The sequence below is a fragment of the Salvelinus fontinalis genome, chromosome 26 (genome assembly GCF_029448725.1).
Source record: "Salvelinus fontinalis isolate EN_2023a chromosome 26, ASM2944872v1, whole genome shotgun sequence".
NCBI lineage: Eukaryota > Metazoa > Chordata > Actinopteri > Salmoniformes > Salmonidae > Salvelinus > Salvelinus fontinalis.
Genome location: NC_074690.1, coordinates 35,827,231 through 36,115,588, shown reverse-complemented (window position 1 = coordinate 36,115,588; position 288,358 = coordinate 35,827,231). Strand labels below are relative to the sequence as shown.

The window sequence follows — 288,358 nt, the reverse complement described above, 5'->3', positions numbered from 1 at the left end:
CAGTGAGGAGTTATGGCACGAGGCCTCCAACGAAGGACGTCAGTCCGGAGCCTCCAGCGTCTCCCTCTAGTCCGGAGCCTCCAGCGTCTCCCTCTAGTCCGGAGCCTCCAGCGTCTCGCTCTATTCCGGAGCCTCCAGCGACGCCCTCTAGTCCGGAGCCTCCAGCGACGGACTTCAGTCAGGAGCAGCCAGAGTCTCCCTCCTGTCCGGAGCAGCCAGAGTCTCCCTCCTGTCCCGGGCCCGCTGCGAGGGTCCCCGGTCCGGGATCGGCGGTAAGGGTCCCCGCTCCAGAGGCGCTACCTAAGTGGGCCAAGACTAAGGTGAAGCGGGGTCCACGTCCCGCACCAGAGCCGCCACTGCAGTGAAATGCCCACCCAGACCCTCCCCTATTGGTTCAGGTTTTGCGGCCGGTACCCGCACCTTTGGGGGGGGGGGGGGGGTACTGTCACGCCCTGACCGTAGATTGCTTTGTATGTTTCTATTTTTTAGTTTGGTCAGGGTGTGATGTGGGTGGGTATTCTATGTCTGGGTATTCTATGTTGTAGGTCTAGGTTTTCTATTTCTGTGTGTTGGACCTGATGTGGTTTCCAATCAGAGGCAGCTGTCTATCGTTGTCTCTGATTGGGAGCCATATTTAGGTAGCCTGTTTTCCCACGTTTGTGGGTGGTTGTTTCCTGTTTAGTGTTTTGTTTCACCTTTCAGGACTGTTCGTTTGTCGTTTTTGTTGTTTGTCAAGTGTTTTGGTATTTTATTTAAAAAATATGACCACTTACCACGCTGCACCTTGGTCCTCCTCTCCTTCTCCAGACGACAATCGTTACAATAGCAGTAAAACACTGGAATGGTAGATTTGCAGTGGAAGAATGTGCATAGTAGAAATAGAAATAATGGGGTGCAAAGGAGCAAAATAAATAAACACAGTAGGGGAAGAGAGAGTTGTTTGGGCTAAATTATAGATAGGCTATGTACAGGTGCAGTAATCTGTGAGCTGCTCTGACAGCTGGTGCTTAAAGCTAGTGAGGGAGATAAGTGTTTCCAGCTTCAGAGATTTTTGCAGTTCGTTCCAGTCATTGGCAATGATATCTATAGTGCCACCAACTGGTCTGGGGCTGCCTTCTAAGATTACGGTGACTTTATATTCACACAGCTTCTAAGGACATACACATAAGGTTTACACAGCGGTGTAAATTACTTAAGTAGAAATACTTTAAAGTACTACTTAAGTCGTTTTTTGGGGTGTCTGTACTTTACTATTAATATTTGAAAAACTTTTACTTTAGTACATTCCTAAAGAAAATAATGTATTGTTTACTCCATTCATTTTCCCTGACACCCAAAAGTACTCATTACATTTCGAATGCTTAGCAGGACAGGAAAATAGTCTAATTCTCGCACTTCTCAAGAGAACATCCCTGTACCTGCCTACTGCCTCTAATCTGATGGACTGACTAAGTACAAATGCTTTGTTTGTAAATGATGTCTGAGTTTTGGTGTGCCCCTGGCTATCCTTAAAAAAAGAAAATGGTGCTGTCTAGTTTGCTTAATATAAGGAATGTGGAGTGATTTATACTTTAACTCTAACTTTTGATAATTAAGTATATATTAGCAATTACATTTACTTTTGACACTGAAGTATATTTAAAACCAAATACTTTTACACTTTTACTCAAGTAGTATTTTACTGGGTGACTTTTACTTGAGTCATTTTCTATTAAGGCATCTTTACTTTTACTCAGGTATGACAGTTGGATACTTTTTCCACCACTAGGTTTACATACCAAGTTTCATGGCCCCATGTCCATCGGTTCAGTTCTTATAGCCCTGGTGTGATATGGTGCCATCTAGTGGTGTAGCGTGGCTGACTTTGAATGCAGCAACTTATCATTGTCAAATTCATTACAGACTAATTAATTGGATTCAATCTGAGTTATGGTTCGTGAGAAGAACATTTTAAAAGTATTCTTAGCATAAGCATATGCGCTAACGTGCATCTATAAGTACGGTTCGGCCATTTTTGAATGCAGGAACATTTGTTTCTCACCACCATTAAAAGACTGATGTACTGGGTATTTTAATTTTAATAATGTAAACGTTTTTGCTCAATCTGATTGGGTGGGCCTGGCTACCCACCCATTCCTACACCCCTGCAGAGATGTACCAAATGCCTACATACCGAATTGGTGTTATTTGGACTGGTTCATGAGAAGACATTTTCAAAGGTTTTCAAAAATGTCCAAGATGGAGGAAAGTCTATCCTAACGGACCTTATGGCTTCTTGAGGCAAATTTGTTCAGCTTAAGGAAAGATACCTACAAACAAAGTTTCAAGTCTCTAGTTTAAAGGGGGGAGCAGATATGAGGGTTTAAGTGAGACCGTTTATAACAGTGCTACATACAGTGGGGCAAAAAAGTATTTAGTCAGCCACCAATTGTGCAAGTTCTCCCACTTAAAAATATGAGAGAGGCCTGTACGTGGCTGGGTCTTTCAGCATGACAATGATCCCAAACACACCGCCCGGGCAACGAAGGAGTGGCTTCGTAAGAAGCATTTCAAGGTCCTGGAGTGGCCTAGCCAGTCTCCAGATCCCAACCCCATAGAAAATCTTTGGAGGGAGTTGAAAGTCCGTGTTGCCCAGCAACAGCCCCAAAAGATCACTGCTCTAGAGGAGATCTGCATGGAGGAATGGGCCAAAATACCAGCAACAGTGTGTGAAAACCTTGTGAAGACTTACAGAAAACGTTTGACCTCTGTCATTGCCAACAAAGGGTATATAACAAAGTATTGAGATAAACTTTGTTATTGACCAAATACTTATTTTCCACCATAATTTGCAAATAAATTCATTAAAAATCCTACAATGTGATTTTCTGGATTTTTTTTCCTCATTTTGTCTGTCATAGTTGAAGTGTACCTATGATGAAAATGACAGGCCTCTCTCATCTTTTTAAGTGGGAGAACTTGCACAATTGGTGGCTGACTAAATACTTTTTTGCCCCACTGTATAGGCCAATTGGTGCCATTCTTCTTGACCAAGTTACTCGTGGCCTCTAGTTTCACCTATGTGAAGCTAGCCACAATAGTGGAACTTGCTGTTTGTCTTCAAATTAAAAGTCACATATCAAAAGTTATGCAAATGGTTACAAATAGTAGAGTAATGCTAGTCAAAGTCCCACAATATGAGCCATGTTGCTAATATGTGTGTAATCTTCACTGTTGTGTTCTGTGGGTGTCACTGAGAAGACTGATACCCAATTTCATTTATCCACAATTCATAGGTAAGGCTGTACAGTGCAATGTGAATGTCCAATATACATAGTAAGTTGATTGGTAAGCTTAATGTGGCTCATTTCACAGTGGTTTCAGAGTCCCGCAATATGAGCTATGATGCTAATATTTGTGTAATCTCTTCACAGTTGTGTTCTGTGGGTGTCATTGAGTAGACTGATACCCAATTTCATTGATTCACAATCCATAAGTAAAGCTGTACAGACTAATATTGTCACACCCTGATCTGTTTCCTGCCTTTGTGATTGTCTCCACCCATCTCCAGGTGTCACCTGTTTTCCCCATTAGCCCCTGGGTATTTATTCCTTTGTTCTCCGTTTGTCTGTTGCCAGTTCGCCTTGTCTTGTCAACCAGCATGTTGTCTGTGCTCCTGTTTTTTCCTTATCTCCGTTTTTCTAGTCCTCCCGGTTTTGACCCTTGCTTGCCCTGACTCTGAGCCCGCCTGCCTGACCATTCTGACTGCCCTGACCTCGAGCCTGCCTGCCACTCTGTACCTCCTGAACTCTGACCTGGTTTATGATATTTTGCCTGTCCACGACCTGCCTCTTGTTGCCCCTTGGAATATAATACATATCAGAGACGAACCATCTGCCTCCCGTGTCTGCATCTGGGTCTCGCCCTGTATCATATAAATATCCATGTCAATATGCACAATAGGCTGACTGGGGAAGTGATTTCCCACAGTCAAAGTCCCGCAATAAGAACTACTACGCTAATATTTGTGTAAACTCTTCACAGTTGTGTTCTGTGGGTGTCAATGAGTATACTGATACTCCATTTCACTGATCCACAATTCATAGGTAAGACCGTACAGTGAATGCAATTCTGAAGTCTAATACATCCACAGTGCGATTTCAACTGATTTTCACAAATTAACTAATAATTGTGTTTCATTGAATTTATATAACAACATTCCAACCGTGTTTAGCAAGATCTAATGCAAATATGGCATGATTCCACTATTTGTTACCATTTGCATCGCTTTCAATTAGGGGCTTTTATTTTGAAGGCGAACCGCACGTTCCAGGTGGACGCTATGTGGGCACGCCTGGTGTCCAAAATGAATGATTTATGTCGCACAGCGAGAGTTGAGTGGGGACGAATGGATTCGGTTCAGTCAGTCTTGATAATGAGCCTTCCCCAGCCTCCTTAAAAAAAAAAAAAAGATTAACAAACAAATATCAACAAACAAAAGAGGAATAGTCACAAAGAACAAGCATACATACAAACTATTTACATTGCCAGGAATCCCCAGCTAGTTAGTTCCTGGTTGTGGCTAGAAACATCTAGCCTGGCTGATGATGAGCAACCCAATATACCAGCCTGGTCTCACTAGACGTAACGTAGTAAAGATAGGGCCAGGACACTCATTAGTAGATATGTTACATGTGGTATGGTTACATAAGACAGATTGTTACTTAAGGCAAAAACTAAAAGATGGTGGTTGGTAGGGGTGACGTATTACTTGAATGTCTAGCAACCCAATGTTGCCTGTTCAAATCTCATCACAGACAATTTTAGCTTATTAGAAACTTTTCAACTACTTGCTCCTATTTAGCTACTTTGCAACTACTTCCCCTTACCTTTGCTAACCCTTCCCCTTACCTTTTCACATGTCAGTTCCAAATATCTCTAACGGTCACCCCAGCGTGAGTTGTTTTATTCACGTGATGTCAGAATGCACTCACTGTTCCAAAATGTGATTGTTACACAACAGGACAGTTAACACGTGCTGCATGCTAATTATCTATAGGCTATGTTCCAACTTGTAAATGTCAAATTATTATTATTTTCTAACCGTTTTTATTGAGGTGTGTTCTGTCTCCTCATTGATTAACATTGAAGTAGGCCATTTCAGTGTTGAGGACAATTTATGTTTGAGGCTTTACTGAGCTGGACAAACTTTACTCTTCCAGGAGAGCTCAAGCACTAATTCCAGTGTTTCCGCAGATACAGTATGCAGACATTTGCGCAGTCTTGCACGAACTGGCACATTTTCTGGCTGGCACTTGCATTGCCTTCATTGTTTTCCTTACAAATAATAACTTTGGACATGTGTGTGTTCCTATCAAAGTAAGTGCCTTTTTTCTGTATATCGTGTTGTTTCTATTGTAGCATATGTATGTATGTATGTATGTATGTATGTATGTATGTATGTATGTATGTATGTATGTATGTATGTTTGTATGTATGTATGTATGGAGCATAATGTATTTACAGTTTTATTAACATGTTTTAAGTAATGCATTCTGATTATTGCATAGACTGTAATGGACACCTATGATGTGTGTAAAATATTTTTTTGAAGGTTGTACTGATTACAATGAGCTAATGCTAAGCTATTTGCCAGCCATGTGTGGCGCCATCTTTGTTGACATTATACAATGCATTCTGGGTGTCACGTAAACATCTGTCAGACCAAAGATGTTAGAATGAAGAGGTTAACCTTTTCACATGTACCAACAAACGGGTGTGATCATTCTACAGTGGTCCCTGCAGCGTACACTCAAACCGGTGTGATTAGAATGCTTATTGCAATGTAACAGTATAGCTTCTGTCCCTCTCCTCACCTCTACCTGGGCTCAAACCAGGGACCCTCTGCACACATAGACAACAGTCACCCTCGAAGCATCGTTACCCATTGCTCCACAAAAGCCGTGACCCTTGCAGAGCAAGGGAAACAACTACTTCAAGGTCTCAGAGCAAGTGACGTCACCGATTGAAACGCTATTAGCGCGCACCCCGTTAACTAGCTAGCTGTTTCACACATTTCACACTAGGACAAATGTAGCCTACATTTTCCGGTTTGGATGAGAATTGTGTTATGCTGTTGCTACTTCTGTGAATGTCTGAACATTGCATCCAAAAATAAACTGGTCACATTCAGGACATAAGGACTGTGTTTGTGCAAAATGCTTGTGAAAAATTTGTGTGGCCAGCTCAAATGCTGTCAATCAAAACTGGACGTTCTAAATAAGCATTCTAATCACACCTGTTTGAGTATACGCTGCAGGGACCACTGTAGAATGATCACACCCTTTTGTTTGTACATGTGAAAAAGTTAACCCTTTTAGCTAACCCTAACAGCAACCCTTCAACCTAACCTTAACCCTAACTCATAGCTTAGCTAACGTTAGCCACCTAGTTAGAATTCATAACATATCATACGTTTGGCAAATCTGTAACATATTGTACATTTTGAAAATTCGTAACATATAATACAAATTGTCATTTGTAACATATCATACGAAATGAGTGATGGACATCCACAAATTAATATATACCATACGAAAAGTAACATTTCATACTCAAGCCTGTCTCGAATTTATTACGAAATGTACTGAGACCAGGTTGCAACACAACACGTTGCATTGATTATTAACACCGGTTTGTCGTTATGTTAGCTAATTGGCCTGTCACGGTGACTTCCAGATGGTGTCCAATACTATTCTCTCTCCCCTCGACTTTTAACTAAGCCATGCTGTTGTTGTTGATAGCTAGCCAGCATAAACTAGCTAGCTGGGAAGGGCTCATCAGGACTACTGACTGAACCCATTCGTCTCCAATCGACTCTCAGCTGCGCGACAACGTCATCAATTTGGGCAGGCGAGTCTGCCCAAATTGTGGCTAGCTTCACATAGGTTCTAGTTTCTAGTTTCTGTTCGCCAAATTAGAAAAACAGGTCCCACTCTATGCTTCAGTTATTTGACCATGTCAAGCAAAAAAATAAGAAATCAGAGAATAACAATAGATTATTTGAACACTGGAATATGCTCTTCATCCCCGAATGGAAAAAACAGTGGTGATGCGATAGTAGCCGACTAGTATAGCACAACTGAATGAAAAACACTCATCATTCACTTGCCCATACATGACTTGCGTTAACTCATCCATGGAATCAGGAAGTAATAATTGGCAGCGGTTCACTAATGAAAAACGTATATTTACCGAGGCTCTGGAAGCTTCTGTTTTGTATCGGCAAATAACTAGACTATAGGCTATTAGACAAGAGTTACGCACTGGAAAATACAATATCCGTGTACCGGAGCCTATCTTTTGGTTAAAATATTTTTAGTGTGACATTTTATTCTCGTAAAGTACCCGGAAGACTTGCATTTGACACCTTAGGTAGGATGGATGTAACTCACCTGACAGAAGATGAAATGGCCGATATAAAAAAGGAAGTAAGTGGCCTATTTGTCTGACTGTCAATTCAACTGTTAGTGAGTTGGTTTTACAATAATTATTTACCATAAAGTTATTAACTTAAAATGTTGAAATGCGCATAATAAAGAAGTGAAAGTAACCAACTTATGCCGCACCCTCTATAGGCTACCCCCATTTTCATAGAAGCCTATGTGTGTATAGTGTAAATAAAATTATTCTTTCGCGTATTATACCTAACCTGTTAGAGCCGATTTGGACATATTTGTATAAAAGACAGAACATACAGAGCTCCATGTACATTTGTGTAAATATATTAAATATTAATGTATATGATGAAATATTAGGTACGTACCTTTTATGATTTATATTTACCTGATTGAGATGTATTCATTTGTTGTTAGTGTAACTTAGTTCCCCCCCCCCCCCCCCGCCCCCTCTCGCCTATTCATTGTACTGTGGTAAGTGTGTTAGGATAAATGCTGGAAGTTGGGCCTTGGGGGGGAGGAGTCCTTGCTAGTTTTTTGACCATACAGACATACAAACAGGTCATGTTATGTATTTTCCATGTCAAGTAATCTCTGATTTAAGTTGATTAGATAATCTTTTTTTTTTGTTAGATATTAGAAGAATAAACCTTTTTGTTGCACCATATCCCTGGATCTCATTGAATGTTTTGGCCGCTTGGAGACTTAGTGTGGACTGTATGCGTACGAAACAACCCCTCTTCAGGCTAGGGCTATGGTAAAGAGAAAAGGAAGCCACTACATAACCCATTAATATTAATGATTAACAAAGGCATGTCCGTACTTTAATCATTATTATCCCACGCATGTTTACCTGTCCTTCGGTGCATTTACAGTATAGCCGTCAGTAGTCAGTCCTCTGGTCACACACACTTGATAAAACATATGTCAATTAATACTGGCCCTATATAAGATACAGATAGTCGAGAACCCATCCTTCAACACCCCCACAGTTTCCATCTTGCTGTTCTCTGTCTAGGTCCTGACGAGGCTGCGGCCGTACCTTTGTGAAAAGATCCGGGCTGACCGTCATTTTGACTACCTGCGCTCGCGGAAGATCCTGACGCGAGACGACACAGAGGAGATCAGCTGCAGGATCACGCAGACCAAGAAAACAGGCTTGCTCCTGGACTACCTGGCTGAAAACCCTCGGGGACTGGACGCCCTGGTCGAGTCCATCCAACAAGGACGTACGCTCAACTTCCTGATTACCAAGATCACTGATGAAGTGCAGAAGGTGAAGAACGAGAAGATGGAGTCTCTCAGAGGTACGTTGTGTGTGTGTGTGTGTTCAAGTGGTTTTTTATTAATTTTTTGACAACATGTAATAGAGGAGGTTCGGTGAACCACACTTGAGTGACGGGTAACCTTGCCTGAGACCTGACTGTGTGTTAGCTCCCCGAGCTAATAGGCTTTAGCTCAGTAGTCTTTCACTGTCTTAGTACCATTATCATGACCATCTCCCATTGGCCCTCTACAGCAGGGGCATCCAGTTCCACCTCGGGCTTCCTGCCAACTCAGGACACATCCGGGGTCAATAAAGACCTCTCCAGGACACTGTCATATGAGTCCAACCTGGCATCCACATTGTTTTACAACGGAAAGGGGGGCCCATCCACCTCTGACGCCCTAAGTTTCCTCAACCGGCCCGCTGCCTCCAGCCATGGGAAGGAGGTGTTGTCATCCATGCGAGGGGGTAGCATGGCTGTGTCTTCATCCCAGGTCTCTTCCACACTGCCCAGGCCTGGAGACCCAGGGGCTCCCCCCCTGCCGCAGGAAGTGCTGCTACTGCCAGAGGCCTCATCTAACATGGACGCTGGACCACACAGGAGCACGGCGATCAGCGGAGGGGACGTCAACTTCCAGCCCCTGAGGTCACGCTCCACACTCACTTCCATGTCATACAGGGACCTCTCACCTCAGCCCCCACCAAAATCTTACTGAGACCCCCCACCCTGGACTACTTCCCAGCATTACTCATAACAAACATTCACTCTTCAAATGTGTTGTTTGTACCAGTGTATGTGTTTTATCAATGGTTTTAGTTAAGTGATACTTTACAAGTTACTATTTGTTTAAAGTATGTTCCATGCCTTACATTATACACTGGGTCATCCGAAAGCTGGACAAACCTATTTTGGGTTCAATATGAAACAAGTAACTGCTTACTAATGATGCCTCAATCATAAGCTGTACCCTCATGAATTTTACTCTGCTTATATCAAGTCCTCTTTTGTAAAATGCCCCTTCCTTACACATAGAGAGAGTTGGGTTGAGACATAGTGCTTTCAGAAAGTATTCATACCCCTTGACTTATTGTGGTACAGCCTGAATTCAAAATGTATTAAATACAATAAAAATCTCGCCTATCTACACACAATACCCCACAATGACAATTTTTGCAAATTTATTGAAAATGAAATATAGAAATATCTCATTTACATAAGTATTCACACCCCTGAGTCAATACGTTATAGAAGCACCTTTGGCAGTGATTACAGCTGTGAGTCTTTCTGGGTAAGTCTCTAAGAGCTTTCCCACACTTGGATTGTGCAACATTTGGCCGTTATTGTTTTCATAATTCTTCAAGCTCTGTCTATTTGTTGTTGATCATTGCTAGACATACCATTTTCAAGTCTTGCCCTAGATTTCCAAGTAGATTTAAGTCTAAACTGTAACTCTGCCAGTCAAGAACTTTCACTGTCTTCTTGGTAACCAGGTTTAACTATAGGATTTGCCTGTGCTTAGCTCCATTCTGTTTATTGTCCTTAACGATTACAAGCATACCCATAACATGCAGCCACCACTCTGCTTGAAAATTTGGAGCGTGGCACTCAGTAATGTGTTGTAATGGATTTGACCCAAACATAACTTTGTATTCAGGACAAAAAGTGAATTGCTTTGCCACATTTTTCTGTGCCTTGTTGCAAACAGGATGCATGTTTTGGAATTTATGTATTCTGTCAATTATGTTAATATTGTGGAGTAACTACAATGTTGTTCCATCCCCAGTTTTCTATCACAGTCATTAAACTCTGTCACCATTTGCCTCATGGTGAAATCCCTGAGCAGTTTCTTTCCTCTCCGGCAACTGAGTTACGAAGGATGCCTGTATCTTTGTAGTGACTGGGTGTATTGATACACCATACAAAGTGTAATTATGCTCAAAGTGATATTCAATGTCTGCTTTTTTTTACCCATCTATCAATAGGTGTCCTTTGCGAGGCATTGGAAAACCTCCCTGGTCTATGTGGTTTACATTTTTTACATTTTAGTAGATGCTCTTAGCCATAGCGACTTACAGTATTTTGTGCTTACATTGTTTTTTTGGGGGGTTTTTTCATACTGGTCATTGGTGGGATTCGAACCCCACAACCTCAACTGAGGGACCTTACAGAGAATTATATGTGTTTGGTACAGAGATGAGGTAGTCATTCAAAAATCATGTTAAGCACTATTATTTCACATAGAGTTCATGCAACTTATTATGTGACTTGTTAAGCAATTTTTACTCCTGAATTTATTTAGGTGTGCCATAATAAAGGGGTTGAATACTTATTGACTCAAGACATTTCATCTTTTCATTTTTAATACATTTTTAAACATTTCAAAAACACTGACATTATGGGGTATTTTGTGTATTCCAATGACAGAAGAAATCTCAATCTAATCCATTTTAAATGCAGACTGTATCAAAACAAAATGTGTAAAAAGTCAGGGGGTGTGAATACTTTCTGAAGGCACTAGGTTCACTTTATTCTGGACTTGGACTAAGGTCGCAGTAGGTCGTCATTCTCCAACACTGATCCTTTCCTATGAATTCTGGGTGAGTTCATGATTAACTGGCATCCATATCTATTAAACAATTATATATCTATGCTAGCATCAACATGCCACACCATGCCAGCTACAGTAGGGATTTGTCCTTGTAAGGATCCCAGATCATCAGAAGACGACTTCTCTGTATTTACACAAAACACTGGAATAAATTGTTCATCGTATGCATTTAGGCACACAAACTGTAGTTACAAAATGTGATAGGCCTACACTGAAATGGTTTGTTTTTACTCTTGACTAGAGTATTGTTATATTATTAAAGATTACTTTTCTTATTGTGATAGGGCATTAATGAGAAATGGTACAATGTTGTTATTATCAAAAAGAAGAATGATTATGTCATTTTAATAATTTTGATAATTGATGTGTCTACTTTTTATGTTGGAGATCTTGATCATTTAGATCTATAAATAAATCAAAGGAATATTGAGACACGAGACATTCCTAATTTCCGGTAAAATGTGTTCATGTTTGTTAAAGATCTGATGGCTCATAGAAATACATTCTATCCTTAGGCCTTCTGTATTTGGGAACTCGTTTTTTTGGAGGGGGAGGGGGGGGGGGGGGTGGACACATAGCAGCGGGATGCTGAGGGTGCTGCAGCACCCCCTGAGAAATGTGAATAAAATTCAATAAAAATGCAATAAAAAATATTCATAATCAACATCGTTGCCACTGTCTAATAACGGATGTAAAAAAAAGAATGATAGCAAAAATGTGTTATGTAAAAATTATTTCATACTCCACATTTAGGGGGGCCACAAGGGGGTCCAAAATTGTTGTCACAGGGGCACTTGCATTGTCCCCCAAACGCAACTGGTTGGGCCTTTACTAATCCTGTGTTAGCAGACCAATATAGTCATCTGTAGCAAGGGCAAAACATTTTTTAGTTAGAACATTCTCCTTTTCCACAAAAGTAGTGCAATGGGCCTTTACTAGTCCTTTATTAGCGGACCTATAGCCGTCTTTGGCACGGGGATCTTTTTTATTCCCCTCCAAACATCTTCCCGCTACTATGGAAAAAGAGGAAAACCGCAGAATGACGCGAGAGAATGACAGTCACAGTGATCGACTGTCTCCGTGTCTGTTCTATCCGATGTTGACAGAAAAAATAAACGTGCTTGTTCACGCACCAAACAATCTGCTCAGTAGAGCGCGGCAGGTGCATCTCTGGATCACAGGTAAATTATAAACCGTCGCCGTTCCATTTATGTTCCAACTTTTAGTAGGAATAACCTAGCAAAGTGTTATGATGATGACAAAGACAAAGATGAATACATTTAAATATTTAGATCAAATAGCGAGGTTGTATCTTGCTTTATATTTGGTGATTTGGGACAGTAAATGTTTTGTTTTTTTGCCACTTGTGTTAGACAGACTGTATCAATTGTAGTTGAACAGCAACTTTATGTGGTCCACATTACATTTTCCTACGTTTTACCAATATAAAGGTATTTTTAAAGTTGTTTATGTGTTTGCTCTGCTGTAGGCCTACATCTTCATGTTAATGAGTAATGGAAAATAAGAAGTGTTCGTAGATGTCACAGGCCAGTGTAATTTATCATGTTTTCGTGTAATTTATCATGTTTTAGTGTAATTTATGGAGCCCATGGGAGCATAAAAAGTGACAGCGACAGAAGTCATTGAATGCAGTCAAACCTGTTTAGATGAAGATCAAAATGAAAGGAATGGCTGAACTCTTTCTATTTCATCACATTATTCTGCACTTTCAGAAACATGTGTGTTTGACTCTGCCTGACTCTCTATATTAGTTTCAGTAGCCTAGTACTAGTTCATAATTCCAAGATGGTGAAATCATGTGTTTGACCAAACACCAGCTGAAATGACAATCAGAATGCTGATTCATTTTAACCACTGCCACTTCTTCCCTTGACCTTGGCTGTCATGTAAATCTGTGTGTGACTAATCGAGTGGTATCTACAGTATAGAAGGATCTCCTTGCCCAGATGGATGATGTGGAGCCACTTGTGCCCCAGGGGCCAGCAGAGGAGAGGAGCCCAAATGGCCACTGCACCCGATGCCCCATCTCCAGCCAGAGCCCCGGTGATTCCAAAGTGGTGGAAGACTTCAGGAGGAGGCTCAAGTACTTCTTTATGAACCCCTGTGAAAAATATAGAGCCAGGGGCCGGAAACCATGGAAACTAATGTTACAGATTCTGAAAATTGCCATCATCACGTTCCAGGTAGGCTACTGTAGAATACAGTGTAGGAGGAGACTTGGGCTACTACTGTCGGTCATGTAAAATATAGGTACAATATACCCGCCTAGAGAGAAGTGAAATACCCAAAGATTTAACCATTTCCCCATTAAACCATGACTGTGAGCCAAAGTGGCATTACACAATTATGGAAGTCCCTAGAAAGACCATGTCTAAAATCCAAAATATTTTATTCACTTAATAAAATGTAATACAATGAAAAATCTCAAATGCTTTGTTAGATGCATAATTGATGTATGTATCTATTACACGTTTGTTTTCCTCAGTTAATGTCTTTTGGATTGAGTAACGAGATGATGGTGACCTTTAAAGAGGAAAACCTGATTGTGTTTAAACACCTCTTCCTGAAAGAATATAAGGACCAACGTGTGGACAGATACGCAGTGTACACCAAAACAGATGTGTACGACCACATCTATTACATCATCGATAGGGTAATGTAGACTTCAAATTGCCTAAAAACAGCGAAGTCTTTCTCACTGCTTGTTCGCTACCAGTGTAAATGATATGTCTTATGTAGATTACAGCACAGTATTTAAAGGATACAGTAGCTGATTCACCGGTGTGTCATCTAAAATTGTTACACAGTCATATGAGACTTATCAAACAGTGGAGCACGGTGTTGTTTATAGTGAAACTATAGCTACCCTAAACATGTTGACAACAAAACAATATAGTGAATTTCCTCATTTGCTCCACCTGTGACAAATCTGGCCAAGAACATGGTTGTATATCATGTCTCACTATATTTTCCTTGTTTCAGTTTATAAACCTGCAGAACCTGACGGTAGGGAACCATGCGTATGAGAAGATAGAGGGCGAGTACACCCCTCTGACCCTCTGTCAGGAGTTCTTCAGGAAAGGCAGCATTTCCCCTGGCAACGACACCTTTGATATAGACCCACATGTAGACAAAGGTACAAGAGCACACCATTTCATTATGTATTTATTTTTTGTGATAGCCTCAAGTGTTCTATAAGAGAGGATAATAACATGGTTTAGATATCTTAAAAAATATATATGATAAGGGAGAATAATGTTTAGTTTTAATATATGCACACACATTGACTGGGAATAAACAGTATGTAAGTTATTTTGTTAGGTTAATCCATTCCATCTGTTAGATATCTGCTTACATGCTCAACTAAACACTGACCGTGGACTGTTTCTCCTATTTACAGATCTCTGGCTTCTCACCGCTGTCAGTGCCCAGATTCTTTATTGTTGTTGTAGTAGATTTACACTGAGTGTACAAAACATTAGGAACACCTTCCTAATTTTGAGTTGCACACCCTTATGCCCTCAGAACAGCCTCAATTTGTTGGGACATTGACTCTAGAAGGTGTTGAAAGTTTTCCACAGGGTTGCTGGCCCATGTTTACTCCAATGTTTCCCACAGCTGTTGTCAAGTTGGCTGGATGTCCTTTGGGTGGTGGACCATTCTTGACACACACGGAAAACTGTTGAGCATGAAAAACCCAGCAGCATTGCAGTTCTTGACACCCTCAAACTGGTGCGCCTGGCATCTACTACCATTCAAAGGCACTTAAATATTTTGTCTTGCCCATTCACCCTCTGAATGGCACACATACACAATACATATCTCAATTGTCTCAAGGCTTAAACATATTTTTTAACCTGTCTCTTCCCCTTCATCTACAACGATTGAAGTGGATTTGACAGGTGACATCAATAAGCGATCATAGCTTTCACCTGGATTCACCTGGTCAGTCTATGTCATGGAAAGAGCAGGTGTTCCTAATGTTATGTACACTCAGTGTATAGTATTTATCTCATTGTCAGTTCATTCGTGTGACTACAGAAACAGGAAGTTTGGGAATTGTTTGTAACCATTACAAGAGTTTCCACTGAATCTTAAGTGTAGAGACCTAAATGTGTCATGTCATTAAAGTGGATTAAAGTATATTATGAATACCTTTCTGTTTTTTCCTTACAGAATGTATTTCCGTATATCCTCTGGAGCCATTGGGGCATAAAACTTTGTCAAGAGACATTAACTTTTCTCTGGATTTTAAAAGGTGATTGACCAGACCAACAGTCAAACTGCAGTTGTCCCCCTACATTAGGTTTCTTTTGTTGTAGTCTGTAATCATAAATGTTTCTTTATCTCTCACTCAGGCTGTTGTCAGTAAACATCTACCTCACGTTGAAAGCCATCAACCTGCAGACAGTGCGCCACCACGAGCTCCCAGACTGTTATGCCTTTAGTATAATTGTAGGTGGTGGGTTGTATGACTCAGAAAACAACTTCTTCAAGCTCTTTTAGGCTTTTACGTGGGATGCAGCTGTCCTCTGTGTCAATGGAGAAGACAAATGGAAACCATTAGCGAGTCAACAAAGTTTACGCATTAATTTGTGTCATGGAATAACTAGTCAATTCTCAGTTTTCTAGTAATGGTCCATTTAAAATGTTACTTAAACCAGTCGAAATCCAGCTGCTGAAACCTGGATTCAGTCATCCTTGCTAGAACTCACTAGCAAATGATGTCTCTGTCTGACTTTATTTTTGGCAGATAATGTTTGACAATCGTGCGCACAGTGGGAGGATAAAGATTAACTTAGAAAATAATGTTGGAATCAATGAATGTAAAGACTGGAATGTTGCAAGCACTTGTAAGTATATCATAAGATCATCCCAGTATGTAAAAAAAAAAAAAATGCTTTGCTTCACAAACTGTTTTAGTTCAGTCAGCATACGATTTGTCTGAGTATAAGCTACATTCTTTGTGACCTCAGTAGTTAAGATTTAGAGTGTTTAGTGAGCTGAGTCAGACTGTCACGTCTTCTTATTTGTAACATACTGTAGTTCTAACATGGGCTGTGCCTCTCAATGCCAGAAGGAGGCACAATTTAAAACATTTAGGAAATGTTCAGAATGTTAATGTTCATCATCCTATCTGCATGGGGAAAAAGTGTCACTATCTAATTTACCGAATTTGAATTTGCAGCTGGGAAGAACAACCACCTCTTGCTGTTCGATTCCCTCGTCATCCTCGCCTGCTTTATCTCACTCATCTTGTGCACACGCTCAGTCTGCAAAGGATCTCAGCTCCAGTTTGTAAGTTAACAAGACCATTCTATAGGGGTAATAGGTTAAATATTAGGATTGTACATACCATGAATACGGTCAGGCATTCATACAATATACAAGTAGAAGCATACCCAGCTCATGATCGCCTACTCACTATAACAATAGCGTTAATATTGATGTGTTTTTGCTTATGGTGTGTGTTTCTCTCATTCAGCATTACACTGCGTTCTTCCACACCTACTTTGGTAAAACTGTGTCCTGGTCTGAGCGCATGGAGTTTGTGAACGGCTGGTATATTCTGATCATCGTCAGCGATACACTGACCATCGCTGGATCCGCCCTCAAAATAGGAATACAGACTAAGGTGTAGTGACTACACCTGAGCACATACCTTTTGTTCATGTGTCTGTATGTCCAATATTACATTCAAATTTCTGTATTTTTCAGGACCTTACAAACTATGATGTCTGCAGTATTTTGCTTGGGACATCCACAATGCTTGTCTGGGTTGGAGTTATCCGCTACCTGGGTTTCTTTAAGAAATATAACGTAAGGACTAACATAAGAAATGAACTCAATTTAACAGCAATGTTCCATCAGCACCACAGCAATGATTTGTTCTTTGAATAGGAACATTACAGTACACATAGTTCATAAAGGACTGCACATATTCAAATAGTGAAACATAGATGAGTAAGGTTCCTTGTTCCTCCTAGATCCTGATTCTGGCCCTAAGGGCAGCGTTTCCAAATGTGATCCGCTTCTCCTGCTGCGCTGGCTTGATCTACCTGGGCTACTGTTTCTGTGGCTGGATCGTTCTGGGGCCGTATCATGAGAAAGTAAGTAGGTACACTAAAAACCAAAAAGGTATACGGTACCTGTATATGTAGGCCCAAGATATTTTAGAATCCACATATATAAGGTCAGTCCAGTATATGAAGGGCTACAAATTTAACCAATGTGTTACAATGGTTTATTACGTATAACTAATACAAGTTTATAATCCTTTATAACACAACATACCTTAATGCAAAGTGTTACCAATTGATTTTCTACCAGTTCCGGACCTTGGACAAGGTGACGGAGTGCCTGTTCTCTCTGATCAACGGTGATGACTTGTACTCCACTTTCCAGAAGATGAGAGAGAAGAGATACATGGTGTGGCTGTTCAGCAGGCTCTACCTCTACTCCTTCCTCTCTCTCTTCATTTACATGGTGCTCAGTCTGTTCATTGCCCTCATCACAGACACATACGAGACCATCAAGGTCAGCTTTTGAATTAACATGGCATGACATAATCAAAAGTAACCATCCCTGTTTATCTTCTGTATGCCTGTTCAATGAGAAAATATCTACTTCAATGATCTGGTATGATGTTGCTTCTCCTTCCTGGTATATGTAACGTTACAGCACACAATACAGTGGTTATGTAACATGGTAATAGTATAGTACTGTATGTAAATGTTCAGAAAGTTAACTGCCATACTGTTTATTTTCAGCAACACCAGAAGGACAGAGTCCTGGTGTCCCAGCTGAAGGCCTTTGTGGCTGAGTGTAGAGACCAGCCTGACTCTGGGAAGTACAAGATAGACAAGGAACCCACCTGCTGCTGCTACTGCTTTGGATAGACCCTATAAAGTAGCCGTGTGTGTGTGTGTGTGTGTGTGTGCGTGTGCGTGTGCGTGTGCGTGTGCGTGTGCGTGTGTGTGTGTGTGTGTGTGTGTGTGTGTGTGTGTGTGTGTGTGTGTGTGTGTGTGTGTGTGTGTGTGTGTGTGTGTGTGTGTGTGACATATGTTAGTAGGCATTAAAGCTCTATTCATGTGTTGGGAAATGTATTTAAAAAATTGTTTAAAGTTTGTATATGTTGATCAATAAGGAATATATCATTTTTTTTATATTTGATTGTATTATGTAATTATGTATGAACAATTAAATTGCACAATGGGTGGTATTTTAATGTAACGTGACATTGTTTGTGTCACGCTTGTCGAAATGATTGGACCAAGGTGCAGCGTGGTGAGCGTACATATTTCTTTATTTTATATGTCGCCAACAAAACAAGAAACAACAAAAACGAACGTGAAGCTTACTAGGGCTATACAGGCCACTAACAAAGACAACTACCCACAAAATACAAAAGGAAAAAAGGCTGCCTAAGTATGATTCCCAATCAGAGACAACGATAGACAGCTGTCCCTGATTGAGAACCATACCCGGCCAAAGCATAGAAACACAGAACATAGAGTTTCCCACCCGAGTCACACCCTGACCAACAAAACATAGAGAATAAAAAGATCTCTACGGACAGGGCGTGACAGTTTGTGCTTGCATTTACTAGGTAACATAGTAGAGGAAATGTATGCATTCACTCATATCACTCATGGGTAGGCTAATTCAGTGGGCTAATGGCGAGTTTCCAATTAGGGTTTATCCTGGTGTTTTGCCTAAAAGACAGATTTTTCGGTTTCCGTATACATGGGCCGGCACCCGGGTCTCACTGGGCCATGGCTCCGAGGGATATGCCCAGACTTGGGTCCAAGCCCAGGCCCTGTGTACTTTTCATAACAATGGCTAACTGTGAACTTCAACACCTTCTCACAAAGCAACTGTCTTGAATGATGCAGAGGTTGTTGATTCTGCTCCCCCCAAGTCTTTAGTGTCACACTCCTGATGGAAACACAATTACACTAGAGCAGGTGTTCTCAAACTTTTGGGCATGGTGGGCCAAAATATAATCTGAGTGGTGGGTCAAGGCTCAAACAAATAGACATTATGTATTTAGAGATCGTGACCATGGGACTATGAAGGTCTGTCTACGCAAAGCATAGTTCTGAGATAATAATTATCAACATTTTCACATCCCAGATCTCAGAACTGTTTTGTAGTGAATTATTTTTTCATAACCCATTAAGGTCCTCACCTTAAAGATACCTAAAGTGCAGAATATCAAAATCCTGAGACATTTGTAAATCAGTTTCTTTAGGGGGGTGCAATCTCAGATACAGTATAACCTTGTGGCTCTGAAATGTCAATCTGGGTTCAGCAATAAGGTTCTATCTAACACTTCTGAATTTGTTTTTAAGAAAACTGTAACTATTTGAATACACTCATTATAGAATAATACTATTTTACCAAGATTGAGTCATAACACATCATCAGTATTATGATCATCAGACAAATTACAATAATCACTGAACAATGATATAACATAACATAATAACAACATAATTTACTTTAAGATGTCTGACAGTGTTGCTTTTTGCTTGCGTGTGTCACGTTCTGACCGTAGTTTCTTTTTTATGTCTTTGTGTTAGGTTGGTCAGGGCGTGAGTTGGGGTGGGTAGTCTATGTTCTTTTTTCTATGTTAATATATTTCTGTGTTTGGCCTGGTATGGTTCTCAATCAGAGGCAGCTGTCGATCATTGTCTCTGATTGAGAATCATACTTAGGTAGCCTGTTTTCCCCATTTTGGTTGTGGGTGTTTATTTTCTGTTTAGTGTCTGTTCACCTTGCAGAACTGTTTCGTTTTCTCATCGTTGTTATTTTGTGTAGTGTTCAGTTTTAAATTAAAATATGACGAACACTTACCACGCTGCATTTTGGTCCTCTTCTCCTTCACCAGACGAGAATCGTTACAGCGTGCTATTATTGCTGGCTAGACTATACTACATCTTACAGCGCCAAGTTCAAATGGGTTTATGCACTTAGAACGTTCAGGTTTCGTTCACTTCTCTTTTTTTCCACTTAACATTTGTTTTTTGAATATGTTTCAAATGACTTGATTATGGGAAAGGTGTAACAATTTGTCTTTGCAGCAGTAAGTCAATAAAATTGCATCAGAATGGTATTGGAAGGTTCAGGAAAACATCAGAGCTCATCAGGCAGAAGCGCCTTTAGCCTTTTGGTGTCCCCAAGCGAGATTTGGTTTGGTGTCCCTACCCCCTCCCTCTCTTGGCAGTGGATATTTTTGTTGTTGTTGTAGTATTAAAGTAAATTTTCTGCAATCCTACACATTTTGCCATGGGGTATAGAGAAATGTTATGGTTTTAAAAAACATTTCTTGCAATTCTAATCACTTTGCCATGAGGTGAAGATTTATTTTGCGGTTTTAAAACATTTCTTGACATTTTACACATTTTGCCATGGCGTGGTGAGACATTTCTTCAGTTTTAAAGCTAATTTCCTGCAATTCATATATGTTCATAACAAAGTCAATGGTGGAGGTCAGGGCCCCTGGTCACGTGCCCTGTATGCCCAGTCGGTAATCTGACTAGATTACTTTACCTAGTCATCTAAATAATGTTAGCTGACATGGGCTCATTGAGTGACTATCAAATACTGAATTTAAAAATTGCACCTTGTGCATTCTCATTTTCTAAATCTCAACAGTAACTTCATACCCAGACTTAATTCCTAAAGAGGACAATAGAATTTTTTTTTTTAGTTCCAACATTATCATAAAACACTGGCGAAACCACTTGTGTGGGTGTAAAGTGGGTGTAAATCTCAATAAAGCACTACAATGCACCTGACAGCCTTCTATATTTGCATAAATCGTCCTTTTAAAGTGTGCGCATGATCCAATACAGTGGACTAATACTGGTTGCTTGACAACGCATTCGCCAATGACGGTGGTGTTTGTTTTGAAGCCAGAAAGACGTCCACTTAAAAAAAATCTAATTTTGTGAATGTGGGGTCAACTGTACCACAGTGAGTAGAATTATCCAAGTGGCTTGGCATTCACTGTCAAGAACTAGACAGAGAAAATCATTGTACACTAGCATTGTCGGATTCGCATAGAGTTGGCTGTGCTGGCACTAAGGCAGGCTAATCAAGTCAAGTGAGTATCCACTATCCAGCCATGTTCTTGCTTGCTTCGTTAGCTAGCTAACTTTATACACACGTTACGTTAGCTATCATACAAGTTTCATCAAAGCAGAGTTAGCTGGCTAACGTTACTACATAAGCTAGCAGCTTTTTATCTGGCTAGGTAACGTTACTGTAGGCAAACCAATTCAACAAGATAACATATTAATAGTAGCTGAAAGGGTGACAAGTTAACGTTAGACAGCTATATTTAACTTGGCTTGTAACTACATGATTGACTACGTTTTCAAATGAGCCTCCTGTTTGTTTATTTGACTCCTTGCAACAACTCAATAAGATGATAAGAAGCGAACAGTAGTAATGTTTTAGCTACTGCTTTTCAACTGTAACACCAGTGTTACACGTGTACATACCCCTATGTTATACTAGGGAAATTGTGTTTCCATAGCTAGGGCTGACAGTGAGGACTTCAAGAGCAGAATCAATAATCTATGCGTAATCAAAACAGTTGCTTTGTGAGAAGGTGTTAAAGTTCAGTTAGCCAGTGGTATGTAAATGCCATCTGAAAAGTACCGGTGGCCTGGCTTTGGCCCCAAGTGACAGCAGGTCCGCCGGACCCATAGATGGAAACAGAAAAGTCTGAACCTTTTTGGGTAAAACGGGTTAAATACTGTTTGAAAATGTGCCAAAGTGTTGACAGTATATTCACCCAATAGTAATGTCAACACTAGCTAAAATGTTAGCTAGCTAGTTGGTTGCTCTTCTTGGATTTAGATGGAAGCGCAGTGGATAGGGTAACAGTGTGACATAGGGCAAAGTTATATCACAGACAAAAGGGGAAAACAGTATCTTTGATTAAACGGGAGTGAGTATCAGTGTACATAAAATGCAGCCTATGTCAGTGGATAAGGGGCACCTGAGAAGGTGTTTTCTGACATAGCTACTGCCTCTGTGGCTCGACTAAGTTTCTACTCTGGTGTTGCCCAAGGCAATTGAGACACAGGTCTATTATACTAAAGTCTAAAATGATGTATGTTTAAACAGAGTTCGTTGATAACTGTACTGTTCCCTATTTAAAGGGGAGTGGTGAGAGTGTAGAATGTGGTTGAGCTTGTTTCACCAGGAAAATCTTAAGGATCATATTATAAATCAAATTTTATTTGTCACATACACATGGTTAGCAGATGTTAATGTGAGTGTAGCGAAATGCTTGTGCTTCTTGTTCCGACAGTGCAGTAATATCTCAAAGGAGTGAATGAAAATATGTACATAAAAATAAACGTCCTCTCACTGTCAACTGTTTATTTTCAGCAAATTTAACATGTGTAAATATTTGTATGAACATAAGATTCAACAACTGAGATATAAACTGAACAAGTTCCACAGACATGTGACTAACAGAAATTGAATAATGTGTCCCTGAACAAAGGGGGGGTCAAAATCAAAAGTAACAGTCAGTATCTGGTGTGGCCAGCAGCTGCATTTTAAGTACTGCAGTGCATCTCCTCCTCATGGACAGCACCAGAATTGCCAGTTCTTGCTGTGAGATGTTACTCCACTCTTCCACCAAGGCACCTGCAAGTTCACAGACATATCTGGGGTGGAATGGCCCTAGCCCTCACCCTCCGATCCAACAGGTCCCAGACATGCTCAATGGGATTGAGATCCGGGCTCTTTGCTGGCCATGGCAGAACACTGACATTCCTGTCTTGCAGGAAATCACTCACAGAGCAAGCAGTATGGCTGGTGGCATTGTCATGCTGGAGGGTCATGTCAGGATGAGCCTGCAGGAAGGGTACCACATGAGGAAGGAGGATGTCTTCCCTGTAACGCACAGCGTTGAGATTGCCTGCAATGCAACAAGCTCAGTCTGATGATGCTGTGACACACCGCCCCAGACCGCTCCTGCTCCAGAGTACAGGCCTCGGTGTAACGCTCATTCCTTCGACGATAAACGTGAATCCGACCATCACCCCTAGTGAGACAAAACCGCGACTCGTCAGTGAAGAGCACTTTTTGTCAGTCCTGTCTGGTCCAGCAACAGTGGGTTTGTGCCCATAGGCGACGTTGTTGCCGGTGATGTCTGGTGAGGACCTGCCTTACAACAAGCCTACCAGCCCTCAGTCCAGTCTCTCTCAGCCTATTGCGGACAGTCTGAGCACTGATGGAGGGATTGTATGTTCCTGGTGTAATTGCCTACCGTCTGTAAGCTGTTAGTGTCTTAACGACCATTCCACAGGTGCATGTTCATTGAATGTTTATGATTCATTGAACAAGCATGGGAAACAGTGTTTAAACCCTTTACAATGAAGATCTGTGAAGATTTTTACGAATTATCTTTGATAGACAGGATCCTGAAAGGGACATTTCTTTTTTTGCTGAGTGTATATATGGCTGAGTGGCATAGACAAGGTTTAATAGATGGTATAAAATACAGTATATACATATGATTGAGTAATGTAAGATATGTAAACATTAAATTGGCATTGTTTAAAGTGACTAGAGATCCATTTGTTAAAGTTGCCAGTGATTGGGTCTCCATGTTGGCAGCAGCCTCTCTGAGTTAGTGATTGCTGTTTAGCAGTCTGATGGCCTTTAGATAGAAGTTGTTCTTCAGTCTCTCAGTCCCAGCTTTGATGCACCTGTACTGACCTTGCCTTTTGGACGGTAGCGGTGTGAACAGGTAGTAGCTCGGGTGGTTGTTGTCTTTGATCTTCTTTGCCTTCCTGTGACATCGGGTGTCATGGCCCCCCGGTGATGTCATGCCAGGTGTCATGCCCCCCCGGTGATGCGTTGAAGGAGCTATTGTGCTGCCTTCACCACACTTTCTGTGTGGGTGGACCATAAAGTTTGTTGTTGTGTACGCAGAGGAACTTAAAACTTTCCACTTTCTCAACTGCTGTACCTTCGATGTGGATAGAGGGGTGCTCCATCTGCTGTTTCCTGAAGTTCACTATCTCCTTTGTTTTGTTGACATTGAGTGAGAGGTTGTTTTCCTGATACCACACTCCGAGTGCCCTCACCTCCCTGTAGGCTGTCTCATTGTTGGTAATCAAGCCCACTACTGTTGTCGTCTGCAAACTTGATTGAGTTGGAGGCGTGCATGGCCACACAGTCGTGGGTGAACAGGGAGTAAAGGAGGGGGCTGAGCACACACCCTTGTGGGGCCCCAGTGTTGAGGGTCAGCGAGGTGGAGATGTTGTTTCCTACCTTCACCACCTGGGGTGGCCCGTCAAAGTCCAGGACCCAATTGGGCAGGGTTGAGGCCCAGGGCCTCAAGCTTGATGATGGGCTTAGAAGGGTACTATGGTGTTGAACGCTGCGCTGTAGTCAATGAACAGCATTCTTACATAGGTATTCCTCTTGTCCAGATGGGATATGGCAGTGTGATGGCGATTGCATCGTCTGTGGACCTGTTAGGGTGTTATGTGATGTGGGTCTAGTGTGGCTGGTAAGGTGGAGGTGATATGATCCTTGACTGGTCTCTCAAACCACTTCATGGTGACAGAAGTGAGTGCTATGAGGCGGTAGTCATTTAGTTCAGTTCAGGGACACTTATTTTGTCCCTTTACCGGCATTTCGCTTGCTTGCCTTGCGGAGGGAATAACTACACTGTTTATGTTCAGCCATATTCCCAGACCTCTTTCCATGTTTAAATGCGGTGATTTGCGCTTTCAGTTTTGCGCGAATGCCGCCATCCATCCACGGTTTCTGGTTAGGGTAGGTTTTAATCGTCACAGTGGGTACAACATCTCCAATGCACTTCCTTTATGAAATCACTCAGAGTCAGCGTATAGGTCGACGTTGTTATATAGAGTCAAAGAGAACAATGAAGTACTGAATAGGCCCTCTTGAATAATGAGTGTGCAGTTGCCTCTTGTTGAAGCCATTTTTCTCAAACTAAGCATTTTGAATTCAGTGCCACTGGCATTGTTAATTAAACCTTGCACACACCACAGTCCGTGGCCTTTCTGTGTGGGTGTCTAAAAGCCTTCCCCTGGCATACAGTCATTAGCCTAGTTAAAGTTAACATGCAAAACCCTCTTTACTCAAGCTCAAAGTATCACTCTACTACAGTCCAGTGTAACAGCCAAGGCCTGAAAGCCCTACCCACCCCCAACCCGTCCCATGCTGGCACAACACACAGATTACGTTTAATCCCGCATGGCGTGGGTGAAGAATCGACCCAGATTATGCTGCCTTGGAGTCTTATGTCATTGGCTTGCTGCTTGACGCTCTATTTCAGGATTCTGTTCCAGTGAGTGCAGCCTCCGGTCGGTCAGGTCTGTCATCTCGCGGATGACCTCCAAAAGCGGATGATGCTTTGTTGACATGGGAGACTGGTGGACGAAAGCAACCATAGAGCCGTCAATAGGTAATTTAATTCAAATGGGGACCCGGGGACAAAATAGACAATTGTTTGTTTTTATATGGATTTTTGTTGGATGGTGTGGGATTTAGCCCTATTTTTGGGCACAATTGTTTTTTTTAAGCCTCATAGTCAGCTGCCTGTGAACTTGTGATTCATCAATTGGTTGTTCTCTCTGTTTCCCTGCTGTGTTTAGAAAACCATGAGATCTCCAGCATATCAAGAATGACGATATCCCCCTCGAGGCATCATAACAACCTTCCTACAATGCACTCCTCCACCATGACACTGTCCAAGAGCTCCTACAATGTGTTAAGTGCCTTCTGCACTGAGGAGAATGTTCCCCAGTGTACCTCATACATCAATCAGGTACTGAAATTACTATTATTTAGTTTACATTTGAAATAGTCCATACCGACTTTGTGTAGGTGCTTATTTTACCACTTGATTCTTTTAGGTTTGTATATCTGATGTTGCTCAATGATTATTCATTGATCTAGTTTAATTTTCACTGTATGCTGCTAACCCATTTTTCTGCCCTCTTTTGGGGCTTGTACAGGAGATGGACTCTCTGGGTTTCTCCTCTGCCTGTATTGAGGCCAGCTCACCAGAGGGAAGCTGGGGGCTGAACATGGTGCCAGCCCTGAACATGATATATGAGCTGCTCCAGATGCACCGCCGCAGCCAGCGCAGCCTGCAGGAGCAGGAGACAGAGCAGCTGAAGAGCTCCAGTGCCCTGGAACACCTGCAGATTACCAACTCCAGACTCAAGGTCAGTCAGGCAGTCTTTCCTATCGATCGTTTTCCAGGCAGGGTGCAAATTGTCAGTAAATACTAGCTTGGGGAGCTAAGTTAAGGTTTGATGGTGTCCTGAAAGGTCTTACTGCTTAGAATACAACATATTATTGTTATGATCTTGTCGTCAAGGTGAGCACATTGAGTATGCAAAATTGTGTTGATATAACATGTACAGCAAGTATGTAATTGCCCAGCCTCCCGAGTGGCGCAGTAGTCTAAGGCACTGCATCGTAGCGCTAGCTGTGTCCAGGCTCTGTCGCAGCTGGCTGCGACCGGGAGACCCATGGGGCGGCGCACAATTGGCTCAGCGTCGTCCGAGTTAGGGGAGGTTTGGCCGGCAGGGATGATCTTGTCCCATCTCGAACTAGCGACTCCTGTGGCGGGCCGGACGCAATATGGGCTGACACGGTCGCCAGGTGTACGGTGTTTCCTCCGATACATTGGTGCGGCTGACTTCCGGGTTAAGCGAGCAGTGTGTCAAGAAGCAGTTCGGCTTGGCTGGGTTGTTTCGAAGGACACGCTGCTCTCGACCTTCGCCTCTCCTGAGTCCGTACTGGAGCTGCAGCGATGGGACAAGACTGTAACTACCAATTGGATATCATCAAATTGGGGAGAAAAGGGGGGATAAAATAAAAAAAATGAAATGTATGTAATTGCCTAAAGGATCAGCTGGAGCTCTACAAAAGAGAGAAGTCAGGACTGCTTGAGACAGAGAGGCAGCTGCAACTCAAAAACAAGACTCTGCAGAACAGCCTGAAAACAGAAAAAGATGAGGTGAAGACTTTGTCATAATTGTTAATCATTGAGTGATGTGCTTATGTAGCTGCAAGCATCAATTGGAAATGTAGTTTTGAGTGTGTGAGCCTTAACCAGCATCTTGCTCGGTAGTGCACACCATAGCAAAACATTTTGTAAGCGAAAACAAAACTGTGTTCTTATTGGATAAGTTCAGGTAGTACATCCCCGTTTCAAAACGTTTTCTCCCTACTGAACACACCCTAGGTGCAGAAGCTCCAGAGCATCATCGCCAGCAGAGCCTCTCAGTACAGCCATGATGCCAAGAGGAAGGAGAGGGAGAGCACCAAGCTCAAAGAACGCCTCAACCAGCTACTGGTGGACAAGAGGGATAAGAAACTAGGTATGGGTATCTCAAGACAATTGTTTCCTCCTTATTCCAAAGGTTGTTGGAAATGTGAATATGTTTGCAAACTAGTGTCTTTTTTGAAAAAAAAATTTACAACAAAAGTCTGAGAACACTGAAAATGATGTAGGCCTATATAGCAAGTCCCTCATTACCATTTTCCTCCCTTTATCTCAACTAGCGATTGATGTATTGAGCTACTTGGGACGGGCTGATGGGAAGAGAAGCCAATGGAAGACTGGAAAGGTGGAGGCCAGGTAGCAATACTCATCTAACTGAACCATGTCTGTTTTGGCTGCTTTCATCAACTCTTGATGCAACAGATCCTACATAGCTTTGGAGATTCCACTTTGATGAGTACGTATTTATTTGCCATGATTGTAGACATGAGGGGGAGATGTACAAGTCCCTGCTGAGTGACTACGAGGGTCGTCAGAGGGCTCTGATGCTGGAGAATGTTGAGCTAAATAAGGTGCTGCAGCAGATGAAGCGGGAGATGGTGTCCATTCTTAGTCCTAGGAAATCCTGCTCCAGAGGAGACCGTGCGGAAGACAGCCTGGAACGGGTGAATTGATGGATTGTCCTATCTGAGACGCCGTAGCAATAGTCTACTTAGTTATTTTTACGTGGTAATAAGTGGATTAGATCAATTATTTTTGATCTAATTACAAATCGCATCTGTCTATGCAGAGCCACTCACAAAATCTCAGTATTTTACATAGTATGGAAGTGACATTTCGCTATAAACATTGTGGAGAGTAGAGGAGTGATCGTGCCTATTGTTACGCTTTCAGGCCAGCTCGGACAGAGAGGAGGTTGGTGACTGTAGTAAGGAGACCCTGGATCAGTCATGTGATCATGCTAGGGACCAGTCCTGTGAGCATGCCCGGGAGCAGCTGACCAATAGCATCCGACAGCAGTGGAGGAGATTAAAGAGCCACATGGAGAAACTGGACAGCCAGGGTATAAACGCATCACATCATGTATATATTATCATGGAAGTAGACAATCTGTAACTCACCTAGTAGTCATCACTGGCTTTCTCTGGTCATTAACGGGTGTTACATGAAGGCAAATGAAAGAATCCACTTATGGCTCACTGCCATAAAATCACTACCAGTACTACTGCATTTTTGGCTCAAGTGGCACAGCGGTTTAACTTCTCTGCGCTACGGATCCCTTTTACGGGATCATTTTCCTAAACAACCGCTGAATTGCAGGGCACAAAATATTACTAAAATTATTTATAATCATGCAATCACAAGTGAAATATACCAAAACACAGCTTAGCTTGTTGTTAATCCACCTATCGTGTCAGATTTTGAAAATATGCTTTGCAGCGAAGGCAATCCAAGCTTTTGTGAGTGTATCAATCAATGCTACAACAGCACTGGTCACAAATTAGCATGGTCAGAAAAGCAATAAAATTAATCGCTTACCTTTGATAATCTTCGGATGTTTGCACTCACGAGACTCCCAGTTACACAACAAATGTTATTTTTGTTCGATAAATATTACTTTTATAACAAAAAAACGCCATTTGGGTTGCGCGTTATGTTCAGAAAACCAAAGCCTCGTTCCGTTAGACTAAAATTCCAAAAAGTATCCGTAATGGGCGTAGAAACATGTTTAGAAACAAATGTTTTTTATAATCAATCCTCAGGTTGTTTTTAACAAACATAATCGATAATATTTCAACCGGACCGTAACCTATTCAATAAAAGAGAGAAAGAAAATGGAGAGCTACCCCACTCGTGCGCAGGAACTAATCAGAGGACACCTGACTAGTTTTGAAAAATCGCGCTCATTTTTCAAAAATAAAAGCCTGAAACTGTCTAAAGCCTGGTCACAGCCTGAGGAAGCCATTGGAAAGGAATCTGGTTGATTACCCTTTTAAATGGAAGAAAGACGGGCCAGGAAACACAGATTTAAAAGAAAATAATACAAATTTAAAAAATAATCACTTCCGGGTTAGATTTTCTCAGGTTTTCGCCTGCAGAATCAGTTTTGTTATACTCAATACATTCTATATGTCACAGGGATCTTTCTTCTCCACCATTGATCATAATGTATCATCCATCCACTACCCAGCCTCCCTGGTACAGCAGAGCCAGCAGTGTGCTGGTAAAGAGCTGGTCCCCAGACAGATCCACGAGGAGGAGATGGAGAGGATGAGACTGGAGGTCCAGCAGTGTAAAGACTTCATCCAGACCCAGCAACAACTCCTACAGGTTAGTTAGACCCACAACGCAACACAATACTCTCTTTTTCAAACCGATCTATAAGCTACTGCCTTCAAGTACATATCTACCTCAAATACATGTACCTCTGCACATTGATCTGGTACTCCCTGTATATAGCTCCATTCTTGTGTATTTAATTTTTTCCGTCTTGTGTTACTATTTTATTTGTATTATGGTGAAGTCTACACCAGTTGTTTGGCGCATGTGACAAATAAAATTTAGATTTGATCTACTGTACATCTCTTGTTATTGCCTTGAATTTGACCCTTCCAGGAATTTCTCAGTCAAGTATTATAACCTTTTCCGTGTGTGTGTGTGTGTAGCAGCAGCTCAATTCTCCCTGCTATGATGATGAGACTGCTGCTCTGCTGAATGACTGCTACACTCTGGAGGAGAAGGAGCGTCTCAAAGAGGAGTGGAGGCTCTTTGACGAGCAGAGGAGGAACTTTGAGAGGGAGAGACATAACTTTACGGACGCTGCCATTCGCCTCGGTCATGAGGTATCCGTTTTTGTTTTTGGCAAGTTCTCGAGTTGGAAATGTTATGTTTTGTCAAGTTGTCACTTACAGTATGTGAACCCTTTGGAATTACCTGGATTTCTGCATAAATTAGTCATAACTTTTGATCTTCGTCTTACTAAACTAATAACACACAAATGACTTTATTTTTCTTGTTTATATTGAATACATCATTTAAACATTCTCAGTGTAGGTTGGAAAACTTATGTGAACCCCTAGGCTAATGACTTTTCCAAAAGCTAATTGGAGTCAGGAATCCGCTAACCTGGAGTCCAATCAATCAAATTTATTTTATATAGCCCTACGTACTTCAGCTAATATCTCGAAGTGCTGTACAGAAACCCAGCCTAAAACCCCAAACGGCAAGCAATGCAGGTGTAGAAGCACGGTGGCTAGGAAAAACTCCCTAGAAAGGCCAAAACCTAGGAAGAAACCTAGAGAGGAACCAGGCTATGAGGGGTGGCCAGTCCTCTTCTGGCTGTGCCGGGTGGAGATTATAACAGAACATGGCCAAGATGTTCATAAATGACCAGCATGGTCAAATAATAATAATCACAGAAGTTATCGAGAGTGTAGCAAGTCAGCACCTCAGGAGTAAATGTCAGTTGGCTTTTCATAGCCGATCATTAAGAGTATCTCTACCGCTCCTGTGGTCAAGAGAGTTGAGAATAGCAGGTCTGGGACAGGTAGCACGTCCGGTGGACAGGTCAGGGTTCCATAGCCGCAGGCAGAACAGTTGAAACTGGAACAGCAGCAAGGCCAGGTGGACTGGGGACAGCAAGGAGTCATCATGCCCGGTAGTCCTGACACATAGTCCTAGGGCTCAGGACCTCCGAGAGAAAGAAGGAGAGAATTAGAGAGAGCATACTTAAATTCACACAGGACACCGGATAAGACAGGAAAAGTACTCCAGATATAACAAACTGACCCTAGCCCCCCGACACATAAACTACTGCAGCATAAATACTGGAGGCTGAGACAGGAGGGGTCAGGAGACACTGTGGCCCCATCCGATGATACCCCCGGGTAGGGCCAAACAGGAAGGATATAACCCCACCCACTTTGCCAAAGCACAGCCCCCGCACCACTAGAGGGATACCTTCAACCACCAACTTACCATCCTGAGACAAGGCCAAGTATAGCCCACAAAGATCTCCGCCACGGCACAAACCAAGGGGGGGCTCCAACCCAGACAGGAAGATCACGTCAGTGACTCAACCCACTCAAGTGACGCACCCCTCCTAGGGACGGCGGCATGAAAGAGCACCAGTAAGCCAGTGACTCAGCCCCTGTAATAGGGTTAGAGGCAGAGAATCCCAGTGGAGAGAGGGGAACCGGCCAGGCAGAGACAGCAAGGGCGGTTCGTTGCTCCAGAGCCTTTCCGTTCACCTTCACACTCCTGGGCGGACTACACTCAATCATATGACCTACTGAAGAGATAAGTCTTCAGTAAAGACTTAAAGGTTGAGACCGAGTCTGCGTCTCTCACATGGGTAGGCAGACCATTCCATAAAAATAGAGATCTATAGGAGAAAGCCCTGCCTCCAGCTGTTTGCTTAGAAATTCTAGGGACAATTAGGAGGCCTGCGTCTTGTGACCATAGCGTACGTGTAGGTATGTACGGCAGGACCAACTCGGAAAGATAGGTAGGAGCAAGCCCATGTAACGCTTTCTAGGTTAGCAGTAAAACCTTGAAATCAGCCCTTGCCTTAACAGGAAGCCAGTGTATGGAAGCTAGCACTGGAGTAATATGATCAAATTTTGGGGTTCTAGTCAGGATTCTAGCAGCCGTATTTAGCACTAACGGAGGTGTATTTAGTGCTTTATCCGGGTAGCCAGAAAGTAGAGCATTGCAGTAGTCTAACCTAGAAGTAACAAAAGCATGGATACATTTTTCTGCATCATTTTTGGACAGAAAATGTCTGATTTTTGCAATGTTATGTAGATGGTAATAAGCTGTCCTTGAAACAGTCTTGATATGTTCGTCAAAAGAGAGATCAGGGTCCAGAGGAACGCCGAGGTCCTTCACAGTTTTATTTGAGACGACTTTACAACCATCAAGATTAATTGTCAGATTCAACAGAAGATCTCTTTGTTTCTTGGGACCTAGAACAAGCTTTCTGTTTTGCCCGAGTTTAAAAGTAGAACGTTTTCAGCCATCCACTTCCTTATGTCTGAAACAGGCTTATAGCGAGGGCAATTTTGGTGCTTCACCATGTTGCATTGAAATGTACAGCTGTGTGTCATCCGCATAGCAGTGAAAGTTAACATTATGTTTTCGAATGACATCCCCAAGAGGTAAAATATATAGTGAAAACAATAGTGGTCCTAAAACGGAACCTTGAGGAACACCGAAATGTACAGTTGATTTGTCAGAGGACAAACCATTCAGAGACAAACTGATATCTTTCCGACAGATAAGATCTAAACCAGGCCAGAACTTGTCCGTGTAGACCAATTTGGGTTTCCAATCTCTCTAAAGGAATGTGGTGATCGATGGTATCAAAGGCAGCACTAAGGTCTAGTAGCACGAGGACAGATGCAGAGCCTCGGTCTGACGCCATTAAAAGGTCATTTACCACCTTCACAAGTGCAGTCTCAGTGCTATGATGGGGTCTAAAACCAGACTGAAGCATTTCGTATACATTGTTTGTCTTCAGGAAGGCAGTGAGTTGCTGAGCAACAGCTTTTTCAAAAAAAATTGAGAGGAATGGAAGATTTTATATAGGCCGATTAGTTAAAAAAAAAAAAAAAATCTGGGTCAAGGTTTGGCTTTTTCAAGAGAGGCTTTATTACTGCCACTTTTAGTGAGTTTGGTACACATCCGGTGGATAGAGAGCCGTTTATTATGTTCAACATAGGAGGGCCAAGCACATGGGGCAGCTCTTTCAGTAGTTTAGTTGGGATAGGATCCAGTATGCAGCTTGAAGGTTTAGAGGCCATGATTATTTTCATCATTGTGTCAAGAGATATAGTACTAAAACACTTAAGTGTCTCTCTTGATCCTAGGTCCTGGCAGAGTTGTGCAGACTCAGGACAGCTGAGCTTTGGAGGAATATGCAGATTTAAAGAGGAGTCCGTAATTTGTAATTTTCTAATGATCATGATCTTTTCCTCAAAGAAGTTCATGAATTTATTACTGCTGAAGGGAAAGCCATCCTCACTTGGGGAATGCTGCTTTTTAGTTAGCTTTGCGACAGTATCAAAAAGAAATTTTGGATTGTTCTTATTTTCCTCAATTAAGTTGGAAAAATAGGATTATCAAGCAGCAGTGAGGGCTCTTCGATACTGCACAGTACTGTCTTTCCAAGCTAGTACGAAGACTTCCATTTTGGTGTGGCGCCATTTCCGTTCTAATTTTCTGGAAGCTTGCTTCAGAGCTCGATTATTTTCTGTATACCAGGGAGCTAGTTTCTTATGACAAATGTTTTTAGGGGTGCAACTGCATCTAGGGTATTGCGCAAGGTTAAATTGAGTTCCTCAGTTAGGTGGTTAACTGATTTTTGTCCTCTGACGTCCTTGGGTAGGCAGAAGGAGTCTGGAAGGGCATCAAGGAATCTTTGTGTTGTCTGAGAATTTATAGCATGACTTTTGATGCTCCTTGGTTGGGGTCTGAGCAGATTATTTGTTGCGACTGCAAACGTAATAAAATGGTGGTCCGATAGTCCAGGATTATGAGGAAAAACATTAAAACAAAACTAGGTCCAGAGTATGACTATGGCAGTGAGTAGGTCCAGAAACATGTTGGACAAAACCCACTGAGTCGATGATGGCTCCAAAAGCCTTTTGGAGTGGGTCTGTGGACTTTTCCATGTGAATATTAAAATCACCCAAAATTTTAATATTATCTGTTGTGACTACAAGGTCCGATAGGAATTCAGGGAACTCAGTGAGGAACGCTGTGTATGGCCCAGGAGGCCTGTAAACAGTAGCTATAAAAAGTGATTGAGTAGGCTGCATAGATTTCATGACTAGAAGCTCAAAAGACAAAAACGTCTATTTTTTTGTTAAATTGAAATTTGCTATCGTAAATGTTAGCAACACCTCCGCCTTTGCGGGATGCACGGGAGATATGGTCACTAGTGTAACCAGGAGGTGAGGCCTCATTTAACACAGTAAATTCATCAGGCTTAAGCCATGTTTCAGTCAGGCCAATCACATCAAGATTATGATCAGTGATTAGTTCATTGACTATAACTGCCTTTGAAGTGAGGGATCTAACATTAAGTAGCCCTATTTTGATTTGTGAGATATCACAATCTCTTTCAATAATGGCAGGAATGGAGGAGGTCTTTATCCTAGTGAGATTGCTAAGGCGAAAACCGCCATGTTTAGTTTTGCCCAACCTAGGTCGAGGCACAGACAGTCTCAATGGGGATAGCTGAGCTGACTACACTGACTATGCTAGTGGCAGACTCCACTAAGCTAGCAGGCTGGCTAACAGCCTGCTGCCTGGCCTGCACCCTATTTCATTGTGGAGCTAGAGGAGTTAGAGCCCTGTCTATGTTGGTAGATAAGATGAGAGCACCCCTCCAGCTAGGATGGAGTCCGTCACTCCTCAGGTCAGGCTTAGTCCTGTTTGTGGGTGAGTCCCAGAAAGAGGGCCAATTATCTACAAATTCTATCTTTTGGGAGGGGCAGAAAACAGTTTTCAACCAGCGATTGAGTTGTGAGACTCTGCTGTAGAGCTCATCACTCCCCCTAACTGGGAGGGGGCCAGAGACAATTACTCGATGCCGACATCTTTGAGATTGGAGATGTCGGTTAGAGCTGCCCTGCCCTATTAAAAACACTGTTTGCTATTCACAAGAAGCATTGCCTGATGTGAACCATGCCTCGAACAAAAGAGATCTCAAATTACCTAAGATTAAGAATTGTTGACTTGCATAACGCTGGAAAGGGTTACATAAGTATCTCTAAAAGCCTTGATGTTCATCAGTCCACGGTAAGACAAATTGTCTATAAATGGAGAAAGTTCAGGACTGTTGCTACTCCCTAGGAGTGGCCGTCCTGCAAAGATGACTGCAAGAGCACAGTGCAGAATGCTCAATGAGGTTAAGAAGACTCCTAGAGTGTCAGCTAAAGTTTTACAGAAATCTCTGGAACATGCTAACATCTCTGACGAGTCTACGATACGTAAAACACTAAACAAGAATAGTGTTAATGGGAGGACCACAAGGAAGAATTCACTGCTCTCCCCAAAAAAACATTGCTGCACATCTGAAGTTTGCAAAAGAGCACCTGGATGTTCCACAGTGCTTCTGGCAAAATATTCTGTGGACAGATTAAACTAATGTTGAGTTGTTTGAAAGGAACACACAACACTATGTGTGGAGAAAAAAAGGCACAGCACACCGACATCAAAACCTCATCCCAACTGTAAAGTATGGTGGAGGGAGCATCATGGTTTGGGGCTGCTTTGCTGCCTCAGGGCCTGGACAGCTTGCTATCATCGACAGAAAAATTAATTCCCAAGTTTATCAAGACATTTTGCAGGAGAATGTAAGGCTCTGTCCGCCAATTGAAGCTCAACAGAAGTTGGGTGACGCAACAGGACAATGACCTTAAACGCAGAAGTAAATCAACAACAGATTGGCTTCAACAGAAGAAAATAAGCCTTCTGGAGTGGCCCAGTCACAGTCCTGACCTCAACCCTGGTTCGCACCAGACATCCTAAAATTATTGCTGAACTGAAACAGTTTTGTAAAGATGACTGGTCCAAAATTCCTCCTGACAGTTGTGCAGGTCTGATCCGCAACTACAGAAAATGTTTGGTTGAGTTTATTGCTGCCAAAGGAGGGGCAATCAGTTATTAAATCCAAGGGTTCACATACTTTTCCCACACTACACTGTGAATCTTTACACGGTGTGTTCAAAGACATGAAAATATATAATTGTTTGTGTTATTAGTTTAAGCAGACTGTCTATTGTTGTGACTTGATGATCAAATTTTATGACCAATTTATGCAGATATCCAGGTAATTCCAAAGGGTTCACATACTTTTTCTTGCCACTGTAACTGTGTATTACCCCTTTTTTCCCCTTTTGTGTGTTCACAGAAAAAGGCTTTTGAGGAAGACCGCGCCTTGTGGCTCAAGAATCAATTCTTGAACATGACTTCGTTCGTGGACCACAAAAGACATTCCATGTCAGAAACTCCTCGTGCCTTGTCAGTCAGTAAGTTGTGATTGCCACAGCAATGATTTGTATTGCTAATCCAGATCGAGATTACTGGAAAATGTATACTGCAGATTCTGTTGGGCTATATGTGTCAAATATTGTCTTGTAAGATGGGCAGCATACTGTATAATGCGGCATCACCACACAAAAAAACACCAATGATCTTCTGTGAATCATATTGTGTTTTTGAGTGTTTGGTCACAAGTCCCTGTTCCCCTCTAGGTAGTGAACCAGAGATGAGGATCCCCTCCAGCCCTGCCATGCTGACCAAATCCCGGACGTACACTGCGTTCTCAGCTCCTAAAGCTGCCTCTGATGCAGGCATGCCCTCCACAGCTGATCTCTACCGTACATTATGCCTCATACCAGACAGGAGGTACAGTTTACTAGTTACTTTGCTCTATGCCAGCTCACTGTAGTCGTCATCAGTCAGGGTGATATTTGGTAGTCATTATGGTTTTGTGAGATTAATCGCTTTTTAAAAAATATATATTAAATTCCTACATTCGATAGTAGTATCAAATTGGTATCATTGATTATCACTAACTTAAGTTCTCTCAAACAAACTGTGGTTAACTCTTGTTTGATTTCTATCTATCTAAGCTCCTCTTCTGTAGGCAGTTCATAACAAGGGCGCTGGCAGGAGTCCAACACCATCCACAGTAGAGAAGACACTCCGGTCAGGTCAAAGCACAGACATGGAGATGGAGACTGCTGCAGTATCTTCTCTTTAGGGTCAGAGGAAAACCGCCTCAACTGAAGATACACATTGTGTTACTGTGGACTCAACAGACAACTCGGATGACATACCATGGCAGTGTTCATTAGGCACCAAACAGAAGAAAATAGACTGAAACGGGGAAAGAATACCTGGATTTGTCCAATAAGATGCACTTGTTTTTTTAAATTTCTGTTGCAAAACATTTTCTGTTGCATGCCCTAATGAACATGACCCATGTTTCAACGCCACCACTGCCTCATGATGCCACGGAGACCTATTTTTGTGCAACTCATGTTGCTTGATCATGGACTAATACTGAACAGTAGCACATTGTTGTTCACCAAAATTTGATTCATTCAGAGAGCACTTTATTGGACATGCCAATGTTTTTTCTTTCTCTTCTATATACATTTTTATTAAGCAAAGCATATCCAAGTCTCTAAGCTTTGCCAAGTGGCAGCCAAACTTTAATTTGGGTAAATTGGCTTCTGTATCACTAGAAATGTTTTCCAATTTGGGAAAAGCTATCAATAGGCTACCGACTAACCATTAGAATGTTTACACATTGTTTTCACTCCAGTTATATTATGAATAGTTTAATAAACTTTATTCTAAATGTTTAAAATGAAGCGCTAACGTATATGCTGCTCTGAAATTGCAATAAACGTATTTATTTTTAATCTATCAATTCAACTTTTTGTGCTTGGCGCCCCATAGCGGTTTATACCAGGAGGTGTGGGCGCAGACTGTGCAACGCTGCGACTGCGCAAGTCACAATCGGATGTGTGATCATCAGTGCTTTGTCTACCCGTCCGTCGAGCTAACAGCCCACCGCTTAATTTCTAGAAAATAGTAAAGATGTCTGGCTCATCAAACCTCGTTGCGATGAAGAAAATTGTCCAGCAGCTGCGTTTTGAAGCGAGCATAAACAGAGTGAAGGTAAGAATCTTTCACACGTAAATTTATTTGGTAAACATGCCCAGGAAACTAGTCAGAGCTAGCTAACATCAGTAACGTTAGCTAGCTAGCGCTAAGGGCGTGGAATCTAGGCACACAAATGGAGCTCTAGCCATGAAAATACAATCTTCTGCTAAAATCTTTACTTGAACTGTTAGTTATTGGGTCTAGAGGCTAATAGCTGAGATTGAGTGTGGCCTAACGCACCAGGATAATTATTCCCAACAGTCATTGAACAGCAGGAAAAGCCTAACGTTAATTCAAGGATCTGTGTTCACACCATACTATTGACAACACCCATTTTTAAGGAGGATATTTACAGACTTGCAGGAGTCTAGCTAGTTAGGAGTGCAACAGGTAGAGCTTCCCTTTCACAGCTATATTCCTTTCTTTTCAGGTGTCCCAAGCAGCTGCAGACCTTCAACAGTTCTGCATGCAAAATGCCCTCCAGGATCCCTTGCTCACTGGGGTGTCCTCCAGTACAAACCCCTTCAGACCACAGAAGGTGTGCTCCTTCTTGTGAGGACTACACATAGGACAGACCGCAGCATTTTTTGGTGAGTCTTTTTTGGTATTTTTGGTGAGTCTTTTTTGGTGAATGTAGTCCTTTGGAGAATTTCAATTGCATACTCCTCGTGTCCTCACCTTCTCAAAACCCATTGAAGATGGTTGGAGGTAGCCTGACGACTTACACAATTATTCTGCTGCTCTGTCATTTGCTACATACTTTAATCTGAGACTGCCATCATTTAAGTAATTTGTGGTGACAAAGGGAATTGTGCAAAAGTCATCAGCGATTTGAATTGTCTCTATCCAATCAGTTTCGAAGACTATTATGAATTTTCAAACCACTACTTTACCCACGTGTGTTCTGGCCCAACCCCAACCCATTGGTTTCTGGACCAATTGGACAGCCCCAAAATGTGTTTGGATTTGGTGAAGGGTCAGGAAGCTACTCGGATCCAGACACATTGCGAAGAAGAAACTAACATCCGTGGGCGTAGCGTTTGGCTGGAGCAAGGAGTCTGGGTAGCGAGGGTAGGGACCTCCTTGCTTTCTCATCCAATGGGTTTTGAGAAGGATGCGAGGAGTATGCAATTGAGATTCTTGCCTTGATTGGCCTGTAAGCCGCACTAAATCAGTAAAGTGAAACAGATTCTCTACTCCATGCTAGTCTCTGATTGCGTTACAGATAAATACCTATTTCTTTAATATGGAAGAGTTATCACATTGTACCTCTGTGTTTTCCTGTCTCGCAGGCCTTCGTTTTGATGCTACAGGGAAAAAGTTGACCTCAACACTGCTCCTCATTGCCAACGGCAATCCACTGCCACAGAATCTTATGAAGTGTAGAACATGTCAGGAAGACTTGCCATCTATTTTCAGCCAACCACCTTAGAGGATACGATGAGACGGGTTTATTTTTCATGGCACGTGTGGTTTTCAAGTAAATGATTGTGCCTTTTCTATTTTATTCATTGTTCTTGACTTTTTGTATTTAGAAATTAACATTCTTCTTTCTCTACATGACTGTGTTTTGCTAATTGTTTCTTGGGTAAGACTGACAGTGGTACATCTCAAATCTTTACTTAAGATGCAAGTAGTTTCGAACAGCAAAATGTGAACAGGGCAACTTTACAATACAAAAGGCAGCAGCATGTCACAGGTATGCGTGATAAAAGCATCCACATCAAACACGAAAGTAAAATGCCATATATTTAAGAATAAGGAAATCAAAGAACACATTCATCAACCTATATCCCCCGTGCTTAAATTTACAATTGACGTGCATAATGCTCATAGATACAGCTTTGATTAAGTGAAATAAATATGGCTGTAATGGAGGATCAGTAAGTATGGTTCAAACACGTACATGTCCTCCAACTAATTACCATCCAGTCTTAGCCGGCATCAAACTGTTCCATAGTTTGGTATATACTGATCATATCAATGGGACATGGGTAGAAGATAGATTATCACAGTCAGACATCTAGTGCACCTTTTGCATCCATCTGAAAAGGATCGGCCACTATTAAATAACCCGTTCAGTTGAATCTGCTTCAGTAGCTTGATTTGCTTTGAGACTAACTCTTAGAAAAAAATAAACCTGTACTTTTTAAGACCTGTAAAATGATCTTATGATGTCCAAGACTTCAATGAATTAAAGTCCTTGTTTGGTTTCATAAACTGATACCACTCAGTTAACTACCAACAAACGTAACGGCTCAAATCATTTGGCAGTTTAAGTAAAATAATATTTTCAGAAGGATGCAAGATGCAACCATGCAAGAGTTTTCTAAGCCCCGTCGTTCTCCACTGTCCTCTTGGGTCTATAAATCTCTTCGGACTAGTCTGTCCGTCCTGCCTCGTGATTATCTTGTTACACGTTGAGGAGCATGCAGTGATGCATTAGCATTACTCTTCAGGTGCTGAGTTTGAAGTGGTTTCACGTGGTACTCGTAGATCTTCAGTGCTGGCCCCAGTTTGATAGACAGACCAGTCAGGACATCATTCCGCGTCATCAGGAGCAGAGACTTGCCATCGATTTCCTACAAGAATAACAAATGGAAGGGATTGGGAAGCTCTTACCCACATGAGAGGGAAGAAAGAGCAACTTGCAAGGTTAGTACATTGACTATCATTACCTGGTCTTGGAAAGCAGTAGCCTGCTCGTCAAATCCTGCAGCTTTGAAATAGTTGACGACATCAGTGAATGCCCAGTCTGCAGGGTCCGGCAGCTGGCCATTCTCCACCACACTAGAAAAAGACAGAACAGGAAAATGGGTATAGGGACAAGGCGGGAGGACAGCACAATCGTATCCGTTATCTACAGCCACACAAGAACGACTCTAGACTTACAGTTTAGCTTCCACTGATCCATTTGTTTTGTTCTCCATTACAGCTAGAGGAAAAAGAAAACGGTGATATGGATAAGCAACAATACAATTGAATCCAAAAGATTAGGTTTATGAAGACACATGAGGTCTGTCATAAAGTGAACACATTCACTACTTACTTGAACCGTGTGTTCGTTGTAATAGGACGTGTCAAGAGGTTATCTGGATATGGTCAGTTTTTTTATGAAACCTTAAACTACAGAGCATCTGATATATTGAGTGTTGAATAGAGAAGCCAGAGTCGTTTTTTGAACAATTTCTTTGAAATGCTGACACGCATAAGTAAAGTACTCAGTTGCTAAGCAACATAGATGTGGGGCGCTTGATACTGTGGAAATACTATGGTACAAATGCATAGATCAGAAATCGCATTCAATAATGCCAAAAAAGCAAACTGTCTTCAATGGATGATGGGCAATTTGGTTCACATATCATGGGGGGATATAATCATCACATTAGTGAGTATACTGGAATACAATGTGGTCTGTGGATTCTGACCTGATCCAAAGCCATGGAATGCGTTGCACTCAGATTTGAGTCCAAATTTCAGAGACGGTAGCAATTTAAAGCTCCCTGATCTGCATGATTAAAACTTCCCTATTCAGTGTAGCTACTCTACCTACGAGACTACCAGTCTTGGATGTTCAGTAGTTTATCTTTGGAAAGCTAATTTCCACCAGAAGCATCATTCATATGGTTTAAACTTTAGACACTGCATTTCATTAAGTACTATACACATCCGTGGACAGAAATATAGCTGATGGTGATGACATTGTGGACTGTTTAAGTGCAATATTACAATGTGTAACAAAAGTCAGATGCTGTATGAAATATGTAGTAATAGATGAATGGGTATACATTACAAACTTTGAATAATTAGTCATTTGGGATAGTTTATTCAATATTACAATAGCTTACTACTGAAATTATATCATTGTATCAGATCATTGCCAACGTTCTGGTTCAGTCTATTTGACACTTACCTTTTTATTGCTAATTCGCGATCTAGTTGGTTTCCTTTTATAGTTCTTTGGGCGTAAATAAATCCGGTTTATTCACGATCGTGTGCTTGGCGCTGTGTATTTGATCTATAAACCACTTGAATTGCTCATTAAATTTTGCTGATATGTTCAAAGGACCTGCGAGTCGGCATGCGACACCAAGACAAGAGGCTCGTGAACAGGCGCACACACCATTCTCAAACCTGACTGGCCAGTTCGCAGCGAATGGGACAGGGTTCCGGTTTAGAAGCACGGTTTCTACTGATCCCACAGTTTTGCTTCTGTACTGCAGTTTAACTGATGCTCGGCCCAGAAAGACAATTTCCATACATGGCCACATAGAGAAGTCAGATTAGAAAACTCCAAATTTAGTCATCACCTTTGGGTCTGAATACTTATGTAAATGTGATATTTCGTTGTTTTATTTTTTAAATACATGTTTTAAATTTCTAAAAACCTGTCTTTACTTTGTCATTATGGGGTATTATGTAGATTGAGATAAAAAATAAACTATCAATTTTAGAATAAGGCTGCAACAGTAACAATGTGGAAAAAGTCAAGAGGTCTGAATACGTTCCCGAATGCAATGTAGATGGCCTAAGAATAGCATGGAAAACTACCAGAAAGCAATTGGAAATCCAAAATTAAACCCTTCCTAGACAACTTAATGGCCCCCACATTTCATCACAATAAGGAGGGGGAAATGTGGGTGTACAAAACATAAACAACATTTTGACAAATTGGCATCCTTATCCAATTTTTAAAAAGACACCTAAAAACAATCTCAAAAAGCCATGATAAAATGGTTTGATTCTGATTTGCAAATCTATAAGAAAAAACGTAGGACTATCCAGCCAAAAACAGAGAACCAGAATCTGCGCCTTCAGTATTGGGCAACCCTGAAAGAATAGACTCCAAAACAAAGAACAACACATCAGACATCAACCAATGAAATTGAGGAATCCATTAATTCAAACAACTTTTGGACAAGTTAGAACTGCCTAAACAAACCACACGGAGGAAAAATGTGCAATCCATAATGGTGACTAATTGAAAACTCACTTTGAAGAATTATATACATATTAAAATAGATCCGGAACAAAAAAATCTATGAAAAATGGCTAATTCTTGAATCAGCCATTTAAGACAACCAGAACCTGTTAGTTCTGTTTGGGTTATTGGGAATCTATAGTAAAACATTTTTTTTTTTAAAGAAATACAGCTTGTGGTCATGACGGAATTTTTCACAAATTTATAAAATTCACAGACCACAAATTTAGCACTGCCACACTCAAACGATTTAAAGTTCTGAATGTAGGGGCCTCCCGGGTGGCACAGCGGTCTAAGGCGCCACTACAGACCCGGGCTTGATCCCGGGCTGTGTCGAAGCCGGCTGCGACCAGGAGACTCATGAGACGGCGTATAATTGGCCCAGCGTATTCCAGGTTAGGGGAGGATTTGGCTGGCCGGGATGTCCTTGTCCCATCGCACTCTAGCGACTCCCTGTTGCGGGCTGGGCGCCTGCAAGCTGACTGTGGTTGCCAGCTGGACGGTGTTTCCTCCGACTCATTGGTGCGGTTAGCTTCCGGTTTAAGCGAGCAGTGTGTCAAGAAGAAGTGGGCTTGGCAGGGTCGTGTTTCAGAGGATGCAATATCTCTCGACCTCCGCCTCTCCAGAGTCTCTACGGGAGTTGCAGCGATGGGATAAGACTGTAACTACCAATTGGATATCAAGAAAGTGGTGAGAGAAAGGGGGTAAAAAAAATACATATAGTTGTGAGTGTAGGCTATTTCCTTGACATCTACAGCCAAGGACTAATAACAATATATATTTTTAAATTGAGACAAATTTGAACCAAACAATTACTGTGGCATTTGTGTGAACAGCAACCTGGGGAAAATACACTTTCTCAGTGAACACAATGTCCTGAGCAGAAGTCAAATTGGATTCCTACCAAATTATCAAACATCAGGTCACATTTATACCCTACACACCCTAATTGATACATGTGAATCAAAATGAAACATTTCTCCTGTTTTGTGGATTTACAAAAAGCCTTTGATTCAATTTGTCATCAAGGCATTTTTTTGCATATTAATTGAAAGTTGTATGGGTGGAAACATAAATGTCATCAAAACAATGTATAGAAATAATGCAGTCAAATTGGAAGTAAACACACATTTATTTTCCCAAGGGCACACTGTGAAACAGGAACAACTTGAGCTCAAGTCAATTTAATGTACAGTACCAGTCAAAAGTTTGGACACACCTACTCATTCAAGGGTTTTTCTTTATTTTGACTATTTTCTACATTGTAGAATAATAGTGAAGACATCAAAATTATGAAATAACACATATGGAATCATGTAGTAACGACAAGTATTAAACAAATCAAATATATTGTTGATTCTTCAAAGTAGCCACATCGTCTTGATGACATCTTTGCTCACTCGTGGCATTCTCTCAACCAGCTTAACCTGGAATGCTTTTCCAACCATCTTGAAGGAGTTCCCACATATGCTGAGCACTTGTTGGCTGCTTTTCATTCACTCTGCGCTCCAACTCATCCCAAACCATCTCAATTGGGTTGAGGTTGGGTTATTGTGGAGGCCAGGTTAGCTGATGCAGCACTCCATCACTCTCCTTCTTGGTCAAATAGGCCTTACACAGACTGGAGGTGTGTTTTGGGTCATTGTCCTGTTGAAAAACAAATGATAATCACACTAAGTGCAAACCAGATGGGATGGCGTATTGCTGCAGAATGCTGTGGTAGCCATGCTGGTTAAGTGTGCCTTGAATTCTAAATAAATCACTGACAGTGTCACCAGCAAAGCACCCCCACACCATCACACCTCCATGCTTCACGGTGGGAACCACACATCCGGAGATCATCCGTTCACCTATTCTGCGTCTCACAAAGAGATGTGTCTCTTACTTGAACTCTGTGAAGCATTTATTTGGGCTGCAATTTCTGAGGCTGGTAACTCTCTAATGAACTTATCCTCTGCAGCAGAGGTAACTCTGGTGCTTCCTTTCCTGTGGCGGTCCTCATGAGAGCCAGTTTCATCATAGCACTCAATGGTTTTTGCAACTGCACTTAATTTCATAGTTCTTGAAATTTTCCGGATTGACTGACCTTCATGTCTTAAAGTAATGATGGACTGTTGTTTCTCTTTGCTTATTTGAGCTGTGAAAAAACAAAATTCTGTCTTTTAGCAGCCACACTTGTGGCCTCCTGCCGCAACCTGAGTGACATCCAGTTAGAAGTATAGTGTGATTATTCATATCTGCCTATTCTTTATTCATTTTTGTTGTTGTAATTGCTGTTAGTATGATTATCATTATTATTGCTTTATTACAAATAGTTTAGTATATTCCTGTCTTTGACCATTGTCGCTATATGTTTACTTTGACACTGTAAGTGTTTACTTTCCATGTCAATAAAGTATACTGGATTGAATTATTTGAGATGGCCAATTCGGCGGAAAATCTGTCTCCCTCCAGTAGGTGGCTTTTTTTCTTTGTTTCGCCCACCAAACAAGGAGTTTCATATGGAGGTCGAGAGTGTCAAATTTGGTCAACAAAAAAACGTATGGCTTATTTGCTACATGAGGTTTATTTTATCGAATAGAAGTTTCGTAATGCTTAAATTGTTACGAGTGTACTGATATAAGTAGGACGTGACATCCAGGCAACTTTGAGAAAAACACTTTATATCGGAATTGTCTCGAGGTAGCTATGCATATTCATGGAATGAGGCTAGTAGCATAGCATTTCTCTCCATTGAATACAGGATATTGACGTCAACAATCCTCATTGAATATTTAAAGGAATACAATAATGAGATGTATCCACTAATCCAAAGAAATGATAGGCGGGAGCTAGACAGCCAGCCGGCTCGCTTTGTGGACAACGGCTCCCATTGTTAGGGCGGAGAGACATGCATCTTGTCAATATGTCCATAATCATTGGTATAAACCAGATGAAACTTGGATATAGATGGTCAATGAATCGAGACCGGTGTCTGTCATCATTTGGGGTTCACACTCACCTGTCTCGATCAATAAGAAACTACTTGAAATAGACAAGATGGCGGCGTACACATGGCGCAAAATGTTTTATTTCTTTTAATAACTGAGCATTTTCTAAATTCAAACAGAACCTCTGCAACTAGACACGGACATGTTATGAGACTCCTGTTTCCACGAATCGAGGACGAAGATGGCATGGTGGCGGCAGGTAGCCTAGTGACCAAAAGGTTGCTGGATCGAATCCCTGAGCTGACAAGGTAAAAATCTGTCGTTCTGCCCCTAAGCAAGGCACCGGGCGCCGAAGACGTGGATGTTGATTATGGCAGTCCCCCGCACTTCTCTGATTCAGAAGGGTTGGGTTAAATGCGGAAGACACATTTCAGTTGAATGCATTCAGTTGTACAACTATCGTCAAGCTAAGGTTGGTCAAAAATTCTCTAATTACCTATCCTATAATTCCCAGTAACGGATACCAAACATGTTTGGTTAAATCACATTATCTGGTGTAACAATCCTTAGCTACAGTTCTCTGCACTACCACACCTGAGACACACTTAGACACCCTGAACTGACAAGGTAAAAACTGTTCATACTGTATTTGGTTTTCTATGTTACTTTTACCGTGTAACATTCTTGTTGAATACCCAGTTCTCTTTTTGAGTTGGCATTAAATAGTGCACACTCCCTTGTATTATAGAATTTGACAAATAAACATTATTTGGAAATCTGAATGTCTAACATCTGTTTGATGCTACATAGCCCTGTACAGCTTATTGAAATATGTTCTGTGAATCCATAGAGGCAGCCAAGTTTTGAAGATTGATAGAAAATATCCATATTTATTTTATGGTGGTTCTACATGGTCTTATGTTGAGCCACACTGTCTTTTATCCGGCTTCGGCACTGGCAATGGTGTTTGGCATGGTGGAATGGGGAAGCTGAGACTCATGTGCTTGTGGCAAATGGTCTTGCCCTGTCTGCAGTGTAAGGCCATCTGGATAGGACACTGCCCGAAGTGGTGTAGGGCTCGTATTGTGTGAGGATGGTCAGTTGCTGTGGAAATGTGAGAGTCAACTTGGTTCACTTTCGTTAGCTAGCTAGCTAGCTATTCGCCGGCCACACATTCACATTGCTACTTCTCTTGGTAGAATAGCCAGCTTGTTAACGTTACCAAGTTTAGTTCGAGCATATCGTCACAGAGTTTCTAAACAATATTTGATATTGTTCTGTTTATAGTGAAAAGGTTACCACTAGCTTGCTGCTAGCTCTAGCTGACCTGCAAACAGTAAAATAAATTGCTAATATTTTGCTTGTTTGCTTAGCTAGCTAGCTATGTATAGTAGCTAGTAACCGATTAAACTCAACTCCACGATTTACGTTGGAGTTGAGCAGCAGAAAAAAAGAAAAAACATTTTGTGACGTCGGAGCTACAGTCCTCCCATACTAGTCGCTCAGCGCCAGTGGTGGAAAAAGTGCCCAACTGTCATACTTGAGTAAAAGTAAAGATACCTTAATAGAAAATGACTCAAGTAAAAGTCACCCAGTAAAATTCTACTAAAGTAAAAGTCTAAAACTATTTGGTTTCGAATACACTTAAGTATCAAAAGTAAAACTATAAATAATTGCAAAAAGAAACAACAGTCCATCATTACTTTAAGACATGAAGGTCAGTCAATCTGGACAATTTCAAGAACTTTGAAAGTTTCTTCAAATGCAGTCCCAAAAACCATCAAGCGCTATGATGAAACTGGCTCTCATGAGGACTGCCACAGGCAAGGAACACCCAGAGTTACCTCTGCTGCAGAGGATACGTTCATTAGAGTTACCAGCCTCAGAAATTGCAGCCCAAATAACTTCTTCACGGAGTTTAGATTTTATAAACAATGGCAACACCGCCAAGTTGCACTGAGCCTTGCTGTTGGAAAACCACACTAGTGTCTGACTTTCGGCAGTTGCAGATGCACCTCCCCAGACTTCACTCCTTGACATTCATCTGCAGTCGGTTGCATCAGCCTTACAGCTCAAATGATCCCAATATCTCGGAAGCTTTAATTGGTGCATATGACCAGAGATATGGATATAAGGACGTTGTGCTTATGTCTTTGCCCTAACAAGGAGATCTGTCGTCCACAGAGAGGAACGGCTGAGTGTCACTCCCGCTTATTCCTCTCTTTGGATTAGTGTATACATCTCATTATTTGAGTCATTTTTAAATGCTCAAAGAGTGGTGTTGACATCAACCGCCTGTATTCAATGGAGTGAGATGCTATGCCAGCCTCATGTGTCACGATTGTCTATGGTTGAGAGAAAGGACCAAGGCGCACCGTGTGCAAAATACATTCTCTTTTATTTAGAGAAAGGAAAAACACGAAACGAACACTGAATACAAACTAAACAAAACAACAAATGACCGTGAAGCTAAATGACGCAAGTGCAATGACAAGCAACAAACGTTCAACATAGACAATTACCCACAAAACCCCAATGCCTATGACTGCCTTAAATATGGCTCTCAATCAGAGACAATGAACCACAGCTGCCTCTAATTGAGAACCAATCTAGGCAGCCATAGACATAACTAGACAACTACACTAGACACTGCCCCATACACCTACAACACCCCTAGACACTACAAAAACACATACATTCCCCATGTCACACCCTGACCTAACTAAAAAACATAAAGAAAACAAGAATACTAAGGCCAGGGCGTGACATCATGAATATGTATTGAACATCTCGAAATTCAACAGGTACAACTCCAATATCAAGTGTTTTTTTCTCAAAGTTGACAGGATGTCAGGTGCATCACACTTATCAGTACACTCGTAACAACCTAAGTATTACGAAACTTCTATTAAATCAAATAAGCCTCACATATCAAAATAGTAATTCATGTTAACCTTGACTGAACTCGACACTCCCATACAAAAACAAAGGATCTGCTTAACGTGGACAGATTTTGGGCAGAGTTGGGGTGCTCCCTTCGCCTCCCTCTCTCTGACATGACCCTGTAGTTATTGTTACACACACACCGTGTGACCATAACGTGTGTGCAGACACTTGAGTACAATTTGAAGTGGAGTACATAAAGGCCCCAGTAGAAATGTGAAGACTTTAGGTAAGTGATTTTATTTACCTGATCAGAGTTATGTAGAGGTGGTAGGACCTTGATTGGGAGGAATGTAAGATGGTACATACAGTGCCTTCAGAAAGTATTTACACCCTTTTACATTTTTCACATTTTTGTTGTTGAAAAGGTGGGATTCAACTGGATTTAATTGCCATTGTTTGTCAACGATCTACACAAAAATACTCTGTAATGTCAAAGTGGAAGAAAAATTATAACATTTGTTAAAAAAAACATAATGAAAAAGAATATATCTTGATTTGATAGGTATTCAACCCCCTGAGTCAATACATGTTAGAATCACCTCTGGCAGCGGTTACAGCTGTGAGTCTTTATGGGTAAGTCTCTAAGAGCTTTCCACACCTGGATTGTGCAACATTTGCCCAGCATTTTTTTTCAACAACCATTTTCAGGTCTTTTCATTGATTTCAAGCAGATTGAAGTTAAAACTGTAACTCGGGCACTCAGGGACCTTCTCTGTCTTCTTGGTAAGAAACTCCAGTGTAGATTTGGCCTTGTGTTTTAGGTTATTGTCCTGCTGAAATGTAAATTCATCTCAGCATCTCAGCATCTCCCAGTCTGGAGGAAAGGATTTTATCTGTGCTTAGCTCCATTCCGTTTATTTTTTATCCTGAAAAACTCCCCAGTCCTTAACGATTACAAGCATACCCATGACATAATGCAGCCACACCATGCTTGAAAATATGGAGAGTGGTACTCAGTAATTTGTTGTATTGGATTTTCCCCAAGCATAATACTTTCTCTTCAGGACAAAAAGGTAATTGCTTTTTCACTTCCTTCTTTTCATTGTCATTTAGGTTAGTATTGTGGAATAACTACAATGTTGATCCATCCTCAGTTTTCTCCTATCACAGCCATTAAACTCTGTAACTATTTTAAAGTTACCATTGGTCTCATGGTGAAATCGCTGAGCGGTTTCGGCAACTGGGTTAGGAAGAACACCTGTATCTTTGTAGTGACTGGGTGTATAGAACACCATCCAAAGTGTAATTCATTACTTTACCATGCTCAAAGTACTCAATGGCTGCTTTTTTTTGTACCTTCTTTGCGAGGCATTGGAAAATGCTTTGTGGTTGAATCTGTGTTTGAAATTCACTGCACAACTGAGTAGTCATTCAAAAATCATGTTAAACATTATTATTGCACACAGTGAGTCCATGCAAATTATTATGTGACATGTTAAGCACATTTTTACTCCTGAACTTATTCAAGCTTGCCATAACAAAGGGGTTGAATACTTATTGACTCAAGACATTTCAGATTAAAAATGTTTAATTAATTTGTAAACATTTCAAAAACATCATTCTACTTTGATATTATGGTGTATTGTGTGTAGGCTAGTGTAAAAAAACAACATTTCAATTGAATCCATTTTAAATTCAGGCTGTAACAACAATATGTGGAAAAAGTCAAGGGTTATGAATACTTTCTGAAGGCACTGTCGATAAAGATTTTGTTGTGTCAGAGCAAGTTGGACTTTATCACTATAGCGGGCAGGGTGATGAGCAATAGGACAAAGCAAACCATTAACAGATTGTATGCAGATGGTAGCAGGTAATAACAACCCCATCATAACATTAGTTAATGATCATATGTTATCCATAGTTATATAACACCCGTTGAGGACAGAGATCAAGCCATTGAGGGAAAGACCGACTGCAATGCAGGAAAATGTTTTTACATTATTTTATAAATCACCATTTATAACAGCGTGGAGCCAATTAATCTCATACGGTCCTTGTAACAAATACTCTGAGTGAATGTACAAACATTAGGAAAACCTTTTGCTCTCAGAACAGACTCAATTTGTCGGGGCATAGACTCTACAAGGTGTCAAGTGTTCCACAGAGATGCTGGCCCATCTTGGTCACATACACATGGTTAGCAGATGTTATTGCGATTGTAGCGAAATGCTTGTGCTTCTAGTTCTGACAGTTCAGCAATATCTAACCTGCAATCTAACAATTCCACAACAACTACCTAATACACACAAATCTAAGTAAAGGAATGGAATAAGAATATATACATAGAAATATATGGATGAGCAATGACAGAGGCAAGATGCAATAGATGGTATAAAATACAATATATACATATGAGATGAGTAATGCAAGATATGTAAACATTATTAAAGTGGCATTATTAAAGTGACTAGTGATCCATTTATTAAAGTAGCCAATGATTTCAAGTCTGTATGTAGGCAGCAGCCTCTCTGTGTTAGTGATGGCTGTTTAACAGTGATGGCCTTGAGATAGAAGCTGTTTTTTCCAGTTGTGTCAAGTTGGCTGGATGTCCTTTGGGTGGTGGACCATTCTTGATACACACAGGAAACTGTTGAGCGTGAAAAACCCAGCAAAGTTGCAATTCTTGACACACTCAAACCGGTTTGCCTTGCACTTACAGTACTACTATATCCTGTTCAAAAGCACTTAAATATTTTTTCTTGCCAGTGTAAATAAGCATTTGAACTTCGTAGCTTTAGCCGGTGGTAAACTTGTGGAATAGACACCAGCTGGAATGCTGTTTTAACCAATCAGCATCCAGGATTAAACCCACCTGTTGTATAAATGAGTTAATAGACCAATAAGAAAGAGTTCCAAACCTCTCTACCAACAGCTTTTTTTCAGTTTTTCCCTCCCCAATCAAACCACTCCTAGACAGTCCTAGCCAGTGGTGTAAATGACTTAAGTAAAAATACTTCAAAGTACTACTTCAGTAATTTTTGGGGGTATCTGTACTTTACTTTACTATTTATGTTTTTGACTACTTTTACTTCACTACATTCCTAAGGAAAATAATGTACTTTCTATTCCATACATTTTCCCTGACACCCAAAAGTACTTGGCACATTTTGAATGCTTAACAGGACTGGAAAATTATCCAATTCACACACTTATCAAGAGAACATCCCTGGTCCTCCATACTTCCTCTGATCTGGCAGACTCACTAAACACACATGCATCATTTGTAAATTATGTCTGAGTGTTGGAGTGTTACCCTGGCTATCCATACATTTTTAAAACAAGAAAATGGTGCCACCTGCTTTGCTTAATCAAAATAATTTTTACTTTTGATACTTAAGTATATTTGAGCAATTACATGTACTTTCGATACTTAAGTATATTTGGGACCAAATACCTTTAGACTTTTACTCAAGTAATATTTAACTGGGTGACTTTTAATTTTACTTGAGCAACATTCTATTAAGGTATCTATACTTTTACTCAAGTATGACAATTGGGTAATTTTTCCACCACTGGTCCTAGCAAAAATGTAGCTTGAGAAATTGCTCTTTGCTAAGAAGCAATTTTTGTTTCATTTTGACCATTTTAATTGAAAACAGTCACAGTAGGGTACTTAATTGTTACCCAGAAATAATTTGATATTGAGATAAAAATGGCTGCATTGAACATTTAATTTAGGAATGGATATATCCTTTGAATGTAGTATTTGTTATGTTAAAGATCTATCATATAAGCTTTAAATATGCAGTGGTGGAAAAGGTACCCAATTGTCATACTTGAGTAAAAGTATAGATACCTTAATAAAAAAGTTACTCAAGTGAAAGTGAAAGTCACCTAGTAAAATAATACTTGAGGAAAAGTCTAAAAGTATATACTTAAGTATCAAAAGTACATTTAGTTGCTAAAATATACTTATGTATCAAAAGTAAAAGTATAAATCATTTCAAATTCCTTATATTCAGTAAAGCAGATGGCACCATGTTCTTGTTTTTAAAATGTATGGATAGCCAGGGGCACACTCCAACACTCAGAAAGTATTTACAAAAGATGCCTTTGTGTTTAGTGAAGTAGGGATGACAACTTGTTCTCTTGATAAGTGTGTGAATTTCATAGTTTTACTGGTCTACGAAGCATTCAAAATATAAGGAGTACTTTGGGTTGTCAGAGAAAATGTATGGAGTAAAAGTACAATATTTTCTTTACGAATATAGTGAAGTAAAAGTTGTCAAAAATATAAATAGTAAAGTAAAGTACAGATACCCCCAAAAACGACTATAGTAGTCCATTAAAGTATTTTTACTTAAAAGTACTTTACACCACTGTAAATATGGTATAAAGGGGAGTGATGAAGCGACATCAACCTCAGTCATTCACACTAAAAACTGAACTAGCCTAGAGTGGAGCGCCCTTAAAACGTATCTAGTCGAGCGCCGTGCACATTTCGTGCAAATACTGTATGCTGCTCCAACAGTGAGAGAACTGGGCTCGTGTCCAAATAGGAGGAGTTGCGCTAAATTTCTACAGAATAACCAGGTCCGTAGTCTCCTCCCAATAGGTTAGAGCGCGCCGCCGGGTGTGTGTTGACCATCGAAAGAGAAGGAGTTGCACGGATAGGGTGAAAGTTTGAAGCTGCCCCAGATCTCCTCGTATAGGCGTGTCGCTTGTTTCTGTCCTTTCGGAAACCGGAGATCTTATCCTGACGGACAATTTATCGGTGCGTAATGGGGAAATGAGGGGATGGAGGTTGGATATAACTCACATGGGGAGGAATGTTAGAATATATGTACTGTGCAGCAGACATACATTTTAGGTTGAAAAGAGTGCCCCAGTCTGTGAATAACAGGGTTGTGGAAATTGTAAGGTACAAAGGTCTGGCCGGCTTAAAAAAAATATTTAAAAGTTTGCCAGTTGGACAACACACAGTTGTCTGTCTGTGTGCATTCATTGGGCGTGAGGGTGGTCGCAGCGCTTCACAACTAACGTAACGAGATATAATATTGTGACATGTCTGCTTCGCGCATAGGGCAAATGTTGTCATCCAAAAGTTTGCGCGTTATAACCAGAGGAAATTACCGTTTTTTCGGCAATGGGGCACAATACCCCGCCGGGCACCTCACCTCTGGTGTCCGCTCAGTGATGATCCCCTCTCCGCTGTCACCTTTCTCTTCCCAGAGTAGAGCACTTTCAGGAGTCAGTGAACCTCCGCGTGGACTTGTCCAAGAGAAAATGACCGAGAATGCAGTGTTCTCCCAGAACAAGGTTTTGACCATCGACACCATGAACCCCAAGGTGAAGAATGTGGAGTATGCCGTGCGCGGACCCATTGTGCACCGCGCGGTGCAGATCGAGAAGGAGCTGAGAGAGGTATGCTTAATAATAAAATGTAACTTTCTTAAATCATTATTTTCTCTTTTTTCCCCATTTGTTTTTAAATTGTGCAAATCATTTGTTTCTCTCAATCTGAAATATACAGCAGTTTGCAAAGTGCGAATGCAATCTCTCACTGACATTCCCATGCGCTGTCTGTCTCACCTAGACTAATTGCAACAGTCTGACTTTTAAACAAGTTTCCGGTGGCCTCAATGGCTCCGTTTTTCTGGATCTGCAACTGCAGCAGTGACATGCAGCCTAGGCCTATAGGCTTGTGTGATATAGGGTGACCAGACGATTTTGGTGGCTTGTCCCCAGCTAAAGATTTCCCAGAAATGTTCCCGATTAACTCCGAAGTAAATTGGGGCTGACAATTCAGTAATCAAATGCTATATCCAATCAGATATGCATGTAAAAAAGTCTATCCCTGTATCAAACATGTTTGCTGTCTGCTACCAAACTTGGGTGATTATAAAATAAATAGATAGGCTAAGATTAAGAACTGTGGCGGGTTAGGCTAATCTATTTCTGTGTTAAAATTGATAGAAGTATTTGAACCCACCCTAAAATGTCATAAATAGCTGGTTCCCAATGATTTGAGAAGCATTTGTCATGCCCTTTGCTTGCTCTGCCCGTTGCCCTCTAGCCTAAATGCTCACCAAAATATATACTTTTTGAGTGCATTGCTCACACACCCAGTGTGTCACCCACCAGCAGATTGACCCCTCTTCGGAAATCAAATTACTGTTAAAGCACCACAGCGCTGATTGCTTATGACACCTGTCTAGTGATTTGTTCAACAATGATGAGGCAAGACCTTATTTGTTATGTTGTTGAAGATTACGCTCTCCCCAATCTCTCTTTCTTTCACTCTCACTCACTCACTCGCTCATTCATTATCTCCCTCGCCCTCTCCCTCTGAGTCGCTCTCCCTTGTCACTGTTTGTTCTCGGTTATACAGTATCAGTTTTCATTGGAGCTGAGGAAGATCAAGATCAAAGTCCACAAGTCAAACAGCAAACTGAGTGATTCACTTTAGTTCAGTCTGTTGTCTGTTTTTACAACAGCTCTATTTAAACTTCTGAGCTCACAATGACGTACAGTATAAAATCTATCAGAGGTCAAATCCTCACTTTCCCCCAGACCAATGCCACAGTCTCCTTTAACTCTCTTAAAAGCAATAACTCATCACTCCTAGAGTCGCCAGCCCCCCTCCAGTCCTACAACATTTGTTATGTGAAATTGTTGTTACTCGCTGGTCATCATGTTACAGCTGCTAGTAAGTGGAGTGGTGTTTCTAGATTTAACAGCCCACTCAAAAGAGAAGAGGTATGTTGTTGACATTTTGATGTAGCCTACTGACATTTTATTTTTACAATCATACTGTACAATTTTCAACAATGTACACATGCACACAAAGCAATATTTGATGTTTTTCTCAAGATCAATCTACATCTATTGATATTGTCTACACTGTTACAAACTTTGGTCAGACTTAGTCCTCTTAGGTCAATGTTATTTTCCAGTTGGTTTTTATGTACTTGCCCTCAGTGTAACCCTTACCTGCACCATCCCCGTCCCCTCTCACTTCATTTCAAGGGTTGTCATGGAAACCCAGAGAGCATAGTTTACTGAGTTCAGTCAGGTGTGTAAAGCGGACCCTCCGAGTGGCTCTTTCCAGGAACACGAGCAACGTGTATCTCTGTGTGTGAGAAAGAGGTGAAAGGGTCGCTTTTTGGCTGCGGCGGGGTGTGGAGGGACTATCATAGTAATGACTATGGTGACCTTTACCAGATGGTCCTGGGGCTTTACCCAAATACAATTTGGATTCATGGATTTTCTCTCTACTATTTGTTCCGAGTCATCTTCAAACACCCCAGCCAACCAAGAGCCAACCTGGGTTAGGGAATGTTGGTTATTACCGGTAATGTCGCCTTAGAGGATGGCTGCCGTTTTACGGGCTTTTAATTAACTGTGCTATTTTGTTAGTTTTTTCACATTGTTTGTAACTTATTTTGTACATAATGTTGCTGCTACTGTCTCTTATGACCGAAAATAACTTCTGGACATCAGAACAGTGACTACTCACCTCGAACTGGACAAAGACTTTTTCTTTAATGAGTCCGACGCAAAAGATATACTGCTTTCCCGAGACCAGAACCAAATCCCTGTCATTCGCATGAAGAAAAGACGGAAATACAGGGGGCGGAGGTAAGGGTGCCTTGTGAGAATTTGTCGGCAAGTAGGTAAACCGCCTCGACCATCCGTTCTATTGGCCAACGTGCAATCACTGGAAAATAAACTGGATGATCGGCGATCGAGACTATCCTACCAAAGGGATATTAAAAACTGTAATATCTTATGTTTCACCGAGTCGATGCTGAACGACGACAAAAATAATATAGAGCTGGCTGGGTTTTCCGTGCATTGGCAGGACAGAGCCGCTACGTCTGGTAAGATGAGGGGTGGGGGCATTTATTTTTCAATAACAGCTGGTGCGCAATGTCTAATATTAAAGAAGTCTCAAGGTATTGTTCGCCTGAGGTAGAGTTCCTCATGATAAGCTTTAGACCACACTATTTACCAAGAGAGTTTTCATCTATATTATTCGTAGCTGTCTACTCACCACCACAAACCGATGCTGGTACTAAGACCGCACTCAACAAGCTGTATAAAACCATAAGCAAACAAGAAAATGCTCATCTAGAAGCGGCACTCCTAGTGGCCGGGGACTTTAATGCAGGCATGTTACATGTGCAACCAGAGGGAAAAAACTATAGACCACATTTACTCCACACACAGAGACGCATACAAAGCTCTCCCTCGCCCTCCATTTGGCAAATCTGACCATAATTCTATCCTCCTGATTCCTGCTAACAAGCAAAAACTACAGCAGGAAGTACCAGTGACTCGCTCAATACGGAAGTGGTCAGATGACGCGGATGCTATGCTACAGGACTGTTTCGCTAGCACAGACTGGAATATGTTCCGTGATTCATCCAATGTCATTGAGGAGTATACCATCTCAGTCACCGGCTTCATTAATAAGTGCATCGACAATGTTGTCCCCACAGTGACCATACATACATATCCCAACCAGAAGCCATGGATTGCAGGCAACATCTGCACCGAGCTAAAGGCTAGAGCTGCCACTTTCAAGGAGCGGGATCCGGACGCTTATAAGAAATCCTGCTATGCCCTCAGACAAACCATCAAACAGGCAAAGTGTTGTCGGATGTGGCAGGGCTTGCAAACTAATATGGACTACATAGGGAAACCCAGCCATGAGCTACCCAGTGACGCGAGTCTACCAGACGAGCTAAATGTCTTTTATGCTCGCTTCGAGGCAAGCAACACTGAAGCATGCATGAGAGTACCAGCTGTTCCGGATGACTGTGTGATCACACTCTCCGTAGCCGATGTGAGAAAGACCTTAACAGGTCAACATTCACAAGGCCACAGGGCCCAGACGGATTACTAAGACATGTACTCAGAGCATGTGCGGACCAACTGGCAAGTGTCTTCACTGACATTTTCAACCTCTCCCTGACTGAGTCTGTAATACCTACATGCTTTAAGCAGACCACAATAGTGCCTGTACCCAAGAAAGTGATGGTAACCACCCTAAATGACTATCGCCCCATAGCACTCATATTGTTAGCCACGAAGTGCTTTGAAAGGCTGGTCCTTGCTCACATCAACACCATCATCTCGGAAACCCTAGACCCACTCTAATTCGAATACCGCCCCAACAGACCCACAGATGACACAATCTCAATTGCACTCCACACTCCCACCTGGACAAAAGGAACACCTATGTGAGAATGCTGTTCATCGACCTCAGCTCAATGTTCAACACCATAGTGCCCACAAAGCTCATCACTAAGCTAATGAACTTGGGACTAAACACCTCCCTCTGCAACTGGATCCTAGACTTCCTGAAGAGCCGCCCCCAGGTGGTAAGGGTAGGCAACAACACATCTGCCATGCTGATCCTCAACACTGGGGCCCCTCAGGGGTGCGTGCTTAGTCCCCTCCTGTACTCCCTGTTCACCCACGACTGTGTGGCCAAGCATGACTCCAACTGCATCATTAAGTTTGCTGACGACACAACAGTGGTAGGCCTGATCACCGACAACGATGAGACAGCCTATAGGGAGGAGGTCAGAGAACTGGCAGTGTGGTGCCAGGACAACAACCTCTCCCTCAATGTGAGCAAGACAAAGGAGCTGATCATGGACTACAGGAAAAGGCGGGTCGAACAGGCCCCCATTAACATAATGTAGTGGAGCGGGTCAAGAGTTTCAAGTTCCTTGGTGTCCACATCACCAGCAAACTATCATGGTCCAAACACACCAAGACAGTCGTGAAGAGGGCACGACAACACCTTTTCCCCCTTGGAGGCTGAAAAGATTTGGCATGGGTCCCCAGATCCTCAAAAAGTTCTACAGCTGCACCATCGAGATCATCCTGATCGGTTGTATCACCGCCTGGTTTGGCAACTGCTCGGCATCCGACCGTAAGGCGCTACAGAGGGTAGTGTGTAAGGCCCAGTTCATCACTTGGGCCAAACTTCCTGCCATCCAGGACCTATATACCTGGCAGGGTGTCAGAGGAAGGCCCACATTTTCTTTATTATCTATGGATAGTCACTTTACCCCTAACTATATATACAAATTTCCTCGACTAACCTGTACCCCCGAACATTGACTCGGTCCCGGTGCCCCCTGTATATAGCCTCGTTATTGTTATTTTATTGTGTTACTTTTTATTTTATTTTTTACTCCATTTTATTTAGTAAATATTTTTTAAACTTTATTTCTTGAACTGCATTGTTGGTTAGGGCTTGTAGTAAGCATTTCACGGTAAGGTCTACTACACCTGTTGTATTCGGCGAATGTGACAAATAAAATAGGATTTCATTTGATTGATTTTGTCTTTCAGAAGTCTACAGGGGTTTAATAAGACGTTAGTACGTCCTTATATCATATTGAGCACATGTAAATCCAGGCTGTATCACATCCGGCCGTGATTGGGAGTCCCATAGGGCGGCACACAATTGTCCCAACGTCGTCCGTGTTTGGCCGGGGTAGGCCATCATTGTAAATAAGAATTTGTTCTTAACTGACTTGCCTAGTTAAATAAAGGTATATATATATATATATATATATATATATATTTGAAAACAAGTCTGTTTTGTTATTTAGGGGAACCTCCAAATATAAGTCTAAAACATCAAACTTGTTCATCTGTGCTGTATCAGGTGAACTAGCTGTAGGCTATTCCAAGTCTAACCTGATTTTCATACTGAGCTCTGATGGGTGTTAGATTTCTTTGTGAAAACAGGGCACAAAGCCTACATTCACTTGCTTGCTTTAAAAAAGGAACACCCACTTTCACACACAATCTTTTTCTCCACTCCTTCTCTATCCCCTTTTCAACCCCTCTCTATTTTCTCCGACTAACACACATGCCTATTTTGAGGGCTCAGATGAACTGTAATGTTTCAGGTGCAGATCAAGTTCAGGAACATTTCCTGAAACCTGATACGACTTAAATTGTCGTCATTAGTTAATTCCCCTCTTAGCCTAGCAGGAAGAGAAAAAACACTAAGTAGAATGTGAGAAAACAACTTCAACCCAGTAACAGCTCTAGGACCAGGCTAGAGGCCCACGGAGATACCTTGTACCACCTCAGTGGTCTCCATGGAGACTGCAGGAGGATTGCTGAGTAACACGGCACACTGACTTTCTTTAATGAATGAAAGACATCACATTTCATGTCCTGCCTCTACTACTTCGCTAATTTTGAAGAGTAAACTAGTAGCCATTCTGATGTAACTTTCTTTTGCCAGACTTTGAATTTGTTTTGCCAGACCAATTATAATGCTACTTACCAGAGACAGAAAAAGACGCAAATAAACTTACACACGCAGAAAGAGCAAAAGAAAAACGAGAGAACTGGGTAAGGAGGTAGAGAGAGAGTGGGAAAAATCAACTGTAGGCTAGTCTCAATCATCTTATGAAGAACATGCCATAGGCAGTACTCTGACAAGAGCCACATGGCCTAATCAGTGAAGGTTTTTCAACAAGGGGCCTGCTATGTGGTCTTTATGTGACAATGTAAAAAGACTCCCTGAGATAAATACATGATTAGAAGCATTTAGAAGACTTAAAAATACATTTAAAGTTCCCAGAAAAAGAGGGGGACTGATTTTTGTACACATTTTTTTATATAAAACGTACTCTCGTCACTTGGGAAATGTTGATTTTTTGGTTGTTGCAACATATCTCGTTGCAGTAAAATGTAAAACCCCTCTCTACTCTCAGTATGAATGGAATGGGAGGAGGTCCTTTGTATTCAGTGGGTGTCACTCCCTTGCTGTTTGTGATTGGTCTGAACTGAGAGACACCTCTGTCGTGTGACCAATGGGAGTGTAGGAGGTTTATTTTCTGTTGTGAACTTTGAGGTCATTGCTGGTCCAGCTGGCCCAATTAGATTGGATAAATGTCTCTGGTGGGTAGAACAACAGCAGGGCTGCTTTGCTTCCCACTGGGTTTGAATGAGTTCCACTTGTGGCCACTGATCGCTGTCCATGTTGTCAAATACCAAGCATCTGGACACTCACTGAGGAGTCTGTGTTCTTGGCCAGTTTAGTTCCGTTGTCCATCCAGGAGATACTTTCAACCTCTTGACTGTTCTCAGATATTGAAAGAAGTAGTGGCATTTTTCTTTGCTTATAAGGACATTTCTTGACAACCTCCCCAAATGAATTATTTTTGCCTCTTCTCCATGACCAGTTCTGTTATGCAGTCTGTTTTTTTACACCGCATTTGACACCTACTTTACACTTATCGTCTGTTTCTACAGCTGGAAACCAGCTGATATAACACTTGACAAGCCTTCCAGGCAGCAGCCAGCATGGGACTGTGTGTTTCCTTTTGCTTTCCAGACAGCATTTTCTCTCCTTTAAATATGTTAATATACAGTAGTTGGGCTGAACAAATTCTTGTTTTGACTTCCTCCACTCTACTCCCAAACACACAGACGCACATGATGTGTTTGTGTTTGTAGGTAAGTGTGTACAGTTGGAAACCCTAACATTGGAAAAGCTCAAATTGAATTCTGTCACTCATGTGTTTTATCTTTTTCTTATGGTTTTATTTAATGTAATCTTTATTTAACCAGGCAAGTCAATTAAGGACAAGGACGGCCTGGCAAAAGGTCTCCGGTGATGTCCTACATTTTAGGACCTAGACGCAAGGGATGAGGAAAGCACATATTAAACCAATGCAGGCTGCCAAGTCATTTCTCCTGGCAAAGACTATACCTGATTTTGTATTTGTGCTTGAGAGTTTAAGTAAAAACACATGGCAAAGGAAATTATGAAGAGCTGTTTGGCTTTAAGGGTTGTCTATTTAAAGGTCTAAGGGCTAGGGTCTGGGTTTTTACTAAACTAACATCTGGAATTGTTTTACGATGGTCATACCAAGGATCATTTAGCTATTTTATTTTGAATTTTAGGAAAAATATATATAAAAAAAATATTTGATGAAATATTGAATTTGGCCTATTAGCTTATAGAAACGCATTGAATAACAGATTCATACATGGAAAAACAGTGTAAAAAATAAAGGAAGTATGTTTTGAAGTGTCTGTCAAATATCTGAGAGATATACCGTAAGAAAGCTCAGAAAAAAAAGAAAAGTTCAATGTGGAATTATCTGTATACCTTTGATGTGGAACTGCCCCATTCACTTCCATTCATTTTTCGGCCCGGTACCGGGTTACCTTTAGACGTGACCTCATATTCTAGCAGGAAGTGACCTCATACTCATGTCTTACTTAGGCGGACACGCTCAGATAAGTAGTTATAAATTGTTAATTATGAGGTTATAAAGAATAAAGTAACGTATTGGACTGCCTTTATCCCCTGCACACACCTGTGACCCAAGAACGCATGGGACACACTCTTTTCACGCCAGTTCGATACAAAGAGCACTTTTGCTATCCCTAACCATTTTCCTAACCTTAACCTCAGTCTCCTAACCTGCTGCGCAAGTTGCCCTAACCTTCTATGAAAAAGTCACTTCGGTATCGAAGTGGCGTGAAGAGTGTTTCCCAAGAACACATTGTATTCATCCATCTCTTTCTTCCTTGCCCTAATTGTTTCATCCTCTCTCTGCTTCTCTCATTGTTTTCTGTCTTGTTTCTCTGTCCTGCAGGGAGTGAAGAAGCCCTTCACTGAGGTCATCAAGGCCAATATCGGTGACGCCCATGCCATGGGCCAGCAGCCAATCACCTTCTTCCGCCAGGTCTGCTTTTATTCCCTATGTTCCAATCCATTTATCTAAAACAACTCTATTTTTGATTACAGGGTGTCTTTCATTCTCCTTTATCATTTGAAACCATTCTGTCTATGGCAAAATCACATAATGACATTTTCATGCAGATTCATGCAGATTTGTGTACATTATCCTGCATCAACTCCTGTCTGTTCCTCACCTAGCTCTCGCTGTCCTCTCTTCCTCTTCAAGGTCTTGGCACTCTGCTCCTATCCGGAACTCTTGAAAGACAATATGTTTCCAGAGGATGCCAAAAGCAGAGCGCGCCGCATTCTGCAGGCTTGTGGAGGGAGTAGTTTGGGTATGTTGTTCAGATACTTGATTGATTGTGTATTGGAAGGATGTAAGTTAAGATAAAATACACAAAGGGGATATTTTAGCCAATAAGCCTGTGTCAGCCTGTTAGTGTCTGCATAAGCAATGAATGACCTTTCGCAGTCTAGGGTGGCCAACCCCGATCCTGGAGAGTCGCAGTGTATTGAGTCTTTCTCTCTCTCCCTCTCGCTCTCTAAGGTGCGTACAGTGCCAGTCAGGGTATAGACTGTGTGCGGCAGGACGTAGCTCGCTACATCGAGCTTCGGGACGGGGGCGTGCCCTGTGACCCAGACAACGTCTACCTCACCACCGGCGCCAGTGACGGCATCGTGGTAAAAACTCAAAAATCAAACAATTCGATTTTTCAAGTAAACTTCTCACTGCAGATAAAGGGGAGGGCAGGAGGAGAGCGTTGAGGACTCTAGACTTGAGATGCACCCATCAGTCCTCCTTCGCTCCCCTCTCTCTCCCAGACTATGCTGAAGCTGTTGGTGTGTAGTGAGGGTGCGTCGAAGACAGGGGTGATGATCTCCATCCCTCAGTACCCTCTGTACTCGGCTGCTCTGGCTGAGCTGGGCGCTGTGCAGGTCAACTACTACCTGAACGAGGAGAAGTGCTGGAGCATGGACCTCAGTGAGCTGGAGCGCTCCCTAGCGGAGGCCAGGAAGCACTGCAACCCCAAAGTCCTCTGCATCATCAACCCTGGAAACCCCACTGGTAAGTAGCTAAAGCTTAACACATACGGAATTCATGATGCGTCATGTAGAGGTTGACATAGGGATTTCACAGTCCTCCCAGTCATGTCACTAGACGGCGCCAGAGGACATAGATCCCACTTAGACATAAACCAAAATGTCAATTTCTGCCAATATGAATCTGAACCTTTCCCTCTCCTCCTCTGTAATAGGTCAGGTCCAGAGTAGACAGTGCATTGAGGATGTGATCCGATTCGCTGCTAAGGAGCATCTCTTCCTGATGGCTGATGAGGTAAACTAATCAGGCAAGGTCACGAACTGGGGCCTCATTTATAAAGGTTGAGTGCCTATTAAATATGCCCCAAAACATGCGTGTGCCAGTTTTCACAGAAGAATTGTCATTTCTAAAATCTGAACTTGATGTAAGAATATGCTAATCATCACGCAAACTTCAGACCACGTATACACACAGTTTCTCATGGTTCAAGTATTGCATTGCAACAAGTCAAAAGTAGCCTAGTAGCTTTTTGCAAATAGGGAATATATGATGACTTATTCATAACAAAAAAAATATGTTGCTAAATATAATAACAAGATGCAATCATTTGCTGTTAGTGAGAAGTGTGAAAATATATACATTTTATCTTTGCGTTCTAAAATAATTAGACATTTCTTTCCAATTATTTATTATATTTCCATGATCATTGCAGAATACATTCTTCACCTTTTCTGACTGTGATGGTTTAATACCAAACAAAATAGCCTTTAGGCCTATGTTAGGAGAATTAAGTTCTCATGTTCTTTAACCAATTAAATTAAATTACTTTGTCTGCTATATCAGGATTTATAAGATACTGATAGAAATAAAAACAGACAGAAGCCCAGTCTACAAAAGTAAAATGTTTATTCACGGGAACGCTCTGCCTATCATTTCCTGTACATTGGTCTATATACCTCACATTTCGTCATAAATGTCCCTCCTCCTCTCAGAAACAATGACAATATAGTTCACAAGTCTTCCTGTCATACATTGTCTGCCACCTGTTATACAATCTACTACAAGCCCAAATCAAAACTATGAAATTACACATATTAATTCATGTGGTATTGCTGCAGAATGCCGTGGTAGCCATGCTTGTTAAGTGTGCCTTGAATTCTAAATAAATCACTGACAGTGTCACCAGAAAAGCACACCCACACCATCACACCTCCTCCATAATTCACGGTGGGAACTACACATGCAGAGATCATCCGTTCACCTACTATGCATTTCACAAAGACACCAAAAATCTTTAATTTGGACTCATCAGACCAAAGAATAGATTTCCACTGGTCTAATGTCCATTGCTTGTGTTTCTTGGTCCAAGCAAGTCTCTTCTTCTTATTGGTGTCCTTTAGTAGTGGTTTCTTTGCAGCAATTAGACCATGAAGGCCTGATTCACACAGTCTCCTCTGAACAGTTGATGTTGAGATGTCTGTTACTTGAACTCTGTGAAGCATTTATTTTGGCTGCAATTTCTGAGGCTGGTAACTCTAATAAACGAATCATCTGCAGCAGAGGTAACCTCCTCATAAACACAATTTCAACTGTGCTTACCTTTACGTAACCTACTAACATCCCCTTCCCTCCTCTCCTGTCCCTCAGGTGTACCAGGATAATGTGTACGCGGAGGGTTGCCAGTTCCACTCCTTTAAGAAGGTGCTGTTTGAGTTGGGACCACAGTACTCGAACACTGTAGAACTGGTATCTTTCCACTCCACCTCCAAGTGCTACATGGGAGAGTAAGACATTTTCTCCCTCTCTCGCTCCTTCATGCTCATACCCTGAACCGTTCACAACGAATATACCAACAGGCCAAGAGTATGACTCTGCATTATTTTCTGTAGAAACCTCAAGATCAATATTCAGTAACCTGACTTGACATATCAACCATTATATGATTTAATTTAAACCACTATATATTGTATTACCAATAGATATATTAATGGTACGGTGATGGTACGGTGGCCTTATGAGCCACTGTACTGTAACTGGTCTCCCCCTTTCGCTCACCCAGGTGTGGTTTCCGTGGGGGTTACATGGAGGTGATCAACATGGACCCAGAAGTGAAAGACCAGCTCACTAAGCTGGTGTCGGTCAGACTGTGTCCCCCTGTCCCTGGTCAGGCTCTAATGGACCTGGTGGTCAACTCCCCACAGCCAGGAGAACCTTCCTATACCACCTTCATGAAGGTAATCATTTGGTTATATGGTTATTTAGCAGACATTTATTTTATCAAAAATGACTTACCCGACTGTTAACATTGATAGGGACACATATTTAATATACAGTTGGGTCCGAAAGGATTGACACCCTTGATAAAGATGAGAAAAAATGACTGTGTGAATAAATAAAACAAATACTGAGCAAAATTGTGTGCTCCAAAAAATTGGGGAAATTATATTATTTTATACTAATACATTTGCTCAGAGACATAGATTTTGTTTAACAAGTAAAACTTTTTTCTCAAAAAGGTAGGGGTAAAAATGATTGACACCTCTGTTTTCAAAATGGTTGCCTCTGCCTTGATATCCTTCGTCTACGTTTATGGACTGCCCTCTTCAATTCAAACCACATAACATCAAAGATCGACCACCATAGTTTACAGTAGGTATGGGGTTATTTTCTGCTCATGCATTCTCATTTAGATGCCAAACCCACCACTGGTGTGCGTGGCCTAAGAGCTCTATTTTCACATCTTCTAACAAATGTAAACACATGGAGTTGGTTAAACGGCATTGGCACTTGGGTTGAAACGGGTGCTTTGGGCAAATGACATGAAAATAGAGCTATTTTGCCACGCACACCAGTGGTGGGTTTGGTGTCGAAATGAGAATGCATAAGTGCAAAAGAACCCCATACCTACTGTAAAATATGGTGGTCGATCTTGAATATTTTGGGGCTATTTAGCTTCCAATGGCATCATGAACTTTACCCAGTACCAGGACATGTTATCCTAAAACCTGTTCTTCTCTGCCAGGAGGCTGAAACTTGGCCACAAGTGGATCTTACAGCAAGACAATATCCCCAAGCACACATTAAAATCCACAAATACATTGTTAATTGGACACAAAGTTTCCATTTTGCAAAAGCCATCTCAGTCTCCAGACTTGGAACCCATTGAAAACCTGTGGTTTGAATTGAAGAGGGCAGTCTATAATCGCAGACGAAGGATATCAAGGATCTGGAAGGATTCTGTATGGGGGAATGAGCTAAGAACATTTTAGAAAAAGGCTCAGTGCTGTTATCCTCGCAAGGTGATGTATTGGTAATGTATGAGAGTTCATTTTTGAGGGGAAAAAAAACATTACTTTATGCTTTCTCTAGGCAATTGTATTTTTTTTGCGTACAATATACAGTACCAGTCAAAAATTTGCACACACCTAGTCATTCAAGGATTTTGCTTTATTTTTTAAATATTCTTTTTCTACATTGTAGAATAATAGACATCAATACTATGAAATAACACATATCGAATCATGTAGTAACCCAAAAAGTGTTTAATCTCAAATATAAAATATTGGGTCATTGTTCTGTTGAAAAACAAATGATAGTCCCACTTAGCGCAAACCAGATGGGATGGCGTATTGCTGCAGAATGTTGTGGTAGCCATGCTGGTTAAGTGTGCCTTGAATTGGAAATAAATCACAGACAGTGTCACCAGCAAAGCATCCCCACACCATCACACCTCCTCCTCCATGCTTCATGGTGAGAACCACATATGCGGAGATCATCCATTCACCTACTCTGCATCTCACAAAGACACGACGGTTGGAACCAAAAATCTCTCATTTGGACTCATCTGACCAAAGGACAGATTTCCACCGGTCTAATGTCCTTTGCTCGTGTTTCCCAAGAAAGTCTCTTCTTCTTACTGCTGTCCTTTAGTAGTGGTTTCTTTGCAGCAATTCGACCATGAAAACCTGATTCACGCAGTCTCCTCTGAACAGTTGATGTTGAGATGTGTCTGTTACTTGAAATCTGTGAAGCATTTATTTGGGCTGCAATTTCTGAGGCTGGTAACTCTAATAAACAAATCCTCTGCAGCAGAGGTAACTCTGGGTCTTCCTTGCCTGTGGCGGTCCGCATGAGAGCCAGTTTCATCATAGCGCTTGATGGTTTTTGCGACTGCATTTGAAGAAACTTTCAAAGTTCTTGTAATGTTCCGGATTGACTGACCTTCATTGGGCTCCCGAGTGGTGCAGCGGTCTAAGGCACTGCATCTCAGTGCAAGAGGCGTCACTACTGTACCTGGTTTGAATCCAGGCTGTATCACATCCGGCCGTGATTGGGAGTCCCATAGGGCGGCGCACAATTGGCCCAGTGTCGTCCATGTTTGGGTGGAGTAGGCTGTCATTGTAAATAAGAATTTGTTCTTAACTGACTTGCCTAGTTAAAGAAAGGTAAAGAAATAAAAAAAAGGTCCTAAAGTAATGATGGACTTGCGTTTCTCTGTGCTTATTTGAGCTGTTCTTGCAATAATATGGACTTGGTCTTTTACCAAGTAGGGCTATCTTCTGTATACCACCCCTACCTTGTCACAAAACAATTGATTGGCTCAAATGCATTAAGAAGGAAAGAAATTCCACAAATCAACTTTTAACAAGGCACACCTGTTAATTGAAATACATTCCAGGGTGACTACATCATGAAGCTGGTTTAAGAGAACGTCAAGAGTGTGCAAAGCTGTCATCAAAGCGAAGGGTGGCTACTTTGAAGAATCTCAAATACAAAATATATTTTGATTTGTTTAACACTTTTTTGGTTACTACATGATTCCATGTGTTATTTCATAGTGTTGATGTGTTCACTATAATTCTACAATGTAGAAAATAGTACAAATAAAGAAAAACCCTTGAATGAGTAGGTGTGTTCAAACCTTTGACTAGTACTGTAGATCAGTATTTGACAGTATAAAATAAATAATTCATTTTTGTTCATCTTTGTGAAGGGTGTCAATAATTTCGGATCTCACTGTATGTGGCCCATTCGCAAAATCAAACACACACACACACACACACACACACACACGGTCTTCCCTGTGTCCAGGAGCGAACAGCTACCCTCAGGCTGCTGGCAGAGAAGGCCAAGTTGACAGAGGAAATTCTGAACACTGTACCTGGGATCACCTGTAACCCTGTCCAGGGAGCCATGTACTCATTCCCCAACATCAGCCTGCCTCAGAAAGCCATCAAGGAGGCGAAGGTTAGTCAGCCCTAATTACTTCTGCTCTGCTGTTAGGAACTGAAACAAGTCAAATTTAGGAAATTAATTTCCATTTTATTTGAATAATAATGATAAATTGCATTTGTAGAGCACTTTTCGTTTACAGACGTAAAAACCACAACGCTCTTTACATTGTGAGCAACCATTAAAAGAAAAAGTTTAATAAAAAGGGCTAAAAACATTAAGCAAGACATTTTAAACAAAATCTTTTAGTAAAAATCTGGTTGTTAAATACGTACTCTATGGACGTGTGAACCTACTGCAATACCGTAATTCACATATGCTTCTGAATCTGCTTTAATACTGTCATTTGTGCTTCTCTCTCCAGGCTCTGGGCCAGGCACCAGACATGTTCTACTGTATGAAGATGTTGGAGGAGACTGGCATCTGTCTGGTGCCGGGAAGTGGCTTTGGACAGAAAGACGGGACCTACCACTTCAGGTATGGCCAACCCAGTTTACTCAAACATGATGTCACAACCTCTCTCAGCGTAAAATTGGCATAGTACGTTATGGTGAAACTGGATCTTTTTGATGTACATCCCAAAGTCCATCATTTCCAATGCACTGCCATCTGTTCAAAGTCCAACCTGTAGTAGATTACCAAGGTGTGGAGTATACTATTTATTTTACAGCTCTTTAATGATGTTCTTTCATTTTCTCCCTACTTGTTCCAGGATGACCATTCTGCCGCCCATAGACAAGCTGAAGATCTTACTGGCTAAAGTGAAGGAGTTCCACCAGAAATTCACTCAGCAGTACTCTTAATCATCCTCCTTAACTCCCTAACTTTCACCCAATCAGAAGAGAATAGGACACAGTCTACCAGCCAACCTATCAGAAATCATCTGTCAATAAGTGCCTACTCTACTAGTGCCTCTGTCTTCGGTCACCTTGACAATGCACTTTAACTCCTAGGCCTACAAGATTCCAAGAAATGGTGGACTCACAGACTGTACATGTAAAAATGTAGTGGTTGTGAACACCAAGGAGATTTAGTTTTTACAAATCAGGATTGGAGCTGTAGTTTTTTTAATGTTGGGACACATCAACTTTATCTGACATATAAAACTTGATTGAATTGATGTTCATTATCATCTCAGTTGTGTGTCCATGCACACACTTGTGTGGGAGAGAGGGTGTGTGTCATGATCACACAAGTCAAGGCCAGTATGACAGTACAGTACATTTTAGTCATTTAGCACACACTCTTAACCAGAGCTACTTACAGTAGTGAGAGCATACATTTTCATACTGGTCCCCCATGGGAATCGAACCCACAACCCTGGCGTTGCAAGCACCATGCTCTACCAACTGAGCTACACTGGACTAGTAGTAGTGTATGAAATGAAGAAAGGGAAAGAGCTACTAGATTATTTCCAGACTCTGTAGAAATGTCAGTATTGTAGTATGGTAGTAATTGTAGTAAGGTACTGTATAAGATAGTATTATGTAAGAGAAGCTTTCACATAATGATTTTAATTGAAATATGATTTTATTATATTTGCTAAATAAATATAAAATTTTTGCCTCTTTTCTTTGTGTGGAACTTTCCGCCATAGTGCTAGAATTCCACAAGAGGGCACACTTGTCACACGCCATACATCTACTACAAAGAATGTCCTTGACTTTCAATTGCGTAGCATACCTTACATTCTTTAGACCAAATTCATGGAAAAACCGTGACAAAGAGGAGACAGCAGGGAGAAGAATCAGAGACCAGTTTTTGGATAGCAGGAGAATGAAAATAAAATAAATGCTGTCAAGGATTTGTAGAATTATGAAGACAACAACAGCTCATGGCAGTTATCATGGGGAGGGAGTCAGGAGCCTACTGTGCGCACACACACACTGGGAGAGGTTGTCCAACGGGGATGAGTTCTCCTTGAGCGCTGGCCTGCTTTCACAGGTTTTATTGAGAGTTCAGTTCCTGTTAATATTATCTCTAATGATGTCACGTGAATGTATTTATTATATAACCACCACTTCCATCTTATAGCTATTATCTACAATGATCAAGATATTGTTGGACATATACTTTATTTATTAAAGGAGGGGGAGAGCTTTAAGTCTGTAAAGCGACTTTCTCTCTCGTGTCCTCTACCGTGGCTGCCAACATTCATTATCCCTGACAAAGCAGAGCCCCTTTCCTAATTAACCACCTCTTCGTCTTTCTGTAGCCCTTACAATCCCCCCTCACTGCTAGATACGTCCAGTCAGCCACACGTCCCTGTCCTCACTAATTGCATTGGGTGAACTTGTTTTACACAGTCGCCATCAACTCGTTTGATCTGACCTTGGTCAGAGTAGTACGACAAAGGCAACCTGTATATTTGCAATTTCCATTTAATCGACCAGAAAATACAGAAAAATAATACAACAAATATTGTGGGTAAACTCAAATATACTAATTGATTTTAAAAAAACATTTTTTTTTAAGAATGTTTTTAAAAATGTATAATCTTCGTAAATTACGTATATCATAAATAGGACTCGTTGAGTAATGTGACACATGCAGCTAACAAAAACACATGGAAATGTCTGCTCACCCAAAATTACAACCAACTACTTGCAAAATTACAGCAAAAATGGAAGAGGAAGTGTAAGGAGGAAAAAGTAAGGAACTTGTCTGTCATGATTTCATGTTTTACTTCATCATTTTGATATCTTCACTATTATTCTACAATGTAGAAAGAGTAAAAATCAAGAAAAACCCTTGAATTAGTAGGTGTCTCCAAACGTTTGACTGGTACTGTATGTATATATACTTGCAAAAAAAATAGATGGGGGATTGGAAGTGATGCAGACAATTACATTGATGGAAGCTACAATCTATCTTGCAATATTAAAGTTGATCTATCCCCTAAACAAAATATTTGTGGGGGTCAAAGTCACCATAAAACGGGGTCAGCAGAGGGACAGTCAACATCAGGCTGCACCACTTTGCCGGCTCTTGAACATAAGCCTAACTTGCAATTCTCATATTTATGATGACTTGCCTTGGCTCTGTCTCTGTTTCCCTGCCTCTACTACTACAGTTCTCTTCCATGCATCTTCAAGGTCGCATGTGATGGATGATAGTGTAGTTTGCTAAGCACGGCTACTTTCAGAGCTGGTACCCAACCCAAATGGAGCCACCACTCATGTTGAAATCAGAGGGTGTGGTGGAGCGATTGCTGAACTGAGCTGAGCCTGATTTAATGATCAGTAGTTGGGTTTGAATGTAATTGCAGACTTGAAGAGTGAAGGAGAGGGGAAGGCAACTTACTTCTGTGTGGTTTTCCTATAATTGTAGTGAATGTCTGATTTGCCACTTGTCTAGCTCCCTGTAGCAAACTATTATAGGCGTCTATTATCCCCTCTTTTGCTTTCTACACCACTCCGTTTCCGTCACACACTTCTCTGTCTTCTCTCTTTCCCCATCCCTCTCTCTATTCTTTCCCACCGACCTCTGTTTCAATCCCCAAACCCCTCCTCTTTTCTCATCTCTCCCTCGCCACCATTTTCACCTACACTCTCACACTCATCCATAAACCTCTGCCATCACATTTCAACATGCCAGAGTCTGTATTTTACGTAACACATGTAGGCCTATGCCTAATGAAAGGAGTAAGAAATATTAAGAGTGAGTGAGAGCTAATGGAGTAGGAAATTGCTAGGATGTGATCTGGTTTCTCTGTGGCTCCAACAGCACCTCAGAACCTCTTGCAGCCAGGGTAATTAGTTATTCCCAGGCTGGCCTGATCGATCGGTGTCTCTGTGTTCCCCTGGCATGTTGACAATCTTTCATCTAATTTGCCACTAAGCTCCTCGCCACCGCTCAATTGCATTGGCAGAGAGTGTGACATATCGCCCCCCCTAATGTCATCAGCAAGTGGAACATTGATTGGTGTTCCTCTAAGAATCCATCCTCCCTTTTTCATTTGGGGGATTTGTTTTTGTCTAGTTTCTACCTGTAACATTCCTTTGCAGTTTTGGCATGGCAGGTTCATTTTACTGTCTCAGGATGCCTAGCACTAAGTCCACGTAGCACCAAATGTTTGATGTCAAAAACGCATTAACAACTAAGAGCACCCAAAAAATACATTCGCGAAATATGAACTCAGATCACAGTCCTTTTGTCTTTGAGAGGTTTCTATTTCAGAACCCAGACCATTTTTTATTGGAATTGATTGAAGGTTCTAGAGGTGATGTAACCACTGATCAGCTAAAAGACACACTTTGAGGTGTTGGTGCTGTGGTCACAGGGGGAGTACATACAATTTGACACATATCCATGTAAAGATTCTGCAGAAGAGCTGATTGTGTGAAAAGCACCATGGTGGTTAGGCCTACATCCTTTGAACAATGTGGACATCCAAAAAACAGAACAGATTATTAATTGATAAAATACTTATTTACTCTGACTCCTTTTAATTAATTAAATCATTGCGCATCTCACTATTAATATCCTCACTATGATGAGGTTTTGATGTAAGGTGCCTTTTCTAATTTTCGCGCCAAATCATGTCCAAATAATCCTAAAGCATCAGAAAAAATGACTGTTTAACTCAATTAAGTTAATTGTAGATGATTTGGACATGATTTGGAAAATACTAATTTAGGTACCATTGATTTGCATTGGAGCGGGGCAGTTTCCCCCAAACACACTCACCTTAAATTTGACTGCATTATTCAAAACTGATTATATATCTTTAGGCTCCTCTAATGGTATATACACTGCTCAAAAAATAAAGGGAACACTTAAACAACACAATGTAACTCCAAGTCAATCACACTTCTGTGAAATCAAACTGTCCAGTTAGGAAGCAACACTGATTGACAATAAATTTCACATGCTGTTGTGCAAATGGAATAGACAAAAGGTGGAAATTATAGGCAATTAGCAAGACACCCCCAAAAAAGGAGTGATTCTGCAGGTGGTGACCACAGACCACTTCTCAGTTCCTATGCTTCCTGGCTGATGTTTTGGTCACTTTTGAATGCTGGCGGTGCTCTCACTCTAGTGGTAGCACGAGACGAAGTCTACAACCCACACAAGTGGCTCAGGTAGTGCAGTTCATCCAGGATGGCACATCAATGCGAGCTGTGGCAAAAAGGTTTGCTGTGTCTGTCAGCGTAGTGTCCAGAGCATGGAGGCGCTACCAGGAGACAGGCCAGTACATCAGGAGACGTGGAGGAGGCCGTAGGAGGGCAACAACCCAGCAGCAGGACCGCTACCTCCGCCTTTGTGCAAGGAGGTGCACTGCCAGCGCCCTGCAAAATGACCTCCAGCAGGCCACAAATGTGCATGTGTCAGCATATGGTCTCACAAGGGGTCTGAGGATCTCATCTCGGTACCTATTGGCAGTCAGGCTACCTCTGGCGAGCACATGGAGGGCTGTGCGGCCCCACAAAGAAATGCCACCCCACACCATGACTGACCCATCGCCAAACCGGTCATGCTGGAGGATGTTGCAGGCAGCAGAACGTTCTCCACGGCGTCTCCAGACTCTGTCACGTCTGTCACATGTGCTCATGTGCTCAGTGTGAACCTGCTTTCATCTGTGAAGAGCACAGGGGGCCAGTGGCGAATTTGCCAATCTTGGTGTTCTCTGGCAAATGCCAAACGTTCTGCACGGGGTTGGGCTGTAAGCACAACCCCCACCTGTGGACGTCGGGGCCTCATACCACCCTCATGGAGTCTGTTTCTGACCGTTTGAGCAGACACATGCACATTTGTGGCCTGCTGGAGGTCATTTTGCAGGGCGCTGGCAGTGCACCTCCTTGCACAAAGGCGGAGGTAGCGGTCCTGCTGCTGGGTTGTTGCCCTCCTACAGCTCGCATTGATGTGCCATCCTGGATGAACTGCACTACCTGAGCCACTTGTGTGGGTTGTAGACTCCGTCTCATGCTACCACTAGAGTGAGAGCACCGCCAGCATTCAAAAGTGACCAAAACATCAGCCAGGAAGCATAGGAACTGAGAAGTGGTCTGTGGTCACCACCTGCAGAATCACTCCTTTTTTGGGGGAGTCTTGCTAATTGCCTATAATATCCACCTTTTGTCTATTCCATTTGCACAACAGCATGTGAAATTTATTGTCAATCAGTGTTGCTTCCTAAGTGGACAGTTTGATTTCACAGAAGTGTGATTGACTTGGAGTTACATTGTGTTGTTTAAGTGTTCCCTTTATTTTTTTGAGCAGTGTATATATGAAACGTTTATAGATTTATAACGTTTATAACTTACTTAGATTATATTACTAACTTTTTCAAAACGACTTAATATTAGATCAACTCTTACTTTTGTTAGTGACTTAAAAAATGTAGATGAGACAGATAAAATGTTTAGGACATTGGTTTAACGTCTCATCCCAAGACTGAATTTAATATCTGAACAACTTCAATTAATTAACTTATCTCTCTGCTGTCTTTTGGGTGATTGCGTTATCATTCAGAGGTAGTTTATCCAGTTATTTTATCTTTCACTAACCAGGTTTCCAACCTTTTTAAGCAAGTAAAGTAGGCCTATGTCACGCCTACTCCTGCTCCCTCCCCCAGAGCTCGAAGTTGCCATCTACTAACCACCTGCTTGCTCCCCATCGTTAAGCACACCTGGACTTCATCACCACCCTGATTACACTCCCTCCATATAGCCCTCTGTAGCCTCAGTCATTAGGCAGTATTGGTTTTGGTTACGTTCAGTACATGCTTCCTATTTTGTGTTATCTTCATGTTTATTATTATTATTATTATTATTAAACTCCTGTCGGATATTTTTTTTTATGACAGGCCTGATGGAAACAGAACACTTCTCGGTAAACTTTCCAAACGACAACAAAACAAAATATGGTAGACAAGGTGGAATCTTTTTATGTGAGTAAAATTAATTATGCGAGAAATGTCGGTGGACACGCTTTTATGCGCAAATATTGATATAATAACCATCAAATCGAAGTAAACTTGGAGTCACGCGATGACATTGTGTGGTCCTCCCTGTACGACTCGTCAGGAAAGCGTGCAGTTTATTAGGCTACAGATGAAATAAGTGATGAGGAACTTCACAGGGTGGTGAAAGTGCAAGGTGATGAGTTTGAAGCGTCTTTCCAATACCTATCCGGGGTCTTATCCTGGTGACATGATCATTGATGCTTTGCTGCCTATTGACAAATAAAAATAATATCGCTATTTTGTCCATAATATCATAATGTAGGGTCGGCTATATACCTGCACTGTTGGCCCATCTGTGAGCTCTAGGCTAGAGTGCACGTGCCAATATCAGAGTGGGCACACTTGCTATATAATGCAACATTTTTCGTGAGAAAACCATCAGTAGAGTAGAAAATGTAATGGAAACCCATTTAACTTGTTTAAAAAAAAAATTAACTGCAAAAGGTATTTTTATGTTCGCAACGTCCTCACGCACATCCTTTTATCCTCAACAAGTCAATTTGAAGGAAACACAAAGCGGGATTTTATAATATTCGCATGAAAATCAGTCACTAATTGGATGGAAACCTAGCTAATGTGCATTTGATCCCCACCTATTTAGCAAAAAAAAATATATATATGTATTTATTTAGCCTGTTTTGCATGTTATTTTGGCATTAATACGTGTTGCATGTCAGTTTGCAAACAATGTAAAAAAATATATAATAATTGCGTTAATAAAGCCGTAAACAAACACGGTCTCTTTTTTGCTTTCTTGAGTAAGGCAGCTACAAAATGCAGGTGTTTCAGCCTAGCTCAGTGCTTTCACGAAGTTCTATCAACACATTGACTGTAGTACTCGCACTGGGAAAACACTTGACCACTGCTATTCTCTCTTCCGGGATGCATACAAGGCCTTCCCCCGCCCTCCCTTCGGCAAATCAGATCACGACTCCATTTTGCTCCTCCCTTCATATAGACAGAAACTAAAACAGGAAGTAGCCGTGCTAAGGTCCATTCAGCACAAGTCTGACCATTCGGAATACATGCTTCAAGACTGTTTTGATCACACTGACTGGGATATGTTCCAGGTTGCCTCGGATAATAACATTGATGTATACACGGACACGGTGACTGAGTTTATAAGGAAGTGTATAGGGGATGTTGTTCCCACTGTGACTATTAAAACCTACCCAAACCAGAAACCGTGGATAGATGGCAGCATTTGTGCTAAACTGAAAGCACAAAGCACCGCATTTAACCATGGCAATGTGACTGGGAATATGGTTGAATACAAACAGTGTAGTTATTCCCTCCGTAAGGCAATCAAAAAGACAAAACGTCAGTACAGAGACAAAGTGGAGTCGCAATTCAACGGCTCAGACACAAGACGTATCTGGCGGGGTCCACAGACAATCACAGATTACAAAGGGAACACCAGCCACGTCACGGACACCGATGTCTTGCTCCCAGACAAGCTAAACACCTTCTTTGCACGCTTTGAGGATAACACAGTGCCATCCACACAGTATGCTTCCAAGAACTGTGGGCTCTCCTTCTCTGTGGCTGACGTGAGTAAGACATTTAAGCGTGCTAACCCTCGCAAAGCTGCCGGCCCAGACGGCATCCCTAGCCGAGTCCTCAGAGCACGTACAGACCAGCCTGCTGGAGTGGTTACGGACATATTCAATCTCTCCCTATTCCAGTTTGCTGTCCCCACTTCCTTCAAGATGTCCACCATTGTTCCTGTACCCAAGAAATCAAAGGTAACTGAACTAAATGACTATCGACCCATAGCACTTACTTCTGTCATCATGAAGTGCTTTGAGAGGCTAGTTAAGTAGGTCAGAAGTTTACATACACTAAGTTGACTGTGCCTTTAAACAGCTTGGAAAATTCCAGAAAATGATATCATGGCTTTGGAAGCTTCTGATGGGCTGATTGACATAATTTGAGTCAATTGGAGGTGTACCTGTGGATATATTTCAAGGCCTACCTTCAAACTCAGTGCCTCTTTGCTTGACATCATGGGAAAATCAACAGAAATCAGCCAAGACCTCAGAAAAAAAATTGTAGACCTCCACAAGTCTGGTTCATCCTTGGGAGCAATTTCCAAATACCTGAAGGTACCACGTTCATCTGTACAAACAATAATACGCAAGAAGAAACACCACGGGACCAAGCAGCCTTCATACCACTCAGGAAGGAGACGCATTCTGTCTCCTAGAGATGAACGTACTTTGGTGCAAAAAGTGCAAATCAATCCCAGAACAACAGCAAAGGACCTTGTGAAGATGCTGGAGGAAACAGGTACAAAAGTATCTATATCCACAATAAAACGTGTCCTATATCGACATAACCTGAAAGGCCGCTCAGCAAGGAAGAAGCCACTTGTAAAGGCAGTCAATGTTGTTCTCCCCCTTAGACGAGAAGGAGCATGGATAGGACCAAGATGCGGATTGAGGGAAATAAGCCATCTTTTAATGAACACAGCAAAACAAGACACTACAAAACTACAAAACAACAAACGTGACTAACCTTCAACTGTCCTGTGTGGACACAGGAACAAACACCCACAAAACACCAGTGAAACCCTGGCTGCCTTTGTATGACTCTCAATTAGAGACAAACAATACACACCTGTCTCTAATTGAGAATCATACCAGGCCGAACACAAAACCCCACATAGAAATACAAACATAGACAAACCCACCCAACTCACGCCCTGACCAACTAAAATGAATACAAAACAAAGGAAAACCGGTCAGGAACGTGACACCACTGCTCCAAAACTGCCACAAAAAAAGCCAGACTACGGTTTGCAACTGTACATGGGGACAAAGATCGTACATTTTGGAGAAATGTCCTCTGGTCTGATGAAACAAAAATAGAACTGTTTGGCCATAATGACCATTGTTATGTTTGGAGGAAAAAGGGGGAGGCTTGCAAGCCGAAGAACACTATCCCAACCATGAAGCACGGGGTTGGCAGCATCATGTTGTGGGGGTGCTTTGCTGCACGAGGGACTGGTGCACTTCACAAAATAGATGACATCATGAGGTAGGAAAATGATGTGGATGTATTGAAACAACATCTCAAGACAGCAGTCAGTAAGTTAAAGCTTGGTCCAAAATGGGTCTTCCAAATGGACAATGACCCCAAGCATACTTCCAAAGTTGTGGCAAAATGGCTTAAGGACAACAAAGTCAAGGTATTGGAGTGGCCATCACAAAGCCCTGACCTCAATCCTATAGAACATTTGTGGGCAGAACTGAAAAAGCATGTGCGAGCAAGGAGGTCTACAAACCTGACTCAGTTACACCAGCTCTGTCAGGAGGAAGGGGCCAAAGTTCCCCCAACTTATAGAGGGAAGCTTGTGGAAGGCTACCCAAAACGTTTGACCCAAGTTAAACAATTTAAAGGCAATGCTACCAAATACTAATTGAGTGTATGTAAACTTCTGACCCACTGGGAATGTGATGAAAGAAATAAAAGCTGAAATAAATCATTCTCTCTACTATTATTCTGACATTTCACATTCTTAAAATAAAGTGGTGATCCTAACTTACCTAAAACAGGGAATTTTTACACTGATTAAACGTCAGGAATTGTTAAAAACTGAGTTGAAATGTATTTGGCTAAGGTGTATGTAAACGTCCGACTTCAACTGTATATAAGAATACTGTTCATTGACTATAGCTGAGCCTTAAACACCATAGTACGATCCAAGCTCATCATCAAGCTCGGGGACCTGAGTCTGAACCCTGCCCTGTGCAACTGGGTCCTGGACTTCCTGACAGGCTGCCCACAGGTGGTGAAGGTAGGAAACAACACTTCCACTTCACTGATTCTCAACACAGGGGCCCCACAAGGGTGCATACTCAGCCACCTCCTGTAGTCCCTGTTCACCCATGACTGCGTGGCCCCACACGCTTCCAACTCAATCATCAATTTTTCAGATGACACAACCATAGTAGGTCTGATTACCAACAATGACGAGACAGTCTACAGGGAGGAAGTGAGGGCCCTGGCGGAGTGGTGCCAGGAAAATAATCTTTCCCTCAACATCAACAAAACGAAGGAGCTGATCGTGGACTCAGGAGAAAGCAGAGGGAGATCTCCCCTATCAACACCGATGTGACCGCAGTGGAGATGGTGGAAAGCTTCAAGTTCCTCGGCGTACACATCACTAATGATCTGAAATGGTCCACCCACACAGACAGTGTGGTGAAGAAGGCTCAACAGCGCCTCTTCAACCTCAGGAGGCTGAAGAAATTTGTCTTGGCCCCTAAGACCCTCACAAACTTTTACAGATGCACAATTGAGAGCATCCTGTCGGGATGTATCACCGCCTGGGTGCTGCCATAGAGTTACATTAGAAGTGCCCATCCAAGAAGGCTCAAGGTCATTGGCTAAAGATAAAATGTCAAATCACGTTATATCTACTGTAGCTTTGACTGGACTGATCATGTCAACATCATACTTTCAACATTTTTGCTAGCAAGAAAGCAGTCATAATCATGAATCAAGTCGACAATCTACTGCCAAATCCTTTTCAATCCTTGTCATTATGAAGAGAAATGATCTAAAACATATCGGTGCTCATCGGCCATGTTACACAATAAGTTGGAAATCGCTAATTGAACAATGAGTGATTTGGAAGGAATCAATGGCTAACTGCAAGCATTGCGAAGCAATCACTAGTCTGCTATTCCATGGAGTGGATGTGTGGTCCAAAGTCTGGGTTTAAGGTTCTCTCTTCCAAGCTTAAAAGGATAAACATTAATTGGGCCATAAAAGGTTGAATATTGGCCATGCTGTCAATCCAGAATGACTTCTGCTGCGTTCAAAACAACTAGAAACTCGTAACTGGGAAATCTTAGACTTCAGTGAGTTCAAGACAACTGGGAAAATACGTTTTGAACGGTCATCCAACTCGGAATTCAAAGTCGGAAACTCGCGCCTCTTTCTAGAGCTCTGACCTGAAGATCACTGACGTCATAATTCGAGTTCTGAGTTCCCAGTTGTCTTGAAAGCACCATAAATCCAGAGAATGCCAGACTTTGATGACAAAGTTTCATGACAAAATTTGCCCACAAGAAGGATTGCCATGCCACCTTCCTATTCAAGTGAGCACAGCACAATGGTCCAAAAATGTATTGTATGCTGTTCCATAAATTATGTAATATTCCAGGGAGATATGTATACTGTAGCTAAGAAAGTAATACTAAGTGTATGTTGTGTAGTAAGTTGTTGTGCCCATGTGTCTCATCCTAAATATGTGTTCCCTTTCACACTCATAACTTAGCCTACTGTTCTGACTTGATGGTGCACATGTAGCCTATAATGTAATCATCGAATATTCTAATAGCTTTCATTGTCTTCTTATTTGCCCCCTTTATTTATCCTACAGTTCTTTTTTTTTCTTTTTTTTTTGCATTTTCCAATTAACAACATTCAAGACAAACGTGAAAAGATATTAGACAACAATAGGACAAAGTGACAATAACAGATGAGCGTAACAAAGAAAGAAAAAATAAAACAAATTATAATTATATATACAAACAAACAATAAAAAAAAATTATAATGAGACATTGGACCATATGGTCACCTGCCGTAGGCTACATATTATACGTTACGTGTGAAACATTATATAAGGATAATATAGAGATTCATTCAATGTGATGTGGGGGGAGATTCTCCATATAGTCAATAAAAGGTTGCCAAATTCTGTAAAATGTATTTAACTCATTCCTCAAGCGGTAAGTAATTTACTCCAGTGGGATACAACTATTAACTTCTAATAGCCACATTGCAACTGGCAGGGGGGAATCCAATTTCCATTTCAAGGCGATACATTTCTTGGCAATCGCTAGCAATATTTCTGTTAGCTTTATAGTATGGCTTTGCCTAAGATTGGTGTTAGTAAAGTTGCCCAGTAGACAGACCTCCGGGTCTAAAGGGAATGCAAACCCATGAATTGAGGATATGGTATCGCATACCCCCTGCCAGAAACCATGTAGTTTTGAACACTGCCAAGTGGAATGGAGGAATGTTCCTTCATCTGAGCCACATCTAAAACATAGGGAGGGGATATCAGGGTTGAACTTGTGCAGTCTAGATGGGGTGATATAGAGCTGATGGAGGAAATTAAACTGGATCAGTCTGTATCTGGAGTTCAATGTGGATGTAACACCATCCCTGTATAGGTCACTCCATAGACCCTCATCAAGATCAATACCCAGATCTTTTCCCCATCTAAGTCGGGGTTTATCTAGCCCAGGCAGTGTTAGTCCTGACATAAGAGCATCGTAAACACGGGAAATGGTCTTGAACAGTGGTTGGTCTGCGTGGCAGAGTTGTTTAATCGGTGACATCTTAGGTAGGTTCCATTGTCCCTTGAGAGACACCCTAATAAAGTTTCGTAGTTGTAGGTAGCTAAAGAAGTCCCTGTTAGGCAAGTGGTATTTCTGTTTCAGCTGATCAAAAGACATAAGAACTCCCTCCTCGTAACAATGTTCCAGAAGAGTGATCCCCTTATCAGACCATGGTCTAAAGTTACTATTCTGGAAAAACATAGGAATCAATCTATTGTTCCATAAAGGGGTTTTAGGGGAAAGGAATCCCCCTCGTCCGAACAGCTCATGCAGTTTGCACCATGCCAGGACAGAACGTATGATTAAAGGGTTGTCTGTGATGGTTTTTATAGATTTTCTGTCCCATTTGTAAAACAATTCTGCCCCAGTGTCATCATTTACCTCAAGCTTTTCAATGTTCAACCATGAGGGAGAGGGACCCTTGTCAAACCTCTGAGCCAGAAACCTAGACTGTGCTGCCCAGTAGTACATTCTAAAGTTGGGGAGGTTTAAGCCCCCTTGACTGTAATCCAGGGTCAGTTTATCCAGGCCAACCCTAGGGGTTTTGCCGTGCCAGATAAACCGTCTGGTCATCTTGTCGAGAGAGGAAAAGAATGCTGCGGGAACTGGGATAGGGAGAGATTGAAACAGATATAGAAATCTGGGCAGGACATTCATTTTAATTACATTGATTCTACCCAGTAGAGTGAGAGGTAAGTCCATCCATTCACAAAGGTCACCCTCCACCTTTTGCAACAAACTGGCCAGATTGAGTTTATAGAGGTTGTTCAGGTTACCATCCATTATGCCCAAATATGTGAAGCCCATAGGCGACCATCTAAAAGGAAACTTGTGCTTGATGGTATGATGGTCAAAGACAGACAACAGTAAGATTTCGCTTTTATCTAAATTGACCTTATATCCAGAGAAAGAACTATAACACTGTAGTAGGATCTGTAAGTGAGAGAGGGAGTGTTCTGGGTTTGTTAGAAATAAGATAAGGTCGTCCGCAAAGAGTGATAATTTATGGGTATGGGGGCCCACCTCAAAGCCATGTATGTCAGGGCACGTTCTAATAGCCTCAGCCAACGGTTCGATGGCGAGGGCAAAGAGGTGGGGGCTAATTGGGCAACCTTGTCTGTTCCCCCTATAGAGAGGGAAAGAGGAGGAAGTAATCCCGTTGGTAGCAATCCTAGCTTTAGGAGATTTGTAGAGTGATTTTATCAAATTTACAAACCCGGTACCTAAACCAAACTTTTCCAAGACGCGAAAGAAGTATGGCCATTCAACCCTATCAAAGGCCTTTTCAGCGTCGAGGGAGACTGCGACACTAGGTATTTTGTTTTTGTTAGCAAGGTGAATTATATCAAAGAACCTTCTGAGATTATTGGAGGACAATCTATTAATTATGAAGCCAGTCTGATCTGGGTTGACCAACAGGGGAAGACATGACTCCAGTCTCTTAGATAGCATCTTGGTGACCAGTTTACAATCTGTGTTAAGGAGAGAGATTGGTCTATATGAGGCGCACTTTAGTGGATTTTTCCCTTTCTTGTGGATTACAGTAATCACTGCTTGAGAGAAAGACTCTGGAAAGCAGTTGTCTTCCCTGGCTTTTTTAAGTACCTCCATAAGGTAGGGGACCAACAGCTCCCTAAATTCTTTATAGAACTCTGGAGGGAAGCCATCCTCCCCAGGAGATTTATTAGAAGGTAAGGATTTAATGGCCTCCAACAATTCAGGAACTGAGAAGTGTTCACTCAGGCGCTCGCTGTCTTCCCCTGACAGGCATGGGAGGTTGAGAGAGGAGAGAAAGGAGTCGATCTCTGATAGATCATCTCTTGATTGGGAAGTGTAGAGGTATTCATAGCATTTCTTAAAAGTATTATTAATTTCAGTAGGGTCGAAAGATATCTCCTTAGTAAGAGTTTCTATAGCATTAATTGTCCTCTTACTTTCCTCTGCTTTCAGTTGCCATGCCAATACTTTGTGAGCTTTCTCTCCAAGCTCGTAATAACGCTGTTTTGATTTAGTGATGGCCCTCTCAGCTTGATATGTGTTCAGAATATTATATTTTAGTTTTTTATTTACCAAAAGCCTGTATAGATCTTTAGTCAGGCCTCTTTGGTAGGTTTTCTCTAGCTCTGAGATTTCAGATTCAAGGGCACTCAGTTCCGCACCGTGTCTTCTCTTCAGCCCTTTAGTATAGGAAATGATCTGTCCCCTCAGATAGGCCTTCAATGTGTCCCAAAGAATGAAACTGTCAGGAGCGGAGGGTTTTATCCTACAGTTCTGACTTGGTGTATAGGGAGAATACTGTAAGAACGGCACATGTTCTGAATTCTGTCGCTGTACATTTCAAAAGTGCTGTACTACTGACAACGTCCGTCCTAGCTCACTCATTGTCTTAATCAAAATTACAGATTGCCTCTTATTCGCTCGTCGTCCCCTTATGTCATAGTTAGTACATCTCAATTGTCAGTAGAAACCACATTTATTTAAGCTAGTCAGCCATATCAGCTGTTTTTTTAAAAGGCAGTAAATGAGGCTGAATGAACTGTTTCACTGCCAAACAAGGCTCTCCTGACAGCCAGGTGGTAAGGATTCACTCCATGGTGCTGAAAAGAAAGCTCTGCTGTTGGGACAGCTTTATGTAGGCCCTAACAGTTTCTGGGCACCATTTGTCACCTTTATAGTGCAATTAATGTATGTTTAGTGTTGTGTTGTGGATCTGCTGGCATGCATCCCCAAAAAATGTGGGAGTTTGCCCCACCAAGATTTACATCCTAAAATCGCCACTGCTAATGTGTATGGGGAAACATGCCCTACACCCAACTCCCACCTAATGCTCTCCCTCTGTTGCTTTATTGATTTTCTCCAGTGATTAATTGGACACAGGGGGAGCTGAGGTGTGACCAAGTACCAAGAAAACTTACTGCCCATGTCCTCTGTGGCCATCCAGAAACGCCATTCTACAAACAGCATGCCTCTGTTAGTGGATGTTCAAATATGAAATTACAAATTTCTCTCTCTCTCTCTCTCTCTCTCTCTCTCTCTCTCTCTCTTTGATGGAAGAGATTACATAATATATGAATTGGAGTACTTTTCCCTCAACATGCATCTAATATCAGAACTATCACCATCTCTCCCTGCTCCCCACTTCTCTCCAAACACTCATGCACAGGGAATCGCTGTGGCCATTTTGAAGATATTGTAGCACGGTTCATCGGGCTCTAGTGACTCCATGTGGCGGGCCGGGTGCCTGCAGGCCGACTCGGTTGTAAGTTGAACAGTGTTTCCTCCGACACATTGATGCAGCTGGCTTGCGGGTTAAGCTGGCGGGTGTTAAGAAGCACGGTTTGGCGGGTCATGTTTTGGAGGACGCATGACTCGACCTTCAGTCTCCCGAGCATGTTGGGGTGTTGCTGCGATGAGACAAGATTACAACTGGATATCACAAAATTGTGGAGAAAAATAAATATACAAATAAAATAAAAATTATTAGGCTACTAGGGAATTCTAGACTGAACTAATTGTGAGTTTTAGTTGAATACAAAAGAAAGGCTCCAATGTAATGTTACTGAGCCATACCAGCACGCAGAGGAAAAACAGAATGGATATTGTGCCATGTAAAATTTGAATTCATTAATACCTTTTCAAGACAAGAACAGGACAACATTAGAAAAGCCTGTTGTGCATAGATTATGCACACGAATATATTCATTTTTTGTCTACTTTTCCAATCATTAATTAACCTCTTGACGCTAGGGGTCATATTTTTTATTTTATTTTTAAAGAACGTTCCCAAGGTAAACGGACTATTTCTCAGGTCCAGATCGTAGAATATGCATATAATTTACAGATTAGGATAGAAAACACTCCAAAGTTTCTAAAACGGTCAAAATATTGTCTGTGAGTATAACAAAACTGATTCTGCAGGCGAAAACCTGAGAAAATATAACCCGGAAGTGATTTTTTTATTTTTTATTCTGTGTTTCCTGGCCAGTCTTTCTTCCATTTAAAGGGGTATCAACCAGATTCCTTTCCCAATGGCTTCCTGAGGCTGTGGCCAGGCTTTAGACATAGTTTCAGGCTTTTATTTTGAAAAATGAATGAGATTTTTCAAAAGTAGTCAGGTGTCCTCTGAATTGTGCCTGTGCGCCAGAGGGGGCTCTCCATTTTGCTTTTCTCTCTTATTGAATAGGTTACGGTCCGATTGAAATATTATCGATTATGTTTGTTAAAAACAATATGAGGGATGATTATAAAAACATTTGACATGTTTCTACGACCATTACGAATACTAAATTTAATAAATTTTTGACGAACGGAACGAGGCTGTAGTTTTCTCAACATAACGCCCAAATGGCGCGTTTTTGTTATAAAAGTAATATTTATCGAACAAAAATTACATCTGTTGTGTAACTGGAAGTCTCGTGAATGCAAACATCCGAAGATTATCAAAGGTAAGCGATTAATTTTATTGCTTTTCTGACTTTTGTGACCAAGCTAACCAAGCTAATATAAGGTTAACTGTTCTAGCATTGATTGATACACTCACAAAAGCTTAGATTGCTTTCGTTGCAAAGCATATTTTCAAAATCTGACACGATAGGTGGATTAACAACAAGCTAAGCTGTGTTTTGGTATATTTCACTTGTGATTGCATGATTATAAATATTTTTAGTAATATATTTGTATCTGATACGTTTGGGAATTTTCTTCTGCCTTTCAGCACCGGAACAAGGCTGTAGTTTTCTCAACATAACGCGCATCCCAAATGGTGTTTTCTTGTTATAAAAGTAATATTTATCGAACAAAAATAACATTTGTTGTGTAACTGGGAGTCTCGTGAATGCAAACATCTGAAGATTATCAAAGGTAAGCGATTAATTTTATTGCTTTTCTGACTTTCGTGACCATGCTAATTTGGGGCTAGCTGTTGTAGCATTGATTGATACACTCACAGAAGCTTGGATTTCTTTCTCTGTAAAGCATATTTTCAAAATCTGACACGATAGGTGGATTAACAACAAGCTATGCTGTGTTTTGGTATATTTCACTTGTGATTGCATGATTATAAATATTTTTAGTAATATTTTTGAATTTGGCGCCCTGCAATTCAGCGGTTGTTTAGGGAAATGATCCCGTAATCGGGATCTGTGCGCAGAGAAGTTTTAAAGTGCACTGGCAGCACCAAGCGATCCCTGTCATCCACCAAAATTTAGTCCAGAAGCAGACTGGAAGACCGCCCACTCGGGAGAAGGTTGGCCGCCAGGAAGCAGATGATCGTAACAGGTGTTTGTGGAGTAGTCATGGTGTTAGCGTTGCTTATCCTGATTCCGGTGCTTGTCAATTCCACCGGGACATCTGCACGCTGTGAGATAATCGGATCCTGTCAGATAGTGTGTGATCCTCACAGGACCAAGTCCACAGCCACTGACAATATCAATACTATCACAGATGGCCGCTTGGTCCAGTCTCTATCAACCTTTATCCAAGGTCCGAAAGGACGGGGAGAAACTGAGAGAATTGGCCCTAGGAGTCCTCTTGGCAAGCCCGGACCACCTGGACCTGTCGGCCTGCCTGGGGAGAGAGGAGAGCCCGGACCTCCAGGACTACCCAGAACGCTCAGAGCTAACGGAGCCACAGGTGCCTTAAGCGCAGCCACATACAACACCGTTCCAAAGACGTTCTGCGCCGGGCTGAACAAACAGCAAAAGCTCTGAAATTTGGTGACGTGGTCACCAACCTTGGTGACCACTTTGACCCCACGACTTTGACCCCACGACGGTCTGCATCCTACTGCAGTGCTGATCTATTCCTACTGCTTTATCAGACTACTGCATTCGTGTAAAAGAGCTATCATTATCATCATACACAGTCCAATTCAACCTTTTCCTGGAAAATGAATTAAGTGCTACTTCACTAACATTAATTAGGCCTACAGCCAGTATTTGAAATGGAAATGATTCATTAGATGGAAGAAAAACATGCCACTAGAGAAAATAAATCAAAACCAATTTTAATGACTTTGGTACAGTATTCATGTAAAAAATCAACAGGTCAGTTCTAATTTTAGCAGAGCATTAAAAATGGTAAGAAAATATTCCTGGGTCACATTTCCTCTAGAATGGCAGGCTACCATGATGTTCGATTTGGTGAAGTATCAGGAAAAAAAAGAGACACTCCTACTCCCTGACTTTTTAAATCCTATCACACACTGTCTTAAAGTGACATAATGGTTATGTATTGTCTGCTGTGATGTTGTTGCTCATGTGGTGAAGTCCCTCTGTGATGCCACCTGTTCTCAGAAGGGAAGACCATGTCCTTCAGGATGACCTACCAGCCAACCAGCTCCCTCCCATAGGAACCCATTGGGTGACATCACAACCTACCAGCCAACCAGATCCCCTCCTATAGCCACCCAGTCACAGTGTGACATCACGAAAACTCATCTAACAAGCATACTAATAAAGAAAACTTTTGGTACCCCAATATCTTTTAGCAATAAAAAAATAAAATCTAAACGGGAACAATGTTACTAATTTTCACAAAGAATCTTTGTTAAATGTCATTACTACAAACAAAGCTCCTATGGCTTTCACTAAAACTAGTCAGAACGGAAAGCACCATATTTATGAGTAGAGCACCAGGTGCAGACGATGTGCAGTCCATGTCCTTGAGTTTGTTTGGGGCAGAAACTGTCGCTTTGTCTTGTTAAATGACATTTGGTTTCTGTGTATATTGGCACCACATTTAGATTTAGTCTAAGACTTATTTTCTAACTGGATGGTTTAATTTATTTGCTTACAGTATTAATTAATCACAAACATTAATTGAAGCTTTGATTCAGTCATGGCTAGTATTGTGTGACAAATAAAAATATTTGATTTAACGCTACTCCTCACTCAGCTATCAGAATGTTGTTAGTGTTCAATCCAAGGTTTTTTCCTTGTTTACCTCTCAATAGCACACTTTAATTCAGTAAGTAAGTAGCAAGAATAAAGTGTCAACTTCTGAGGTCAATTGCATCTGGAAATTTGCAAGTAATAAAACATTTCTAAACACTTTTTTTTTTTTTTACTCTGAGTTCAGTAGCTGTTGCAAAGGATAAAGGCCTATGGAGCAGCCTTTCTATCTTCTGGGTGATCTGATTCTGATCCTTCATTTGAATGTGAGCCAGCGTTTGGGGTTGTCTATGAGGATCTTGTCCACCTGGGTCTGGTTGATCCCTCTCCCCAGCATCTTGGGCACGATGTTCTTCAGTATGTGTGAGTAGCCGTGCCCTCCGTACTTGGTGAGACGGTTCTTGGTGTGGATGTCGTGGGCAATGACAAGGTTGTCCTCATATCCTTCCTGGACCAGGAATGCCAAGCTAGAGAGGGTGGGAGACACAGGCACACGCGCGCGCACACACACACACACACACACACACACACACACACACACACACACACACGTCTAATGGCACTGGAGTTGATGGCTGCCGTTTTACAGGCTCCTAACCAACTGTGCTATTTTGTTAGTTTTTTCGCATTGTTTGTAACTTATTTTGTACATAATGTTGCTGCTACCGTCTCTTATGACCGAAAATAACTTCTGGACATCAGAACAGCGATTACTCACCTCGAACTGGACAAAGATGTTTTTCTTTAATGAGTCTGACATGAAAGATATACTGCTTTCTCGGGAACGGGCCCAAATCACTGTCATTTGCGTAAAGAAAAGACGGAGAAAAAGGGTCCGAATGTCGGGCTGCCTTCGGAGAATTCGTAGGTGAGTGAGTCAACCTCCACTACCATCCGTTCTATTGGCCAATGTGCAATCATTGGAAAACAAAATGGATGAAATACGATCAAGACTATCCTACAAACGGGACATTAAAAACTGTAATATCCTATGTTTAATCGAGTCGTGGCTGAACGGCGACACGGATAATATAGAGCTGGCGGGATTTTCCCTGCATCGGCAGGACAGAGAAGCTACGTCTGGTAAGACGAGGGGCAGGGGTGTGTGTCTTTTTGTCAATAACATCTGGTGGGTGATGTCTAATATTAAAGAAGTCTCGAGGTATTACTCGCCTGCGGTAGAGTACCTCATGATAAGCTGTAGACCACACTATCTACCAACAGAGTTCTCATTTATATTATTCGTAGCTGTCTATTCACCACCACAAACCGATGCTGGCACTAAGACAGCACTCAACCAGCTGTATAAGGCCATAAGCAAACAAGAAAATGCTCATCCAGAAGCGGCGCTCCTAGAGACCGGGGACTTTAAAGCAGGCAAACTTAAATCCGTTTTACCTCATTTCCACCAGCATGTGCAACCTGAGGAAAAAAATCCAAAAAATCAACTCTGGACCACCTTTACTCCACACAGAGACGCATACAAAGCTCTCCTTCGCCCTCCATCTGGTAAAGTGACCATAATTCTATCCTCCTAATTCCTGCTTACAAGGAAAAACTAAAGCAGGACGTACCAGTGACTCGCTCAATACGGAAGTGGTCAGATGACGCGGATGCTACACTACAGGACTGTTCTGGTAGCACAGACTGGAAAATGTTCCGGGATTAATCCAATGGCATTGAGGAGTATACCATCAATAAGTGCATCGACAACGTTGTCCCGACAGTGACCGTACGTACATATCTCAACCAGAAGCCATGGATTACAGGTAACATCCGCATCAAGCTAAAGGCTAGAGCTGCCGCTTTCAAGGAGTGGGACACTAATCCGGACGCTTACAAGAAATCCCGCTATGCCCTCAAACGAACCATCAAACAGGCAAAGCCTCAATACAGGATTAAGATTGAATCCTACTACACCGGCTCTGACGCTCGTAGGACGTGGCAGGACTTGTAAACTATTACATACTACAAAGGGAAACCCAGCCGCGAGCTGCCCAGTAGCACTCACGTCGGTAGCCATGAAGTGCTTTGAAATGGCTCACATTAACAGCATCATCCCAGATACCCTAGACCCACTCCAATTCGCATACCGCGACAACAAATCCACAGATGACGCAACCTAAAATCGCACTCCACACTGTCCTTGGACAGCACTCCACACCACCTGGACAAAAGGAACACCTATGTGAGAAAGCTGTTAATTGACTACAGCTCAGCGTTCAACACCATAGTGTCCACAAAGCTCATCACTAAGCTAAGAACCCTGGGACTAAACACCTCCCTCTGCAACTGGATCCTGGACTTCCTGACTGGCCACCCCCAGGTAGTAAGAGTAGGCAACAACACATCTGCCACGCTCATCCTCAACACTGGGGCACCTCAGGGGTGAGTGCATAGTCCCATCCTGTACTCCCTGTTCACCCATGACTGCGTGGCGAAACACGACTCCAAAGTGTTTGCTGATGACACAACAGTGGTAGGCCTGATTACCGACATCAATGAGACGGCCTATAGGGAGGTTAGAAGACTGGCAGTCTGGTGCCAGGACAACAACCTCTCCCTCAATGTGTTCAAGACAAAGGAGATGATCGTGGACTACAGGAAAAGACGGTACGAACAGGCCCCCATTAACATCAACAGGGAGAGTTAAGTTCCTTGGTGTCCACATCATCAACAAACTATCATGGTCCAAACACAACAAGACAGTTGTGAAGAGGGCACAACAACACCTTTTCCCCCTCAGGAGACTGAAAAGATTTGGCATGGGTCCCCAGATCCTCAAAAATTTCTACAGCTGCACCATCGAGAGCATCCTGACTGGTTGCATCACCGCCTGGTATGGCAACTGCTCGGCATCTGACCGTAAGGAGCTACAGAGGGTAGTGCGAATGGCCCAGTACATCACTGGGGACAAGCTTCCTGCCATCCAGGACCTATTTACTAGGCGGTGTCAGAGGAAAGTAAAAAAAATTGTCAAAGACTCCAGTCACCCAAGTCATAGACTGTTCTCTCTGCTACCGCACGGCAAGCAGTAGGAGCGCCAAGTCTAGGTCCAGCTTCTACCCCCCAAGCCATAAGAATAATGAACAATTAATCAAATAGCATCCCTGACTATTCAAATTGCCCCCCCCCCCCAATTTGTTTTTACACTGCTGCTACTCGCTGTTTACTATCTATGCATAGTCACTTGACCCCTACCTACATGTACAAATTACCTCGACTAACCTGTACCCCCGGAAAATTGACTCGGTACCGGTACCCTGTGTATATAGCCGCGTTATTGTTATTTTATTGTGTTACTTTTTATAATTTTTTTAACTTTAGGTTATTTGGTATAAATTTTATTAACTCCTTCTTGAACTGCATTGTTGGTTAAGGGCTCGTAACTAAGCATTTCACGGTAAGGTCTACACCTGTTGTATTCGGCACATGTGACAAATAAAGTTTGATTTGATGCACACACACACACCTGTCATGACGTTGGCCTAGGGGTAGGTTTATGACAGTCATAAATACCTCTTTCCCTCCTTTTCCCTCTCCCTACTATAACTGATGTGACATAAGAAAACCCCTTGGTTAACATAGAGATTCTGGGAACATCAGAAGTGGGGGGAAATGAACTATATTCTGGTAATCCGACCAACTGAACATATGCGGTGGTACTTAAGGTATATTATGTCAGTTCGGTTGCCCTCTGACACATTCTCATCAATGATAGAATGACATAAACTCTACTGTGGAAAGTCTAAACGTCAGCGGTATCGGATTCACATGGAATTGTTGTTTAATTCAAATGTTTGAATATTAAATTATTTGTGAAGAGATTAAATGTAATTTTAGCTTCCAAATGAGAGATTTGGATTTTCATAAATTTGGGCTTCTGCTCAACTAGGGACCCGCCCCTGTGAAGAGACATGGGTTATAAACTTTTCACACACACCCCTCTCCCTCCACTATAAAAGCTATTGACAAAAATATAACTTCCTGTTCCGGGTACATTTAGGATGACGATCCGATGTCAGAATGGTTCAGATAATAACTACAGAACTAAGCCAACATCAGCATGGACTTTGGTTGTAAATGGTATGAACTTTGAACTCGTATTCACTACAGAAGTGATACCTCCTAGCCGTTGAGTTAGCAACAGCTGCTACAAACGCAGGTTAGGAAGGACAGTCTGAGTATCCCGTCTACTACACACGACGTTACTCCAACGTATCCAGTGACCACCAGAGACATTCTTCAAAGGACAGAGGACTCGGTTTGGCAAGACGGCCTTCCATCTACCACCAACCTACTGAAGCGCAGCTCAGAGTAAATATTTATTGCATTTTCCTTTTCAAATGGGCGGTAATTTAGAATGCATAAGATACTGTATTTACAATAGCACAGCTTAGCCTATGTTCCAGTCTCCCCGCTCTTTCACTAAAACCCAGCCCCCCCATTTCCTTTGTGTAACAAGCTGTCATGTCTATTCCGCCCGCTAGGGACGTTTTCTTTATGACGGCACTTTGTAATCAAGTTATGATTTAATTGTGTATGTGTGTTTCTGTGTGATTAGTTAGGTATTTAGTAAATAAATAATTAAACCCTATTTTTGTATTGCTGATTCAACTTGTTAGCCAGGATTCTTGCAGATAACCAAGGATTTACCACTTTCAGATGAGACTGAATAAAATGACGATTAATGTGACTGCTATGGATGTAAAATATTACTAAATCTTTAAGAGTTTATTCGGAAGATAACAGCTCTATAAATATTATTTTGTGGTGTCCCTCTCTAGTTAATTAATATTTACATGATTAGTTCAATCAGGTAATATTAATTACGGAGAAATTATTTTATAGAATAGCATGTCATAGCAATTAATCTGGCATAGTCAAAGACACGACACACCAAAAGAGATCCATGGGCATTATTTAACTTTTTACGTTTGGTAAAGTATCGTGAAGTAGATACAGACAACCAAATTGACCTAGTTTAGCTGCAGTTGTCTAGTAGGTAGTTTGGTAGCAAAGAGCACTCACGCCTTGACTCTCTGGCTGTCACTGGGCATGTCCACCTCCAGGTTATAGGCATAGTTCAGCATCTCTGTTCCAAACAGATCGTATTCCAGGTAACTCCCCATCTTTGCAAACTCCAGCAGCTCTCCATTGTCAAATATGGTCCTGTGTTAGGAAAAAAAACATGAATAATTCAGTCACTCATCACTGAAGCTATCTTTGAGGCATCAGCAGATTAAAATTCTCCACAATATGCCTTAACACATTCCTGAACAATTACAGTGTATTCGGAAGGTATTCAGACCCCTTCACCTTTTCCACATTTTGTTAGGCTTATTCTAACACAGATTTATTTTTAAATCTAATCTACACACAATACCCCAAAATGACAAAGCGAAAACAGGTTTAGAAATGTTTACAAATGTATAATAAATTAGAAACAGAAATATCTTAAAAGTATTCAAACACTTTGCTACGAGACTTGAAATTTAACTTAGTTGCATCTTGTTTCCATTGATCATCCTTGAGATGTTTCTACAACTTCATTAGAGTCCACCTGTGATAAATTCAATTGATTGGACATGATTTGGAAAGACACGCGTCTATACAAGATCCCACAGTTGACAGTGCATGTCAGAGCAAAACCAAGCCGTGAGATCCAAGAAATTGTCCGTAGAGCTTCGAGACAGGATTGTGTCGAGGCACAGATCTGGGGAAGGGTACCAAAACATTTCTGTAGCATTGAAGCTGCCCAAGAATACAGTGGCCTCCATCATTCTTAAATGGAAGAAGTTTGGAACCACCAAGACTCTTCCTAGAGCTGGCCTCCCAGCCCAGAAAAGGGCCTTGCTCAGGGAGGTGACCAAGAACCCGATGGTCACTGTGACAGAGTTCCCGAGTTCCTCTGTGGAGATGGGAGAACCTTCCAAAAGGACACTCCACCAATCAGGCCTTTATGGTAGAGTGGCCAGACGGAAGTCACTCCCTAAGCACACAGCCAAGACAACGCAGGAGTGGCTTCGGGACAAGAGCTTGAGAGGATCTGCAGAGAAGAATGGGAGAAACTCTCCAAATACAGGTGTGCCAAGCTTTTAGCGTCATAACAAAGAAGGTTCGAGGCTGTAATCGCTGCCAAAGGTGCTTCAACAAAGAACTGAGTAAAGAATCTCAATACTTATGAAAATGTGATAAACTTTTTTTTGTTGCTTTGTAACGTAACAAAATGTGGAAAAAGTCAATGGGTCTGAATACTTTCCGAATGCACTGTAGAAGCTTGCTTCATAAGTATAATTGTTTATACTATATTATAAACCCATATAGGCCTCAGACTTTTTCCTGACCATGTGACTGACCAGGGGGAAAAAAGTCCTGCCACCCCTCTAGTCCACTCTGGGCCCTGAATGAAAGCTCTCACCTATCCAGGTGTGACATAACGGTCTTGCTGATGTCACCTCCAGCTTCCTGCAGGAGACGGACTATCTCAGCCGGTGCACCAGGGTTCCGTCCTGGGTGGATGATGACTGGGCAGCCCAGCTCGGTCTGAGCGTGTGCAGTGGCCTGCAGCACTTTCTTCTCGCTGTCCGTGATTGGCCAGCTGCAGCCGATCTCTCCAATCACACCGCAGCGGATCTCGGTCCCATCCGCCCCGTGGAGAACCTCACTGATGATGATGTCTGTGAGCTGGAGAGAGAAGTAGGGTGTTAGTCAGAGGAAGTAGTGGCAGAGAATGGACACAAACTGGCCATAGCTCCCTCAGGTGAGAGACAGCTGACCAAAGCCACTTGGGTACATTTGACTGAGACAGGGCTTCTACAAATGAGCCAGTATACCTTCACACAGTCACAAACTACCATAAACTTCCCCCACCTTCTCCACGGTCATCTTCCTGGTGGCCTCAGAGTGGGTGGCGTCCACATAGTACCCCGCCCCTCCTATGATGTGGACGCCCGTATCCTTGGCCAGCTGTTTGAGGCAGGGCAGATCCCGGGCGATACCCTGGGTAGTGTTTTCTACGATGGTTCCACCTCCTGCCTTTCGGTACTCATGCAGCTCTTCCCGCACAGCATTTGTCTCCTGCAGCAGCAGCAGGTTCTCATGGCTGAAGAAGATTGTTACAGGGACACAGAGATATGACTATTGGCTTCAGCCTGGACAGGTTCCAGACTGCCTGCTGTACAGGTTCTAGATTACCTGCTGTAAAGGTGCTAAACTACATGCTGTATGGTTCTAGAAATCTGCCTTCTGTACGGGTTATATAGACTACTTGCTGTTAGGGTGCTAGACTACACGGAGCGTACAAAACATTAAAAAACACCTGCTCCTTCCATGACAGACTGACCAGGTGAATCCAGGTGAAAGCTCTGATCCCTTATTTATGTCACTTGTTAAATCCACTTCAATCAGTGTAGATGAAGGGGAGGAGACAGGTTAAAGAAGGATGTTTAAGCCTCAAGACAATTGAGACATGGATTGTGTATGTGTGCTATACACCGGGTGAATGGTTAAGAGAAAAGACTTAAGCGCCTTTGAACAGGTATGATAGTAGGTGCCAGGCGCACCGGTTTGTGTCAAGAACTGCAACGCTGCTGTGTTTTTCACGCTCAACAGTTTCTTGTGTATATCAAATTTTATTGGTCACATACAAATGGTTAGCAGATGTTATTGCGAGTGTAGTGAAATGCTTGTGCTTCGGAATGTAACATCCGGTTTGGAGCGAGCGGTCGCATTTGCATTCGCTCTGCAGGTAGTATAACTTTTCATTACATTTCATTATAGTACAACGGTTTAATTTGTCTAACCTTAGCAATTTCTTCTTAGCTAGCTACATAGCCGTCTGTGTATCAAAGATAATTGCGTAATTATCGTATTTCGTCGTCTATCGTAGTCTCCACACTGCTATCTGCCCAGCAGCTAGCAAACGTCCACCGTCTACCGAATAGTAGTATAACTTTTCATTACATTTCATTATAGTACAACGGTCTGATTTTCATTTTCATTACAGTACAACGGTTTGATTTGTTTGATCTTAGCTAGCTACATAGCCGTCTTTGTATCAAACATAATTGTGTAGTTATTGAGGTTCGCTAGCCAGCTATTTTCGTCCTAACGTAACGCAACGTAGCCAACACTGCTAGCTAGCCAGCTTGCCACCGAATAGCAGCATTGTAGAAACGAGTGCATTACAACGGAACGACTTGATTAGTGTAGTGTGAGCTGGCTACACAGTTGTCTTTGCTATCTTTGATTTGTTTGATCTTAGCTAGCTACTTAGCTGGCTACATAGCCGTCTTTGTATCAAAGATAATTGTGTAGTTATCGAGGTTCGCTGAGGTTCGCTAGCCAGGTATTCTCGTCCTAACGTAACGTAACGTAGTCAACCCTGCTAGCTAGCCAGCTAGCCACCGATTAGCAGCACTGTAGAAACGATTGCATTACAACGGAACGACTTGATTTGTGTAGTGTTAGCTAGCTACATAGTTTTCTTTGCTATCTTTGTATCTAAGATAATTGTGTAGCTTTGAGTAATTATCGGTTAGCTAGCCAGCTATTTTCGCCTGCCGCGCTGCCGTCCTCCTACCTAGCCAACACTGCTAGCTAACACTGCTGGCTAGCCAACTTCTACCGAATAGCAGCACTGTAGAAACTTACATTACAACGGAACGACTTGATTAGCGTAGTGTTAGCTAGTTGTCTTTGCTGTCCTTGTATCCATGATAATTGTGTAGTTTAGAGAAATTTAGAGAAATTGTCGAGGTTACCTAGCCAGCTTCACTTTCAACAACGCAGCCACTGCTAGCCAGGCTACTTCACCAGCCAGCTGTACTATATCATTTTAGTCAATAAGATCTTTTATTTTATTTTATTTTTGCAACGTAAGCTTAACTTTCTGAACATTCGAGACGTGTAGCCCACTTGTCATTCTAATCTCCTTTGCATTAGCGTAGCCTCTTCTGTAGCCTGTCAACTATGTGTCTGTCTATCCCTGTTCTCTCCTCTCTGCACAGACCATACAAACGCTTCACACCGCGTGGCCGTGCCCACCCTAACCTGGTGGTCCCAGCCCGCACGACCCACGTGGAGTTCCAGGTCTCCGGTAGCCTCTGGAACTGCCGATCTGCGGCCAACAAGGCAGAGCTCATCTCAGCCTATGCGTCCCTCCAGTCCCTCGACTTCTTGGCACTGACGGAAACATGGCTCACCACAGATAACACTGCTACTCCTACTGCTCTCTCTTCGTCTGCCCACGTGTTCTCGCACACCCCGAGAGCTTCTGGTCAGCGGGGTGGTGGCACCGGGATCCTCATCTCTCCCAAGTGGTCATTCTCTCTTTCTCCCCTTACCCATCTGTCTATCGCCTCCTTTGAATTCCATGCTGTCACAGTTACCAGCCCTTTCAAGCTTAACATCCTTATCATTTATCGCCCTCCAGGTTCCCTTGGAGAGTTCATCAATGAGCTTGATGCCTTGATAAGCTCCTTTCCTGAGGACGGCTCACCTCTCACAGTTCTGGGTGACTTTAACCTCCCCATGTCTACCTTTGACTCATTCCTCTCTACCTCCTTCTTTCCACTCCTCTCCTCTTTTGACCTCACCCTCTCACCTTCCCCCCCTACTCACAAGGCAGGCAATACGCTTGACCTCATCTTTACTAGATGCTGTTCTTCCACTAACCTCATTGCAACTCCCCTCCAAGTCTCCGACCACTACCTTGTATCCTTTTCCCTCTCGCTCTCATCCAACACTTCCCACACTGCCCCTACTCGGATGGTATCGCGCCGTCCCAACCTTCGCTCTCTCTCCCCCGCTACTCTCTCCTCTTCCATCCTATCATCTCTTCCCTCTGCCCAAACCTTCTCCAACCTATCTCCTGATTCTGCCTCCTCAACCCTCCTCTCCTCCCTTTCTGCATCCTTTGACTCTCTATGTCCCCTATCCTCCAGGCCGGCTCGGTCCTCCCCTCCCGCTCCGTGGCTCGACGACTCATTGCGAGCTCACAGAACAGGGCTCCGGGCAGCCGAGCGGAAATGGAGGAAAACTCGCCTCCCTGCGGACCTGGCATCCTTTCACTCCCTCCTCTCTACATTTTCCTCTTCTGTCTCTGCTGCTAAAGCCACTTTCTACCACTCTAAATTCCAAGCATCTGCCTCTAACCCTAGGAAGCTCTTTGCCACCTTCTCCTCCCTCCTGAATCCTCCTCCCCCTCCCCCCCCCCCTCCTCCCTCTCTGCAGACGACTTCGTCAACCATTTTGAAAAGAAGGTCGACGACATCCGATCCTCGTTTGCTAAGTCAAACGACACCGCTGGTTCTGCTCACACTGCCCTACCCTGTGCTTTGACCTCTTTCTCCCCTCTCTCTCCAGATGAAATCTCGCGTCTTGTGACGGCCGGCCGCCCAACAACCTGCCCGCTTGACCCTATCCCCTCCTCTCTTCTCCAGACCATTTCCGGAGACCTTCTCCCTTACCTCACCTCGCTCATCAACTCATCCTTGACCGCTGGCTACGTCCCTTCCGTCTTCAAGAGAGCGAGAGTTGCACCCCTTCTGAAAAAACCTACACTCGATCCCTCCGATGTCAACAACTACAGACCAGTATCCCTTCTTTCTTTTCTCTCCAAAACTCTTGAACGTGCCGTCCTTGGCCAGCTCTCCTGCTATCTCTCTCAGAATGACCTTCTTGATCCAAATCAGTCAGGTTTCAAGACTAGTCACTCAACTGAGACTGCTCTTCTCTGTATCACGGAGGCGCTCCGCACTGCTAAAGCTAACTCTCTCTCCTCTGCTCTCATCCTTCTAGACCTATCGGCTGCCTTCGATACTGTGAACCATCAGATCCTCCTCTCCACCCTCTCCGAGTTGGGCATCTCCGGCGCGGCCCACGCTTGGATTGCGTCCTACCTGACAGGTCGCTCCTACCAGGTGCCGTGGCGAGAATCTGTCTCCTCACCACGCGCTCTCACCACTGGTGTCCCCCAGGGCTCTGTTCTAGGCCCTCTCCTATTCTCGCTATACACCAAGTCACTTGGCTCTGTCATAACCTCACATGGTCTCTCCTATCATTGCTATGCAGACGACACACAATTAATCTTCTCCTTTCCCCCTTCTGATGACCAGGTGGCGAATCGCATCTCTGCATGTCTGGCAGACATATCAGTGTGGATGACGGATCACCACCTCAAGCTGAACCTCGGCAAGACGGAGCTGCTCTTCCTCCCGGGGAAGGACTGCCCGTTCCATGATCTCGCCATCACGGTTGACAACTCCATTGTGTCCTCCTCCCAGAGCGCTAAGAACCTTGGCGTGATCCTGGACAACACCCTGTCGTTCTCAACTAACATCAAGGCGGTGGCCCGTTCCTGTAGGTTCATGCTCTACAACATCCGCAGAGTACGACCCTGCCTCACACAGGAAGCGGCGCAGGTCCTAATCCAGGCACTTGTCATCTCCCGTCTGGATTACTGCAACTCGCTGTTGGCTGGGCTCCCTGCCTGTGCCATTAAACCCCTACAACTCATCCAGAACGCCGCAGCCCGTCTGGTGTTCAACCTTCCCAAGTTCTCTCACGTCACCCCGCTCCTCCTCTCTCTCCACTGGCTTCCAGTTGAAGCTCGCATCCGCTACAAGACCATGGTGCTTGCCTACGGAGCTGTGAGGGGAACAGCACCTCAGTACCTTCAGGCTCTGATCCGGCCCTACACCCAAACAAGGGCACTGCGTTCATCCACCTCTGGCCTGCTCGCCTCCCTACCACTGAGGAAGTACAGTTCCCGCTCAGCCCAGTCAAAACTGTTCACTGCTCTGGCACCCCAATGGTGGAACAAACTCCCTCACGACGCCAGGACAGCGGAGTCAATCACCACCTTCCGGAGACACCTGAAACCCCACCTCTTCAAGGAATACCTAGGATAGGATAAAGCAATCCTTCTGCCCCCCCCCCCCTTAAAAGATTTAGATGCACTATTGTAAAGTGGCTGTTCCACTGGATGTCATAAGGTGAATGCACCAATTTGTAAGTCGCTCTGGATAAGAGCGTCTGCTAAATGACTTAAATGTAAAAATGTAAATGTAGTTCCGACACTGCTGCAATATCTAACAAGTAATATCTAACAATTCCACAACAAATACCTAATACACACAAATCTAAGTAAAGGAATGGAATAAGAATATTTAAATATACTACTGTTCAAAGGTTTGGGGTCACTTAGAAATGTCCTTGTTTTTGAAAGAAAAGCAAATTTTTTGACCATTTAAATAACATTAAATTGATCAGAAATACAGTGTAGACATTGTTAATGTTGTAAATGACTACTGTAGTTGGAAACAGCTGATTGTAATGGAATATCTACATATGCCAGAGTGTCTCCTGAATTATTATTTGACCATGCTGGTCATTTATAAACATTTGAACATCTTGGCCATGTTCTGTTATAATCTCCACCCGGCACAGCCAGAAGAGGACTGGCCACCCCTCATAGCCTGGTTCCTCTCTAGGTTTCTTTCTAGGTTTTGGCCTTTCTAGGGAGTTTTTCCTAGCCACCGTGCTTCTACACCTGCATTGCTTGCTGTTTGGGGTTTTAGGCTGGGTTTCTGTACAGCACTTTGAGATATCAGCTGATGTAAGAAGGGCTATATAAATACATTTGATTTGATTTGACAGTTGGTCCGTGCATGCTTTGAGTACACGTTCTGGTAATTCGTCTGGCCCAGCGGCTTTGTGAATGTTGACCTGTTTAAAGGTTTTGTTCACGTCAGCTACCGAGAGCGTTATCACACAGTCATGCAGAACAGCTGGTGCTCTCGTGCATGCTTCAGTGTTGCTTGCCACGAAGCGAGCATAAAAAGGCAGCTCGTCTGGTAGGCTCGCATCACCTGGCAGCTCGCGTCTGGGTTTCCCTTTGTAGCCCGTAATAGTTTTCAGGCCCTGCCACATTCGACGAGTGTCAGAGCCGGTGTAGTAGGATTCAATCTTAATCCTGTATTTACGCGTTGCTTGTTTGATGGTCTGTCTGAGGGTATAGCGGGATTTCTTATATTTGTCCGGATTAGTCTCCCGCTCCTTGAAAGCGGCAGCTCTAGCCTTTAGCTCGATGCGGATGTTGCCTGTAATCCATGGCTTCTGGTTGGGACATGTACGTACAGTCACTGTGGGGATGACGTCATTGATGCACTTATTGATGAAGCCGATGACTGAGGTGGTATATTCCTCAATGCCATTGGATGAATCCCGGAACATATTCCAGTCTGTGCTAGCAAAACAGTCCTGTAGTGTAGCATCCGCGTCATCTGACCACTTCCGTATTGAGCGAGTCACTGGTACTTCCTGCTTTAGTTTTTGCTTGTAAGCAGGAATCAGGAGGATAGAATTATGGTCAGATTTGCCAAATGGAGGGTGGGGGAGAGCTTTGTATACATCTCTGTGTGTGGAGTAAAGGTGGTCTAGGATTTCTTCCCCCCTGGTTGCACATGTGACACGCTAGTAAAAATTTGGTAAAAATGATTTAAGTTTGCTTGCATTAAAGTCCCCAGCCACTAGGAGCACCGCTTCTGGGTGAGCATTTTCTTCTTTGCTTATGGCCTTATAGAGTTGGTTGAGTGCGGTCTTAGTGCCAGCTTCGTTATGTGGTGGTAAATAGACGGCTACGAATAATACAGATGAGAACTCTCTTGGTAGATAATGTGGTCTGCAGCTTTTCATAAGGTACTCTACCTCAGGTAAGCAATACCTTGAGACTGCTTTAATATTAGACATTGCGCACCAGCTGTTATTGACAAAAAGACAAACCCCCACCCCTCGTCTTACCAGAGGAAGCGTCTCTATTCTGCCAGTGCATGGAAAATCCTGCTAGCTCTATGTTGTCCGTATCTTCGTTCAGCCACATCTCGGTGAAACATAAGATGTTACAGTTTTTAATGTCTCGTTGGTAGGATAATCTTAGTAGTAGGTCATCAATTTTATTTTCCAATGATTGCACGTTAGCAAAACGAATGGAAGGCATTGGGAGTTTACTAGCTCGCCTCCGGATTCTCAGAAGGATCCCCGATCTGCGGCCCCTTTTCCGGCGTCTTTTCTTCACGCAAAAGGCGTGGATCTGGGCCTGTTCCAGTGAAAGCAGGATATCCTTCTCGTCGGACTCAATAAAGGAAAACGTTTCTTCCAGTCCACGTTGAGTAATCTTTTTTATGATGTCCAGAAGTTATTTTCGGTCATAAGAGACGGTAGCAGCAACATTATGTACACAATAAGTTAAAAAATAAGTTACATAAAACGCAAAAAAATAAAATAGCACAATTGGTTGGGAGAATGTAAAACATCAGCCATGTTCTTCGGCGCCATCTTTTCACAAATCATGAATAATGAGTGAGACGCCGTTCAGAGGCTACAACAAAACATGCTAACCTCTCACCATTATCAATAACAGGCAAGGTTAGCATTTTGAGGGGTGGTATGATCTTTGTGCCTCTGTAACCTTCTCACTCATCATTATTCACTCATCATTCATGACTATCCATAATCCTGATAGCATCCACATGAATGTAGAAGTGTTCAAAAATATATATCCTTACTTACAATAAAAGTGGCTCCCAAATGAAGTCATTATTCATCATTCAGTTCCTTTTGGGCAAAACATAATCGAAAACACAACCAAAACAAACTGCAAATGCATCCAACAATTTGTAGAGTCACAAGCCTGATGTAGTCATTGTGTGCAAAGAATATGGGACCAAATACTAAACCTTTGACTACATTATTAAACTAAGTGAATTTGTCCAAATAATGATGACTTCTTCAAATGGGGAGACTAGAAATTAAAGCACTTTATGATTATAAACAGTAAAACAGATATGTATGGAAATACCCTCAAATAAAAGCTGACATTATGTACTGTCACCCTATATGAAACATTCTATCTCAAAAATGCTGGAGTATAGACCCAAATGAAAAATGTACTTCACTGTCAAAATACATATGGAGGGGAGTTTACCTGCTGTAAGGGTTCTGTTTCAGCCAGAATAGATTCTTCATCTGGATGGGGGCCTGGGCCACAGTCTCGTCCCCCGGGGCCGGAGAGAAGTAGCAGCACTCAAAGGTCATGGTCAGGTGCTCGTGGGTCATGGTTCTACCCAGCTGGTCGGGTTCTATCGCACCCAACACCGTCTGGACCTTACCGCTCAGTGCTGACATAGTGAAATGGTTGGGTCTCTGGGGTTTTAATCCTGCAGAATATAATATTTTATAATTACTACATTACACATAATTTATTACTTGTGAGCTATTCCAGTACTGGAAAAACATCCATTAGTAAAAAAAGATGGTAGTCAGAGTGCAGTATAACTGCATTATTCTGCAAATACTGCATCAAAAATTACCTCTTTTTTTTAAACTGCAGAAATTTTGCAGAGTAACTGCAGTTATTCTGAAATTACTGTGTCCAAAATACCAGTCGACTGCAGTTACTACACTTCTACAAATCTTTTGTTGAAGGGAAAACTATTTGGTTGATGGATAGTTCCATGATTGAGACCAGCAGCAAAACACAGAGATAGAAAGCAACTCGACACACTTCTTTCATATGAATAGGTATGACTAGACAGGTGCCCACTCAAACAGGGTTGCCATGTTTGTAGTTTTCCGGTGAAATTGGGCTACTTTGAAAACGATGTCGCGGGTGAAAATGTGTTGTTCGTGGGTTTCTGGTTTTTGAGCTACTTCTAAATTGCAGCGTGGCCGCCATGGCGTTTCTCTTTTTAAAAAAATCAATATTTCACTGTGACCTGCTGTTGTTGACTATCAGGCAGTGAGCAGGCTGTTACTGAGTGAGGAGGGGAAGAGCCGGAGGGGTGTGTGCGTTAAGAGGATGTTTGAGAGAGCAGTGCAGTCACCGAGACAGAGCAGTATGCGCGCACACTGAGACAGAGCAGTATGCGCGCACATCGTGACAAAATTTGACCATTTGTTGGTAGGCTATTATGGAGACACCTATTTCAACCCCCTTTTCCACAAAACATATTAACGCGCTAAAACTGACATAGCGTCGACAAAGCATTGGAAAACTAGAGCTATTAAGATAAATTCGTTCAGAGGTGGTTTAAAGTAAACTGCATTCTAATGTCGACTTTTCCTTTGGAAAAGCGAAGGTTTTTACGCATGCTCAGTTCTAGGGTCTGTAGCGCTGAGCGAGTGGATATTTGAAATGGTAGTTACGGAACTCCCTCGAGTGAAACTGACATTAAAATGCGTAGAATGATACATTTGCATCTGTTGGCCATCAAATAGGCGATTCATGTATATGCCATTGTTGGCGACTGTAGCCTACCATTTGATACAATAAATATGTTGAAATTATGAGATCACTGGAGTCATTGCAAATCAATTTGTTCAACTTGTGTAGCCTACTTGGAGCTGGCAAACGTATTTAATAAATAGCCTATAACTTCAGTTGTTGTAGCCTTGTGTATCTATGCAATTATTAATGGTCATGTTTAGTTAAATAAATTGGAAGTGATCAATTGTGATCATGGTCACTGCTCTATCTTAAATGTATCATTCTCCACATTTAATGTCAGTTTCATTATGGACTTCGGCATATTGGCCTATAGGCTACCTGCATCTAGCTCAGCAAACCTTGGCAAAGTTGAATTGCAATTATAAAACTAGATTTTAGTCAGTAGCCTACCCTATTGAAATGACAAGTACATCTTGCAAATAGGATATTTTTTTATTTAACTAGGCAAGTCAGTTAAGAACAAATTCTTATTTACAATGACGGCCTACCAAAAGGCAAAAGGCCTCCTGCGGGGACGGGGGATTAAAAATAAATTAAATAAAAATATAGGACAAAACACACATCATGACAGGAGAGACAACACAACATTACATAAAGCGAGACCTAAGACAACATAGCATGACAGCAACACATGACAACACAGCTTTGGAGCAACACAACATGACAACAACATGGTAAAAGCACAAAACATGGTACAAACATTATTGGGCACAGACAACAGCACAAAGGGCAAGAAGGTAGAGACAACACATCACGCAAAGCAGCCATAACTGTCAGTAAGAATGTCCATGATTGAGTCTTGGAATTAAGAGACTGAGATAAATATAATAGGGGATGTAGAAACAGAGATGCACTTTCTCCTTTACTGTTATAAATATTCCTCACCAAGAGATTCATTATTCACAGAAATGTCTACATTTATTCCAAATTTGTACTTATTAAACCCAGAGGAAAAACTAAAAATACTCATGGACAGAGGAGCAATGGCTCCCCTTGCAGGCAAATATGTATTTGCCTGCCATAGCCTGAGAGACACTGAATAATAACATCTGCATAGTAAGCAGTAACTTACTTATTATTGTTATTACTGTTATTGTTATTACTATTATTATTGTTGTTTATCATTCCAAGTAGTAATGGTATGGGTGGTAATGGTAATGATAGCAGTTTAATGATGGTGGTGGTAGTAGTGGTAATGATGATAGTAGTTGTAGTACCGATGTAATGGTGAAGATGACCGTTATTTAGTTATAAGTTAGTTATAGTTTCATTTTTTTATTACATTACATTCGATTATTGACTGTTACCATTTTATTGTTACTATTTTTATATTTAATTTTTGTATTATTATTTACTGCCATTCTATATTATTATTTGTCATTGTTTATAATTTTATTTCAATGTATATTGTATACATTGTTGCTTTGGCAATATTGACACAATGTTTTTCATGCCAATAAAGCAGCTTGAATTTGAATTTGATAAAATTGTCCAGTTTGAGTGTTTGTTGCAGCTTGTTCTAGTCGCTAGCTGCAGCGAACTGAAAAGACGAGCGACCCAGGGATGTGTGTGCTTTGGGGAGCTTTAACAGAACGGGTGTTGTATGTGGAGGATGAGGGCTGCAGTAGATATCTCAGACAGGGGGAGCGAGGCCTAAGAGGGTTTTTATAATGGTTTGTAGTCTTAACATCTAGCACATAATAACAGCCCCATTGACAGAAAATAGCCTAACATTCGTTTTTTGAAGTTCGTCCAAGTGTTTCTTGCACAGAGGTCCTCTGTCCAACTTAGATCATTCAAACTCTCCTATCATATTTATCCATAGTTATGCACATGCGCAAACAGGATTTATTAATAATTATAAACTGGGTGGTTTGAGCCCTACATACTGATAGGTTGAAAGCCGTGATAGGAAGGACAAAAAAAAGGTCCTAAGAACAACTCTTAATTGTGGTAAATTGGCCATATACCACACCTCCTTGAGTTTGTATTGCTTAATCATAGCAGTGAAAACAAGTTAAATCGACATCCATTGATGGAAAATTACCCGGCAAGTTTAATAAGGATGATTTATATTCTCTTACGACATTCTTAAACTCGCAATAATTATTATTTTGGTGTTAAACCAAATGTTGCTTCTTAGCCTGTCGTTAAATGACGTCGATATTTGTTCTTAATTCGCTCAATAACATTATGGAAAAAGGCTTTATTGGATAAATGTGGCAACTCTCTTCCTGTGAAAAAAATATTGGGCTAGTTTTCAGACCTTCTGGGCAGATTTTAGTAGGACCTGCCAACCCTGCACTGAAGAGACCTTTAGACCTATGGTTGTATACAAGAGGTCAAGTGCCCCCATTTTTAACTCGCATGGCCTAGCTATAGTCTATTGCAGTCTCTGGTGCGAATAAATATCATTTAATTGTTCCCAGTGTTATTTCCTCACAAAACTAATGCATTCTTGCAGCGTTAGTTTTAGATTTTGTATCACACTTGTGATCTCGATTCATTTAACATGCAGTAACTGAGCCTAGCAAATACAGCGGGCTGGAGCATGGAACTGCGATTTCTGCAAATGCAACAGCTATTCAGTTCATTAGTGAAAAATATACATTCATTGTTCATGACAATGCGATGTAGCAAAAATGATATAAGACCTGGAAATCTTGCTTCGAATCAGTAGTCCAAACGTTCTTCTTAACTTGCAAAAGAGGAAGATCCAGGAAGCAACAAGTCGTGCGATTAGGCAGTCTTAACTATCGCGAGAATTTGACTGATACAAAGTATGCCACTGTAACCCGCCGGAATGTATCGAACATCAGAATGAGTAATGACAGTAGGCTACTAAATGACATTACTCATACGGTCATTGACATATTAATATAGCCTTCAAGAATATCCTACCACCATGTGTTTGAAGAACTGAGTATTCTTGCAAAATGCTACACACCATTTACAGTGCCTTCAGAAAGTATTCACACCCCTTGACTTCTTCCACATTTGTTGTGTTATAGCCTTAATTTAAAATTGATTACATTTAGATGTTTTGTCACTAGAATAAGCACAATAACACATAATGTCAAAGTGGAATTATGTTTTGGGGAATTTTTACAAATTAATAAAAAATGAAAAGCTGAAACGTCTTGATTCAGTAAGTATTCAACTCCTTTGTTACGGCAATTCCCTTACGAAAAAGATTGCCGTACACTGCCGTGTAAATGCTCTGCAGTTAGAGTGCAGTATAACTGCAGTATGTTGCAAATATTGTGTCCAAAATAACACCGTTTTTTTTACTGCAGTAATTTTGCAGTGAAACTGCAGTTAGAGTGCATTATAACTGCAGTTCACTGTAGTTATTCTGCAATTACTGCATCCAAAATACCACATTCAACATCAGTTACTGCACTTTTACTGCAGTTTCAAAACGGCAATCTCTTCTTTAAGGGTAAGCCTGAATAAGTTCAGGAGTAAAAATGTACTTAACAAGTCACATAATAAGTTGTATGGGCTCACGCTGTGTGCAATTCTAGTGTTTAACATGATTTTTGATAGATACTTAATCTCTGTACCCCACACATACAATTATCTGTAAGGTCCCTCAGTCAAGCAGTGCATTTCAAACACAGATTCAACCACAAAAACCAGGAAGGTTTTCCAATGCCTCAAAAAAGAAGGGCATCTAGTGGTAGATGGGTATAAAAAACAGACATTGAATGTCCCTTTGAGTGTGGTGAAGTTATTAATTACATTGATGGTGTATCAATACACCCAGTCACTACAAAGATACAGACGTTCTTCCTAACTCAGTTGCGGGAAAGGAAGGAAAACGCTCAGGGATTTCACCATGATGCCAATGGTGACAGTTTAATGGCTGTGTTAGGAGAAAACTGCGGATGGATCAACAACATTGTAGTTACACCACAATACTAACTAAAATTATTGACAGAGTGAAAAGAAGGAAGCCTGTACAGAATAACAAATATTCCAAAACATGCATCCTATTTGCAACAAGGCAATATAGTAATACTGCAAAAAATGTGGCAAAGCAATTCACTTTTTGTCCCGAATACAAAGTGTTATGTTTAGGGCAAATCCAATAAACACATTACTAAGTACCACATTCCATATTTTCAATAATAATGGTGTCTGCATCATGTTATGGGTATGCATGTAATCGTTAAGGACTGGGGAGTTTTTCAGGATAAAAAAATAAACAGAATGGAGCTAAGCACAGGAAAACCTGGCTCAGTCTGCTTTCCACCAGACACTGGTAGATTAATTCTCCTTTAGCAGGACAATAACCTAAAACACAAGGCCAAATCTACACTGGAGTTGCCAGGTAACAGTTTTGACTTAAATCTACTTGAAAATCTAGGGTAAGATCTGAAAATGGTTGTCCAACAATGATCAACAACCCATTTGACAGAGCTTAATGAGTGTCTTAACGAATAATGGGCAAATGTTGCACAATCCAGGTGTGGAAAGCTCTTAATTCCCAATCTGGCCCTCAAACTATCATGGTCACCTAATAATCCCCAGTTTACAATTGGCTCATTCATCCCCCTCCTCTCCCCTGTAACTATTCCCCAGGTCGTTGCTGCAAATGAGAACGTGTTCTCAGTCAACTTACCTGGTAAAATAACGGTAAAATAAATAAATAAATAAATAAAAAAGACTCACAGCTGTAATAGATGCCAAAGCTGCTTCTACAAAGAATTGACTCATGGGTGTGAATACTTATGTAAATTGTATATTTCTGTATTTCATTTTAAATACATTTGCAAAAATGTCTAAAAACATGTTTTTAATTTGTCATTATTGGGTATTGTGTGTAAAAAAAAAAAGAACAACGATTTAATCCATTTTAAATCCAGGCTTTAACACAACAAAATGTGGAATAAGTAGAGGGATATGTACTTTCTGAAGGCACTGTATAACAGGATTGATTGAAATTTCCATATTTTCTATTTCCTTTGTATAAGGTTCCCATTCCTTGACCATGTTCACTGACAGTGACAGATGGATTAGGTAACCTCAGTGTATCATTCTCACTCAGTGACCGGACCAGTGACAGGCCCAGTGGATACGGAACTCATACAGCATGTGAGATCATTGCAGAGAGCCTGATATAGGCTACAGTTTGAGTTAGGGCCAACGTTTGTGCTCTCTCTGAGCAAGTTTGAGCAGAATCTGTTACATTTTATGTTCTCCAGCATTCAGTTATGAGAAATGAGTTCAGAGTGAAGTAAACCATCTCTGCCAATGGTTGAGTGAATGACAGACTACGACTGTTCTCCATCTGTAAGCAAGAGCATGACCTCTCAACATTGTCACGTGGAACAGAAAGAGAGAGAGAGAGAGAGAGGCTATGACAATTTTTTTTAAACAATGTTTTGCCCTAGTTATTGTCTTTAACTGGGGCCCAGAGCTTTTCCAGCTCAGATCGTATGATCAGAAAAAAACTCAAGCCCCTAAAGATGACTGAGGCTTAAAACTAGAGTTCACTGCCCTCAGTGACGGACTTACCATTAGGCAGAAAAGGCAATTGCCTCACATCATCAAGTGAGCTGGGCATAAGAAAAAAATACTAGTAATTCATTTTTTTTTTTTTTTTTTTTTTTTCTCCACTTGAGGCCCCCAACCCCTCCTCCCACGACAAACGACCTGTTGTCATGGGCTGCTCAGCTCATCGCTGTCATAACCCTTGGTTCAACAGGTTGGTTCAGCAGGTTGATTCAGCAGCCCAACCTACATGGGGATGGAGGGGGGGGGGGGGGGGGGGGTTGCCTGGCCAATGTGCTAAAAAAATGAATTCATAGACCTGTTGTCTGAAAACTTCAAGAAAATAATTAGCGCGCATCAATGTGGCCGGAAGCTGTGCTTTGTTATGATTCTGAACGGTTAGATCCAGTAGCTAGCAGTAACGACAAGAACCTGCCATGCGGGGAATTGTAGATGGCTCATTTCAGCTAGTTTTATCTTGTTCTTGATATCATGTCTTGTTTTGAGGTGTTTTGGCTGATTTCATGTCAATGCTAATATGGAGAGAAAAAATCCCTAGCTAGCTAACCAACAACTGTAACAACGTATTTAAGAGACAATAAGTGTTCATTGTGCAAATGTGTTTATGTTTTCAATAAACATTTTGAGACTAAATCTAGTTTACATGTTATCAACAATGAAGCCAACCTCCTTATCTTTTGCCCCATCGTTGCGCATGTGTCTGTTTTGTTGCTAAACAACCATCCCGTCTACACAGCCGCATAATTATTCATAATAGATCAATCATTTCCACACATAGAGTATAAATATATTTAATATCAATATTAATATAATCCACATTTTTCTCATAATATTAGAAACAACTGTCTTTCATCCCCCATGGAACGGTTCATAATAATGGACTAATCCACCCTGACAGAGTTCCCATGCATTGTTTCACGCGACATGATGGCAAGCGTGACTTTCAATGAAATTAATCTGCAACAATGAGGTGCTTTAAAAGTGGGGCAGAGAAAAGAAAAAGAAAGAAGGACAATTGAATTTTAACAGAAAAATGGCCTTAGTTAACGCATTTCTTTAGTAAAAGACAGGTGCTGTTGTGGTGATAATTCCAGCATCATCCAGACAGCATCAAATACATAGGCTACATATAGTAAGACATAGAGGCCCTGTTTCGCTCGCTCGGATGCTTTCTCCGGTGAGATACATGTCCTTTCAGCACCTTGCAAATTGATGAAATGTTGCACTGTTCGGATGCTGGAATTATTTTGGATGAACCATGCAAACTTTTGGAAGTGATTTGTTTGACAATCAGATGAAAACATCATGAGAGTTTGTGTTCATGGCACATTAAAAGGCAATACTTTTTTACAGTTAAATTCCATCTTTACTATAAAACACATAAAAACATTTGTGCACTGTCATTAGTCACCCTGACTCTGTTGCACGCACGTATGCACACACACACGCACACGCGCACACGCACACACACACACACACACACACACACACACACACACACACACACACACACACACACACACACACACACACACACACACACACACACACACACACACACACACACACAGAGAGAGAGAGGCATGGCATGGGGGGAGTGTGGCAAAGAGATAAGACTGAAGCAAGGCCTGATGTCCACAGAGACCTCTGAGGATACAACTAATTTATTTAGGATGAATATCAGTGGGATAGAGTGTCGAGGGTGGGAGGAGATTTCATGCATGGTTTTGCTGTTCTTTGATAGTGGTCGTTGTCCATTGCCATTTGTTAATCATTGTGAGTTAGGGGTAGACTGTTATGATGTCTTGGTTTTCACAAACAAAAAGAGGGCAAAAAATATAAACTCATGTTAATGTTTTACTATCCTCTTATTTAGCATTGGGATTATATTCCTGAATTTATAAATCAGTAAAATAAATCACAAATTGGCAATCGGCAATCACTCACTACATACTACTGTTCATAACGTTTTGAAGGCTCTCCTGTAATGCTGGAAGGGAGGATACTGTGTTTACCATTAGATCATAAGGCCCTCTGTGGGTGGAAAAGGAGAGCTGCATGCAACCTGACTATTCAATTATCCAAATGTCAATGAATAGACTGCAAGTATGATCATAGACAGGAGAATATGAATATCACTTTGATTGCCGCATATCTCCCACCCCCCACCCCCATTTCCCCCCCATCCCCACATTCCTTTTCCAGATTAGTACAGCAGCTGCCGGTTAGTTGTGGATTTTTCTATAACAAAGAAAGCACTGTAATAGTGGACCAGTCCTCTGATCCATCTAAGAGGTTTAAATACCTTATAAAGATCATCATGATAATCAATAGGCATGCTCTGGCCAATGATTATTGTTGCTGTAGCTGATCAGTGGAGAAACATTACATTACAGGGTTGGAGTTAATTCCACAAATTCAATTTTAATTAAATTCCCTCTCCCTGTAAATTCCATTTATGTCACGTTCCTGACCTGTTTTCCTTGTTTTTGTATGTGTTTAGTTGGTCAGGGTGTGAGTTGGGGTGGGCATTCTATATTATGTGTTTCTATGTTTAGGTTCATTGTCTATTGGCCTGATATGGTTCTCAATCAGGGACAGGTGTTTTACGTTTCCTCTGATTGAGAACCATATTAAGGTAGGCTGTTCACACTGTTTGTTTGTGGGTGATTGTGTTCCTGTGTCTGTGGCACCACACGGGACTGTTTCGTTGTCTTCCGTGTTTGTGCTAGTCTGTACCTGTTTGTGCGTTCTTCGTGTATATGTAAGTTCTTATGTTCAGGTCGGTCTACGTCGTTTGTTATTTTGTAATCATTTCAAGTGTTCTCAGTGTTTCTTCTTGATTAAATAAATTTTGTTATGTCTGCATACAACGCTGCGTTTTGGTCCGATCCATACTCCTTCTCCTCATCCGAGGAGGAATTAGACAGCCGTTACAATTTCATTCATTTCAAATACCAGATCAGTCTTTATTTAGAGATAATTCAATTCCTCTCAATTCAAATGTTAGGTCAATTCCAAGAATTCAATTCCCACTTCAATATTATCCCCAACAATTCCACAAATTCCAATTCAATTCCCTTAGGCTTTCAGGTGGATCATGTCACTGGAGTACTAAGCTAACATATGGAATTGTTTTAAGATGATCATACTATGGATCATTTAGGTATTTTATTTGGAATGTTAGAACTCCTTTAGGTATAAAAAAAACAAAAAAACAATATTTGATAAAATATTGATTTCGGCCTTTACTACAATAGCCCATAGAATCACATGAATGTCAAAAAAGACAGTCAAAAAGAAATCATAAGGAAATCATAAGGAAATCCTAAGGAATAAAGTTTTAAAGTGTCTGTCCTATATCTAGGAGATATAAGAAAGCTCAGGAAATATATTCGTTTTTTTGGACACATTTAACTTCTTATTTTAGTTGGCACAGAACAACCTCCATACTTCCACTCGTTTGTATAGGGTACCTTCAGATGAGTCCCGTGACACTTGTGGGAGTCAAAACGGAGAACATCATTGTGTTCTTGAGGGTCTCTCCTTTCCATAATAATGTGTGGGCCAAACCGTTCGGACACTACAGACATTTTTGTGACAAGACCGACTTTCGGGATGTCTCATGGTCTGACAAACACTGCTGTAGCTTGGCCACCTTCCATCGCAGATGTGAAAGTCCGACAAAGTCCGATGCAGTGAATTGAGCCTCAGCCCATGCAACAACAGATTTTGATGTTATTGTTTTATTATGGTACTTAAATTGACGGAAGGCGTCGCTAGTGTCAAACACATGCTCTTTGTGTAACGATCTTCGTTGGGAGAAAGAGAGGAGGACCAAAGCGCAGCGTGGTAAGTGTTCATGGTGAATTTTAATAGAACAAAACTGAACACTGAAAATACAAAACAATAAAGAGAACGAACTAAACCGAAACAGTTCCGTGTGGAACACACAGACACGGAAGACACCCACCCACAAAACACAACAGAAAACAGGCTAGCTAAATATGGTTCCCAATCAGAGACAATGACTAACAACTGCCTCTGATTGAGAACCATATCAGGCCAAACGAAAAACCCAACATAGAAACACAAAACGTAGATAACTCACGCCCTGACCATACTAAAACAAAGAAAATACAAAAGAACTAAGGTTCTTTCGGCATGTAAAAGCCAGCACTCTAGTATTTTCCAACCCAACCCTGGCACCATCTTATATCAGCCCCTGAGGGGTGGAAATATTTGAGGTGTGTTTGTTAAAAATGTGTGCCAGTGTGCCTATTTCAAGCAGCGCTAGTGGTGATATTTAAGATTCACCAAAAGCTGGTATTTTATTATTATTATTTAAAGCTGTTCTTAGTGGTAATGCAATTGGTTATGCCATCGATTGGTTATGGCATCACACAGTAGCCTAATTAGTAACCTTTAACCAATGATTTATTGCAATATCAGAGCAGCAAAACAGTCAACAGACATTCAAGTAAATTTTTTCTTTATATTGTAAATTATTTTGTCCATGCAGCTTCTGTGAAAAGTTTGGACTCATAAGGCCTATATGCGATGCATATTGAATGAAAGGTGTCACTGACTGTAGGGAGTCTTAGGTTAAGGAACATCAAGTTATCACAATAGAATAGACTGGGTATTGTTTTTCCTTTAGAATTTAGTTAAAAAATTACATCATCGACTTTCATCTGTTGGACCTAACTGTGAAATTGATTGTAGGTTAGGCTATTTCCCTGCTCATTTGTTTACCTTTCACGTGGCAAAGTCACTAACAGGCCATACCAACAACGATGGTAGGCTAATCTTATTATAACGTTTGGGTAATCTGTACTTGTCTTTCTTGAACATGCAGTGCATTCTCAATATGCGAATGCAATGTGTGTAGAGGAATTTTTCCATGTTAAAGCCAATAAAAAATACGACATTGGCAAAAATTTTGTTTACAGTACGTATTTTGTGTAGATCGTTGACAAAAAATGACAATTAAATTAATTTTAATCCCGCTTTGTAATACAACAAAATATGAAAAGGTAAAGGGGTATGAATACATTCTGAAGGCACTGTATGTAACCATTGTGAAATGGCTAGCTAGTTAGCGGTGCGGGCTAGTTGCGTTTCAATCGGTGACATCACTCACTCTGAGACCTTGAAGTAGTTGTTTCCCTTGCTCTGCAAGTGGAGCGACAGGTAACGATGCTTCATAGGTGACTGTTGTTGTTGTGTGGAAAGGGTCCCTGGTTCGAGCCCATTTTGTAACAAGGGAGGGCTCCGTATAGCTCCGCATTGACATGATTGGTTGATGGTAGGTGGGGGCGGGAGGTCCAATATAAACACAAACTCACATCCTTGACAACTTCCTTCACAACAGTTCTGCGCTGCTCCGTGAAGTGCATGAAATATGAATGCCCTGACTTATGCAGAGGCCGTATCCCCATAAATGCTGCGCGCCCAATGCAGATGTCGGATTTGACCATGCAGCACCTTTAAAGGTCATGTTGTCCAAAAATCAGGAAGTCACGCTCTGGCTCCTGGTGCCTGGTCTGACTAATTAATGCTATGCTGCTTCCTTCTTTAGGCCGACCGGATATGACAGGCCTATTATGGTCATCTAGAGTCCAAGATCATTTACAAAACTGTCAAAGATCAAACAACCTTCCCAAATATGTACCAAGACGTTGTGCCATGGTCTTACAAATCCATGTCGCACTGCTCTCTTTTCTACTACACATGACAGTCCTATGGTGTTGAAGGTGTTTGGGAAGAATCCTTTATAAAACCTGGGTTTGCACTGCTGCGGCACACACCGACACTCTTGCCAAGTAGCAAGCAGCTACTGAAGAAAAAAACAAACCAGCTCCATCATGCCTGTGAAACATCTGCTCTGATCTTGGGGATGTCGATGATCTCAAATGCTTTACCCGTCCCTGCATTCTGAAACGTGATCTGGTAAATCTCACTGATCTCTGATTCCTTTCAACTAACATTTTCATGTACGTTTTCCGGTCTCTGTCATGATAGCATCTTGAGTAGTTTGGAATTGTGTTACTAACTAAGATGAGGATGATGATGCAGTTGGGAAATAAATTAAAAACGAGCAGGACAGTAAATCGTTTTTTGAAATCATCGATTTCAAACTAATGTAGTCACGTTACTGCAGCAGTTGTATATCGATCTATATAGCCTGTCATAAATTAAGTTAGTCCTAATGATGCCTAAATCTGTCTGTGTCTGTCTGTATATCTGTCACTCACACTCTAAGTCTTGCTCTGTGTTTTTTTATTAACCTGCCTGTCTTTCTTGTCTCTTGTCTTTCTCCAGGCTGTTTGGGCAGCCATGTTTTGAGGTCAACATAGCTCTGGTGAGTCAGATTAAAGCCTGGAGCCGCATGGCCGGCTGAGGTAAGAACCGTGCTTCTGTATAAATCAAACTTAACTTCACTGTGGAAGATCAGTTTTCGTAACATAAAAAAAAAAAAAATTAAATAGAGAGTGCTCTGACTGATATGAGAAAGGAGCTTTCTCCAAAACGTGAACCTGTTTTATCACCTCAGACACTGTAATATCCTTCCTTGCTAGTGGTGTAGGCATAGTGAAGGGTGCTATATGCTCTAATATCATAGCTCACAGTTCCCCAACTGGTGCAGTTTATACCAATTTAAAACACAGCTGTAGCCTTACAAGAAAGGTAATACACACTTAAACATTGCTGGTCTTTCTCTTTCCATGTTCTAGCTGACATCAGCCTCTCCAGCAGAGATAACGTCCAACCACACGTCTCCAGATAACCCCCAGGTTGAGAGCCTTAGCTTTACCATGCCCTCTATCGAGGTAGCTATGGGCTGCTAGGTGTCAGTGAGTCAGACAATTATAGTTCATTCAATGTAAAAGGAAAAATATCACATGATCAACAGCAGCCCACATTTTTATTCTAAACAAGGACAAACCTTGGCTCGTCATAGTACCGCAGAGTCACGCTGTTGACACTGGCTCTTACAAACCATTTGATTATAAAATATGTTTCTTCTTATTAATGGATTAAAAAAGAGTTATTAGTGCTTTTTGTTGTGATTTTCAACAGGGTTCGTCAAAAACTCTCTTGGTTCAGTCTTCTGGACAATGGAACCAACTACTGCCCCCTCCAACCTGCTGCAGGGTAAGACCTAGTTTTCTATTGTAGAGTAGTTCTCTACATTATTATTACATGCCACTGCTCATTAAGTCTTATAACCGGTACAGGGTCCGAGGAGTTTGGGGGGTACCTCCCCCCACAATGTTTTGGGTCAGAAAATAGAAAGTGACATATCATAAGAATATTCCTGTAATCCCCAAAATTACATTGCACAAGCCCTGCACATTTAAAATGGCTGTGTTCCTATGGGAATTTGTCCATGCTTAGAGCGTCACAATTAGGTAAAAATCCTTTTGGAACAGTAATTGGTGACATATTTTCCCCCCAACATTTAAACATTGTGGGGCCTGCTGTATCTCAGGCTCTGTAATTGTCACATTGTTTCTGACACCTTTATCCACATTTTTTACCTTTCTAACAGTACGTAGCATGTGTTTGTAGGGCTTAGAGTTTTGAAACCTAAATGTACTTTAGAGGGTAGTATACAATATTATGCATCGCTTTGAAAATGCCACCAGAGGGCATGTCAAGTTACTCCAGCCGTTCTGGGAAGCTCAGGTTGAGCGCTTCAAGTTCCTTGATGTCCACATCCCCAACGAACTGTCATGGTCCAAACACACCAAGACAGTCTTGAAGAGGGCACGACAATGACTATTCCCCCTCAGAAGACTGAAGATTTGGCATGGGCCCTCTGATCCTCAAAAAGTTCTACAGCTGCACCATCGAGAGTATCCTGACTGGTTGCATCACCGCCTGGTATGGCAACTGCACGGCCTCCGACTGCAAGGCACTACAGAGTGCATACGGCCCAGTAAATCACTGGGGCCAAGGTTCCTGCCATCCAGGACCTATATACCAGGCGGTGTCAGAGGAAGGCCCTACAGATTGCCCAAAACTCCAGCCATCCTAGTCATAGACTGTTCTCTCTGCTACCGCACAGCAAGCGGTACTGGAGCACCAAGTCTAGGTCCAAAAGGCTTCTTAAAAGCGTCTACCCCCAAGCCAAAATACTCCAGAACAACTAACTAAATGGCTACCCTACATGCATATACTACCTGAATCACCTCGACTAACCTGTGCCACTGCACATTGACTCTGTACCGGTACCCCCTGTATATAGCCTCGTTACTGTTTTTTATTGTTGCTCTTTCATTTTATTATTTTTCAATGTTTTTTTTTTTTTTTCATTTTTATTTGTATTTATTTATTGTTTACTTTATTTAGTAAATACTTTATTAACACTTGTTTTTTTCTTAACTCCTTTGTTGGTAAAGGGCTTGTAAGTAAGCTTTTCACTGAAAGGTCTACATTTGTTGTATTCGGCGCATGTGACAAACACCATTTGATTTGATTTGATTAATCTGCTACCTGTCACTGTTAATCAAAGATGTGGTACCTACCGTGGTGCTGCAGTACTACTGTGACTCTCCTGGATAATACATATTTCAAACCTTCACCATCTTTGACTTTATCTTCATTAGCATATGTTTTTTCTGTAATCACCCCATCACACGTCACACTGCTTTCACAGTGTGTTTTTAGTATTTTTGTTTTGTTGAATGTCATTAATTGTCAAGGACAAAACAGATGGATATGAATATATGGGTCTGTGCTGTGGGAGTGTGCGCCCCCCTTCTCTCTCTCTCTCTCTCTTTCCAAAAATGTCACGTCTCTTGTATCGACTGCTGTGTAATGGCCTCTTCCCACTTCCATTAATAGCACTCCAAATTATCCGTAATGGCTTAACAGCATGTGTCAAAGCAGCAGAGAGAGAGGCACTCAAGAGCCTGGTAAAGGCAACACTTATCTACTTCCAGAGGACAGACAGAGCTGGTTACTATGCCAGACAGTTTTAACATTTAATGCTCCTGGTTTTTATGACATTCCCTTTTGACCTTAGTGGAGAAGATCTCATGTTAGTTGACTATAAAATTATAGGGTTTTGGCTTGTTATGGCATTGATGCTGATCCTTTGTACACACAGATGGAATTCTCTATACAATCCAACATTATTAAATGGCAAAGCCTTTTTTAAGCGTATTCATCCTTTTGGTTTAGCCTTTTTTCTCATTTTCTCTTTCGATCTCTTTGCTTTCAAACTTCAATCATCACTTCTGTTGTCGATGATACTACTACCACTGTATTTCATTTGATGATAACTTATAAATAGAATTTTCTTAGATTTAAACACTTAAAAGGAAAATAACATTCACATGAATAACGTGACTGTAATGTACAATGACAAAAACAACCAACAACAAACAAAGCATGATGCCCAAAAAAGCTGCACTGCATTTTAAAATCCACTTTATTGACAGACTTTATCTTGCCCTCAGAACAGTGCAACGAGACTGAGGAGCTGATGAGCACAGAGGAATAAATACAGCAATACAGTACTGACTGAACTGAACTAGCCTGACTGGCTCTGCTTCAGAGTTGGGTTCCATTTCAATTAAATTCAGTCAATTCAGGAAGTACACCAACTGAATTCCAAATCCTCGTTAGGGAAAATTTGAATTTCAGCATACTTCACGAATTGACATGGAATACTAAGATACTAAGCCATATGGAATTGTTTTAAGAAAGTCATACCAAACATAATTTTTCTATTTGATTTTTAATTTTAAGACCCCTTGTATAAATAATATATATTTTTTTTATGACCATTTTTATTTGGTCTTACTACTATTAGCCTATCCAAACGTGTTGAATAACAGATTCACATTGAACAACCGAGTCCCCCAAAAAAATCAAAAGGAAGTTTGTTCTGAAGCGTCTGTCTGATATCTGAGATATAAAAAAAGATCAGATAACATTTGTTATTTTTTTGTTATGTATTTAACCCCTGTTTTTGGCACTAAACAATCTCCAGATACACTTACATAAATTTTTTCGAACTGGTACCTGGGGACCTTCAGACGAGTCTTGTGAGGCCTGTGGGAGTCCTAGAGCAACAACCGACATGTACCTGTTTGTGAGAGTCTCACATTTCCATAGAGTTTTGTAGGCCAAACTGTTCGATGTTACGATTTTGTGAGAAGACCAATTTTCAGGATGTCTCATGGTCTGCCAAAAACCGCTCTTGCTCTGTCACCTTTCAGCGGAAGTGCGAAATTAGATTTCTACGGGGGCGCGGACATCGACTCTAGATTAAATGATCCATGGAGAACAACAATGAAAAATGAATGACTTGATAAGAACCCTTTAGTTATACGATTTCTACGGGTTACGATACAGTGTCTAGTGAAAGTCTACACAGCCCTAGCACAGTTTTCACATTTTTCTGCCTTAAATTTAAATCATATTTTTTGTTTTGAAAGCACTGAGGTCGGAAGTCTGAGATTTCTGAGTTCCCAGTTCCGAGTTCCCAGTTGTTTTGAACGTGGGAACAGTTGTCTTGAAAGCACCATAAATCTCATGGTACCCTTCGCCAGCTCATATCTGTGTGAAGCTGGATTCAGTGCTCTCATCTGGATTAAAACCAAATATCGATCCAGGTTGGAAGTGACAGCAGAGATGAGGTGTGCACTGTCGACCATGCCCCCTGAATTTAAGAACCTCCAACCATTAGTGGTGGCGAGATTAGGTAAATTATGTCTGACTAATTTGCAATTGATTGTCATAGCCCCACATTACAATTATGTGATGGTGAGTTAAGAAGACAATCAGAAATACTGTTAGAATGTTTTTCAATTGACCCAAATAAAACGTTTACATTGGCTTTTAATTTTCAGATATCAAAATGGTGTCGTGGGGCAAAAACGTTTGGGAATCTCTTTTTCAGGGCAACCTACACTGAGTGTACAAAACATTAAGGACAGCTTCCAATTCACCGGGGCATGGACTCTACAAGGTGTCGAAAGCATTCGACAGGGATGCTGGCCCATGTTCACTCCAATGCTTCCCACAGTTGTGTCAAATTGGCTGGATGTCCTTTGGGTGGTGGATAATTCTTGATACACATGGGAAACTTTTGAGTGTGTAAAACCCAGCAGCGTTGCAGTTCTTGACACAAATCAGTGTGCCTGGCACCTACTACCATGCCCCGTTCAAAGGCTCTCTTGTCTTAACCATTCACCCTCTGAATGGCACACATACACAATCCATGTCTCAATTGTCTCAAGGCTTAAAAATCCTTATTTAACCTGTCTCCTCCCCTTCATCTACACTGATTGAAGGGAATTCAACAAGTGACATCAATGAAGGATCATAGCTTTCACCTGGATTCACCTGGTCAGTCTATGTCATGGAAAGAGCAGGTGTCCTTAATGTTTTGTATATCCATTGTTTTTGTCAAAATTGCTCAAACTCAGTCAATTTCGTTGGAAATTATTGATGTATAGAAATATTCAAACCTTGTCTCTGTTTTTCAAGATTTAAGTCAGGACATTTTTACATTGGCTTTGTTCCTTTCATATTTTTGGGATCTGGACCAACTCCCCAGTTCTTGCCGGTGACATGCATACCCATAACATGATATTGTCCCCACAATACTTGTAAAAACACTTTTTCCCTCTGTGATGTGTTGTGTTGGATTTGCCCCAAACCTTTTATTTATTGAAGCCAAAAAGTGTATTTCTTTGCCATGTTCTTTCACTGTGGAGTAGATAGTGTACACAAAAAAAGTCCCAATTTAATCTCTTTTTAGATGGAAATTTAAGAAACGAAATGTTCACTTTTACAAGGGTGTGTAGACTTTCACAAGGCACTGTATGGTATTGATATAGCTGTTGATATGGAGTTCAATATCCTGATTGTATAAAATATTTAAGTAAAAACAAAAAAGAAGTACCACAAATGTGGACAACTCAAATCCCCAAAAATTTAAAAATACGTTTCTTCACGTTCACCGGGAATCTCACATACTGAGTCATCTCACACACGTCGAGAGGAACGTGACATCACACAACCACACTGATTTTAATATCATGGAGGGCAACCATGGGCAAGTCAGAGACAATATACTGTAACATGTTTATTGGGACCTACTGTATATTGTATTCACATTGACTGTACCTACTGTATATGTCTTCAGATCACAGCCAGGATTTTGCCACTTTTTCTTGAACTTTTTTTATCACACCATGTAAAAGAATACATGAAAAACCAACCGCTGTCACTGCCAGTCAGAAGAACATGTCAAAAGATGTTAAGAAACGAATACAGTAAACCCCACTACCACTATCTTCATACAGATTTGTGGAGCCTACATACAGTAGATATGTTAACGCACACACACACACCCACACAGACCCAGTCACGCAAACACACTCACAAAGAAACATAACAAAAGTAAGCTATGATTAAGGCAGTCTCCAAAATATTGCAGAGATGGTTTTGGCCCCTGTGTTAGAGACAGACTGCCACAACAGTCTTATTCAGTCCTCAGCTCTGTTCCTAGCTGCTGCTGCTTCCCATAGACCACAGACAGACAGAGAGCACACCAGACCAGACGGATGGTCATGAGCAGATATGGAAAAGACATGGCCAAAGAAAACGTCAGCGTGATGTCATGTCATGATGATGTTAGATCCATAGATTAGAATTAAACATCCCGACAAAGAATCCCGGAGTCATAATCCTCACTAGGAAGGGAAGATAGGTCAAAGGTCATATTTGGTTTGGGTATCAGACAGTCCACCTCACAAGTACTAATATTTGAAAGCACAGAGTCTGGGCAACTTGAACTTTACTAGGACATGAAAATAAAAAGTAGTAGCCTATTACTAAATGGTCCACTGTACTGTAGATAGTAAGGGCTTGTTAGGGGCGTGCAGAGACAGAGAAATACATAGGTCCCACACAGCTTTTCTTTTTCTCCAATAACTACTGAGTGTACCCAATGATAGCGTTAAATCAGACACATCGTCATTGGATTTGGCAGCCACAGTCCATCATAGTCTTGAATGAAGATGGCTAGCTTTGCTCCACCTTGCATGTCACAAAGAGGGCAAAGCACAGTAGAGGACTTCTCTACTGTACTGCATATACTGTCCATCCACAGAGGGAGTTGGTTTAACAACTAGAGCGCAATAGGAGTTTGATAGCTCTTCCCACAGTCCCTAGTGGAAGTTCCATACACCTCCCCTACAGTTCCAGTTCCCTCTTAGGTTTGGCTCAGACCCACTCCTGCATGGAGCGCTTGCAGTACAGTATGTGTCTCTGCGTGCTCTTCCTCCTGAACTGGAACACGGTGTAGAGCAGGACCATCATGCACAGCGCCAGGACGCAGGGGATGGCGATAGCCACAGCATTCTCTGTGCCCCCTGTGCTGTCCAGCTTGATGACGACGTCCACGTCACCGTTGCTGCTGTCGGAGTGGCGCTCCTCCACCTCTGGGGGGTTCCAGTCCCAGTCGGGGTCGGCCGGCAGGCCGTCGCAGCCCATGAAGTCCCTCAGGATGGAGCGGGGGTAGCCCGGCTCCACACGCAACCGCTGGTTGTTGAACTTCCAGTACTCCTTCCCCTTGTAGAAGTAGGTGAATCCTGTTCACAGGAGAAAAAAATCTATATTTAAACATTCATACAAGTTATTAAAATGACTTGTGCCAAAAAGTTTATCCTAAAATGTAAATTTTCTAGTTTTAGAACACAATCAAAAATGTCCTGTACTGAGAAGCAAGGCATAAATAGGCTATATAGAGCAAAGAGGCCAATTTGAGTCATTAGAAAGAGATGTGATGCAGAGATAGAGGAAGATATAGAGGGAGGAATGGATGGCCTACCGTTGGCCTTGTCCACAAACGCCCCCTGAGGGGAGTCGGGGATGCCCTTCCAAACCGTGATGGGTTTGGGGTAACCAGGGTCCATGTTCCTCATGTCTTCATTGTACCTCCAGTATCTAAAGCCAGGTAGGAATGAAACAGTGCAGTCAATATCCAGAAATGCAGATGTAGGATCTTCATTTGAGCCAGTTTGCTAAAGGAGGGAAATAATCCTGCAACAATAGTTAATTAGAATTATTATGTGGATTATAATTAATGACGTTTTTATAGGGATTGATACATTTTTTGTTAGGCCAACTTAAGTCGGACATTTCAAAGTGGAAATTCGAAACTTTAGAAGCTTTTTTAAAACCCAAATACACTACAAGTTTGCATTTCCTGCACACTCACTCACACTCACACTTACACACCAACATTATAATCTCATGATCTTCTACACGTACACACAACTTTTAAGGCTCAAGATAACGCTACGCTGCCATACCCAGAGGGATGATGTCATGGTCTTAAAGACAAAACTTCATTAGTGAACAGATTGCTGCGGAATGATGACAGCATCATGACAAATAATCTGATCTGCTCTCGCACCAGGGTCAGCGCCTCAAATAATTTAATCTATCATGACAGCTTCACAAACTATTGAGTCATATTGGTAAACACTATGTACTAAGTATAGCATCTTATCCTCTTACAGTCCACATATATAGATGGTCTCCTTAGCAGATAAGTCCCTCAACATTCGTGCCAATATCAGTACATTTTATATCAGCTAGCCTGTATCATTGTCATTGATAAAAACTAATACAGTATACCGTATAACCTAATTCACAATCTAACAAATCTAATGTAACTCACAGATGGTCTCAAAGCCTCCATAACATGCAGGCTCCTTGTCATCAATGCCTGCCAGTCAATTCTATCATCAGCTACAATCTATCGCCACTATGAATCAAACCAATGTGGTGTCATGGAGAAATGAAAAGGTAAAACAGACCTGTCTCCCTTGAAGAAGTATGTCTTGGCCACGTCCTCCCACCACACAGCGGTCTCTATGCTCTGGGTGGGCATCCCGCTCCCAAACAGAGAGATATCCTGAGGGTAGGTGGGCTGCAGAGTAGTGTCCTTGACCACCCAGAAGCGGTTCCCTAAAAAGAAAAATAGATCAGTGGATCAGTGGCCAGAGCCTGGGTCCAAACATTATGTTTTACACTGTTGCTATGTAACACTGTGGGCAGTATATTGTGACTGTTAATTCATTCCAATAATGAGGGCTTATTACACTGGCGTACCGGACACCCCCGCAGCCCCCAGAAGGCGGAAGGCCCACACCGGGGGCCCATCTGGGGGCCCATCCGCATGGGCTCGATGTCTATTTTATTTACTTATTTAATCATTTTTACAGTAACCCTCCAAAAAGTAATTTATAAACCTTTTTCATTTCAATACGTACTAGGAAGCTAAGTGTTTGTTTCTTAGGCTTCAGGAATGTGTCTGAAAAAGTGCCTCAAGCCAAAACAAAATCAGGGAAACTGAGCAGAAGGGATTGGTGGTTTAAATACCGTAGTTCTGTATCATCTTTAAATAAACCTCTCATTCTTCCTATTTGCCTCAACACGTTACGGAACGAGATGAAGTGTATAGGAAGCTCTGGGGACAGGTCGTCTGGATACTGGACAGTCAATAAATTTGGCATTTAATAGATTGGTTTTACGCACAACAACTTTCTATCCAAGCTGGGAGAAAGCGTGAGGACAGCTCATGTCATGCAGGTTCAGGTAGGCTATACAGGACCGTTGTATATTCCAAAAAATCAATTGGGAGCTGATTAGTATGTTGCTGCATCGAAAATGAATTTTACAATCTGCAATGTTTGAATTTCCTACTTTAATTACCGAACAAGTAATTACATTATTGCTGCCAGCCAGCAGACACTGTGTATATGTAGCAGTGTGATGTTGTTCCCCTAGATTACGCACCAAATTGCACACAAGGACCAATTCAAATAGGCCAGGTCAAGAGGGGACGTTAATAATCTGATAATAATAATAATTCAGTGTATTTTTTTTATTTAATTACAGCTGCATAGCTAATGTTTTTATTTGGTGTACAAACACTTTTTCATACCAATATTGTACATACAAGTGATTGTAAAAGTTTTGTATATTTTGGTTTGGCCCATCGCGGGTTATCTGTATTCCCATACCATTTTATCGTTCTCTTTTGCCTGACCCTCGGCTAGCAAGGTATGTTGTCCTTGGCTCCAAAACTGTTTAATATAAAACCGTCATAAGGTTATACAATGTACTGTTTTGCAACCATACGTTTGTTATAGTGTGGACAGTGTAGGAATTTATGTTAACAAGTTCCACAGAGCTCACTGACTGGTGTATCTGTTGTAACTTCGGAGTACTTGTGACAGTGGTTGAGTGAGTGTCCATGTGCTCGCGCAGGTGCCGGAGAGCTGTGACTGCACCAAGGGTAAAGTGTGTGTTGTCTCTTCGTGTGCAGGTATGTCTTTTATTTTGTCAGAATTATGTTCTGTATAGTTTTACTTGTATATGCTGTTGTGCAGCGAGTGTGTGCACGCAGCACCTGTTAATTCCTTTTGGCGCTCTTTTGCCTGACCCTCGGCTAGCAAGGTGCCGGAGAGCTGTGACTGCACCAAGGGTAACGTGTGTGTTGTCTCTTCGTGTGCAGGGCAAAAAAAAATATTTCAACGAGCAGACCATCAGTTGTGGCAGCGTCCTAATTAAGAATTACACAACGCAGAACGAACCACGCTACATATAGCTTCGTGAAATGTTAGGATTAACATGAGAAAAGGTCAACCAAATAGGCCTAGTAATAAACATTTATCCAATCCATTAGCTAAAGCAAAGCTACAGGCTACATGACCTGGCATCATCGATTCTATAAGCAGCCACATAGACATGAAGAGGGGGGACTGCATTACGCCAGTGACTTATTTGCATAGCTCAGGAAGAAGTAAGTGAGTTGTGAGTTTATTTAAGAGCTTTTGAAAACTAGTGTAATTATAATGAGTACAATAAGGGGCTACTGAAGTGTTTTAAAAAAAATTGTGAATGCAGTACAATAAGGGGCTACTAAAGTGTTGTTTTATTGTGAACGCAGTACAATAAGGGGCTACTAAAGTGTTGTTCTATTATGAATGCAGTACAATAAGGGGCTACTAAAGTGTTGTTTTATTGTGAATGCAGTACAATGAGGGGCTACTAAAGTGTTGTTTTATTGTGAATGCAGTACAATAAGGGGCTACTAAAGTGTTGTTTTATTATGAACGCAGTACAATAAGGGGCTACTAAAGTGTTGTTTTATTGTGAATGCAGTACAATAAGATGCTACTAAAGTGTTGGGAGTCCAGTCCTGTAAATAGCTCCTCCACGAGGGAATAAATAAAGCATGATGCTCTCTGTGATCCTGCTGGGTGACAGATGTCATGTTAATTTGCCTGATGGAGGGATGCAGGGATGGAGGAGGGGCTGAACTCTCACCCGTTATCATACAGTACAAAATTGATGCTATTTAGAACATATTTCTACTAATTGCATTGGCATTCTCTTGTACTTATCAATATGACATTGTGATGACCACAAACTGCTTTGCTCTGTCTTTTTCTCTCAATTGCTCTCCTCAAACTACCCTTCAAACGTAATGCTATCTTCTGCTGATACAAGAGTAAAATTAGATTCCCTTTCATCTCCATCTCTCTCCCATCCCCTCTTTTTTTCCTCTCCTCGATCTCTCATTCCTCTCTTTCTCTCACCTTTGAAGAAGACAAACTTCCCTTCGCTGTTTTCATAGACGGCGTCGATCTTGGCAGGCAGGCCTTTCCAGAAGTAGTTGATCTGCATGGGGTAGCCAGGGACCACTGAGTTGTCCCTCACCCTCCAGAACCACTGGTCCTACACACGGTGCCGACAAAAACACATGATCTTCATCTCCTTCTCTGTGGTAGCATAAACCCAAACTCTGAAACCTGCTTCGTCGCATTCCCTAAAACCAGCAGTGATTGATTCCACTGAAAGCCTTCAGTGAAAACCTCCACCTCCTTATGTAAACATATATTTTAACATCTCTCCATCCAAAGTCAGGGGACATGGTCAACAGTGGAAGTGTAATAATAACCATAAAATCTTGCCTGTCAAACAGAGAAATGGTTCCAATAATTTCCCCACCATTCATTTTCCCCATAGGAAATGTTAGAAGCACTTACAATAAGGGCTGTGTTTCGTGTAGGCTTACCCGGCGTGACGTTTTGATAACCATGTAAATCTCTTTCGGACAAGGTGACTTTTATCAATATAGTAGGTTTTATTTACTCTCAAATTCGAAATGCTAGTTAGCATTGCTAACAGGTATTGTGTCAATTTAAAAACTTGCACAAGACAGTTCACAGAATTTTCAATTTAAAGACATTTTGAATTTTTTTAAATAATTGAATATCTGTGTTTATCAAAGATAGAAGGTGATAGTGAGAGCACTGGGTGGAGTCCTTACCCTTTTTAAAATAAAAGCTAAATTAGTGCCCAATTTACATCCCTTCAAAACAAACCTTTGTGAACGGCTTTGTTAATCATTTCAACCAGTGGACCTAATTGGTTCCCCAAAAAATTATAGACCTTAGGAGAAATACCGTTACAACCAGGTGATTTGTCTTTATTCATGTTATCCAATGCTCTTTTGCGGTCATGGAGAGAGATGTGGGCTCCCAGGAAGCTGGCTTCTTCAGTTGAAAAAAGATGAGTTCTTATAGCTTTTAAAAAGGATTCAATCTGGCTTTGTGTGGATGTACAATCAAAGGGGTACAATTCTTTATAGAAACGGGAGAATCGTTGGTTGATTCATTTGGGTTCTGAAAGAAATGAACCTGGATTCAATCTGGCTTTGTGTGGATGTACAATCAAAGGGGTGCAATTATTTTATAGAAACAGGAAGTAATTAGTAATTCACCTGATTCAGATTCAATAGTTGCAATATCCGCTAATCGATCACTACTGCAAAGCTTGTTAGACAGTAGACGACTGGGTCGATTACCATGGAAGTAAAGGTTGAGTCTAACTTGATGGATGTCAAATTCTGCTCTGTCTTCTTAATAGATTTAGACCTGTCTTGACTTTGAAGAGAGTAGTCGCTACCTGGTCTGATAAAGGTGTTTGTTGAAAACGCTCTAACGTCGTTAACAACTTTTCCAATTCTGATATCTTCTTTAATTGTGATTTATTCAGCCCAGATGCAAATGCAGTTGCATTGTTTTTAATAAAACCTTCAATGACATCCCATAAAATCGGATGATCATCGACTTACTTTTTGTTAATCATTATCAATTAAGTTAATTCAGTTTCAAATTGTTCACAGAAAGTATGATTTTGTAGTAAGGAAACATTAAAGTGCCATCTTGTGGTTCTTTTAGGAGATTCTGGCATTTGTATCTGGAAATAATAAGCATGATGAACAGATATGCTCATATGTCGAATTTCTATTTTCATGATTAAAGAAAATAGAGGAGTAGATAATAGCACGAAATCAATACGGGAGAATGTTTTGTGCCTGTTTGAATAGAAAGTGTACTTTTTTGCTTTAGGGTTATGAGCTAGTCAGGCATCAATGAGGTTGTAATCAGAGAGTATATGTTGGAGAGCCTTTGCTGCCCCTGGATTGTAGTTGGTCTCATTAGTTTTGTCCCGCATGTCCAAAATGGCATTCATGTTTGTCCCAATAACCAGTTGGAATTCACTTAATTCTGACAATATGCTGCTCAGAGAATCAAAAAACATAGGATTATATGAATTTGGAGCATACACATTAATAAAAGCAATTTTCTTTCCATTATGGGTACATTTAAGGAAAATGATTCTGCCTTCTTTGCCTTTAGCCAAGATGGTTCTTTTTTATTTCTTATGTGTCACAATGATTACCCAAGCAAAAATATATATATATTTTAATATATTACAAGTATACTGAAATATACAAAAGAATCAAATAATATACTTCAAATTCGAGATGTATTTTTCTAGTATATATTAAGTAGACTATAATATATTATACTCATTGTTTTTCAGTCTTGTAGTATACTATAAATATGCTTTCATCAACCTTCAATACACTTATTAAGAGTACACCTTAAATTAATCATTTTTCAGTCTTTAAGTATACTATATTGGGGCAGCAGCGTAGCCTAGTGGTTAGAGCGTTGGACTAGTAACCGAAAGGTTGCAAGATCAAATCCCCTAGCTGACCAGGTACAAATCTGGCGTTCTGCCCCTAGGCTGTCATTGAAAATAAGAATTTGTTCTTAACTGACTTGCCTAGTTAAATAAAGGTCAAATAAAATATGCTCACTATAAATTAAACTTAAACACATTAAAACTGTACTTCAATTTCAATCACTTGAATTGTAATTTAGTGTATTCATTCAAAATACACTAGGAGTTGTTTTTAATAAGTTGAAGCATAATTTTTTTTTAATTAAACTCTTGTGAGTGATCAAGTGCACTATAAGTATACAGTGCCTTGCAAAAGTATTCATACCTCTGGTATTCAAATTTGATTGTGTTAAAAAGTGGGATTAAAATTTATTTCATTGTCATTTGTTGTCAACAATGAAATATCTGTAATATCAAAGTAAAAAATGTATAATACAAATTAGATCACTAAAATATAGCCGTTGCATAAGTATTTAGCCACTTTGTTTAGGCAAGCCTAAATTAGTTCAGGAGTAGAATTTGGCTGAACAAATCACAGAATGTGTTTCATGGATCTGTGTGAAGTAATAGGGGTCGACATTATTTTTTTTGTGACCAACCCTTCCTCTGTCCCCCATACAACATATGTAAGGTCCCTCAGTCAAGTATTGAATATCAAGCACAGATTCAACTACAAAGACGAGGGAGCCTTTCGAAAGTCTCATAAAAGGGCAATGATTGATAGATCGGTAACAATACAAAATCAGACATCGAATATCTCTTTAAGCATGTTCAAGCTAATAATTATACTGTGGATTATGAATTAAACTACCCAGACATAGCAAAGGTACAGTCGATCTTCTGAACTGAGCTGCAGGACAGGAATGAAACTGCTAAGTGATGTTACTAAGAGGCCATTGGTGATTGATTGTAAAACAGTTACAGAGTTCAATGGCTGTGATGGGAGAAAACTGAGGATAGATCTACAACATTGTAGTGACTCCACAATAATGATGTAAATGACAGAGTGAAAAGAATAATACAAATATACAGAAGAAAAATATTCCACTTTTGAGAAATACATATAAAATGTACTGAAGGTGTATTCAAAGTATATTAGAATACACCTTAGTATCTAATATACTAAGAACATGCCCCAATTTAACATTTTTTAACATACTTAAAACCTGTTGGGGATGGGGGCGCTGTTTAGACTATTTATGCTAATTTGGCTAATTTTTTAAACGGCTTCCCACAAAATCCTTGATCGTACAATATGCATATTATTATTATTATTGGATAGAAAACAGTCTATAGTTTCTATAGGAGTTGAAATTTTGTCTCTAAGTGGAACAGAGCCCATTCTACAGCAATTTCCCTGACATGGAGTCAGATTTGAGAAATGTTGGCCACTTTTCTGAAGTCAGTTAAAAGGGCACTGTCGTTGCTATGACTATACGGACACTTCTTACGTCTTCCCCTGGATGCCTTTACGTGATGACGATTCCAACGGGGTCGATTGCGCGTTCACAGGCCCTACAAATGAAAAAAACCTTTAGCTAGCAAGTCTTTTCTTGCTGCGTAACGCGCGTGGAAGACACCGACCCTCTCCTGTTCCAAGCGTTAGTTTAGCCTGTTATATTTCTCCGGTCATCTTTTCACTCGTTATAGGAGTTACAAACATCATAAAGTAGTTAATTTAAAGCGTTTTATAGCAATTTATATCCGTTTAGTGCGATTTTGGGACATTTATTTTTGCAACGATGTGAAAAGTTGGGCACGCTTTTCAGTTCATCCCGAACGCAGTTGACATTTCCACATGGCAAGAGGACAGCTTTCCACCAAAAGACGATTTCTCCCAAGAAAGGATCCTTTGCCCAAGATACTGATGGAAGAACAGCTCAAGGTAGGACATTTTTATTATGATAAATCGTGTTTCTGTCGAAACATTTTAGTGGCTTAGGACGCCATGTTTTTTGACGTAGCTTCGCTTGGCGCAAACTGTATTGAAAAGTAAGGATAAATTAAAAAATGTAATAACGCAATTGTATTAAGAATTAAATTGTCTATCAATCCCTGTCCACCCTATATTTTTTAGTCACGTTTATGAGTATTTATGTATAAGAGTAGATCACTGTCTAAGTGGCGCAAGGACATTTTCTGACCAGCTGAGCTACATTTCACATTGTCTAACCATGATTTTGGTGGCTAAATATAAACATTTTCGATCAAACTGTATATGCATGTTGTAATGTGATGTTACAGGAGTGTCATCGGAAGAATTCTGAGAAGGTTAGTGAAAAAATTAATATCTTTTGGCGATGTTGACTTTTATCGCTCACTTTGGCTAGAATCAATGCTGGGCTGCTAATTGCTATGTGCTAAGCTAATATAACGATTTATTGTGTTTTCGCTGTAAGACACTTAGAAAATCTGAAATATTGTCTGTATTCACAGGATCTGTGTCTTTCGATTCGTGTATGCTGTGTATTTTTACGAAATGTTTGAATTTCGCGGCACTGGTTTTTCAGTGGGGGGGGGGGGGTGTGCCGCTAGCGCCACGCTGATCCTAGACAGGTTAAATGGTTATAAAATACAAATAAATTGGCATTAAAGGTATTAAATGTATTTAAAATTGTTTTAAATATACTTAAATACATATACTTAAAATATGTTAATAGGGTATGATTTAAGGATATTTAAATATTATAATTTTTCGCTTGTGTGCACCTTTAGTTTTGTTTGGGGCTGATGAAAAAGCAGCCAGTTTGTACAAATAGTTCTCTATTCTATGTGTGTCCTTTTGGAGCAGGTGTTTTCCTTGGAACATTGCTATATCAATATGGTTTCTTGCTAGAATATCAAGACAGCTGGAACGTTTGATTGGTGAGTTTAGGCCTTTCACATTCCAAGAGAGAATAGCTAGCGTTGCCATTGTACCCCCCCCCCCCACCCCCAAAAAAGTAGTATTACAGATGTAATTATTATTTAGTGTTAATAAATGTAAAACAAAAGCAGGAGCCACAGGTAAAACCACTCATTTGTTGTTCCCCCCCTCACGAACAATCTGATATTGAGAGACGCCATATTCCCACATTCGAATTGTGGACAGACAAATTCTAGCTGCTGGAGCGTAATAGACCTACTAGTTATTCCTTGTCACACAATGAATGTTCCACACCTTAATATGATGTTTATTATTTACAGGTTTTAGGAAATAAGTCCATCAATTTATAGTAATTTGCAAAAGAAAGCCAGCCGCGAAAAGCCACATGTTTCAATGCATGCCACCGGAACCGGAAGGAAAAATCTATTACCTTTTAACACTTTGTAGATTTTATAGGGTAGACAAGTGTACATTATACAGTATCTGTACATGCCGACCTACCTTGAAAACGAACAGCTCCTGTCTGAGGATGGCCAGGGTGTTGAAGCCTCCGTCGCAGATGTTGGGCGTGGCGTAGGGGTTGGAGGGTTTGGCGCCCTGAGGAGGGCGGTGGGGCCGGACCTGGCGGTCGTGCTTACGAGGTTCCGAGGGGGAGTGGAAGCGTGGGGGAGGGGCCGTGGGTGGGGTCCTGGTGGGCTGGAGAGCCCTGTCTGGTGGACCTGGAGATGAATGGGACACATTAGCCAAGCCAGCTAACTAGCTAAGGGCATAAAAAAATATACATATTGTCATTGAACATTATCATTGAACATGTATTCCTTCAATGAAAACAATAAAACAAATGTTTTTTTAAATTACACACAATACTATTATAATACTACTTCGCGTAGATTTAGTGTACTAAACAGATTGAGGGCATTACTATATTATAATATTATGTGGGAAATGAAATGCAGTACCATAGATACAGGTAAATGCCCAAATAAAAGAAACACTTGAGTAAATGATGGATACAAAGTATATTGAAAGCAGGTCCTTCCACACAGGAGTGGTTCCTGAGTTAATTAAGCAATTAACATCCCATCATGCTTAGGGTCATAATGTATAAAAATGCCCAGTTGACCATTATTTTGGCTACCATGGCAAGAAGAAAAGATCTGTGACTTTGAAAGAGAGGTCTCAAAGAAGCATATGGGGTTTAAAGGCTGTGTGTGTGTGTGTGTCAGTCATAAGATCACAACCCAATTGAACACTTGTGGGAGATTCTGGAGCGTTCCCTTTCAGTCAGTCAACTTCAGTACAACCTACTATGTGTAGTCGCACTCTAGTTGAAGGATCTACAATCACACCTGACAGGGCAAATTAAATTCACGACTCGCTAGAAGCCCAGTGTGAGGCCCGGATTCTTTCAATTATTCCACTCTTCACCTCATGTGGTCCCACTGGGGACCCGTATGAAAATGTATGCTCTCACTACTGTAAGTCGCTCTGGATAAGAGTGTCTGCTAAATGACTAAAGTGTAAAACAGGAACGATTCACGCTACGAACACAAACAATTGGAAAAGGAGACTGTCTTACGTTGCGCTAACTAAACTGTCCCACTGTACTAGTTATCATATGTTTTCTAATCACAAACAAAGTTATTAGTTATTCTTCAATTTGCTGGTGCAATGAGTAAGATGGCCAACAAAACGACTGAGACGACGATGCCTAAGCCGGGTTTGGGGTCGAGATCATGCCCCCAGTCATGAGGTTATAGCATTTCTCTGAAAGATACTCACAATCTATGTATAGTTTGTCTCGGTTTGGAGCATGCTCAGGCGGCCCTCAATCAAACCAGTTCGGGTACGCATTGCCACGCACTGTGTACAGACTCCCTGGGAAGACGTGTAGCATTGTTGAGGAAGCTTGGAATTACTGATGGTGACTTTTCTTTCCTGAATACTGGAAGCGTAGATGGATTGGGTGGTCTGCCTGGGCGTGGGGTATGTGGTGGCTGCCTGTGCCCAATTCGGCTCCTGTGCACTCTGTCATCGGTTACAGGAGGCTACTCGAAGAGAAGGGGCATCCTGGTTCGGAGGGTACCTCCGAGGCAGCCATCAAGCACTGCTTGCGTCTCTTCCCAGACTTGTTGATGAAGGGTCCGGTCCCACCTCAGTGATTCGTTCCTATGTGGACTTTCGAGACCAGGCTAGTTAAACAAGTGCTGCATAGCGTGCTAGCCAGGTTGGGTAACTCACTAAGGCAAGCTAGCTATTACTAGCTATTCCTGCCTCCCCATGGTGGAGTTTCTGGAGTAGCTCTCTTGTTTAGTATATGTATCATTAAGTCGCTTGGTTATTCTAAACGGATCGCGCTGCGGTCAAAGAGGCTAGCCTAGTGTCATGACTTGGCCCTTTCTGGGTGTGGATCGTGCCCCCCCTCACTCTCTCTCCTAAACCCAGGTTTTGTTATCTCAGGTCATAAATTCTTGGTAGAGGCTCTCTCCCCCTGGTCATGCAGAAAGAGAGGGAGAGAGCACAGAAAGAGAACAAAGGACTTCACTTGGCCAAACTCCTAAATCCCCAAAATGGGAGAATTAAACGATTTCTACTTTTGAGAATGTGGGAATGGTCCATGGACACTAAAGGGACAGTTATGACGAGTGTGTTTCATTTGGTGACATCATGAAGGACAGGAAACACACATAACGGTATCTCTTAAAGTGTACATTTCCCAGCTGTCAGGTTTACATCTAAATATTGTGAAAAGGATGTGATTAAACATGAAACTATTTGTGAAAAGATGTAATGTGATATTAACCTTCTAAATGATTTTCATATAAAGATTAACTAGTCAGTGGCCACACTCCCGTGAGCCCAGACATCACATTAGGCGTCATGGCCCTTTTCTACTGAACGGTATCTCTTAAAGTGTACATTTCCCAGCTGTCTGAAATGTATAAAACCCACTCCTGATGAAATTCACACCAGACCACGTAAACCCCGGTGTAAGCTAAGGTTGCAAATGGTTGAATTTCTAAGACCAAAACACGCTGTGTGACGCTGGTGTGTGAAGTGGATTAAACTACAACTCTACCAAAGGACAAGACTATACCACGTGGAGCATTGGCTACACGGCTGGAAATGGTTCAACTCTGAGACTATCAATCTCTACAGAATAAGTGAGAAATTCTAGACGACACGAATTACAAGTCTGCAGCTAGAAATTACGTAAACCTAGGACGAGAATACAGACAGCTGCCGAAACAGCTATTCTATGGCCACATCTCAGAATGGTATTCTGAAGTATCCATCCTAACAACATCGAAATACTTTTGATCTTCGGGGAAATGCAACCAGAGAGACTCTGATGAACTCTCCAGCAGACGGACCAGATTCCAACAGAGAAGACAACGACATACGGGCGTAAATATGAATTGCAATTTCTTTTTGAATGAGTGGTCATTCATGTAAAGTATTAGCAATTTCTATGAGTGTAGTAATCCTCTTTGAGTTTCCCGCTCTTTATCGGTCCACACCCCCTTTCTTTTGTCTACCAAGCCATCATTTGCCAGCTAGGGAGTCTTTTCTTTGTATCATGTAGCAACCCAATGTATAATATCTACTGTTTGTTTGTTATGTATTTATGTGATTTGATTAGTTAGTAAATAAATAATTAAGCCAATTTGTATAACACCGATTCATCATTTATGCTAGGGTTCGTGCAGAATTTTTTAAGACGTTCCGATGAGACTGATAGAAGGTAAAGAATAATTAATGATGGACTGCTATTGATATAAAAGATCTTCAGATCTTTAAGAGTGGATTCGGGAGATAGCCGCTCCATATAAACTAATGCTTCCGTGGTGCCATCCTCTTCCTAATGAGTTAGTTATTGCCTGATTAATTTAATCAAATAATTAAAGGTTAGGTAATCGATTTGAAAATAGCCTGTCATCACATTAAGGATAATAGAGACATGACACTAGCTTATGCTAAAAAGCCTCCCGGCTAACATTGGCTAGCATACTTAACCTCCGGCGAGTAAAACTGACTAGCTTTCCCCTGACGTTATGGCAACCCTCTTCCTATTTTCAGTTCCTGGAGTTAGAGGGAGTGAAAGAAATGGAGTTTGTGTGCACCTCTGATGAAGAAGCAGCCCCCTGGGCACTTGGCTGGGGTAACGCCCGGAGCGAGGGGCTTTGGCATGGGTCTGTGAAAACAGTGCCCCTACTTTAGCTAAAACGGTTACTACGTCAGCCACTGCCAGAGACCCCTGTGCCCGTAAAGGGGCCGGGCTTCATGCAGGCTATACAGTCTCATGGAAGCACAACGTATGTTGGAAGCTTGGCCATGTTTAATGCTGCTCCCTCTGTTAACCCATGTTCCACGTTGTTCACAGAGTTCAAGGGGTATATCAGTGTCCCCAGGTTGAGAGTGACAAGTTGGGTCACTGTCCGCAAGGGGGCGTTCCTCCCCCATAGGTGGGATCCATTGCTGATTCCTGCCTGAAGCTCACCAGTCTCTTTAAGGTGTCTAGTGATACAGGTTATGGGCTCTACAGGCAATTAGTTGTTGGTAGTGGAGTCGAGGGAACCAGCAGGGTTGGACATGACAACACTATTATCCCACATGCAGTCTCTGTGGTTAATATGAATGAGCCCCCAAATGAGCTATCTGTCTCCAGCTCAACGCTTTTCATTCCTAATATTTTTTCCCTGGGTCCATTTTTAATGCGTCCAGTCCAGCTTTGGGTGCCAGCAGGTTACTGGAACACATTTTACCACCAAACGGCTCATTGTGGCACGGACAATTGGGGTACATCCCTGGCTGCGTTTCAAACTCATAAAAGACACGTACTCGTCCACTTACCGTATGCCCTTGGGAGAATCCCCGCAGCCATATTTGTCATCGGTCCAAATGATTAGCCAAGCAAGGGAAGTTTGCAACAAAGCCCCTTCGTCCTCGATTTTAATGGAGTTTGAGAGTGTACATTTATGTTCACTTCGGGGCTGAAACGCCCCATAATTCAATTCGCGATGATTGTACATCCACTAAGACAACTCCACCAAAACTTAAAACCTCAACATCAATATGGAGTCAACATACAAGTGTAAGTAAAAACGAATGTAAATAAGTTAGAAATGGTGCTACTAATGCACATGACGGCACAAACACGTCTCGTAAAATGAATGATGTTTTTGTTTGGTTAGCTTTTGGAAATTGCAGAAATAAAACATTTTCCTTCTTCAGAAGTAGCTAGGCAGGCTAACGTTATTTAGATAATTAATTTGCTAGTTATCATACAGTAGGTGTATATTAATAATTATATATTTAATGTAAGTAGAAATGCAATCATAATTGACGGTAGCGAATGTAAAGCACCCACAAGCTACCGGTGGCTAAAAACACAATCATCGCGGGTTGAATGTGACGAATGTTCGGGCAAGGGCGGTCCATTTAAAGTGCTGCAAGTGTATACTCGTCAGACTTCATGATACGTCATCAGAAGTGTCCACTTAATTTGAGGGCTGAGGGGAGAGTGTGTGTCTGTTAAGTGTTTGGAATGCCACTGATAGCCAGAGTCCTTGTACCCAGAGTGGGCTGGGCTTTAGGCAAACCTTGGCACATAAACACAATTTTTTCAAGTGAGTTCCACACTGTTCACGGGTGTTAAAACTGTTGTTTCCTGTATTTGAGTTAGATTAAACGTTTTCCTTCTCTGGGCTTCCGGTGACGCAATTTAGGAAATGGCTGCCTGATTTTTCGTACTGCACATCGGTTGGGTATTTTCCCCATAAAATCAAGTATTATAGTAATTTACACTAAAAGGGAAAGTAGGAAAAGTACATGGAAGAAGGACATTGTGATCTCTGGTGGACAATCAGAGTGTGTATTAGTGGCCCACAGGAAAGGCCAACAAAACCCCCTTACCCCCTTACTCCCAACGGGCGGTGGTTCGTGTGCAAAGTAAATGGTTACTGGGAGTGTAGTTTCCAAATGTACGATAAGTGTCTCTTTCCCCCCTTTCCCCCCTCTAATGTTATGTTGTAATAATCCGTCATATCTTGTCAGTCCACTAGGGACTTTTGTCTCATGCAAGTGTGTATGTGTATTCTGTGTTATTATTTAGTTAGTAAATAAATGATTAAAACAAATTGTGTAGTTCTGAATAATCAGCAAGGCTGGGGTTCTTGCAGATCCAAGAAGGTTACGACTGTTCAGAATGAGACTGATATGAGGTAATGATTAATAAGTGACTGTTATCAATATATAACTTATATATCATTTAGAGTTTAATTCAGGAGATGGTAACTCATTAAACAACTTCTTCCGTGGTGCTCCAAATTCCTAATGAGTTAATTGTTACATTATTAATTTAATCGGGTAACAATTAAACATAGTTAGTGGATTAAATAAATAACAGTCGTCAGATTAATGAAAGTCACAAAAAGGTTTTGTTTGCATCACGCATTTTGACATTTAAGTGAGTGGCCCCTCCAGCGGTCAGGCTCATCCCCCTCAGTCCTCTGGCATTGCAAAGTCTTTCCCCACTTTAATGTACTTTTTTTATTGTTCTTCATTTTTCTGTCTTTTTAGGTTGATGCTAAGCAGGCTGTTATGGTGCACAGGTTTTTTGGTTTATAACGATGCATCATCGTGAATTTAAGGTCATAAATCTCAATGTAAATAGATTGGGGAGTGCCATCAAGAGAAGTGAGGTAATAGCAAAGATGAAACGGGAGAGAGTTGACATATTATTCTGGCAGGAAAATCACTTATCCAATCCTGATCACGAGAACTCAAGATTATGGGATATAGGAATACCATTTTCTCTTATAAAATGGGTAGAAGGGGCGTTGCAATTTTGATCCCAAATTCAGTTAATTTTGAGCTTTTATCAGAAATAAAAGGAGGGTAGATTTATCTTTGTTAAACATAAACTGGATCACAAGGAAGTTACATCATTTAATGTTTACGCGCCACTGGAGAATGACATGGTGTTCTTTAGGAATGTGTTTGATTTAACTGCCACAGAAACCTCTGGCACGCTTATCAGTGGAGGGGATTTTAACATGATTTTAATCTCAAAATTGGACAGTACAAATCAAAATAGGAAAATGAGCTTGGTTGCTAAAAAGATCAATAGGATTTTACAGGATTTAGGACTGTTTGATGTTTGGCGCGACTTCCATATGTCAGATAGGGAATGCACTTTTTACTCAGCCCGCCACACTGAATACTCCAGGTTAGACTACTTTTTCATGTACAGTGCAGATAGACACAGGCTTAAGGATTGTAGGATCAGGCAGAACGACTTATTAGATCATAATGGAGTTGACCTAACTCTACATCTTGATAGCAAACCAAGAAATACTCTATGGAGGCTTAATACACGCATGCTGAATGATCCAGCATTTAAGGAGTCAATAAAGACAGAATTGAACGTCTATCTGGAGAATAATGATAACTGGGAAGTATCCCCTGCTACATTGTGGGATACACTAAGCTGGTTAATAGAGGGAAGATCATAGCCACATCATCTCTCAAGAAAAAGATAAATGCACAGAAACTGCTGAAATTACAGGAAACATTAGGAAGCTTAGAACGATCTCATTGTCATTTCAAAGACCCTTTTATATTAAGGGAGATTCAAAAGGTAAAACAGGAAATTGACCAGATTTATATTGAAGAAGTAGAGAAAAGGCTTAGGTTCCTGAAAGAACGATATAATGAAGCAGACTCAAAGGCAACAAAATGACTAGCATGGGGACTCAGAAAACAATAAGCACAGAATACAATTTTCTAAATAAAAGAGCGCAAAACAAAGCAGATTACATGCAGATTGGATGAAATAGAGAATGCATTTGAATCATACTTTGCAAATCTGTGCAAGCAACCAGAGAAGGCAGATGCACAGACAACAGAGCGTTTTTTGAGCTCACTTGATCTCCCTTCAATTTGGACAGAGCAAAATGATAAACTTACTTCAGAAATAACTTCTGAAGAAATGAATAATGCAATATTTAATCTAAAAGCAAAAAGATCTCCAGGCACTAATGGCATGACTGGATCAAAGCCTTCAGAGAATAACTAACACCTCTACGTCAGGCCTCTTTTAACTGGAATCTACGAGAGGGAGATCTACCACCATGGAGAGAAGTCATCATATCTGTAATTCCAAAAACGATCGCAATTCTTAACATGGATTATAAACGGTATGCATCAATAATAGCCAAAAGAATGGAGGACATAATCCCAGAATTTATGGGAATTGGAAATTGGCACTGGTTTTTGAGGCACTGAGCCTCTGGATCCTCTCCTACAAAACCTCCCTTTGGCCTCAGCTAAACATGTTGGGGACCTCCAACATGCTCTAAGGTGACATTGCGTCCAAATGCGGCCTTCGCTCCAAAAGTCATGGCTATGTCCTACAGGTACTTAGCTTTTGAGCTATTTCCCTTTTTGTGTCCTCTTTTTGCTTCTGAAGAGAAACAGAGGTTACATGCCCTGTGCCCCGTGCGAGCTTTACGCACGTACATTGAACGGACCCAGGACATCTGGTTATGTGACCAACTTTTTGTCTGTTTTGCTAATCCAGCTCGCGGCAGGGCGCTCTATGCAGCATTTCTCCCATTGGATTGTGGAGGCTTTCTCCCTGGCATATAGCAGCATGGGGCAAGGGTTACGTAGCGGTGTACATGTCCACTACACCAGGAGTCTGGTGGCATCTTGGACGTTGTTTAAAGGGTTGACTATAGGAGATATTTGTGCTGCGGCGAGTTGGGCATCACCACACACGTTTGTGAGGTTTTATTGCTTGGATGTCACTGCTCCCAGTATAGTACACCGTGTACTTACGGCTGGGATAAGGGAAAGTTACTAGCCAGCACGTTGTGTGCGCAATACCCAGGCTGCTGCATCTGGTAAGATCAGGTCTGGGTGGTTTGCCATGGGCCGTTTCATTTACTATCCCTTGGGGTCGGCTTGGGGCGTGATTATATTTCCCTATTGTATGTTGTACCAAAGTTGACTGACTGAAAGGGAATGTAACTTTATGACTATAACTCCTGTTCCCTGAAGGAGGGAAACGCACCATCCATTCCTGGGCTCGGTTAAGAGTGGTATTAAATTGAAGGAGTGAATTCGAGCTGCATGCTTATCACCTGTGGAAGACGTGATTGTAGATCCTTCAACCGAAGTCGCAAGAGTGTGACACCCCATAATATGGTGTACCTTGTTGCCCTCATTCAGGGAACAGTAGTTATAGGCATAACGTTAAGTTTTCCACCACCATCAACAAAACACTGAATGATGGAATTTCTCGTGGAAGAATCGTGTCGCATTCCTCCAGTAGAGTTTCAGACACTTGTAGAATCTATGCCAAGGTGCATTGAAGCTGTTCTGGCCCGTTGTGGTTGGCCCAACTCCCTATTAAGACACTTTATGTTGGTGTTTCCTATATTTTGGCAGTTACCTGTTGGTACAGTACCATAGATTTTCTGGATGCCCTGAAGGTCGTCGTGAGGAAGTTTGAAGTTCTCTGTGTCCATGTACTGGTAGAATGGAGCCATGATGGCTGTGGGGTCATTGGAGTGTTCCAGACCCAGGGCGTGGCCCAGCTCATGGACTGCCACCAGGAACAGGTCATTACCTGGGAAGGGAGAGAGAGACTAGGGATTAGAATCACACACACACAAACACGCATGCAGTGTGACTGCACACACACATGCACACATGCACACACACAGACCCCAGCTAGCACATTTGGTTCCTTAGAAGTTGTGGGAATGTATACTACCGTTCAAAGGTTTGGGGTCACTTAGAAATGTCATTTTTTTTGTCCATTAAAATAACATCAGATTGATCAGAAATACAGTGTAGACATTGTTAATGTTTTAAATGACTATTGTAGCTGGAAACGGCTGATTTTTTTATGGAATATCTACATAGGTGTACAGAGGCCCATTATCAGCAACCATCACTCCTGTGTTCCAATGGCACGTTGTGTTAGCTAATCCAAGTTTATCATTTTGAAAGGCTAATTGATCATTAGAAAACCCTTTTGCAATTATGTTAGCACAGCTGAAAACTGTTGTTCTGATTAAAGAAGCTGGTTATGCCCAACTAGTCCTTCTTTAGACTAGTTGAGTATCTGGAGCATCAGCATTTTGGGGTTTGATTACAGGCTCAAAATGGCCAGAAACAAAGACTTTCTTCTGAAACGCGTCAGTCTATTCTTGTTCTGAGAATTGAAGGCTATTCCATGCAAGAAATTGCCAAGAAACTGAAGATCTCTGTCACGATCGTTGTTAGAAATGGACCAAGGCGCAGCGTGCGTAGAGTTCCACATGTTTTAATAAATTAAACTCGCCAAAAACAATACAGAACTAAACGTTTCTTTTTGATACTGTCGCAAAGCTAACTAAAAAGCAGCATTCCCCAAGTGAGGATGGCTTTCACTTCAGCAGTAATAATTTCATGAACTTCTTTGAGGAAAAGATCATGATCATTAGAAAGCAAATTATGGACTCCTCTTTAAATCTGCGTATTCCTCCAAAGCTCAGTTGTCCAGAGTCTGCACAACTCTGCCAGGACCTAGGATCAAGAGAGATGCTCAAGTGTTTTAGTACTATATCTCTTGACACAATGAGGAAAATAATCATGGCCTCTAAACCTTCAAGCTGCATACTGGACCCTATTCCAACTAAACTACTGAAAGAGCTGCTTCCTGTGCTTGGCCCTCCTATGTTGAACATAATAAACGGCTCTCTATCCACCGGATGTGTACCAAACTCACTAAAAGTGGCAGTAATAAAGCCTCTCTTGAAAAAGCCAAACCTTGACCCAGAAAATATTTTAAAAACTATCGGCCTAAATCGAATCTTCCATTCCTCTCAAACATTTTTGAAAAAGCTGTTGCGCAGCAACTCACTGCCTTCCTGAAGACAAAAAATGTATACTAAATGCTTCAGTCTGGTTTTAGACCCCATCATAGCACTGAGACTCCACTTGTGAAGGTGGTAAATGACCTTTTAATGGCGTCAGACCGAGGCTCTGCATCTGTCCTCGTGCTCCTAGACCTTAGTGCTGCTTTTGATACCATCGATCACCACATTCCTTTGGAGAGATTGGAAACCCAAATTGGTCTACACGGACAAGTTCTGGCCTGCTTTAGATCTTATCTGTCAGAAAGATATCAGTTTGTCTCTGTGAATGGTTTGTCCTCTGACAAATCAACTGTAAATTTCGGTGTTCCTCAAGGTTCCGTTTTAGGACCACTATCGTTTTCACTATATATTTTACCTCTTGGGGATGTCATTCGAAAACATAATGTTAACTTTCACTGCTATGCGGATGACACACAGCTGTACATTTCAATGAAACATAGTGAAGCCCCAAAATTGCCCTCGCTATAAGCCTGTGTTTCAGACATAAGGAAGTGGATGGCTGCAAACTTTCTACTTTTAAACTCGGACAAAACAGAGATGCTTGTTCTAGGTCCCAAGAAACAAAGAGATCTTCTGTTGAATCTGACAATTAATCTTGATGGTTGTAAAATCGTCTCAAATAAAACTGTGAAGGACCTCGGCGTTACTCTGGACCCTGATCTCTCTTTTGACGAACATATCAAGACTGTTTCAAGGACCTATTTTTTCCATCTTCATAACATTGCAAAAATCTGAAACTTTCTGTCCAAAAATGAAGCAGAAAAATTAATCCATGCTTTTGTTACTTCTAGCTTAGACTACTGCAATGCTATACTTTCCGGCTACCCGGATAAAGCACCAAATAAACTTCAGTTAGTGCTAAATACGGCTGCTAGAATCCTGACAAGAACCAAAAAATGTGATCATATTACTCCAGTGCTAGCCTCCCTACACTGGTTCCTGTTAAGGTAAGGGCTGATTTCAAGGTTTTACTGCTAACCTACAAAGCATTACATGGGCTTGCGCCTACCTATCTTTCCGATTTGGTCCTGCCGTACATACCTACACGTACGCTACGGTCACAAGACGCAGGCCTCCTAATTGTCCCTAGAATTTCTAAGCAAACAGCTGGAGGCAGGGCTTTCTCCTATAGAGCTCCATTTTTATGGAATGGTCTGCCTACCCATGTGAGAGACGCAGACTCAGTCTCAACCTTTAAGTCTTTACTGAAGACTCATCTCTTCAGTGGGTCATATGATTGAGTGTAGTCTGGCCCAGGAGTGTGAAGGTGAACGAAAAGGCTCTGGAGCAACGAACCGCCTTTGCTGTCTCTGCCTGGCCAGTTCCCCTCTCTCCACTGGGATTCTCTGCCTCTAACCCTATTACAGGGGCTGAGTCACTGGCTTACTGGTGCGCTTTCATGCCGTCCCTAGGAGGGGTGCGTGACTTGAGTGGGTTGAGTCACTGACGTGATCTTCCTGTCTGGGTTGGCGCCCCCCCTTAGGTTGTGCCGTGGCGGAGATCTTTGTGGGCTATACTTAGCCTTGTCTCAGGATGGTAAGTTGGTGGTTGAAGGTATCCCTCTAGTGGTGTGGGGGCTGTGCTTTGGCAAAGTGGGTGGGGTTATATCCTTCCTGTTTGGCCCTGTCCGGGGGTATCATCGGATGGGGCCACAGTGTCTCCTGACCCCTTCTGTCTCAGCCTCCAGTATTTATGCTGCAGTAGTTTATGTGTCGGGGGGCTAGGGTCAGTTTGTTATATCTGGAGTACTTCTCCTGTCTTATCCGGTGTCCTGTGTGAATTTAAGTATGCTCTCTCTAATTCTCTCTTTCTTTCTCTCTCTCTGAGGACCTGAGCCCTAGGACCATGCCTCAGGACTACCTGGCATGATGACTCCTTGCTGTCCCCAGTCCACCTGGCCGTGCTGCTGCTCCAGTTTCAACTGTTCTGCCTGCGCCTATGGAACCCTGGCCTGTTCACCGGATGTGCTACCTGTCCCAGACCTGCTGTTTTCAACTCTAGACAGCAGGAGCGGTAGAGATACTCTTAATGATCGGCTATGAAAAGCCAACTGACATTTACTCCTGAGGTGCTGACTTGTTGCACCCTCGACAACTACTGTGATTATTATTATTTGACCATGCTGGTCATTTATGAACATTTGAACATCTTGGCCATGTTCTGTTATAATCTCCACCCGGCAGAGCCAGAAGAGGACTGGCCACCCCTCATAGCCTGGTTCCTCTCTAGGTTTCTTCCTAGGTTTTGGCCTTTCTAGGGAGTTTTTCCTAGCCACCGTGCTTCTACACTTGCATTGCTTGCTGTTTTAGGCTGGCTTTCTGTACAGCACTTTGAGATATCAGCTGATGTAAGAAGGGCTATATAAATACATTTGATTTGATTTGATTTAAATGCAGTGTTCACAGGCACTACACAAAAACAAGATCCCACACACAACAGGTGGCAAAAGGCTGCCTAAATATGATCCCCATTCAAAGACAACGATAGACAGCTGCCTCTGATTGGGAACTATACCAGGCCAACATAGAAATACAAAAACTAGAGTACCCACCCTAGTAACACCCTAGTAACACCCTGACCTAACCAAAATAGAGAATAAAAAGGCTCTCTAAGGTCAGGGTGTGACAATCTCGTACAACGCTGTGTACTACTTCCTTCACAGAACAGTGCAAACTGGCCCTAACCAGAATAGAAAGAGGAGTCGGAGGCCCCGGTGCAAACTGAGCACTTAAGGGGAGTAGACAGTTTAAGGGGAAAAACTGAAGGGGAATAGACAGTTTAAAGAAGCTTTTTTAAGCCTTGAGACAATTAAGACAGGGATTGATTGTGTATGTGTGGCATTCAGAGGGTGAATGGGCAAGACAAAAGATTTAAGTGCATTTGAACGTGATATGGTAGTAGGTACCAGGTGCACCGGTTTGAGTTTGTTAAGAACTGCAACACTGCTGGGATTTTCACACTCAATAGTTTCCCATGTGTATCAAGAATGGTCCACCACCCAAAGGACATCCACCCAACTTGACACAAGCATTGGAGTCAACATGGGCCAGCATCCCTTTGGAATGCTTTCGACACCTTGTAGAGTCCATGCCCCGAATAATTTAGGCTGTTGTGAGGGCAAAAGGGGGTGCAGCTCAATATTAGGAACGTGTTCCTAATAATTTGTACACTCAGTGCAAATGGTTTTAAATAACATTGTTAGAAAGTTCCTTGAATGCTACTAATGTTCTTGTGGTTTTTATGGAAAGTTCTCTTAATGTTCTGAGAACATGACATTAAATAGAACTATGAGGAAACCTGCAGAAAACGTTATGTTGAAAATATTGAAATTCCCACCTGAGAAACTGAAAAATAAAAATAAAAGCTGGGTATCCTGCACCATTCTCAGAACTTTGTGGGAAAGTTGCATGCAAAATAACCATAGGACAACCAAACTCTCACCAAGCTCTTAGAAACATATGGTTCTCAGAAGGTTATGTGCTAACTACGACACACACACCTACGAAACTGGCTCATTTCCAGTTGAATTCTACAGAAGTGTATCATGTTAATCACACTGCTGACATTTACTATAGTCTATAGGGCTATAATTCATACGGTTTCGTGTTTTTCACCTGGGGATTCAACTCTATTATGAAAGGCAAGGTTAGAATGAGGCTATTGAGGCTGGGAAACGTGAAGGGCATATTATGTGTCTATAGGGAGCCACAGTTTACGGAGAAGAGTGTCCCTGCCCAGGGCATTGGAACATTCATGTCCTGTTACACAACACACGGGCGCGCGCACACACACAGCAGCAGGACCACAGATATATGTGCTTGACTCCACGTTACTAGTCATGGGTCTGGAGTATGTGTAATTTTAACTGACTTGTCCGGAAGGGCCCGTACAGATCCGAACGCAACTGCTGCAGTAGAGAGAGAGAAATGGTCTAATTTAATCTGTTGCTCTCGCTCTTCACAAAAGTGGAGCGTGACACGTGTAGCTTGTTGTTGGCCAATCACAAGTCATTACAAGTGGCAATAGGCTATAGTCGTAGAGCCTCCGTGTGGAAATCTCAGTGTTCTGCCATGGCCAGCGAATAGCCCGGATCTCAATCCCATTGAGCACGTTTGGGACCTGTTGGATCGGAGGGTGAGGGCTAGGGCCATTCCCCCCAGAAATGTCCAGGAACTTGCAGGTGCCTATGTGGAAGAGTGGGGTAACATCTCACAGCAAGAACTGGCAAATCTGGTGCAGTCCATGAGGAGGAGATGCACTGCAGTCCCTAATGCAGCTGGTGGCCACACCAGATACTGACTGTTACTTTTGATTTTGACCCCCCTTTGTTCAGAGACACATTATTCAATTTCTGTTAGTCTCATGTCTGTGGAACTTGTTCAGTTTATGTCTCAGTTGTTGAATCTTGTTATGTTCATACAAATATTTACACATGTTAAGTTTGCTGAAAATAAACTCAGTTGAAAGTGAGAGGACGTTTCCTTTTTTGCTGAGTTTATATGGATGAGCAAGGACAGAGCGGCATAGGCAAGATGCAATAGATGGTATAAAATACCTTATACACTACCGTTCAAAAGTTTGGGGTCACTTAGAATTTCCTTGTTTTTGAAAGAAAAGCAATTTTTTTTGTCCATTAAAATAACATAAAATTGATCAGAAATACAGTGTAGACATTGTTAATGTTGTAAATGACTATTGTAGCTGGAAACAGCAGATTATTTAATGGAATATCTACATAGGCGTACAGAGGCCCATTATCAGCAACCATCACTCCTGTGTTCCAATGGCACGTTGTTTTAGCTAATCCAAGTTAATCATTTTGAAAGGCTAATTGATCATTAGAAAACCCTTTTGCAATTATGTTAGCAAAGCTGAAAACTGTTGTCCTGATTAAAGAAGCAATAAAACTGGCCTTTAGACTAGTTGAGTATCTGGAGCATCAGCATTTGTGGGTTCGATTACAGGCTCAAAATGGCTAGAAACAAAGAACTTTCATCTGAAACTCATCAGTCTATTCTTGTTCTGAGAAATTAAGGCTATTCCATGCGAGAAATTGCCAAGAAACTGAAGATCTCGTACAACGCTGTGTACTACTCCCTTCACAGAACAGCGCAAACTGGCTCTAACCAGAATAGAAAGAGGAGTGGGAGGCCCCGGTGCACAACTGAGCAAGTGGACAAGTATATTAGAGTGTCTAGTTTGAGAAACAGACGCCTCACAAGTCCTCAACTGGCAGCTTCATTAAATAGTACCCGCAAAACACCAGTTTTAACGTCAACAGTGAAGAGGGGACTCCGGGATGCTGGCCTTCTAGGACAACAGTTTTCAGCTGTGCTAACATAATTGCAAAAGGGTTTTCTAATGATCAATTAGCCTTTCAAAATTATAAACTTGGATTAGCTAACACAACGTGCCATTGGAACACAGGAGGAATGGTTGCTGATAATGGGTCTCTGTACGCCAACGTAGATATTCCATAAAAAATCAGCCGTTTCCAGCTACAATAGTCATTTACAACATTAACAATGTCTACACTGTATTTCTGATCAATTTGATGTTATTTTAATGGACCCAAAAATTTGCTTTTCTTTCATAAACAAGGAAATTCTAAGTGACCCCAAACTTTTGAACGGTAGTGTACATATGAGATGAATAATGCAATATATGTAAACATTATTAAAGTGGCATTATTAAAGTGACGAGGGATCCATTTATTAAAGTGGCCAATGATTTCAAGTCTGTATGTAGGCAGCAGCCTCTCTATGTTAATGATGGCTATTTAACAGTCTGAGTGCCTTGAGATAGAAGCTGTTTTTCAGTCTCTTTGATTCAGTCTCTTTGATGCAGCTGTACTGACCTCGCCTTCTGGATGGAATCGGGGTGAACAGGCAGTGGCTCGGATGGTTATTGTCCTTGATGATCTTTGTGGCCTTCCTGTGACATCGGGTGCTGTACGTGTCCTGGAGGGCAGGTAGTTTACGCCCTTGTGATGCGTTGTGCAGACTGCACCACCCTCTGGAGAGCCTTGCGGTTGTGGGCGGTGCAGTTGTCGTACCATACGGTGATGCAGCCCGACAGGATGCTCTCAATTGTGCATCTGTAAAAGTTTGAGGGTTTTAGGTGACAAGCCAAATTTCTTCAGCCTCCTGAGGTTGAAGAGGTGCTGTTGCACCTTCTTCACCACACTATCTGTGTGGGTGGACCATTTCAGTTTGTCCGTGATGTGTACGCCGAGGAACTTAAAACTTTCCACCTTCTCCACCGCGGTCCCGTCGATGTTGATAGGGGGGTGCTCCCTCTGCTGTTTCCTGAAGTCCACAATCATCTCCTTTGTTTTGTTGACGTTGAGTGAGAGGTTGTTTCGCTGACACCACACTCTGTTCCCCAGGAATGATTTGATATTGATATAAAAACGCCTGCACTGGGCCTTTAACTTTCTTGGAACAATTTGAGCAACTATCCTGTACCATTCCCAGAAACTTGTGGGAAGGTTGTATGCAAAATAATCATAGGACAACCATGCTCTCACCAAGCTCTAAAAAACATATGGTTCTCAGAACATTATGTGCTAGCTGGGTGAAGATGTCCCAGGGCGATGGCTACTCTTTACAACATGATATATACTCCATATCTACTCCAGCCAGGAGCACAAAGAGCCAGGAGCACAGGCAACACATTAGCATCAGACCCTCCTATCTACACAACTAGCTGAGAAAGAGACATTATTTAGAGATAAGATCCAAGCCCTCAAAAAGCAAGATCCCGCCCAGTGGCATAAGAACATCAATGGCTTAACCAACCTCTCAGAAGTCAGGCAACCTTCCACATAGAGGGTCTTAGACCAGGTGACAGAAAACAAACAGCAAATGAAATCAACAAAGCACTATCAAAATTAGCACAGTCCCTACCACCCAACCAACTCAGCACTGCTGCCCTCTTTTTTACCAGCACACCCTGCTCCAGAGGTCCAACCCTGGGAAGTCTACATAAATATATATCAGAAAACCAAGCCACTAACCTCTCTAGTGAGCAAAGTAGCTGAGAGCTTTATCACTGAAGGGGCTCTCGGTGACATCCTACCCCAAATTGACACCCAACAATATGGATGTCTACAAAGCCAATCAACCACACGGTCTGGTGGATCTAACCAATGAACTATTCAAGTCCTATGATAAGAATGGTTCCATCTGCTCCCTGGTGACCACCGACTACAGCAAAGCCTTCAACCATGTCTGCCACAACCTCATCATCACCAGGATGTAATACCGAGCTTGGGCTTAGCCCATCACCCGCCAGGTGGACAGGCAACTTCCTCTCGAATAGACACCAGGTGGTGAGGTATCATGGTGTGCTGTCGGATAGTGTCAGTATATCTTGTGGCCTACTGTACCTCAATGAACTCAGCTCGGCCCACTGATTGTTATTGAACATATCAACAGTGCAACCAGGCAAACTGCAGTTTTTGGATGACCTTAATTTATTAGATACCAGAGGAACTGGTTGACATGGAGAAGTAGTCAGTGGGGAGCCACATGGTTCTGCACCCCATAAAGTGCAACGTGCTCCATGTGCACTTCATCAAGTCACCACCCGTAATACCACCCCTGTCTATAAACAACACAAAAGTCCAGAGTGTTGAGCTTATCAAGATCCTAGGAATCTACACCCAATGAAATCTAAAATCAACACAGGTAGAGAACATCTGTGAAAAGGCCAGCCAACGTTTGTTCCTCCTCCGACACCTGAAGCACTTTGACTTCCTTAACCTGGTAACAATATTTACCACCTGCATCTGTCCAGTGGTTGAATGTGCTGGCCCAGTGTGGCATGCAGGGCCAAACAAGGGACAAGCTGATGCCATTGACAGAGTACAGAGTACAGCAATTCGTATCATCATTGGCACAGACTACACTTCCTACTCAGATGCATGCACAAATCTGGGCCTACCATCACTTCACACTCGCAGGGAAAGTCTCTCAAGATCCTTCGCAAGATCAGTTCTTAAATCTGGTCTCTACCTTCATATGCTTCCACCTCAAAGATTGTCTGTGAGCCTTGTTGCTGCCATTTGTACAATGTTCTGTTCTCTCTCTCTCTCATTTTTCGGGGGTAAAATAAGTAGGCAACCCTACAGGCATACACTCTGCCTCCTCCCATTCACCCCCACCCCACTCCATCTCTCCTACAGAACTAGTCACCACAAGACATGGCCTCCTCCTCCATCAACTACAGCCCATAATAACACCCAGGGGACAGACCAGGCCACCATTAGCACACGTCAACATACAACATTCACGATTACATACACCACTGTGAAAACCCATTAACCAATTCTTAACATGCAGCTAAACCCTTATTTGACAGCTCTGTTTAACAGTCATTGATTTACACACACAAGCTGAGGCAAAGGATTGAACCAGAGTCTATTCTGTATGGGTAGCCATGATTTTAAACAACATGTAGAGAGAAATCTGAATCAGAGATAATAACAAGAAGCAACTGAGGAGAAATGATAGGGGGCTACAGGACCAAAAGCTGAACCAAGAAACAAACAAAACACTGGCTGCTATTGCCCTTTTCACACTGACAGGCAGGCGGCCTAGGAGGGGACTGCCTATCTAAGTGGCAGTGTTGTGCCAGTTAATGCTGCCTGACAGCCCTCTAGATGTGCTGTTCCGCAGGCAGTACTAACGGCAGCCAAAGCAGAGCAGGCTGGCAGCAAGGCAATTAAAGTAAAGTGCTGTCTGACGGTGGATGGATGGAGGCTGACAGGGCTGAGAGAGGGATCTGATTACCCTCTTCAAGCTGCAGCTCTCTAGGGCTGTAGGCTGGATCCCCACTCCACCCTGCCCTGCAGCTACAGTACAATACACTCCCTGACCATAACAGAATAAAAATGTGAGGGTTTATATCTGATAACAGCAGGGTGTGGTGCAATACAATGAAGCCTGTTGAAACGCAGACTGTATCAGTGACGTGCAGTCAAGGTAGGCAGTGTAATAAAAAAAGCTGTTATGAAAAGCCTAATAAAAAATACAATTATATAGAAAATGGTAATTCTATTTTTTTAATCAAATGTCTTTTCTCAGTGATTCTGGTGGTTTTTAACCTCTTGGAAATAGGGGGCGCCATTTTCACTTCTGGATAAAATCGTGCCCAATTTAAACGGCCTCGTACTCTGTCCTAGATCATATGATATGCATATTATTATTACTATTGGATAGAAAACACTCTGAAGTTTCTAAAACTGTTTGAATTATATCTGTGAGTAAACAGAACTCATTTGGCAGGCAAACTTCCAAACACGAAGTGAAAATTCTGAAATGGGTCTCTGTGAAAGGCATTGCCTATTCAATTGTCTTTTATTTACGGATCTGTATGCACTTCATACGCCTTCCACTAGATGTCAACAGGCAGTAGAACGTGGAATGAAGTCTCTAGCCTTTTCTGGGACCGGATGGGACTCGTTGGAGTGAGAGGTCAGCCATATTGGTAGTACCTGGCTACGCACTTGGGTTTGTCATATCGTTTTCTGCAATGCGTTAGGTAGACACGAAGAAATGCTCCGTCTGGGACGTTATTAGATATATTTCTGAAAAACATCCTAAAGATGGATTATCAACTGAGTTTGACCAGTTTATTCGACTATTATTATGACTTTTTGGATTTTTCGTTCATGCGTAAAATCTTCATGGACACGTGAGCAACACCATGCTAGCCAAAGTTGCTAATTCGACAGAAAAAATGGACATTCTAAAACAAAACAACGATTTATTGTGGAACTAGGATTCCTGGCACTGCATTCTGATGAAAGATCATCAAAGTTAAGGGAAATTTATGATGTTATTTCGTATTTTTGTGGACTCTTTGGACTCCAACATGGCGGAGAATGGCTGAGAGCTGTCTCAGATTATTGCATGCTGTGCTTTGTACTAAAGTTATTTTTTTAAATCTAACACAGCGGTTGCATTAAGAACCAGTGTATCTTTAATTATATATGCAACATATATTTTTCAGCAAAGTTTATCATGAGTTTTTCTGTTAGATTACGTGGCTGTCTAAAATTTCTCCGGACATTTTGGTGCCATTTGTGACCATGGCTGCAATGTAGAACCACGATTTATAGCTATAAATATGCACATTTTCGAACAAAACATAAATGTATTGTATAACATGATGTCATAAGACTGTCATCTGATGAAGTTGTTCAAAGGTTAGTGATTAATTTTATCTCTATTTGTTGGTTTTGTGAAAGCTATCTTTACGTTGAAAAAATGGGCTATTTTGGGCTATTGTGGTGAGCTAACATAAATATATGTTGTGTTTTCGCTGTAAAACATTTAAAACATCGGACATGTTGGCTGGATTCACAAGATGTTTATCTTTCATTTGCTGTACAACATGTATTTTTCATAAAAGTTTTATGATGAGTATTTCTGTATTTCACATTGCTCTCTGTAATTATTCTGGCTGTTTTGGTGCAATTTGTGACCATGGCTGCAATGTAAAACCACGATTTATAGCTATAAATATGCACATCGAACAAAACATAAATGTATTGTATAACATGATGTCATAAGACTGTCATCTAATGAAGTTGTTCAAAGGTTAGTGATTAATTTTATCTCTATTTGTGGGTTTTGTGAAAGCTATCTTTGCGGTGACAAAATGGCGTTGTGTGTTGGGCTATTGTGGTGAGCTAACATAAATATATGTTGTGTTTTCGATGTAAAACATTTAAAAAATCGGACATGTTGGCTGGATTCACAAGATGTTTATCTTTCATTTGCTGTATTGGACTTGTGATTTCATGAAATTATATTATATGATATCCCTGTGGCGCTAGGCTAGGCTATGCTAGTCAGCGTTACTGATGAGGATGATCCCGGATCCAGGAGGGGGGGGGGGGGGGTCGGTAGTTAAGCTCAAAATCCCAAAATGTGCAAAAACTGCATCAAAACCTCAGGAAAGACACCACGGTATGCATTCCTCCCTTCCCATCCTTTAAAATCCATTCAAATGGATGCACACGGCCGTTCATGATTCCAGTCACTGCTAACGGACAGGGTCAGGGTAGGACTTACTGCTTTGCCTAGCTGACATTCGTTGCATTGAGTGGATTTCATATTTTGCATGTTGCCTAAACATGTTCTGTGGGAAAGCCCTGCACATTTGGGCATGTCTGCATAATTTGGCGCGTGCATCCCTTAAACTGAACGAAGCTAGGTAGCAAAAACAACATGACGAAATGGACACTATTGTACCTCAAAAAACTTCCAAGTTACTGTATGTATTAGGTATTTTATTAGCATCCCCATTAGCTGTTGCGAAAGTAGCAGCTTCTCTTCCTGGCGTCCACACCAAACATTAAACATGGCATAATACAGAACATTAATAGACAAGACCAGCTCAAGGACAGAACTACATACTATACATTTAAAAATGTCACTCATAGCTATATATCAATACATACAGTATACACAAAATATTGAGGTCAAATAGGGGAGGAGTTGTGCCGTGTGTTGATTATAAAAGATTTTCAACCAGGTTTGCTGTTCATTTGAGCAATATGAAATCGAAGAGAGTTCCATGCAATAATGGCTCTATATAATACTGTACGCTTTCTTTAATTTTTTTCTGGATTTGGGGACTATGAAAAGACTTCGATTTTCAACGAAAACTTGATATAATTCAGAGAGGGAGACCAACACCTGCACTTACTGAATTTCATCAGAGACAGAAAATCATACGAACGTTTAAACAGAAGTGGTGTGAAATAGAAGAGTGGCTGTGTGGCTCCTAGAAGCCGCCTGTACTCTTTCTCCTGCCTGCTCTTCTCAACCGGGGACTACGTTTGGGTGGAAGGCGGCTACTGCAACCTCAACAACCTGACCAATGCCCTCAACAAACACGAAAAGTCGGCATCGCACATCCAACACCAGATCACCCTAAAAACTTTTGAGAACACGTGATCGATCTGGCGTTAAATGATGGGCAAAAACAACAAGTGACCATCCACAATGCTAGTGACCATCCACAATGCTAAGGTAAAGGAAAACTGTGAGATTTTGAAGGACCTTATTAAAGCAACATGCTACCTAGGGAAACAAGAGTTAACATTTTGCAGTAATGATGGCGCCGGAGAGAATGGCTGCCATTTTACAGTCTCCTAATCAATTGTGCTATTGTGTGTTTTTTCGCGTTATTTGTAACTTATTTTGCACATAATGTTTCTACCACAATCTCTTCTGACCGAAAACAGCTTCAAGAAATCAGGACAACGATTACTCACCTTGTATTGAAAGACAATTTTTCTTTAATGAGTCGGACGAGAGGGATTTACTCCAGACACCCGACAAGGCCCTCATCCCCGTCATTCCCAGGAGAAAGAGACGGAGATATCGAGGACGAAGGTCAGTGTACCTTGTAAGAATCCGACCACGAGTGGGTAATTTGCCTTTAACATCGGTCCTATTAGCCAACATACAATCATTGGATAATAAAATAGACGAACTACAAGCACGTATATCCTACCAATGGGACATTCAAAACTGTAATATCTTATGTTTCACCGAGTCGTGGCTGAACGACGACATGAATAACATACCGCTGGCAGGTTATACACTGTATCAGCAGGAAAGAACAGTAGCCTCTGGTAAAGACAAGGGGAGCCTGTCTATGTATATTTGTAAACAACAGCTGGTGCACGATATCTAAGGAAGTCTCAAGGTTTTGCTCGCCTGAGGTAGAGTATCTCATGATAAGCTGTAGACCGCACTATTTACCAAGAGACTTTTCATCTATATTCTTCGTAGCTGTCTATTTACCACCACAAACCGATGCTGGCACTGAGACCGCACTCAATGAGCTGTATACGGCCATAAGCCGCTTATCCAGAGGCGGCGCTCCTATTGGCCGGGGTTAATGCAGGGAAACTTAAATCTGTTTTACCTAATTTCTACCAGCATGTTAAATGTGCAACCAGAGGGGAAAAAAACTATAGACCACCTTTACTCCACACACAGACACGCATACAAAGCCTCTCCCTCGCCCTCCATTTGGCAAATCTGATCCTATTTCTATGCTCCTGATTCCGGCTGACAAGCAAAAACAACAACAACAAAAATATTTGACATTTATTTAACTAGGCAAGTCAGTTAAGAACAAATTTAAGAACAAATTCTTATTTACAATGACAGCCTACCAGGGAACAGCAGGTTAACTGCCTTGTTCTGTGACAGAACAACAGATTTTTACCTTGTTAGCTCAGGGATTTGATCCAACAACATTTCGGTTACTGGCCCAACACTTACCACTAGGCTACCTGCCGCCCCAGTAGCAGGTAGCATCAGTGACTCGGTCAATAAACAAGGGGTCAGTTGAAGCAGATGCTAAGCTACAGGACTGTTTTGCTAGCACAGACTGGAATATGTTCCGGGATTCTTCCGGTGGCATTGAGGAGTACACCACATCAGTCACTGGCTTCATCAATAAGTGCATCGATGACGTCGTCCCCACAGTGATTGTACGCACATACCCCAACCAGAAGCCATGAATTACAGGCAACATCCGCACTGAGCTGAAGGGTAGAGCTGCTACTTTCAAAGAGTGGGACTCTAACCCCGTAAGCTTTTAAGAAATCACACTATGCCCTTCGACAAACCATGAAACAGGCAAAGGGTCAATACAGGACTAAGATTGAATCGTATAACACCAGCTCCGACGCGCGTCGGGTGTGGCAGAGCTTGCAAACTATTACAGACTACAAAGAGAAGCACAGCCGGGAGCTGCCCAGTGACGTGAGCTGCCCAGTGACACGAGCCTACCAGACAAGCTAAATTACTTCTATGCTCACTTTGAGGCAAGTAACACTGAAACATGCATGAGAGCATCAGCTGTTCCGGACGACTGTGATCATGTTCTCAGTAGCTGATGTGAGTAAGACCTTTAAACAGATCAACATTCACAAGGCCGCAGGGCCAGACGGATTACCAGGACGTGTACTCCGAGCATGCGCTGACCAACTGGAAAGTGTCTTCACTGACATTTTGTCTGTGTGCGTCTGTAAGCAGGCCACCATAGTGCCTGTGCCCAAGAACACCAAGGTAACCTGCCTAAATGACTACCGACCCGTAGCACTCACGTCTGTAGCCATGAAGTGCTTTGAAAGGCTGGTCATGGCCCACATCAACACCATTATCCCAGAAACCCTAGACCCACTCGAATTTGCATACTGCCCCAACAGATCCACAGATGCAATCTCTATTGCACTCCACACTGCCCTTTCCCACCTGGACAAAAGGAACACCAATGTGAGAATGCTTTTCATTGACTACAGCTCAGCGTTCAACACCATAGTGCCCTCAAAGTTCACCACTAAGCTAAGGAACCTGGGACTAAAACCTCCCTCTGCAACTGGATCCTAGACTTCCTGACGGGCCGTCCCCAGGTGGGAAGGGTAGGTAACAACACATTCGCCACGCTGATCCTCAACACAGGGGCCCCTCAGAGGTGCGTGCTCAGTCCCCTCCTGTACTCCCTGTTCACTCATGACTGCATGGCCAGGCACAACTCCAACACCATCATTAAGTTTACTGATGATACAAAAGTGCCTGATCACTGACAACGATGAGACAGCCTATAGGGAGGAGGTCAGAGACCTGGCCGTGTGGTGCCAGGACAACAACCTCTCCCTCAATGTGATCAAGACAAAGGAGATGATTATGGACTACAGGAAAAGGAGGACCGAGCACGCCATTCTCATCTATGGGGCTGTAGTGGAGAGCTTCAAGATCCTTGGTGTTCATATCACCAACAAACTATCATGGTCCAAGCACACCAAGACAGTCGTGAAGAGGGCATGACAAAACCTATTCCCCCTTGGGAGACTGAAAACATTTGGCATGGGTCCTCAGATCCTCAAAACGTTCTACAGCTGCACCATCGAGAGCATCCTGACTGGTTGCATCACTGCCTGGTATGGCAACTACTCGGCCTCCGACCGCAAGGCACACCAGAGGGTAGTGCATACGGCGAAGTACATCACTGGGGCCAAGCTTCCTGTCATCTAGGACCTCTATACCAGGCGGTGTCAGAGGAAGGCCCGAAAAATTGTCAAAGACTCCAGCCACCCTAGTCATAGACTGTTCTCTCTGTTACCGCACGACAAGCGTTACCGTAGCGCCAAGTCTAGGTCCAAAAGGCTTCTCAACAGCTTATACCCCCAAGCCATAAGGCTCCTCTTTTACACTGCTGCTATTCTCTGTTTATTATCTCTGCATAGCCACTTTAACTCTATATACATATTATGTATGTATATATTACCTCAATTACCTCGACTAACCGGTGCCCCCGCACATTGACTCTGTACCGGTACCCCCTGTACATAGCCTCGCTATTGTTATTTTATTGCTGCTCTTTAATTATTTGTTACTTTTATTTCTTATAATACTTAACACATATTTTTCATAAAACTGCATTGTTGGATAAGGGCTTGTAAGTAAGCATTTCACTGTAAGGTCTACACCTGTCGTAAAATTTGATTTGATTTGAGTACAAGCTTATGTAATCGTGGCAACTATGTGGAGTTATTGTATACCTTTGCTAAAAAAAACTTCCACTGTGTTTTTGGTTATCAAACAGAATACAGAATGATTTGATTGAAGCAGATTTGATATGATTTGAAAGGACATTGAAGATGAGATTAATGTAGCCCCATTTGTTGCAGTATAAGTAGATGAAACCACAGATGTTACAAACAAAGCCCAGATCTCTGTGATTTTTCATTATGTGGCTAAAAGCGAAATCAAGGAAGCGTTTTGGGAATTGAATGATGTGAGGGATAGTGCCTAGCGATTAGTGCTTTTCGAGGTCGTTTCGGTTTCAGCTCGATTATTATTTCGGAAAAGTGCCCTTTTCGTCCTTATGCTTTCTAGCAGTAGCCACAGCAGCCATTTTGGAATGTCATTCTCAGCCAATTAGCCTCTTTGTTGTTATTATTGTTTCAATGTTCTCAATGTATCAGTGTGGATAAAGTTCAAATTTGGAGTACAGTGGCATATCTCATCCCTACATTGAGGTAAATTTTCCGACCCATATATCGCGCTGGCTCCACAGTGTCGTAAAGTAACCATGATTGTGTTCTGACCTCAGTGCAGCTCAGTGTAAACAATTGTATAAAAGGTAGGGTCGGTATCTTCTGGTAAACATCCATAAAAAATATTTCAGTAGCAATAGCAGCCAGCCAACCAGACCATCTAACGTTATCTCTGTCCTCCCTATACTGTACTGTCTTTAGTCATCCTATTTATCTAGGCTAACCTGCCTAAGTATGCCGCAGAGCTGTTTGACTAAATCATTTTACTAGTTCTTCAAAGTAGATAAGGCATACTTTCACAAACTGTCTCTATCCCTCTCGTCACTGTTGTGTACATTCCTCTTTCATGTGGTCTATGTGGTCTGTGTGTATCTAACCTAATGTAGCAGGTGTAATAGTGTATCTATCTCTGTCCGAGCCAGAAAGAACAGGCACAATGGATTATGGTCATTGTCGTTCATTACCACGTTTATGCGCTGAACTAGGTTGAATATTTGCTTAATGAAAACTCCAACTCCATTCAGCCCAGCGTCCCACATAGTTCTTGACTTGATTTCCCTCGTGAATGATTTGATTTCTCTCTAGAGAAATGGCGGGTCGGTCAATTAGTTGTTTAATAACCAACATTTTGGTTAATCATTTAGCACTAGTGAGTGATGACAAACGAGCTGCGGCCTTGGCGGATTATGTATTGGGAGTGTTGGGGAAGTACAACTGAGTTGAAAAGCTGGTAGCTCAAACATACAATGGGTTCTCAGTGATGGCATCCCAGCTTAATGGGCTGCAGGCCAAGATAAGAGAAAAAGTGCCCGAAGTTCCATTTATTCACTGTTAAACTTGGTGATCTCACAGTCAGTGAAATGCAGCCCAGAGTGTCAAATCATTTTCAAAACAGTGGAGGGACTCACTTTGACTTTCAAACTCAAAAGGAATAAATAATACTTCGACAACACTACCACGGAGAGGTTCACCCTGACGGACAGACGAATGGACTTCATTTACAAGCCAAGGTAGGTCTAAATGCATATTTTTTTGCCAGTTAGGTTACTGTTGACTGAAAATGAGAATAGTGCTGCTTACAGCACAAAGGAATTAACCTGTAGGCTATCACATTAGTTGACTCCAAGGCGCTGTCTATTCAGCAGTGATGAATCCTGGCCACAGCCTCAGATAACTTTAATAAAAGCTTACTTCCTCATTTTCATCATTGTCTATACTTTAGGGGCTTTAATATGTATTTCATTTCCTAAAGCTGTCTAGCTGTTTATGGTTTTGATTAATGGACAACATTCCTTTGATGCATTTGATTTATCAAGCTAGAATTCCGTTTTGATGAGACACTTTTCAGTCATTTCGATTATTGATATGGACATTTTGTTAACACCATATTTATTATATACAGTGTGTGTGTGTGTGTGTGTGTGTGTGTGTGTGTGTGTGTGTGTGTGTGTGTGTGTGTGTGTGTGTGTGTGTGTGTGTGTGTGTGTGTGTGTGTGTGTGTGTGTGTGTGTGTGTGTGTGTGTGTTTGGTTTGTGTTGCAAATTATTGAAATGTGTCCATACATTGGTATTTTAGTGACATCAGTTGTAACTGTGGACGCTACATCGGCCTACGGCTGAGTTGAGCAGTGTGTCATTTTGTTGGATGATATGAAATATGCTGCCATCGGAGGCTATCGCTTGTGTATCTTAGCTACATTGGTATTTACATTTGTTGATATTTTTGGTTCATTTCGGTTAATAGCTTATGTCACTGGCTGTTGGAGCTATCTGTGATATGATGAATTTGGGCTTCATCAAGGTTTATTTGTGAGTAAATCTGGCTTTGATAATAGCCAGTGCCTACCCAGCCACCGACCTCACCGCACATCACTGGACTGTATCCATTTTTGTACTTGTTAGTCTTTGATATGATTCTCTCACAACTATATTCCTTTAATCTTTCTCTCTAAACCTCCCAACCCCCTCTCCACTCCCTCTTTCTCTCCCTCTCCCTCTTTCCATCTCTCACCATCATGGTTGGGGTTCCCCAGGGTCCAGGGTTCGTCTGAGTCGAAGTGGGTGTCCCCTCCGATCCCAGGGCCCGGAAAGTAGGCGTGGGCTAGGAACCCGCCCTCACCGTCGAAGGGTGAGCTGTCGCCATGGAAACCTGAGGTGAGATCAATTTAATTTAACTTCAAAGTTTACATTGGGAGAACGGGATTAGGCCGACATTGACATAGTTTCAGTTTTCCTCTCCCAGGCACCGCTCAATACAATTCTCACCTGAGGCGAAGATGATGGTGATGTCCACATCACGCCTGCCGCTCTCCAGGGCGCTGTAAGGGACGGCTTCGAAGTGAAGCGGCGTCACCCCCTGCCACACGTCAAACGCACGCCGGATGGCATCATGGGTCTCCCTGGAGCCCACTTTGGGCGTGACGTTCTTTATGCTGAGGGAGGAAGAGAGGGTGAGTCAATTAAGAACATAGTGTTCTTTACAATGACAACATGTTTTACAGTAAAGACCTGATGTTAGGAGAGAAATGGATAGGGAATATGATAAAAGTGGAAAACAGATTGTGTGATCCATCCTGGGTGGGGGGTTATTGGGAGGTTGGATGGTACCACCAGCTAGATGAGAGCAACATTTTACTGGCCATTTTTTTTATAAGACATTGACAGTAATATAAGAAAAATATTTTACTCCTTAGAAAGATTTAACTCCTATTCTGATCTAACCGGAACAATTATACCCACATCATTCATAATTTTTACTGCAGTGGGCTAAATCAAGGTCACACAGAGTGTTTCTTGGTAGTCTTAAACAAATCTACTTTGAAACAAAAGTGTGCACCACACACACACATGGTTAGTGGCTTAAAAAAAAGAAGACACCTGTACCATGTCAGATATGTATTAAATGTTGAATTTGCATCCCAATATTGTACTTTATATACATCACAGAAGACTAGAACATAACAAACCATTTGACATAGAAACACTGGATTTTCAGCATTTAAAAAAAAAAAAAGTTGATTATGTAACGCTCGTCTGGAGAAGGAGAGGAGGACCAAGGTGCAGTGTGGTAAGTGTTCATTATTTTAATTAAAATATTAAACACTTGACAAAACAACAAAAAGGATAAACAAACAGTCCTGTAAGGTGAACACACAAAACAGAAAACAACCACCCACAAACACAGGTGGGAACAGGCTACCTAAGTATGATTCTCAATCAGAGACAACGATAGACAGCTGCCTCTGATTGAGAACCATACCAGGCCAAACACATAGAAATACAAAACAAGGACAACATAGAACACCAGACATAGAATGCCCACCCAAACTCACGCCCTGACCAATCAAAAAGAGACATAAAAAGGATCTCTACAGTCAAGGCGTGACAGATTAATTATGACATTCAAAAATATATTAATAACATTCCACCCATGAGGTCATTCGATTGCAGGAAGGGAAGCTACATCAAAGCTTTAACACAAGGCAGCACCGCAAACAGAGCATTTTAAATAGAGAAAGAAAGAGATGGCTACAGCGTCACATACAGCACCACATATCATATACTGTAGGTCCAAATCTGAACCACCCTCCCACTATTGCTTGGGGAGAATATTCTCTAAAATGGTTGACGAGACGCTCGAAAAAGTTTCAGTGTTAAACTATTCCAACAAACCCAGCAGCTTTCACTGCACTTTTAACACAGCTGTCGTTATCAGTCGCTCGCAGACAGAGAGAGAGAGAGAGGGAGAGAGAGGGAGAGGGAGAGAGAGAGAGAGAGAGAGAGAGAGAGAGAGAGAGAGAGAGAGAACGAGAGGAATCTTCTTCCCCGTTTTCTCTCCCCAACTCATTTTCATGTAGAGAGTGCAGTCAGCAGCGACAGCCAGGCTGACTGACATTCCATTAGAAGAGGTGCCTCATCAATTCACATGCAGGAAGGGAGGAAGGATTTAAATAAATTGACAGTGTTATCGTCTATTACGGCTGTAACCTGTCAATTTCCCACCGCGCCGAGCAGCACCCCTTATCCCGCTCTCTCAGACCCCATTAACAGTGGAAACTTAATCACGCGTGATAAGATGGGGAATTTGAATATTTTTGTTGCGATTATTGGATGATTTACATAGAGGAATTTGGAGAGAAATGGGCGAAGTAAAAGTTGTCCTCGTCCTCGATCGTCCTTGCTATTAAAATTTGGCAGTTTGTCTTCTGGTACTCTTAAAAGGAGAAATTAAAGATAACTGCAAAGGAATGCAATGGAATGCAAAGAAGAAGAAAGTTGAAAACCATTACATCACTTTATTCTGTCCTCTGACTTAACTTCTATTCACACACAAACAACTCTTCCTCTATGTGTGTGTGTGTGTGTGTGTGTGTGTGTGTGTGTGTGTGTGTGTGTGTGTGTGTGTGTGTGTGTGTGTGTGTGTGTGTGTGTGTGTGTGTGTGTGTGTGCGCGGGTGTGCGCGTGGGTTTGTGTGCGTGTGGGTGGGTGTGGGTGTGGGTTTGTGTGTGTGCGCGTGTATGCGTGTGTGCCCATATGTGCTATCTCTAAGGCAACGCTGAGGGAATGTGACACACGGAGGAAGAGAGAGTACAAATTAATAACTACACTGACAAACACAGAACCCTATAATAACCCTTGCCTAATCTGACTAACGGCTGGTTGTCATGGTAACCGTCAAGGCTGCTGGAATGAGTCTCTCACCTGTAGGTGATGCGTGTGTGCGTGCATGTGCCGGCCTACATTTCTCACCTGTAAGTGATGTGTGTTCGCTGCCACTTCTGCCCCGTCAGTGCGTACCTCCGCTTCCGCGACCTTGAAATGCCCTTTAGTTTGTCTGGATTTCCACACCTCGGCCTCTTCATCCAACTAAGAACAAAGGAAGTAGTGGAGGTGGAAGAAGAGGACAATGGAGGGAAGAGGAGGATAACAGTTTGGGTTTGGCGGATTCCAGGAGAACGCTAATTGCCCCAATACTTAGTGCCAACTGTAAAGTTTGGTGGAGGAGGAATAATGGTCTGGGGCTGTTTTGCATGATTCGGGCTAGGCCCCTTAGTTCCAGTGAAGGGAAATCTTAACGCTACAGTATACAATTACATTCTAGACAATTCTGTGCTTCCAACTTTGGGGGAAGGCCCTTTCCTGTTTCAGCATGACAATGCCCCATGCACAAAGCGAGGTCCATACAGAAATGGTTTGTCGAGATCGGTGTGAAAGAACTTGCCTGGCCTACACAGAGCCCTGACCTCAACCCCATCGAAAACCTTTGGGATGAATTGGAACGCCGACGGCGAGCCAGGTCTAATCACGCAACATCAGTGCCCGACCTCACTAATGCTCTTGTGGCTGAATGGAAGCAAGTCCCCAAGTGGAAATACTTCCCGGAAGAGTGGAGGCTGTTATAGCAGCAAAGGGGGGACCAACTCCATATTAATGCCCATGATTTTGGAATGAGATGTTCGACGAGCAAGTGACCACATACGTTTGGTCATGTAGTGTACCTACAGGATGTTTGACTGGTTATATCTGATGCCACATCAAGAACTACTCTGAACTAGAATACCAAACATACAGCCTTACATACTGCAGTGAAGTGGACAATGGGACTAGTACTTCCCACTATAATATACACTGAGTGTACAAAACATTAGGAACACCTTCCTAATATTGAGTTGCACTCCCTTTTGCCTGATTGGTGGAGTGCTGCAGAGATGGTTGTCCTTCTGGAAGGCTCTCCCATCTTCACAGAGGAACTCTAGAGCTCTGTCAGAGTGACCATTGGGTTCTTGGTCACCTCCCTGACCAAGGCCCTTCTCCACCGATTGCTCAGTTTGGCCGGGCGGCCAGCTCTAGGAAGAGACTTGGTGGTTCAGACAGGGTCTGAATACTTATGTAAATAAGGTATTTAATTTTTCTTTTTGCAAAAATTTTATTTTTTTAATGTTTTCGCTTTGTCATTTGTCATGAAAATTCGAATCAACAATGAGGAGAGACAAGATCAATCACCAATCAGGATATTACTTTATTCAAAAAGTATTAATAACATTGATTCATTTTCGCAAAAATAAAGCTGGTCGACGAACCACCCTTAGAAGATTAGTTGAGAGCCCAACGAGCGGATTTGAGCCACAGCATTTTATAGCAAAGTACATCCTCCTGAATGTTCATGACAAACAACAGATGTGTGAAATGGGTTAGGATTTGTTAGGATTTTATATGAAATAAATTAATAATTCACAGCAGACAGTATCTGCTGTATAGACTGTACTCATTGTATGGAAACCAGGGTCTGACCCCCAAAACAAGGTTCCTCTCATAATTATTCATAAGCGAGCCATCGCCACCCTGGTACCTCCCAGCACACAAACACTAACTCATGCTATGGAATGCTTTCTTTAGATTTTATCACCAAATGCATCGTAAATCCACTATCAGCATTAAACCCCCAGACGCCCAACTCAGAAGAACACACAAGATGACAGTGTTCTAAGAACCCTATTCTATTCCATAAAACAACACTTTGATGCAATAATAGCATTATAACATCATACTGTAATTTCGCTCTCACACATTATGGGGTATTATGTGTAGATTGCTGAGGAAAATGTTTTCTTCATTCAATTTTAGAATAAGGCTGTAACGTAACAAAATGTGGAAAAAGTCAAGGGGTCTGAATACTTTCCGAAGGCACCGTATATTACTTCTGGGAGCGAAACAAAAAAATATTATAGTACAAAACAAAGTAAATATATGACCAGAAAAATGTGACATCTAGTTGACGGAAATGGTTCTTTCCATTCTGAGAAAAAGTGGTGAGACTGTGTTGGCCAGGTTAGAGCTTCAATGTTTATCTAGTTACATTCAAACCCATGTAACACATTTGGAATACTGTGCTCAGAGATAATATGTAAAAGATAGAGCCTCACCTTAGTGTGATATCACTTCATCAATTTAAGCAAGAAAGAGAAGAATGAAAAGTGTTATGATCTCAATGGGCTGCTAGTTAGAGATGTTGGAGCTCATTTGGGTAAGTCAATGTAGGCTACATACATTTATCATTGGTGATAATTACTTTTTTGTGTTCCTATTTTCACTGATACATCAGTGCCATTCTCTGTGTGTGTGTGTGTGTGTGTGTGTGTGTGTGTGTGTGTGTGTGTGTGTGTGTGTGTGTGTGTGTGTGTGTGTGTGTGTGTGTGTGTGTGTGTGTGTGTGTGTGTGTGTGTGCATCTGCGTCTGCGTGCGCGTGTGTGTAAGTGTGTGTGTATCTACTCACTATGTGGTCCTCTCATCCAGTGTCCCTGTGACATTGAGGCCGTAGACGCGCTGCATTGCCGCGATGGCTTGCTGCATGGTCTGAGCTGAGCGCAGGACAGCCATTCTGGGGTCTGTGTGGGACAGGTAGCCGTACTTCTGTAGCCATCCCTACAGGAGAGAGAGAGAGGGAGAGAGAGAGAGTCATGACAAATGCTGCTATTACTTTGTTATTACGTGAGTTATAAGCTACATTTTTGGTCATTGTCACCAAGATAGAAATGACAGCGTGAAACAGATGCAGGTCTGTCCTTGTTCATAAAGTCTCTAGTATGAGTCAAACTGATCGTACAGTCCAGGTTCATAACTCTCGGGACGGAAGTGTAGCCTGTAAACTACGTCCTACGGGCTACAGTATCCCTCCATGCCTTACAGAGTTACAGGAACACTCCGTGCTGTCTATCACCACCACTGCTCAAAGCTTCCGCCCACACACAGTGACACTGACAGAGAAAAGGCCTAGTTCAGGTTCAGATTTTCTGCATATTAGGATAGACCAAAGTCCAGTATTCAAGGCTGAACATTGTAACCCACATGGCTATGCCCAGTTACCCGAATCAGTTCCCAATAACATTCACTCAGTGTTTCTACCTATAACCACCACTGGTCAAAGCTGCCACCCACACAGAGTGACACTGCCACCACTGCACTCCTTCTGAGTAAAGCAGAGATTCAGTGTCGTCCAGGGGTCATTGTCAGACCCAATGCCCCGTTTACCGTAGCCAAGAGCCATGAGGTGGTGGCTAGGCAGGCAGCCACGCTCCACCACAGCTGTCCACACTGCCAACCAACTGCTACTGCCTCGCAATCGCCATCATTACCCAGTTTATGAGACGCTCCCGCTAATCCTTCATCTATCCCTGTATCTCTATCGCTTGCTCTCCGCTACTCACTGAGCCAAATGCCTTGTTGTTGTTTGTCCATCTTTCCACCATCCCTCAATCAGATGTAGCCAATGGTTGTTTGTTTGTTTTGTCTGTGTATAGCTAAGGCCCAGGTTCTGGTTCACAGCACAAAGGACTGAATAAGGATCCGAGGCCAGAGCGTGGCATTTAACAGTGTCATTTGACTTGAGGGATGAGAGCGAATAGCCTACAGTAGACTAGACCTATACAGATAATATGACAGAAGCAATTCATATGGTACAATATATTCAACCCGATCTATCCTATTACGCAACTTGGATCACATATTAATCTGCACAACCATAAACCCACCCAGTTGCGTAGGTAATTTATAGAATACTAGTATATACAGTATACTACATATATATATTTACAGATGTATGATAACAAATATTACAGACGGTGTCAGCTCATGAGCCGACTGAGCGGATGGGCGCTGGACCATCTCGTTCAAAACAATGCCAACATCATCCGATGTTGTTTTTGTGATTGTAAAAAAAAGAAAAGAACGCATAATAATTTCGATGTTCCGCGCGTCTTGAAACATGCATCCGAATCAGATACATTTGCCATGCCATCCACCATGCTTCAGTGATGATGTAGCAGGTAAATAACAACCCTCGTCTACAGTTAATGTTGTTTTTCGCGCAAAGCCCTGCCACCCGAGCAGAGGAGAGTGCACAGTAATGTATGATGAGCAGCCGCGAAGCACTAGCAGGCCATTTATCTTACCTCAACGCTGAACTGATGATGCTCTTCTCCGGACACAGCGCATACAATCCACAGCAAGAAATGCAAGCAGAACGCTGCTGCGTAAAAACAATCCAATGGTTTTCTTTTAGATGAGGATACTAAGGTCATAATGACCCGTTTTTCCCAAGTGGGTTATTATATAAAACCGCCCGTCGTGTGATTAGGTTCGTGCGTCAAATTAAGAAAACCATCCGGTGAGCTGTCAAAGCCAAAGTCGGAGACGCGCATAAAAGGACGGCCGCGGTGGTTTTGCCAAGGGGATAAACCCAGATGCCATGTATTATTTTCTCATGTCAAGCTGTGATAGAATTAGGCATGTTAGATCCACCGCCTCCGTCGCTGTTATTTACATCGCTGGTTTGGTTTATCCAGCGGCATCGATGGCCATGTACAGTAATCATACCTCCAGAGTCTACGCCTGCGCTTTGATGTTTCCAGCAGCGCAACACTCCCCATGAAGGCGTAAAGACCAGCGTCATGTAATGTTTGCCTGGCTACCCAAACTCCTTGCTCCCAAACGCAACGCGATGTACGCCCACGGCAGTTTTATAGCTTCTCTCGTGCTATTTTACACATTTTGCCATGAGGCTGAGAGAAAATGTTGCCGTTTTAGAGGGATCCTTGAAAGACTGGACAATCTCAGCTTTTCCCAAAAAATATTTATCTTAATATTAACACAATGTTAATCCCTGAGCCAATTTCCTGCTATTCTACACATTTTGCCACGAGTCTGAGAGAAAATGTTGCAGTTTTAAAGCAAATTGCCTGTAATTTAAAAAGAATATCCTGGTTTATGACGTGTTCATATGCTATCTGGTGGACCCGAACTCCGGGTGGACCCCAACCTACATTTTATTTGATATATTTCGTTTTTAGTAAGGGTTGGGGGTTGCAGCGGTGGTAAACTATACGCCAGTGGCCCAGAGATGTTAGTTTCTTTTCCCCATTGAACATAGAGCAGAGGAAGAATTCCGTTTCAGTCGTCAGGCAAATGTAATGTAACCTGGTATAAAGTATGTATACTGGGAATAGAAATAGCCCCAGACAGATGGAACAATCATCCTTCAATATGCAGTAATATCATTCAAGTACAGACTATTACACGGTTTTAACAATGTAATGCAATACAGGGTATATTAACAGTTTTAATCATATGGCCTATTCCGTGACAAGATACATACAAAGATACACATATGATATTCAGTGAAGACAAGCATTTTAATATCAATAACCATTCAGTCAGATAAGCCTATCCTAACACCACTCTTGGAAATACTCCATTAGCAGGTTCATGGTGATTGGTGAATGAATGCATGGAGACAAGAAACCTCATCTGGGTACCAATGTCAGGAATCTGCATGAGACAGAGATACTGTACTTTAACCACAAGCTGGCAGTGTTGTATTGAGAAACAGGTTCCCTACTACTACTTCAATGGGGTCAAGATAGATCTTAATTAAATAATTATATGGTGTATGCTACACCCTACTCAATGGATATGAAAGATTAAAGAGACATTGTTACATTTGTTGGATAGAATACGCCTCTATCTCTCAATGTCTTGCTCTTGACCACAGACCCAGTGTGCACTGCAGGGTAGGCGGGAGTCAGGGGGAGCCAAATGAGGCTACGTTAAACCAACACACTCCATGGAAAATCACCACAGATCTGTCTCACCTTTTCATGATGAAATTGGATTGACTACTCAGTGCATTCGGAAAGTATTCAGACCCCTTGACTTTTTTCACATTTTGTTTTACGTAACGTTTGGTGGTTACAGCCTTTTTCTAAAATCGATTTCATCATTTTTTCCCTTCATCAATCTACGCACAATACCCCATAATGATGAAGCGAAAACAGGTTTTTAGAAATTGTAGCAATACCTTATTTAAATACCTTATTTACATAAGTATTCAGACCCTTTGCTATGAGACCTGAAATTGAGCTCAGGTGCATCCTGTTTCCATTGATCATCTTGAGATGTTTCTACAACTTGATTGGAGTCCACCTGTTGTAAATTCAATTGATTGGACATGATTTGGAAAGACCTGTCTAAATAAGGTCCGACAGTTGATAGTGCATGTCAGAGCAAAAACCAAGCCATGAGGTTGAAGAAATTTACCGTAGAGCTCCGAGACAGGATTGTGCCGAGGCACAGATCTGGGGAAGGGTACCAAAACATTTCTGCAGCATTGAAGGTCCCCAACAACACAGTGGCCTCCATCATTCTTAAATGGAAGAAGTTTGGAACCACCAAGACTCTTCCTAGAGCGCGCCACCCGGCCAAGCTGAGCAATCGAGGGGAGAAGGGCCTTGGTCAGGGAGGTGACCGAGAACCTGATGGTCACTCTGACAGAGCTTCATAGTTCATCTCTACAGCACTCCACCAATCAGGCCTTTATGTGGCCAGACGGAAGCCACTCTTCAGTAAAAGGCACACGACATCCATCTTGGAGTTGTCCAAAAGGCATCTAAAGAGTCTCAGACCATGAGAAACAAGATTCTCTGGTCTGATGAAACCAAAATTGAACTCTTTGACCTGAATGTCAAGCATCACGTCTGGGGGAAACCTGGTACCATCCCTACAGTGAAACATGGTGGTGGCAGCATCATGCTGTGGGTATGTTTTTCAGGACCAGGGACTGGGAGACTAGTCAGGACCTTCCAAAAGGAAAACGACCCTAAGCACACAGCTAAGACAATGCAGGAGTGGCTTTGGGGCAAGTCTCTGAATGCCTTGAGTGGCCTAGCCAGAGGCCGGACTTGAAACGGATCGAACATCTCTGGAGAGACCTGAAAATAGCTGTGCAGCAACACTCCCCATCCAACCTGACAGAGCTTGAGAGGATCTGCAGAGAAGAATGGGAGAAACTCCCCAAATACAGGTGTCCCAAGCTTGTAGATTCAAGGCTGTATTCACTGCCAGAGGTGCTTCAACAAAGTACTGAGTAAAGGGTCTGAATACTTTTGTAAATGTGATATTCAATTTAAAAAATTGCAAAAAATCTAAAACCTGTTTTTGCTTTGTCATTATGGGGTATTGTGCATAGATTGATGTGGGGGGAAAAACAATTGAATACATTTTAGATGAAAGCTGTAACGTAACAAAATCTGGAAAAAGTCAAGGGGTCTGAATACCTTCTGAATGGACTGTACAATGGACATTCTGATACTGTACTTTCCTTAAGGGTTGAAACAGGACAGGATGATTCGTCTGCCGCTTGTGGAAAGATTCCTATTGGATTAAAGTAACCAGGTTCATTCATATACTCTGAGTGTTTACTGTATTACCCAATGGGCTGCTATGGAGACCACATGCTCTGACAAGAACTGTATTGGCCTGGAGAGATCATTGGGAAACGGTAAACCATCACCAATGAGACAAGTCCTGTTTCACTTTGTCAGTACAAAAATGTGTGTGTGTTTGTTTGTTTTTCTGTACACAGAGCAGACTATATGAGGACAGCCAGGACTGAAATAATTGTTTTTTGTCACATCAGTCTGCCCTTGAACAAGGCAGTTAACCCCCAACAACAACTTCTCCCGGGCCCTGATGATATCGATTAAGACAGCCCCCCGCACCTCTCTAATTCAAATTGGTTTGGTGAAATGCAGAAGACACATTTCGGTTGAATGCATTCAGTTGTAGGTATCCGCTTTCCCTTTCAGTCCAACATAAAGTTATCACATTATGTTGGAGCAGTGAGAAGGGGGGGTTGTTGGGTTTTGTGTGTGTGGTTTTGTGTTGAGTGAGTATGTCTAGGTATGTCTATGGTTTAGTGAGGGTTTCTAGGTATGTCTATGGTTGCCTGAGTGGTTTCTCAATCAGAGACAGATGTTTTTCATTTGTCTCTGATTGGGAGCCATATTTTAGGCGGCCATAGGCATCATGTGTTTTTTGGGTCATTGACTTAGTCGGTGTCTTAGTCTGTGTCTAGGTCTATGTCAAGTTTGCATGTTTTGCATTTAGTCGGTTTTGGTTTCACGGTCTTCGATTTGTTGTTTTGCTTCGTTTGGTCATCTCCTAAATAAAGAGAAGATGCATTTTTTACACGCTGCGCCTTGGTCCTTTCTCTCTCCCATGGACGATCGTGACAGAATGACCCAACCAATTTGGACCAAGCAGCGTGAAAGGAGGGAGCCAGAGCCCGTTGTGCAGATACTGGAGGTGAGCAATGGGAAGGATACAGAGACTGTTAAGGATTTATTGAGGAGTTTGGAGGAGAGTGAAAAGAGGGAGCTGCTGTGTTGGTGCGTGAGGCACGACATCCACCCGACAGAGCGTGTGCGGGATGTGATGTTACCTGAGTCAGTTCTTCATGCTCGTCCTGAGTTGCGTGCTAACCGTCTGGGAATGACAGTCCCACGAACCAGGCCTCCTGTGTGCATTCCTAGTCCTACACCTCCTGTAACACCTTCCCGCCCCAGCCCAGTACCACCAGTTCCGGCACCACGCCCCAGGATTCCAGGGTGTCTCCAGAGCCCTGTTCGCATTGTTGCTTCTCCCCGCACTCGCCCTGAGGTGCGTGTCCTCATCCCGGTACCACCTGTGCCGGTACCACGCACTAGGCCTATAGTGCGCTTTGAGAGCCCAGTGTGTCCTGTTGCTGCTCCCCGCACTAGCCCTGAGATGTGTGGCCCCAGCCCGGTACCACCAGTTCCGGCACCACGCACTAGGCCTAATGTGCGTATCCAGGGTCCAGTATGCCCTGTTCCTTCTCCCCGCACTAGCCTTCAGGTGCGTGTCCCTAGCCCGGTACCACCAGTGCCGGCACCACGCACCAGGCTGATAGTGCGTCTCAGCCGGCCAGAGCTGCCAGTCTGCCCCGAGTCGTCAGAGCTGCCAGTCTGCCCCGAGTCGTCAGAGCTGCCAGTCTGCCCCGAGTCGTCAGAGCTGCCAGTCTGCCCCGAGTCGTCAGAGCTGCCAGTCTGCCTTGAGTCGTCAGAGCTGCCAGTCTGCCTTGAGTCGTCAGAGCTGCCAGTCTGCCCCGAGTCGTCAGAGCTGCCAGTCTGCCCCGAGTCGTCAGAGCTGCCAGTCTGCCCCGAGTCGTCAGAGCTGCCAGTCTGCCCCGAGTCGTCAGAGCTGCCAGTCTGCCCCGAGTCGTCAGAGCTGCCAGTCTACCCATCGCCATCTGAGCCATCTGTCTGCCCAGCGCCTTCTAAGCCATCTGTCTGCCCAGCGCCTTCTAAGCCATCTGTCTGCCCAGCGCCTTCTAAGCCATCCGTCTGCCACGAGCCAGAGTCGCCCGCCAGCCATGATCAGCCAGAGTCGCCCGCCAGCCATGATCAGCCAGAGTCGCCCGCCTGCCATGATCAGCCAGAGTGGTCCGCCAGCCAGGATCGGCTGAATCCGCCATTCAGCCAGGATCTACCAGAGACACCGAAGCGGAGATCGACTATGGTGGAGTGGGGGCCACGTCCTGCACCCGAGCCGCCGCCATATTAAGGCCTACCCCGGATCCTCCCCTAGACTTTATGTTGGTGCGCCCGGTGTTCGCACCTTAATGGGGGGGTTATGTCACACCCTGGCCTTAGTTATCTTTGTTTCCTTTATTATTTTTGTTAGGTCAGGGTGTGACATGGGGGAGGTTGGTGTTTGGGTGATTATATGGTTAAGGGGTTGTTGGGTTTTGTGTGTGTGGTTTTGTGTTGAGTGAGTATGTCTAGGTATGTCTATGGTTTATGGAGGGTTTCTAGGTATGTCTATGGTTGCCTGAGTGGTTTCTCAATCAGAGACAGATGTTTTTCATTTGTCTCTGATTGGGAGCCATATTTTAGGCGGCCATAGGCATCATGTGTTTTTTGGGTCATTGACTTAGTCGGTGTCTTAGTCTGTGTCTAGGTCTATGTCAAGTTTGCATGTTTTGCATTTAGTCGGTTTTGGTTTCACGGTCTTCGATTTGTTGTTTTGCTTCGTTTGGTCATCTCCTAAATAAAGAGAAGATGCATTTTTTACACGCTGCGCCTTGGTCCTTTCTCTCTCCCATGGACGATCGTGACAAACTGAACATATGCGGTGGTACTTAAGGTATATTATGTCAGTTCGGTTGCCCTCTGACACATTCTCATCAATGATAGAATGACATAAACTCTACTGTGGAAAGTCTAAACGTCAGCAGTATCGGATTCACATGGAATTGTTGTTTAATTCAAATGTTTGAATATTAAATTATTTCTGAAGAGATTAAATGTAATTTTAGCTTCCAAATGAGAGATTTGGATTTTCATAAATTTGGACTTCTGCTCAACTAGGGGCCCGCCCCTGTGAAGAGACATGGGTGATAAACTTTTCAGACACACCCCTCTCCCTCCACTATAAAAGCCATTGACAAAAATATAACTATCTGTTCCGGGACGCTAGGATGACAATCCGGTGTCAGAATGGTTCAGATAATAACTACAGAACTAAGCCAACATCAGCATGGACTTTGGTTGCAAATGGTATGAACTTTGAACTCGTATTCACTACAGAAGTGATATCTCCTAGCCGTTGAGTTAGCAACAGCTGCTACAAACGCAGGTTAGGAAGGACAGTCCGAGTATCCCGTCTACTATACACAACGTTACTCCAACGTATCCAGTAAGGCACCAGAGACATTCTTCAAAGGACAGAGGACTCGGGTTGGCAACACGGTCCATCTACCTAATAAATCAGAGTAAAGATTTATTGCATTTTCCTTCTTCAAATGGGCGGTAATTTAGAATGCATAAGATACTGTATTTACGATTTCACAGCTTCGCCTCTGTTCCAGTCTCCCGCTCTTTCACTAAAATCCCGGCCCTTTTCTTTGTGTAACAAGCTGTCATATCTATTCCGCCCGCTAGGGACGTTTTTCTGTATGACGGCCCTTTGTAATCAAGTTATGATTTAATTGTATATGTGTGATTCTGTGTGATTAGTTAGGTATTTAGTAAATAAATAATTAAACCCAATTTTGTATTGCTGATTCAACTTGTTAGCCAGGATTCTTGCAGATAATCAAGGATTTACAACTTTCAGATGAGACTGAATAAAATGACGATTAATGTGACTGCTATGGATGTAGAATATTACTAATATTACTAATTCTTTAAGAGTTTATTCGGAAGTTTATTCGGAAGATAACAGCTCTATAAATATTCTTTCGTGGTGTCCCTCTCTAGTTTATTAACATTTACATGATTAGTTCAATCAGGTAATATTAATTATGGAGAAATTATTTTATAGAATAGCATGTCATAGCAATTAATCTGGCATAGTCAAAGACACGACAGTAATCAATTCTTTTCAACATTTTAGACATCAAGTCACACAAGAACTGGGAAGTGGAGAACAAGGATATGACAGTGTTTGAAATTATATCTCAATCTCCAAGAATGCATAAAAATAGAACATTATTTTTATTCTGCGTCATTACTGCAAGGGCTATAACTCGTCTGGATTGTCCTCTATTTGAAAAAATAAATCTCATTCTGTTGTGGTTACTAACACTGTCATTACCATCACAAAGTAGAACAAAATGTAGAACATTTGCATAAAAAGGGTATACCCCTGTACTGGTTATTACTTAATCTTTCACTGTCTTTATAGCAATCAATCATATTTCAATATACTTTCCCACCAAGTTATTTTTAACAAGTAATGCATTTTACCATTACTCTAGTCATAGTCTTGGTTACCCAGAAGTAAAATTCTCAAAAAAGTTGTCACTTCCCGTTCTTGAGAGATTACCCTGGTCATTACCGCCACACAGTAATTACCACCACAATCTACACATATTTGTTAAGAAAAAATGTAAGTACACATTAAATATCATACTCCTGTCTTCTTCAGGTGTAAAGCACCTACTTGTTCTCAATATAGCTACTTAGAAATTCTAAATACATAACAATTTCAACAAGTAATTCCATATTTATGCAATAAGGAATATAAATAATTATTTATAAATGTTTATTAAAAATGTAATGTTTTTGATGTGAAAGTAATGACACCCGCACAAGATGTATTGGGGACATTTTTTATTCAATTGTAAGGCCTGGGTGTCGGAGTGTGAAGGAAAAAGCGCAGGAGCAGCAGGTGCAAATACAAATGTTCTTTAATGAACACGGAACAAACTAGGCCACCCTACTAACACACTGGGAGTCCACTATAAACTACCCCAGACACGGGGGAAAATGAACACAGTCCAGAATAACGTGAAGCACAAAACCAACACCACACTTACATACAAACAATCCCGCACAAAGAAACGTGCGGGCCGGCTGACTAAATAAGCCCAACTAATTACACCCTCATACAAAACAGGTGCACCCAATAAACACATAGGGAGGGGGAGAAAAGGATCAGTGGCAGCTAATAGGCCGGTGACGACGACCGCCGAAAGCCACCCGAACGGGAAGGAGAGCCTGCCTCGGTCGAAGTCGTGACATCAATAAAATGGTCACAGCCAATACCAGTTTATTATTCCTGATAAAATGATAAAAGTATTTATGTTGATGAAAGTATTTTTCAAGAAACATATTTTTTCCAAAATAAGACATGCCGTAGTATATCCATCGTAATTAATGGATATATGCAAAGAAATGGCAATAGAAACAAAGGTTAAACAAACGAAAATGCAGGTAGTTTGCTGTCATTTCAGCTGCTTGATGGGATTGTGTTAGCTAGCCTCCGTGGCAACCTTATTTACTTAATCAGTCCATGCCAATAGAATAGATGACCAGCCCATTTGGCTAACAACTTCAGAATCTCAGAACTAACAACTGGCTTTTTCCCAGACTATATTGAATGGTGGAAGGATGGAATAAAACAAATGTACTCATTCAAATAATGTTTTTAGTGAAAATATGTCTTTAATCTTTTTTTAATATGTTTTCAACAGTTTTATAAAAGCAATAAGACATGAGAACCCGGGAATTATTGTGAATAACAACCTCCTAAGGGCTGTTTCCCGGCCCTTAGCTTCGCGTAGGGCCTAAGAACAGCCCTTAGTCAGGAGTTATTCACACAATAATTCCAAGGTTCTCATGCCTTATTGCTTAAAGGTTTACAACACTTCTGAAAACAAGAGAACACCATAGCATTTCAGATCTGCATTTACACAAGAAAATGAAATAACATGTTTTGGTCCATGATGCTGTTGACCCAAATATAAATTAATGGCCATATTAAAAACATGTTGTTGTGACAGACCCTGCTAATCAACCTGTCCCCCTTTAACCCTGTATCAGAGCACGCACCAACCATGATTATCTGGTACTCTCCACCGCTCTCTCCCTCCCTCAGGCTGTTTGTGTAGACCCTAACCTACTCAGAGCCTCAGCCCCATACCACAGCTGTCAGCCAAGCAGAAACTCTAAACAAACACAACATAATGACCAGCTAGTCTACTGGGGATTCCTCTGAAAAGGGAGAGTGGTGGCTGAATGAAGGTAGTGGTTGGTCATCCCTCCTTTCTTTCCCTCACTACCTTTCAATTTAGCCCCTCCTCGTGTAGTTAAGACCTGTTCCTCAGGGAAAGACCTATTGGAGGACAAAACATGTTATTCACACAAAGAAGGAAAATCTTGGTAGGAAGCAGGTGTATAGTCTACTCACAGTTGACTGAAGAAGGTATTAGGAGCATCTACAGTAACTAAAAGAAAAGAAACCCAACTATGATAGCTACATGTCCATCATTATTCAACAACAACCGGACAAAGCAGTCAAACCAATGAAATGGTTAATTGAAGCAGAGCGATGGGGGATGCTGCCGTGACTATGATGTGAGGGAGGTGCCCTCCAGGTCTCAGGGCTCTGCTCTGGTTTGATCTGCATGAGAGGCACCAGCTGGACCAGGGTCCTCTCATCTAACTAAGTTATTCATTGAACGTAGGAAGAAGAAAAAAACTTGAAACCAAATGATACACAGAGAGACCCCTCCCCAATCCTCCTCAGAGAGAGAAGTATCTTGGAGGTGCGTGGAGACAGGCACACAGAGGAGGAGGGGGAGGTACTGTACAGTACTGTAAACACCATATGGCATATCATATAGGAGGGTCCTGTGTCAGTTTGAGGCTATATACCATCTGCCAGATAGACCCATCACTCCATTAGAGGTGTTGTTATGGCTTTGGGTTGGTATATCAGCATTATAAGAAGATGACAGTTCTTGTTCCTACCTATAGGTTTTGTTGCTCCAGCAGTTTTTCAGTACAGTTTTTAGTTCTGGTCAACTGACTTGGCCCCCTTTCAGAACTGTAGGATAACACTAAAATGTGGAGAACACACACAGCAGACTTGAAATGTTGAACGGGATAACTGAATCCTATTATTGTCAATGGTAGCCTGGAAATGATTTGTTCACATCATTCAGTCTGCATTAACCAGGCTATGTCAACGGTTCAGTGATATAAGAAGGCTCCAGGCACTGTGAACAAACAGCCTAACACCAATTAATTAAGAGTTAATTAGCAGAGCTGCAGAGATTACAGAACACCACCTGATATCTGTAAAGCGTCTGCTTTCCTCCAGGCAGTTTTCACTCTGTTCACACAGCTAAAACGAGCTAATATTTGAATGCGCAATGGGGACTTCACAAGATGGACAATATTTTCACTGGTCGATTCCCCTACTGTTAATGGCAACAACATTGTTTTGTGATGGATGAGATAGCATATGTACTGTATAAAAACAGTGAAACTCATATCCACACACTCATGCATGTACACAGGTACACAGGTACACACACACACACACACACACACACACACACACACACACACACACACACACACACACACACACACACACACACACACACACACACACACACACACACACACACACACACACACACACAGACAGACATTTTTGTGCTGACACAGTGAAACAGAACTTCTCTCATTGCATGTTGATGGTTTTACCGTTTCCCAACCTATCTCCCCAGGCCAATACAGTTCTTGTCAGAGCATGTGGTCTCCATAGCAGCCCATTGGGTAATACAGTAAACACTCAGAGTATATGAATGAACCTGGTTACTTTAATCCAATGGGAATCTTTCCACAAGCGGCAGACAAATCATCCTGTCCTGTTTCAACCCTTAAGGAAAGTACAGTATCAGAATGTCCATTGTACAGTACATTTAAGTGATAATGCCTGAGAAGCCAGTGTTTGGAGGATATATTGGCACGAGACAAAGTCAGCTGGCTTGATGACCAGCTGGCTTGATGAATTTATTCATACTATTTCATCCTTCCACAAGATATAGACACAAATCTTGGGTTGCTACCCAAGCCAGCTTGTCGTTTGTTCTATCGGTTCAGTTGCCAGCGACGAGACCCAGTCGTTCTGTCTTTTTGTCTGTATCTATGGACGCGACCCAGTTGTTCGTTCTAAATGTTTCATTGCCATACTGGCTGGCAACGTTCTTATCCCTTGCCTGCAACAGTAGCTAGCCAACTACAGCTAACTTACAGGCACGTCAAAAAGCGCAGCCAGAATATAAAGCAAAGTAGCTGCATTTGCATTTGTTTAAGTTGTTTTTTAGTTACATTTATTTGGATACATCCATAACTGTAAGGGGTGCGTAACTGGTGGCAGTGAAGTCAGACGCAGGAGAGCAGAATGTAACGATCCTCTTCCTGTGAATGACTGGACCAAAGCGCAGCGTGAGACGTGTTCATGATATTTTATTAAAATCAGAACACTAGAACAAAAAAATAACAAAGAGGAAAAACGAACAGTTCTGTAAGGAAACTAACAATACAGAAAACATAGAACACAAAATATAGAATGCCCACCTCAACTCACGCCCCGACCAAACCAAAATAGAGACATAAAAAGGATCTCTAAGGTCAGGGCGTGACACAGAACTAGGTAATAGCCGGAGCAGTTTAATTTCAAAACCAACGGCATAAAGAAATAATCAACATGGGTAGAAAACCTGACGCGCACCAGTAAACATGTGCACGAGCACTTACAATAAACAATTCCACACAAAGACATGGGGGGAACAGAGGGTTAAATACACAACACTTAATGAGGGAAATGAGAACCAGGTGTGTAGGAAAACAAGACAAAACAAATGGAAAATGAAAAGTGGATCGACGATGGCTAGAAGACCGGTGACGCCGACCGCCAAACGCTGCCCAAACAAGGAGAGGAACCGACTTCGGTGGAAGTCGTAACAATAACAATGAGCTAATGAGGCGCGATTTCTCCTGGCATAGAAAATGTGCTCACTTGTCAGGACACTGTTATTCAGAGGAGCTAGCAAACAACACAACTAACACAATAACTTAAAATTGAAGCTGGAACAACTAGCTAGCTGGAACAACTAACTAGCTAACAACAAACTAGCTGCACTTCGTTTCGTTTCACCTTTTTTCAAATGACATTTCTTTGTTTATATCCATAAAAATTATGCCAGCTGATTCATGATTTCGACTGGCTGAGAAACGCTGCCTGTCTCTCTCGTCCCGACTCCTGACACGTTCATTAATATGGAGATCGAATTTGAATATTGAAACAATGTTGAAAATGTCGGAGAGACAGACAGCAAGGTTTATGCAAATCTTTGCTGTTGAAAACGAAATGTTAGTCTAAAAGAAATGTGAGATAATGTCTAGATGCTTTTCATAGCCGTTGTGGAGATCAAGTTTATAAATTGCTTGGCTGGGCTGATGAGACAGTGGATTGTGCAGTCAGATTGAACAGAGTGAATAGGCATTTTAACCTCATAGATTTAGCCGGTGGTAACTTGTGAAATAGACACTGGCTGGAATGCGATTTTAACCAATCAGCATTCAGAATTAGACCCACCCGTTATATAAATAGTGAATAATCAATCCAATTTCATCATGAAAAGGTGAGACAGATCAGATCTTTTTCATGGAATATGTTGGTTTAAAATAGCCTCATTAGCCTCCCCCTGACTCCCTCCTACACTGCAGTGCACCCTTGGTCTGCTTTTCAGAGCAAGACATTTCCTCTGATACACTGCCCATGAGACATTATGTTACCTGGCTGAGAGAGAGAGGTGTATTCTATCAAACAAATGTAACAATGCCTCTTTAATCTTTCATATCTAGGGATGCCAGGGTATAGCGTACACACCATACGATGATTTAATGTTGAAAAAGCACTATAATTGATTACTTTGTTCAGTGTGATGGTAATGGCGCAAGACTGTGAGACAACTGTATTTCCTAGAAAATAATATATTTAGTGCTTCTAAAACAAAATGTATATAGAAAAATACATAGCAGAATATTAAAAGTATGGGTGTGAGACAAGGCTACAGTGCAATACAGTGAAATCCAGACAATTGAGAGCTGAAGAAAAAATATATGTGAAATAAAACTCAAAACTCAAAACAGATACACAAAAGCTTGTAGTTGCAAAATCACAGATAAATGGATTTGCCTGGCTCAGAGAAGCTGTCAGTCTCGTCAAGTTCTTTCTCATATGGCACATTGGAGATTTTTTTTAAAGACACAGAAACATTGTTGCACAGGTTGGAGAGGCAGGCAGCAAGGTTTAGACAAACAACAACTGTTACAAACCAAATGCTATGGGGAAATATTGTCTAGACATTTTTTTTTACAGGGGAGATGAAGTTTATGAATTGTGGTACATTTATGGTTCAGCACGTGGCACAAATCCCATTCAAGTCATGGGACCGATATTTACTGGACACAGCACTTAGCCGTGGTATATTGGCCATATACCACAAACCCCTGAGGTGTCTTATTGCTATTATAAACTGGTTACCAATGTAATTAGAGCAGTGAAAATGAATGTTTTGTCATAACCGTGGTATACGATCTGATATAACACGGCTGTCAGCCAATCAGCATTCAGGGCTCAAAATGTTACATTTCGCAAAAAATATATAAATCTTATTCTGTATTTTTCTGTCATTAATTGTAAATAACATCATGAGAATGTGTAGCGTCATACAGAAATGTTGAGAGAGACCCATTGGAACGTCATACCTGGTGACCCGCTTACCTGAGAGAATACATGAGAATTTACCCCAATGGTCCTCCCTACGGATGACGTCGGAAATCCCTTCCATGTCTCTTGCCTTCCTTCGAGCGCCTCGTATTGTTGAGATACACAGCCTGGAGAGGAGGAGCTGTCAAACTTACAAGTAAAGGAAAAGTCCTTCAGTTGACGCCAGCTCTCAGTTTTACTGTAAAGTTAGTTGAATTGTAGACGTAATTAGTATGGACTGACACGTTTTCATTCGGAGAGGAAGAATGAAGACGAGTTTAAAAAATACCATGGCTACACAGTTTCAAGTCTGGATCATTTTCAACTCTTTGGTCTCCTTGGTCTCGTGTGCTTTACCGGAAAAGAAAGGTAAGACAACGAACTTTGATGTGCTTATATTCGATTATTTTACTGAACATTTTTGGTATCCTAGTTGCTTTTCTTTAAATTATCAACGAAAGTTGAGGTATTTCACTGCCGTGAGCTCAATACGAACTCTCACAGATGTGGAAACTCCAGACAGCCTGCGTGGGAAAGAATCCAGGAGAGAATAACTCTTCCTGGTTATTACTTGTCTGAGACTATGTAGCACACTTGTGAAAAATAGTTAACTCACAGTGTATTATTCTTGTATAGAAAGATCGATGATATACTTTCATAGTATCGTAGGTCCTGTTTGATGTGCCAAGTAACACAGGCATGGACCAATAGACCACTACAGCGCGAACTTACAGTACGCCTTCCATGCGAAACGAAGCCGTAACCAACGCACCAGAATATTCACTCCGTTGATGATGCCCGGGAATGGAGGAGAGTTGTTTCGTAATGGCTTCCACGGTACCAGACTTTGAATAGCAACATACACTGAGTGTACAACACATTAGTAACACCTTCATAATATTGAGTTGCACTTGCTTTATCCTCAGAACAGCCTCAATTCGTTGGGGCATAGACTCTAAAAGGTGTGGAAAGCTTTCCACTGGGATGCTGGCCCATGTTGACAAACTCCATCGCGTCCCACAGTTGTCAAGTTGGCTGGATGACTTTTGGTTGGTGGACCATTCATGATATGCACTGGAAACGGTTGAGCATGAAAAATCCACCAGCTTTGCAGTTCTTGAGACACTCAAAGTGGTCCGCCTGGCACCTACTACCATACTTTAAAAGGCACTTAAATCTTTTGTCTTGATCATTCACCCTCTGAATGGCACCCATACACAATCCATGTCTCAATTGTCTCAAGGCTTAAAAATCCTTCTTTAACCGGTCTCCTCCCCTTTCACTTTAATCCAATTTCACTTTAAAATGTATGTACAACAAAAACCAACGATTGAAAGAAAAGTTCAACCGTACAACTCATGCACAAGACAAGACCTGCCTTTAAGAACAGAAAATTGTACAAGAAACAGTGCAGATCCAAAATTTGGCAACAGAATGACGGCACAAACAGCACAAACCGTCATTCTGTTACCAAACGTATAATCAACAGATAATCTGTTTAATTGATGTATGAAACAGGTTTACTGTAGAGAAAACAGTGAAGGTCTTTCTCTTGGCCTTGTTCTAAAGGTCGTGAATGTACAGGGTTATGTTAGCTAGACACAAGTGGAGCTGTTATGTCTGCTACTCTAAACTATTTCATGTGTCTGTGTTCTTCAACCATTGTAGATGTTATTTTAACCATAGTACAATTGCAATGATTCTAAAGTAGACAAATGAGTTCAGTTGCATGGCACATTGAAGGTGTTTTTTGGTTTGTGGGCCTTTCCCTACAACCCTCAAACTCAACTCTGGACCTCGAAGCCAGTTCCACTGCTTAAAAAAAAAAGAATTCCCCTCTAATCAGGGACTGATTTAGACCTTGGACACCAGGTAGGTGCAATTAATTATCAGGTAAATTAATTTACCTCCGGACCTCGTAGGGTAAGAGTTGAATAGCCCTGCCCTATAACATGTACGACTTCTGACACCAATTTAGTTTGCTTCCTCAGTAAGCATGAATAAACTAAGTAAACAGAAGTTCTGAGAGGCAGAGTAAACCCGGAGGACAAGCACCCAGTGAACTATATGTCATCCCTCAGCTGACAAGAAGGCAAATGTAGTCTTTTGGGGTGGCAATGTCGTGGAAAAAAATCTTTACAGAGATCAAAACATTTATGTTTCATTTTAGTAATGTAGGCCAGCTAGCAGAGGTTATTATTATTAGATGTTATGATTTACAATACGTGGCACTCAAACTAAGAGGACAAAAACAACAACATCAATAATGCAGACATGCTAGCAGTAATCACAGTGCTTGGATAAAAGAGTAAGATTCAATGTTCAAAAACGTCCTCATCCAAAAAGTGTGTCCTAATGTGCAGAATTCAAGTCTATTATATTTGTACACCACTGGTTTGTTTATTCACATCAAGCCTGTTAGAACAGAAGAGAAGGGTGGAATGACTCCATATCTCCCAGGAGAGGCAGGTGTAAAAAGGTGGCCCCTGGGGAGCCTCTTTAAGCCTTCATAACCTTTAGTTCCGTTGTTCATCCATCATCATCAAGTCTTATTATCATGTCCCCCAACACCACTGTAGCAGATAACAATCACAGCTTTCCAACCAATGCTCCCTACAGAGTCCCTACAAACCGTGGTCCCTGACTAGAACCTACAAACCATTCTCCCTACAGAGTCCTTACAAACCGTCGTCCCTACTGAGTCCCTACAGAGTTAACAAGTGCAACAGGTTTTATCAGCCTGTTCTAGCAAGTTCTTCTCCCAGTCCCAGCCGGTGTTCACAGAATCATAACAAGTCAGGCGTGTTTGTGAGCCAAAAGACAGATTTCCTAAATATTTCAGAGCGGCTAAACAAACCGGAACGCGCACATTGGCACCCTGTTGTAAAAGAAGTGAAACGACCCTAAATAAGGCTTTTAGAGAGTCAGTAGTTGCCTGACTGGAGAGTTGGTCTTTTTAAGTTTCAGTACACAGAACGTGAGTTTAAAAAGCTGGCGATGCATAGAATTTTGCAGAATTTCAAGCCCTGTCTGTCATAGAGTGATTCCTCCTAAAACCAGACAAAAAAAGACCATGATTTGGGGTATTTTCACAAAATGGAATCCATACAATAGTTCTTTGGAGGAAGGATTGTTGACATACACTGCATTCGGAAAGTACCAAACATTGTGCGAAATTACCGTATGATATAGTCTAACATCATTCTCCTCATTTTGGCTGATTTCAGAACAGCCATCATGTTACAGCTATGTCTCATAAAAGTAATTGAGAGGTTCGGATTGGAAAGGTATTTGGTATTTCGCTAGGATCCCCATTAGCAGGTTGTGATAGCAGCAGCTACTCTTCCTGGGGTCCACACGAAACATGAAACATGTAATAATACTGAGCATTAATAGACGTGCCGTGAGGTGTCGCTTAATCTGTTTTTTGAAACCAGGTTTGCTGTTCACTGAGTGTCGGAGGTTACACTTAAAGTGAAATGAAAGTGTTACTCAGTAGAGAGAGAAGATGCCAAGAATGTCGCATTATGTTAATGACGTTGTGGCTTGTCTTCCACGTTCAAGTCATAAAAATAAATAAATGTAGCCTACTCAAAACGAAAAACTTCTGTATCAGCATTTTCCTTGAATTTTTCTAGAGTTCTAGATAGACTATTATTTTTCTGTCCTGGGCTAAATGTCAGTGTTGAACTTTTTCAGCAGTGGTGGCAATATATAAAAACAAATTTGGAGGCCCTCGTCTTGGCTACTAGAGACAAACTTTTGCTGTGAAAATTGTTATTTTCCTGCAACTCCACAGATTTTGTCATGGGGCTGAGAGAAAATGTGCAGTTTGAAAGCTAATTTTATGCAATTCTACACATCTTGCCATGGCTTATGCTTTGTTCTTATGCTATCTAGGTGACTCAACATTATAGCAAAATCAATGTGGGCGCCGTACCCTGATATTTTTGCAATCTTAGAGATGATCTTATATAAAAAATACTTTATATAGCTCCATTATATTTTCTATATACTTTATCTGGTTTTAAGTTTATACTGAACTGTCACACAAATTGTCACACAAAAATACGTGCCGGCTCGCCACTGCTAAATGGGTATAGGGGAAACACTGGGTGGGAGAAAACCACTAACACAACCCCACAGTACTGTTCTTCCTACATAAGTGACAATAAGAAGAACTGAAAGTCCTGCCTGAGTTTGCTCTGGGGATGTGAATGCATTTAGTAGATGTTGTTATCCTGTATGCATGGGGAAGACATCAAGGCAAAGCAGTGGGCTACTGGGCTCCCTCTGTCCTTGTTGAGCTAAATTGGAGATTTGATAATGCACTTAGCAGCGATTAACCATCTCCCACAGGAAGTAGGCCCTGTCAGCTGTGTCAGTCCTACTGTGACAGCCAAGCAACCTGGCTACCCGCTTAGTGGTTGTGGTGGGATTCAGGTATAACTAGTGTTGAGAGAGATCTTCTAGTGTTCCTCCCTGCAAGTTGGCACTAGCCTGGTTCCAGATCAGTTTGTACTGTCTTGCCGACTCTATTGCTGTCATTGTCACGCCAAACAGGCTACGTTGGCGCAGCCTTTCCCCTAATCAACATCCATGGTCTCTAGCCAAGGTCCTTCCTAATACAATATTTGGTGAAAAAGATCTTCTGAATGATCTGAGAGATCTTCTCATGTTCCTTCCTGCACTTCATTGGTATTAACGATTATAAACGGTCGTCTTCTGTGAGAGGACGTCAATAGAACCCATAGAATTATCATCATCCACCCGGAAGCAATCATTTCAGCAATTATACATTACCGGGCTCGGATGCATTTCAGTCAGTGTGTCTTCCAGTGGATCTATATTTGGAGAATTCCATACGGGTTAAGATGAGTATTTGTTAAGTCAGTAACAGTTTTTGATCGGTAGAAAGGACACTTTGAAAAACATCGGCATTTTCAGATTTTTGACATTTTCTTATTGCAGACAGTCCTATGTTTTCAATGTGTCCTTTCATCACCCCTCCCCACCCCAAGCTGCCAGAGAACGACAAGAGATATGGAGGGTAGTAGTGTTCCCTTCAGCAAAATTCTGCTATTCCCAGTTAATAGGTGACTGGAGCTCTTGTATGTCTGTATGTCTAGGCAGTGAGTGAGGTATGTAGGAATACATCCAGTTCAAGTGCAACAAACCAACCTGCTATCTTTCCATTATGCTGTGTGAGAAGTATAGTCAGACTGTAGTGTATCTCCCCTATTCTTGTAGAAGAAAATATGCCATAAAGGCACAGCAGACACTGCAGGTGAAAGATTATGTTCAGGTCTGACCTGAGGAAGACCTAAGGGGCGACATATTGTCAATAAAGCATAGATTGCGTGGTGCTTATTACTAGCCTATTTATTTTTTGCCACTTAACTCCTATACTATTTTTCCACACCTTATACGATCTTATCTCAGTGCCACTGCACCGTACCAGAATCCTTAGAATCCAGCCATCATCCATTGTTTTCCATCATTTCACAAAACGCATTCCTTTTCTTTTAATATCGTCGTCGTGAGTGAAATATAGATTACAACACTTTAGTAACCCCAGAAACAGCCTGGCTGTTCATTAGAATCAAAGAGGTGCTTGCCTGGATATTGTAGCCGCTCTGACAGACCTGGGTTCAAACAGTATTGGTTGGCCATAGAATATTTTGAGTGTTTGATCAGTGCTAGATACAAAGGGTTTGCACTTTTGGGACTATCTCGTTGTTTCCATTGTGCCAGGAGTGCTCAGTCAAGTGCAGCTAAAGTGCTTGAAAGAAAACAAATACTATTTGAACCCAGGTGTGCTCTCTGATGACCTTCCCAGATTTCTCATCTGCTCAAGCCATTGTTGTGTATATGGCTTCTGGAGCATGGCCATGAGAGCTAACTGCTGCCTGGAGGGAAACCAACTCTCCCTCTCTGCTTCTCTCTTTGATAAACTGCTCTACCTCAGAGTGGCAGAGAGAGATTTCATTTGGCGAGACGAGTACAGTTTCACAGAGGTACAATGGTGGCTTTGTAGATTGCAGGTATCCAGGAAGGAACACTGATACCTCTGCTGAGGACTCTGATCTATGGCCGACATGAGCAGGGGCACCCAGCTGTGGTTCAAGGCCATATCTGGTCTTGAAGTGCTGTTAGAAATTTCACCACATGTGTCTTCATAAGCTGAAGCTACAGGAGCCCATTGTTATGGCCTGATTTCCATTCTGTCATTAGGACACCATTAATTCCAGCTTGTTATCATTATTCTGGCTTCTGTCCATTTTATGCCTTCAAGGAAATGAATCAATACGTGTCATGATAAGCAGGTCCAGAGCTGTTAGGCATACCAGATGGTAGGGGTGTGAACTAACTTTTAAATGACATTGGGACCCTTAAATGTCATGAACAGTCAATCATGTTTTTCATGAAATTGGTTGATATTTAGATGAAACCAGATCAAAGTATGATGGCAAAAGTATGAAAAATGACTGTTGCTTCTACATTGAGGAAGTTTGAACATAAAGTTACTGGTCCCCTCTGTAACTGACAGTTAACCTGTCTGTCAGGGAGCTGGAGGGAGATACACCCTCCTCCATGTCAAACACTTGGATTCAGGAGGCGGGATTACTAACGGAATAGGGTGACATCACCCTAACTCTCATTTTAATACACGAATGGTAACACGATATTCTCTTATTTAATTTAAATAAATACTGCCAACATCAGAGAAGGCGTGTTTGCGGAGGGGTATGGTTTATAAAGCTAGATGGCTACTCTCCTGGTGCCTAAATTTGACTGTAGGGTGTCATCAAATTCAATAAACCATGTACACTATTCATCTATGGCAAAGATACTTATGTCTCCCCTTTCATCTGTGTCTGGTGTTGGCTAGTTACTGGATAGCTAGGTCTTCAGCCAGCATGGAACAAAAGGGGGGGAAGGGTTGTTCACAACTCTGATACAGTTGTCATGTCAACGCATCTGTAGGTGCTGCCTGTGAACCGCATCACACGAGACATGCCAAATGGGAGACATTACAGTACCAGTCAAAAGTTTGTACACACCTACTCATTCAAAGGTTTTTCTTTATTTTCTTATATTTTCTACATTGTAGAATAATAGTGAAGACATAAAAACTATGAAAAGGCACACGGAATCATGTAGTAACCAAAAAAGTGTTGAACAAATCGAAAATTATGTTATATTTTGTATTGTTCAAAGTAGCCACCCTTTGCCTTGATGACAGCTTTGAACATTCTTGACATTCTCTCAACCGGCTTCACGAGGTAGTCATGCATTTCAATTAATGGGTGTGCCTTGTTAAAAGTTAATTTGTGGAATTTATTTCCTTAATGCATTTGAGCCAATCAGTTGTGTTGTGACAAGGTATGTGGTGTACAGAAGATAGCCCTATTTGGTAAAAGACCAAGTCCATATTATGGCAAGAACAGCTCAAATAAGCAAAGAAAAATGACAGTCCATCATTACTTTAAGACATGAAGGTCAGTCGATCCAGAAAACTTCAAGAACTTTCTTCAAGTGCAGTCGCAAAAACCACCAAGCGCTATGACGAAACTATCTCTCATGAGGACCGCCACACGAAAGGAAGACCCAGAGGATAAGTTCATTAGAGTTAACTGCACCTCAGATTGCAGCCCAAATAAATGCTTCACCGAGTTCAAGTAACAGACACATCTCAACATCAAGTGTTTTTTTTTATTTTATTTATTTCACCTTTATTTAACCAGGTAGGCAAATTGAGAACACGTTCTCATTTACAATTGCGACCTGGCCAAGATAAAGCAAAGCAGTTCGACACATACAACACATAGTTACACATGGAGTAAAACAAACATACAGTCAATAATACAGTGAAAAATAAGTCTATATACAATATGAGCAAGTGAGGTGAGATAAGGGAGGTGAAGGCAAACAAAATATATATATATAAATAAATAAAAATATAAAAAGGCCATGGTGGCGAAGTAAATACAATATAGCAAGTAAAAAAAAGTTAAAAAAGTAGAGATAGTAGAGATAGAAAAAAGTAGAGATAGAAATAATGGGGTGCAAAGGAGCAAAATAAATAAATAAATAAATACAGTAGGTAAAGAGGTAGTTGTTTGGGCTAAATTATAGATGGGCTATGTACAGGTGCAGTAATCTATGAGCTGCTCTGACAGCTGGTGCTTAAAGCTAGTGAGGGAGATAAGTGTTTCCAGTTTCAGAGATTTTTGTAGTTCGTTCCAGTCATTGGCAGCAGAGAACTGTAAGGAGAGGCGGCCAAAGGAAGAATTGGTTTTGGGGGTGACCAGAGAGATATACCTGCTGGAGCGCGTGCTACAGGTAGGTGCTGCTATGGTGACCAGCGAGCTGAGATAAGGGGGGACTTTACCTAGCAGGGTCTTGTAGATGACCTGGAGCCAGTGGGTTTGACGACGAGTATGAAGCGAGGGCCAGCCAACGAGAGTGTACAGGTCGCAGTGGTGGGTAGTATATGGGGCTTTGGTGACAAAACGGATGGCACTGTGATAGACTGCATCCAATTTATTGAGTAGGGTTTTGGAGGCTATTTTGTAAATGACATCACCGAAGTCGAGGATTGGTAGGATGGTCAGTTTTACAAGGGTATGTTTGGCAGCATGAGTGAAGGATGCTTTGTTGCGGAATAGGAAGCCAATTCTAGATTTAACTTTGGATTGGAGATGTTTGATGTGAGTCTGGAAGGAGAGTTTACAGTCTAACCAGACACCTAGGTATTTGTAGTTGTCCACATATTCTAAGTCAGAGCCGTCCAGAGTAGTGATGTTGGACAGGCGGGCAGGTGCAGGCAGCGATCGGTGTTCAGAGGAGACTGCGTGAATCAGGCCTTCATGGTCAAATTGCAGCAAAGAAACCACTACTAAAGGACACTAATAATAAGAAGAGACTTCCTTGGGCCATGAAACATCAGCAATGGACATGGACATTAGACCTTTGGAAATCTCTTTGGTCTGTTGAGCCCAAATGTGAGATTTTTGGATCCAACCAACGTGTCTTTGTGAGAAGCAGAGTAGGTGAACGGATGATCTCGGGGAGGGACCTACCTGAATTTGTCCAATAGAAACTCGTTTTAGTTCTGTTTTACAATTCTTTGGACTAATGATTCCACCCTTGCTCTTTCTCTTCGCTAATGATGTGAGTGTGTTCAGTCTTTGGTCTGTTGCATGTAGAATATCCTAGCCTATTCATTGATCATAGGCTCTGCTTTACTGACGTTGCGAGACATTGCAAGCCAAGAAATTGCAAGATACATCATTCCATTAGGACATACAGCTTTTGATTGCCAATAGATAGGCCTAGTGCACGGTTCTGACTGTCTGCCTGGTGGCCGACCTGCCTATACTGTGCCCCTCCCCTCTCTCTCCGTCCCTCGCTAGCTCACTATGAAAGATGCAAGAGTTTGTGTTCTAATAAATCTCCATTCCAAAAATACTGAATCTTAACCTAGCGGAATCTAATCTTGACACTCAGAAATGGGAGTCGACACCAGGAGTTGACGTACAAGGAGTCGAGGAATTAACAGTTGGAAAAATGGCAGAGAAAGGCAAGCGACAGCAATGAAGTCCTGTATGGCAATACTTTGAGAAGTTCAATGAGAAGGAAATGCAAACTTTGCGAGGTGGAATTGAGGTTGGCCTAAAGTAATGGTAGTACAGGTGCAATGCTTAACCATCTGAAAGGGACGCACCGTGAGACCCAAACCATTGCTGGAAGCAGAACAGCTGCATTGTTAATTCACATGGAATTGAATGCATTTTTCTTTTAGTTCAATGGGAAACCGATAAAACAATGGCAGTTTAAACATCAAGGAATGTTTTCCATTTGTCACCCCCTACCAGATGGTCAGCAGTGATTTCAGTGATATATTATTCAGTTCATATAAGGAAATCAGTCAATAAATAAATTCTATGGATTTCACATGACTGGGAATACAGATATGCATCTGTTGGTCACAGATACCTTTTAAAAAATAGGTAGGGGCGTGGATCAGAAAACCAGTCAGCATCTGCTGTGACCACAATTGGCCTCATGCAGCGTTACACATCTCCTTCTCATAGAGTTGATCAGGCTGTTGATTGTGGCCTGTGGAATGTTGTCCCACTCCTCTTCAAAGGCTGTGCGAAGTTGGTGGATATTGGCAGGAACTGGAACACGCTGTCATACACGTCGATCCAGAGCATTCCAAACATGCTCAATGGGTGACATGTCTGGTGAGTATGCAGGCCATGGAAGAACTGGGACATTTTCAGCTTCCAGGTATTGTGTACAGATCCATGTGACATGCGGCCGTGCATTATCATGCTGAAACATAGTGATGATTGCGGATGAATGGCACGACAATGGGTTTCAGGATCTCGTCACGGTATCTCTGTGAATTGAAATTGCCATTGATACAATGTAATTCAGTTCATTGTCCGTAGCTTATGCCTGCCCATACCATAACCTCACCACCACCATGGGGCACTCTGTTCCCAACGTTGACATCAGCAAACCGCTCGCCCACACGACGCCATACACGCTGTCTGCCATCTGCCCGGTACAGTTGACACTGGAATTCATCCGTGAAGAGCACACTTCTCCAGCGTGCCAGTGGCCATCGAAGGTGAGCATTTGCCCACTGAAGACAGTTACGACGCCGAACTGCAGTCAAGTCAAGACTCTGGTAAGGACAACAAGCACGCAAATGTGCTTCCCTGAGACGGTTTCTGAGTTTGTGTAGAAATTCTTTGGTTGTGCAAACCCACAGTAATCATCAGCTGTCCGGGTGGCTGTTCTCAGATGATCCCGCAGGTGAAGAAACCAGATGTGGAGGTCATGGGCTGGCTTAGTTACACGTGGTCTGCGGTTGTGAGGCCGGTTGGACATACTGCCAAATTCTCTAAAATGACGTTGGAGGCAGCTTATGCTTTATTACAGACAGAAATACTCCTCAGCGCCAAAACTTGAGACATATGTGACATTGTGCTGTGTGACAAAACTGCACATTGTAGAGTGGCCTTTTATTGTCCCCAGCACAAGGTGCACCTGTGTAATGATCATGTTGTTTAATCAGCTTCTTGATATGCCACACCTGTTAGGTGGATGGATTATCTTGGCAAAGGAGACATGCTCATTAAGAGGGATGTAAACACATCTGAGAGAAATAAGCTTTTTGTGGATATGGAACATTTCTGTCATCTTTTATTTCAGCTCATAAAACATGGGACCAACACTTTGCATGTTGCGTTTATATTTTTGTTCAGTGTAGATATGCTTTGGAGAAGGGGCTTTGTCTGCATGTAGTTACTAGAGTTGGGCGATATGGACAAAAATACATATCGCGATAAATTGTCTGAATTGATGCGATAACGATAAATGGAACAATAAGTTTATAACATTAATGTGCATCAAATAAATTGTTTTATTATCCTTTAAACTACTACTACTAGTTTTATGGTTGTAGCCATCAATTGTCTCATTAATCGTCACCCATATTACAAAACATATTTCATTTTAAACTTCACATCTCTCTAGTATAGGCTACTTATCGCATTGAATGATATCAGCAAAATGCCTGGGATAAGTGATCGGTATGGTCGGTATCGATCATTTTTGGTTTATTGTCCCAGCCCCAGTAGTTATTCATTGAGGTGATTTCAATCCTTTGTAGGTACATGGTAACAGAGTAATGGAGTGCTTTTATAGCCTTTCCATGATCCAGTGGGTCATCTGTGGCTGTGTGAGAGGCTCCAGTGGAAAGAGACGCAGGAATTTAGGCTGGAAAAATGAGCTAAAGGCCCTGCTGCTATCTTACCATCTCAACAGGTGCAGGCCAGGAAAACAGTGTACCAGGAAAACAGCCCATTGCTCACTTGAGTTCTGCGACCCCTTATACTGATTGCGATGCAGCCATATTTTACTAATAAAAAAAGTTGATCAGATAACACAGATTGTGAATTAAATGCTTTGACTGAGTATTTTTCTTCCCCATAAACAAAATCACTGTCAACATCCTTTATTTTATAGAGGCAGGTTATCACAGTATGATTGCGTGCAATTATGTTTTTTCTCTCCAAATATTTCGATTAGTAAGGTTAAAGCACACAGATAACCTAAATATTTTGTATGTTTTTGCATAATCAATAAACTCTGCATATGCTGTAACAGTTTAAGTATATAGCAGCACACAGCTATTCAAATATTGAACTGCAATAATGGCACAAAGATTGGCAGTTGTTCTTCTATGTTGTAAAAGTTAAAAGACCAGAGGCCTAAGTACAAAAGGGGTTTTATGTAATACTATATAGATGTCAGCTAATCGAAAACTTAAAGAACTCACTTCCAGTTCCTTGCTTGTTTTTTGGCTGTTTGGTTGGCTAGTAGGCAAATTAATGTGTTTTCTACCGTGGCCTAAGTCTATCCTGTAGGTCCTCTCTCTCTCTCTCTCTCTCTCTCTCTCTCTCTCTCTCTCTCTCTCTCTCTCTCTCTCTCTCTCTCTCTCTCTCTCTCTCTCTCTCTCTCTCTCTCTCTCTCTCTCTCTCTCTCTCTCTCTCTCTCTCTCTCTCTCTCTCTCTCTCTCTCTCTCTCTCTCTCTCTCTCTCTCTCTCTCTCTCTCTCTCTCTCTCTCTCTCTCTCTCTCTCTCTCTCTCTCTCTCTCTCTCTCTCTCACACACACACACACACACACACACACACGTTCACTCTTTCACACGCTCTCTCTCTCTCTCACACTCTCTCTCCTCTTGACTCCTCTCACAACTAAATCTGGCTCTTCAACAGATGAAACAGTGACTGGAATCTTTCTTCTCTGTCAACCAAAAAAGGATGATGTTAACACCTGAAAATCAAAGATACACATACAACCTTCAGAAAAACAGGGTCAGATTCTTGACATTTGGTTTGGAATATTGCCACATTTCCGTGCTATCCCTCAGTTGCCTATCATAGTCTTTTCTTTCATCTTCATACACTCCCTAACACGTTGCATCATATTTAGATACCAGAGCCTGGAATTTCTCGTTTTCTCATCATTCGAGGTGTGGTAACTTCAGTAACAAGCCTACCCTTGGGTCTTTAAGCAGAACATTTCTGTGGAATATGACTTGCACAAAAAGGATTCCCCCATTGGGAAGAGAACAATAGCTCCACAAACAAAACAAGTTGTCTTCGCTTTCCCAAACCGTCCTTGGGGCTGGATCAAGGGAGGTGGCTGTCTGATTTCAATAATGGGTGCGTTTTCCTAATACCAATACCTACATTTTAGCCTCTTCCTTTGTGGTCCTCCCATCGGTCTAATAAACAACATGGTTATATTAAAGCTCTATATGAGTCATATGTTTGTTTCAGACCCCTTGACTTTTTCCACATTTCGTTATGTTACAGCCTTATTCTAAAATTGATTAAATAAAAAATGGTCCTCATCAATCTACACACAATAGCCCATAATTACAAAGCTAAAACAGTTTTTCAGACATTTTTGCAAATGTATTAGAAATAACATACAGAAATACTTTTTACATAAGTATTCAGACCCTTTGCTATATAACTGGAAATTGAGCTCAGATGCATCCTGTTTCCATTGATCATCCTTGAGATGTTTCTACAACTTGATTGGAGTCCAACTGTGGTAAATTCAATTGATTGGGGATGATTTGGGGAGGCATACACCTGTCTATATAAGATCCCACAGTTGACAGTGCATGTCAGAGCAAAACCCAAGCCATGAGGTCGAAGGGATCGTCCGTAGAGCTCTGAAACAGGATTGTGTCAAGGCACAGATCTGGGGAAGGGTACCAAGGTCTCCAAGAACACAATGGCCTCCCTCATTCTTAAATGGAAGAAGATTGGAACCACCAATACTCTTCCTAGTGCTGGCCTCCCGGCCAAACTGAGCTATAGGGGGAGAAGGGCCTTGGTCAGTGAGGTAAGCAAGAACCCGATGGTCACTCTGACAGAGCTCCAGAGTTCCTGTGTGAAGAAGGGATATCCTTCCAGAAGCACAACCGTCTCGGCAGCACTCCACCAATCAGGCCTTTATGGTAGAGTGGCCAGACGGAAGCCACTCCTCAGTAAAAGGCACATGGCAGCGAGCTTGGAGTTTGCCAAAAAGCACCTAAAGGACTCAGACCGAGAAACAAGATCCTCTGGTCTGATGAAACCAAGATTGAACTCTTTGGCCTGAATGGCAAGCATCACGTTTGGAGGAAACCTGGTGCTATCCCTACGGTGAAGCATGGTGATGGCAGCATCATGCTATGGGGATGTTTTTCAGCGGCAGGGACTGGGAGACTAGTCAGGATCGAGGGAAAGATGAAACTGAGAAAAGTACAGAGAGATCCTTGGGGAAAACTGCTCCAGAGCGCTCAGGACCTCAGGCTGGGGCGAAGGTTCACCTTCCAACAGGACAACGACCCTAAGCACACAGGCAAAATAACGCATGAGTGACTTTGGAACAAGTCGCTGAATGTCCTTGAATGGCCCAGCCAGAGCCCAGACTTGAACCCGATCGAACATCTCTGGAGAGACCTAAAAATAGCTGGGTCTGAATACTTATGTAAATGTAATATTTCATTAATATATATTAATGGGGCGGCAGGTAGCCTAGTGGTTAGAGTGTTGGACTAGTAACGAAAATGTTGCAAGATCGAATCCCCGAGCTGACAAGGTACAAATCTGTCATTCTGCCCCTGAACAAGGCAGTTAACCCACTGTTCCTAGGCTGATATTGAAAGTAAGAATTTGTTCTTAACTGACTTGCCTGGTTAAGTAAAGGTTAAAAAAATATATATCTATAATATTTTTTGTGCTAATATAAATAAATAAAAATGTTTTAGCTTTTTCATTATGGGGTATTGTGTGTAGATTGATGAGGGGGAAAAAAATGTAATCCATTGTAGAATAAGGCTGTAATGTAACAAAATGTTGAAAAAGTCTAGGTGTCAGAATACTTTCCCGAAAGCACTGTATATAGTTCATTTGTCCGCTTGTACATGTACATTCATATTCTCCATATGTTCTGAATCTATAATTATTGAGATTCAGCATGTTTGCCTTCTAATTTCCTCTGAGTTGTAGATCGAGGCTTGTTTTATGATATCCTGATTTTTAGGAATTCCTATTCACTATATAATGCACTGCTTTTGGTTAGAACCTCGTCTGTCTGTCTGTCTCTCCGTCTGTCTGTCTGTGTGGTTCAATTTTTGTCCCCCCAAAATATTTGATGTAGTAATTTGAGATTTTCCCCTGGTGTCAGACAGATACATGTCGGTCTCTGTTGTAATGTGTATATATGACATGTGACCTGTGATTTGTCAACCTGAGTCTGACTGCTGTAAAGCAGATGTGATTTTCCACACCTGAGGCACTTTCACACTTACACTGTCTCCCGGAGAGAAAACATTTCCTCGAAACCTCATGTAAGACTCTAAACCTCATGTAAGACTAGACTCTAAACCTCATGTAAGACTAGACTCTAAACCTCATGTAAGACTAGACTCTAAACCTCATGTAAGACTAGACTCTAAACCTCATGTAAGACTAGACTCTAAACCTCATGTAAGACTAGACTCTAAACCTCATGTAAGACTAGACTCTAAACCTCATGTAAGACTAGACTCTAAACCTCATGTAAGACTAGACTCTAAACCTCATGTAAGACTAGACTCTAAACCTCATGTAAGGCTAGACTCTAAACCTCATGTAAGACTAGACTCTAAACCTCATGTAAGGCTAGACATAAAACACATCGTAGATGATTTATGTGAAGGCACGTGTGTGTGTATTTTAGATAGAAGTACAGGGCAATTCCACGGTAACATGATGCTGAATGATGCTGAAACTCAGATTTTTCACTTTAAAGTGTATGTCAAACAAAAATCTATGTTAACAAGTTTTTAGAAGTCATCCTGGTGCATAGAGTTGTATGGTTTGTTTAACTTTAGTATCATTGTTTTTTGTTTGGCATACATTTTGAGTTTCAGCATCATTCTGTTACTGTGGAATTGCCGTACATCATTTAAAAGCATATACAAATGTACAGTGCATACACTCACCAGCCAGTTTATTAGGTACACCACGTTCACGAAAATGGATCGTTCCTACAGACAGTGAGTCACGTGGCTGTGGCTATTAAAAGCAGGCAGACCGGCATCGAGGCATTCAGTTACTGTTCGATTGAAAGTTAGAATGGGCAAAACTAGTGACCTAAGCAATTTTGAGCGTGGTATGATCATTCGTCCCAGGCACGCCTGATCCAGTATCTCAGAAACGACCGCCCTCCTGGGCTTTTCAAGCACGACAGTGTCTAGGGTTTCCCGAGAATGGTGTGACCAAACAAAAAATATCAGCGGCACTCCTGTGGCGCAAACATCTCATTGATGAGAGAGGTCGAAGGAGAATAGCAAGAATCGTGCAAGCTAACAGGCGGTCCACTAACAGACAAATAACTGCGCAGTTCGCAGTTCAACAGTGGCGCGCAGAACGGCATCTAGGAACGCACAACTTATCGATCCTTGTCACGGATATTGTGTAACAGTATAACTTTAGACCGTCCCCTCGCCCCGACACGGGCGCGAACCAGGGTCCCTCTGCACACATCAACAACTGACACCCACGAAGCGTCGTTACCCATCGCTCCACAATAGCCGCGGCCCTTGCAGAGTAAGGGGCAACACTACATCTAGATTTCAGAGCAAGTGATGTAACTGATTGAAACGCTACTAGCGCGTACCCGCTAACTAGCTAGCCATTTCACATCCGTTACAATTGCAGCAGACGACCATAACGAGTTCCACTCGTATCAGCTATAAACAAGAAGAAGCGACTCCAGTGGGCACGCGATCACCAACACTGGACAACTGAGGAGTGTAAAAGCACCGCCTGGTGTGGAGAAAATAAATCTTGGTTCCTGTTGCGTCATGCTGATGGCAGAGTCAGGATATGGCGTAAGCATAGTCCATGGACTATGGACCCATCCTGGTGTCAACGCGTGCAGGCTGGTGGCGGTACCAATGTCCAATCTGCAGCAACTGCATGACGCCATCGCATCACCATGGACCAACATCCTTGTGGAACGTTTCCGTCTTGTAGAATCCATGCCCTGAAGAATTCAGGATGTTCTGGAGGCAAAGGTACTAGATGGTTGTATCTAATAAACTGCCAGGTGATTGTGTGTGTGTGTATACGAATGTACAACTTGCCTGCTAAAGGTAAAATTGTCTTGCCTCAACCCGGTAGAGAGAACTCAAATGTCTTACAAAACCAAGCGAGCAAAGAGATTCAGGTGGAAATCCTGTCATGTCTTGTCAGTGAGTTTTCATTGCTTGACTACATGTAACTACAGAATGGCATGTTTTCTTTCCCAATGATGGCAGTGCATGCTTTAGTTCAATGGGTGTGGTAAAATAGTTGGTCAAGGCCTATATAACTTTAAATGTTCTACTAAAGCTGCTTTCAGTGCATAGAGCCTGAACATTTTTGCAGACGAATAGCCATTGTTTGGTCTAAACGTGACAGAATTTTAAACACAACTGATTGTGCTTCCCGCAAGGCCATGGCTGAAGAAAACAACTGAGCCAATAACGTGATATTATTGCCCTTAAGAATTCCTCTGTTTCTACTGCAAATACATTTGTCATCTCAGGATACCAACACTGACAGACTTTCAGCCTGGATAACTTTGCATTTTGTAACCCCATCTATCTGCCTGTAAACCGTCAGAAAACCACCGTCAAGTACAGTACTATCACAGTCAAATCCAAATATAACCAAATGTTAATTGTCACTTGCTTCGTTAACAACAGGTGTAGACTAACAGTAAAATGCTTACTTACGGGTCCTTTCCCAACAATGCAGAGCTAAAGATAAAAGATAAATCAGAATAAAACAATAGTGACACAATGAATAAATACAAGGCAGTGTTCCTCTAAAAGTTCCTGTGGTAAGAAGAAAAGACGTGCTAAACAGAACAACCGTCAAGTGATACATTAACGCCCCCGCCCAGCTTCATTCTTCAAAACCCTTCTGTAAATAACTACAACATGTCTGAATAATGTTGACAAGGGAGCTAAAATCGAAGAAAGAAAAAAACATGGGGCTACATTCTGAAGTCAGGCATGCTTTAGGCCTACAAGCAGAGCACTGGCGTTGTGTGTGATCCCACTGGCTCCGGATCAACAGCCTCGTTGACACCACTCGTTCTGAAGGCTGGATGAACTAAACACACACAAGGTCCCAAGCTTTACCCAACGGGCCAGTTGAGCTGCCTGTAACATCAACAGACTGAGTGCTGTCCTGTTTGGTTGTTACATTTTCCAATGCACTTGTTATAGATGCTAGAGGGATGGGGGGGGGGGGGGGGTTATTTATTTATTAGCCATTCTTTTTCTTTTTTATAATCTTATTTTTATTTAATGAAATGTATTGACTGAAGATTACACAATACAACAGCAGTACTGTTGTACCTGTATGCATGATTATACAGTATGTACTATTATTATTACTACTGAATTGAACTGTATTTCATTATCGTCATTGCATTATACTGTATTTACTGAAATGCTGTACCAGTATACTGCTTTGGCAATATCTACAAACTGTACTTCATGCCAATAAATCAATCTGAATCTGAATTTGAGAGAGAAGAGAAAACAGAAAAGGGAGAAAAAGGGAGAGAGAGAAGATTAGGGAAATAGTGTGAGCCGAGCGAGCGCCGACTCAGAGAGACAGAAACAGAGGGAGAGAGAGAAGAAGGGGGATGAAAGAGAAAGCTGAATGCACGTGCATTCAGCCACTGATCCAAACAGACCAAACCTGAATGTATAGCCCCATCTCCGTGGAAACCACAACCAGGTTGGACAAAAGGTTCTTTCTCCAGGGCTTTGGCGTCTGCTGTGACACTGGCTTATCTGTTTTCTGGGGTGTTAATGGGCTGTGCAGACATGACTTTTAGACACATTGTTATTTAACCCTTTGTCAACACTGGGAGAAAGGCCAGTTCCTTGGCTGATATTTATTGGCACGAGAGAATGCCCTTAGATGGGTCAATGTTTCAGATAATAAGGCCGGAATATCCTGAATTGAACTGATGTAACTTTCTGTTAAAAAAATGTAGGCATAAAGCAACTGGTCCAACTTCACATTTAGTCATTAAAGATTTGTGTTAACATATTATTTAGTTAGCGTAAGCTAACTACTGTGCAGGCACGTGATAAAACTACAATACGAGTACTGAAGAAGTTGGAGGGAATTGGTAAACCTTCTGTTCACAAATGTCTATATTAGTACCTACTGTATGTTACCGGGGAGGAAATGATGGCATAGGCTTATCCCTGTATGAGGTATAGACATGATGATAGGGCAGCAGGCAGCATGTCATAGCCAGGCCGGGCAGTGTGTCTCACCCTCCAGTACAGCCTTTGCGAGCTCAGACAAATCTCAGCTCTGAAACAATGTTCTATCATCCACAGTTCTTTACTGCAGGGAGGAGCTGCTTGTTGATATCTAGTGGGTATCATCACTCACTATCAATAGCATAGAGATTATCTGTGATTTTGTATGTCGTTTGATTAACTTGAGATACTGGTCAGCGGGGCTGTGACTCTTCTTGACATTTAGTGTCAATATCGAGTTGGCATCCCATACCCTATCAATAAGTCATTTGTTTATTCAACTCGATGTTTAAGATATTGATCACTGTTCTGCGTGAGCGTGATGGCCCATCTCTCACCTTTGTAACTGTCTGGGCTTGTCGGTTCAACCAACTGATGCCTCATTGCACTTAAAATGTATTTCCTGGTGGGAGACAGTCTTTTTTTAAAGGCGAAACAACTTAATGGCCACATGTTGTCATAATGGGAGCCAGAAGGCTGCAAAAAAGTTTCCCATCTGTAGAACAGGGCATGATTGATGTTCTCATTCCTTGTCCACAGAGACTGTACTATGTTACCTTACGTTCAACCTGTTTATTTATAGAGGTTAGTCTTGTTGAGATAAAATCTCTGTCAAAAGAGACCTGGTTGACATTACCATATTAGGGCAGGTATTTCATAATATCCCCATATATTGCATGTCATTATAGCATCATGAGTTGCCTAATCTAGAGCAGACGGTTGAAATATTATTGGAAATAAATGATTTGTTCTCGGGAACAAATGGAGACTTATGGAGGTTTCCATGATATAAATACCTTAGAGTGCAAAGTTGGACTGGTTCCAATAGGATTAGCCCAGTAGACCTGTATTCACTATATTATCAACCTTCCCTTCTGAGCTGATTATGGTAGAGGAAGCGAGTCAGAATTGTTCAAATAGATTCACTTGTCTGGGTATTATCAAAGTATAATCCACGGTGGGCATGGCATACACAGTAATAATCGCCCGTGCAGAATATTGCCCCAAACATCAGAATACGTTTAAGAGCAACACAAGCAAGTTAGATTACTTTCAAATAGTCAAGCATGAGGTATGCGAAGAATGTCAAGCAGCTATCGCCATTGGCAGTGAAGGGGGAACACTCCGTTGGGTCATTGTATATGGGTCATTTTCCCCCGTTTTGTTTTCAACTGTTTTGTCTGTCTGAGGCAGACAGTAAGGTTGGTTGTCGTCTTTAGATCTCAGGTATTTAGCTAAAGGATGTGAAGTTTTCCCAGGACAAATTACCCCTAGTTCTGTTTTTTTGGCACCTACAGTACCTACAACTGAAAACGCCATGGAAAGTTAGACATACAACATTTTTTACAGGAAACGTCATTGCATCTGCTGAGAGGAGTTTGATCCAAAGCTCACGTCTCTCAATAAGAATGCTGTGATGCCATTGGTTGGACTGTGTGATAGCTGTTTTAGCCAAACAATTGTAGGACCGTCCATGTTCCTCATACACTATATATACAAAAGTATGTGGACACCACTTCAAAATAGTGGATTCGGCTATCTCAGCCACACCCGTTGCTGACAGGTATATAAAATCGAGCACACAGCCATGCAATCCCCATAGACAAACATTGGCAGTAGAATGGCCTTACTGAAGAGCTCCGTGACGTTCAACGCGGCACCGTCATAGGATGCCACCTTTCCAACAAGTCAGTTCTTTACATTTCTGCCCTGCTAGAGAAATGGAAAGGTCTAGGAGCAACAATGGCTCAGCTGCGAAGTGGTAGGCCACACAAGCTCACAGAACTGGACCGAGTGCTGAAGTGCTTAGCGTGTAAAAATTGTCTGTCCTCGGTTGCAACACTCACTACCAAGTTCCAAACTGCCTCTGGAAGCAACGTCAGCACAATAACTGTTCGTCGGTAACTTAATGAAATTGGTTTACATGACCGAGCAGCCGCACACAAGCCTAAGATCACCATGTTCAATTCCAAGCGTTGCCTGGAGTGGTGTAAAGCTTCACCATCTGGCAGTCCGACGGACTAATCTGGGTTTGGCAGACGTCAGGAGAACACTACCTGCCCGAATGCATAGTGCCAACTGTAAAGTTTGGTGGAGGAGGAATAATGGTCTGGGGCTGTTTTCCATGGTTCGGGCTAGGCCGCTTTGTTCCAGGGAAGGGACATCTTAACACTACAGCATACAATGACATTCTAGACGATTCTGTGCATCCAACTTTTGGGGAAGGCCCTTTCCTGTTTCAGCATGACAATGTCCCCATGCACAAAGCAAGGTCCATACAGAAATGGTTTGTCGAGATCAGTGTGGAAGAACTTGACTGGCCTACACAGAGCCCTGACCTCAACTCCATCAAAAACCTTCAGGATGAATTGGAACGCCGACTACGAGCCAGGCCTAATCAACCAACATCAGTGCCCGACCTCACTAATGCTCATGTGGCTCATGTGGAATGGAAGTCCCCGCAGCAATGTTCCAACATCTAGTGGAAAGCCTTCCAGAAGAGTGGAGGCTGTTATAGCAGCAAAAGGGGGGACCAACTCCATATTAATGTCCATGATTTTGGAATGAGATGTTCGACGAGCAGGTGTCCACATACTTTTGGTCATGCAGTGTATCTTGTCCCTAGCTACCCACTCCTGGTCTGTGTGTATGTAGTATAGAGTGTGTCTCACACATACTGACTCTGAGCAAGGGCCCTAGGGCTCAGAAGTGAGTGCATTACACCCTGATAGGGGAACGATTCGCTGTCCGCCAAGACCCAGACCCTTTGATGAGTGACGCAAAACAGCCAGCGCTCAGCACTGAGGTCCTGTGGTCCCTGCCAACAGCACTGCTTTGTATCCGGGGAGATGAGGGGGCGGCCTTAAAACAACTGTCCCCCGCTCCACACTGCAACCATGATCACTTCAAACAACTAGCTTAAAGAAACAAGTCATTGTTTTGGCTTCCGTTACCAACCATGTGTGATATGTCTTTTTGTCACACAAAACAAGGGGGATTTCAATCACACACCCCAAATCTAACATTAGAAGCCGTATGAGCCTCTGTCTCTGTGTGAGATTTTTCAGACAAGGGAAGTGTTACAGCGTTTTAATGCCGGGTTCCAAATCATATTGTTTGCACAATTTCCAGATAAGGGGATTGTTTTCTCAATACTCTGAACATTATTACCGAGCTGAATACTTGTCGTTATACCCCAAGCTCCAGCGCTTGGCACGTCTTTCACATTTTAGGCATTTCAGTTTGATGTGTCATCTCCAAGTCATAACTAAATTCTGTTGAGCTTCACGGTGAAAATGGAATTGGTCACACTTTGGGCCAATATAAGACACAATGTAACCAAATCCCCCTTTCGTAGTGTCGTTAATTCAGAGGGCTCCTTAGACAACTACGCAATCTAAGACCGTTTAGTGTGACGAGGCCAAGAAACTGCTTATCCAAAGGAAATTCCCGATCACACTTGTAGGCGATGTCATGACGACGTTAGCTAGCTAAACTCGTGCGCAGAAACACGTCGTTAGGTCTAATGGTCATGTCGCGCCGAACTGTGCATATGCATGCCGTCAAATCAAATCAAAAATCAAGTTATTTTGAACGAAAATTAAAATGTGTTAGTCTGTCACTCACAAGGTTGAAGTAACGACATGTTCAGCTACTTAAGACATTGGCTCGAATCTAGGTTTTGCCTTTTATAAATCGAGAATAATTATAGAAGTCGAGTCTGCTCTGCGAAGGCGTTCCCGGAAGGATCGCAAAGTTGGGCCTCTGTTGAATCACTTAGCTAGTAGCTAGCTACCCTCAGTGTGTGTGTGTGTGCGTGCGTGTGTGTGTGTGTGTGCGCACGCGTGTGTGTCCACATGAATAGTAAACAAACAAAAATCTGACCAACTGGGGACATTTTGTTAGTCCCCACGAGGTCAAATGCTATTTCTAGGGGGTTTAAGGTTAAGGTTATAATTAGTGTTAGGGTTAGAATTACGTTAAGGTTCAGGGTTAGGAGCTAGGATTGGTTTTAGGGTTAAGGTTAGGAGCTAGGGTTAGGGTTAAGGTTAGGTTTTGGGGTTAGGGTTAAGGTTAGGGTTAGGTTAATGGTTAGGGGTTAGGGAAAATAGGAATTTGAATGGGATTGAATTGTGTGTCCCCACGAGGTTAGCTGTACAGGACTGTGTGTGTGTGTGACTGAATGAGGAGGAAACTATTCATCACTAGGAGGCTATAGTAAAGGCCTCCAGTCTCAGTTTGCTTAATGCGTAGACCAGGGGGTGAAAGTGGCGGTGAGTAAGAGCTGAGCAACACAATGCCGCTCACGGACTAAAACCTCAGCCTCTTTTAAAGTATGTATGCCTTTTTATGGGTCCAGAGAGGAAGAGGCTATGGAGTTAGTTAATAGGGATGTGACTAAGGCAGTAGCTGAGTTGGCACAAGTGGTTGGAATCACATAGGAACAGTACTAGGAGAAATTCAGTTTGATCCCTGATATCCCCTTCACGCTTCCCTAGTATGAACTGTTTTCAATCTGTCCCATTTAAAAGTTGAGAAAGATCAGGTTAACTCACTACCCCTGACTACCATGACTTAACTGTAGCTTTCAGTGTGGGGTTGATCAGAGGCAACCAGTGTCTTTATCTCCTGTGCCCTTAGATGCCGTTTAGGACAGAGAGCTCAGCCTTCCTTATCTGTGCTGCGTGCTGCTCTGCTTGGCTCCACTCGGACCCCGGATGGCTTTGGGAATTCTGCTGAAACCAAGCCAATAGGGCATTCCCGAATTACAGCTGCTTTTTCTTGCTGGAATGATGTGTGAAATGTGTGGGTTTTTCTGCCTGTGGTTCCCCCCCCCCCCCCCCCCCTTTTCCAGGCATGGTTCTCTAAAGAGCATTGGTAAAGGAAATGGGAAATGCCTCCACAACCTTCTAGTACTTGTGGATAGCCCTCACAGGATAAAGGAACATTTGGACAAGTGGGGCCACTTTGCTTGTCCCCACAAATGTTTTTACATTTTTTTATTTAGGCTTAGGGGTTAGGTTTAGGGTTAGGGTTTTGGGGTTAAGGTTAGAGTTATGGTTAGGTTAAGGGTTAAGGTTAGAGTTAGATTTAGGGTTAGGGGTTAGGGAAAATAGGATTTTGGTCCCCACAATTCTTTGGTCCCAACAAGAATAGCAATACAAAAGTGTGTGTGTGTGTGTGTGTGTAAGTGGTGTGCGTGCGTCAGTGAGTTAGCAGGCAGCAGTGAGTTTGTCTTGCCGGCCTCTCTCCCGCCCACTCTCTCTCTCTCCAGTCTTCCTCTCTCTGACTTCCTGTGGGATTGTTAAAGAGGAGGATAGTGTTTGCAGTGGAAGGGGGGAGACACTGGGAGAGGAGGGGGAGACGGGGTAGAATGTCTTGAGCCTAAAAGGGGACAATGGGGAGAATGTCTGGAGTGAAAGAAGGAAAGGAGGAAGTGGGCAGACTGTTGAACGTTTAAGGAGGCTGGTGGATAGATTCGTGGATTTTAAAAGGGTTAGAGTTTTGAGTGTTGGGTGACTGGTGGGATGCAGTGTTATTTAAAAACAGAGCAATGGATAGCACATACAAATGGTGCCAAGTATGTTTATGACCTGGGTGTCTAATGATTATTAAAGCCCAGATTGAATTATGGTCTTCTATATGGGACAGCTGCGGGAAGTGATACTGGTGTAGATATCTATGGTCACTGGCAAGCTAAAATAAATTGATTATTTTACTTGGTTATTTGCACATCTATAATCTCTCTTTCTGTGGCCACAAAAGCGCATCATTAAGAGCAGTGAATGCACCATTGATAGTTCAAGTAAATGAATGAAGAGTCTGTTGTGTGACCAGGGATCACTGTGTCAATTCAAGGGATCACTGACTTGAATGTCATGAAAAGAGCTTCTTGTATCAATGTCAGTATCGGACAGCAGCTCTGTGTATGCCAAGCCTACATCCCAGCAAATAGGGATGTCCTGAGGAGATTCGGCGACGTTCCCATTAGCACCCTTAAGAGTTTCGGCGAGACGTTATCCCTTTGACGTTCTGAGAACGTTGCGTGACGGTCCCAAGGGAACGTTCTCTGGGGGACCTTTGTCTAGTTCCCTGTAAGTTCCCAGGACGTCATTGAGGACCATGTCAGGGCCTTTTTAGGACGTTCTCAGGAATGTCATTTTACTAGTTCTTAAGACGTTGTGTGATGTCCCAAGGGACCGTTCTCTGGGGAACCTTTTTCTAGTTTGTCCCAGGGACGTCCCAAAGACATTTTTAGGACGTTCTTGGGACGTTGTGTCATGTCCCCCTGGAGGTTTTGTCTAAGTCCCGGTTTGTCCTAGGTTAAGGATCCCAACTTCATTAAAAGGTTTTAACGTTTAAACGTTCACACCCCTATACAGCACAGCAGAGTAGAGTACAGTACAGTAAATTATACTGTACTCTACTCTAGTGTGCTCTACATTTACATTTACATTTAAGTCATTTAGCAGACGCTCTTATCCAGAGCGACTTAGGGCCATAGCTACAAATGAGGACACAGAGGTCCTCATATTTACTTGTTACTTTCACTTTACTTGTGAACTTTCACTATTGAAAATATCAAGACTAGGAAATGTTTCTTAAACGTATAGAAGGCACAATTTCTGCAAAACTAAATCTAAACGTTGATATTAGTCATTACTTCAACATGACTGTGTATGTGTGTCATGTATTGCTCATACCTTATGCCTTTTTCTGCTAGATGTATTCGCTAGATCCCTTTTCCATCTGTTTAACCAGAAATCAAAGCCTTTGCTTATTCCAAATATTTGGGATGTCATTTTTTTGGTATTTTTTTGTATAAACGCCTTCGTTTCTCAAACCAAATTTGAAGTGTTCCTATGAACTTCTCCCCCCTTCTTAGTTATTGTTGCGATTTACACGAAACGGTGTGTGTCCTGTGCAACAGTGCAGAGTGACTGGGCCTATTCCAGCATTCCACCACAGGGTCACAGAGTAAACATACGACTGACCCTTCTGCTGCAGATATCTGGAGTGTCTCAGTGACTGCTAGAGAACACTATGTGTTTGTACAGGAACACTCTCTAACTGGGGTAAATATTAGCCTTTTGGCCTTTATTTGGTCTCTTTTCCCTCAGAGTTCTAAAGGACCAAACCGCTCCGAAAGACTACATTTTCAAAGCCGTTTACTTTCAGCTCAAACTGTAAGAGCTCTTCCAGTGAGAAGTCATTGAGTTGTGTTGAGCTTACAGAGGGCTCAATCTGCTCTCCCAATAGATTCACGTAAATTAAAGTGAACACAGTTAGAAGGGATCATCGGTCATTCACAGCATCCACTGGTGTTTGCTTGCCCTGTGCTCCTTGTGCTCCAAAGCTGGGTTAGTGTTTTGTCCTCTCTGCAACCCTGAGGGGTACGGGGGGGGGGGGGGGTATCCGCCACCCTCCACTCCCATTGTGGACCCTTTTTCTTCTGAGACGCCCTGAGTTGTTTTCTCAAAGGGATTGATGCTACATGCATCTCCCACGCAGAGGAAGATGAAGTCTTCCCCTGGCCTCACAGTACAAAGAGCAGGATATTAGGACGGGTTTCTTTAATTGCAAGTCTGTGGGCCTATTCTTGCACGGTAGGCCTAAACAGGTTACTTCTCAGAATGAAGGTTTCCTATTACGATTATGTACCTGTGTATGTTAACTGCATTAGTATTAATTTTGAATCATATTGCGAAATCGGGACTTGATCCCTCACCCCCTCGTCAACATCAGCCAATCAGAAAGGAGTAGAGGAGGAGGGAGGAGGAAGTTTGTGCTCAATCCACAGGAAGTATGGGGGAAGTGCTTTATTTTCCTCCCTCAGATAGTGGGCCTTTGAGATTATGCTCCCGTCAAATCTGGGGGTGTGGATGGAAACTTGAGGCAGTCCACTGCACCCCCGAGGAGCCTATACTTTGTACTGCATCCAAGGAAAGCAGAAGAAACTGCTACACAATGCATCTGTTTTTCCATTCAGAAGCGTGGTGTCGTTGCGTTTAGGAGATAGATTGCTGAATAGGAGATAGATGATTCTTCTTATTAAACTGTTCTGACTCGTACAATTTATTACATGTATTTAATGTTATATTGATGTTACGATCATTCTGCATGATTAGAAATGTAGCCTAAGTCTTACTAAGGAAATGAGTGTTTGTATTGATTTGTATTCAAGAGAGGATAACACTGGCGGTTGGGCTACTCTGCTGTGATTCTTTCTTCGAGGGGAGGAATAAACAAGAATATCAATGAACATAGCCACTTCCTCATTAATTCTGAGTCAAATTTCACTAGTGTAATTCTCAGACTCTGGTGGCAGTGTAATTGAATTGCAGGTAGTGAAGGAGGGGAAGGAAACAAGGTGTTGGATCATTTCTGTTTCTCCCAGTAGAACTGGCTGTCAATCATCATTCCCTTTACTGAAGAGAGGCTATAGATACATTAGTACAACCCAGTTGGCATATGAATATTGTTTACCGTTTTGCTTTTGTGAAATTAGAGACAATTGTTGATACAGAATTCAACTTGGCCAAATTCCGCACAGGGTAATAGACCAACTGTGGTTCCTTGCAATCACTCTTTTAGTCACAACCTTTTAGAACAATACAATGTTACGGCTGTAATAAACCCAACTTGTGGAGATGAAGTGGTTGCCTCATTACACTTCCTGCAGTTTAAAGATCTGATAGCCTCCAGAAACAGAAATCTGCTTTCACAACCTTGAGCTCTAACACTAGTCCAGCAAGAAAACATCAAAAGGCAGATGTGTGTGTGTGTGTGTGTGTGTGTGTGTGTGTGTGTGTGTGTGTGTGTGTGTGTGTGTGTGTGTGTGTGTGTGTGTGTGTGTGTGTGTGTGTGTGTGTGTGTGTGTGTGTGTGTGTGTGTGTGTGTGTGTGTGGGTGCGTGTGTGCGTGTGTGCGTGTGTGCGTGCGTGTGTGTGTGTGTGTGTGTGTGTGTGTGTGTGTGTGTGTGGGTGCATGTGTGCGTGCGTGCGTTGTTAGTGCTGCAGCACAAGGCGATCCAGGGCATGTTCTGTACAACTGAGCCTCTCAAACAGGAAGTGGTTTACCTGATTACATAACACACACAAAGAGGTAGAGGTTCTGGAGACTTGCCAGAGCCGCCACTCCCTGCCTGCTCCTCCTGGGCTCCTGGCATCGTAAGCGACGTCACCGCAGCTGGGCGGAAAGGAAGTGAAGCAATCAGCGAAGCGTTTTAACAATATCACAAACTACCTCCTCACTCATCCCATTGACTTAATCAGACACCACTCCCTCTGCATCTTATGTAAAGTGACGGTACTGTCATTCTCAATGAGTCAAACGTGCATCAGGTGTGACGGAATAAATGGCGCATCCGGTACAGTTTAGCTACTTTTGGGTTTTTGATGTAGTATTTCCACATTCAGGTCTCATGAAGGATTGTAATAGAATGATATCTAACGAGGGCCAAAATATTTGAATAGTTCTCAGATCCATGTAGAGACAGATGATTGCATCATTTGCACCAAAGTTTGTTTTCAATTTCAACTAGTCATCTGGTATTCGTTATAAATCCATGATTCTCTCTTAATCACGAGCGTAGTGTTATTCTAACCGCTCAAGGCTGCATCTGAAATGACGCACTTTATTTTTGGTTTCTACTTGTCGTGGCGTACGCAGTAAGTCGTTTTATGGTGGTGTAATGTCAGGTCGTTTAGAGCACCGCCTGGGTCTGCCATAAAACTATTGATGAAATCAGTAGGCAAATACGGTGCAATGTTTACCATGGCTTATACACACGTGCACACACACACACACACACACTTTTTCTTCAGACTGAATATACCACTGACATATAAGAAGATTTTTATTTGTTTCTTTTTTTCACCTTTATCTAACCAGGCTAGTTGAGAACAAGTTCACATTTACAACTGCGACCTGGCCAAGATAAAGCAAAGCAGTGTGACAAAAACAACAACACAGAGTTACACATAAACAAACGTACAGTCAAATAACTCAAAAGAAAAGAAAAATTTAAAAGAGGGAAAACCTCTCAATGAGAGAAGGGCAACGGTGACGAGACACATGGTCAGGTTTTAGGCCTGATTGTAGCCGAGCGTGTGGTTTGATATTGTAAGTGATGCTTATGGCACACAACAGTGATAATATCCCATCACTCCCTATGATGATCTATCTGTGACGTCAAATGATTGTTAATACTTTAATGCATTGCCTCTTACTACTGTATACTGTATAAAGACATGTTGTGATGTTTTTGGTTTATTCCTCTTCTGCCTTTCTGTCAGTCATAATTGAGTTAATTACGTTTATTAAATCTCACGTCATGCCTCCTAATTAAAACAAAAGAGGCAGCTTTCTACAGTAGCATCCTAAGTCTGCCTCTGTTGCTAGGCGTTAGGGGGTTTGGGTCTGCCTCTGTTGCCACAGAGTTAGGGTGTTAGGCTGCGTCCCAAATAGCACCCTGGTCCCTGTGTGGTGCACCACTTTGGACCAGAGCAGTGCACTGTAAATGGAATAGGGTGCCATTTGGGACACACCCTTAGGCCAGTGCAGTGGATGATAAGGGTTCATGTCAGGGTGTCCCCTCAGGGACCTGTTAATGAGGACTAGAACGTAAGGGCTTCACCGAGGAACACAGCTGTTCAAGGTCCTATACTCTCTCTCTGATTGGCCCCATCGCTAGCCTGGTCCCAGATCTGTTTGTGCTATATTGGCAGCTCCTATGTTTCCGGCGAGACAATGACCAGATAAATTGAATTGGCAAGACAGCACAAACAGATCTGGGACCAGGCTAGCCCATGTCAACTGATCACAAGAGCTAGTAATAACAAACAAGTGAAGTGTACCATGGAAGGAGTAAATAAATAGAGTAAGATATTGCTTTGACATTTGTGTTGCCAGTTCCATTACGAAGTTCCATATGTTATTATTTCAAGAGGACAAGCTTTGTTAGAATAATACTCCTTATTAATGATATGTTTATTTCCTCCATTCTTGGAAATGAAAAGGCCAGTGTACGAGAGCATAGTGTTGTGTTATTAAGGTGTGTCTTATGCTGAGGCTGCCGCTTGAATGCGTGTGTGTTCTGACTTTGCTGTCAGGACCAGGCATGTTTAGGAATGTATACCTAGGAACACTACAACAACAGACAGTAGCCAGGTTTCCATCCAACCATTTAATGCGAGTAAAGAACATGTCTGATAAGAAAATGTCATGACAGGCCTGATGTAAACTTTCCAAATGTCGACAAAACAAAATACGCTAGAGAAGGTGGGATCTTTTTGCGGATTCTAGAATCTTCGCAGGACAATCTGTCGCCAATTGGATGGAAACCTAGCTACTGACTTGAATTTGAGGAAGATAAATTCCCTGTTTGTCCCAAAGCTCTTACTCTGACTCCAGGGACACATTTACCAGAATGTAAAGTAGTGTCGCTCTTGCTCAACCACGACCATAGTTTTGTTTGAGCGATTGGTTAGAATGCTGCTTATTGAGTGTGACGTGTTGTGGTGCAGAGGGTCCCTGGTTCGAGCCCAGGCTACTCTGTTTGTTCAAATGGTATTTTATTCCACATTTAACTCTGTACTGTACAGTCGTCTATAGTTGATCACTTGTGGTCTTTAGTGTGGGATGGTGCTTGGGAAACCACGCATCTTTCCTCATCTGGATCGAATCACCAAGCTGACAAGGTAAAAATCTGTCGTTCTGCCCCTGAACAAGGCAGTTAAACGACTGTTGCCCGGTAGGCCGTCATTGTAAATAGAATTTGTTCTTAACTGACTTGCCTAGTTAAATAAAGGTTAAATAAAATCAAATGTGCCCCTGATTCACAGTTTCAGTCTCAACAGCCTGTCAGACCAGCTCAAGGGACAGACAGTCAGAAGGAACAGGAAGTCAGTAAGGTGACCTGTTTCCTCCAGACCCACAGTCTCCTCAGTCAGTCTCTACTACTATGTAAAGGATCCTCTTGTCTTCCTCTGCATACCTATCTCTAATACTGCCTCCTTGCCTTGGCTTATCCGAACACGGGTTATGTAAGAGTAGATTACAGCATTATCAGCCTTTTATCTTAGGCGTTTGTTGTCCTGGCTCGCTCAATGGCTCTATTGTTGGTGCTAGAGCCTGTGTGTACATACACGTTATCAGCACTTGGAAGAGCCTGAGACATTTTTTTAATTGTGCCAAGAATGGGAGTTGTATTCCAATATAGCTCCAGTTTTAATTTCCACAAATGTCTTAAGGTCCTGAAAATAAGCTTTTGAGTGACTAAAATATCACCCATTATATTTTTTTGGGGGGGGGGGATATAGAAATGCTATAAAACAAAACTTATTCTCGCATGGCTAACAACCAATGAATTTTGAAAAGACAAGCTGAGCGGACGGGAAGTTTATATTCATGAGCTGGCCTTGACTGAAAGGTCTTTGAAACACCTATGTCAAAAAACTTGGATGCAGAATTGCAGTAAAATCATCTCAATCAAATTTGTTGAAACACAAAGCAACTCAAACAACATTGAAATTGCATCAATTATGTATTTTTTTATATACGGTTGAAGTCTGAGGTTTACATAAACCTTCGCCAAATACATTTAAACTCAGTTTTTCACAATTCCTGACATTTAATCCTAGTAAAAAATCCTGTCTTAGGTCAGTTAGGATCACCACTTTATTTTAAGAATGTGAAATGTCAGAATAATAGTAGAGAGAATGATTTATTTCAGCTTTTATTTCTTTCATCACATTCCCAGTGGGTCATACGTTTACATACACTCAATTAGTATTTGGTAGCATTGCCTTTAAATTGTTTAACTTGGGTCAAACGTTTTGGGTAGCCTTCCACAAGCTTCCCACAATCAGTTGGGTGAATTTTGGCCCGTTCCTCCTGACAGAGCTGGTGTAACTGAGTCAGGTTTGTAGGCCTCCTTGCTCGCACACACTTTTTCAGTTCTGCCCACACATTTTCTATGAGATTGAGGTCAGGGCTTTGTGAAGTGCCACTCCAATACCTTGACTTTGTTGTCCTTAAGCCATTTTGCCACAAATTTGGAAGTAGGCTTGGGGTCATTCTACATTTGCGACCAAGTTTTAACTTCCTGACTGATGTCTTGAGATGTTTCTTCAATATATCCACATAATTTTCCTACCTCATGATGCCATCTATTTTGTGAAGTGCACCAGTCATTCCTGCAGCAAAGCACCCTCACAACATGATGCTGCCACCCCCGTGCTTCACGGTTGGGATGGTGTTCTTCGGCTTGCGAGCATCCCCCTTTTTCCTCCAAACATAACGATGGTCATTATGGCCAAACAGTTCTATTTTTGTTTCATCAGATCAGAGGACATTTCTCCAAAAAGTACAATCTTTGGCCCCATGTGCAGTTGCAAACCGTAGTCTGGCTTTTTTATGGCGGTTTTGGAGCAGTGGCTTCTTCCTTGCTGAGCGTCCTTTCAGGTTATGTTGACATAGGACTCGTTTTACTGTGGATATAGATACTTTTGTACCTGTTTCCTCCATAATCTTCACAAGATCCTTTGCTGTTGTTCTGGGATTGATTAGCACTTTTCGCACCAAAGTACGTTCATCTCTAGGAGACAGAACCTGTCTCTTTCCTGAGCGGTATGACGGCTGCGTGGGTCCATGGTGTTTATTCTTGCGTACTATTGTTTGTACAGATGAACGTGGTACCTTCAGGCATTTGGAAATTGCTCCAAAGGATGAACCAGACTTGTGGAGTTCTACAATTTTTTACTGAGATCTTGGCTGATTTCTTTTGATTTTCCCATGATGTCAAGCAAAGAGGAACTGAGTTTGAAGGTAGGCCTTGAAATACATCCACAGGTACACCTCCAACTGACTCAGATTATGTTAATTAGTCTATCAGAAGTTTCTGAAGCCATGGCATCATTTTCTGGAATTTTTCAAGCCTGTTTAAAGGCAGTCAACTTAGTGTATGTAAACTTCTGACCCACTGGAATTGTGATACAGTTAATTATAAGTGAAATAATCTGTCTGTAAACAATTGTTGTTTAGTCGGTTAGGACAAAGTATATGTCCTAACCGACTTGGCAAAACTATAGTTTGTTAACAAGAAATTTGTGGAGTGGTTGAAAACAAGTTTTAATGACTCCAACCGAAGTGCATGTAAAATTCCGACTTCAACTGTATATATACATCTCCCGTTTGTCATGTCTCTTGTGATATGGTTCACAGCTGCACTTAGAGATGTGTTAACCTGACAACTGTGTCTGCGTTTTGAATGACCTTTCCCCCTTTTTGTTCCATGCTGGCTGAAGACCTAGCTAGCCAGTAACGAGCTAACACCAGACACAGATGAAAGGGGAAACATGTAAATATCTTTGCCATCGATGAATAGTGTAAACTTTTAATTATATTTGCTGACAGATACGCTACAGTCAAATTTTGGCACCAGTAAAATAGCTACCTAGCTCTATAAATCACGCCCCTCCACAAACACACCTTCTCCGATGTAGGTTACAAGGCAGTACTTATTTAAATTAGGTAAGAGAATATCATGTTACCATTGGTTTAATAAAATTTGCGTTAGGGTGATGTCACCCTATTCCGTTAGTAATCCCGCCTCCTGAATCCAAGTGTTTGACATGGAGGAGGGTGTATCTCCCTCCAGCTCCCTGACAGACAGGTTAACTGTCAGTTACAGAGGGGACCAATAACTTTATGATCAAACTTCATCAATGTAGAAGCAACAGTCATTTTTCATACTTTTGCCATCATACTTTGATCTGGTTTCATCTAAATATCAACCAATTTCATTAAAAACTAGATTTTGACTGTTCAAGACCTTTAAAAAGGCATTGTTATCTAACTCCAAAACCTGTCGGTTCATGAACTTCAGAAGATGGTCGAGAATGGGAAATTGGACCGATAGCGTTCCTTTAATGTTGCCAATATTCTTAGTTGTGACAGGGAGATGAGTGGAATAGATAATAATCCCCATGAAACGCCTGTTTGTGAAGAGTAACTCAAAATATTTCTGCACAGAGTTGACACGGTGCAGAAACTCAAGGCATTTGTTTTAACTAGCCAGAATAGCAGTGGAAAGAGTCTGGGCCAAGATAAATATGGTCGGCCAGCTCAGAGCACACAGCAACTCATGAGTAAGCGCCAGCATCGTAGGGATCAATTTCCCATTATCGATTCAATCCAGCTCAACTATTTAATGCTATTGAATGAACCAAAGTATGACTGTGCACAGCACAGCTCACACCTACAAACAAAGAAACAAGCCAACTTAAGCTCCTCTGACACACGTGTGTGAAGAGAGGCAGAAGTGAATCAGAGAGCCGGGGGACTTTGTTCTCTTGGGTATGCCAGTGTACATTTTAACAGTGACTATGCATGATGAATATCACTATCCATGTAAGGGTGCTTGGTAGCTAAGATATTCCTGTCTGGATCAAGGCAGCAGTTTTTCCATGTTCATTGTGAAATTCAAGTACGATCACTTTTCACCCAAGTGTTGTCTTCTACTTTCCTGGATGATTTCTAATCATCTTCTCCCCCCCCCCCCCCCCCCCCCCCAGTATGCCAGGGCATCACTAACCGGTTCAGCCTTCTGGGGTCAAAAGAGGGCCACTACTTGAACATGGTCAAGACCTACAGCAATTGTACCATTGTTCTGGAGAACCTGGAGGTCACACACATGGAAGACCACCATGATCTGTCTTTCCTCAGGGTAAGATAAAATGAACGTTAGCCTGGTCCCAGATCTGTTTGCGCTGTCTTGTCAGCTCCTATGAACAACGACCATAGGAGATGTCAAGATGGCACAAACAGTTCTGGGATCAGGCTACAGGTAAGGAACCCCTTTGTTTGGAGAAAGCATTACTGGATGAAAACATCACAGCTGCAACAACAAAAAATGTCTCACAAGCTTGTTTTAACCTACGATCATGGTCCAAAGCTATCTCAACGGGTAAGCTGTCCAAAACACCTCAATAGAGCCTTATAGCTTCAGTTGAGATAGTCTCTTAGGTTGCGCTCATACTTGTGACTAGGTTCAGTGGGTTACCGGTGGTAACCTGTGAACCTTGTCTAGCTATGAGGTTATAGACAGGTGAAGACCAGTAGGATCTGAGCTGGAGCCTCTAGGTCGGAAGTTGTTCACCCCTGGCATAGTGTGTGAAGACAAGGCCTAACCCAAATGTTTCATTGTTTGTCCACAGTCCATTCAGGAGGTGGGTGGCTATGTTCTGATCGCCCTCAACACAGCCAGCAGGATTCCCCTGGACAACCTGCGCATCATCCGAGGCCACACTCTCTACAACGATGGCTTTGCCCTGGCTGTGTTGATGAACCATAACAAGTCAATGGGAGCAGGCACCACCGAGCTGTCTCTGACCAGCCTCACAGGTCAGTCTCTAGGCCTGTCCCTGCTCTGTCCAGGCAGTCTCTGTACCCAGCCGCATAATGAGTGTTAGGGTTGTGATTGAGGCTATGGTTATGTTTGAACCAGGATGTGAACATGAAGCTAGGGTTAGGTTTGAACCAGGATGTGGACACGGAGCTAGGGTTAGGGTATGAACCAGGATGTGGACACGAAGCTAGGGTTAGGGTTGAGGCTAGAGTTAGGGGTGAACCAGGATGTGGACACGAAGCTAGGGTTAAGGTTGAGGCTAGGGTTAGGGGTGAACCAGGATGTAGACATGGAGCTAGGGTTAGGTTTGAACCAGGATGTGGACACGGAGCTAGGGTTAGGGTTGAACCAGGATGTGGACATGAAGCTAGGGTTAGGGTTGAACCAGGATGTGGACACGAAGCTAGGGTTAGGGTTGAGGCTAGGGTTAGGGGTGAACCAGGATGTAGACATGAAGCTAGGGTTAGGGTATGAACCAGGATGTGGACACGAAGCTAGGGTTAGGGTTGAGGCTAGGGTTAGGGGTGAACCAGGATGTAGACATGAAGCTAGGGTTAGGGGTGAACCAGAATGTGGACACGAAGCTAGGGTTAGGGTATGAACCAGGATGTGGACACGAAGCTAGGGTTAGGGTTGAACCAGGATGTGGACACGAAGCTAGGGTTAGGATATGAACCAGGATGTGGACACGAAGCTAGGGTTAGGGTATGAACCAGGATGTGGACACGAAGCTAGGGTTAGGGTTGAGGCTAGAGTTAGGGGTGAACCAGGATGTAGACACGAAGCTAGGGTTAGGGTTGAGGCTAGGGTTAGGGTATGAACCAGGATGTGGACATGAAGCTAGGGTTAGGGTTGAGGCTAGGGTTAGGGTTGAACCAGGATGTAGACATGGAGCTAGGGTTAGGGTTGAGGCTAGGGTTAAGGTTGAACCAGGATGTGGACATGAAGCTAGGGTTAGGGTTGCTTTTGGAGCTGGAGCTAGGTTATCTACACCGTTTTATTACATTGATTAATTCACATCAACATTCAACATCCATCTGAAAATAAACGCATCTCTCTCCATTTTCCAGAGATCCTGAAAGGAGGAGTGAAGTTCTCAGGCAACCAGCTGTGTAACGTGGAGACCATCCAGTGGTTGGACATCGTGGACATTGACAGCAAACCCAACATGCAGTTACCTGAACCCAACAGAAATCGTCTCTGTAAGGAGCTCCTGTTACAGCACATTAAACAATGCGTCACATAAATGCACCTACCATAAGCCCATTCAATGTTTTATGTTTTTATACACCCTTGAGGCTAGATTTGTTCATGTTGTTAGATATTAACAGGAAGCTGATTCACCCAGCGCAGCCAACAGTTTAGTCATGTTTAACTTTCAACTAATCAAATACTCCAACTTTGCTTTATTGAACATTAAAATACTGAAGTACACTATAAAGTATTAAAGTACACTGAAGTTGCAGAGTTCTTGAACTATTATTTTGATATATTTTCTGTAGGTAAAAAATGTGATCCTGGATGCTTCAATGGTTCATGTTGGGCTCCCGGCCCAGAACACTGCCAGACATGTAAGTCTGTAAACCATGCTCTAATATTGTTGAAAGGTATACCGTAAGACAAAACAAGGGCTTAGTTGTATGATATCATAACTGGCACTTGCACATTACTGATGCTGTTTTCCTTCCTTCTAGTGACAAAGCTGAACTGTGCTCAGCAGTGCTCTAAGAGGTGTAAGGGTCCGTCTCCCATCGACTGCTGCAACGAACACTGTGCTGCTGGCTGCACTGGACCCAGACCTACAGACTGTCTGGTGAGAGACCCTAACCGTAACCCTAACCCATCTTCACACTGTATCTGACCCAGACCTACAGACTGTCTGGTGAGAGACCCTAACCGTAACCCTAACCCATCTTCACACTGTATCTGACCCAGACCTACAGACTGTCTGGTGAGAGACCCTAACCATAACCCTTACCCATCTTCACACTTCACACGCTACTGTCAAGTGACCTGACCAGGAAGAGAGAGACAGATTCCACCTTCACATTGTACGGGTGTCATAGGGTGGGACAGGAGTGACCATGAACGATTCTGTGCTTTAGTTAGGCTTTAAGTAGGGTCCAGAGTTCCTCCTGGTCAGGTCACGTGGTCTGAAAAAACCCTGGCTAGTCATAGGTCAAGAATGGCATCTCTCACATATACTAGGCCATCTTTGTAAATAAAATTTGTTCTTAACTGACTTGCCTAGTTAAATAAAGGTTAAATAAATAAAATATTTTTTTATTTTGTAGTTATTTCTTCACCCAATAAATGTGTTAGGAAACAGACACACATTGCATTTCACATTTTACACATCATTATTTCTGTCTTATGATGCTTCCTTTTGTCTTATTGGCTGATGACCAACATACTTTACACCAGTAACACTGTTTTCTATCCACTTTATGATTAAAACCACATTGTATTGCTTTTGTATCCGGTGACCCTTTCTATTACTGATTAAACCCTGCTTTTTGACAGTGCCTTGAGAATCAGGCTTAGTCCCCGGCTGGGAAGCTAAGCCGGCGTCACCTATTCCTCTCTGGCTAAGCTGAACCGTGAAATAGCAATGCAGTATTCTAATCTGTGCATACGGGTCTGTTATGGTCCTATTGCTCTGTCAATGATGGCTGGGCCGTATTTATTAGGACATGTAACATTTTAAAACATTTTTCAACGGAAAGTGAAAACAAGCGTTTCTTATTGGACAGGTTCAGGTAGTCCATTTCCTGTTTGTCTGTTGTCTTTGGTTTGTTGCTTAATGAACATAGCCCTGTTTGGTGCCGTAGGCCTGCCGGGACTTTCAGGATGACGGGACGTGTAAAGACTCGTGTCCGCGCCTCCTGCTCTACGACCGCAACCTTCACCAACTAGTCAACAACCCAGACGGGAAGTACAACTTCGGGGCCACCTGCGTCAAGACCTGCCCTCGTAAGCAAACCCCCATGTCCCATCCGTGTCCCCTTATGACCTTTTCTATGAGGCTACTGTATATGATAAAGGATATAAGGATTCATTAGAAGCTTTGTACACAGAGAGGGGGCTTCAACCGAGACTACAGAGAACACATATGAGTCTTTATTGACATTCCGTGATGTGTAACGTTCAGATATGGTATGCTGGTGTGCTGAACGAGGAGCCAGGTGATCCCTCTAGGCCAGTGTTTCCCAACTCCAGTCCACCAGTACCCCCAACAGCACACATGTTTGTTGTAGCCACGGTTAAACTCGCCTGATTCAACTCATTGAGGACTTGATTATTCGCTGACAAGTAGAATCAGCTAAGTTTGTCCGGGGCCACAACACAAATGTGTGTTGTTGGGGGGGGGTCAAGGACTGGAGTTGGAAAACGCTGGCCTATAGGCCGGTGTATTACTCTAAGTCAGTCAGTCTGTGCCAGTCTCTCTGAGTTGAATCAGAAACTGCATAAACGAGGGGGGAAAAGGATTTAGGTTCAGGGAGTGCTAATACTACAGCTGCCTCCACTTTCTCCAGGCTCTTAGAATCAGCTCTCAGAAACTGGCATGCATCCAATACTGTCCCATACAGTACACAATGCATTACATAGATGTGTTATATATTCTATTTTTCTCCCCTCAGATAACTATGTGGTGACAGACCATGGAGCGTGCGTTCGGACGTGCAGTGGTGGCACGTATGAAGTGGACGAGGGAGGGGTCAGGAAGTGCAAGAAGTGTGATGGACTGTGCCCCAAAGGTACAGTTGATACTGCCACAACGTCTACCGTTACTTTACATCCTCATGGCAGGGGGTGATGACACTGCCTGAATGTGCCTCTCTGTAACATGGAAAGTTCACCCCAGAATGTTATTCCGTAAAGATGCACTGCATTGTTGTGTTCAATACAATTTTATTTCCAATAGAGGATTTTCAAATTCTTGAATTGGAGTTTAATTTTACTTCTTGAACACAAATGTATTTTACCCTGCTGTACTGCGTTCGTTTTCTGGCTTGTGATTTCTCAAACATTTTAGTGTGGCAAAGAAATTAGAAGCCACGTTTGTTTTTATGAACATATTACTCATTTTCACAGTTTGCAATGGACTTGGAATGGGGAAACTTGACAAAATTCTGTCAATCAATGCCACCAACATTGACACGTTCAAAAACTGCACCAAAATCAATGGGAACATTGCTATTATCTACACGTCTATCCATGGGTAAGTGTTAAGAATTTATAGAATTAAGACCTGACTCGTTTTTTACACCACACATAATGTGTTGTATTTGTATTTGTGAATATGGCAGATACATTTCACAGTTCTTGCTATTCCCAGGGACCCATTTACCAAAGCACCAAAGATGGATCCTGCCAAGCTAGACGTTTTCAAGACGGTCAGAGAAATCACTGGTAAGAGGCAGTGCAGACTAGTCTATTAACTATACTAAAAGGTTATCAAAAGAGCCATGCAGTTGATTATTTTACGTTCAAATGTATTTGAATTGTCTTTTTTTTCTTTTCTAAAAAAACAAACATCCAGGCTATCTGCTGATTCAGAACTGGCCAGAGAACATGACATCCCTCAGTCCCTTTGAAAACCTGGAGATTATTCGAGGACGGACCAAACAGTAAGATCACTGTTCAGTCTCCGCATCTATTATAGAGTGGCAGTAGTGAGCTGGTCAAGCCCTTAATAGCCACCTGGAACTTTAAAAAAATGAAGTGTCTCCCTCTCACTCCCCTCTCCTCTCTCTCCCTCCTCAAGTGGTACGGTGAGCTTGGCCATAACCCAGTTAACCATCACCCACCTGGGTCTTCGCTCGCTGAAGGAGATCAGCGATGGAGACGTGGTCATCACCAAGAACTCCAACCTCTGCTACACCAAGAAACGCCACTGGAAGCAGCTGTTCAAGTCCGACAGGCAGACCATACAGCTGGAGAGCAATGCCCACGCAGACGCATGCGGTAAATCATAAAGTCATTATTTTGTGATGATCTTTATTGATGTGTGTGGTCACATAACACCAAAAAGAAGGAACAGCAGCAAACAGAGCAGTCGCAACAAACACCAACAGTCAACACCATAATGTCACATAAACAACTCGAGCCCATAATAAAAGGGTGATAACATGATGTTCTGTGTTTACTAAAACAAAGGTCACATCGAGGTATGTGGCTCTGAGATTTAATATTGGCCCATGCCAATCTCTATTGTTGTGGCCATAAAACTGTGAAAGTGTGGGAGAACTAGGAAATGAACGCTAGCTTGTTGCTTGTACAGGGTTGTGTGAAAAGGGAAAAGGATATTTTGAATACTATATATACTTTATGTATTGGTTAAAATAATGATTTTGTGTTGATATCTATGTGTTTGTACATGTGTGTTTGCAGGGCTGCAGAACAACACATGTGACACAATGTGTACCAGATATGGCTGCTGGGGACCTGGACCCACCATGTGTTTCGCCTGTCAGGACTACAGCCGAACAGGAAGCTGTGTAGACTCCTGTAACCTACTAGAGGGGTGAGGGAGGATCCCTTGTCTGTTCTCCATGTATACAATTAAAGGGACCTGATTCTGCAAAACTGAAGCAGTGAAGAAGAGTGAAATTACCTTTTGGACACTTGGCAAAGAAAACTATTGGCAACGCAAGCTATCAATTGAACATGGGTATTTTTGCGAGATGCAGTTTTGCATGGAATGAAACAGTAAAATCAGACAGAAGACTTGCCGTCAGCAGTACATGTAAGAAGTTCTTAAGGCAGTAAGGCGGCAATTAACCCAATTCATGAGAAGACAGTCCTCTCAGCTGGAATGGGAGCGCTTAACTCCTAGATATTTAACTTCTAGAGTCTCCTCTGTCAAACATTGAGCGTCACCTTGCTCTCTTGCTTTGAGGAAAGGGATCAATGCAACCATCTGCAAATGGAACCACTTAAAATCCAATGTTGAGCGAGTAGAAAGTGTAGCCTGGTCCCAGATCTGGTTGTGCTGTCTTAGCAAGTCCTATGGGACAATGACAATAAAGGTTGGCAAGACAGTGCAAACAGATCTGGAACCAGGGTAGTGGAAATATGCTACATGCTGACGTTTTGTCCTCATTCTGCAGGGAGCCACGTGAGACTGAAGTGAATAAGACGTGTGTGGAATGTCACCCTGAGTGTCTGCTCCTCAATGGAACCCAGACCTGCACTGGACCAGTATGTGTGTCTCTTATATTTATTCTATGTCTAAGTATTTGTCTCTATATTTTACACTGGGTGGTTCGAGCCGTGAATGCTGATTGGCTGAAAGCCGCGGTATATCAGGTATACCACGGGTATGACCCCCCAATTTTTTTTAATGCTCTAATTACATTGGTAACTAGTTTATAATAGCAATATGGCACCTCGGGGTTGTGGTATGTGGACACCTGCTTGTCGAAACATCTCATTACAAAATAATGGGCATCAATATGGAGTTGGTCCCCCCTTTTGATGCTATAACAGCCTCCATCCACTCTTCTGGGAAGGCTTTCCACTAGATGTTGGAACATTGCTGCAGGGACTTGCTTCCATTCAGCCACAAGAGCATTAGTGAGGTCGGGCACGCAGTTGGCCTTCCAATTCATCCCAAAGATGTTTGATGGGATTGAGGTCAGGGCTCTGTGCAGGCCAGTCAAGTTCTTCCACACCAATCTCGACAAACCATTTCTATATGGACCTCGCTTTGTGCCAGGGGGCATTGTCATACTAAAACAGGAAAGGGCCTTCCCCAAACTGTTGCCACAAAGTTGGAAGCACAGAATCATTTAGAATGTCATTGTATGTTGTAGCGTTAAGATTTCCTTTCACTGGAACTACAGGGCCTAGCCCGAACCATGAGAAACAGCCCCAGACCATGGTAAGTGCTGTTATTTTGAAGAGGAATAGTTAACTGTAAGTGCTGTTATTTTGAAGTGGAAATGTCTAGGAGCAACAACAGCTCAGCCGCGAAGTGGTAGGCCACACAAACTCACAGAACGAGACCACCGAGTGTTGCAACCGAGGACAGACAATTTTATGCGCTATGCGCTTATGCACTCAGTGGTCCCGTTCTGTGAGCTTGTGTGGCCTACCACTTCGCGGCTGAGCCGTTGTTGCTCCTAGATATTTCCATTTCAAAATAACATCACTTACAGTTGACCGGGGAAGCTCGGCTAATGGCTGTATCCAGGCACTCCGCGTCTCCGTTGCGTCTCCGTTGCGTCGTGCTTAAGAACAGCCCTTAGCCGTGGTATATTGACCATATAGGGGCGGCAGATAGCCTGGCGGGGAGGAGCGTTGGGGCGGCAGATAGCCTGGCGGGGAGGAGCGTTGGGCCAGTAACCGAAAAGTTGTTGGATCGAATCCCAGAGCTGACAAGGTTCTGCTCCTGAGCAAGTTAGTTAACGTACTGTTCCCCGGGCGCTGATGATGGTGATGTCGATTAAGGCAGCCCTCCAGACCTCTCTGATTCAGAGGGGTTGGGTTAAATGTGGAACACACATTTCAGTTGAATGCATTCAATTGCACAACTGACTAGGTATCCCCCTTTCCCTACCACCACCCCACCCTGTGCTTTATTGCTTAATATACTATGTGTCTATCCATGCCATGTCCCAGCACAGTAGGCACAATGTATTTCTCTAGCATGCTATTATTATGCAATAGTTGTGTCTGTTAAATATAGTATGTCTCTTCACAGTTGTTTCTTTTAGATGTGTATGTAATACAAGGTCTTGCTATCCTCTTCTCTCTCTTTCAGAGCCAAGAGCAGTGTACCCAGTGCGCTAACTTCAAAGACGGCAACAACTGTGTCCTGGGGTGCCCTAGAGGGGTGCCAGGGGTGGCAGGGGGCAAGAACACCTTCATCTGGAAATATGCAGATAAGATGAAGGTGTGCCAGCTGTGCCACCAGAACTGTACCCAGGGGTAAGTGAAGGAATCTGTCACAACTGCATAAATACCGTAAAACACAAATACAGACACATGCATCCCATTTGAATTTAAAAAATGAAATGTCTCAGTAAAAAAATAGATGTAGAGGTGTTGGAACGGACACGTGTTCATACGTGCTTTATGTGTTTACAGATGCACCGGTCCTGGTCTGAAAGGCTGTCAGTCTATAGGGTAAGCAATTGACTCTTATCATGAACAGTAACTTACAATGGTACTGTTCAAATTGTACTCAAACTTAGAAACACTAAGTTCACTAAGCTACTGGACATTTATCATTTGTATGTCGTTTTTTTCCTTCTCTGCGTTGTTTGGTTACCACCACCTGTCTCCCATGCAGTAACTCTGGCCTATCAGTGATCGCAGCTGGTGTGGTGGGTGGGCTGCTTGCCTTCCTCATCATGGGCCTGTCTGTCTTCGTGTTACTGCGGCGACGCCACATCAAGAGGAAGAGAACCCTGCGAAGACTACTCCAGGAGAGAGAGGTGAGAGGCAGACACTGAACCACTGAGCTTTAAGGGATTTCTTCGGATGGAATGTAGTCATTGTTGATAGTGCATCAAAGTGAACAGAAAGTAAACTGTCCTTATCCACATCTATTGCTATTCTACAGTTAGTTGAACCGTTGACCCCCAGTGGTGAGGCGCCCAACCAGGCTCTGCTCCGCATTCTCAAAGAGACAGAGTTTAAGAAGATCAAAGTGTTGGGATCGGGGGCCTTCGGCACTGTCTACAAGGTAAATACAAGCGCTAACTTTTTCTAGATTTCGTTCAGAGAACTCCAGTGTCTTGGATTGTACTGTAGTGAAGGAGCTAATGGGAATGTGTGTTACGACTGCGTATAAACCAACACCCTTTAAAACCACATCTACGTCTGTTGTCAATTTTGCAATTAACAGCCACATATTTAACGTACCACATCCTGCATCATAATCCAATCCACAGTAACTACCAGTTAGTTTGCCCTTCCCACGTTCCACTGTAACGAAACAAACCTTTAAGAAATTATTAAAGTACACTAATTTTTCGTATGATTATTTAGTGCCTGGAATTTTTCCTGACCTTTTGACATGACCATGAAAACATCTGTACTGTGTGTGTGTGTGTGTGTGTGTGTGTGTGTGTGTGTGTGTGTGTGTGTGTGTGTGTGTGTGTGTGTGTGTGTGTGTGTGTCGTGCAGGGCCTGTGGGTCCCTGAAGGAGAGGACGTGAAGATTCCTGTGGCCATTAAGGTTTTAAGAGAGGCCACATCACCTAAAGCCAACAGGGAGATCTTGGACGTGAGTTATATCACTCTATATCACTTCACTCTTAGACAAGGCTGGTAGAAACACAATCCAGAAATGTTTCGGCCCTCAAGGACCAGGATTGATCCCTGCTTAAAGATGTTTGTTCATGGGAGTTCGAACTGGTATCTTCCAAATATAAAGACATTCTATATCTGATTTACAGTATAATCTAAGTTAGTGCTATTAGGCACAGTATGGTATCATACATTCATTGATGGTTACCCATACCACACTCTACAAGCACTTTCAAACAAAACATTTGTTGGCAAATTCATTTTTTTACCTAATTTAGCGGCATAATATGTTATTGAGTAGCCTATACAGCCACTATTGCATGTCACTGGACACTAATTCCAAGCACATGCTCTTCAATTCAGGAAGAAGCTGAAATAATGACAACATTTAGTTAGAAAATGGGAAATGGAGTCAGGTTTCTAGAAGTCATTTTCTCAGTGGGAGCGTAGGAAATTAGATTAACTCATTGAGAAGGTTTGGACCAGGGTTGGGGCGTGGGAGGAGGATACTAATTCAAGGTTAAGGTTTTCTGGAATGAAATCTAACGTCTTTTCCAGTAACTGCAGTTTTAAAAAACACAATCCAGACCTGGGTTCATAAAGTATTCGGAAATACTTTGGCTGGCTGACTTCACTTGATTGAGCTTTCCTGGCGCAATGGAACCAATAGAATAGTCCAAATTCATGCCCCACCGATCTAGCACTCCAGGCAGGCTCAATCAAACGCCCTAAGTATTTGAAAGATATCAAATATGATTTGAGTCCAGGTCTGGTACGGTTCTGTGAATATTCAGTTTCAGGATTTAGAGTGCATGGACAGCTAGCTGATGTTTTTGCAGTGATGTTTCTCTTGACCTCGTACCACGATGGTCAAGAGCTTTCTTAAAGAAAAAGTCTTGCACGTTTACGTATCTGCCTCGTAAGCGTACATTGTCTTCAAGCTGTCAGTTGTTGAAATGGTTCATGTTTAGATATCATTATTGAGTTTTACGAGCGCACACTAGAAGGATGCCAGCATCCCTAGCCCTAAAGGCTGTATACTGTACTGCCCTGGAATAAATGTTGGTACTATATCTAACCGACTATAGGAGGCCTATGTGATGGCCAGTGTGGACAACCCCCATGTGTGTCGTCTGCTGGGCATCTGCCTGACCTCCACAGTGCAGCTGGTCACCCAGCTCATGCCCTACGGCTGTCTGCTGGACTACGTCAAGGAGAACAAGGACAACATCGGATCCCAGTACCTCCTCAACTGGTGTGTGCAGATCGCCAAGGTAAGACTATGGTGCATTTAAGACACCTGGCAGTATGTGTTCATTCAATGTAGTGAATTTCCAAGACGCTGTTGTTTTTCCAACTAACCAAAAGAAAAGTGTGTTTGTGAAAATTCCTATTCTTTTTTTTACTCTTGTTACGGCTACATTTGGAATTTCAAACCACAAAATGCTGGGTGCACTTCCTGTCCTGAAGTCGTCTGTCATGCTCTGCAACATAATTATACAGATCTGGTGTCAGTCTGTGTTTGATTTAGAAAACTTGTTGCTGTCTTGTCACACAACGATCATGACGGGGTTAGGCATAAATGGCGAAACTGGAACGTGGCACCCAGACTATGATAAGGCTCTGACCTCTTTCCTAACCATGTGACTTGACCAAAACTCTGGCCCTTTAAGACTACCCATGAGTCACAGTGTAGTGTATTAAAATCTAATCAAACAGTGAGTCAGTGGAAAGTCCGGAATGGCCATATATGTCCATACACTCCTATAGACACCTACAGTTCAACGTTCACTTGACATCTTGTTGACCTTTTTAAAACAATAATACAATGAGTCACTAAAAAGTGCTGTAGCCCTATCTCTCTGTTTGAATACGGTTAGAATGCTTAAAACAGGGCCCATGTATGGCCATAGACTCACTCATTCGCTTCTACCTCCTCATTTGACCTTTGACCTGTGGTTGGCCACAGGGGATGAGCTACCTGGAGGAGCGTCACCTGGTGCACCGTGACCTGGCAGCGAGGAACGTCCTGGTGAAGACCCCTCAGCACGTCAAGATCACGGACTTTGGCCTGGCCAAACTCCTCAACGCTGACGAGAAGGAGTACCACGCAGACGGAGGAAAGGTCTGCTCCTCACTCCCCACATTACTCATTGAATTGAATTACTGTGAAGAAATGTAACACAAGGAACACATTTTTTGTCAAGTAAATATAATATTATGGTCCCGTTTATTTCTTTCTTTTCTGTATGATGGTGATTTATTTTACTATTTCCATCCCGACCTAATATAGTCTATTGATAACACAGTTGTTGTACTTTACCGACATACCTAATGTTGTATTGGCCATCTGGAAGAACTACCTCAGTATGGTCTTGTGAACCCTAACTCATAAGAGCCCTCTCTCTGCAGGTACCAATCAAATGGATGGCACTGGAGTCCATCCTCCACAGGAAATACACACATCAGAGTGATGTTTGGAGCTATGGTCAGGAACCCACATACCCACACTATTTAATAGGATTAATGCACGAATCCATTTAACATACATATTTAGCAATACTGGATATACAGCAATGCATGTCAATGCCGGAATTAACCACAGTGCTTGTGTAAATCCAGATACATAAATGTTGTTTCTGGATCATGTACTTAATCAGAACTGTTCAAATCAGATCCAGATAGGAGTATTGGGGTTTTGAGTATCTGGAAGATTAGAGAAACGGGTATCTGGTATCGCTGATCTAACTTTACACCGGCAGGTCCTGGTGTTCCGATGTCTTAGAATGTTGAAACCTCCCACCTCAAAGCAATGTCCCTAACACACATCACCCCTGGTTTGGACACACAGTTTGGACACATGCACACACACACACACACTCCGCTCTGTGGGCCGGTCTCCAGATCCGGTTCTCTGAAGTTGTGTCTTCTACTCTACAAGGCAAAGACATCAGCAGGCCCTGGCAGCACCACCCGCCAGTCCTCCTAAGCCCCTCTTTTTATCCTCCTCTCCTTTTTCTGGTCCTCCTCTTTCCTTTTCAAACTGATCCAACACCAATGGAACCTGCCAACTCCCACTCCTAAGGACACATCCAACTTACTGATGTTGACTCTGTGGGGTTTTAGAAAGTAACTTGACATTGTTGGTATCTGCCTATCAGCTTTTCTGGAATGAAAACAAAGTAATGTTCCCTAGTTATTTAACTTTAACTGAGATTGTTCCTATGCCACTATAAGTAGCCCTTTACACTCGTACCTCTATACGGGTTGAAAATGGCAGGTTTGTGCACTGACAAGCGCATAAATTGGAATGCAGTGGGTGTACAGTAACATGCTATACATGACGGCGTTTTTGGATTGCGTAAACAACAGTAATTGTGTGAAGGCGGGGATGCAGGGTTGTGTTCCAAACAAAACAACTACAAGTTGTAACGGATGTCCTCCTCCTCTTCAGACGAAGAGGAGGAGTAGGGATTTGACCAAAACGCAGCGTTGTGATACGACATGAATATTTATTAGACAAGACGAAAACTAAACATACTTGAGAATATACAAAATAATAAACAAAGTCAAACAGACCCGAACAAACGAACTTACATAACACGAAGAACGCATGAACTGGAACAGACGACACAAACGAACGAACAAACGAACGAACGAAACAGTCCCGTGTGGTGCACAGACACAAACACGGAAGACAACCACCCACAAACAAACAGTGTGAACAGCCTACCGATATATGATTCTCAATCAGAGGAAACATCAAACACCTGTCTCTGATTGAGAACCATATAAGGCTAATTACCAATGATCTAAACATAGAAACACAAAACATAGAATGCCCACCCCAACTCACGCCCTGACCAACTAAACACATACAAAAATAACAGAAAACAGGTCAGGAACGTGACACAAGTGTGCTTGTTCTAGTTCCTCAACTGCACATCTAGGAGAGCTCAAAAAGAGCACCTTACATTTGAAGACTCTTCTTTGAGTCATGAAAGTGTATTGAAATGACTTAGGAACTGTGTACACTTTGGAGAGGAGTGTGGCCACATGGAGGCACCAGTTAGTTCTTTCACTCAAACCCTTGTCAATTTTCTGTTTTATGTTGCACCTACCCCATATTTTCCAGGAATATTCTTATCATGTTACTGAATGTATCCAGAATATTTTCTGATTTTGTTATCAACAAATGCAGCGAAAAGTACAGTAAATGTAAAATGCACATAAAATCAACAGTGAAATGTTTGGATTCAGTCTTGTGTCAGGTGAACTGTTGTGTCCTCACCTTTGGTCTAATAATTGTCCCATCATCTCCAAGCTGTTCCCTTTCATTTGCTACCGCGGTTATGCATATGCCTTTCATATTTCTTCTGTAAGAAACATTTCAGTTTAGCCCTATCCAAACAGGCCAATTCCCACAAGTGAAAACGTTTTTTTTTGTGACAGTAATGAACGTTTTTAACTGAGATTAGGTCATTGATTGTGCCTCTGATCTATTTCACTGTATCTCTGTTTAGGTGTGACTGTGTGGGAGCTGATGACATTTGGGACCAAGCCCTATGACGGCATCCCAGCCAATGAGATAGCAGGGGTGCTGGAGAAAGGGGAGCGGCTGCCCCAGCCTCCCATCTGCACCATAGACGTCTACATGATTATGGTCAAATGTTGGATGATCGACGCAGACAGCAGGCCTCGTTTCCGGGAGCTGATAGCTGAGTTTTCCAAGATGGCGCGGGATCCCCCACGTTATCTTGTCATCCAGGTGAGCGGTGTAACTCATTGTCATGAATTACTGTGGGGTCACAGACCACACAAACCGATTAAACTCACTCAGCCACTGTAAGTTTAGTGAACAAACACGTACCTACTCTATAATTCTTTCGGACTGGTCTTTGGGTGCTGATGTGTGTGTCTCTTCCAGGGTGACGACCGAATGCACCTCCCAAGTCCCACAGACACCAAGTTCTACCAGAGCCTAATCAGTGGAGAGGACATGGAGGACGCTGTGGACGCAGACGAGTACCTGGTACCTCAGCACAGCTTCTTCTCCAGCCCCAGTACCTCCCGTACCCAGCTCCTACACTCTATGGTAAAATAACACATCCACTAGGCTAGCCATAATCTACTGCTTTGTAATTCGTCCACTAGCCGGCTCTGTCTGTCGAACCGTCTGGTTTCACAGTGCCTCAGAATGGGACTTGACTGGAAGTCTATGGAAGGAGCAGACGAAGCAACTGACGGTTTTAATTGGCTGATCTCTCATCCAATCACCATCTAGCATAACCCTCAGAACCTCCCCACTACATTGTCGACTTCAAAGCATGAGCAGCACAAGTGATTTAAACAAGGTTTAAGTGAGTTTGGAAAATCTGAAAGTACACATCTTCGATAGTTTTCACATACAAACTGTATATGCCCGAACTCAGAATCAGTTGGGCTTCCCAAAAATAATATGGTCAATGGGATAGAACATTTATTTCGATTGACGATTTTCGCCAATTTTAAAAGTCCCATCTAATACAGCTAATTCACCACACCCCTTTCAAGTTGTTACCAGCTCTATGCACCAGCAATTTGAGCCTGGGGACGAGGCTCAAATTGACAGAGAGATACTATTTCTCAGGAATAGTCTACTCCTAGACTAAAAAGCATGTTCAATGGGGATTTGCCCAGGAAAAGGCTGAATCTATATCCAGGAAACTAGCCCAAAGAAAAGGTTTCCAACATCCAGCAGCCACTGGCTCTCTTCCTCTACACTCATTTCTAACACAGATCAGAGTTTTTTTTTGTCTTTTAAAGAAACTGGATTAAATGCATCATTGCAGTGAATCAAAGAAAATGAATTCCATCTAACTTTTTATGCTCACAGCTCTTGTCTGTTGTTTTACAAAGAAGGGGTCTGCAGAATGTTGGTATCCACCTCCACTGAGTTCACATTTTGGCAGGGTGAAATTGACGTTTATTGGGCAATTTAGATTACTGGAGGGAATTTAGGTTTCCCTACTACACCTTGTATTAGAACCAACAACCTTGTGGTCAATTGTTTACGCAAATGCTAGAACAATCTCTTTATTTATTTATTGATCCTGTATTTAACAAGATTAAATCAGGCCAGGTCATGTTGATAGTACGTATCCCAGTTCAAGTTCTTAGTTAGCCCCTTTTGCAATCATAGTGAAATTGAATCTTGGTTTATGTCGGCCGGGGAGGAAAGAGTAAATTGAATTTACGTGGGCGTTTATACCGTGTTATACCTGGCTTGAACAAGACAGGCCTCAATCGCCCACTTCCTGTTCCTGGTAAATTGTCATCAGGGGGACTCTTCTTCTTCCCCTGTCCTTGTTCTGACCCCCTACTCCCCCACTACTCCCTCACCCCCGCTTCCTCCCATGTGCCCCTTGACTGATTGCATTTGAGATGATGAGAAATCCTCTCTCTCTCTCTCTCTCCTCCTCTGTTCTCTTCAGACTCAACTCCAAGAGGTCCAGTGTTGGCTATCCGGGCTGTATGCCTGCCACAGAAAGCCGGCTGGTTACTCCATAAGCTTTTAATTTTGATTACCTTCGCAGGCAGGCAGCACTACTTGTTAAATATTTTTCTGCCAGAATACAAGTGGAGGAACCTGCTTATATAATAGAAGCGTTTGGGTACACTATACAGCCTTTTATGGACTTGGACCGTAGTCTTTGGCAGATGGTTCCCTGCTTAACTTGTTTTAATTTCCTCTTATTCAGCCTCTCGACAACAATTACATTTGGATGAGCTGTTTTGTCACTCTTTTTATTCACTGTGGTCGCTTTTATTTCACCTTCTTCTTCATACACAGTAATGAAATTAAAAGGTTTTGACCTTTTGAAACATCACTGTAAAGAATTCAACCAACAACAACTTAATAGAAGTAGGCCTACAGAAATGTGGATATTTATTTGTGTTTTTGTGGTGTTTTATCATATGTGTTGGAATGTAATTTTTGACTCGGGTGTAAATCTGTGTTTCAGAGCCAAAACAGCACATTGAACAGCAGCATTGGATTGTGCCACAGCAGAAATGGGGTAAGAGAGACACACATCACAAATGTAACATTGAGGTGAATTGAAAAGCAAACTTTGTAGCATTGACACAGAGTCTTTCACAGTATGGAACAACAGCTCTCATCTCTAACTCATATGATACTTTGCAGTTAAGGTGTGGTTTTGGGCTAACACGGATTTTATTCTCCGTAGAATGGGTTCCCTGTCAGAGAAGGAAGCATGGTTCTCCGGTACATTGCTGACCCCACAGACAGGTTCTTGGACCACGCCTTCCAGCCATCTCCAGGCAAGTGTGCCCCTTGACCTCCCAAAGGGTCTTAACCCGAGAACATGGCTCACTTCCTAAGAAATAGTGATACATTGTGAAGTTTTCCTATCAGAAACGCTTTTATTTTGAAAAGAAGGACCTCTGCTAGGCAATGGCTGTAGGTCATTGTAGAGCGTTTCTGTCATTGTTTAGAAAACTAAAATTGATGTCTTCACTTAGTACACAGAGTGGTTGTTTACCTGCTGTCGTAACTCATCTCTGTTATTTCGCTTCAACAGACTACATGAACCAGAATGGAGTGTCGGACATGATGAACCCCGTATACCAGCACCCCGGTGCCCCTCGAACCCTCCTCCCCACCATCTCCTCAGACGACACAGAGACAGAGTACCTGAACTGCTATAAGAACGAGGTAGTGGGGCCTGAGTACCTCAACACCCTCCAGCCCTCTCTCCTCTCCCCCATCACCTCCAGTGTCCTCACCACCACCGCTAACAGCCTTTTCCCCATGTTCAATGGTCTCTCCTCCCCGAGCTCCAATGGCCTCTCCCCCACTTCCAATGGCGGTCTCCACTGCGTCCAGAAATACCAACCCCCGAACAGTATAGATAACCCAGACTACCAGCAGGACTTCACCCCTTCCGTCAAGACCCATGCCAACGGACACATCCCGGCCGCAGAGAACACAGAGTACCTAGGCCCAAACTGAGGCCTGTCATCCCCTACCTCCCACTGTGGATGAAAAGAGACACCGGGTAATAAGACTCTCTGTCCCACTGAGAGAAGACATAATGTCTTTGTTTAGCAGGGGTAGCGGTACCATGGACTGCTTTGCAATGTATTTATCCCTGCCTAAATGAGCCAAGTGTGTGTGCTTTCTGTTGTTCGCCAGTTGTAGTACAGTACAGTGCTGGGAAAGTCTTCTCATTCCAAAAACTCTTCCATTTCAAATGGAGTCTGAGCTGATAGTTTGATGAGATGAGACAGAAATGAGGCTCTTGGTGTTTAACTCCATTGGGTGAAAAAAAGCAAGAGAATACCTTAGGCCTATACTTTCAGACACTGTAGCCCATATCAGAAACCCATAGGTGTTATGTTGCACGAAACAATGTTGTGATACGAAAGTGGAGAAACAATATTACTAGACAAAATAACGAATCCTTCAATCCTTGAGATCAGATGCTCCCTGTGAAAGAAATGTAAAAACACGTATATGCCCTTTTCTTGCCAACACATAAACGGTACATGTACTAGAAGATGTCACTGATACAGTATTGGTGTATTGAGTATATAGTATTGGGTATTTAGCTCCCACATCTAAAGGGCTGGAACTGTTAGAACAATAGTTGGATGTCTGCGCTCTTCTGTGTGGAACCTACAGTTTGAGACCTGCTGGAGTCAAATGTTGCTGAGCGTTAGTGTCGGAAGTGGGAAGGAGGAGGCCCTCATCGGAGTCTGATGGTGGCTGGTCCATGGAGGGCGTTGATGGAGGAACTTCTGAAACCTTACAGGACTCTTCCTAAAGAAGCGGTTGACTAGGACACCTCTGTGGCAAATATTGCTATTGATGACTTTGCTGAAGGCTTTTTAACTTTCATCATATGGCCAGATGGGAGAGACACTGCCCCCTGTTGGTGACCCATTGCAACTGCATCAACATTAGGACATCGGTATTGCTTATTATTGTTTTGTACAGTAAGGCCTTTCATTCTAACACTACATCGTTAAATCTTCTCACAGCTTTAAAGTCTTGCACTCTTGCTCAAACTTTCAAAATTAATCTCTTTCCTAGTTTTAAATGAACATGTGAAATAGCTACTTGTCATGTGAGATCCTGCTGTTTGACAGAGGTCCATGTATAGATAAGTATGAAATGATGTTGTGTACAATATATTCAATATGGCCACCTATAAATTATCCTATCAACATTCTTCATTTAAATGGTCTTGCCACTCTATATATAAATATGCAGTTATTGATGAGCTGTAATTATTTCCTTTCAAAGTGAAAATGAATAAAACGTATTTATATTTAACTATTTTACGTGTTTTTTAAAGACCTATTTACATATTTTAACTATTCAACTGACAATCTGAGTGCTTTTCATTCTGTTTTACTTAGCTGAACAAACAAGATTATTAAGGGTCTCGTAACAAAAAAGGAAACGTTACTGTAATGAAGGCCTGAAGAGTCCAGGATTGAATGTTCTGTGTGTCAACGTGAGAAGGGTGCACTTGCAGCCTGCAATTGGGGGCGTACAAAACATTAAGACACTTTTCTAAAACCGAGTTGCACCTAGGGCTGTGGCAGTCATGCCATTTTGTCAGCTGGTTATTGTCTTGTAAAAGAATGCCGGTCTCACGGTAATTGACCGTTAATCAACATAAACACATTTAGCATCTCCAGGCCTCCACCCATTTCCAGTTGTCTTGAACACACTGAATTCGGAAGTCGAAGATTTACAAGTTCCCAGTTCTTTTGAACCTTGCATTAATCTCAGCCGCAGGGGGGCGAGAGCAACAGAGTGTCCGCTTCTCACGGTCCCTGCTCTCTCCTTCCCTTCCTCCGGTGAGGCTGACCAGAGAGGGGGGGGTACCTTTTTTCACTTGATGGCGAAACACAGCATATGCTTCATGCACAAATTCATGTTGTGCCTATGACTAGAGAAAATGAAATATACTGTACTTCGATATTAAAATAGACACGACGAGCTGCTAATAATAAAATCGCAGGGCTATCAATACACTTAGATACTCCTTCATTGCAGCTGCAGCGGAAGTAGGGAGAAGCAGGTTTTATGTTTTGTAATAGTATTGAATAAAAACATTATTGACAGTGCTGAATCAAAAACTTAAACATGAACTCACTGATAAAAACACCAGCTCTTTATTGGATTCTCTGACCGTCTCGATTTAGTTACAGATCTCCAGGTCCACCTGGTAGGCAAGGTTTGTCTTTTCAGATAAATGAAATGGTTCAAAATGGGAACACTTGCCTACCCGGTGCGCAGGGCTTCTCATTTAAGTACTGCCAACAGCACAACATTAAAAAAAAAATTGGGGGGGGCTTTTCTGTAGAAATATTTGGTGATTGACTAGGAATGCCTTGAATATCGACCAGTCTATCAGGATCAACCAGTTGGTGACCACTTGCCTACACCATAACAATAAATGTATTATTTATTTTAGGCAGGTCTAAATAAACATTATGATATGAAGAAAATGTATTTCAGAAGAACAGAATATGAGTTGGCCTACTGTACGTTATCTGGCTATGGGCCATGCCAGAGGCTTTAGGCTTGTTCATTTGTCAGACAATATATGCTTATAATGCTTACCATTATTTTATATTATATGATTTTATACTAAGAATAATATAATTGAACTTAACTGAATAAAATAGAAAGGATATTTTTCCCATTCCAGACCAAATGCACATTAAATTGATCATTTGAAACAGGTCCTATATGCTAGATTCAGAGTTATTTGGCAACTTTAGCTGTGAATTACTCAAACCTTAGAATGTCTTCTAAATCAAACATATATGGGCTGCATGATGTGACTGTACGTTATTGATTATTTTAGCGCTCTGTTACTTGCCTCAGGCTGCAGACGCTGTTCTTTCATCAAGTGATCATATTTTCACCCATCAGACTATTCTCAATTTAATCTTGTCTTTACTAATACATTACATGACCAAAAGTATGTGTACACCTGCTCGTTGAACACCTCATTCCAAAATCATGGACATTAATATGGATTTGCTCCCCCCCCCTTTGCTGCTATAACAGCTTCCACTCTTCCTGAGAAGCATTTCCACTAGATGTTGGAATATTGCTGCAGGGACTTTCTTCCATTCAGCCACAAGAGCATTAGTAAGGTCGGACACTGATGTTGGGCGATAAGGCCTGGCTCGCAGTCGGCCTTCCAATTAATCCCAAAGGTGTTCGATGGGGTTGAGGTCAAGGCTTTGTGCATGCCAGTCAAGTTCTTCAACACCTTCTCAACACCATTTCTGTATGGACCTCGCTTTGTGCACAGGGGCATTGTCATGCTGAAACAGGAAAGGGCCTTCCCCAAACTGTTGCCACAAAGTTGGAAGCACAAAATCATCTAGAATGTCAGTGTTAAGATTTCCTTTCACTGGAACTAAGGGGCCTAGCCAGAACCATGAAAAACAGTCCCAGACCATTATTCCTCCTCCACCAAGCTTTATAGTTGGCACTATGCATTGGGGCAGGTAGTGTTCTTCTGCCAAATCAAGATTCGTCCATCAGACTGCCAGATGGTGAAGCGTGGTTCATCATTCCTGAGAACGCGTTTCCATTGCTCCAGAGTCCAATGGCGATGAGCTTTACACCACTCCAACCGATGATTGGCATTGCGCATGGGGATCTTAGGCTTGTGCGGCTGCTCGGCCATGGAAACCCATTTCATGAAGGTCCTGAACAGTTATTGTGCTGACACTGCTTCCAGAGGCAGTTTGGAACTCGGTAGTGAGTGTTCGGTAGTGAGTGTTACTAGGACAGATGATTTATATACACTACACGCTTCAGCACTCGGCGGTCACGTTCTGTTAGCTAGTGTGGCCTACCACTTTGTGGCTGAGCCATTGTTGCACCTAAACGTTTCCACTTCACAATAACAGCACTTACAGTTGACCGGGGCAGTTCTAGCAGGGAATCAATTTGACGAACTGACTTGATGGAAAGGTGGCATCCTATGACGGTGCCACGTTGAAACTCACTGAGATCTTCAGTAAGGTCGCTTTCCCACAATGTTTGTCTATGGAGATTGGCTGTGTGCTCAATTTTATACACCTGTCAGCAATGGGTGTGGCTGAAGTCTACTAATTTGAAGGGGTGTTCACATACCTTTGCATATATTGTGTATGTAAAATTTGTTACAAAAAAAAAAACATTACTAAAGGACACCAATAAGAAGAAGAAACTTGCGTGGGCCAAGAAACACGAGCAATGGACATTAGACTGGTGGAAATCTGTCCTTTGGTCTGGTGAGTTCAATTTTGAGATTTTTGGTTCCAACCGCTGTGTCTGTGTGAGAAGCATAGTAGGTGAACGGATGATCTCTGCATGTGTGGTTCCCACAGTGAAGAATGGAGGAGAAGGTGTGATGATACTTTGCTGGTGACACTGTCGGTGATTTATATAGAATTCAAGGCACACTTAACCAGCATGGTTACCGCAGCATTCTGCAGCGATACGCCATCCCATCTGGTTTGCGCTTAGTGGGACTATCATTTGTTTTTCATCAGGACAATGACCCAAAACACATCTCCAGGCTGTATAACGGCTATTTGACCAAGAAGGAGAGTGATGGAGTGCTGCATCAGATGACGTGGCCTCCACAATCACCCAACCTCAACCCATTTAAGAGGGTTTGGGATGAGTTGGACCACAGAGTGAAGGAAAAGCAGCCAACAAATGCTCAGCATATGTGGGAACTCCTTCAAGACTGTTGGAAAAGCATTCCTCATTAAGATGGTGGAGAGAATGCCAAGAGTGTGCAAAGCTGTCATCAAGGCAAAGGGTGGCTACTTTGAAGAATATAAAATACATTTTGATTTGTTCAACACTTTTTTGATTACTACATGATACCATATGTGTTATTTTATAGTTTTGATGTCTTCACTATTATTCTACAATGTAGAAGATAGTAAAAATAAAGAAAAACCCTTGAATGAGTAGGTTTGTCCAAACTTTTGACTGGTACTGTATTTATTTTAAAGTTAGGACATGTGGGAGGCAGAGGCGCTCCTGTACAGTAGGTGGCGTTAATGCACAATAAACCCCACAGAAGAAGGGGCAAGGTTAGGTAGCCCCCTCCTGTTGGTTACTGTGTTTTGTTAACGATAGGGTGACCAGACGTCCCCGTTTTCCGGGGAGGGGCCCCGTTTTTGGTGGCCTGTCCAAGGCTGGAGGTGTCCCCGGAAATGTCCCCATTTTTAACTGTGCTTTAAAAACAGACTGCAAAGTGAAATATTTTACTTGGCAAGAAAGACCGGGCAGGGGAGCCTACCGGTTGACGTCTCAATCGCGTTGTGCTTGTTTAGGCCAGCAGAGGGGGCTGCTCGCTATATCAGCTTCATTCACTCTTCTTCTTCTACTAACTACTTGCTCGCGATAGTTTTAGAGAAAACTGCTGTGGAAAACTCGACCAGAAGCTAGCAAGTGTCAAGTGAATCCACAACATTACCAGAAACGTATTTTCAAGTCAGGTCAATCGTTTGAGATACTAGCTAGTGATGTTATAATGTCACAATTTATTATATAGATAGATGATCTGTTCTATAAGGTTTTAAATAGGTTATGCTAGCTAACGTTAGCTATGTAGAATAAGTTAGCAAGCTAAGTTAGCTAGCTACTGTTATGGTAGCTAGGTTAAAAAACTTTCACATGTAAACATGCAGTGGACGGGCTATTTTGAAAATATGATTGTATTAAATCAATGCACAATTAATTCTGAGAATATTTTTGTATCTTACAATTTTAATGGTTTGGCATTATAAGTAGTGTGAAAATATATTTAGAAATGTTCATGGATAACATTAGCAGTGGAGAGGAGGAAGACTGGAAAGGAAGAAGAGTGAAGGAGACAGAGGAGGAAAGGTAACGATATGGTTACAGAGCCTGACAATGTATTATTCCAAACAATGTTTTTGAGATAAAATACAAACATTAGGCAAGCAATGGGAATCTGTTAACCAAAGTATTTGATCTAATAGTATGCTGTTTATTAATACAGATTGGAGAGAAAGGAGAAGGGGAAATTAAGGGAGTAAAAAGAGGGAAGCAAGGAGAGTGTAGAAGAGTGAGGTGGAAAGGTGAAGAGAAGGAAAGGAAGACGAGTGAAGAAAAGAGGAGAGAGATTGGAGGAGAAGAAAAAGTTAAGAGAGTAAGAAGAGTGACACAAGGAGAGTGAAGAAGAACAGACAGAGGAGATACAATGGCTCTTTCCAAGAAACGGTAATGCCATTTTAATGACAACATGATGAGAGAATTTCCATTAGTAAGCTCAGGTCAAGACGATAGAATTGTTCACTGCACCCTTTGTAATTACTCTTATTCAATTGGCAGCCGGAGAAGAACGGCAGTGGTAGAACATCAGCAGACGAAAAAGCATAAAGCCTCTCTGATTGCCCGTGTTGGTATGCCCTCTGTCACCACATTCTTCAAGAAGGTAGAGCCTTCCCAAGAAGAATATGGTTTAGCTGTGCAGGAGGGTGTCTTTGCATACCACACTATGCGACACAATCCTAGTTACAGATCTATGGACTGCACAGCAGAACTGACATGGAAGCTTTATGAGCCAAAGTTTACATGTGCTAGAACAAAATGTGCACAATGGGCAACTACTTTGGTAACACAGGATCTAGACCAGGTTGAATTTGTGTCCCTGTCCATTGATGCGTCCAATCATGGACATGTAAAGCTGCTGCCAATAGTAGTCAGATATGTAAGATATATGATGGCAGCACATCTGTGGAAACAAAACTGCTTGATTTTGTTGAATTGAGAGGAGAAACAGCAGAGGAAATTGCAGCTGAGGTCCTGGTGGTCATCTAAAAATGTAACCTGGAAGACATTCTCTGCCGACAACAAATACCAACTTTGGAGGACTGAATAGGCTGGGGAGGGTCAATGTCCATACCAAAGTTAAAAATGCTCTGCAGCGGGAGGTGATTGGCTTAGGTTGTCCTGCCCACATCATTCATAACACGGCCAGAACAGATTTGGATATGATGTTGAGTACCTGCTCACAAAGATATTTGGATATGTTCATATTTTCACCGTCAGAGTAGAAATACTGAAGGGCTTTTGTGAGTTTGTTGGCCAGGAGTACCATAACATTTTAGTACACAGCAATGTTCGCTGGATGTCCATGCTCCCTGCTCTAGAAAGAGTGCTGAAAATGTATGTGTCATTGAAATCCTTTTTTATTTCTGAAGACAAATGCCCTGTTGTCCTGTGAACAGTGTTCAAAGATCCACTGACTGAACTTTGGCTGGCCTTTGTCCATGGAAACTTGACCGTATTCAGTGACACGATCAAGATGCTTGGAGGCCAGGACCACTGTGCTGTGGAGTCCGCTGCAATTCTTAGAAACGTTGAGGCAAAATTCACTGCAAGACGAGATGACAACTTCATTCCAGTTTTTGTCAGAGGACTTCTGAGAGAGCTAGAGGAAAATAGAGCCATGTATAAAGAGAGCTTTCTTAAAACATCCCAATCATTCTTCACTATGGCTGTGAACTACTTGCAAGCATGGGGAAAGCACACAGATAATCAAAATATTTACATGGTCTCCTTTTAAAAAGGCAACCTCTGTGTGAAGAGATCCAGAAGGCAGCAGGCACACTGCAGGAAAAATGCCCCACTGTGACCATCAATGAGGATGCATTGTGTGACAAGGTTACTGGCCTGCAAGAGTTCCTAAAGGGGGATCGCTTGAAGAATGGAAAACATCTGAGACACGGCTTAGTCAGAGATGGAGCACGGTGGTTACCCACTTCAAAGAGAACGACATCCCACACACTAACCTGGCTAGATTAGCGTCTGTTGTCATGTGCTTACCTGGAAGTAATGCACCAGTCGAGAGAGTGTTCTCCCAAATTAATGATCTTTGGACAGCAGCAATAAATAGGTTCACTGTTCCTACCAAAGGCCATGCTTATTGTGAAGACAAACTTCAACCTCCCCTGCCAGGAGTTCATGGAGAAGCTGGCCAAAGACAGAGCAATCCTGAAGAAGATACATTCTTCTGAGAAATATACAGATTAGGTTGGTATAAGTATATTATGTAGTTACCAATCTCATCAGCATCTTATTTCTTTATTATGTTAAGTATTTCACATATACTATTGTCTGTTTTTTCAATTTTGCTCATGTTCTCTTCTGCTCTTATTCTACCAGGACCATGGAATGGCTGTTCAGATCGGACAGTTATGTCTTGTCTGTAGCGTTTCTGTAACACATAAGTGTTCTCTGTCTATCACAGTGTGCCTGTTAGACTAAATACATGAAACTGGAATTGTCACCCTTTTTTATTTCATAGATAATATAACATTGGATATTTTAATTATATTGTAATGACCTGACTAGATCAAAAAGGAACAATTGTCCAGACAGAGGATTGAGTTTACGAATTGACGGTTTATTTACCCAACTTTACACAGGCTACAGGCTGTTTGGCCGTAGCCCATGCCAAATAAATGAAAGATAACCACAAGCCAACCGTGACCTTCTCTTGTGAAGGCCAGACAAGAGAGAACAAAGGCTAAACCTGGTCTTAACTTCCAATGCTCCATCCCCCTGCCCAATCCCCCTCCACGCCACTCCGCCAACCGCCAGGATGCCCGGCATCAGAACATTCCAGGCATTCCCGTGATTGGCATGTCGGACCCCGCGAACACTGGGTACTGGTAAGTACAACACAACCACCTACTAGCCTAACACATAACACACAGCTGTCTGTGCGGGCCGCTACACAGCCCCCCCCACCACAAAGTCCATCGTCCCCGAGGGAACAAACAAAGTCTCTGAAGCGACCCGGAGGTCTCCTTTGCCTGCGTGGCCGTGATGGTTGCAGAGTGCCCCTCTGGGATCCAGGGGATGAAGGCAGGGATATGGGGGACAAGGAAGCGGGAACGGGTAATACAGTCCGTGGCTCTTGGGAACCACGCGGTGACACAGGGGGAGTGGGCTGTCTGGAGCCTTGTCTGCGGCACCTGGGGGTGGGTGCCTGGAGAATGTCATTGCCAGAGAGGGGAATTGTGGGGGTCCCTGGGGTTTGGGGAGAAGAGGCCCCTCTGTATGGGGCTAACCTGTCCCGGTGCAGTGTCACCTTTCTCCCCCTGGGAGGAAGCTGCACCCAGTAAACAATCTCCCCTACCCTCTCCAGGACGCTGCAGGGTCCCACCCAGTGACTGTCCAACTTGGGGCATCTGCCTTTTTTCCTTAGGGGGCTGTAGACCCAGACCAGCTCCCCAGCCACAAAGTGCCTTCCCCGGGTGTGCACGTCATAGTTCCTCTTCTGCCTCACACCTGCATTCACCAGGTGCTCTCTGGCGAAGGTGTGGGCTGTCTCCAGGTGGTCCTGGAGTCTCCGGGCATACTCCGGCCCCGGGGGAACATGAGGGCTATCCAGGGGCCGACCAAACGCCATCTCCGCAGGGGTGCGCATCTCTCTCCCCAGCATGAGGAGGGCAGGCGTGCAGGAGGTGGAGTCTTGGACAGCGGAGCGGCATGCCATGAGGACCATAGGCAGGTGCTTGTCCCAGTCACGCTGGTGTTTGGAAGAGACGATGGCCAGCTGCTGTCCAAGCGTTTTGTTGAAGCGCTCCTCAAGGCCATCACTTTGAGGATGGAGAGGAGTAGTGCGGGTCTTGTGCATACCCAGCCTCTCACACACGGGACTCAAAGTTTCTGCCTTGGTTGCTGTGGATGGACTCTGCAGCTCCAAACCTGATAGAACATCCCCGCTGTCAGGGCGTCGACGATGGTCTCTGCCTCCTGGTCAGGCAGAGCATAGGCCTCGGGCCATTTTGTGAAATAGTCCATGGCCGTGAGTACCCAGCGGTTTCCACTGTCTGTGGTGGGGAACGGCCCAACTACATCCACTCCCACCCTCTCCATGGGAGCCCCCACTGGGAACTGTTGAAGCTGAGCATGAGAGAGGCCTGGAGGGCCCTTTCTCGCTGTGCAGTTGTCACAGCGGCAGCAAAGATCCTCCACATCCTTCTTGTGCTGCCCCCAGTAAAAGCCCTGACGGAGGCGGCGCAGTGTTTTTGTGACCCCAAAGTGTCCAGTCCCCACCCCCCCATGAGTACTCTGGAGCACAGCCTCCCGCAGTGCTTTTGGGACCACCACCTGCCACCTCTCCTCTCCCGTAGCTGACTCCTTCCATGCCCGCTGTAGCACGCCATCAGCCAGCCGCAGTCGCTCAAACTTTGACCACAACCCTTTGGTCGCGAGTGAGAGCGCTGTCACCTCTTCCCACGGTGGCCTCACCTGCGCCTCTACCCACTGTAGCACTGGCTGTAGGTCTGTGTCCCGTCTCTGCTGCTGCCCCCATTCAGCCACGTCGACAGTCTGCAGCTCACAGCAGACAGGCCTGCTCGCCCGACAAGCTGTGGCACAGACCCCCTCCTCTGCACACAGCTCTCTCTCCCGTCCCTCTCTCTGCTCACAGTGGCGGCAGCCGTCTGCAGTACAGGGCCGACGGGACATGGCGTCGGCGTTGGAGTGGCGTGCCCCTGCCCTGTGCACCACTGTGAAGTCATACGGCTGAAGCTCCTCCAACCAGCATGCCACCTGCCCCTCTGGCTCTCTGAAAGAAATGAGGCACTGGAGAGCAGAGTGGTCAGTCCTTACAGTAAAGGGCAGACCACCCAGGTAGTACTTGAAGTGTTTGACGGAAGCCACAACAGCCAAGAGCTCCCGCCGGGTGACACAGTAGCGGTTCTCATGTTTGTCTAATGTTTTGCTGAAGTACGCCACCACTCTCTCCCCCTCTGGCCCCACCTGGGCTAGCACCCCACCCATGCCCACATTGCTCGCGTCTGTGTCCAGGATAAAGGGCAAGGTGAGGTCAGGGGGGGGGGGGGCGAGCACGGGGGCCTCGATCAGTGCACGTTTGAGGGTGTTGAACGCCTCCTCACACTCCACTGTCCAAGTGAAAGCCTTGTCCTTCGGCAGCAGGCGGTTCAGGGGAGCAGCGACGCTTGAGAAGCCCCGTACAAACCTCCTGTAGTACGAGGCCAGGCCCAGGAAGCTCTTCAGCTGACGCTGGTCGGTGGGGGTGGGCCAGTCTCTGACAGCCCCTACCTTGTCCTACATGGTGCTGATCCCCTCCTTCGCCACTCGGTGGCCCAAGAAGGACACCTCTCTCCTCATGAAGTGGCACTTCTCGGGGTGGAGCTTCAGATCTGCGGCAGCCACCCTCTCCAGCACACGCCGTAGCGCCCCCAGGGCTGACTGGAAGGAGCTGCCATGGGCCAGGATGTCATTGAGGTATACCAGACATTGCTGTCGGGGGATGCCATCCAGCACCCTGTCCATCAAACGCTCAAATGTAGCTGGAGCGTTGCACAGGCCAAAGCACAGGACCTTGAACTGCCAGTGTCCTCTGTTAGTGGAGAACGCAGTTTTGGCTCTGGCTTCTGGGGAGAGGGGCACCTGCCAGTAGCCACTGCAGAGGTCTAGTGAGGAGAACCAGGAGGACCCCCTAACCAGGTCCAGTGACTCATCGATATGGGGTATGAGTCCTTCCTGGTTACCTCATTCAGCCGCCTGTAGTCAGCACAGAACCTCAGCTTGCCCCCCTTCTTCGGAACCATGACGACTGGCGCCGCCCAGGGACTGTCTGAGGGCTCAATGAAGCCTGCCCGCTGCATCTCCAACACAGCCTTGTCTGCCGCCTCCTGGCGTGCCAGCGGGATACGGCGGGGACGCATATTGATGGGTCGAGCATCACCTGTGTCGATCTCATGCTGCACCAGATGAGTCTGACCCACCTCTTCCTCACTCAGCGCAAAGCTGTCTCTGAATTCAAACAGCAACTGCCACAACTGTTCCTGCTGCTCGGGGTCAAGACCAACACAGTTCCTCCCCCATATCTCCCTCACTGCAGACAGTGTCCTCTCCTCTCCCATCTGGGGTAGCTGGGCTGGGGGGGGTGCGGCCCGGGCTCACAGAGGGCTGTGTCGTGGAGGTAGCTGGGGGAATGTAACACACCGCCGTAGGTGACAGGGGGGCTGGGGAAAAGTCACACACAGATGTGGGGGAGGGGGGGCAACCATGAGTCTCTGCTGCTTTAACTGTTGGTGTAAAGCGTTTGTTGGGTTGAGTGAATGTGACATGAGGGGGGGCCATGGTGACTTCCGGCCCTCCCTGGAAGCTCAGTGTGCCCCTATTTAGGTCTAACTGGCAGCCTGTGCTCCTAAGAAAGCCCAACCCCTAGTTACAAGGGTCCTGCACAGCCGCCACCCACACAGGATGACGCACAGTCCTGCCCCCTACTGTCAGAGTCATTATTTCCTTCCCTTTCATGGGTGCCAGCTCACCTGTGACTGTGCGGAGCTGCACACTGAGTCGGAGTGCGGAGCTGCACACTGAGTCCAACCTGGCACAATATCTGGCCTCACCAGGGTTACTGTGGACCCAGTGTCCACCAGGGTGGAGCAGGGCACCCCCTCCACAGTGTTGGGGACATGACAAAAGTCCACAACACAGGTCCGGTCCACCACAACAACAGGCTCCATCCGCCTGCCCTCGTCTGCTTCTGGGGGAAGTGGAGCCTTGCTTCCCCGTCTGTGCCGGTGGGCTCCTCCTGAAGAAGATGGTGGTTGGGATAGAAAACCAGGGGTCCGCACTACCCGGTCTATGCGGACCACTGAGCCGTTTCCCTGAGCTCTGGGGGACATGGGGCAATCCTCGCGCAGATGGCCTGGCTGGCCACAACCCCAGCAGACCCTGGGACCAGGGCGTGTGTTTCGTGCCGCCTGTAGCGACACAGCACGAATGAGTTCTGTCATTTCAGCCACCCTTGCAGGCTTTTCCAGCTCCGAGCTGCTCTGCTCTGTCCCAGCTCGTACAGAGGGTCTGTCTCCCTGCACCCCCACCAAACCCCCAGCCCACACCAGCTCCCTCTCCAAAGCCATCTCCAAGGCTATCTGCAATGACTCAGGATGAGCCAGCTGGGTCTGTATGCCCAGCTCCGTAGGAGAGAGCGCCTGTATGAACTGGTCCCGTGCTAGCTCGCTCTGCACGGAAGGGGGCATGTGAGCATATGCCCGCCGAGAGAGGCTCTCAATGTCATTAGCTAGCACCCGTAGAGGCTCTCCAGGCTGCCTGCGTCTATTACTCAGTTCGGAGCGCAGTAGCCTGGGCTGTACACACTGTCCATAGCGCCTCCTCAGTGCTCCCACTAAAGCACCATATTTTTTATTTATTTATTTATTTCACCTTTATTTAACCAGGTAGGCTAGTTGAGAACAAGTTCTCATTTGCAACTGCGACCTGGCCAAGATAAAGCATAGCAGTGTGAACAGACAACAACACAGAGTTACACATGGAGTAAACAATAAACAAGTCAATAACATGGTAGAAAAAAAGAGAATCTATATACAATGTGTGCAAAAGGCATGAGGAGGTAGGCAATAAATCGAATAATTACAATTTAGCATATTCACGTCTGTCCTCGGGGCTAATCAATATCAAACAGGCCAGAGCATCATCCGTGAGGCATAAAGCCAACTGCAGTGCCCTATCTTCATTCGACCACCCCCTAAAATGAGCTAACAGTTCAAACTGAGCATGAAAAGCTTCCCAATCCGCCTTACCGGAATACTTCGGGGTCTTAACAGATACGGACGAGGCCGGGAACTGGGCGCCGCCATGTTTGTTTACATCCTGAGCCCCAGATTCCTCGTCCCGCCGCGTCGACGTCACCCCTTCGGTCCGCCCACCAGAATCTGCGCGAAGCACAGTCGACGAAGCACTCATGCCCGCTTCAACAGCCATCACTCTAACGTCCTCCCTCAAGCGGCCTCTGGGCTCCGACGCCCTGGCGATCTCCTCCGACGTCCATGCACACGCACCTCCTTGGCCATAATCGTCCCCCACCTCCACCTTCACTTTCGAATTTCCTCTAAGCATTTTCAACCACGTTCTCACCTACGGTAGCTAGCCACAGAAGTCAGCTAGCTAGCTGGCTAACTTTTATCAACGTTTTTACTTCTGACACCAATGTAATGACCTGACTAGATCATAAAGGAACAATTGTCCAGACAGAGGATTGAGTTTACGAATTGATGGTTTATTAACCCAACTTTACACAGGAAACTGTTTGGCCGTAGCCCACGCCAAATAAATGAAAGATAACCATAAGCCAACCGTGACCTTCTCTTGTGAAGGCCAGACAAGAGAGAACAAAGGCTAAACCTGGTCTTAACTTCCAATGCTCCATCCCCCTGCCCAACCCCCCTCCACTCCACTCCGCCAGGATCAAATCAAGTTTATTTTATATAGCCCTTCGTACATCAGACGACACTATTCTGTATACTTCTGGCCCTTCTTTTGCCACTGTGTTAACAACCCTCCAGGCGAGCTTCAATGCCATACAACTCTCCTTCCGTGGCCTCCATTTGCTCTTAAATACAAGTAAAACTAAATGCATGCTCTTCAACCGATCGCTGCCTGCACCTGCCCGCCTGTCCAACATCACTACTCTGGACGGCTCTGACTTAGAATATGTGGACAACTACAAATACCTAGGTGTCTGGTTAGACTGTAAACTCTCCTTCCAGACTCACATCAAACATCTCCAATCCAAAGTTAAATCTAGAATTGGCTTCCTATTCCGCAACAAAGCATCCTTCACTCATGCTGCCCTTGTAAAACTGACCATCCTACCAATCCTCGACTTCGGTGATGTCATTTACAAAATAGCCTCCAAAACCCTACTCAATAAATTGGATGCAGTCTATCACAGTGCCATCCGTTTCGTCACCAAAGCCCCATATACTACCCACCACTGCGACCTGTACACTCTCGTTGGCTGGCCCTCGCTTCATACTCGTCGTCAAACCCACTGGCTCCAGGTCATCTACAAGACCCTGCTAGGTAAAGTCCCCCCTTATCTCAGCTCGCTGGTCACCATAGCAGCACCTACCTGTAGCACGCGCTCCAGCAGGTATATCTCTCTGGTCACCCCCAAAACCAATTCTTCCTTTGGCCGCCTCTCCTTCCAGTTCTCTGCTGCCAATGACTGGAACGAACTACAAAAATCTCTGAAACTGGAAACACTTATCTCCCTCACTAGCTTTAAGCACCAGCTGTCAGAGCAGCTCATAGATTACTGCACCTGTACATAGCCCATCTATAATTTAGCCCAAACAACTACCTCTTTACCTACTGTATTTATTTATTTATTTATTTTGCTCCTTTGCACCCCATTATTTCTATCTCTACTTTTTTCTATCTCTACTATCTCTACTTTTTTTACTTTTTTTTACTTGCTATATTGTATTTACTTCGCCACCATGGCCTTTTTATATTTTTATTTATTTATATATATATTTTGTTTGCCTTCACCTCCCTTATCTCACCTCACTTGCTCATATTGTATATAGACTTATTTTTCACTGTATTATTGACTGTATGTTTGTTTTACTCCATGTGTAACTATGTGTTGTATGTGTCGAACTGCTTTGCTTTATCTTGGCCAGGTCGCAATTGTAAATGAGAACGTGTTCTCAATTTGCCTACCTGGTTAAATAAAGGTGAAATATATATATTTTTTAAATCAGCTAATATCTCGAAGTGCTGTACAGAAACCCAGCCTAAAACCCCAAACAGCAAGCAATGCAGGTGTAGAAGCACGTCGGCTAGGAAAAACTCCCTACAAAGGCCAAAACCTAGGAAGAAACCTAGAGAGGAACCAGGCTATGAGGGGTGGTCAGTCCTCTTCTGGCTGTGCCGGGTGGAGATTATAACAGAACATGGCCAAGATGTTTGAATGTTCATAAATGACCAGCATGGTCAAATAATAATCAGGAGTAAATGTCAGTTGGCTTTTCATAGCCGATCATTAAGAGTATCTCTACCGCTCCTGTGGTCTCTAGAGAGTTGAAAACAGCAGGTCTGGGACAGGTAGCACGTCCGGTGGACAGGTCAGGGTTCCATAGCCGCAGGCAGAACAGTTGAAACTGGAACAGCAGCAAGGCCAGGTGGACTGGGGACAGCAAGGAGTCATCATGCCCAGTAGTCCTGACGCATGGTCCTAGGGCTCAGGTCCTCCGAGAGAGAGAAAGAAAGAGAGAAGGAGAGAATTAGAGAGAGCATACTTAAATTCACACAGGACACCGGATAAGACAGGAGAAGTACTCCAGATATAACCAACTGACCCTAGCCCCCCAACACATAAACTACTGCAGCATAAATACTGGAGGCTGAGACAGGAGGGGTCAGGAGACACTGTGGCCCCATCTGATGATACCCCCGGACAGGGCCAAACAGGAAGGATATAGCCCCTACACCACTAGAGGGATATCTTCAACCACCAACTTACCATCCTTACCATCCTGAGACAAGGCCGAGTATAGCCCACAAAGATCTCCACCACAGCACAAACCAAGGGGGGCGCCAACCCAGACAGGAAGATCACGTCAGTAACTCAACCCACTCAAGTGACGCACCCCTCCTAGGGACGGCATGAAAGAGCACCAGTAAGCCAGTGACTCAGCCCCTGTAATGGGGTTAGAGGCAGAGAATCCCAGTGAATCCCAGTGGAGAGAGGGGAACCGGCCAGGATGCCCGGCATCAGAACATTCCAGGCATTCCCGTGATTGGCATGTCGGACCCCGCGAACACTGGGTACTGGTAAGTACAACACAACCACCTACTAGCCTAACACATAACACACAGCTGTCTGTGCGGGTCGCTACAATATATTGACCGCCGAACTGGAAATGTTCATTTCTGAAATCTGGAAGTTAACGGCGGCAGGTGTTCAGAAGGTGGGAGAGAAGGACGCTATGTGCTAACTTAGCCAACTAGTCCAAAAGAAGATTAAGATACACAGCAGGTGGGAGGCTGGGGCGAAACCATTTGCTAGGTAACTAGCACACAGTGTCGCCGCAGCCTCCCGTCTGCTCCTTCGCTCCGCTTTTTGGGCACTGTTTTCTCGCAGTTTTCTCTGGTACACAGCAGGCGGGAGGTGAGGGTGACACTGTGTGTTAGCTAGCTACCTAACTAGTAAGCTAGCTCAAAGTGCCACTAACAAGCTAGCTAATAAGCTATCACTTGCGAGGCGGGAGTGACCGTCGCCTCCGCCTGTAGGGGGACTGTTTTAGTAATGACGGAGCGCAGGCAGGAGCGAAGGACACGGTCTACCGGTATCCTAGTGTAACAGTATAACTTTAGTACGTCCCCTCGCCCCGACACGGGCGTGAACCAGGGACCCTCTGCACACATCAACAACTGACACCCACAAAGCATCGTTACCCATCGCTCCACAAAAGCCGCGGCCCTTGCAGAGCAAGGTGCAACACTACTTCTAGGTTTCAGAGCAAGTGAAGTAACTGATTGAAACGCTAGTAGCGCGTACCCGCTAACTAGCTAGCCATTTCACATCCGTTACACTAGCTTGCAAGGACGACTCCAGTAGACAGGGGCGGGAAAAAAATCTGAAAAAAATTATATTTCCCTTTTTTGACCCATATTCAAAATTGTCACACAAGCATGAAGATGTTGCGCTTGGGAGAGGGGGGGGGGTCATGAAGGAACCAATGGGATGCTCGAGTGGGACGCCCAGAATTGCGGGATGCAGTTGCAGGCTGTGGTCAAAGTCAAGAAAACGTTGCACAATGTTACTAGCTAGTATCCGCACTATCCAATCCTGGCTGTGGCAGCAATGTGCCAAACGGTTGTTCTCCAGTCACCAATTCTATAATGAAGAAGTCAGAGGAGTAGCAGAAAAACTCCGAAGTCTTTTTGAGTAGAGGGATGGGGCTTTTATCAGAAAGAAGCTATTTCTTTTTGTTTTACATCTTCATAATTTTGACAGAGGGACATTATAAATGGGTAAGTCAACCTACGCGTTAAATAGCTTTCTGGACGGGAGACTTTTAGCTAAGTAGCTAATCTCTTATTGCGTATCTATATTTAGCTTGCTGTCAATCACCGGTAGGTAACGTTAGCTAACTAAAGTGTGTCAAGCGAGTTAATCATTGTCAAAAAGCAAAGCAAGGCCTGTTCACTTTTAGCCGGTGCTGGTAGTGTTTGTTCAGCGTAAAGTTGGCTTGGTAGGTAGTGTAGTGTTAGCTAGCATCTATCAACCAGCATCATTTGGCCAGCTAAGGTACTATAGCTACAAATTGTGCAAGCAGACAGTTAAGCCAATGTGAGCTCCGTGTCTGCAGGCGATTGCTAGCTAGCTAGCTAAATGATCTTGTATAGTGACAATTCGTGTAACGAACTAACTAGGACGCAAACAGCCAGTTCTAGCTAACTAACCTAACCCATACATTGCGAAATATTTTGCGTCACTGCCACGCGATTATTATGTAGCTAGACGAAACTCATTCAACAAATGCAACAAGATAAAGGAAATGACCACGTTTTTCACAAATTTAATATTTGCGTGATATGGGCTTACATGTAACATAGTCGGTCTCGAGAAGTGAGACAATATCTTTAAAGCCACTGATATGCATCCTCTATCCTGCTCCAATAAACAACTTTTATTGCGAAGTAAAATACAATACAATCCACACTAAAATAAACCCAACCCAAAGCAATTGTGTGCATTGTGTTGATCAGAGTTGGTCTCGTGGAATGGAATTCAATAGCCCTTTGCCAAAATGGACAATTGCTGTCTTTGTACTCGCGGATTAATTTGCATCCCCAAAATAAACTAGGGGTGTATTCATTAGTCGGATTCCGTTGCAAAATGTTTGGTCTGTTAAATGTTTTGCAACGGAAACCTTATACGGTTTACTCTAGGAAGAACAACACGGAAATAACGGGAGGAACCTACCTACATTTGTCCAAAATAAACTATTTTCAATTTGGAGTAAACGGTGTCTGTTGCAAAACGTTTTACTACAGAATTGGCTTAATGAATACACCCCAGGACTCCTCATTCCTACAGTCAAATAATGTCCCATACACAACTCATGCAGCAAAAGGGCAATTCATTTTAAGGTGTGGAAACAGTGTTTTATGGGGTAACAATAGAACAATTTTTGGATACTGAAAGTGGTAACTACCGTAATTGAAGACCTGTATTCTCAAGGAAAGAACGTTAGTTTCTTTCTGAATTTCACCTTTCAATCAGACATTTTAATGACATTACTCAGCCTGTTAAGTGTCTGGCAATCCTCCTCAGAGGCAACTGATTAAGTGGTTTGTGGCAGATGGCGGGGGCCTTCAACTTCATCCCACATTGAAACACAAGGCCTGTGTGTCAGAACAGACAGGCTAGGAGGAGGACGGCTAAGGTCTGGTCACAGAAAATAAGTTGATTAAAGCATGTACATGATACATGTATCATTTGACAGTAGTTTAGACGTAAGTTCAGTCTGGATTGTCTTAGAGTTCATTTTACTTGAAACCCCTGACAGTGACAATTAGGGAACCAACCAAGTCTCATTCAGGTGAGACAACCACATTCAAAAGAACAGGGCACCAAAGGGAACATAGTGTACTGTGCATTATCAGTCAGTACAACAAAGAGAGAAACGTGTGCTGGAAGTCAACCATCAAAATAGTAAATCAAATTAGCAAAGAGACCAACAGCACGTGATTGATTGCCAGAAGTTAAGGTTGCATTTCGGGACCTGAAACACAGGGGTTCTCTCGAGGTGCATAGTAGACTAATATTACATTCAGATCCGGTTTAGAGAAAAAAAGGAAAATGAACCCAAAGGTGCAGAATAGGTGGGCTCACTTCTGCTTTAATTTAGAAAGATTATAATTTGGGTTTCAGCTGTCTTTAGCATTGAACAAAAGCATAGAGTGCCTTTGTGATATTCCTTGACATTTACACAGTAGGGCAATTTCACAGAAACAAAATTCTGCTGAGTCTCAGATTTTCACCTTAACATCAGATGAGGTTGATGGGAGGTATAGGAGGACGTTCTCATTGTAATGGCTGGAATGGAATCAAAGGAATGCAGAGAAATGTGGTTTCCATAGGTTTGATACTGTTCCATTTATTCCATTCCAGCCATTACAGTAAACCCATCCTCCTATAGCTCCTCCCACCAGCCTCCACTGCCCAAAATGTATGCCAAACAAAAACCATTGATTTAAAAGTTTACAACTATATGCACAATGACTACTTTGAACAATTGAAACAGAACATTTCACAAAAACACATTTACTGGAACTCTGCAGTTTGGTAACAGAATTCAAATCACATTTTATTTGTCACATGCGCCGAATACAACAGGTGTAAACATTTACCGTGAAATGCTTACTTACAAGCACTTGTAAGAAAATATTTATTAAATCAAGTAATTTAAAAAATAACACAATAACGAGACTATGCACAGGGGGTACCTGTACTGAGTCAATGTGCGGGGGTACAGGTTAGTCGAGGTAATTTGTACATGTAGGTAGGCGTGAGGTGACTATGCATAGATACACAGCGAGTAGCATCAGTTTAAAAACAAGGGGGGGGGGGGGCTTAAATGCAAATAGTCCGGGTGGCCATATGATTAATTGTTTAGCAGTTTTATGGCTTGGCGCTCTGATACCTCTTGCCGTGCGGTAGTAGAGAGAACAGTCTATGACTTGGAATTACAGTGAAATCATTTTTTTATGTGACCATGTTTTCTAAAAACTCTGTTAAATATCTGCTCCAAGTAATCAGGTGTCAGCTATGACATGGCACCTTGAGTTAGAAAACATCTCTTTTGGTTATTGAACTACAGTACATTATACTGTACTCTAGTGTACTGTACTAAACTATACTTTTGACTGTATTTTACTCTACTCTGCTTCACTGTACTGTACTGTCCAAACTTGTGAAACATCAATGTCTACGATAGGAGCAAATCAGAAGCACTTACCAATCATGGACATCTATGTTTGAGCTAACGTCCGTGGACATTGAAATCAAGGCCAGGGCGGACTGACCAACTTGAAACTATTTTTCAACGTCCATGGATGTCTGGTGTCGGTCGATACTAAGTGGGAGAGGGAGGGGGTTGTCCAGAATGTTTTCACACTCTCACCTTTTGAGCATCAGACAACAGAAAGAGAAAGAAAACAGTTGAACATAACAGTATGTCAGTGGTAGAGAGGACAGTAGCAGGTGACCCAACTGGTTGGTGTTTGTACTATTTTTGGCAGTTTTGTGTTGGAAAACTGACCAGGTCAAGCATATCACCTCATACTAGATAGACAGGCTAGAAATGTTTTAACGATGAATTCAATTGCCACTACCTGTTGCACACAACAACCTTCCATTCTCTCTGTCACAAGGGGATTTATGTCTGATTTTAAGATGAAATCGTCAACCCTGTTCCAGTTAACCCTTTTACTTTATTTGCCACTTAATGGGCACTTACTTTAGTATTTTCTTTGCTCTGAGAAAAGGACCAAGTAGGAAAAAACAGTCCACTAGGCTATATACAGTGATGCCTGACACCAGCTTATTGTAAATTGAGACAATATCCTTTCCCCTTACCCCCAATACAATCTATTCATAGGTTGCACCTCCGTCACTCGGTTGCGTCATGCCATTTGTTATAAACGTTCTCAAGCCGCCCTCTACCGGCGGCGCCATAGTGGTGCCCTAAAGTGGTGATAAACCCAGTCATTCTGGATGGAGGCAAACTACTGTTTAGTCTAAATTACACTATAGTGCCTGGAACTACGATGGCATTGCTAGTCAAATATTCAGTAAAAAACTACTTTGGCAGCATTATCATGTCGTCAAATTTAATTGAGACAGATGGCAATGTTGTCATTAGCTAGCAAAGTTCGTCAAAATTACCTAGCAATTCAAAATGATTACAAAAGTTTTCCTACTACACTGAACATACATGTAAAGTGTTGGTTTCATGAGCTGAAAAGAAAATACATGAAATATTCCATAAACAAATTGTGCACGAGTGTGTTTTATATCCCTGTTAGTGAGCATTTCTCCTTTGCTGCAGTGTGGCATATCAAAACGATGATTAAACAGCACGATCATTACACAGGTGCACCTTGTGCTGGTGACAAAAGGCCACTTTTAAAATGTGCAGGTTTGTCACACGACACTATGCCACAGGTGTCTCAAGTTTTGGTGCTGAGGAGTATTTCTGTCTGTAATAAAGCAGACAGAAATATGGCTGTGCCTGGCTGCCAAGTGGGTGTGCCTATGCCCTCCAAGGCCTACCCATGGCTGTAACACTACCCAGTCATGTGAAAGCCATAGATTAGAGCATAATGAATTCATTTAAATGGACCGATTTCCTTATATGAACTGTAACTCAGTAAAATCTATATTATATTATTGTTCAGTATAGTTATTTGCCTCCTTTTGAATGTCATTGTATTTCCAAGCCACTGTAATGCACTCTTGATGAAATCTTCATCAGAACTCATTGACGATGCATTGAGTAGAATGCTCAGTTGGGCATCAGTCCAAAAGGAACGTTCAAATAACTGTTTTTCTCTATGAAGTAACGGTAGAAGTAGCTGATGCCAATGGGCTACATGGACACTGAAAAGACCATTCAAAGGGGGAAATATAGCATGTATGTCAACAGTTCCATGGAAGTGTTTGTGCACTTGTGTGTGTTTGTATATGAATGGAAGTGTGTGGGATGGTGAATATGAATGTGTAGGAGGGTGGGAGCGAATGGGTGTGTGACTGCATAGAGTATATGTTGGGCGGGAATGGATGAGTAAGTCTGGGTGTAAGTGTGTCTGAGAGGTAGGCAAGACGGGAGGTTGGGACAAGCTTGGGTAGGCAAGACGGGAGCTTGGGTGGGATTAAAGGGGAGAAAACAGAAAGGTGGAGAGGGATGGGTTTGGCTTGGGAGAGAGCGAAGGAAGGATTTAACTATACTACAATTAGGGCTGTCTCCGACAAAAATAAAATGTTCTTTCGACCAATCGATTGGTCAATTTTAAAACGTGTATTTTTCCATATAGACGCATCTTATGTGTTTTAATCAAATCAACTATACAGACTGAGCTTGTCTGATGCTTTAATCGCACTGTTTGATAAAATAATTAAGGCACACAAATGACTAGAGGGAGTCCGATCGCAATTGATTTGATTGTGGCGGACAGCGAGTGGCTGTGTGACTAGCACCCATTGTCTCTCTCTCTCCTCCCTGCTGCAGCAACTACCACAGAACATCAATAATGCTGTCCGTGTTGCTGAAGCTGCAACATAATTACAGCCATTTCTGACTGAGAAGTTCTGTTACCGAAATCCTTCATTTGTTTAGGAAAAACATTCCCAACTCCTTCAACCCTTGCTCTCTTTACTTGACACATGTATGCATTGCATGCACTTGACCAATAGGGGCTGACCTATAGCATATCATAATCACATCAATAAATTGTTATAACAAACTCCAAACACCGTAACACGTGACAGAAAAATGGATGCAGAGGACGTGACGAATAAACTCGAAACGGGGGAATGTTTACTGGTTGCTCAGGAGGTAAAGGGGAAGTCAGATCTGTGGAATACATTTGACTAGTTGTGGAAAATACTGGAGATCAAGAAAAAGAAGGTAAGGATCAAGCGCTTTGCATATGATTTGTGCCAAACAGGTGCTGTTAGTTTAAATGATCATTTTCCTGACCGTTTGGAATCATTTTAAACGACACTAAATAAATTATAAGCATACCAGAGTCTGTAACGTTTTTTTGTAAAGCCTTTATTACAGCGAAGACAGAACGGTTTATGTATTGTTTATGCAAATGTATGAAAATCATAAATGTATGTAAATCATTTCTGAGTGTTGGTGTGTGCCCCTGTCTATCCGTACATTTTAAAAACAAGAACATGGTGCCGTCTGCTTTACTGAATATAAGGAATTTGAAATGATTTATACTTTAACCTTTTATACTTAAGTATATTTTAGCAATTAAGTAAACAAGAAAAGAAAGTCCCTTTTTCAGGACCCTGTCTTTCGAAGATAATTTGTAAAAATCCAAATCCTTCATTGTAAAGGGTTTAAACACTGTTTCCCATGCTTGTTCAATGAACCATTAACAATTAATGAACATGCACCCGTGGAACGGTCGTTAAGACACTAACGGCTTACAAACGGTTGGCAATTAAGGTCACAGTTATGAAAACTTAGGACACTAAAGAGGGCTTTCTACTGACTCTGAAAAACACCAAAAGAAAGATGCCCAGGGTCTCTGCTCATCTGCGTGAATGTGCCTTAGGCATGCTGCAAGGAGGAATGAGGACGGCAGATGTGGCCAGTGCAATAAATTGCAATGTCCGTACTGTGAGACGCCTAAGACAGCGCTACAGGGAGACAGGACGGACAGCTGATCGTCCTCGCAGTGGCAGACCACGTGTAACAACACCTGCACAGGATCGGTACATCCGAACATCACACCTGCGGGACGGGGTACAGGATGGCAACAACAACTGCCCGAGTTACACCAGGAACGCACAATCCCTCCATCAGTGCTCAGACTGTCCGCAATAGGCTGAGAGAGGCTGGACTGGGGGCTTGTAGACCTGTTGTAAGGCAGGTCCTCACCAGACATCACCGGCAACAACGTCTATATGGGCACAAACCGACCGTTGCTGGACCAGACAGGACTGGCAAAAAGTGCTCTTCACTGACGAGTCACGGTTTTGTCTCACCAGGGGTGATGGTCGGATTTGCGTTTATCGTCGAAGGAATGAGCGTTACACCGAGGCCTGTACTCTGAAGAGGGATCGATGTGGAGGGTCCGTCATGGTCTGGGGCGGTTTCTTTTTTTGCTGAGTTTATTATATTGGGTGACTTTCACTTTTACTTGAGTAACTTTCTATTAAGGTGTCTATACTTTACTCAAGTATGGCAATTGAGTACTGTTTCCACCACTGTAAATGTGGAAGAAACATTTCCCTTATCCCAGCACACAGACCAAGAAGGCAGTTTTCTGATGTTGAATTGTAGCTTACATGGAGAAAAATACACAGTGATTTCATTGTATATCCCACCAGGGGCAAAGCTGGTGTTTTTTGTTGTTGATCAAATTCAAGATATATTAGATCAAAACCAGACAGGAACTATTATTTTAGCAGGTGTCGTGTCTTTGGCTATGCTGGATTAAGTGATATGACATGCTATTCTATAAAATCCTTTCTCTGTAATTAATATTACCTGATTGAGCTAATCATGTAAATGTAATTAACTAGAAAGTCGGGGCACCACGAAATAATATTTATAAAGCAGTTATCTTCCGAATAAACTCTTAAAGACCTAGTCATATTTTACATCAATAGCAGTCAATATTAATCGTCACCTTATTTCAGTCTCATCTGAAAGTTGTAAATTCTTGGTTATCTTCACGAACCCTGGCTAACAAGTTGAATCAGCAATCCAAAATTGGGTTTAATTATTTATTTACTAAATACCTAACTAATCACACAGAATTACATATACACAGAATGAGTCATACCTTGATTACAAATTATGTCATAAAGGCAAATGCCCCTAGCGGACGGAACAGATATGACAGCTGGTTACTCAAAGAAAATGGGCTGGGTTTGAGTGAAAGAGCGGGAAGACTGAAGAACAAAGGGAGAAGTGATGTCTTAGGCAGCTACTCTTTCGTAAATACAGAATCTTATGCATTCTAAATTACCGCCCATTTGGAAAAGGAAAATGCAATAAATATTTACTCTGAGCTGCGCTTCAAAAGGTTGGTGGTAGATGGAAGGCCGTGTTGCCCAACAGAGTCCTTTGACCTTTGAAGAGTGTCTCTGGTGATGAACGGGAAACGGTGTAGTGTCGTCGTTGTGTGGTAGATGGGATACTCTGTCTGTCCTCTCCTAGCCCACGTTTACAGCGGCCGCTGCTAACTCAACGGCTAGGAGGTATCACTTCTGTAGCGAATAAGAGTTCAAAGTTCATGCCATTCGCAACCAAAGCTCACGCTGAGGTTGGCTTCGTTCTGTAGTTATTATCTGAACCCTTCTGACATCGGATCGTCATCCTAATGTACCCGGAACAGGGAGTTATATTGTTGTCAAGGCTTTATATAGAAAGGGAGAGGAGGGCGCTTTTCATAGTTTAAAACCAATGTCTCTTCACGTGGGCGGGCCACTGAGTCGGACCTAATTCACTCATGAAAACCCAATTCTCACATTTTAGAAGCTAAAATAACATTTAATTTTCTCACAAATAATTTCATATTTAAACATTTAAATTGCACAAAAATTCCATGTAAATCTGATAACTATAATGTGTAGACTTTCCACTGTACAGTTTGTCATCCTATCATTGATGAGAATGTCTCAGATGACAACCGAACTGACATCATATTCATTAAGTACCAACGCATATGTTCAACTGGTTGGATTACCAAAATATGGTTAATTTCCCTCCCACCTTCTGATGTTCCCAGAATCTCTATATTAACCAAGGGATTTTCAATAGTCACATCAGTAGGGTAGAGAGAGGGGAAAAAAGGGGGAGAGGTATTTATGACTGTCATAAACCTACCCCCAGGCCAGCGTCATGACACATGCGACCTAAATCATAGAAATAAAAAAGGCAAATTCAAGGGACCTCCAAAGAGGATGAGAGATGTCATCTCTACAAATAATGTACAGGACACCGGGAGTTTACTATTCCCAACTACAAAAGACTACTTTATTTCTCAAATTAAGAAAAGCTATTAAAGAATTGATTCAAAAATGTATTTTAAAATAAATGCTCTGAACCATTTATAGGCTCCCGAGTGGTGCAAGGCACTGCATCTCAGTGCTAGAGGTGTCACTACAGACACGCTGGTTCGAATCCAGGCTGTATCACAACAGGCCGTGATTGGGAGTTCCATTAGGGCGGCGCACAGTTGGCCCAGCGTTGTCCGGGATTGTCCGGTGTTGGCAGTCATTGTAAATAAGAATTCATTCTTAACTGACTTGACTAGTTAAATAAAGGTTCTGTTTAAAAAAAATATATATATATATATATATATATTTATTTATTTACTGGGTTCATATAGTGATATTAGATCATTCTCCGGAATAATACTTTTACGTAGACCCGAAATGTATTAAATACGTTTTTAAAAATCCTTTTACAATTACAACTGTAGACAGAGGACAGAGAAAAGCAGTTCCCCGGTATACTATGGTGTGCTTTTAATCCCATAGCCCTGACAAAATGAATACACACCAAACCAGTTATAATTATAAAAGATCAAAATGTGTTAATTAGAAACAATACAATTAATGACCATTTTAAAAGCTATGAAAATCTGAATTAAACAATAGTTGGAGTGATCCTTCTTTGAATCAACAACCCTGAAGCAATTAACAGCAGTCAAATTATCACAAACAGAACTCCAAAAATAATTTAGACACTGATAAATCATTTGCCAGGAATTGATGGCTATTCTATTGAGCATTTTGGGACAAAGTAGCACCCCTATTTACACATGACAACACATATGTTACTCAATTCAGCGCTGCCTAGTATCAAACAGTTATTTCAGTTCTATTAAAACCAAGAAAATGTGGAGTCCCCTCTTTATTACAGACCCATAAGTTTAATAAATTGTGGCAATAAAATAATATCAAAGCTCATAAGCAATAGAATGGCAAAAGTCTTACCAGACCTGATACATATTAAAAATAGACACTTACAAAAATAGAACATGTTTCAGTTTAATATAAGATATTTTTCAATATTTGGTGTTGATGCCGAAAAGGCTTTCAACCATCTTGAATGTTTCTGTTTGTCAGAGCCGTGTGTATAGGTGGCAGGGAAGTCAGGCGCAGGAGAGTTAAACTGAGTGTAATGGAGACTTTTAATAAATGTCCATTTAACAATGCTCCAAACACGAACAATGTACATACGTAAAAAATCAACATGGGTACGGGGACCCGTCGCACACCTATACATCAATAAACAACAGTTGACATAAAACAATCTCTGACAAAGACATGAGGGGAAACAGAGGGTTAAATACACAAGAGGTAATGGATGGGATTGAAAACAGGTGTGTGGGAAGACAAGACAAAAGCAATGGAAAATGAAAAATGGATCGATGATGGCTAGAAGACCGGTGACGTCGACCGCCGAACACCGCCCGAACAAGGAGAGGCAACGACTTCGGCAGAAGTCGTGACACTGTTGAAAACTTTGGAAGCTTTCTAGCTGAAATAATACATTTAATAAAAATATTATTTAAATGTCCTAAAGCAAAATTATACACAAATAATACATTATATGATGAAATTGCTTTAGAAAGAACATCCCTGTCTGTGCACCTTTCTCCCCGCTCCTGTTTGCACTGGCAATTGAATCACTTGCAAAAATAATTAGACAGGACTCAAACGTAACAGGTATTGGTAAACATGAAAATAAACTTATTTGCAGATCTCCTGATATACCTGACCAATATTGGACACTCAATGCCCCCATTGCAAAAAAATATATATCTGAATAGTTTCAAGATAATCTCAGGATATAAAATGAGTGTGGAAAAAAGGAAATAATGGCAATAGGGAAAATTTTAAAAAGCATTACTCAATCCTTTAAGTGGACCATAAAACATATAAAATACTTACACTAAAGAGGAACAATGGGTACACATTCAAGATGTGCATGCTCATCCCCAGAATATTTTTACGTGTCTATTTTCTAAGAATAAAGATAAGAACTAGTGTTGTCACGATACCAACATTTTACTAATGATACCAGGCCAAGTAGTATTGCGATACCACTAAAATACAGTGGCCTAGCGTCCTGTTCGCCCTGTCCCCCGGACGCTTTTGCAGAACGTTAAGAAAACGGGAACATGTGCTACTCAAACTGGTCACTGAAATTCACACTTCTATTCAATACAACACATTTGAATTTAACGTCACACTGTTCTGTGTGTGTGTGAGAGAGAAAATCTACATGTCATTGTGGCAGTAAGGGGAAAACACTGCATGATACCTCATTTACTCTTCAGTTGACATACACACACTCTCCCTTCCTCACACTCCCTCTTTCTCCGCCCTCTCATAAACACACACCTCTCTCTCGCCCGCAAACAAATACTGCTCGCAGCTTTTATAGTTTAGACTTACATTAGGCCTATATGAATCCTACCTTTTGAAGCACATCTCATGAGTAGCAGACCCTTTTCCTTTTTTTTCCTGTGCCAATCAAGTTTGCCTAGACCTACTGTCAAGTTACCAGGTTGTTAGCTAGCTAGGTAACATGACTGAATAACGTTTTGTTATCAAACCAATAATTAGCGACCCAGGATTAATTTAAAACGGCCCGCGACATGGTTTGTGAAATTAACAAAAATAACAAAAATATAAACGCAACATGAAACAATTTCAAAGATTTGACTGAGTTACAGTTCATTTAATGAAATGAGTCAATTGAAATCTATGAATTAGTTCTACATCTATGGATTTCACATGACTGGGAATACAGATATGCATCTGTTGGTCACAGATATCTTAAAAAATAAAGGTAGGGGCGTGGATCAGAAAACCAGTCAGTATCTGGGTTTGACCACCATTTGCCTCATGCAGTGTGAAACTCTCCTTTGCATAGAATTGATTGTTGTCTGTGGAATGTTGTCCCCACTCCTTTTCAAAGGCTGTGTGAAATTGCTGGATATTGGCAGGAACTGAAACACGCTGTCGTACATGTCAATCCAGAGCAACCCAGACACGCTCAATGGGTGACATGTCTGGTGAGTATGCAGGCCATGGAAGAACTGGAACATTTTCAGCGTCCAGGAATTGTGTACAGATCCTTGTGACATGGGGCTCGGCATTATCATGCTGAAACATGAGGAGATGGTGGCGGATAAATGGCACGACAATGGGCCTCAGGATCTTGTCACGGTATCTGTGCATTTTGAAATTGCCGTCAATGAAATGCAGTTGTGTTCGTTGTCCGTAGTTTATGCCTGCCCATACCATAACCACCATGGGGCACTCTGTTCACATCAGCAAACTGCTCGCCCACACGACGCCATACACGTTGTCTGCCATCTACCCGGTACAGTTGAAACCGAGATTCATCCGTGAAGAGCACACTTCTCCAGCGTGACAGTAGCAATCGAAGGTGAGCATTTGCCCACTGAAGTCAGTTATGACGCCAAACTGTATTCAGGTCAAAATCCTGGTGAGGATGACAAGCACGCAGATGACTTTCTCTGAGAATGTTTCTGACAGTTTGTACAGAAATTCTTCGGTTCTGCTAACCCACAGTTTCATCAGGTGGCTGGTCTCAGACGATCCCACAGGTGAAGAAACTGGATGTGGAGGTCCTGGGCTGGCGTGGTTAAACGTGGTCTGCGGTTGTGAGGCCGGTTGGACGTACTGCCAAATTCTCAAAAACTATGTTAATGTTATTGTAGAGAAGTTAACATAAAATTCTCTGGCAACAGCTCTGGTAGACATTCCTGCAGTCAGCATACCAATTGCACGCTCCTTCAAAACTTGAGACATCTGTGGCATTGTGTTGTGTGACAAAACTGCACATTTTAGAGTGGCCTTTTATTGTCCGCAGCACAAGTTGCGCCTGTGTAATGATCATGCTGTTTAATCAGCTCCTTGATATGCCACACCTGTCAGGTGGATGGATTGTCTTGGCAAAGGAGAACTGCTCACTAACGGGGATGTAAACAAATTTGTGCACCACATTTTTGAGAAATGTGCTTTTTGTGCGTCTGGAAAATTTCTGTGATCTTTTATTTCAGCTCATGAAATATGGGACTAACACTTTAGATGTTGCGTTTTATATTTTTGTTCAGTATAAAATGTTGGTATCATGACGTTTTGGTACTGTGATATTACCGTCGTATCGGTATACCGTTGAACACTACTAAGAACATTAACAACTTCATAGTTCAGAACAGGAATGCCAGCGAAGAGCCCAGATCTCAATCCCATTGAACACGTCTAGGACCTGTTGGATCGGAGGGTGAGGGCTAGGGCCATTCTCCCCAGATATGTCTGTGAACTTGCAGGTGCCTTGGTGGAAGAGTGGAGTAACATCTCACAGCAAGAACTGGCAAATCTGGTGCTGTCCATGAGGATGAGATGCACTGCAGTACTTAATGCAGCTGGTGGCCACACCAGATACTGACTTCTGATTTTGACCCCCCCCCCCCCTTTGTTTCAGGGACACATTATTCAATTTCTGTTAGTCACATGTCTGTGGAACTTGTTCAGTTTATGTCTGTTGTTGAATCTTGTTATGTTCATACAAATATTTGCACGTTAAGTTTGCTGAAAATAAACGCAGTTGACAGTGAGGACGTTTCTTTTTTTTTTGCTGAGTTTGAGACCTATCTAAAATGCTGGAGTATAGAATCAAATAAAAGTTTTTCGCTTCACTGTCAAAATACATATGAAGGGGAGTGTATGTAGCCTACAGAACAGCACATTTAAAGTTCTGATAAGTCAAAGAGAATTTCCATCACTTTAGAACTAGCGTCTCATGAATCAAGTCCTCCTTTCTACACCTTTCACAAGACAAATGTTAAGGTTGTTTGTTTTGGTCCCCCTATCTCCTCTCAGGTTCAAGCCCAGCACTGTGTGTGGTACGGTGAGTGTGGGTTGTCCGACAAGGTCCCGGGGAAGAAGTACAACTGCAACTATACAGGACCACCTATCCCACTCCCAGCAGAGGGCCATGAGCTGCTCACAGTAAGGTTTATCATGGAAGCTTTTTTTGAACTGGTTTCTTTATGTTTTCATTGCACTTCTGAAATTACACTTGACTCCAATTTTAATGTTCTCACATGTTTTACTTGAACAAAACCAGGTTAGGTCATCTAAATGCAGTGGTGGGCCGTCAGGGCCAGCAAGGCCTTCTCTGCTGGCCTAAACATCATCAGAATATATATATTTTTTAAATATATTTTCCAACAAATATGTATTAAATTATTCCTTAGAGTAATAATTATACTCTTCATTTCATAGCTTTCCTCTTGGTTGCACTGCTTCCAGCCCCAGGTTGAGATTTGGAGGGCTGGTCTTTATGTTAGATCTTTTATCCAATCATATTCAGCCATCATGTGTTGCCAGGGGTCTAAAATCTGCCCTCAGGCCTTCAGAATCAACAGTGCGGGCGCTTGTAGCTTAAAGCGAATGGAAATGAAAATTTAGTGTCAACCAATCAGCTTTAGAGTTGGCTATTGTACGCCTGCTGGCTGGCTCCAGTGTTACACAGGAGCCAGCTAGCAGGCGTAGAGCGTGCACGTCTTTTGATTGGATTACCAATATTGAGAAGCAGGTCCTATGGGCAGGTCTATGCAGATCCTCAGAACTAGAGAAACTGAATTTGATAAACAAATTAATTTGCGTACGACTAAGCTGTTTTTTCAACCCACAATGGCGGAAGGAGGAGAAGATATCGATTTGGTCGAGGATAATTATAACGCCATTCTCAAGACAAACTTTTCAAGAAAAGTTAGACATTGTAAGGAGAGGTCGCCCGACGCCGATGCTACAAAGCCTGTCACAGGCGGGAAAGGGGTTCGTTCGCCACTTTCAAAGTTCCAACTACGAGCGCTATCAATGGCTCACAGGCTCCGAGAAGCACTGCAAACTGTACTGCTGGGAATGCCTATTATTTGCAAGTGATCGATTTGGTGTTTGGAGCCACACTGGCTTTGCAAACTTGAGTTGTCTAACCAAGGCAGCAACGAGACACCAAAGTACGGCTGGGCACTTACAAGCAATGGTGCTTTTGAAAACTTTTGGGGACACCCGAGTGGATCTACAGCTCAATGAACAATCGCGCAGGGCAACGGAGCTGCACAATGAAAAGGTGAAGAAAAATAGGGAAAAATTGAAAAGACTCATTGATTGTGTCATGTTTTTGGGTAAACAGGAACTTTCTTTTAGGGGACACGATGAAAGTGCTGACTCCACAAACAAAGGGAACGACGTGGAGCTTCTTTCTTTTCTTTCTGAAAGCAACACAGATTTACAATACCACCTGTCCACTAACAAAGTGTTCATTGGGACGTCAGGCAAAATACAAAATGACCTAATTTATGCTATTGCTGAAGTGATGGGAGAAGAGATCAAAATGGAGATTAAAAAAGCTCCCTTTGTTGCTGTTATGGTGGACGAGACAACAGATGTGGGAAATGCAGCACAGCTCTCACTCGTCCTGCGTTATGTGACGGACACAGGAGTCAAGGAGCGATTTATCCGATTTGAAGATGTGACAAGCGGCAAGCGAGCTGATGACATTGCCGCTCTTATTTTCCATTTCTTGGAGGAAAATTTATGTAGTCTGGATAAAGTTGTGGCATAGTGTTTTGATGGTGCAGCAGTCATGGCATCTGGACTCAATGGGGTGCAGGCTAAAGTTAAGGAGAGGGCACCGATGGCCTTATTCATTCACTGCTATGCACATCGACTAAATTTAGTACTGACTCAAGGAGCCTCAAAGCTTAAAGAATGCAAGGTCTTCTTTGCCAACCTCAATGGCCTTGCAGCATTTTTCTCACGATCCCCTAAGCGCACGCAACTGCTGGATGACATCTGCAAGCGTCGTCTTCCTAAGGTTGCACCAACGAGGTGGCAATATACATCTAGATTGGTCAATGCAGTCTTTGAAAAGAGAGTTGCCCTAAAGGAGCTGTTTAACCACTTACTGGAACATCATGATGACCATGACGGGGATACTGTGCTTATGGCTGATGGATTTAATGCACGTTTGGATGATTTTGAGTTTTGTTTTTTGCTTGAAACATTCAATGGGATTTTTAATTATTCGGATATGCTTTTTGGAATTCTACAGAAACAAACTTTGGATGTACAATTCTGCCTGACAAGGGTGAACGAGTTTTGTGACACAATTGAGCGAGAGAGGTGCAGGTTCAGTCAAATCTATGATGACACAGCGCGCATCTCAAGTTCACCCAGCGCACGCAGAGGCCCAGCACAAGGAGACCCTCGCACATACTATCAACAACTCCACAGCAATATTCTGGACAACATTCTTTGCCAGATACGAAACAGGTTTCAAGACCACGAAAAATTAATGTTTCTCTCCCTCCTGGACCCCCGGCACTTTCAGACCTACCGGAAAAAATTCCCGCAAACAGTCTTCTCCAGCTTAACAGAGAGTCACGGAACACTGTTCGACCTATCCAAGCTAAAAACAGAACTGACTGTAATGTATGCTATGACTGATTTTGAAGGGAAAAGTCCCTCTGATCTCCTTGATTTCCTTAAGCAGAAAAATCTGAATGAGGACATGGGGCAACTTTACACATTGGCATGTGTGACAGTGACTATCCCTGTGTCCACGGCTTCTGTCGAGCGGTCATTCTCGGCCTTAAAGAGAATCAAAACGTATTCCAGAAATGCTACTGGACAGACTCGGCTTTCAGCATTAGCCTCCATGTCGATAGAAAAGGACTTATTCGTGGAACTAAAACGCACAGATAGACTGTACAACAGAGTCATTGAAGTCTTCTTGAGGAAAGAAAGGAGGAAGGATTTTGTTTTCAAATAATCAGCCTTTGGTGAGTAGGCATACAATGCATGTTATTTTTTATTAAATGTGTATGTATGTTTCGCATTTTATTTTGTTAATATTAAATACCCTATATATTAACAAAATAAAATTGCAAATAGCCTATGTTGCAAATTATTTGTTATTTCTTTTATTTTCAGTGAATAGTTATGTGTCTTTATCATCACGGTGAAACTGCTTTGGGTGCGACAATGCGCTGTTTAGTGAACACACTGTATTTATTTTTTGGGGGACTTAAAGCTCAAAGTTTGTGGACCAGAAATGGATAGAAGAAGAATATTAATATAACTCTGTTGCACTCGACTATGTTCTTGCCTATTAGTTAAACTGTACTGTATTGTACTCTTCCCCTGCAATTCTCTGAATAAAAATGTCAATTTCAAGGTGACGCAACGCCTGGTTATACTGCGTTTCTGTCTAAAGGTATAGTGTCTAGAGCCATGGCATCATAATGATGGTAATAAGAGGTGGATTAATTCGGGTGGGACTGTGTAGGACCTCACTGAAGGCCCCAGGCCCACGGCACGCTACTGTCTAAATGATCCCGGTTCTTGTATTGTGTGTGTAGGAGCTGTGTCCAGGCTATGACTATGGGAACCAGAGTCTGTGCTGCGATGTCCAGCAGCTCCTGACTCTTCAAGGGAGCCTTCAGTTTCCCCTACAGTTCCTCTCTCGGTACGCACCATAGTCTTTGCAAAAATAACTTTGTCATTCCATGTGCCATACTTGGACATACTCCCGTAATAGCTATGATTTAGTTTAGCGAGATGCCTTAGCAGTAAGGTAGCTTTGTTGATATGTTGTCATCTCTGCCAATCCAGTTCCCTGACTCTCTCTCGGTTCTCCATCTCCAGATGCCCAGCCTGTTTCTTCAACCTGATGAACCTTTTCTGTGAGCTAACCTGCAGCCCCCGCCAGAGTCTGTTTGTGAACGGCACCCAGTTCACTAATGACACAGCTGCCAACAAGACCAATGTGGTGGAAGTCCAGTACTACATTGGACAGACATTTGCCAATGGTGAGGGGGCACATTGCCTGGTCCCCTAGACTGGGGCGGCAGGTAGCCTAGTGGTTAGAGCGTTGTGCCAGTAACCTAAAGGTTGCTAAATCGAATCCCCGAACTGACAAGGTAAAAATCTGTCATTCTGTCCTCTGAACAAGGCAGTTAAACCCACTGTTCCTAGGCCGTCATTGTATGAATTTGTTCTTAACTGACTTGCCTAGTTAAATAAAGGTTTAAATAAAAAATTAAAACATGTTAATGCTTTTTTGCCAACTCATATGGTCATTGTCCATAGGAGTTGGTAAGACTGCAAACAGATTAGGCTAATGGAGAGATCAGGTCACAGTTTGAAGAGTGGAAATATACAGTCACTTTCATTGGCTAGCAGTATTGTTGACATAATGCTACAGATATCAGTCAGTCCCAAGGTGTATAATGTAATTTTGGTCCTCTCTCTTGGCAGCCATGTACAATGCTTGTCAGGATGTCCAGGCCCCCTCCATTAACGTGAAGGCCTTGTCACTACTCTGTGGTAAGGACGCCAGTGACTGCAACGCCACCAACTGGATTGAGTACATGTTCAACATCAACAATGGACAGAGTCCCTTCCCCATCATCCCTATATTCTCAGGTAAGATGCACAATACAAAATATGTACCATTTACAACGAAAGGGCATCTGTCTCCACAAGTATTCATACTTATTTCAGTTAAGAATAACATTGGTCTCAGTTTAAAACAGTACAAGAACATTCATCTGGAGTAAAATTGGTACAGCTCACATTTATTTTTCAATAACTCCACATCCTCTGACTACCCCTACCTCTCCAGACGTGCCAGTGTCAGGTATGATCCCCATGAACAACAAGACATACGGCTGTACGGAGGGTCTGGAGGATGGCTCTGGGCCATGCTCCTGCCAGGACTGTAGCCAGGCCTGTGGCCCCCAGCCTGTCCCTCCGCCCCTGCTTCCGCCATGGACCATTCTGGGCATCGACGCCATGGTGGTCATCATGTGGATCTCTTATGTGGCCTTCCTCCTCATCTTCATCGGAGCCGTGATCGGAGCATGGTGCTACAGGCAAGGACCGAAGCATATTATGAACTAGAGGTCGACCGATTAATCGGAATGGCCGATTTTCAAGTTTTCATAACAATCGGAAATCGGTATTTTTGGGCGCCGATTTGACTATTTAAAAAATATATATATATATATATTTATACCTTTTATTTAACTAGGCAAGTCAGTTAAGAACACATTCTTATTTTCAATGGCGGCCTAGGAACGATGGGTTAACTGCCTTGTTCAGGGGCAGAACGACAGATTTTCACCTTGTCAGCTCGGGGGATCCAATCTTGCAACCTTACAGTTAACTAGTCCAACGGAATAACGACCTGCCTCTCTCTCGTTGCACTCCACAAGGAGACTGCCTGTTATGCGAATGGAGTAAGGCAAGGTAAGTTGCTAGCTAGCATTAAACCTATCTTATTAAAAAAACAATCAATCATAACCACTAGTTAACTACACATGGTTGATGATATTACTAGATATTATCTAGCGTGTCCTGCGTTGCATATAATCTGACCGAGCATACAAGTATCTAAGTATCTGACTGAGCGGCGGTAGGCAGAAGCAGGCGCGTAAACATTCATTCAAATAGCACTTTCGTGCGTTTTGCCAGCAGCTCTTCGTTGTGCGTCAAGCTTTGCGCTGTTTATGACTTCAAGCCTATCAACTCCCGAGATGAGGCTGGTGTTACCTGAAGTGATATGGCTAGCTAGTTAGCGCGCGCTAATAGCGTTTCAAACGTCACTCGCTCTGAGCCTTCTAGTAGTTGTTCCCCATGCTCTGCATGGGTAACGCTGCTTCGATGGTGGCTGTTGTCGTTGTGTTGCTGGTTCGAGTCCAGGGAGGAGCGAGGAGAGGGACGGAAGCTATACTGTTACACTGGCAATACTAAAGTGCCTATAAGAACATCCAATAGTCAAAGGTTAATGAAATACAAATGGTATAGAGGGAAATAGTCCTATAATTCCTATAATAACTACAACCTAAAACTTCTTACCTGGGAATTTTGAAGACTCATGTTAAAAGGAACCACCAGCTTTCATATGTTCTCATGTTCTGAGCAAGGAACTGAAATGTTAGCTTTCTTACATAGCACATATTGCACTTTTACTTTCTTCTCCAACACTTTGTTTTTGCATTATTTAAACCAAATTTAACATGTTTCATTATTTACTTGAGGCTAAATAGATTTTATTGATGTATTATATTAAGTTAAAATAAGTGTTCATTCAGTATTGTTGTAATTGTCATTATTACAAATAATAAATAAAAAATCGGCCGATTAATCGGTATCGGCTTTTTGGTCCTCCAATAATCGGTATCGGCGTTGAAAACTGACTGGCACTTTGACGTCTGAAGCAGTGTTTTCCTAATATGTATCTAATGGTGCTGTTTTTTTCTTCTTTTCTCATCCAGAAAAAGGACAATCGAGTCGGAGTATGGTCCCATTTTGGACAGCAATAACCCTCCCTGTCTGAACAATGACAACATTGACCAAGGTACGGTGCTGCATATCAATAAGTCTTTGTGCAGCACTTACTTGTTTTACTTAACTTTCTGGACTCCAAGCTATTAAAGTATCTACATACGACAGTGCCAATTGCCAAATCAGCCCAAAATGCAGTAATGTTCTAAAAAAAAAAAAAGACAAAAAAATCTACCTGACCATTAACTCATTCCCTCCTCTCTCGCTCTGTGTCACAGTGGACGCATCGTGTGGTGAGATGCTGGGCGAGCGCTTCGAGAGCTCCCTGCGTTCCCTCTTCACCCGCTGGGGCTCGTTTTGCGTACGGCAGCCCCTCGTGGTCATCCTGGGCAGCCTGGCCGTAGTGGCCGCCTGCTCAGGGGGCCTGGTCTACATGAAGATCATCACGGACCCCGTGGAGCTGTGGTCCTCTCCCAGCAGCCAGGCCAGGCAGGAGAAGGACTACTTCGACAGCCACTTCGGACCCTTCTTCAGGGCAGAGCAGCTCATCATCACCACCACGTTGCAGTCAGAATCCATCTACTCCCCGTACCCCGCGGGGGCTGACGTGCCCTTCGGAGCCCCCCTGGACAAGGATGTCCTCCACCAGGTGGGTTAGTTGGAGGAACTGGGCTGGGGGGGTGATGGATTGAGGTGTGATTGATATGTTCAGATGGAGTTGTTGTAGCATTTAGAATGGGATTATGGGTTGTGGACATTTTGGTTCAAGCTATCTGAGTAGGGTTTCCCCTAGGATTTCTTTCAGCAGCTAAAACCCTGGATCAGTGACCTTAGTTATAATCTTTGGCTCCCTACTCTGCTAAATTAGTATAGGGGAAACGATGCTGTGTCAAGAATATATCCGCTGTCTTGTTGATCAAGTGTGGAGGCTCTTCTCTTCAGGAAGACGTACAGTATTTGGTCTTTGCCTTAGTTTTAACGTGACATTTTATAGTTTTAGTTTTTCTCAAATTTTTACACAATTTCTTATCTCAGGTGTTGGATCTCCAGACGGACATAGAAAACATAGTGGCTTCATACGGGGACCAGAACGTGACCTTAAAGGATATCTGCTTGGCCCCGCTGGCCCCCTTCAACGACAACTGCACCATTCTCAGTGTTCTCAACTACTTTCAGAACAGCCACAAACAGCTGGACCGTAGCATAGGAGATGAGTTCTTTGTCTACGCAGACTACCACACACACTTCCTCTACTGCGTCAGGTGAGTGGCCCTCGGAACACTTTCTCTAGCGACATCTGCACCTGGGGAATGCTACAGAACTCATGAGATTATACCAGTTGCAGTTCCTCTCCAACTCAACTAATTCACATTTGAAAAATTGGTTCTGATATTGCACATTGTAAAATGTTTTTCTTGCGCTTCATTTTCCTTCAGCAAGTATATACTCATAGCTGTGTATGGTGAATAGTTAGTTTTAGATTTGTGTATATTACCTCAGTTATTAAATCATTCTCTCTGTCTCTCCTGTGTGTAGTGCCCCAGCATCCCTCAACGACACCTACAAGCTCCATGATCCCTGCCTGGGTACCTACGGAGGCCCTGTCTTCCCCTGGCTGGTCCTGGGAGGCTATGATGGTGAGTGGGGATACGTTAACATCATCACACAAAGAAATTGAATCTAGAATTAGTCAGTGGGAATAAGAATTAGTCAGTGGGAACTAGAATTAGTCAGTGGGAAATATACCTTTTCAATTTTGTGCTGTTTTTTTCTATGGGTATGTTGGAGTGTATTGTATGTGTGTTTATGTTTTTAAATTAGGAAAACCTGTCTGTTACAAAAGGCTAATCGTTATTGCTTAACTCCTGTATATAATCACAAAGGTTTTTCTAGTTTTTATTATGCAGAGATACCTATGCAAAGATAGTTATTTGGTCACTGACCTTGTAGAGTTGGGTTTAATGAGCTAACTTGGACTGTTTGCAACTTTGAATCCATGTCTTGGAACATCTTTCAGGCTCTTTGCTATTGATTTTACTATTGTTTACTGTGTTTTTTGTATGGAACTTTGTCAACTGTCAACACAAATTCCCTGACCATGGTACTTTTTGCATCTTGTTCTCCCACCCCAGCCACCAACTACAACAACGCCACAGCTCTAGTGATCACGTTCCCTGTCAACAACTACCATAACGACAGTGTCAATCTGGGAAAAGCTCTGGCCTGGGAGAAGGAGTGAGCAAAACAAATGTTTCAGATGCTAGTGTATTTACTAAAGGAATTTCACATTTCAGTCAGATTTGGTTTTGTGCCATGAGTTGCCATTTGAAGTAACACATCCCCCCCATTTCCAGATTTATCGGTTTCCTGAAGAACTACAGCAACCCCAACCTGACCATCTCCTTCAACTCTGAGAGGAGCATCGAGGACGAGATCAACCGCGAGAGCGAAAGTGACCTCAGCACCGTCGTGGTCAGCTACGCCATCATGTTCGTCTACATCTCCCTGGCGTTAGGGCATATCCACAGCTTCAGGAGGGTGCTGGTTAGTAGTAACTAACTTCAGGCATTATAATAGTTTACTTTATTTAATAACATGTTTTGTCGACATCTCCCCGACTCAAGACAATAGTTTAGGTCTTTGTCTAGCTCAAAAGAGAGGTCAAGCCCCTATGCGCAGCATTGTGTCTCCTGCAAGGTTCTGATTCTGAAGGACTAACCCTCTGTCTTTGCTTTCTGCCCAGGTGGACTCTAAGATCTCCCTGGGAATAGCAGGCATCGTGATAGTGCTGAGCTCAGTGGCCTGTTCTCTGGGCATCTTCAGCTATGCTGGCATCCCTCTCACCCTCATCGTCATCGAGGTCATCCCCTTCTTGGTGCTGGCTGTCGGCGTCGACAACATCTTCATCATTGTCCAAACGTACCAGGTACTAAGCTTTATTCTCGTCTGACTATACTTTCATTGAACCACAATGTTTCATTATGTGTATGTAACGGCATGTATATGGTAACTGTCGAACTCTGTAATGGCAGTGATGAATTAATGTATTAATCACCATGTGTGATGCGTTGTTGTACAGAGGGATGAGCGGATGCCTCAGGAGGAGCTGCACCAGCAGATAGGCCGTATCCTAGGAGACGTGGCTCCCAGCATGCTCCTCTCCTCCTTTTCTGAGACAGTGGCTTTCTTCCTGGGTATGAGAATGACCTGTAACCTTCAGTCACTTAACGCCTCTAGTGTTGACACACTACTTGGCTACATTATAGAACAATCATACGTATTGTATAAGGCAGTATGTAAAAACTTGAAGATGTCAACTAGGTCCTTTGTCATTCCCATGGATTTCCGTGTTGACTGCAATTTGTGTAACGACAAGCTTGAGTCTGGAGCTCTGATGTCAGTGGGTTACCTACCTTTTTCCTCTCCAGGGGCCCTGTCCACAATGCCAGCTGTGCGGACCTTCTCCCTGTTTGCTGGGCTGGCTGTGTTCATTGACTTCTTGCTACAGATCAGCTGCTTTGTCAGCCTGCTGGGCCTGGATGCCAAGAGACAGGAGGTAAGGAGGGCTGGGCTGGTATGGGGGTGGGGTAGGGTGGGGTAAGAGTGGGGTAGGGAGGGGTAAGGCTGGGTTAAGGGTTGGGGATGATTTCCTGCTACAGATCAGCTGCTTTGTCAGCCTGCTGGGCCTGGATGCCAAGAGGCAGGAGGTGAGGACGGCTGGGGAATAAAATAAATGTTTCCACACTGCATTTGTTTCTCCTGTGAGAGGACTGGTGATGACTCACAGGGGTAGGCTTGGCATGCTAAACAGTAGCTGTCAGCATTCTGTGTCACTATTTGCTAACTCCCTGTTTCCTTACCATGTTATTCCCAGCTAAGCATGAGCGTCACGGTTACAGCCCACTTCAAGTGAGCAGTGCACCGATGTCACATTTAATAGAGAGACACAAGTTATCTAATTAGGAAGTCAATTCTGAACACTGTTTTTAAAATGCTATACTGATTGGGTCCTTGGGGCCTTATTCAGGATTTCCGTGTTAAGTCAACATCGTTCTCTTGCGCTTCAAGAATTTAGACGTTGTTTTTCCAGGGGAATCGTCTGGACATTGTGTGCTGTGTGAAGCTGCCAGTTGGCCAGGAGGAGAGGACAGATGGCTTCCTCTTCCACTTCTTCAAGAAGGTCTACGCCCCCTTCATCCTCAAAGAGTGGGTCAGACCCATTGTGGTGAGTGCTGATACTCAGATTTAAATGTACAATAGTGCCAGCGTTCAAGCCAACATGTTTTGTAAACAGTTAGCCACTAAACTTCCATAGTGTATTTTTAACAACTTTTCTCGGACAGGTGGCTGTGTTTGTGGGGATGTTGTCCTTCAGTATCGCTGTCACCAATAAGGTAGAGATTGGACTGGACCAGAAGCTCTCCATGCCTGATGTAAGTATGTCTAGTACGTCTAACCCCACCAGCCTCACTCAGTGTGCTATTGATAATCGGTCTTCTCTTTTGATGCGTTGGATAATGTCAGACATTTTGTCTCGTGGTGAATCTCCTATCCAATAGGACTCGTACGTGCTGGACTACTTTAAGAACCTGAGTGAGTACCTCCACACGGGTCCTCCGGTCTACTTCGTGGTGGAGGACGGCCATGACTACCTGAGTCTGGAGGGCCAGAACTCTGTGTGTGGAGGGGTGGGCTGCAGCAACAACTCTCTGGTCCAACAGGTCTACACAGCATCTCTCATCAGCAACTAGTGAGTGAAGCAACAGCAACCCCTTCCAACTTCTTTCACCTTTGGAATGCATGTTGAAATCAGTAGTATGATGGGAAATCAGTCGGGGTTTAACAGGGAGACTAGAACTCTGGTTTTGAACTCGCTGACAAACAGTGCTGGGATTCGCGACACCCGCAATAACATCTGCTGAATATGTGTATGCGACCAATAAAATGTGATTTAATTACTTGAAAAAGTCATATTACCTATTACTTGTTACATGTAACAAAACCGCCCACCACTGCTGTGCATGGCCAAAGAGCTCTATTTTCATGTCATCCAACAAATGTAGTTTGTTGTAGTTTGCTAAACTGCATTGGCACTTGGATTGGAACCGGTGATATGGTCAGATGACATGAAAATTGAGCTCTTAGGCCACAGACAGCAGTCGTGGTTTTGGTGTCAAAAAAAATGTTGGTGCTGAAAATTACCTCATGTCTACTGTAAAATATGGTGGTGGATCTTTGATGTTATGTGGCTATTTTCTGTCCACTGGGGCCATTGTCAAGGTCAACAGCATGATGAACTTTACCTAGTACCAGGATATTTTAGCCAAAAACCAGGTTGCCTCTGACAGGAGGCTGAAACTTGGCCACAAGTGGATCTTCCATCAAGAGAAGAGAAGGCAATGGACTTCTCAGTCTCCGACCTTGAACCCCATTGAAAACCTGTGGTTTGAATTAAAGAAGGCAGTCCTTAAGCTCAGACGGTGGATATCAAGTATCTGGAAAGATTCTGTATGGAGGAATGGTCTAAGATCCCTCCCAATGTGTTCTACAATCTCATAAAACATTTTAGAAAAAGGCTCCTTGCTGTTATCTTCGCAAGGGGAGGGTGCCGGAGTATTGAAAACAGCGGTGCCAATAATTTTGACCCCTTATGTCTTTGAGGGAAAAAAAGATGACTTGTTAAACAAAATCACTTTCTGTGAACAATTGTACTAGTATTAAATAATATAATTTCATTTTTTTGCATATAATATAGCTGTGTATTTGTATTATTTGTGTCTTTTTCTGCTCAGCTTTATCAAGGGTGCCAATCATTTAAGAGGTGACTGTGTATAGTTTAATGTTACAGTTATCGCTATCATATATGGGCCTAATTAGCCTAATATAGGCTAAGCTAAACCTCTGTACAGATTTCCTTTCTTTTCATTCAAAATCCAGCCGTCAGTGCTGGTTAGACCTCTGCATAGAGAAGGATAGAGGGCGCCCTTGGCACTAGACGGTGAATCCCTATGGGTTTTGTTATCACAGAAGCGATCAATGGCACAGCTCAGAGGTTAAATATTTTCTGAAAGTGACGCGCACATTACTTGAAAAAGTAACTATTATTACTCCCAAAAAATGTAGTAACGTGTTACATTACTCCGTTACTCATAAAAGTAATATCATTACATAAAGTGTTACTTTTGTAACGCATTACCCCAACACTGCTGACAAATACCTTTCTTGTTTGGAGGAATTATAATACTTTCTTGAATGTCTTCCAATAGAAAAGGATCTAGTAATCTCAATTTTAATTCTCCCTCCAGCACCACTATAGGATTCAACCCGTCGTCGTGGCTGGATGACTACTTTGACTGGGTGAAGCCTCAGTCCTCCTGCTGTAGATATTACAACTCCTCTGGGGCCTTCTGCAATGCCTCAGGTAACACACACACACACCTGCTGTAGATATTACAACTCCTCTGGGGCCTTCTGCAATGCCTCAGGCACTAACGTTAAACCATTATCCAATGTGCCAATAGCACACTGCTCTGATCAGGTCACACACTCTCTTTAGTCTCTTCCAACAGCTGCTGGGCAAAGCAAGTCTACACGTTCAGGGCAACTCTTAACATGTCTAACAATGTCTCCCTCGCATCCTGATTTTGAAGACACAGGCTACATTCCGATATCAAGCTGTTGCGAAAGTGCCATTCTGAAGTATTGCTTTTAGTCAATGAGGCAGTATTTGAAGGGCTTTTTCTTTGTAATTGTATGTTAGAAATGTTGTATTGAAGTACCTACATTTGTCTACTTTCATCAGTGGTGGACACGTCGTGTGTGCACTGCCGCCCTATGACCCCCAGTGGGAAGCTGAGGCCCATAGAGCAGGACTTCATGAAGTTCCTCCCCATGTTTCTGTCAGACAACCCCAACGTCAAGTGTGGGAAAGGGTAATGGTTGTTCCTCTATGGCAATGAAGGCTTTGTAGTTCATAGTTAGGTGTGTATTGAGACATATTGACTGGTTGCATTTCATGCTTTTACCTTGATGTAGTTTACACTTTTTTGCTTTTCACTGATGGCGTTGAACTCTTACATTGAGATTCAATCATTCTGTTTAAAGGAATTGTAATTTGTTTGAACTGACTGACTCTGTATTTGCCTCTAACGTGGTCTTTGTGGTCCTGCAGTGGTCACGCGGCCTACAGTTCAGCTGTGGTCCTAAAGGGGAACGACACATCTGTGGGGGCCACCTACTTCATGACCTACCACACCATCCTCAAGGACTCCCCTGACTTCATAGACGCCATGAAGATGGCCCGCGTCCTGGCTGACAACATCACAAGCGCTATGGGCCACAAAGTCTTCCCCTACAGGTAGACTGGTATCAAACACATCAAATACGTGTTTTACATGTGGTTGATACCACTTGATTGACCATTCCAGCCATTCCATTTCTATGATCCGCCCTCCCCTCAGCAGCCTCCTCTGCCTCACATGTTATGAAAAAAAGCGCAAGGCTTTTCCTGCGAAGGGTTAGTGTTACTGGGTTAGCTGGTGATATAACCGTCACTGGTTATTTTTGCCCTCATGAGAAGAGAATATAGCCACAACTCACTAGTGAGATAGATACGCCCTGAACTCACTGATTCTGAGTTCCTGATTTTCTGGCTAAATAGAACTGCTCTGAAAAGCTGTTAAATTGTGTGGTCCAGGTCTTTGTTCCTCAAAATAACCATAGAAGGTGACGTAAGTCAGTCATAAATAAACACACACTCATAACATGTTGTTTTACCTGCCCTCATAACATAGATTGTTCTCCATCTTTTTCTTATACATCCAGCTTTTATGCCCCCCTGTTTACTACACATCCTGTTTGAAGGGTTCAAGAGGGGTTGTATAGTACATGTAAACACTGCATGTAAGATGTACGGATTTTGTCCTGTCAAAGTACTGCCCTTCTAGTTTTTTGTTTTGCTTCTTGGTTAAAGTGCCTTGAGTTGCCACACTACCTCTTAAGTACATCATTCACAACATGTCATTTTCTACATACTGTACTAGAATTATGTTGCAGAATTAGAATTTGTTGAAACTTAAATTGTAAATGTTGTTTTCCCTCTCCAGTGTGTTCTACGTGTTCTACGAGCAGTACCTGACCATTGTCTACGACACGGTCTTCCAGCTGGGCGTGTCGCTGGCGGCCATCTTTGCGGTGACCACGGTGCTGCTGGGCTTTGAGCTGTGGTCAGGAGTGCTGGTTAGCATCACCATCGCCATGATCCTGGTCAACATGTTCGGGGTCATGTGGCTCTGGAACATCAGCCTCAACGCTGTGTCCCTCGTCAACCTCGTCATGGTGAGAGAAGGAACAGGCTGATAGTTTTGGATTTGTATATTTAAAAATAATAATAATAATAACTGTCTTCCTATAATTTGTCATTTCAGGGTAGTTTTGGTAGTTATTCTAAATGACATGTTTTGAACAGTCCTTGTGAACGCAGCCCAGGATCTCCGGTGTATTCATTGTGTGTGTATGTGTTGCAGAGCTGTGGTATCTCTGTGGAGTTCTGCAGTCACATAGTGAGGGCTTTCTCCATCAGTGTGAAGAGTACCAGGGTGGAAAGGGCTGAAGAGGCTCTGGCCCACATGGGCAGCTCAGTAAGTACATCTCTACTCTTGTAGTTCAACCCACACTAGCACACGTTGTGTTCATGGAAACGGCACACTGTCTGAATATGTATTTCAAAAAAGCATGTAGCTCATCCTTTTGATCGAGGATTGTCTGTTCTATCAGTAATCTGACATGTAAAAATAGTATGGAGTGGCTCCAGATCCAAAGCTTTTGGGGATCTTTACACTGCACTAAAAGATCCGGAGCCTCCCGAGGCTTCTGCACGTGTGTATATTCTCTACTTTATGCGCGGAGAACAGGCTACTCAGGCGACCGGTCATGGTGCTCCTTTAACAAAGTTAGATCAAAGGTGAATCGATGTCTGCAAGATCACATAATGATAGTGTCCTACAGAACTGAATATGATAGTATAGTATAACGTTACTGTAAGACAAAAACACCACTGCATTTTCCTCTCGTGTGGCCAAAACTCAAGTGCGCGCTACTAGGCAAAATACACAGGTAGGCTATGCTACAGTTGAACGCCATGCTACAGTTGAACGCCATGCTACAGTTGAACGCCATGCTACAGTTGAACGCCATGCTACAGTTGAACACCATGCTACAGTTGAACACCATGCTACAGTTGAACACCATATGCTCTAAATTTCGTTCACTCCATTCAAAACCACACTGTAGGCTACTTTGAAACTACACTGTATAACTCAAGAAGATCAAAATGCATATCACCGTGTAACTGATTGAGATCAAATGGTTACTATGCAGAATGACGCTGCATGGATGTTTCACCGGTTAAACTTAACTCATGTGCGATTGAATGCGATGTTTTTTTTTGTCTTAAAGTAATGTATATTATTCTATTATATTGGGTTCTGTTATGTAGAATACTGTGATCATTGTGTGGTCCTGCAGACACTGATTCAGCTTTGATCTGACTTTATTAAACGAGCACCGTTCCTATGAGTAGCCTGTTCTCTGTGAGGGAAATAGAGAAGGTAGGCTACACATGCGCAGAAGCTTCCGGAAGGATCTTTGAGTGCAGAAGACTAAAAAATTGGCTCTGCAGCAATGGAGGGAGAAAAAAAACAGTGTGAAATTTAATTCTTGGCTTGAATGGAATATCTAGGAAAGTAGAAATCACCTGATTGTTTGGCTCCGGTTTTTAGAACCTGGTTATTGAATTCATTTTTGACTGCAGGGAATGCTGAGCACCAGAATGGAACTAAACCATGGCTCCTCTTCTCCCAGGTGTTCAGTGGCATCACTCTGACTAAGTTTGGAGGCATCCTGATCCTGGCTCTGTCCAAGTCCCAGATCTTCCAGATCTTCTATTTCCGCATGTACCTGGCCATGGTGCTGCTGGGGGCCACGCACGGACTCATCTTCCTCCCTGTGCTGCTCAGCTACGCAGGTATGCATAGGGTGATTTCTCAATTGGGCAAAAGTCCATCTTCTAAACTCGCCATGTGTAGGAGAGTACCACTTTGATAATAAGTGAACGGATAGCCTCTTCCCACCGAGGAACCTCATAATTATCGTACCGGCTCCCTATCATGGAATAGTTTTGAAATTCATCACACCCTCTTTGAATCAGCTGTTGTTTTCTTGAAGAAAAGCGTGCATACATTTCAAAACGATACGCTACTTATCTACATGTCTGGCACAACCTGCTACATTTCCTTTTACCACTTTACACATCTATTTGGGGATTCCTCTGTAAACATAATTTGCACGATGACGAGCAGGTGGAGAAGATGTCTCATTTCATAAGAGTAAAATTGTTTCCTTTTCAGGATGGAGGCGTCGAACAAAACCAATTAGATTCTCCCATTGTGCGTGCGTGTAAATGTGTGGCCTTTTACCGCAAATAGAATTTGCATCCTAACATCACACTATAGCACCTCTCTGTAAGCTCACAAACTTGCCCTGAAATTCACATTTGCCTAATACCTGAGTATTTTGTGTAGTGCCTCATCTTAGTTAGTACCAGTTTGTCTTTGTCAATGTTTACACTGCATGGAACGAGGATAAGGTTGCCTCCCAAAAGTTTTAAACGATTTCACCATTGGAAAAATGACTCAATCTGTCGGTCTCTCTTCCCTCAGGTCCTTCGGTAAACAAAGCCAAGGTGTTTGCAGCCAACAAGCGCTATGCCGGCACAGAAAGGGAGCACCGCCTCAACTTCTAGAGGCTCTGTGGGGCAAAGAACAGGACAATGATGATTTTGAACTAACTAACCTTTCTGTCCAGGTCTGGGAGAGACGGTGTGGGGTGGTGACGCAGCGTGACTGAGGCAGCAGTTTCTATGATTTCTGACACACACTCGCTATGCAGGGATGCAACTCAGGAATAACTGTGGGGTGTGTCTCTCAGAGGCCTCTCACACTTTATTTAATTATTCTGGGCAATTCTGGGTAGTTTTCATTAGGGCACACAGTGGCAAAATGTTTTGCAATGGAAAATGGGAAAAAAATAGCATTTCCTATTGGACCAGTAGTCTTTGTCTGTTTTGGTGCCTAATGAACACCACTAATTTCAGTAACCTAGAATAGCCCCCTAATGTAACATTAGCAGCAATAGGAAGATATATACTGTTTCCCCTCTCAACACAGGAAGTCAGCTATGTGAATATAGGACAAACTTAAACCCCCCATAAACTTCTAGTTTACATCTTATGACCCTACTCTTTATTTTCTCTTGAGGAACAGTTATTCTTTAACCCAACAGTGTTTTTTTGGAGATTTAGCTAAGTAGAATGTGTAAAGAGAATGATAATATATGCAAAAGATTACTTCTCTGAGGAAAAAAACTAGTTTGATATGAATCAATTACGTACACTGTAATGTAACTAATAATGAAACCAAATAATGTTTAAAGATACAATTAACCTGGTATATATTCCAGGTGTACCACACATAGAAAAAACAATTACTAGAATTCTGTAATTATATTTCTATGGTTCCACAGTTACTGAAAAACTTGACCAGCTTGATTGAGGCAACTTTATTAACGTTATAATAATAACATTGTGTGACAAAATGTATTACTATATAGCCAAGAGTCAATATTCACAGAGTGACGCAGAGTAAGAGTGATGATCTAGGACCAAGGCCACCTTGTCCATATAATTATAAATGAAAAGGCAAAACTGATCCAAGATCAGTGAATAAGAGCTCAGTCTGTAAGTACAGATCTGGCTCCACATCTTACAGTAATGTTTTTGCTTACAGTTAGGGCTGTGCCCAGTTGTCTGTAGTATCTCAGAATGTAGGGTTGAGCTAAGATATTAAAGTAATATTTACTATGGGGGCAACCAGGGGCTCTAGATGTTTGTTACAGACAGACTTGTCGACAATGCTGCGCATTGGCACTAGAAAGAAGCACAATGTTGTAATATGTTAACCATGTCTTGAATGCAAATCTTAATGTTTTAACATTTTAATGTGTGGACTGCATTGCAACTTGGTATTGACAGATTTAAATCTGATTTGCAATAAAATCTCATATTGGTATATTGGTACACCACTATAGATTGGCATAATATTTTGGGAAAATAAAATACTAACTAATATCTCATGTGTGCCTTATTTGGAGTAACCTAAATGCACTGAGAAAAAATATAAACGCAACATGTAAAGTATTAGTCCCATCAGCTGAAATAAAATAACCCAGAAATGTGCCATATTCACAAAAAGCTTATTTCGCTAAAATGTTGTGCACAAATTTGTTTACATCCCTGTTAGTGACGATTTCTCCTTTGCCAAAATAATCCATTCACCTGACAGGTGTGGCATATCAAGAAGCTGATGAAATGTCATGATCATTACACAGGTGCACCTTGTGCTGGGAACAAAATACCACTAAAATATTAAGGTTTGTCACACAATGACACAGACGTCTCAAGTTTTGAAGGAGTGTGCAATTGGCATGCTGACTGCAGGAATGTCCACTAGAGCTGTTGCCAGAGATATCTATGTTACTTTCTCTACCTTAAGCCACCTCCAATTTCTTCTTAGAGAATTTTGCCGTATATCCAACCCGTCTCACAACCGCAGACCACGTGTATGGCGTTGTGTGGGCGAGCGGTTTGCTGATGTCAACATTGTGAACAGAATGCCCCAATGGTGGGGTTACAGTTTGGGGAGGCATATGCTATGGACAAAAAACACGATTGCATTTTATTGATGGCAATTTGAATGCACGGCGATACCGTGACGAGATCCTGAGGCCCATTGTCATGACATTCATCCGCCACCATGTCGCAAGGATCTGTACACAATTCCTGGAAGCTGAAAATCTCCCAGTTTTTCCATGGCCTGGATACTCACCAGACATGTCACCCATTGAACATGTTTGGGATGTGCGACTGACTGCATGTTCCAGTTTCTGACAATATTCAGCAACTTCGCACAGCCATTGAAGAGGAGTGGGTCAATGTTCCACAGGCCACAATCAACAGCCTGATCAACTCTATGAGAAGGAGATGTGTAACGCTGCATGAGGCAAATTGTGGTCACAGCAGATGCTGACTGGTTTTCTGATCCACGCCCCTATCTATTTTTTT

The 288,358-nt window shown here is 42.5% G+C and overlaps 10 protein-coding genes and 1 pseudogene across 20 annotated transcripts; 8 read left to right on the top strand and 3 right to left on the bottom strand.

Moving 5' to 3' along the window:
• The first annotated feature begins 6,731 nt into the window (after nt 1-6,731).
• On the top strand, nt 6,732-11,031 carry LOC129824201 (B-cell lymphoma/leukemia 10-like). Its single transcript, XM_055883660.1, has 3 exons — nt 6,732-7,469; nt 8,455-8,743; nt 8,956-11,031. The coding sequence occupies exons 1-3, from the start codon at nt 7,419-7,421 to the stop codon at nt 9,417-9,419; spliced, it is 804 nt and encodes a 267-aa protein (XP_055739635.1). The 5' UTR covers nt 6,732-7,418; the 3' UTR covers nt 9,420-11,031.
• Nucleotides 11,032-13,265: 2,234 nt separating this feature from the next.
• On the top strand, nt 13,266-18,459 carry mcoln3a (mucolipin TRP cation channel 3a). Its single transcript, XM_055884231.1, has 12 exons — nt 13,266-13,516; nt 13,819-13,986; nt 14,316-14,469; nt 15,510-15,591; nt 15,692-15,788; nt 16,087-16,186; nt 16,522-16,631; nt 16,819-16,968; nt 17,052-17,153; nt 17,321-17,443; nt 17,664-17,870; nt 18,104-18,459. Exons 1-12 carry the CDS (start codon nt 13,280-13,282, stop codon nt 18,230-18,232), a joined length of 1,659 nt encoding a protein of 552 aa, XP_055740206.1. The 5' UTR covers nt 13,266-13,279; the 3' UTR covers nt 18,233-18,459.
• Nucleotides 18,460-21,212: 2,753 nt separating this feature from the next.
• On the top strand, nt 21,213-38,085 carry LOC129824197 (afadin- and alpha-actinin-binding protein-like). Of its 2 annotated transcripts, none has more exons than XM_055883656.1 (14): nt 21,213-21,444; nt 25,678-25,806; nt 25,997-26,169; nt 26,360-26,572; nt 27,262-27,372; nt 27,601-27,736; nt 27,921-27,996; nt 28,124-28,304; nt 28,534-28,702; nt 29,831-29,970; nt 30,309-30,482; nt 36,560-36,677; nt 36,903-37,056; nt 37,284-38,085. In XM_055883656.1, the coding sequence occupies exons 2-14, from the start codon at nt 25,764-25,766 to the stop codon at nt 37,306-37,308; spliced, it is 1,713 nt and encodes a 570-aa protein (XP_055739631.1). In that variant the 5' UTR covers nt 21,213-21,444; nt 25,678-25,763; the 3' UTR covers nt 37,309-38,085. The 2 variants fall into 2 exon arrangements, with proteins under 2 accessions (XP_055739631.1, XP_055739630.1); XM_055883655.1 differs by having other exon boundaries at nt 30,306-30,482.
• Nucleotides 38,086-38,162: 77 nt separating this feature from the next.
• On the top strand, nt 38,163-39,883 carry LOC129824199 (guanine nucleotide-binding protein G(I)/G(S)/G(O) subunit gamma-5-like). The gene is made up of 3 exons (XM_055883659.1): nt 38,163-38,340; nt 38,756-38,915; nt 39,618-39,883. The coding sequence occupies exons 1-2, from the start codon at nt 38,260-38,262 to the stop codon at nt 38,879-38,881; spliced, it is 207 nt and encodes a 68-aa protein (XP_055739634.1). The 5' UTR covers nt 38,163-38,259; the 3' UTR covers nt 38,882-38,915; nt 39,618-39,883.
• On the bottom strand, nt 39,617-42,506 carry LOC129824198 (sterile alpha motif domain-containing protein 13-like). Of its 2 annotated transcripts, none has more exons than XM_055883657.1 (4): nt 42,239-42,506; nt 41,218-41,260; nt 41,004-41,115; nt 39,617-40,907 (listed from the first exon to the last, which is right to left on the bottom strand). In XM_055883657.1, the coding sequence occupies exons 2-4, from the start codon at nt 41,253-41,255 to the stop codon at nt 40,731-40,733; spliced, it is 327 nt and encodes a 108-aa protein (XP_055739632.1). In that variant the 5' UTR covers nt 41,256-41,260; nt 42,239-42,506; the 3' UTR covers nt 39,617-40,730. The 2 variants fall into 2 exon arrangements, with proteins under 2 accessions (XP_055739632.1, XP_055739633.1); XM_055883658.1 differs by lacking the exon at nt 42,239-42,506 and adding an exon at nt 41,375-41,501.
• An 11,227-nt stretch (nt 42,507-53,733) lies between these two features.
• LOC129824196 (alanine aminotransferase 2-like) lies at nt 53,734-70,708 on the top strand. 4 transcript variants are annotated; one of them, XM_055883654.1, is made up of 12 exons: nt 53,734-53,896; nt 54,360-54,546; nt 62,778-62,867; nt 63,090-63,198; nt 63,411-63,544; nt 63,686-63,929; nt 64,120-64,199; nt 65,553-65,689; nt 65,965-66,139; nt 68,997-69,152; nt 69,502-69,614; nt 69,850-70,708. In XM_055883654.1, exons 2-12 carry the CDS (start codon nt 54,409-54,411, stop codon nt 69,938-69,940), a joined length of 1,467 nt encoding a protein of 488 aa, XP_055739629.1. In that variant the 5' UTR covers nt 53,734-53,896; nt 54,360-54,408; the 3' UTR covers nt 69,941-70,708. The 4 variants fall into 4 exon arrangements, with proteins under 4 accessions (XP_055739629.1, XP_055739628.1, XP_055739626.1 ...); XM_055883653.1 differs by having other exon boundaries at nt 54,355-54,546; XM_055883651.1 differs by lacking the exon at nt 53,734-53,896 and having other exon boundaries at nt 53,903-54,546.
• A 17,047-nt stretch (nt 70,709-87,755) lies between these two features.
• Nucleotides 87,756-88,297, top strand: LOC129824489 (complement C1q-like protein 3; annotated as a pseudogene).
• A 152-nt stretch (nt 88,298-88,449) lies between these two features.
• Nucleotides 88,450-108,390, bottom strand: LOC129824195 (phosphotriesterase-related protein). The gene is made up of 6 exons (XM_055883649.1): nt 108,297-108,390; nt 104,341-104,572; nt 96,225-96,456; nt 95,773-96,038; nt 94,383-94,523; nt 88,450-89,818 (listed from the first exon to the last, which is right to left on the bottom strand). Exons 2-6 carry the CDS (start codon nt 104,538-104,540, stop codon nt 89,608-89,610), a joined length of 1,050 nt encoding a protein of 349 aa, XP_055739624.1. The 5' UTR covers nt 104,541-104,572; nt 108,297-108,390; the 3' UTR covers nt 88,450-89,607.
• A 14,802-nt stretch (nt 108,391-123,192) lies between these two features.
• On the bottom strand, nt 123,193-170,639 carry LOC129824194 (matrix metalloproteinase-16-like). 4 transcript variants are annotated; one of them, XM_055883645.1, is made up of 12 exons: nt 170,088-170,638; nt 168,413-168,561; nt 168,063-168,077; nt 165,889-166,005; nt 163,410-163,571; nt 163,151-163,293; nt 143,571-143,747; nt 134,612-134,829; nt 128,805-128,943; nt 126,015-126,165; nt 125,021-125,136; nt 123,193-124,781 (listed from the first exon to the last, which is right to left on the bottom strand). In XM_055883645.1, the coding sequence occupies exons 1-12, from the start codon at nt 170,214-170,216 to the stop codon at nt 124,414-124,416; spliced, it is 1,884 nt and encodes a 627-aa protein (XP_055739620.1). In that variant the 5' UTR covers nt 170,217-170,638; the 3' UTR covers nt 123,193-124,413. The 4 variants fall into 4 exon arrangements, with proteins under 4 accessions (XP_055739620.1, XP_055739621.1, XP_055739622.1 ...); XM_055883646.1 differs by having other exon boundaries at nt 143,586-143,747; XM_055883647.1 differs by lacking the exon at nt 168,063-168,077 and having other exon boundaries at nt 170,088-170,639.
• On the top strand, nt 163,505-238,484 carry LOC129824193 (epidermal growth factor receptor-like). Of its 2 annotated transcripts, none has more exons than XM_055883644.1 (27): nt 163,505-163,589; nt 219,052-219,203; nt 219,694-219,880; nt 220,955-221,086; nt 221,387-221,455; nt 221,579-221,697; nt 222,716-222,857; nt 223,526-223,642; nt 223,980-224,106; nt 224,224-224,297; nt 224,428-224,515; nt 224,653-224,852; nt 225,279-225,411; nt 225,998-226,088; nt 227,653-227,819; nt 227,979-228,017; nt 228,184-228,328; nt 228,457-228,579; nt 229,023-229,121; nt 230,233-230,418; nt 231,114-231,269; nt 231,557-231,632; nt 233,668-233,912; nt 234,072-234,239; nt 236,149-236,202; nt 236,374-236,467; nt 236,728-238,484. In XM_055883644.1, exons 1-27 carry the CDS (start codon nt 163,529-163,531, stop codon nt 237,156-237,158), a joined length of 3,675 nt encoding a protein of 1,224 aa, XP_055739619.1. In that variant the 5' UTR covers nt 163,505-163,528; the 3' UTR covers nt 237,159-238,484. The 2 variants fall into 2 exon arrangements, with proteins under 2 accessions (XP_055739619.1, XP_055739618.1); XM_055883643.1 differs by lacking the exon at nt 163,505-163,589 and adding an exon at nt 184,154-184,434.
• A 16,315-nt stretch (nt 238,485-254,799) lies between these two features.
• Nucleotides 254,800-287,365, top strand: LOC129824192 (NPC intracellular cholesterol transporter 1-like). 2 transcript variants are annotated; one of them, XM_055883642.1, is made up of 25 exons: nt 254,800-255,053; nt 268,705-268,833; nt 272,253-272,359; nt 272,539-272,702; nt 273,151-273,318; nt 273,518-273,767; nt 275,172-275,254; nt 275,460-275,830; nt 276,217-276,443; nt 276,718-276,818; nt 277,314-277,416; nt 277,536-277,725; nt 277,925-278,107; nt 278,261-278,375; nt 278,610-278,737; nt 279,272-279,406; nt 279,525-279,614; nt 279,741-279,931; nt 281,487-281,602; nt 281,984-282,113; nt 282,353-282,538; nt 283,287-283,518; nt 283,707-283,820; nt 285,043-285,205; nt 286,045-287,365. In XM_055883642.1, exons 1-25 carry the CDS (start codon nt 254,976-254,978, stop codon nt 286,080-286,082), a joined length of 3,792 nt encoding a protein of 1,263 aa, XP_055739617.1. In that variant the 5' UTR covers nt 254,800-254,975; the 3' UTR covers nt 286,083-287,365. The 2 variants fall into 2 exon arrangements, with proteins under 2 accessions (XP_055739617.1, XP_055739615.1); XM_055883640.1 differs by having other exon boundaries at nt 254,801-255,053; nt 285,900-287,365.
• The last annotated feature ends 993 nt before the right edge of the window (nt 287,366-288,358 follow it).

What these genes read in the sequence shown, in the direction of transcription:
- LOC129824201 (XM_055883660.1), top strand. Translation starts at nt 7,419, where the DNA reads ATGGATGTAACTCACCTGACAGAAGATGAAATGGCCGATATAAAAAAG. An exon ending in TGGCCGATATAAAAAAGGAA is followed by an intron (nt 7,470 to 8,454) that starts GTAAGTGGCCTA and finishes TTCTCTGTCTAG; the next exon opens with GTCCTGACGAGGCTGCGGCC. An exon ending in GAAGATGGAGTCTCTCAGAG is followed by an intron (nt 8,744 to 8,955) that starts GTACGTTGTGTG and finishes GGCCCTCTACAG; the next exon opens with CAGGGGCATCCAGTTCCACC.
- mcoln3a (XM_055884231.1), top strand. Translation starts at nt 13,280, where the DNA reads ATGGATGATGTGGAGCCACTTGTGCCCCAGGGGCCAGCAGAGGAGAGG. An exon ending in AGACCCACATGTAGACAAAG is followed by an intron (nt 14,470 to 15,509) that starts GTACAAGAGCAC and finishes TTTTCCTTACAG; the next exon opens with AATGTATTTCCGTATATCCT. An exon ending in AAATAGGAATACAGACTAAG is followed by an intron (nt 16,969 to 17,051) that starts GTGTAGTGACTA and finishes TGTATTTTTCAG; the next exon opens with GACCTTACAAACTATGATGT.
- LOC129824197 (XM_055883655.1), top strand. Translation starts at nt 25,764, where the DNA reads ATGGGAGACTGGTGGACGAAAGCAACCATAGAGCCGTCAATAG. An exon ending in GTACCTCATACATCAATCAG is followed by an intron (nt 26,170 to 26,359) that starts GTACTGAAATTA and finishes GGGCTTGTACAG; the next exon opens with GAGATGGACTCTCTGGGTTT. An exon ending in CCATTCGCCTCGGTCATGAG is followed by an intron (nt 30,483 to 36,559) that starts GTATCCGTTTTT and finishes GTGTGTTCACAG; the next exon opens with AAAAAGGCTTTTGAGGAAGA.
- LOC129824199 (XM_055883659.1), top strand. Translation starts at nt 38,260, where the DNA reads ATGTCTGGCTCATCAAACCTCGTTGCGATGAAGAAAATTGTCCAGCAG. An exon ending in CGAGCATAAACAGAGTGAAG is followed by an intron (nt 38,341 to 38,755) that starts GTAAGAATCTTT and finishes CTTTCTTTTCAG; the next exon opens with GTGTCCCAAGCAGCTGCAGA.
- LOC129824198 (XM_055883657.1), bottom strand. Translation starts at nt 41,255, where the DNA reads ATGGAGAACAAAACAAATGGATCAGTGGAAGCTAAACT. An exon ending in GGATCAGTGGAAGCTAAACT is followed by an intron (nt 41,116 to 41,217) that starts GTAAGTCTAGAG and finishes GTCTTTTTCTAG; the next exon opens with TGTGGTGGAGAATGGCCAGC. An exon ending in CTACTGCTTTCCAAGACCAG is followed by an intron (nt 40,908 to 41,003) that starts GTAATGATAGTC and finishes TTATTCTTGTAG; the next exon opens with GAAATCGATGGCAAGTCTCT.
- LOC129824196 (XM_055883651.1), top strand. Translation starts at nt 54,187, where the DNA reads ATGTCTGCTTCGCGCATAGGGCAAATGTTGTCATCCAAAAGTTTGCGC. An exon ending in CAACCCTGGAAACCCCACTG is followed by an intron (nt 63,930 to 64,119) that starts GTAAGTAGCTAA and finishes CCTCTGTAATAG; the next exon opens with GTCAGGTCCAGAGTAGACAG. An exon ending in CCTATACCACCTTCATGAAG is followed by an intron (nt 66,140 to 68,996) that starts GTAATCATTTGG and finishes CCCTGTGTCCAG; the next exon opens with GAGCGAACAGCTACCCTCAG.
- LOC129824195 (XM_055883649.1), bottom strand. Translation starts at nt 104,540, where the DNA reads ATGTCAGCACTGAGCGGTAAGGTCCAGACGGTGTTGGGTGCGATAGAA. An exon ending in GTTATGTCACACCTGGATAG is followed by an intron (nt 94,524 to 95,772) that starts GTGAGAGCTTTC and finishes TTCCTAACACAG; the next exon opens with GACCATATTTGACAATGGAG. An exon ending in GACAGCCAGAGAGTCAAGGC is followed by an intron (nt 89,819 to 94,382) that starts GTGAGTGCTCTT and finishes CACCCTCTCTAG; the next exon opens with CTTGGCATTCCTGGTCCAGG.
- LOC129824194 (XM_055883645.1), bottom strand. Translation starts at nt 170,216, where the DNA reads ATGACCTTAGTATCCTCATCTAAAAGAAAACCATTGGATTGTTTTTAC. An exon ending in GACATCACCATCATCTTCGC is followed by an intron (nt 163,294 to 163,409) that starts CTCAGGTGAGAA and finishes AATTGATCTCAC; the next exon opens with CTCAGGTTTCCATGGCGACA. An exon ending in GGGGAACCCCAACCATGATG is followed by an intron (nt 143,748 to 163,150) that starts GTGAGAGATGGA and finishes CTCCCTTCCCAG; the next exon opens with GTAATGACCTGTTCCTGGTG.
- LOC129824193 (XM_055883643.1), top strand. Translation starts at nt 184,332, where the DNA reads ATGAAGACGAGTTTAAAAAATACCATGGCTACACAGTTTCAAGTCTGG. An exon ending in ATTCGAGGACGGACCAAACA is followed by an intron (nt 224,516 to 224,652) that starts GTAAGATCACTG and finishes TCCCTCCTCAAG; the next exon opens with TGGTACGGTGAGCTTGGCCA. An exon ending in CCCAGACCTGCACTGGACCA is followed by an intron (nt 226,089 to 227,652) that starts GTATGTGTGTCT and finishes TCTCTCTTTCAG; the next exon opens with AGCCAAGAGCAGTGTACCCA.
- LOC129824192 (XM_055883640.1), top strand. Translation starts at nt 254,976, where the DNA reads ATGGGGCTTTTATCAGAAAGAAGCTATTTCTTTTTGTTTTACATCTTC. An exon ending in CCCCTACAGTTCCTCTCTCG is followed by an intron (nt 272,360 to 272,538) that starts GTACGCACCATA and finishes CTCCATCTCCAG; the next exon opens with ATGCCCAGCCTGTTTCTTCA. An exon ending in CACTTCCTCTACTGCGTCAG is followed by an intron (nt 276,444 to 276,717) that starts GTGAGTGGCCCT and finishes TCCTGTGTGTAG; the next exon opens with TGCCCCAGCATCCCTCAACG.